Source organism: Bacillus rossius, chromosome 1, assembly GCF_032445375.1.
Source record: "Bacillus rossius redtenbacheri isolate Brsri chromosome 1, Brsri_v3, whole genome shotgun sequence".
In the NCBI taxonomy this organism is placed as follows: Eukaryota; Metazoa; Arthropoda; class Insecta; order Phasmatodea; family Bacillidae; genus Bacillus; species Bacillus rossius.
The window spans coordinates 255,976,774-256,233,536 of NC_086330.1; the positions used below are offsets into that span (position 1 = coordinate 255,976,774).

At 39.9% G+C, this 256,763-nt stretch overlaps 1 protein-coding gene across 4 annotated transcripts; it reads left to right on the forward strand.

Moving 5' to 3' along the window:
* Positions 1-49,085: 49,085 nt before the first annotated feature.
* On the forward strand, positions 49,086-197,743 carry LOC134527493 (uncharacterized). 4 transcript variants are annotated; one of them, XM_063360217.1, is made up of 7 exons: positions 49,086-49,174; positions 86,584-86,711; positions 101,601-101,672; positions 102,738-102,876; positions 167,460-167,575; positions 168,247-168,366; positions 194,833-197,743. In XM_063360217.1, the coding sequence occupies exons 4-7, from the start codon at positions 102,800-102,802 to the stop codon at positions 196,215-196,217; spliced, it is 1,698 nt and encodes a 565-aa protein (XP_063216287.1). In that variant the 5' UTR covers positions 49,086-49,174; positions 86,584-86,711; positions 101,601-101,672; positions 102,738-102,799; the 3' UTR covers positions 196,218-197,743. The 4 variants fall into 4 exon arrangements, with proteins under 4 accessions (XP_063216287.1, XP_063216288.1, XP_063216289.1 ...); XM_063360218.1 differs by having other exon boundaries at positions 49,141-49,538; XM_063360219.1 differs by lacking the exon at positions 49,086-49,174 and adding an exon at positions 49,183-49,556.
* Positions 197,744-256,763: the final 59,020 nt, after the last annotated feature.

Sequence of the window (256,763 nt, forward strand, 5' to 3'; positions counted from 1 at the left end):
CCAGTGTTCATCGATTTATTAGACGTTAACACGTCAAAAAAAAAAACGTCTGAGAGTGACAAACAGTACATTGAGGCTGTTGCATCAATAGCCAGGGTTCTTTCTACCCCAGAAGCCCCTAAACTTGAGAGCAAAACATCCAGCCCAATTGATTCATGTATGATGTATCTTGGAGGTCTTTTGAAATAATTTGTAAGCGAAGAATTAAAGTTGGAAGTGATGAACACACTCGTACAAACAATAATAGCTGCCAAGACAAAAGATTTGCAATAAAGTGCAAAAAATCTGCTTAAGTGATTAGGGCTTGATTTAAATCATTCGTGTAATTTGTTGTAATAAACATAATTTGATGTAGTCATGGTGCATTCATTAAAATAATATGTATATATTGTAGTTATTGGTTTTCTTACTAAAACTTTTGAAAGATTTACAAAATAGCAATACCTGTTTACAAATTAAGAAACAAATTATAAGACTCATTTAGGTACATAAAACAAGTCATGACACAATAAAAATAACATGATTATGCAGGTTTTAGGCAGTAAAATGATGATTTTACCCTTAATCCGCAACACATAACACTTTGAATTCGCATACTCATTTATACAAGAATCCTATAGTTCACTCTGGTCTCAGAAAACTATGCCCCTTATAACTTTGTCGATGTTAGGGCCGTTCCCGTGGTTCGGAGTCACTGCACAGCTACTCCGGCATGGAAGGTTCGTGCCACGTGGCAAGGGAACTAGCCTAACTCGGGTGAAATAAAAGAGTTTATGATGTTAAGTTGTGTTTACTGCACACATCACACACTGCACATGGGCTGTCATGGCCCCCATCTGTGACAGTCCATCAGGGCGAGGCCCGGCTCCACGTACTTTGAGCACGACACAACACTAGCAGTGACCTGACTGGCGGTGACACAACAGTGACGCTACTGACAGTGGTATGAATTACGGTGATGTGAATAGCAGTGACGTGAATGGCGATGACACGAATGACTGTGACGTGACTGCCGTTGCGAACGATGGTGATATGACTGACGTTGGCGTGACTGACAAATACATGAACGACTGTGACGTGACTGACGACACGAATGACGGTGACGTGACCGACGAAGACCCGAATGAAGGGGACGTGACAACGGTGACGCGACTGACAGTGTCTGTTCTGCTCTCACTCACAACTCTGCGACTGCACTCTCTCATCCCACTTAGGCGACTGAAACGACCCACGTCTGCGACGTCTCAGCGGCCTTCCCATTTTCCGCGCGCACATGAATCCCCTCTTTCCCTTCGTGTGCGAATACGTGGAGCCCAAATTGGTCACAGGCGGGAAGACACGACTCAGTCGCCCGGGAAACACATATACAGGTACACAACAACACAAATAGATATTTACACACTTACATAATTACATATACAAAACCCTTATGAAAAGTCACATCACTGTTATGGTGGCGCCTCTGCAGGGCGTACCCCTCTTGACCAAGGCCGTTTGTTACACTTTCGCGCACGGGCGTATTTGGCGCACACGCAAGCCTTGACGTCGACCCAAGTGTCTCCTCGGCTCCGTCAGTCCGTTATGCCTCGTCAACGTCCTCTCTTGCATTACTAGTGCAACCTAAGTGCAGTGCTACGAGCAATGACGCACCCGCGTGCGCCCTGGTACGTCAGCGGAGGTCAGGATGTTGGAAATAGTGTATATAAATGTTGTGTAAATACTCGTCTGTAATATGTAATTATTAATTGATTAATTTTGTTTGCATTTTATTATCTAATTAATTTTTATATTGTGTAATAATTCTTTAATTCATTCGAGTGTTATGTCAGCCACGTATTCGCAGCCTGGTGCACCGCCAGGCGGGCCTCTCCCACGCCAGCCGATTTCCCCTCCCCTCCTCCGTGGCTCGCGGGCCTCGGCTCGCTACCGGGCGGAGGAGGGCAGTGGCGAATCAGACGGGAGAGCGAGTAGACGTGCGCTCCGCTCCGCTCGGGAGACGCGTTTTCTTAGCTCTGAGTTCACAGTCAGTGATAACGTCACGGGATTGCCTCTGCAGCAGAGATGACCTTCATTAGCATTCGTTATACCGCTGGATTTTCTCAGTTTTACGTATCTTTTCGGGACTTCAGCTGCATACGTCATAGGCCGTGTAAGTGCCTCTTCAAACCGCCGAACCCTCTCTGTCAGTACGTGTATTTACTGGACCTTTTCCGCTTATGTGACGGGCCGCGTACGCACAGTGTATCAATACGGAACTTTCGTAACCGGTACGATTAGCTACGGGGTTACCTTCTCTGTCATTTCGGGTTGCTTCTTGAGGACGAGACTTATTTCCGGGAGTCCGGGTCATGGCGGGGAGGACGCTCATTCCGCGACGTGCCGGCCAGGCTGCGGCAGGATTTCTTTACGGATTAAAAAGGGGCTCGTGAAAACGGACATTATCGCATTATACTTGGAACTACCTACCGTTCCTCCTACCTACGTTCCTTCCTTCCGGTCCTGGCCACGTTAGCCTGAACTCACTTCCTCACCGACGAGAGCAACATGGGCAAAACAGGACGTTTCGCAGACAGGAAATTAGGAATCATAGGCCGAAAGACTTCAGCCTGAAGCAGCAATGTGCAATAATGGCATCAACGAGCCGGAGGAGCACTTGGACGACGTCAAATGCCCACCTCCCCGAGGCCATTTTGCCCACTGATGCTATGATCACACGCACTTCACCATTAACACTGTGGCACTCGGGCGTTCATATCGGCGTCCCATGGGTGGAAGTAGGAGTAACCCACTGGGTGGAAACCCATGGCCAATAGTCTAGCAGGTTGGAGGGAGGCCTGCGGTGACGAGTGTAACGGCGGGCTATTTACAGAACCTGGGATTTCGGGGCGGTGTCTGGGTGTAGGGGTGGGTATCTGTCCCCTTCCTTCGCCTTATCAAGGAGTTCAATAATAACTCCTTCCTCGGGGCCACAGGGCCCTTCAGGTGGATAACCTAAGTGGTGGTGAAACCCATCCCTGTTTTACCATTCCACTACTTCCTCAGGGATTACGATTTTAGGGATGGTGTCAATGTTTTGTAACTCAGGATCCTCTAAACCAGGGATTGGGTTAAGGGATGTGTTAATGATGGAGTTGTGGGCATCCTTGGAGTCCAGCCTCTCAGCGAGCTCATCCAGGTGGTCCATGGCGAAACTGTTGGCCTCGTACCCATATGCTTGTTGGGCGGACGTAGCTTCTCGGGAAAATACTGGAGCTTCGGGGTTTCAAGAAACATCGCAACCCGCTGGGTTGGTATTGCCAGTGACCATTTCGTCGCCGAAGTTCGTCTGCACCTGAGGTGAGTCAGATCTCATTCCTTCCCTACTGCAGTGGTTTTTTCCAGGATCGGTGTCTAATGGGCATCGGGTCAGAATTGGCATAACGGCCTCCCCGTGGTGTCTCAGGTTTGTCATTGGGGCTGTCCCGATCTGTAAAACTATCCCCGGCTCCTGCGGTTGATGGCTACTACGGCATTGGGATCGTGGCTAGCCGCAGGGCATCACGGTGTATTTCGGCCATTCGGCCATTCGGCTGCCGCACCAAGTAAGTGATCGTCCCCAAGTGAGCCAACAACTCCCTGGGCTCGGTCCACTTGGGCGCGAGGCCTGCGCAAAACCCACGGTAACTGGCCGACAGATGCTGGAGCCTTTCATGCACAAACTGGCCTGGAATGATCTGCGGGGGTTGATTTAAGGACAGGGGCATTCGATGATCCAGAAACTGGGCCTGATGCCAGCATGCCTCAGCCCGCAGGTCCTCTACCAGGAAAGGTTGTTCTGTGTGAATGACGCCCAGTTCGGCTGGCAATGCCAAGTTGTGACCGTGGAGGAGCTCAGCTGGAGAATATACAGTGACCTCGTTCATATGCCGGTGGAGGCAGTACAAAAGGGTGGGGAGGTGAATGTCTCACTTAGTGTGGTCCTCATCAAGGCGGATACTGAGCTGGGTCTTAATGTCTTGTTGTGGCATTCTGTTGGATTTGATCTGGGATGATAGTTAGGGGTGGTGTGATGATGGACCCCCCACCGCCCACATACCTTCCGCCAGAGGTGACCCGTAAACTGGGCTCCATTATCCGTGAGCAGCACTCGCGAATACCCATACCGTGGGAACACCTCTTGGTCCAGTAGGACGATGATTGTTCCCACCTTGACATTGGCAACAGCAAACGCCTCTGTCCATCGCGTGAACACATCAGTGACCACAATGATGGACCGCTATCCCCGGGAGGTGCGTGGGTAGGAGCCCATGATGACAAGGGCCACCTCGTGGAACGGGTGGTCAGGGAGTCGGGGAACCTGCTGCTCCTTGCCATCAGGTCGGCGTGCCTTACACTGTTGGCAGTATTGTCACTAATGCATGAACCTCTTGACGTCGGCCATGACCTCCGGCCAGTGGAACGTCCTGCGGATTTCTTGCAGGGTCAGTTCAGCCCCAGGGTGCCCCGCCAGCTTATGACTGTGGAAGAACAGTAGGATGGCTAGACGTGCAGCAGGGGGTGCATGAATGCTCCAGCAGCTTCCTCTGCGAGCACCACGGGTCTGAAGCATGCAATCGAGACTACGCTAATGGGGAAGGGCTTAATAGCCACACTCGGCCAGTCGGGCTCGCGTTTGTGGGTCGTCCTGCTGGACATCACGCACGTGAGCCACCAGCTCTGCTATGGTGGCGAATGGGGTGGCCGGCTCGGGTGTGCTAGGCACAGGCAGCATTTACAGTAGGGCATCGTCGGGGGCCGGGACCGAATAGTAAGTAATCGAAACCGGGGGTAGGATGTTGTCCCACCCCTGGTCATCGTACACTATGGTTCTGGGGTCCGGGAGCCAGGAAAGCTCGTCAGCGAGCTCATTTTCCCGCCCAGGAACATGTTCCACCATGAAGTGGAAGCTCTGGAGCAGAAGGACCCACTGGGTAAACTTGGACTTGCCCTCCTGCACGTAATCCAGCCATTTGAGGCACTGGCTGCCAGTGCGGAGAATGAAGGGGCGCCCCTCGATGTGGTGTCAGTATCTTTTTAGTGCACAAACAACAGCAAGTCACTCTTGCTCATTGACATAGTATCGTCTTTCCGCTGGGCCAAACTAGGCACTCGCGTACTCGACGATACGTCTCTGGCCTTGGCCGTCCAGCTGGTACAGCATTGCCCCCATGCCTTCCTGGGTTGCATCGGTCTGCACGAACAGTGGTTCGTCCAGCACCAGCCGCGACAGAGTGTGGCATTTGTGTAGCTGTTGTTTACCTGGCCCAGGGACTGTTCGGCGGCCTGGGTCCACCGGAATTTGTGCTTTGGTGAAAGCAGGTCGGTCATAGGTACGTTTATCGAGGCGAAGTGGGGAACAAATGACCTCAACCAATTCAACAGCCCCATGAGTTTCTGGAGTTTCCTCGGGGCGCACGTCAACCAGTGCCTGGAAAGCTGCTAAAACACTAAGGCCAAATGGTGTGCGTGTTCCTCCCATAAACATGACCAGAAGATCACATTGCCCAGGTAGGCTTGGGCAAACTTGCCGATGTAGCCATCCAGGACACATACCATCATGGTTTGGAAGGTCACAGGAGCATCCATCAGGCCGAATGGCATCGTGCAGAACTGGAAGCGCCTGCTGTCTGGGGCAGTAAAGGCTGTTTTTGGGTGGTCGGCGGGGCATACTGGCACCTGCCAGTACCCCGACTTGAGGTCAAGCTTGGAGAATATGGTGGCATTCCCCAAGCCAGCGAGGGCATCCGTGATGTTGGTTAATGGTGGTGGTGCCAGAATGGTGAGGTGAAGAATTGCTTTGAAATTTACACAAAATCTCAGTGTTCCATCTTTCTTGGTGGCCATTACGATACGACTATTATAAGGTGAATTACTAGGTTCTATGATGCCACTCGCCAGCATCTCCTCGATTTGTGCCTTTATGGCATCCTGTTCACAGGGTCCGAAACCGAACACTTTCTGGAACGGAGGGTTATGGGGCACCTGGCGTATGCAATGCTTTGTAATTGTAGTCCACCGTAACTGGTCTCCCACTGCAAACACTTGCGAATGAGCCCTTATCACTTCGTCGATGTCGACGTGGTGCTCGGCTGGAACTCTACACCTGGTACCGACAGCTGGCACGGGAACGAGCGTCATCAAAACGGGATTCCAACTGGATAACGAATTCTGTCCAAGACATCCAGTATTCGCCTGCCATCGCCCACCGGGCTTGGGCACTGTCCTGGAGCTGTCCACTAACTCTGTCCATGAACTCGTCCTCGGGCACCATGTGTCTTGAGAGTCTGTCCCAGCAGTCAGGTCACTTCTAGTGTCGTGTCGCGCTCAAAGTGTGTGGAGCCGGGCCTCGCCCTGATGGACTGTCACAGATGGGAGCCGTGACAGCCCATGTACAGTGTGTGACGTGTGACGTAAATACAACTTAACGTCATAAACTCTTTTATTTCACCCGAGTTAGGGTAGTTCCCTTGCCACGTGGCACGTACCCTCTCTACCGGAGCAGCTGGGCAGCGACACCGAACCACAGGAACGGCCCTAACGTCGACAGTGGGAAGTTTTAAATTATTTTGTTTATTAAAGTTACTGTTTTTATCTTTTGGGATTCTAAACCATGCATACTAACTGTCATTAGACTTTGTCAAACACCATTTCCACAATGTTTTGAGCATATACAATACAGTGATGTTGAAGTTAAAAACTGACTTTACCTATGTCACAGCAAGCCATCTCCTGACAAGTCCTAACTCTGTGCTTGTAAGTTCAATTCTCTTCATAAGTAGTAGCCTATGTTTTCCTTGCTTCCATAAGCAAGCCTGGTACTTGTATTTCATAGTGACTACTACCGACGTCTTCTCTGTTTTGGCTTAGATGTAATCGACAATACCTAACTCCATGTATGCATTGAATTTATGCCAACAAGAGATGCTACAAAATGTTGCAGATACTGTGTTGTTGACAATGACCTCACAAGCCATAAATGTAACTAGTAAACAGAGATCCAAGAATGTTGTTTCATGAATAGCATCTATGTTAAGCATGAAAATGCCATGGCATGGAGACATATGAGATGGAGAAACCTTACAACACAGTATTAGGGACACATAAATTAATACATAGCTTCATAGGCCTTAAAGTTCAATGGTGACAGAACGAAATCCCTGAAAGCACAAGCGCAATTATTTTGAGGTATCTTCATAATATTTGAGCATGAGCAGAACATGTTGAATGTCTGGTGTACTCTCCAATATTGTGGAATGATATGGGTAACTATGCTTTTAACTGCTTCCATCAATATTTTACAGACATACAATTTAGAATTTATGTCCACACTGCAAGCATTGTCTTCGGACACTAGGTTACGATCATTATTTAATGCAACACCATTTCCCGGGTTATCTTGCTAGGGTCTAAATAGTGCACAATAATTTGCAATGGATGTCCAGGTTTTTGGTACTGATGTGGAAGGGCTATGGTTTATTACTATTTTGTGACTTAGAGTTGATGTATCTCTAATTAAACCTAACATTTGATATTTCCGCTTATTGGGCTGGTGTAAAGATCTTGTGTACGAATGTTCGTAAATATTAGTTACCTGTGGAGGATTATATTGCAGTGAAGGAGGCACTGTTGCGACTTGTACTGTCATTTTACCATTATTGGATATTGAAATGGTATCGAGATAACTTTTGGTACCTAGGAAAATTGTGTCACATGGTTGTTGTGTGATGTTTCTCCTAAAGTTTTAAATGAAGTTATCGAATACTTGCTGTTTGGCAACATGGTATGTAGGGTAACGAATCGCCATAAGGCATTTTCCATAGCTTCACACTGGGCACTTGTTCTGATCTGTTGATATATGAGGATATTTGCAATCAGAATAGCTTAAAAGTGTGCCATGACAGTCTAGGATATTGTGAATTTCTCCACACACAGCACACAGCAGGCACATTGATCGGCAATTATTCTCAAAACGCCCAAAGCGTTGACATTTTTAACAGAGAAGGACTTAACGTACTTTAAGTTTAACAGAGAATAATGAAGTCTGGGTATCACGACTTTATCAGAAATTAGTTAGCTCTTAAAAATGAGACATATAAGTTTTGTGGATACATATTGACATCCTGCCGCCTTCTGCCGCTGATGAGGTTGATGAGTTTTGCCATAAGTTCCAACTAGCAATTAATAGAGCCTGTGTGCTAGTTAGCAGGGATAACATGAACTCTTTCTTATTAATGGTGTGACGTGGCCATGTGGCTGGCACATGGCAGCAAATGACTTATCTTAGATACTCTGGTTGTTGCAGCCACTGGAGATGCTGATTATAAAACTGATGAATTAATTACCGAGTGAAAGATCAAACTCTGGCATGGTTATTTTACTAGCACGACGCCCTCGTGCATGATACTACTGTTAACACAGCTTGTGTTATTATGAAGCTGAGGCTCGATATGACACACTTGGATGGGAGCGTGAATTAACAGGCTTTAACAAAGGGCTGTCTGGCCTTTAGTCTCTGCATAAAGTGCACAAGTGCCTTGGGCCCACTGCCTTGAATTGAATGTGCATTTCCTGATGGCTGTACATGAGGCACTCCAAATACACTGTCACGTCCGCCATTTTTTTGGCCTTGGCCAAAGTGACATCCTCAGCCCCGGGGGCACCACAACTCGCTACCCGGTCTATGGCACAAGGGGAGTGTCACCACCTGCCCACAGATGGCAGAGGGCTGGCAATAGTTATTAAGTGAACTTAAGAACTCACCTATGAACTAGGGCGAAGGTAAATGTCATGTACATTGTGATCGGATTATGATAAATTGTATAGTTAAATGTAATGCTTACACATATGTATATGTAGGATATATGTTAATCTCTGTATGGATAACTATGATGGAAGTGTAGATTTTGTGTATATGTACTTGGGTCAACCAGACCTAGGTGCTCTTCTTCCCCTAGAGAAATCTGGGGAATAAAACCAGGGACAAGAAAAATTGGAATATTATTGCTACTTCCTTCCTGCTCCCCCCACCTTCCCCCACTCCTTCCTCTGGAGCAGCCTTACGGATTATGCTCTAGAATCCCTCGCTGGAGCAGCCCTTGGGATTACTCTCTAGCCTCCCTCTTCCTCTGGAGTGGCCCTCGGGATTACGCTATAGGTCTCCTACCCTCCCTGGGATGGCCCCCGGGATTGCGCTCTAGGCCCCGCCTTTTCCTCTCTATGCCTAGTAAGTATGCAGGGCGCAGACACCTCCGGAAAAGTCAACCTCCATGCCGCGGTCAGCCCACCAACAGGGCTACTTCACCGGTGCCGTCGAACCGAATCTAGTGTACAGCCACGGCCACTCCTATCAATTTTCACCTGTCCCCTATTCCCCGCCGAGTTCACCATTGCCTTCCCGCCTCTTCCCTCAACCGCCCATGCTCCTCTTCCCCATTGAAACCCGCATCAGTATCCTGCTCCCTGTTGAGATTTCTGCCCTTCCCCTGCGCCAGCCACCACCACCACGCCCAGCGGACGACCTGCCTCGAGACCCGAGGCCCCAGCCCATCTCTATTCGGCTGGCTGTCCGACTACAGGCGCTGTTCGGAAGTGACGACTGAGGCCGTCGCACCTCGGGGGTTTTCACCCCCCCCCCCCTCAAGCTCCATCCAGACACTGGCCCATCGCCGGGACATGTCAACACTGTGAAATTACGTACATAACTACCCTACACTTAAAAGGTAGCATTACTCCTTCAAATAGTTTTCCCACAAACTCTAACACTTGGACACACATGCGCATAACAAACGATCACTAGTGTGATAAACACTTGCATATTAACTGTAGCAAGGTAATGCTGGGTTATAACAGATTAAGAAGTCGTGTAGGCGAGGTTAAAAGTGGGCCCCGAAAGTCCTTGAGCCTTAACTAAAATTAATAATACATATTCTGCCTAACTGGTGGCCCTGTGCTGGCAAAGCTCAGAAATTCTGTCAACTAGAGTCCATTATGGTATCGGAGTCACAACCTGCGCCCCGAAAAAAGAAAGCACAAAGCATTACATAGTGCACAAACATGTCCCTAGTGTAGGCACATATTAATAAGTTACGCAACTGATTATGCATGCCAGTCGAAAAGGGCTAACTACAAGGCCGATGAGAAAGGCTTTAGTAAAACATATGATATTGCTGTGATGTGGTTAATGTTGAAAAACGGTTGTTGGACACAGCAGCTCAGACAAAACTAGCAGAGACAAGGGGAGATAACGAACTGTCTGAGACAGAGGAGCCCGCGCACTTCCCAGTCAGGTTCCTGCGAAAAAAAACCATGTGCAAGATGAATAAGTCAAGCCGTGTTTCCAGCCTTTTCGCGCTATTTCAGAGAGTAGTTATTAATTAAGTTAAAATTATTGTAATGAAAACATTGTCCAATAATAACCTACTTTAAATGGTCTTAGAAAAATCATTATGAGGAGTAAAAACACTGCTCGATTGCAGCTCGGGAGACAATATAAATGTCGGGGCAGCTGGTGTTTGTAGCTACGCACTCGCCTGCCATACACTGATCTGGGGTGCATTCTGGTTGCACATGCCAGGGTGAGGTGGCGATGTGCCATAATGGCCTGTGCGGTCGGAGGAACACCGATGGATGTTGTCAATATGCTACTGCACCATCGTTAATCATTAGTTTAGACAATTGTTCGGCTTTAAATATTTCAAAAGGAATTTCTATGCTTTCTTGAATATCTGTCTCTGTAAACTCCAGGGTGATTCCATACACCAAACCTTGTGGTTGAGTCAGGGAAAGAGATATATTGCCTCGGAGGTTATGTGTTTGCAGTATATGTTGCGACTCTAACTTATTCGATGCATATACCCTTTTCATTGTAATTTTAAAAAGATTTAGCCTGCCCAACGAATTATAATATCATCTTACATGTACAATTATCTTGCCATGTGATATGGGGTAAAGATTTCCCATATATTTTTCCATGCTCTCAGCAAGTACCAAACATGGTCCTAGACTAGAATCACTATACATTGAAACTTGAATGTGCAATGTATCACTAGATCTCGAGTTATACTCATGTTCATGTTGAAGAGGTTGTTTCATCAGTTCTTGATGAGATGCTAGTGATTTATTGTGGACAACCCGATCCACTGATGGTAGAATCAAGCAATATGCTGTCCGATATACCTGGGTATCCATGTCTAGTGCCGATATCCCCATTTTTCTGAGGGCACCAGCTTTGAGGTTCTACTTGCCAGCTCCATGGTTTCCCACCGATATATTATATAGTTATCTCGATAAAGTTGCAAAGTAATGAATATAAATACTATTTAACACCTAAGATTACTGTAAGCTTTAGTAGTAAAGCTCATGAATAATAAAAAAGCACCAGATTCGCTATAGCTATTCATACACCATTATGGCCTCGGCCGACATTCAAGGCAGAGAAACAATTTTGATACCAACATGGCGCCTCTCCAAATCAAGCAGTGTCCCACAGGCTTCTTTACGCAAGCCTTGTGGTCTAGGCGACGATTGGTACTACAACCAAACCTAGATGGCACCAATCGTTATTGCCATTTGTTACAGTGTGTATATATTGTATAGTTGATGTATGATGTTAAATGCTTGACAGTGCTATGTGGTTTGAATGGTTCAATAATGACCTTCATTGCTGGTTGCTGGGTGACAGATGATGGCCTATTTTTGTAATGTGTCCCTCTTGTATCAGGAATCATTGTATGGGGGAATTGTATATAATCTTGGTATAAACTTACCTTACCAGAGCTCCCCACCAAGGGTAATGGTTATATAAAACTTGGAAAGCATTACTGAGTGGAATGGTTATTATGCTCTTATCCTTTCTCTATCTCTTTTTTTTTTTCCTCTGTAGCAGCCTTCGGGAGCTCGCTCTAGAGCTCCAGCTGACTTCCCTTCCTCTTCCCCATACCCAGCAAATGAGGCAAGGAGCAGGGAGAGGAACAGCTGTTGGCCTATCGACGAGAAAACTTCTCGGGTCCTGCGGACTCAGTGGCGCCCAGCCCGGTGTACATTTGAGGTGTGTTGTTACAGAAATTTTCGGTATCTGTTCCAACCTGTTACTGATACAGTAATGTACTAGTTACAAGTAGCTGATACTTCTGTATCAGCTAGAGCATTAGCGATTCCAGGAGGCAACAAGGTTTCAGCATTCTCGTTACAGGTTACACATCCTCTGTGCCGTCATCACCAGCGTAAAAAGGTATCGGTGTTCTCTTTCCACCCCTTTCGTAATCTGCAGCCCCCCCTTCTCCTCGTCATACTTCATCCCCCCTTTCTGACGTTAAAGGAGTATTTCTCACTCTCTTCCAACCTCCCCTCCCTGTTCTTACTTCTCTCCAACAGTAAAACAAAAGCTCCGCGTACGCAGACCGCGCGACCGTAAGGAGAATATGATACATTATTTATTAAGCCCGGTAATTCTCTACCTCTGTTACGCTGATGCCCGCCTAATACAGCCAGTATCAATCAGTTCAACATTCACTGCAGTTCGTCCTGGCCGTGTATTACCATGTACATTGTTGCGGGCTGTCATGCTTTGTAGTTAGTATCTTTATAGTGAAATAAGGAATGGATAAGTGCAGGAAAAATACTTAATTTGTGTGGAATTTTTCACGGAAAATAATGAGTTTGCTAAGTGTAATTTGTGTAAACAACAACTGAGTTATAAATTATCATCGACTAATCTAAAGAAACATTTGAAACGTAAACATCCAACTGTACAGTTACCTGATCAGAATCAAGGTAGTTTTAACATCACTATCACTGTTCAGAAGTAGGAGCGATGATCGACACTCGTACAACTACCCACATCTCAAGAGAGTAGTCCTAGAGAAGTTTACTACAGTTGCTACCTCTGTTCCTTGTGAACGATTGTTCTCAAAAACTGGAATTATTGTGTCTGATCGACGTTCCCGAACATCAAGCGAGAAAGTCAAGAAACTTGTTTTTCTAAATGCCAATAAGAAATATTGTAAATAGTGACTGAACTTGACTTATTGTGTCTGACCGATGTTCCCGAACATCAAACATGTAAGTTAAGACAATAATGCAATACTTATTTGTTAATTAGTGACTGAACTTGCAAAGTTTTTGTTTTTTATCGATATTGGCACTGCTATCTGCCTGATGTAACTCAAATGTCTATTGATATAGTATACTCACTAATGTACCTATCTGTTTTTTATTTTTTATTTTTGATAAAATCGTAATCTTTTAATGTACCTATGAAAACACTAGTTACTAATTGTTTTCGAAAAAAGAAAGTCCATATCTTGATTACATCTCTTATTATGGTCAACTGAGAATTTATTTGCATTTTCATAGCTGTTAGGTGCACAAATATAAATATTATATTTTTTATTAATGTACTTTTTAATATTAAAATTTCATTAGTTTTATTATTGAACGAGACGGTGTTTTAGCTTTGCTCCCTAGATCGTAGATCCACATATCTATCACCTAAGGATGATGGATCTAGAACCAGTGTCCTTGGTCTTGTATCGCTATTAGCGTACTAGCTAGAGTCTTCAGTCTTCGCAAGAAGCATGCTCTGCGCACTGAGCTTACTTTGATGTGGGACAATAAACAAAACGACTCGTAACAATTTCGCTCTGCACTTCTCCTTCAACGCCTTCCCCTGCACTTCCTCCCCTTCATTATTTTCCTTCTTTATCCCTCATTCGTCGTACCGCTCCCTCCCCTTTCACAATCTCCGCCCATGTGACCGTCATCTGCGATCGGGTTCTGCGCACATTGGCCGTGGTGTTGCTCCAGGCGAATTATAAACTGATACCAAAGTACTTGATACTTGAATAGTGTACTCGTTTGCAGTACCTGATACAGGCATTGGGATGGCACGGGTGTTTTCACACCCTGGACCTCAAATCTGGATATTGGCAGATACCCATGCATCCCGACTCCAAACATTTAACAGTGTTCACCACACCTACAGGGGAGCAGTATCAGTTCAAGGTAATTTCCTTTGGCCTAAAGAATGCCCCAAGCACGTTCCAACAAATTAGACCCAGGATATGCTGCCCGATCTTATTGGGCGATGCTGTTTCGCATACCTTGATGACATCATCATTTTTTCCAACTCTTGGGAGGAGCACCTCACCCATTTGGCACAAGTACTCGAGCGGTGTCAGCTACACCACCTGACCTGCCACCTAAGCAAGTGCCACTTTGGGAAGAGGCAATTGGAATACCTAGGACTCTTGGTGTCTGCAGAGGGGAATGAGGCCAACCCGGAGAAGATAAAGGCCATTATGGAAGCCGAAGCTCCCAGAACCATATATCAAGTCTGTAAGCTACTGGGCCTCTGAAATTGGGTAAGGGAGTTTGTACCACACTTCTCCAGTATCAGCCAACCCATTACCCACAAACTTAGCCCCTAAGTGCGCTTCCATTGGGGAGCCGATCAGAAGGTTGCCCTAGCCACTCTACGGGAACAATTCGCCAAGATCAAGAATCTCGGCCGACCCGACACAACCCAGCCTTTCACCCTACAAACAGATGCCAGCCAACGAGTACTAGGATCAGTCCTATACCAGGAACCCATGCCCAGGAACCGGGAGGTTATATCCTATGCCAGTGCCAAACTCTCACCCACCGAACAAAAATACCACAGCAATGAGCTGGAATGCTTGGCAATCATGTGGGAGATCAAACGCTTGCGACCCTCACTGGAAGACCAGCATTTCACCTTGCGTACTGACAACAGGGCACTTACCTGGCTTAGCTCCATGAAGGATAGCAAGGCTAAACTCGCCCACTGGGCATTACTGCTACAGGAGTACGACTTCACCATTGAGCATTGCTCTGGAAAGGATAACGAGTTCACAGATGCCTTGTCCTAGGTGCCCACTGGTCCACATCTAGAAGACCATTTCCAAGACTATGAGAGGATGGTCGTAGACACGGACCAACCCCGGTCTCCTGAGACAGAAGAGATGAGCCTACAACAAACCGAAATTCCGGGGGAAACATTCTACCAGGCCATGGCACGGGGCCAACAAACAGACTCAAGGTTTGGCAAGTTAGTAAAATGGCTGCAAGACATCCAGGATACCAGGCTTCCCAGTGGTCCCCTACTGATCAAAAATTTACCCGGACAAACCGCCTACACCCGAGCGGCCTAGTGAGATGGTCAGAAAATGGGAACAATCCGCAGCTACTAGTTCCGCAATCCCTAAGACAACAGGTGTTATAGGAATACCATGATACGGACCTCGCTGGCCACTCAGGCATGGCTGAAACCAGGAGAGCCATACAGAAAGGATATATCAGGGAGGGGCTTAAAAAGGAAGTGGAAGATTATGTTGGACAGTGCCATCTATGCAACACCACCAAAGCCCACCGTCCCACGGGGCCCAACCACCTTCATCCCCGCCGCCCCAAGAAACTATGGGAAACAGTAGCAGCCGACATAATGGTGCCATATCCACAGAGTACTCGAGGGAACCGCTTCCTGTTGGTAGTCACAGACCTGTTCTCCCTATGGATGGAGGTCTTTCCACTAAGGACCTCTAAGGCCCCAAAACTAATTAGAATTCTGAAGAGTGAAGTCTTCTCTCGCTGGGGATACCCCAAAAGGATTATCACAGACAATGGGAAACAATTCACTGGGGAACCATGGAACATGGCCTGTAAGCGATGGCGAGTAAAACAATGGACCACAGCACTCTACCATCCCCAGGGAAACCCCATGGAGCGTCGGAATCAGGAAATCAAGAAAGGACTGCGCCTGTGGCTCAGGGAGAACTGCCATCAATGGGATGCTCACATCCCAGCAATATTATTCTCACTGCGGAGTCGGCACAATGAAGCTATAGGTTGTAGCCCCAGCGAGTTGATAATGGGAAACGACCTCTCCCGGCCTAGTTATTGGGAACTCCCTGCTTGCCAAGCCCAACACATTGAAGTAACCCAAGGGGTAAGCCCTTGCCTCGAAGCCAAAGACAGAGAACAAGCTGCCCTAAACCATCAAAACCAATACCACCAAAGGAGCCAACCTGAACTTCCGGACGAAGTGCAGGAAGCAGCACTCCAAGTAGGGGACCATGCCTACTGGCGAACACACCCCATGTCATCACAAGAGGATAACTTCTGTGCCAGCCTCTCCCCTAAATGGCAGGGACCATACCAAATAGTGGAGAAACACGGGCAGGTATTTTACCTAGCACTAAATCCCCAGAAAACCATCAAAGTTCACCAAAAAAACTACGAAGGGCGTGGCAAGGAGGCTCCACCAATACGCCTAATCCACATCCAGCTAACCAACCAGAACCCCAGCAACTTGAGGCCCAGGCGACAGAACCTCTGGACACTCAGCCCACCGACTGCCCCACTCCGAGTGGACATCCTAGTCTCGACCGGCGACTGCGACCACAAGAACACCTGGTAAACCCGACATGTTACCGACTGACCTAAAGTCCAGTGCAGTGGCCTGTGTAGAGGGGTCAGCCCTGGGACTGAAGCCCAGTGTGCTGAACCCAGGCAAGTGAAACAAAAAATTATATATGCCATTTGCCATTACCCAGTCGTGGCCAAAAAAAAGGGGGGGGGGGGCGAATTATCACATCCACTATTATGGCCTCGGGCAACATTCAAAGCAGAGAAACAATTTTAAAACAACCTAGCACCTCTCCAAATCAAGCAGTGTCCCACAGGCTTCTCTACGAAAGCCTTGTGGTCTAGGCGACGATTGGTACCACAACCAAACCTATATGGCACCAATCGTTATTGCCATTTGTTACAGTGTGTATATATCGTATAGTTGATGTATGATGTTAAATGCTTGACAGTGCTATGTGGTTTGAATGGTTCAATAATGACCTTTATTGCTGGTTGCTGGGTGACAGATGATGGCCTATTTTTGTAATGTGTCCCTCTTGTATCAGGAATCATTGTATGGGGGAATTGTATATAATCTTGGTATAAACTTACCTAACCAGAGCTCCCCACCAAGTGTAATGGCTAAATAAAACTTGGAAAGCAATACTGAGTGGAATGGTTATTGTGCTCTCATCCTTTCTCTGGAGTGGTCTTTGGGAGCTCTCTTTAGAATCCTTCCCCCCCTTCCCCTGGAGTATCCTTCGGGAGCTCTCTTTAGAATCCTTCCCCCCCTTCCCCTGGAGTATCCTTCGGGAGTTCGCTCTAGAATCCTTTCCCACCTCCCTTCCTCTGGAGCGGCCTTCGGGAGCTCGTTTTAGAATCCTTTTTCCCCCCTCTCTTCCTCTGGAGATGCCTTCGGGAGCTCGCTCTAGAATCCTTCCCCCCACCCCCTTTGAATGCTTTCGGGAGCTCGCTCTAGGGCTCCAGCTGACTCCCCTTCCTCGTACTTTATCTGACCCCTCCCCTCATCTTACCAATGCCCAGCAAGAGGGCAGGCAAGAGGCAGGGAGAGGAGCAGCTAATGGCCTATGGACGAGGATACTTCTCGGGTCCTGCGGATTCAGTGGCACCCAGCCCAGTGTACAGCCCCCTACACTCCTTCGACTTCACCCCTGTCCTCTACTCTCCGATCACCTGCCGACTACCGAGCCCCTGTTTCCCCATCCTCCAACCCCCATCAAGTCACCCACCAGCCCCCTCATCCTTACCGACGTCCCACCCTCTCTGACCCGGCGTCCACCTGGGCCAGCCGTCGCTGACGACCGACCTGCGGCCGCAGCCCCTCTCAGGCAGGTGCGCTGCCCGCCTGCAGGAGCTGTTCGGCGACGATGTGTGAGCATTCTACGCCCAGGGGGGTTTCCCTCCCCACCGGAGACTTCCAGCCTTTTCCTCTAGTTAGGAATAAGACAAGATATTCGAACTCTTATAATTTCCTAGCAATTCGTTTCTGTCTGATGACAGGAACTGATCGTAGTTACCAAAATGACGTAACTGTCTTGCCTTAGTAAGTCTACTGTGTGTGTCTGCCATCACCTGTGGTCCTGAGTTCGTGACCTGGGTTGAGCCTAATGTTAACTGGCGAGAATAAATTTAGATTTGGTTCCATAAGGGCACCAGGCTAGCTCTTGGTACTAACTGGTGATTTTGTGGTTCGTCGGCCCTAGCGTGGCCCATTAGTTTCGGTGGCACGCGACAGTGCGTGGTTATGGACTTAGTGATGCTTAGATGTTCGTGACATAGCACACAAAAAACACTAGACGAAGACAAAGCACAGAATAATTAACACTACAAGAAAACCTAAAATTACATATGCCCTTAATAAAAACACGTGTTCGAAGGCTGTGCCATTTAGTTCATCTCACGAATACTAAAGTTTAGTTCACTTTATGTTACTTATCACCACGAGGATGGTGTTTCACAGTACAAGACGGATGTTTGCTCTTAAGCGTGGGTGCAGGCTCTCACGTGTGTAAAGCAGCGTACAGCACCCGTGGAGATAAAAATTAAGATGTAACAAAGTTAGAATAGCATTTACATGTCTCATCCAGAGACGGCTCAGTGAGAGCGACAAGAAAAAATGTCCACTAGCACGGCCTAACTCCCGAGGTCGAGACACACATGTCAACTACAATAAAAACAGGCAAAACATGTTAACGCACATGGTTAACAGTACACTTAAGTGAAAAGGTGAGTTTAGTGAAACTTCACAGAGATTGGGGCCCGCCACAGGGCCGTTGAGAACTGATTAGAAAGAACTTATACTATTGCAGATACTAAAGGTGAGAAACAAAGTGGTGGTGACCTTGTGGTGTGCACGCACCCAGCCTCTGAGCCGTTCAGACATCGACTGGCGCACCTCCGGCAGCTCCGTGCCGACGGAGGCCATGTTTCCTGTGCTTAGTACGTGGAGCGCGGAACAATTCGGGCTGAGTTTTGTAGCATAATCGCATAGTGAATAATCACTGATTTCCTAAGTAGGTACTACTAATGATATGAACTTACAATTTACATTTAATAATTAAAGAAAATGTAATAAAGGTTGGGGCCGATATTAGACAGATTGGTATCCACATGGTATGGTGGACGAACAGATGCACACTCGATAGCTGCACAGGAGGGTTATCTATTTATCGGCCATGGATCTGTTTCACACTGTAGCATCTTCGGCTCTGGACGAGGGCTAGGGATGCGTTCCACCAGTGGGGTCAGGTACAGGTGGAGTGGGGACAAGGTTTTTGTGCCGCAGGAGGTACAGCATTATCATCAGGTTGTCCAGGTTATCTGTTTACTATCATCGTGGGTCCCTCTGTTTGATGTTGGGTTGTCTGTATTTACTTTTCTTGTTGCTACTGTCTCGTTGATGTTAGCCCACTGGGTTCGTCTGGTGTGATCTTGGCTGGTAAACATAGTCGTCTCTTGAGCAATCTCTTGAGTCCATCTTGGCGAAGACTGTTTTGTTTCTCAAGGCAGCGATTTCCATATCCATGTTTCATAGTCCGTGAACAAGATAAACTTCATGAAGTCTCCGTGTTCAAGCAACAGCTTGTTTGAAGTACTTCCGGCGTGGCGAAGCAATTACTTAAGCCAGCCGAAAAGACACGAGCATATACGAACCTTTCCGACTTGACTCGTTCGTTAAATATTCTGCTACTTTTCACACTGAGCACTGAAACCCCAGAATTTAAGGTGTGTTTGTACGTTGGGGTGAGGTAGTTTTTTAATTGTTTTAATACTCTTGAATAACACCTGGAAATACAGGTGTTTTGCAACCACATGCACACCTTCTATTAAGAACTTGCTATACCTTTGTCTTTCCTGTGCAAGTTGAATGTTAAGACATAATGTATCTAACTATTTAATAATATACTATTTCCAAAATAATATGAAAAATAGGTTTAACTGTTTATAAAATAGCTCTGCTACATTTCTACAGTTATTTTCGCTAATACGACATAAGAAAATAACTTAACATATTTTACGATATTATTTATGTTCCTAACCAAAACTAATCAATCATTTTTACTATACTATAGTTTTAATGTAGTTATCCTAACTTAACTAAACATTAACTTGGTATTACCAGTTTTAAAGTATAAATACCTTAAACTAACATCTCTATAACTGTTATTACTGAATAACTATTTTTTTTAATGCAATGAGCCTTTACAAAATGATTAAAAGAACATTAAAGATGATGAAAAACTGAAGAATAAAATTATAATATTTTACTACACAGCAAAATAAATTTTAACATTAAATAAGAAAAAATATGTTTTGAAATCTTAATATATATAAATCTCGTGTCACAATGTTTGTCCTCAATGGACTCCTAAACCACTTAACCGATTTCGATGAAAATTGGCATTTAGGTGTAATATTTTCCAACTTGAGAGATAGGATAGTTTTTATTTCGATTAATGGTCTTAATCTTATAATTTTAGAGTTTTCTAATGTGATGTATGTATGAGTTGGCAGAAAATCACCACGGCAACGGCTGTAGCATTGTTGATGCTTCATTCGTCTCCATGGCAACGACTATTTCATTGTTAGTGTAGTCCTCATCACTCATTAAATACAGACCACCAATTTTTAGATATATACAGGTAAATAACTATACACTGGTAGAACAAAGTCGGTCGGGATTTGAAAGTGATATAAATTATTCAAATTAAGAAGACAATTACTAACTACATCTGATTTCTAAAAAGGTCCCCTTCACCAAGTCAACTGATTTCGATGAAAATGGGCATTTATGTGTAATTTTTTCCAACTTGAGAGATAGGGTAGTTTTTATTTCGATCAATGGTCTTAAAAATTTATAGATGAAAATGGGCATTTATGTGTAATTTTTTCCAACTTGAGAGATAGGGTAGTTTTTATTTCGATCAATGGTCTTAAAAATTTATTATTAATAATAAACTGATCATCAATGTTGATTGGTGTTTAAGCCCGGGAAACAGTGGGCACTTCGTCTCCATGACAACGTTGCGTGCTGGAGAGTCGGGAAACCATCGGTGCTATTCGTTTTTTCTTCGGAACATTACAAAGCATTGTATTAAATTTTTGTCAAAATTAATTAATTTTCATTTTATTTCATTTATTATAACTGTAAATAAGAGATTTGGTCTCATTTCCCCCAACCGTGCGAAGCCGGATCGGGCAGCTAGTTTAAATATAAGTATGAACGTATCTAATAATGTAGGTTACATAGGAAGGAATTTTTAATTTTTTAAAACCCTTTTGTTATTTCAACCTCCAACAGTAACATCAAAAATTGTTCAGACAAATTTTTGTTTTGCAATAGTGTTTGAGTACTTTCGCACTTCTTGGCGGTAATAATTGCATCAAAATTTATCTTTATCAGAAGTTCGAGATAATATTAAAAAGGCTAAAAATAAATAAGAATGGATTTGATAGAGTACAGAGTACAGAAGTTATATTTTTTCATTCCGAACTTTTTTCTTCTATTCCTTGCAGTAATGGGTCGTCTTATCAAAAATTGTTTCAGAAGAAAGTTTTACTTAGTATCCTACCTATTTAATGATATACATAAATTGTAACAGATTTAATAGTGAATGAAATTATGAATGTATTTCTCTTTTAACCCCTGATTTTTCCACCCCTTGCAGTTATAATCGGTCATATAAAAGTAGGTAGGTATATATTGTCACGCGGTAAAATTTTATGTGTAGGGTTTATTGAACTTGGCTTTGCGTACGTAGTGCTTTGTGAGCCCGCGTGAGTTCCTGACACTTGCTTGCGACACTCGGGCATTGACTTTTGTTTTCCTGGCGCGGTTGATTGCTAACGCTCTCTGTTTTTCTGGGACGGTGGCGTGATTCGCCGCCCGAGGGCCTGGGCAGCTACGCGAGCGGTTGCGACATCCTGGCCTGGAATCTCTGGGAGCGTTGGCCGCCCTGGTTAGTTTCGCTGCGTTGCTGTTCTCGCGCAGGCGCGCGCCTGACGCGCTGGTGTTTGTGTCGCAACCTGGTGGAAGAAGTGCGACCGGGGGAGAGGGGATAGCGTTGGTTGGCAGCATGGCGGTTGTGTTGTGAAATCGCGGCCGGGACATTTGCTTTCGCATGGAGTGTTCTCGACGTGATGACGATATGAGGTGAAATTAATAAAGGGGGCCACCCTGGGTGCGCCAGGGTGGTTCTTCTCGGTGAGGTGTTGGAGGTCTGTCGGAACCCCGGCCTGGCGGGTAGCTGTGTGCTGCAGTTCGAAAGTGTTGTAAGTAATGGCGAACTCGTAATTCTCCTTCACCTCTTGTAACATCTGTGGGCGTATTTTCAAATTGTGTTAGGATTACTTAATGTTTTGATTCTTTCCAGGAGTGCAGGCAGTTTGGGGTATCCAGTAATGTAAAATTTCTTTCGTTAATTTTTGCTTAAGGATGGGTCGAGGTGTGTGTTAAGAATAATCATGTTATGTTAAAAAGTAATACTCGTGATAAGAAGAGGATAAATTATTGTTTATTAATTTCAAAGGAGTATTTATTTGTTTATTGTTGACAGAGTAGCTTGACATCATTTAGAATTATTTATTTAATTAATTATTTATTCATGTTTTGGTCATAGTTTAACGGAAATAAACCTGAAAGGATGTGGGATGAATAATACTTTTTTTTTTTCAGCCAACACCTTACACCCCCTGTCCTAAGGAGGTTAGACAATCCCTGTACCAGCTCTCCTGCTACCCCCCCCCCTAATGTTTATTTTGAAATCTTAAGATGTTATTTTATTATTTTTATTTTGAGTGACATCTTGCAGATCTTGATGGAGACCGAGAGCCTCCGCGACAATATTATGAAAATGATTTGGTATTGCTCTAACGAGATATAACATCTTCATACAGATGAGATATGGGGTTTTAAGGGAGTTCGTAAACATGAATCAAATGTGTAATGTTATAAAATTTTAGACATTTATTCTAAAAGTATGTAACCTATAATTAATTTTTGAAATCTTACTTTCTGCACGTAACTTGCAAACTAATAACTATAAGTTGTCTTTTACTAAAAAAAATAGTAGATTTAAGCTTAACGAGATTGAATTTGAAACACCAGTTAGATAACATTAAGAGGATACGAGTGAATTGGGTTTTGCTTTAATATACAGCTAACAGGCGCGAAGTTCAGTTTATTCTTCAATAAAATTAGACATTAATTTCCTAATATAATAGGTTAATTTTTCTTGTACAAGTTACGTGTGATCCTTTTAATTGAATCTTATTAGAAGTAAAACATATGTCACAAAGCTTACCGAATATGAAATTAGCAAACCAATGGACTTAGCTATATATTTTAATAGGTATATTATAACAATTATATAAACAAAAATATTATTAATACAATTTTTCTTAAAGTTATATGTCGTCCCTTCGGCCCTATGTCCCTTGGTCCCCGTCGAAGATTGCCCTGAGAACTCGTTCAGTTGCCCGCGTAGCTCCAGCCGGAGAGTGGTGAGTTCAGGCCTACGTGGCCGGGACCGGAATAAGTGGGACAGGAAAAGATTTCGGTGAAATTGGAGGTACTGGAAAAGACAATAGGAAAAAGTACGTCTTGTCCGTTTCCATGAGCAGGGTTTATAAATGGAAGCCCTATTGCAGCCTGGCCGACCACGTCGCGAGACGGACGTTTCTCCCAAGCCGCGACCCGGACTCCCTAATTACAAAAATGATGAAGACGCGGTCTTGTAGGGCGGCTGCAGGCAGCCCATTTATGTGCTCAGCTAATCGCGAAACTCGACCGTACGAGACGTGTTACTTCCAGCGGAGCGGAGCGACGCAGGTCAGCTCTGCGCGGCAGCTGGGCGGCAGCTGGCGCTCAACTAGTGTGGCTTTTAAAAAACAAACTTTCAAACTGCTTTCAAACTTCAAAATACATCAAAATTAATCACACACGAGTTAGCTCTAAGGCCGACAAGTGGTGTTCTACTTATGTGACTTTTATAATAATTCTGGACTATTCACTAAAGAACACTTGTTATATCTCAAAATTATATTTTATTTTCTTAACTCCGACGTGAAAAGTCTCACGCCAAGGCGGCAGCGTAAGCCGGCATGCCACGAGGTCACGGGAGACACCGCCGCGGAATAGCGACGGTAGAAGATGCCGCGAGATAGCGACGGGATATACGAGGATCGGTTTCGCCGCGACCTGATAACGCCGGCACCGCGAGATATGGCCGGGATTGGTTACACAGCGTCTCACCGGGATCGGTTACAGCTCGGCACCGCAGGAACAGCACGTCGCAACCACGCGGCAGCTGCTCGGCTGACAGTGATGTCACAGACAAAAGCGCACACGCAGTCGTGCACGGATCACCGATCTTCTGCGGGACAGGAGGCGTGCGAGCATGGCACACTGACTCGGGGGTGAGGGGAGGCGGTCTCCCTACCTGCTCGCGCCCTGTCATCGACGTCCTGATCCATCGCTCGGATCAGTCTGCCACGAAAGCGTGACAGGTCACACATCGCTATGGACGGGGATACCCATGGGAGACGTGCTTACGGGCAGTAAAGAACACCGAGGAAACAGGCGCCACAGAGAGTTCCGGAGACAATCGATATCAGGCCGCAAAATCGGAGCCTCAGAAACCAGAAATACGAAGAGGCGAGTGCGGGGCCGCGCAGTGCCGTGGACAGTCCGACGAGTTGGCCAACTGCTACCAATGTGGCACGCTGTGCCACCGAACCTGTACAGTTGCATGGGAATTCCTGGTTTTTCGGGATAGACTCTTTATGTGCCAGGCACACGAAAGCAAAGTGACTACGCCGACACACGCAGCGGTCATGGCCGGCCCAGTTCGCGCATATGCCGGAATCAGACTACCAGATTTCACCGGACAGGACCACGAGGACCCGCGAACTTTCGGCCATACCTGCCACGACCATTTGGCCCGTTATGGCATTCCACTCGACGAGTGGACGGAGCGGGTTAGTGACCAGCTCAGAGGGGTTTCCCGTGACTGGTGGGCCATGGTCGGGGAAGGCGAGATGGTGTGGGACAATTTCATCTCTCAGCTGGAGATCCGATTCAACGATGCGCGGGCACGGGCGCAGTGCCGGCGTTCCCTCTTCTGTACCCCTCAAGGAGACGACTAGGATGTTGAGTCGTTCATATGAGCCAAAGTTCGACTTCATCGCCATCTTGCCTTCGGAGGCTTCCTAAGCGAAGCCCTGGCACTGGTGGTCGAACTGATGAGGCGGGAGTTGCATCCACACCTGAGGGGAGCCACCGGACGTGACCTGGAGGACTTTGTGCAATTAGCCAGGGAAATTGAACGAGATGTGCAGTCGCTACCGCAGGCGCTCCCCACAAGAGCTCGACAACAGGGAGCGGCGCGACTGCAGCATGTAGCACTAGAAGATAGGCTGGCAGTGGTGCCCTATAGAGCACCTTCAACTTCGGATGCTCCACTGGCAGGCGAGTAGCAGGGATGCGTTCCTCCGACACCAACAGCATGTACACCTGAACAGGTGGAACCACAGAACCGGCACGCAGAGGAACAACGAGCACAACCGCCCAGGTGCAGGTATTGCCGGGGAGTGGTACATTACTGGCACAAAGTCTGCCTAACCCGTGCAGCGCTGGGGCAAGATCAGCATCCAGGAGCTTCCCCGGTGGGAAACGCCAACTAGGGAGCAGAATACCCATGGGCTACTGCTCCTGGATCACGGCCTTGTCATCAACAAGGTCCGCCCGCACAGACTCGCTACCAATTCCGTCAATCTGTGGTGCCATGCACCACGCATCGACGCCCTGCTCCGGGTTGTCCACGCACCACGCCGAGGTATCGACGCATTCTGCGACCCCGACACCACCTGCGGGGCACGACCAAGCACCACCGCCACCTGTTAAGTCAAGCAGTGGTGCCACGCACCACGCATCGACACCCCGCTCTGGGTCGTCCACGCACCACGCCGAGGCATCGGCGCACATGGCAACCCCGACACCACCTGCGGGGCACGACCAAGTACCACCGCCACCTGTCACGTCAGAAGGTGGTGCCACGCACCACGCATCGATGCCCCGCTCCGGGTCGTCCACGCACCATGCCTAGGAATCCGCACATACGACGACCCCGGCATCACCGGCAGTGCAGATGACAGCACCAAACCAGCTGGGACGAGCGAGTGACAACACGGGGAGCCTGATACATGTGCCGGTCCTGGTCAACGGACAGCCCATTCACACCTTGGTGGACACTGCGGTGAGCCACTCTTACATCGCTGCACACCTGGTACCTGAGGCTGAGCTGGAGCCGGGGGAGGAGGACATCCTTCTGGCCACTCGTGGGACCAGTGTGCTCACGTCTGGGCCCACCCAGGTAATGATTACAATTAGAGACATGATTAGTCAGACCACCACGCTGGTGCTGTGGGAGTTGAGGGACGATCTCCACCTGGGGCTCCCGTGGCTCGTTCAGGAGGACGCGTCCATTGACGTCAAAGATGGTAAGGTGCATCTGGGATGCGCGAGTCGCAGGATGCTATACAGTATCGGTGGAGACATGCCACTCGTGACCACACCAGCCATCACTGTAGGTGATTTATGCAACTAAGTCCCTGCAGAACACGTGGACAGGTTAAACGAGGTTCTGGCACAACACCCACAGGTGTTCGCGGCTGCGAACATGTTACGCCGGACGACGGTGACACAGCGCACTATTCCCACTCGCCCTCATGAACCCAAATTTGTAAAAAAAAACTTCGGGTTCGGACCCCACAAGCGTGAGGCCATCCAGACCCAAATATCTGAAATGTTGTGTGACGGGGTGATTGATCCGAGCGAGTCGCCCTACAACTGCCTGGTGGTAATGGCGAAAAAAAAGATGGCTCGCTCTGGTTTTGTGTAAACTTCAAACCCATCAACTCCATCACCATCCCTGCACCACCACCTCTCATTAATATCACTGACACTCTGGTGGGGCTAGGGGATGCCCGCATCTTCACATCCCTGGACCTTAAATCGGGTTACTGGCAAGTGCCGGTATGCCGTAAGAACAGACACAAGACCGCATTCACCTCACCTGATAGCCGCAGGTTTCAGTTCTGCGCCATGCCGGTCGGGCTGATGGATGCCCCCACGACCTTCCAGACCATGATGGTCCGCATCCTAGATGGGTTTGTGGGCAAGTTTGTCGCGGCCTATCTGGACGACGTAATCGTCTGGTCGTGGATGTGGGAGGAGCATGCGAAACACCTTGCCATGGTCCTCGAGCGGCTGGCCAGACACTGGCTGACCTGCACGCTCCACAAATGTCACGTCGGTGCGACGGAACTGGAATACCTGGGCCATATTGTGAGCGCGGACGGATGTCGGCCCTTCCCAGCGCAACTTGATTTAATAGAATCCAAAACTGCACCAAAACCCGCAAACAGTTACAACAGCTGATAGGCCTGCTCAATTGGCTAAGGGGCTTCATTCCCCACTTCACCACAGTCACGGCGCCGATGACGGCCCTCCTCTCCACCAAAACCATGTTCAAGTGGACCGATAAGGCCGACCGTGCGCTGGCCGACGTGAAACGCTTGTTCCGAGAGTGCCACATGCTCGCTCGCCTCCGCCCCGAGGACCACGTGTTTTTGCAGACTGACGCCAGTCAGGAGGGGATGGGGGCGGTGTTGTACCGGATGAGTCCAGAAGGGGAACAGTGCGTTGTGGAATATGCGAACGCCAAGTTCAGCCCGGCGGCATGCCGTTATCATGTTAACGAACAAGAGTGCCTTGCAGTCATGAGGGCAGTAGGGTGCTACAGACACCACCTGGAAGGCAGGCCCTTTACCCTCGTAACCGATAGTCAGTGCCTCAAGTGTCTTGACTCGGTACAGGGCTGCAAGTCGAAGTTCACGCGGTGGGCTCTGACACTCCAAAACTTCGACTTCCCCGTCGAGCACGTCCCAGGGCGCGAAAACCAGCTAGCGTACGTACTGTCACGACACCCTGACCCTAACACCAAATACCATGATGAGGGCAGCTGGGAGGAGATGCTACCTCCAGTAGGGCACACTGCTGCAACTCCAGTGACAGACAGACCTGCGCTTTTATACGCCACTCTTCCCAACTCGAGTCCAGACACTTTCCTTCCCGATACTCTCGTGGACCTACATTGTGTTGTGCTGGGAGCGCAACAGGAGGACGAGTTGGTGGGGGAGTGGGTGGCCAGATGCGGGAAGCAGATGCAGCCGTACAACAGGTGTGTCGATGGGGAGCTACAGACACGGGTGCCAGGGGACATGGAGGCCTGGAGGATGTTTGTACCTCCAGCTGTCCTGGGCTTCTACCTCGACCACAACCTGGCCGGCCACCCGGTCGCAGAACAGACCCAAGGGGCGCTGTGTCTGAGGTTCAATTAGCCTGGCGTTGCCCGGGACGTCCACAATTATGTGCGGAAATGCCAGCTGTGTCAGCAGCGCAAGTCGCGGCCAGCCGACAGGGTTGAGCAACAACAGCCACGCAGACAAAGCGAGCCTTTTGACACGTTAGCTCTAGACATCATGGGGCCGTACCCCCGTATCTCCCACGGGAAATGTTTTTGGTCGTAATAACCGACCTTTTTACCCGCTGGGTCAAGGCTTTCCCAGTATCGAACGTCTGGGCAGGCACCATCTTATTCCTACTGGAAAGAGAGGTCTACCCATGGTTCTACTTCCCGAAGATACTGTTGACGGACAATGGATGCCAGTTTACAAGGAGGTGCTGGCATGCTGGATGCCGCCGGTGGGGAATTTCACATCACACCACACCCACATACAATCCCCGGGCGAATCCCACAGAACGGAGGAACCAGGAGATAAAAGTTCAGTTCCGCCTCCATCTCGGGGATGATCATTCGAAGTGGGACATACACCTACACAAACTATTGAACTGTCTGCGCCGACGCACAAATGTAGTCACGGGTCACTCTCCAGCAAACTGCTCCTGGGGCAGAAACTGGCTCTTCCTGGAGAATGTCGGGTAGCCGCGGAGGCTACCGAGGACGTATGGGGAGAGGAGATTGCTGCCATGAGGGGGCAGGCATGCATACAACAAGAGCAATTCCTGGCACAGAAAACACCCCAGTCCACCCGCCCACCCGCACAGTTTGAACCCGGCCAGTGGGTGTATGTGCGGCAGCACCACCTATCTTCCGGGAAACATAATTTCTGCATGGGCTGGCCCCCAAGTGGTCTGAACAATGCCAGATTCTATGGTGAACTGGTCCATCCACTTACACAGTTCGCACTCCCAGCGGATGACTGGCTAAGGTACACCAAGACGACTTATGCCTTGTAGTCACCGACCCGACCCCAGCAGGGGCAGAACCACAGGATGATAGGCCGCCAGATACGACTCAGAGCCCGGATCCGGGCTCGTCCAAACCGGATGCTGCTGACCCGCACGAACAAAACGACGACCACGCCACTGTCACATCACCTACCCTGACTTCAGATACAGTTTTTTTCCATCTCAGAGGCTTACCACGAGTACACAAATGTCATTGACTCCCCGGTCCCCAACAGCATCTCCCCAGTACCCTTCCACCCACAGGAAACTTGAGCTTGTCTATCCCCGACCTATCACCGATTTCTCCGATCAAGAAGGTGGTGCCCATTGTCTGGCAACCGGACGACGGTGATGCAAACAGTGTATCGGACGATGTCGACGAGCCTTGGTAGCCGCTGGACATCAGCTTAAGCGAATCCACATTCACAATGTCCATCGAAGAGCCCATGTCGAATGGGGAGGGGAAGTTAGCGCAGAGGCGGTATCCACAGAGAAGGCGGCGGGTAATGACCCACACATGCTGCTCGCAGTAACAGCTGCAAGCGAACAGTTCGAAAGGCCCTATGGAAGGGCGCACAGATGATAACACTAGGGACAATGGTAGGAGGGGTAGTCAGACAATTCTAAATATCAATCATAGTGACGCCATATTATATAATAACACAATCCCTTCCAGGCGGGTATGGCGCCCCCCGAATCATCTGCAGGACTATGTCACATATATATCATAGTTTCGAGGGAATACGAGCATATAGGAGCCGACCGATGCACACCAGGGAAGGCGACATGATCAGGCAGAACACACACAACCTCCAACTAGAGTATCACACCGCATCCCACAAGTACCAGCACATTTAAGGTACTACTTTCTGGGTAAAATCGCGGCGGCAGAGTCCCAAGGGATGACGGGGCTGCCACCAACTCTGTCAAGGGAGGGCTTGCATCCATTTTTAATTCACTGGTAGGCTCGCGGTTGAGCACAAACTAAACTATACAAAACTCCCTACTTTTGGCCTACAAACAGGGATGGGTCATGCCAGAACCACCATTAATTCAATTGTGAAAACACACTCACTAGGTATGCCCCGCCCAGGGGCCCACCTCATTCTAACTCCCTTAGTGCGACGACCCAGTGCACCACTTCCATGCGTGTGAAGAGTAGTGTTGTTGAGCATAACGGCCTCGTTGGAGGGGGGCATTTGACGCCAACCGCCGGTGCTCCCTCTGGATCGCACAGGACGTTACGTCCAAACAACACTTACTCTTAAGAGCATCGAACACGCCCAAGCGTGATGTCCGCCGAGTGAGTGAAAGTGCGCCGCGACAAACACCAAGTCTACTACAGCGCCCGGCTGGGTGTGGCAATGCACTAATGTATATTTAAATCATTAATTCTTCTTTTTAAAACAAGCATATTAATAACAATTAAAAGATACTGTAATAACATGAAAATTTTGTGCAATTGTTAAACAATCATGTAATGTCAAATATATCATTTAAGTCCAAAACTGGTCGGAGCTGTTTTCCCGCGCTACATGCGTCTTGGTGCGAGATCACGCGGCGCCCTCGCGCGAGTTGCCATCGGGAGCTCACAGGGGTCGGTCGCTCCGCGAACGCAGAGCCTACAGATTTCGCGCCACATCCAGTTCATCGCAATAGTTGTAAGTTTATCAAATATTTTCTATTTAGCTCTGCGCCCGACCCCACTTAGCTGTACGTCATTAGGTGCGGCTCTTCGCATTATTCATTTTAATCCCAACAGGGATATTTCAACATTCTACGTAATTTTTCACATCTTAAGCATGTCGTCGGCTGGTCGACTAGTCCCTGAAATGATACTATTTTGCCGGCTACTCAGGGTTCGGTAGAGGGGGGTTCGGACCGCGTAGCAGAGGGACTTAGTCTCCAGAATTAAAATTAACACAACTCAAATAAAGTTTCCTGGTTCTTTATGCATGGTAAGATGAACACTTTAGATGGGGCTGCCGCGTTTCCGCCTGTGACTATTTCTATAGGGCGATGCCCAGTTCCGCGCACTTATATTGTACTGAAAAATACGGGACGTCCCGCCTGTAACTAGTATTACCCTCGCAGCAAAGACCTGAATCCGCTATGACTCGTGCAATAAGATGACTGTCTGACTGGAAAGCACAATGTCCAGGAGAAAACGTAAAAACATAGTACATGCGATGGTGAATATCCAGTTTACAAAAATACTCAGCGACTCGCAAAACTTCGGAGAAGAACACACATGAGAAAAATGACAAGATGAAAAACGCGACTGAATGACGAAGTGACAAACTCGACTGAAGTACAAGGCGAATGCAAAGACTGAAATCCCTTCTGCTCGGAAAGTCTGGAATTACAGCAAAATACCGCGCCCGTTCCAATCTCACTATCCCGGAGCGACGTCGCAGACACGTCCGCTGTCTCTCGCGTCCAGCTGCCGACTGACTTCCCACTAGCGCGGAGCGGCCTGCTTCCGTGACCGCTGCCTCTCGCATCTGGCTGACGACTGCCCTCATCCCCTGCCTGGCGCACCCGAGCGCCTGCATCTCTCCCCTCTTCGTGAGCCCGCGGAACACGCTCATTGGTCACAGGCAGAAGCCACGGCCTTGGCGCCCGGTGAACAAATAAAAACTTATAATACATAAAACTTCAAATAATAAAATAAACTATTTACAATAAAAGAATGTTAATGAATATTTAAAATAATTAGTCACGCTGTAACACAGCATCCGGTCCTTATGTATTTTACAGTTGATTTCCCTTGGCGCGTGAATCTGTCTCCCCCCTGCCCTAGCCGCATAGCACAATCGGCACACACGCAACACAGGGCAGGAGAAGGCGTTGGCGTGGCATAACGGGCCGTGAGAGCTGGGTCGACACTTGGGTCGACGTCAAATGCCCCCCCTCCCACGAGACCGTTATGCTCGCTAACATCTCTCATTTATTCACGTGCCAGGGAGTAATGCACCTGGCCATTGCACTGGAGCACTAATCTGGTGTGTCCGGCGGCATCGTGGTGTGTGTGTGCACCGCACCTGTTGCCATGGGGGCGGCCGAGGTGGGCGGCGGTGGCAGCTTCGCGGCCCCTTCAGAGGCAGGCAGCGGCGCGCCCACAGCGGCGCACGTGGCGGACGGTTGCGATGCACCACAGGTGGCACACATAGCGGGCTTCTGCTGCGTGCCCACAGCGGCGCGCGCGTGGCGGGCAGCAGCAATGCGCCACAGGTGGCACACCACACATGGCGAGCTTCGGCAGCGTGGCGCCTTCAGCACCAGTGGCGAGGCGTGAGGTTTACATGAGGGAATGCAACAACTCCGTTCACATCAAAACATGGGGGGGGGGGGGGTCCGGGGGCCCTCCCCCAGGAAAATATGGATTTCAAGGTACAAAATGGTGCTATTTAAGTAGTTTTCTTAACTAAACATTGACTATTCCACAGGCAGAAAAATTGGCATTTTTTTAAAATAAATTATTTAAAAAAAATAATGTTTGATTTTCATTATTCTGATAGTAAAATACCTACTCTACATTACTTATATACTAAGTATAAGTGTAGTATCATCGATATCTGGTACATAATATATAAACAGACAACACATGGCAAAGTAAATACTTAAAATAAAGAGAAGAACCTCATACAAATGTACTAGAATAGTAAAAATTAAATCTTGGTATTTTTCGTACCAACACAAAAGAAATTATCTTCATACGTGATCAGAAACTATGTTAACTGGTACGTGTACAAGAAACTGGCACGTCAATCATTCCTGAAACGCCACGATTTTTTTTCTTGCCTAAATTATTCTAAGTGTGTAAGGGGAGGGTCCAGGTTAGGGGAGGACCTAAGTGTGTCTCAGGCCGAAGCCTATACACTCTACCATTCGTGTTTTTAACCTTGCGGGACAAGGGCGTGTGAATCGTGTGCTATTGGGGTTTACTGGCCAGCCATGGCTGCGATTGGCGCCATGACTGACGCCCCATTGGTCGCCTAGCTTAAATGCTAGCTAATGTGACCCAGGTAAAACCTGCATAGACACAGGGAAAACCCTGGGCCAGGTCATGCGGGGATCAATTAACATGCATTAAACAAGCAGGTAACTACTGGACAAGAGGGAAGAAGGGTCCAGGTAAGAAGAGTTGGAGGGGCTGAAAAAACAACCATGCTGGAGTTGGGTGCTTGGTCCTTGCGGCCCGCATTTAAATGTTGGGTACTCCTGGGTTATTATTAACCAGGGGTGCATGCGCCCCCAGGGGCGGGTGACTTCACTCGTCAGCCCAGCCCAGCTGCCCAGGCAGCCACAGTTAAACCAGATGTGGGCAGACAAGCCAGTAAACTGGTTCGAACTGTGGGTGCACGTGGCGAAAGGCAGCCTGACATTGCGCCATCTTCATCTTCCTTTTTCCAGTCAACAGCCAACAACATTTCAAGCCAGGGTAGGGGTAAGTCGTTCAGGCGAATTAAGTATCTGGCGAGTCGGACCCTCTTGTCCTCCAAAATTCCGGGACGGTTGAAGGTCGCGCCGCCCAGGCTACCACTGGCTCCAACAGGGCCCCAACTTAAAGGCGCCGCCATCTCTTCCTTCAGAGATACGATGCTGTTCAGTTCCGTTGCGCGCCTGACTGTTCACAGCTCCGCAATTTCCAGCCCGCAGTTCGTTTACACTTCGTATCTAGGGCACATCGAGCGCCCCTGCAGTGCCTTCGCCGACGGAACTGCTTTCTGCCACGCGCCGAGCTGCATTCAGGCTACCTTTCACCCCGATAGCCGTAATAACGACTCCACAGGCTGGCCATTGGTCCGTGGACTGCTATTGGTTATTCACAGTCACCCCAGCGAGATTGCAACTCTCGAGCTGGGATCCCGTATCCGCCACCCGCGGGACGCGGTCGGTAGCAGTTGGCACTGCTAGGCCGCCTCCCGTACACCCACAAATCCCCCACACACTGCCAGCCAACAGACCGCGAGAGAGATGCGCGCGCCCCGAGAGAAAACAGCCGACTGAAACGCGACCTCGCCACCTGCCCTGCCGAACTGTAGCGGACATAGCCGAAGCAGTCGGCGGAAGAATTCCACCGTCTGCTTCGGCCATGTTCGCTTCAGTTCGGCAAGAAAGCGCTACCTTCGTAGCTTCTACCACGTGTTTTTACAGTCAATCCCCTCCCTGAACATTTGTACCATGCCACCCCCCCTTCCGAAAGGAAACTACTGCGGCAGCCTTCCTGCTGAAAGCGGTCCTACCAGCGCTTCTAAACCTAGTAACGCCTCTAAAACAGCATGTTTTGTGTGTCAACGAGTTCTTTTCTTATAGCGCACAGCGCACAGTACTGGATCCCAAGAAGATAGTGTAAAAAATACATACACCTAACGGCATGAGCCAAAGTAAAATACTATTCTGAATAAAATATTTATTTAAAAAATACAATGTCTGGAACCTGCCTGGGCAAGCACTGCTTGCCTTGCTTGCCCTGACGAGACGCCACTGTTCAGCACCGCATACGGTGGGCGGCAGTGGCGCACCCCCCGTGGTGTGTTGTGTCGTGGCGCCTTCAGCGGCGCGCATGACGTGTGTAGGTGGTGCGCCCACAGCGGCGCGCGCGGCGGCGTCGGGGGCGGCGTGAGGGTAATGGCATGGTGCACAACTGCTTCGGTGGCCGGTTAGCCGGCTGGGAAGCGCTGCGATGTTACCCAGTTGAAACGCAGCACCGCACCGGTAGCGTTCTCAGCAGGCGGTGGCGGCGGCGTCGGCGTCGGTTGCAGCGGCATCGGGAGTATCGTCGTCTTACGCAGTGACATTGTGAGCAATGTGTTGGCTGCACGCACGAAAAAGTGTGCTGTTACGCACATTGTTCCGTTATGCTGTGTCCTGTTACACTCATTGTTCCGTTATGCTGTGTCCCGTTACGCTCATTGTATGCTTGATCCCCGCACCGACAGAAGTGAAAACTCTGAACTTTGTTTATAAATGTGTAATATGAAATAATTTCTACGTCAAATGTACGTAAGATAATGAACCTGATTACTAGTATAATTTCAAGTATTTATTCTTTTATTATTAAAAAAAGGTAGCATCTGTCAGAGAGTGCAGTAATAATAGATTGTGTTACATTTGACTAAAAAATTATGGTGATTCATATAATTGATGATAGATATTTGATTACAGTTTATTTTTATGAAAACTTGTTCATAATTATATTTAAACTTTATAGCTAAACACCAGTTTTTAAAATTATTTACAAGTCATCTACACATTGACGTCGTACCTCCTCTTTATTTAAACAATAACCTGGGTCACAGTCCTGTCCGTGGCGCAACACTTGACGTCGTACCTCCTCTTTATTAAACAAAAACCCGGGTCACAGTCCTGTCCGCGGCGCGACACTCCAGCCATGGCCCTGGTAGTGCCACCACTCGTCACCAGATGGCAGTTGTAAATATAAAGAGACAATGTATTATAGTTATGTTATAGATGTTATTATTGTAAATATTTAGGTAGATTATTAAGTGTATATTGTAAGCATGTTTTGTAGATGTGGAAATAATATTGTAAAATGCAAAAGATCAAAAGAGATAGAAATATATAAAACTTTAACACAAATGGTTCTAGAAGAAACATGTATAAATTGTGCGGGCTAACAATAATACCCCCACTCTGGCTTGAAAGGTCGTTGGCTGTTGTCTGGAAGAAGGAAGATGAAGATGGTGCAATGTCAGGCTGCCTTTCGCTCCGAGAGCCAGTAGTTCGAGCTGGTTTACTAGCTCGTCTGCCCACTTCTGTCTTAACTGTGGCTGCCTGGGCAGCTGTGGCTGGGCTGGCGTGAAGTCACCCGCCCGTGGGGGTACATGCGCCCCTGGCTAATAATAACCCAGGAGCTCCCAACTTTAATGCGGGCCGCAAGGCCCAAGCACCCAACTCCACAAAGGTTGATTTTTCAGCCCCTCCAACTCTTCTAACCTGGACCCTTCTTCCTCTTGTCCAGTAGTTACCTGCTTGCTTAATGCATGTTAATTGATCCCCGCATGAACCGGCCCAGGGTTTTCCCTGTGTCTATGCAGGTTTTACCTGGGTCACACTTAGCTAGCTTTTAAGCTGGGCGACCAATGGGGCGTCAGTCATGGCGCCAATTGCAGCCATGGCTGGCCAATAAACCCCAATAAGCACATGATGCACGCGCCCTTGTCCTGCATGGTTAAAAACCCGCATGGTAGAGTGTATAGGCTTCGGCCTGAGACACACTTAGGTCCTCCCCTAACCTGGACCCTCCCCTACACACTTAAAATTAACTTAGGCTAGGAAAAAAAAATAAAATTGCCCAGACAGCTCTTCTCTCCCAGCCAATCTGGGAGTAGATATACCATTATAAGTTCTCCTCTCTCCCAGCCAATCTGGGAGAATAAATACTGACACAGGCAAAAGTAGTATAATTGGCTTGCCTTCCTCCTTTTTCCCTTCCTCAGCTAGTGACTCTTAGTGATACCGCTGGCTTCCTTCGTTCTCTTTTATTCTACCTCTCTCCCATTCTCCTCAGCTAGCGACTCTTCGTGAGACCACCGGCTTCCTTCTCTCTCTCATTCTACCTCTCTCTACCCACCCATCCGCTAGCGACTCTTCGTGAGACCGCGGGCATCCTTCTCTCCAACTTCCAACCTTTCCGCTAGCGATTCTTCGTGAGACCGTGGGCCCTCTCTTCTACACCCAATCTTCCTGCTAGCTACTCCTTGTCAGCACGTCCTCGGTCAGCTGCACTGGGCCGAACGGTCCACTCCTGATTCAGAGTGTGAGGCTTCTCTAGCCCAAGAGCTGGCGCCGGGCAAACAACACAACTGAACGACCGAGCGACGTCCACCCGTCTCCACATCTTCACCAGAGACGAGGCCGCGACACACTCCAGCCATGGCCCTGGTAGTGCCACCACTCGTCACCAGATGGCAGTTGTAAATATAAAGAGACAATGTATTATAGTTATGTTATATATGTTATTATTGTAAATATTTAGGTAGATTATTAAGTGTACATTGTAAGAATGTTTTGTAGACGTGGAAATAATATTGTAAAATGCAAAAGATCAAAAGAGATAGAAATATGTAAAACTTTAACACAAATGAATCTAGAAAAAACTTGTATAAATTGTGCGGGCTAACAAGCCCAAACAGCTTTTCTCTTTCAGCCAATCTGGGAGAAGATATACCATTATAAGTTCTCCTCTCCCAGCCAATCTGGGAGAATAAATATTGATACAGGAAAAAGTGGTTTTATTGGCTTGCCTTCCTGATTTCCTTTTCTCAGCTAGAAACTCCTAGTGAGACAGCGGGTTTACTTCTCTCTCTCATTCTACCTCTCTCTGCCCACCCATCCACTAGCGACTCTTCGTGAAACCACGGGTAATCCTCTGCTAGCGACACTTCGTGAGACCGCGGGCATCCATCTCGCCAACTTCCATCCTCTCCGCTAGCGACTCTTCGTGAGACAGTGGGCATCCCTCTCTTCTACACCCAATCTTCCTGCTAGCTACTCCTTGTCAGCACGTCCTCGGTCAGCTGCACTGGGCCGAACGGTCCACTCCCGCCTCAGAGTGCGAGGCTGCTCTACCCAAGAGCTGGCGCCGGGCAAACAACACAACAACTGAACGACCGAGCGACGTCCACCCCATCTCCACATCTTCACCAGAGACGAGGCCGCGACAATGTGAACTGTTTCGTCGACTGTTTATAAAATGAAGTGAAAAGTTAATGTGGTTTTCATTGCTTTGACGTCGTCCCAAGTACTCCTCCGGCTCGCTGAGGCCATTATTGCCCGTCGCTGCTTCAGGCTTGCGTGTGCGCCGGCCCCCGTGCGCAAAAGTGTAACAGGTTTTGTTTATGTAATTATGTAAGGGTGTGAATATCTATTTGTCTTGTTGTGTTGATATTGTGTTGAGTTCAAAACGGATAAAATGTGTTTCCCGGGCGACTGAGTCGCGTCTCCCCGCCTGTGACCATGTGGCTCCACGCACTCGCACACGAAGGAAAGAGGGGAGATTCATGTGCACGCGGCAAGGGGGGAGGCCGCTGAGACGTCGCGGAGCGTGGGTCGAGTCAGTCGCCAAGTGGCATGAGAGAGCGCGGACGCGAAAGTCACGTCACCGTCGTTCGCATCGGCAGTTACGTCAGTCTTTCGTGTCATCGTCAATCGCGTCACTGCCAGTCACGTCACCGTCATCCACGCCACTGTCAGTCGCGTCACTGTCGTGTCACCGCCAGTCAGGTCACTGGTAGTGTCGTGTCGCGCTCAAGGTGCGTGGAGCCGGGCCTCGCCCTGATGGACTGTCACAGAGGGGAGCCGTGACAGCCCATGTACAGTGTGTGACGTGGGCATTAAACACACCTTAACGTAGAAAACTCTTTATTCCACCTAAGTTAGGGTAGTTCCCTTGCCACGTGGCACGTACCCTATCTACCGGAGCAGCTGGGCAGCGACTCCGAACCACGGGAACGGCCCTAACGTCGTCAGCTTATTACAACAACAATATCGGCAATAAAGGTTAATTATTCTTGCATTTTAAAAATCTGATTACTAGTATAATTTCAAGTATTTATTCTTTTATTATTAAAAAAACGTAGCATCTGTCAGCAAGTGCAGTAATAATAGGTTGTGTTACAATTGACTAAAAAATTATGGTGATTCATATTGACGACAGTCGTCGTACCCTCCCAGATACAGAGGCCGTACCTGGCCACCGACGCGGGCCTGAGGGGGCCTGTTTCCCCCCCCCCCAGTGAACCCCAGTGTGTGCGATGGCCAGGGACGCACCCGCGTGCGCCCTAGCATGCCAACGAGTGTTTTTTCTATGTGACTTTATCTTTTATTTCAGTGTGTATATATTTGTAAACGATTAAGGGATTTGAATGTGTGTAATTAACTTATTTTATTTATTATTCATTGTGCAAGTTCGCTGTGTAATTAATGTCTCGTGTATGTCTTTGTAAATAATTCAATAACTTTTTCTGAAGCGTTTCGCCGTAGTATGTAATTGCAGCCTGGCGCGCCGCGGGACGGAGCTCTCTCCCACGCCGGCCGATTTTCCCCTCCCTCCCCGCCACCCGCGGGCGCCGGCCCGCGGGCGAGCGGGGAGAGGCAGTCGCGTCCTGGTCTCGAGCGGAGACAGATGTGTTCGTTGCTCCGCGAGCCGCGCACGTTGCGCTCGGGATTGAACGTTCGCTCAGTCCGCAGTCGGTCACGGCAGCTGAGCTGCCACCGCGAATCAGCTTAGCATTGTTAACTTACGAGTCATCGGGAGACGTGTCTAGCGGGCAGTTTCTACAACGCGAACGTGGTGCTACGAGTCTCTGAACTTTTCGCCGTCCACGGAACATTACGTAACGGGCCGCGTATGTACAGCGCTCCGTCTTCGGGCCCTCTCTCACTGGGTCAGCCTAGCATTAATAAACTTTACGATTCGCGCCGAAACGTATTTGAGAACCGCCCCATCATCAGGGAGTCCGTGTCGCCGTGGTAGGGCACTTGTTCCGCGACGGTTCCGCCAGGCTGCGGCAGGACTTTATAAGCGTTAATAAAAGACGGCTCGTGAAATTCGTTAATGCCGTGTTCTGCTTGCGACAACCTACCAACATTCCTCGCAATCACTTCACTCTCCCTCCAGGTCCCGCCTTTCCCGGTCCCGGCCACGTTGGCCTGGACCCACACCTCTCCGACGAGGGCAGTACGGGCATAACAGGACATTTATTTCAACGGGAAAACGGGGACCGGAAGCCGAGGGACGTCATTTGGCGCCCAACTAGTGTGGCCGTAAGCATACGCAAGCGCACGCAAGCGCACGCAAGCGCACGCAAGCGCACGCAAGCGCGCAGGTGCAGGACAGAACGGAAGCAGGTGCGGCTGCGCGGCGTGGGAGCGGCTCGAATTCGAGACGTCGCGCCGGCGCGCCGGCGGGAGATAACGCAGCGCGGGAACGGCGCGAACACGAGACGTTTCGGCGAGAGATAGCGCGTCGTGGGGGACAGAAATACAAGACGGCGGTGCAGCGGTATCCCGGACTGAAGATAACGTGCTGGGGAGGATCGTATTGTATTACTGGGGGGATTGTGTTCACGATCCGCGGATCAGTAGCACAGGAGGACAGGATGGCGTGGAAACAGGCGGGACAAGAAAGATACGATCTAATCAGTTTCGAAATGGACTTGTGTGAGGAGGGAGACTCCGCGAAAATGGACGTAAAAAACGAGGTGTGCGGGTCCGGCGGCGCGGCCGAGGGCGCGAACAGCACGGACAGCACAGTTGAGGACAGTAATCGGGAACAGGGGGACAGGCACGCGGACGCAGATGGGCCGGTAGTGCGGTACGTGAGCGCGCAGTTTGAGTTGCCAGAGTTTGCGGGGAGAGACAACGAGGACCCGCGGGAGTTTTTGCGGGAGTGTGAACACCTCCTAAAACTGTACGAAGTGCGACGGGCGGAGTGGACGCCGCGAGTGGCGGGACAGCTCCGCGGTGAGGCAAGGAACTGGTGGTCAATGGCCGGGAGTTTTGATACCGAGTGGGGACATTTTGTACGCCAAGTCAAAACTAGGTTTGATAACGATCAGGCGCGGGCAATGTGTTTGCGGACATTTTATTGCCGAAACCAGGAGGAGGACGAGAGTGCAGAGCAGTTCATTTACGAGAAGTTACGCATGTTCCGCCGATTGGGGACAAGTGGGGACGTGAGTGCGGCGTTGCCAACCATTGTCGAACAATTGCTGCCAGAGTTTCGCCCCTTCATGAGGACGGCTGCTGGTCGTGACACGGAGGAGTTCGTGGCCCTCGCCCGCGTGATCGAACGTGACATGTCGCAGTGGAGGACGGCACTCAGGGGCGCGAGAGCTCCCCGTGCTCGCTCGGGGCCGCGGGGGGTCACCGTCACAGAGGTCACGGACAGTGACTTGGCCGTTGTGAGCTACGCCGGCGGCGCGGGACCGCGCAGGACAACAGACCGCGGTGGCACCAGGGAACGCCCGGAACCAGCTGCGACAGGAGGTGGACGTCACGAGCGGACAGCTACGAGAGAGAGGGACGAACGTCCGCCGCGATGCCGTTTTTGCCCGGACGCGTACCATTGGCATCGCCTCTGCCCCACCAGAGCCGCGTGGGAGGAGGCGCGCGAAGGCAACACGTCGCAGGCGGGAAACGCAGGACCGGGGGCGGAGGGACAACTGGGTGCCGCTCCCCGGCCCGCCAGCCACCGGCAGTCCCAGTAACTGACAGAACACGTCGACCACCACCGGCGCCTACCGCACTAACGTCCTGTATGCCGCCGGGAAGCAGGGGACAACGGGACTGCTCCTCATCAGCTGTCCCCACGCCGGGGCAACTGCGGGGACAGCTGACTGCCGGCGCCACCACCGCGGCCCTGAGGCCGGGTATACCAGGGCCGGACCAGCCGCCTCGTCGACACGCCGTCGACGGGGTGGACAATCAGAGCATCAGCGCAGGCATCCCGCCGACCATCTCCGGGCAGGGACAGCTGACTGCCGGCGCCACCACCGCGGCCCTGAGGCCGGGTATACCAGGGCCGGACCAGCCGCCTCGTCGACACGCCGTCGACGGGGCGGACAACCAGAGCATCAGCGCAGGCATCCCGCCGGCCATCTCCGTGCAGGGACAGCTGACTGCCGGCGCCACCACCGCGGCCCTGAGGCCGGTTATACCAGGGCCGGACCAGCCGCCTCGTCGACCTGTCGTCGACGAGGTGGACCACCGGAATGTCAACACGTCGGCGCCGGAGCGAGCCGCGGACCTCGCCGCGAGTTCCCCACGCCCGGACGGCCAGGTGGCCGGGGGCGGTGGGGGACAGACGACTGCACAGCTGGGGCAGGTCGGCCCCGAGGAGCCGGAGCTGCTGCGAATTCCTGTCCGCGCTAACGGGCGGGAGATGCTGGCCCTGGTGGACACCGCCGCCAGCCGAACCTACATCGCGGCCCACCTGGTGGGAGCGGAGGCAGTGACACCGCGGAGGGAGCTGGTGCAGCTGGCCACCAGGGATGCCGTCGTTGCAGCAGGGGGCATCACTCAGGTAACAATGAGCATCGTTGGTCACGTTAGCCACGTCGAGGCCTGGGTGGTCCCCGAGCTCCGCGAGGGGCTGATTCTGGGGGTCCCATGGCTGCACGAGGTCGACGCCACCGTGGAAGTACGAGCTGGCCGGATGCACTTCGGCACCCAGGGGCGCTGGACGGTGTACGGCGTGCACCAGGTTCCCCCCAGTCCCCCTCAGTCAGTCATTCGCCTAGAAGACCTTCAGCACGGTGTTCCAGAGGAGTACGTCGATGTCATCAACCATGTCCTCACCTCTCAGGCACAGGTATTTGCGGCCGCGGACCGGCTACGACGGACAAACGTGACTGAGCACCGGATACCGATGGTACCGCACCGCCCTCCCTTTGAGAAGGTATACGGATTTGGCATCCGGGAACGGGAGGCCATACAGACTCAAATTGACGAGATGTTACGTGACGGGGTAGTGGAACCCAGCACCTCCCCGTATAACTCACGGGTGGTGCTGGCCACCAAGAAAGACGGAAGTCTACGCTTTTGCGTAAACTTCAAGGCGATAAACAAACTGACCATTCCCGCCCCGCCCCCGCAGATCAATATCACAGACGCACTGGCAGGACTGGGGGACACCACTATTTTCACGACACTAGACTTAAAATCAGGCTACTGGCAGGTGCCGGTATGTCTGGAGGACCGCACTAAGACGGCATTTACGGCACCAGACGGTCGACGTTACCAGTTCTGCGCCATGCCGTTTGGTCTCATGGACGCCCCTGCCACGTTCCAGGCCCTGATGGTACGTGTTCTGGATGGGTACATTGGTGAGTTCGCCAGTGCCTATCTGGACGACGTTATCATCTGGTCCAGGACGTGGGAGGAACACGCGCACCATCTGGCATTGGTGCTAGAACGTATGGCCAGACACGGACTGACGTGCGCCCCAAAGAAATGCCACATTGGGGCCACGGAAATAGAGTTCCTAGGACACATAGTGACGGCGGAGGGGTGCCGCCCCCGACCTGAGCAGTTGGAGCTAATAGAGGGAAAGGGGGCACCGAAGACCAGGAAGCAGCTCCAGAAGCTGCTGGGGCTGCTCAACTGGCTGCGGTCCTTCGTCCCCGACTTCGCCACGGTGACGGCCCCGATGACGGACCTACTGTCGCCGAAGACTAAGTTCCGGTGGACCCCCGCTGCGGACGAGGCCTTGCGACAGGTGAAGCGCCGGTTCAGGAACTGTCACACGCTCTCACGCCTGGTGCCCAGCCGCCCCATCTTCATCCAGACGGATGCGAGTCAGGAGGGGATGGGGGCGGTGTTGTACCAGATGGATGACCGGGGCGAGAGGCGCATGATCGAGTACGCCAGCGCCAAGTTTGGGCAGGCTGAGCGGAAGTATCACTAGAATGAGCAAGAGTGCCTTGCGGTGGTCTGGGCCCTACAGAGGTACCGTCACCACGTCGAGGGCCGCTCATTCACGCTGAGAACCGACAGCCAATGCCTCCGCTGGTTGGACTCCGCTCAGGGCCGGAAGTCTAAGTTCACTCGGTGGGCCATGCTGATCCAGGAATTCTCGTTCACGGTCGAGCACATTCCTGGACGTGAAAATCAGTTGGCCGACGAGTTGTCCCGGAATCCGGACCCTGAGAATGAGTTCCACGACGACCAGGGCTGGGAGGAAGTGCTCCTCCCTGAGCGTGAGCGCGGGGTAGAGGACTCGGTGCCGCGACCGTGCGCGTTGTACGCGCTGACAAGCCCCACTGCTCCTGCACCCGACGCGCGACCCGAGACTATGACTGACCTGCTGGCGTGGGTCCACGCGGCGCAACTCCGGGACCCCGACACCCGGACCCGACTGACAGAGTGTGGGGAGGGGGTGATACCGGGCTGCCGGAGCCTGAACGGGGTGCTCCAGACCAGGGGGGCTCACAGGTCGAGCGGGTGGTGGACCCACGTGCCGCCCGAGGCCAGGCGCTGGGTCCTGAGCTACCTGCATGACCACCCCCTGGCGGGACACCCGGGCGCGGAGCAGACGCTGCGTGAGGTCAGACGGACGTTCCGCTGGCCTGGCGACGCGGCAGAAGTGAGACGCTACGTGCGGGCCTGCCTGCGTTGCCAGGAGCGGAAGTCCAGGCGACCCGACGGCAAGGAGCAGCAGGTCCCACGACGGCCCCGGAATCCCTTCCACACTGTGGCGGTGGATATTATGGGGCCGTATCCTCGCACGTCCCGTGGTCGGCGATTCATTGTTGTGGTCACGGATGTCTTCACCCGCTGGGCGGAGGCGTTCGCAGTACCAAACGTGAAAGCCGGCACCGTGATTGCCCTGCTCGAGCGCGAGTTCTTCCCGCGATACGGGTACCCCGCGGTCCTGCTGACGGACAACGGGGTGCAGTTCACGGGGAGAAGCTGGCGAGTGTCCTGCGCGGGTTGGGGGTGGAGCATCACACGACGCCCACCTACCATCCGCGCGCGAATCCGACCGAAAGGCGGAATCAGGACATTAAAACTCAGCTGCGCATCCGGTTGGACGAGGACCACACCAAGTGGGACCTGCACCTGCCGACGCTGCTGTTTTGCCTGCGCCGTCGGACGAACGCGGTCACGGGCCATTCCCCCGCTGAACTGGTGCAGGGCCGGAACCTCGCCCTGCCCGGGGAAGCGCGCGCAACCCCCGACTTGCACAACATGACCACGGACGATCTGCGCGAAGACGCCCGACGTCGCCAAGCTGACTACCTGACTAGACGTACGCCGCAGACGCACCAGCCCCCAGCACGACTAGAGCCTGGCCAGCAGGTGTTTGTTAAGTGTCATCACCTGTCGGCTGGCGAGCGGGGCTTTTGCGCCAGTCTGGCTCCTAAGTGGGCGGGGCCACAGGAGATCGTAGACAGACTGGGCACCACCTCGTACCTCGTGCGTCGCGCCGACGGACGGACAACTAAGGTGCACAGGGACGACATTCGACTGATAGGCGACCCGCACGACGAGTACGACCACGACGACAGCGGACCAGTGGACGGTGACGAGGCCGAGGATGACGTCACCGAAGGTGTACTGGCCGACCTCGGCGCCCCTGTGGTGGTACCGCCGGAGCCGGACCTGGGACGTCGACGGGGACACGCCCACCCCAGGTCACTGCGGGGGGTTGGCAGGAACGTTGACAGGGACGACGACACACGGGACGGGACCGATGACAACGTCGCAGTAGGAGTCCTGGTCGACCTCGATGACCCCGTGGTGACGCCACCGGAACCGGATCAGGGACGTCGACGGGGACACGCCTACCCCGGGTCGCGGCGAGTGGCAGGCGAGAACGCTGACGGGGACGGTGACACACGGGACAGGACCGATGACAACGTCGCAGTAGGGGTCCTGGTCGACCTTGGTGACCCCGTGGTGACGCCACCGGAGCCGGATCAGGGACGTCGACGGGGACACGCCCACCCCAGGTCACTGCGGGGGGTGGGCAGGAACGTTGACAGGGACGACGACACACGGGACAGGACCGATGACAACGTCGCAGTAGGAGTCCTGGTCGACCTCGGTGACCCCGTGGTGACGCCACCGGAGCCGGATCTGGGACGTCGACGAGGACACGCCCACCCCAGGTCACTGCGGGGGGTTGGCAGGAACGTTGACAGGGACGACGACACCTGGGGCACGACACATGGACGGGCCCCCACGACGACACCGACTCAGCCTCCTACGGGGGGACAGCAAAAGGGGAACGGTGGTTGGCAACTGGCAAAGGGGGCGGGGAACGGACGCCCGTCAGAAGGGGCGGAAGGGGTCCGCGTGGCGCAAGCATGGCAGAGCTGGAGCGCTTCGTGGACCGGGTGCTCCCGCCTGATGACGTCAGCGCCTACGCCAACGACACTGATGGACCACTCATCGAGGACGTAACACATGACAACACTGCTCAGGGCGACCTGGTCGACCTGAGTGAACCAGTGGTGACGTTGCCGGAGCCTACCCAGAGACGTGGACGGAGGTACGTCCACTCCTGGGAACGGCGGGTGACGGGGACGGACGTGAGCAAGGACGTGACAGACGGGGTAACGGTCCGGCTCCTCAGTGGGGAGGGCGATGTCGACAGGGCCCAGCAGGTGGTCCTGGACTTGCCTTCCGGGGAGCCGAGGATGACCGCTCACGCGGGGAGGGGACCGGCGTTGCGCCGGTCCACGCGTGAGAAGACGGCCCCCCACTACCTCCGGGACTACGAGTGGGGGAGTCAGCGCAAACCCCGAGACGTAAGACAAACGACCGACGGGGGGTTACGCTGCAGCGTGATGCAGCTCCTGCCCCAGTTTGCCCGACCCGGACGGAATGACGTGACGAGCTCCGACGACCAGACAAGTGGCCGGACGCGGACGCGGCTGCCGGTCTAGGTCGGCGTCGGGGGCCAGGACGGCCTCGGGAGAGGGGGGGCATATGACGACAGTCGTCGTACCCTCCCAGATACAGAGGCCGTACCTGGCCACCGACGCGGGCCTGAGGGGGCCTGTTTTCCCCCCCCCCAGTGAACCCCAGTGTGTGCGACGGCCAGGGACGCACCCGCGTGCGCCCTAGCATGCCAACGAGTGTTTTTTCTATGTGACTTTATCTTTTATTTCAGTGTGTATATATTTGTAAACGATTAAGGGATTTGAATGTGTGTAATTAACTTATTTTATTTATTATTCATTGTGCAAGTTCGCTGTGTAATTAATGTCTCGTGTATGTCTTTGTAAATAATTCAATAACTTTTTCTGAAGCGTTTCGCCGTAGTATGTAATTGCAGCCTGGCGCGCCGCGGGACGGAGCTCTCTCCCACGCCGGCCGATTTTCCCCTCCCTCCCCGCCACCCGCGGGCGCCGGCCCGCGGGCGAGCGGGGAGAGGCAGTCGCGTCCTGGTCTCGAGCGGAGACAGATGTGTTCGTTGCTCCGCGAGCCGCGCACGTTGCGCTCGGGATTGAACGTTCGCTCAGTCCGCAGTCGGTCACGGCAGCTGAGCTGCCACCGCGAATCAGCTTAGCATTGTTAACTTACGAGTCATCGGGAGACGTGTCTAGCGGGCAGTTTCTACAACGCGAACGTGGTGCTACGAGTCTCTGAACTTTTCGCCGTCCACGGAACATTACGTAACGGGCCGCGTATGTACAGCGCTCCGTCTTCGGGCCCTCTCTCACTGGGTCAGCCTAGCATTAATAAACTTTACGATTCGCGCCGAAACGTATTTGAGAACCGCCCCATCATCAGGGAGTCCGTGTCGCCGTGGTAGGGCACTTGTTCCGCGACGGTTCCGCCAGGCTGCGGCAGGACTTTATAAGCGTTAATAAAAGACGGCTCGTGAAATTCGTTAATGCCGTGTTCTGCTTGCGACAACCTACCAACATTCCTCGCAATCACTTCACTCTCCCTCCAGGTCCCGCCTTTCCCGGTCCCGGCCACGTTGGCCTGGACCCACACCTCTCCGACGAGGGCAGTACGGGCATAACAGGACATTTATTTCAACGGGAAAACGGGGACCTGAAGCCGAGGGACGTCAATATAATTGATGATAGATATTTGATTACATTTTATTTATATGAAAACTTGCTCATAATTATATTTAAACTTTATAGCTAAACACCAGTTTTTAAAATTAATTACAAGTCATCTACACGTGAACTGTTTCGTCGACTGTTTATAAAGTGAAGTGAAAAATTAATGTGGTTTTCATTGCTTATTACAACAACAATTTCGGCAATAAAGGTTAATTATTCTTGCATTTTAAAAATCTGATTACTAGTATAATTTCAAGTATTTATTCTTTTATTATTAAAATAAAAATGATTTAATTTTATTCATAAAAGTATGCAATAATTTCATCAAGGTTTTGTTATGACATTGTCATGTTAAACTATCGTCCGTAAACCGATTTTACAGACAACCAATTTTTTTAATGGATTCTGGGTGTCACGAATGTAGATTTTATTTTTCTGATGGTGATATGAACTTTATCAACCATCATTAAACTCATCGTCTTTCACATCCATTGCACTCGTTCTGTAATCAGTATGTAAATAAATGGGTCTGTTTAGCACTTGAAAAAGTAACCATTGGTTGCAAACAAACACTAAACTCATTTAAACACATATCAAATTGCTTCAGCACTTCATATATGATTTATATAAGTTTAAAAATACGAGTTTCACGAGAGTCAACCTTTTATACTCTGCGATCTGAACAATCACTTGCTTGAGTCGTGTCTGAAGTGGTCTTGACAAAGACAGTCTTATTCGTGTTCTTAAGCAAGGTATCAGCGACTATGAAACTTGCTTATGGGATGGTGTTCTCAAGCAACGACCATGATACAAGAGAATGCTCTCTCGGAAATAAGAAATATTGGACTATCTTAAGATTGTCTTAAACAAGACTGTCTTGTTTGAGATCGCTTGAGAACATCTCAAGCAACGTCTATAGCAGCCAAATATTTAAATAAGAATGCATATAAGAATTTCTTCACAAAGTAATTGCTCAAGACATAAATATGAATACAACCCATTGTCTTTCTTTTGTCTATACATTTAACATTGGCAGGTTATTGCTTATTTTCTGTGTTTTTGAATTAATTTTGCTTTGTTTATTCTTCAGGTTTTTTTCCTAGTAATAGTGTAAACCAGCATTTGGTATGTCCAAAAGTTTTACCTCCATGGTCTAAAATAATTTGTTAAAATTTTTAAATCAATCTGCTCTTGTAACATTAAAAATATAAAATATTTGTCCTTACAGTCTCTTGGTCTGATCTGTACTTTTGCAACTCCTAGGGAGGGATGACGGGTAAAACCAGAGATTAGAGCTTTCTCTATTTTCTATGTAAAACACCTGTTGGTGTAAAATAATAATAATAAAAAAACTTTTAGGAATCTAATATTGGCGGGAGTGGCTGCAGTTTTGTCAAGGGTGTGTTAGTTTCAGAAATTTCGTGCACTGCTTGTCTGTTGTTTCTTTGCAGTGTTTCTGCTGTCTAATAGAAGTCTTAGTTTTGTGGGTTTGATAAAAATCAAAATAAATTTCCCTATGCTCATTAAAAGCCATGGTACAGATGGTGGTCTCATAACCTTAACTGTATCGTGTTTTGAAAATAATATCGGTTGTGAATTTAAGGTCGAAAAGAACTTAAACAGTAGGACAAAAATAAAGTTTTGTTTGGTGTTGGTTATAATTTCAGCAGTTTTGGGTTATTGTGAACAGAGACTTTTCACTTCAATTAGTTGTGTATGTGTTGTCGTTGGTGGACTTGATATATTATGTATGGTTAAAAGTGGTAAGAATTTACTTTTAAGTAAGTAAACTTATGACGTGGTGTGTATTGCGTGCCTAAGCTGGTTATTATTCTGCAGGTTGTGCTGTATTTTTCTCATTTAGACCAACTTTCGTTTTCTGTGTACTAAAATTAAACACACTTGGCTCATTCATTCATTTGAAGTTACAAATGCAATTGGGCTTTCAACTGGTGCAAGGTGCCCTCACCTTTTCTCACTCTCCCTCCCCTCCTAGTCTTCCCGTTAGGTTACTTGCATCTCCCACTCCCAGCATTTTTCCTCCAGCTCATTGTACTCCGTCCCTGTCCTCACTAGGAAAGCGTGTGCCTCTCTCTCTCTCTCCATTCGCCTTCATTCCCTCCGAAGCTTCCACCAATGATCTCTCCTCCCTCTATACCAACCTCAATGCACCCTAGTTCCTAACTGGCCCCAACCACCCTCTCCCTGTATCATCTTAAACATCCTTACCAATATTTCCACCCTCCTCCTCTGTAATGCTTCCCACCCTAACTCAATCATCTCTGTTGAGTAATTTTATGCCAAATCAGTACAGTTTTAATTTAAATTCAACATGTCTCGCACATATTTCAATGATTTTTTTGTTTATAGTTTACAAGTATTAATTTTTTAAAGCTTTTGTTAAGTGAGTGTTCTTTTTAAATTATTTACAAAATAATCTAAATTTTATATGTTTATGATTGAGAGTAAATATTGTTGTTTGGGAATGTTTGGTGTTAGAAAGCTCAAATTGGTCCCATTTTAAAGCTTTTTTAATGGTCTTTCATATGACATAAAACTCGATAGGAGTTGCATTATTAAAAAATAACAAAAAAATATATAATTGAAAATTCCCAATTTGGTTTACTCTAAATGTGTCAATTAAAAAAATTTAATAAATTCTCAAAAATTGGTTGCACGATTCTTATTTTACATACCTAGGTACTTAAAATAATTTTGGAATCATTATGGGTGTATGAGATATGAGGTATAAATCTGTGTAATGAATTCAGAGCAAGTAATTTAATATCAAAATTTTTTGTTAAATTATTTAATGTTAACCACTCTGAGTCTCTGTTATAACTCACTCTCACTAAAAGACATGACTGGCTGTGGCCATCTTTGTCTTATCCCACAGCATCTGATATTCTCTGGGATTCATCAACATACATCCTGTGCAAGGTTCACCCAGTCACTCCAACAGGCCGAATATACAAATTTCTAACCGATGCACATAAAGCCACTTAAATCTTTCATTAATTAAAAAGGAAGCGAAGACAGAGTTCCAGTGTACTTGTATCATTTATATAAGTGCTTCTGTTTCATTTGGTAAGCAGCTTAATAAATAGTATAAATTAAAGTCCTTATAAATGTCTATCAATATTCATACTTCATAGAGTGGTCAAAAGTAAATAAATGAACCGAAATTGGTACATACCAATAAATATCTGATTTATGCCTCATATCTCGTAAACCCATAATGATCCCAAAATTATTTTTAATAGGTAAAATAAGAATGGGAATAGTTTTAAAATTTTAAAATGGTCACTTTTTGAGGAAACCAAATTTGGAATTTTATATTATGTGTTATGGTATTTTTTAATGAAGTAACCACTATTGAGTTAATGTCATATGAAAACCCATTAAAAAACTTTAAAATGCAACCAATTTGAGATTTTTAAGATCAACCATTCCCAAATGACCAATATTTTTCAAGATAAAAAAATTTGCAAAATTTTGGATGTTTGGTAAATTTGGTAAATTAATTAAAAAATACCACTCACTTCAAAAATCTAAAAAAAAAAAAAAATTGATTTTATATTTACTTCACGCATGTAAACAATAAACGAAAATTCATTAAAAATTTAAGAGGGTAGGTAAGGTAAAATGTGTGTTCTTATTTGATATAGAATCACCCAGTTGGACTATGCATTTCACCCTCTTGTCCTTTCTTCCCCACCTACCCATCACCCACCATGCTGCTCTACGCTGCTCTTTCTCCAGTTCTCTTATCTCAGACTAGGTAGGAGTCCCAGATCACATCTGTATACTCCATCACTGGCTTGACCAATGTGGAGTGTGTCTTCTCCGTTACCCTCTCTGCTCCCTATAGGGTCCTGCCAAGCAACCCCAGTACCCTCACCTTACTCACCAACTGCTGAACCTGTTTGTGTAGCCCAGGTTATGCTGCAGAGTCATTCCCAAGTACTTATACTCGTATGCCTCCTTCATTACCTCTTCCTTCCAGCTTTACACTTTTCTCGTTACCAACCACTTCCTCGAGAATCTTACCACCTTCGTCTTTTCAACATTCTGCAACATTCCGTTCTCTGTCCATCGTTTTAGCCTGATCAGATCCTCCCCCACCACCTCATACACTTCCCAGTCCTCTGCAAACACACTCATTCTGGCCTCCATTCCATCTACTGTATAGTTCATTGTTATCGTGGAAAACGGGGGCCTCAACACACTCCCTTGCGGCACTCCTGGCATTACTTCCCCCTTCATTGCAAGAACTCTGCTAAAACTCAACATGCATGGCCCTGTCTGATTACGAAAAGCACCTGCCCTGGGGTTTTGTTTTCCTTAAGTTTGATTGTCCTATTAAGGGGCATTTTCAAGTCCCACTGGATTATGCAGTACTGGATAGTGGAAAGTGTAATGTAGTCAAAGGAAACTGGGGTGGAAAGCATTAAAAATGAGGAATCATCATAGTGAAAATAATTATTAAAATCACTATAAGATTCAGATGCAGCAATTATAATAATATTACCTCAATATTTTCTCATTTTGATTTGTTAAAGCACACAATTTTTTCTTAACTTCAATGCTAGTCTCAACTGCAAAGTTTTCCATCTTCAATTGTAATTGAAAAATCATTCTGTGACAGTTCATACATTTTTCACAGTTTTGAAATATTTTTGTTTTCTAGGCTAATGAACTTTTCATATTTTCTTACATCATCTAGACAGCACTAAATCTTATTTTCCTGGAAAAAAAATAAACAAACTAAACTTTTTTAACAACAATTTTATATATTATGGTAGGCTAATTCTTTAATAATTGGCTTTTCCATATGTATCAATGTTTGACTGTTAAACTGCTTTTTAAATTTCATATTAGATTCCGAACACAATCAATAGTGAGTAGGGCTTTAAAGTAGAAGGAATTTCTGTTAAAAAAGCATTAAAAATAAAAAAAATATTAGGTAATTGTTTACTTTAAAAAAAAAATAAACAACTGAAAATTGATTTATTCAATTACTTGTTTTATTTCTAATCAATATGTAGAGGGGGATTCCTATATTTTACGAATTTAATAATTAATTAAACTTTTTAACATTCTCCTGTAGTACATTTTTCCTTTACGTCATGGCCCTGCCTACTAACAAATTTCTTGAAATATTGTTAGTAGGAATTTCAAAACTCTGTTTTTGGGGTGGATACAGGATAAACTGCAGTGCTCAGAAAAAAAAAACAGCAAAAGCGTATTCTAGTTTGGTGTTTTTGACCATTATAGATGTTCCTATTCCAAATGGCTGACTGTCTAATCGGTATGATGAGTATTGCGTTACATAAAGTGTCAACCCTCATGAGTTGTCTAACCACTGGATAGAAATGTTTAATAATTCCTGTAGATTGATCATAAGATATAATTCAAAACTCTATAAATCAATAATTTCCTTCTTTTACTTCTATGGGCGCCATTCTGATACAAGCTTTGGAATGATATTGAATTAAAAACTACTGAACAAGAAAATTATATTTCGCTCAATTGCTCCAACATGAACATGTACACTGATGTTAGAACTAATCTCTTCAGTAATGGTTTATAAATAGTCGTCACCTTGAGCTAAATATCAGTACAATATTCCGAAAGCGAATGAATCTGACTTACGGATCAATTATGAACGATTGCGTAACATATATATTTGTCCAATAGACATTGACTATGTACATTCGAAAATATGAAATCAGAAATAATTGATATGGTTTATAAGTGGTTTAGTTATAGTTATCTTTTCTGCTAGTAGTATAAAATTTATTTATTTATTTAATTTTTTTTCTGTGGATTCCATATGGAGTTGAGTGCTCATCGATATATAACAAGTCAATTTGTGGTCTAGTTCTCAACGGGAAAACTTAGTTCACAAAACACAATTTGTTTTGTCACCCATTCCTCACATTGTGATTGAATTAAGTTCATTTTACCATAGTTTTACTTTTGAGGTTCTAGTTATGACATTATTCTTTATCTTTAATTCAAACTCTTCTCCTGTATTTCGTATGTTCTTAAAATTTCAGTAATTGTTTTTAATGGTATTTAGCACAAGTTTGCTTCCAGTCAGTGATTTAGATGGCCAAGGATTAAATATGCTTTAGGTATGATGTTGTTTACATTGTTTCCTTTCACTAGTTTTGAAGTGTTGTCATTGAATAGCACTGTGCTGACTTGTGGGATGTTTTAAGGCAGGTCATTAACATATATTAAGAACAATAGATGACTTAGGTTACTACCTTGATGAACTCTGTGTTTAATAACACTTCAGGCTGATAACACTATTTTGTTATGATTTTATTTTCACTCTTTGTGTGCAGTTGAACTTACGTGAATTTATTAGTTCAAGTGCTTTGCCTCAGATATGGTAATGATTAAGATTTTCAAACAATATTTTGTGATTAACGAGATCAAAGGCTTTAGACCAATCACAAAAAATGGGGTGTGGCTGTGTCATGGACATGGCTGTGTGTTGTACGTGAATACGTGTACGTAACATAATATTTTCTATACAAAATATAAAATACACTATTTTATGTATGTTATCATGTTTGAACACTAAGAATTCATCATCCACTTGCATAATTTCAACCGTCCCAGCTGCACTGGCACCGTTGTTGATCCGCTCGGCCGCATTCATTCTTTTACGTTCCCGGCACTGCTTCACTCGGTCATATGGTGTTTTATTGGTATCATTCGATTGCTTTTCGGAAGCCCTTTCCAACTGTATACGATCTCTGTATTTGGATTTGGCTTTTTGACATGTATAGGCTGACATATATTTTATTATATATTTTTTATTCAAACACCATATATATTTACTGTAACTATTTTACACTTATGTTTTATATATGCAATCAATAGATTTTGACGAGAGCTGACGATTGAAACTCAAACGAACGTCGTATCTTTTCAGAGTCAAAAGTTATACTAAATGGAAATCTCGAAACACAGCAAAATGACCTCAAAATGGCGGCGCTTCCCGCTCCATCGCACCCGATGCGTCACAGTCCTCACTTAACGTAAAAAAAATCCTTTGATCCTTTAGCTATCCAGTGGTATAATTAAATTTTGGATGGAGATGATAGATATGTAGTTGCAACACGAAAACTGTATCCCCGATTTTGTTATCATTAGTTTTTTGAATTACCTCTCACTATGCAATTTTAAAGATGTATTGACGTCAAAAATGCCTAGTGCTACATTAGCTTACCACAGTCCAAAACTTCAAGAACTTTATTATTAAAATTATGTATAGCATTTATTGTTAATTTATGTTTTTGAAAGCCATATTGATCACAGTTCAGAATTTACAATCTCTGAAGAAAAATGATAGTCTATTGTAAAGAATTTTTTGAGAAATTTGGGCCTATAGTTTGCTCCATCTAGTGTATTTCTCATTTTATAGACAGGTAGTATTTTTGCTTTTTCCAAGTAATCTGGTACAATCCTGCCAAAACACTTCATTAATTAAGATTGATAATGGCTTAGCATTTTAATATCTAGGGGTCATTCCATGTCAAATCAAAACACTTTTAATAAAATTTTTACCTCACCATCTCAGATTTTGATGAAATTTTGCACAGATGTTACCTCCATACAGACTAACAAAAGTATAAAATTTTAGAATGATATATCCATCCGTTTTGAAAATATTTCTTTGTAAATTTTCAAAAAAACACTCAAAAAGCATGACAGGCATATTTTAAAATTACCATAACTCTTCTCCAAATTAAGTTAGAAAGGTGAGACAGGTGTCATTTTGCAGCATTTGGTATGGCTTTTCATGTGATATGTAACACAATAATGTCTAGAAAAAAAATAATTTTTAAAATTCAAAACAGATGGATATATCATTCTAAAATTTTATATTTTTGTTAGTCTGTATGGAGGTAACATCTGTGCAAAATGCCATCAAAACCTGATATGGTGAGGTAAAATGGGTGTGTTGATTTGACATGGAATGACCCCTAGCAATTTTTATTATTTTTTTAGATATGCATAGACATCTGACGAATTTGAATTTTTAATTTTTTTTATAACTTTAATTTTTTTCCTTTACTGATGTTGTGTATAAGTAAAAGGATTTATTGTTAGAGGGGAATTTATGGTTCAGATTTTCAATAGCTTTTGTTATTTGACTGTTATTTGTTGCATTTAATACATTAGCAAAATTAGTAAAAAACATATTAAATTCTGAAGCAATCTGATCACTGTCATGAATTACTTTACCATTTAATCCAGATTATTTACTTCTTTTTAGATTTTAATTAACCTACTTAGTTTATAATTGATTATATTTTCCACATGGTTTTCATTTTGTCACTTTGAGTTATCCTGTTTTGTATATGCATCCTCTTAGCCAGTCTTATGACACTCCTACAAATCTGTTTGTAGTTCTTATAATACTGCTGAAATTTGGTGTTCTGACAATGTGTTTTACTTAGGTAGTAAATGTAAATTTTTTAGCTACTTTCTTCATCTAATTATTCCATTGGTTTAGGTTTTTTGTCAGTTGGTTCTAACTTGTCATACTGGAAATGATGCATTAATGATGTTTATCAATTTATTTATCTTGAATTTAAATTTTTGATCAATGGTTGTCAATTCATCAATGTCTAGCCAAGTTTCATTGTTCAAAATATCTAAGAGCATTATTTTTCTATGTTTATTAATGCACTTGTATTTTAAAAATTTAAATATAATATCAGGTAGATGTGCTAGATGCACTGAATCATCTTGAGCCATATATGATATTAGATTTCATAATAAGTTACATTTACTTATAAGGTCTTTCGGGTCAAGGTTGGTTGATATAGTCAATTGCAGAACTGGATTGTTTAGTGACTGATATGTTCATTGATATGTTAAGTAAGTTATAAGAATTTAGAATATTCAATAATTTTCTTTTTGCATTAGGCTCTTTTGAGAAGAAGCCAATGTTTAAGGTCACTACAAATTTTTTTTTTACGTGACAATGTCTAATAAATCTATGAACGAAAAAGTGTCCCACTATGGATGTCCCACTACGGATGTGTCCTGTTTGCTCGTTGTACGCATGCGTGGCATCTCTCTTCATGCGAATTGTACGCATGCGTGGCATATCTCTTCATGCGAATTGTACGCATGCGTGGCATCTCTCTTCCACTCGATTGGAACAACCATCGATTTGACTTTTCAATCATATTTTCGTCGTTTGAATTATTATTATTAGGTATGAAATTTAACGATCGTCCACCGATTTTCAGAACAATCGGTACAGTTATTTAAAAGTAATGTTGAATATTCAAATACGTTTTGAACCAACAATAGTGTTTTACAGTTACACATAATAATTCAAATTACACCAGGGATCTTTTGCACAATGTTTTAAAAAATATTGTAACACATTATAAATAAGTTTGGTGTATTTGGGATGCGTATTTGTTATAAAATCGTGTTATAAAAACGACATAATATTATTCCCCTACCATGAACAAAATTTTTATAAATACATATAACATCTGAAACTACTATTTGTAAGTACTTATGGCTTCGTGGCCTTGCGGTTAACATAGCTAACTTCCAATCCAAGGATTGTCGGTTCGAATCCCGGCAGCTGCAAAAAATTTTTTTTGTACTTGTAAAAATAAATACGGCTCACGCAACATTTCAAAAGTATTAAATATATTTGAATTAATGAATGCAAATCAAAGTAAATTTATTAATTAAATTGTACTTTTTATTTCACTCCTTTGTATCCATACAAAATAGTGATAATTCAATAAAAATGAATTAATTTTATTCATAAAAGTATGCAGAGGTAGATTTTATCATACAAAAAATAGAAAAATTAAAAAAAAAAAATTCTCAAAGAATATAATATTTTTAATGCCTAAATGGTTTGGTTGCAAAAACCTATTACGGCTCAGTCTCAGGCCGAATATGATATTTTCTTTTCTTCTGGATCAGTCATTTCATCAATGTTTTGTTATGACGTCACGTTAAACTATCGTCCGTAAACCGACTTTACAGACAACCAATTTTTTTTCTGGTATTCCTGTATATCATCATAATTCAATGTCTCCATCAGGTGGCTTATACATACATAGTACAATACATCTGGCATATGCAAGTTTGATTTTGATAGCTGAACATTAAATTAATTTTTCCTTACTTAGCAAGACTAGGTCCTTCCTACTCTCTGTTATTTCAAACAAATCTCTATGAATGTAATAACTCCACGAGTGAGTTTATTTCTACTATAATTTGATAACCTAATGTAATTTGGTATATGGTATAATCTATTTCATCGTTATTCAACCAATGTTCAGTAAAGAATATAAGATTTGGAATAGTAGTTTCATATTTTAACAGAGTAGTGTTTACCACACCGTGTTCAATGAGTTTACTTTGCAGTAACTGTATATTCTGGTTTGAGATGATAAGCATAGGGTGGTCATTCCATGCCAGATCATCCAGTCAAGATACACATTGTCCACCCCACCATTTCAGATTTGGATGAAATTTGGTACATATTGTCTTCAGAAAAATATATGAACGTGTATTTTTAATTTTTGGAATATTGGCTCTAGTTGGGAATTTAAAGACTTTCAAAGTTTTCCTCTGTTTAGTGGAATTTTTTTAATCCGCAACAAAAGGCGAGTGACACATCTTGCATCAACTTACATTTGTAATAATAGTTATTAATTTAGAATTGTGAAATTCACCATACTTATAATTTTTTTCTTAGATTTCAAATTACGTAAAATGTAATTAAATGCCCAGAAGTACGTGAAATTTATGTTAGAAGTGGGAAAAATTAATACCAAATTTTTTTCTGTTAATCTTTACTATCTTGGGCTTGGTACCATTAAAAAAAAGAGCACAAAATTTGCTACAAAATGGTGAAGTAAATGGAGATTTACTTTCTCACCGTCACCCCACCTAAAGAAATGTTTTGGTGGATCTAATTTTTGTTAACTGTACATACATACAGTGCATAAGTTAATATAAATAAAATAAAATTACAAAATTACAGTAGTGAAAGTTAGGCCTGCAAGTTGTGCTCATGAAAATTGCATTTTTTTACAATACCAGTGTCACTTGATGTACATACCTGAAGTACGCCTACTTCAAGTTCTTTATCAATGTAAACTATGAAGAAGCCGATTCCATTTTGACCATTTTGATGTAATTTTTCTTTCACCCATGGATGTCAGTTTATAATGCACTCTTCCAACCTGAGTCAAGTTCCGGAACATCAACGGTGCAAAGAATGTTGACTAATGGCACCCAGCACGAATATTTTGGCCATAATTACAATGTTCTGGCCAGTGAGGATGCATAAACTTAATCATTGCTTCTTCATCATCTTTTTTCAAGCACTAACCCAATATAACACTTATCATAAAATGAACACAGATCCAAAATATTTTTAATTTTGAGGCTTTCCAATTTTCAGTCAAAGAGGACTCTAATGTAAAATTCTCATCGGAACTAATTCGTGTAGCTGCTATTATAGTTTCAGATAGTGAGATGAAATAGTGTAAGGACCTTGTTCCAGGCACAGTTGTGAACTCTGAGAAATGCTTGTTAAGCTTTTCTTCCACTGCGTGAGTTATCTTCGTTGATCAGCTGAAACTTAATTTTAGTAAAGTATTCATTGCAAATTGAAACATCAGCTCAGTTGTAAAAATTTTATCTTTATAAGTTCTTTGCAAGTTCACTCTAGATGCTGTTCTTTGAACACATCCTTCAACACCATCACAATCTATTTTACCGTGACTTGTTGCATGAAAGGTCCAAGAAGCTTTTAAATCCAAATCTTCCAAGTGATAGCAGAGGTTGACCAAACTTTTAAAATTCTTGTATTGTGCTGCACTACTGTCTATGATATACTCTATTTGATTAATGTTAAGGAATTCTTCATGAATTAGTAAGCTCAATATTCTTTGAACCCCATGTACAAAGAGAACATCATGGTTTAGGTAATCTGAGATAAAGCACAAAGACATATTACATGTTTCTCTATCCTTTTTAAAGTACAGAATTACTGGATGTAATGTACAAGCATAACACACCCAATGATATGACTGAATTTCATCTTGGATAACAAAAGAATAGTTTTGTGCAAAGTCAATGAAAACTAGTATTTCATTTGGTTGAATGTTTTCTTTCCTCTGTTTCACATAGTTTTGACTGCTGTTAAGAGATGAATGAGTGTGGTATTAAAGCTGCCAGTTTCTTCAAAAGCAGATCAATAAACTCACATAAAAGAAGGATCAACGTTTGTAAATGGCTGCGATCAGTAGTTACCCATTGTGAAAACTGAATTTCATCTTCATCATCAAAGTCAGTAAATATTTTTCTTACGCATTCTTGTACTTTTTCAGAATTTGGAGAGTTAGGACATATTCTTAACATGCAATCACGGTTTTTCCTATCACATACCAGTAAATTTATAAGGTCCTTTAGCTTTCATTTTTCTACATTCATAGCACTTAAAAGAAGGATTGGATTCTGGTTTATTGAGCAAACACAGACCGAATGTGTACCTGGCTGAACAACTGTGACACACCATTTTGGCTGCAGCTCACAGAATTGAGAAAATCCTACTTTATCACGAGGAATTTTATCTCTATATGTTGTGTGTAGTTCGCAGAGTATTAGGTGCTTTTGTTCATAAACTTTTTTTGTGTACACCTACCTTATCTTTGCCACCTGGCATTTGACAGCTGTTTTATCTGCTTGATAAAAACTGGCAAAGGCTAAGGATATGAAGGAATTACTTTTTCTTTCACCAACTGGCATGATTTTCTTGCTATGTACTCAGAAACATAAAATTCTGTTGAAATGTTCTTTCGTGACCAGGAATTAGGTGTAGCTGATATAATGTGACATATCAGTCGCCACCATTATGAAGGAGACTGCAATGTTGACCGAAACGTTGGTGAATTATTTGCCAAGGACACTGCTACAACCCAGAAGCCAAGCTACTTCAGACAATGGCCGTGAAAGCCTGCGAACATTATTTCCCTTATGGATGTTGTATATTTGAATTTTTCTTTCATCTGACTGATTAGAAAATTTCTTGCATTCCTCTTAAGTACTAACTCTTCACGTTAGTCTTCATCAGTACTTCCTTCAGACTGCATTTCATCTTCTGGTAGCTTCAAAACTGTTGCTACTTTTGATTTCACTTTACCTTTGACTACAACTATCTTTCTTTTACCATACACTAATTTTGAATGCTTTGACAGTCCTTTTAGTCGGAAGGGTGATACATCAAGAGTACTCGTGCTTAAATTCAAATCTTCCTTTTCAAATGTTGTAAAGTCACTACTGTCTTCCTTTTTAGTGTAAGCCTGTGAGGGTCTGGGCATTCCTCTTCGTTAGTTAGAATTATACTGTGTATTTTAAAACTTTTGTTCTTGAAATAACTTCATCCTAAAATTGGAACACAGCTTTTGTCCAGGAACTAACAAAACACCAGCTTTCCTTTTTGCATTGTTGAAGAAGATGCACTGTTATGCAAACTGATTGAGTGACCGAACATTAATTTAACCATAACTTTTCTTCAAACATGTTCTTCTCCTTTTCATTTGTATTTTTCATATATAGACCTTCAGTATATTAAAGATGCATTTGCAGCAAGGCTAAATCATTATTTTAAACATTTTTGCGATAAAAATTATACTACATATTCACTTATACATGTACCAAATTATTTTGTAAACTAAAACTAATGTATAATCATCTTAACCACTTCTTTCACAAATAACTTGCTTTTATAAAGAAGGAAGGTTAATATCCACAAATTTTATTTCACAATTTTTAGCAAATTTTGTGCTCTTTCTAGTGGTACCAAGCCTGAGATCGTAAAAATGAAAAGAAAAAAGTTATAATAGGATTACTGAACTAATGTTTACAATTTTTGGTAATTAATTTTTCCCACTTTTAACATAAATTGCACGTATTTCTGGGCATTTAATATTTGAAATTTACATAAAATTATGAATAAGTATGGTGAATTTCACAATTATTTTATTAATAACTATTATTAAAAATGTAAGTTGAGGCAAGACGTGTCACTCGACTTTGGTTGCGGATTAAAAAAATTCCACCAAACAGAGGGAAACTTTGAAGGAGTTTAAAAGTCCAAACTAGAGCCAATATTCTAAAAAATGAAAAAGATAGGTTCTTATGTTTGTCTGAAGATACAAAGTTGTACCAAATTTCTTCCAAATCTGAGATGGAGAACCCCTGGATGATCTGGCATGGAATGCCCCAGGGCTGTTTGATGTATGAAATTTGTCTTGTTTATTGAGAACATTATTTTTAGTTTGTGCACCATATGCATCATGTTTCTTAAATCTTAACTCCCAAGGTTGTACATCAATTCTTATGTTCTTTGGAAATACATCATTACCATTATCAGCATTACAAGTGTTTGTGTTTGAGAGGAGATATTATTCAATAGTTTGCTTGTACAGTAAAGCATAAAATAATAGCCTTGGAGATATAATCTCCACCTGACATTGTTAATAGAGTTATGATTAAAGTGCAATCCATGTGTAGTAAACAATTTCCAGTCACCATTAACAATTTGTAAAACTTGAACATTTCTAAGCATACTACATAATTTGTTGATTCTTTAATTTGTTTCCTTTACAGTTGCATTCACACACGACCAAGTTGGCAGGTCATACCTTAGTGGTATTTCTGTAACAATCATATTTGTTTCCCTAAATGTTTTTAGAGTAAGAATTACCATGCTATCTGACGTTTTATGCTGCATTGTATTATATCTAGTTGTGTGTACACCTATCCCTCACTTAGCACAACTAATTCATTCCAAAAAATGCTTGTGTTATTTAAAATCACGTATTCTGAAGCATTAATTTCCATAAATAGCATGGCTAATTTAATTAATGTGTTCCACAATTGTCTAGGAAAATATACTTTACGTAATATAAATACGTAGAATAACACTCAACGATAAATATGTCACACCATTAATCTTTATATGCCTCCTATCGCACTTTGTATGACAAATACGACAGCGTATAACGAGAGATACGTGGTTATGTACTTTATCGTCAGTCGGCTGGCTGACTTGCCCACCCGGGCGTGACCTCAACTCACATCATGTATCTTTCCTAACAATCCTTTACTGACAGTGAAACCGATATTACTGTCCGGATGATGACATTTTAATTTTTCAAAAATTACAGTGCTTACCGTGTGTTATCGCATTATCTTCACACAATTTATAATAAGATAAAGTTTCTAAACTAGTGGTGTGATTTTTATGCAAAAAAAGAATTGTTAGGTAAAGTTATTCATAAAAACATAACCCATTCATGGAAAGTATGTTTATTTAAAATGTAGAATATAAAAAAGCATGCCAAACAATTTAAATTAATAAGTTAAGCAACAAAAACCTTTCTTTAACTTTAAATAGAAAAACAAAATCTGTGATCCAAATGCGACTCTGAACTAACGCATAACTATCGTTAAAGTACACACCACAAAATAGTGGGGTCTATCAAATGTAGTAAACTCGGCACAAGACAGAGAGCACGAGTTGCATGCAATCGGCGAGATATCAATATCGATATTCGACTATGTGTGCGCGCTCTATATGGAAAGCAACATAACCAAACATGAATGATGCCAACTAGCGCTGACTACCTTTTTATAAACGGTACACTGCGGCGACGCAGACTAACAGATAAAGGTTATAACGTTTAAAAAGTCTTTAAAAGAAAATTTTGCACACAGTTGACTTGCTTTAAACTAAAGTGCGACCAACATGGCCTTCATATCAATCTGTGCACCGTAATACTTCTAGTTTTGTCTCAAATACTTGAACACGATGCATTATGAGTGATCAAGCACGTACATTTACCGGCAGCTGAATGGACAGACGTTGCTTTTGTTTGTGTGAATTCCCTGCCACTGGCGAGACTGAGTTCGTGGCCAGGCGAAAACTGTAGGGCACGGCGGTATACACGCGAACGTAAAAAAATTTGGTCCTTTACACTCCATAGCAGCAATTTAACTTGCCATAGCTGATGTTTGTACAACAGCCAATAGCGTAGTCAGACCTGCGCATGCATCCCTTCCTCCCTTGTATGCCACGGCACATCTGTTGTTTACAGAAGTTGAAACAGACTTCGTGGCATTGTGCTTGGCTTTTTTTTTTGCCTGTGGAGATTTCGCGCTAACTGAAATTTACAGACTTGCTATTCAAGACTGGGGCAGTAAAATTAACATCACGCTAAATGAATCCGTGCAATCTGAAGACGTGCTAAGTGAGGGTTAGGTGTACTTGCTTGTCAACCTCTTCTTTCCTATCTTTCGGGGCATCAAACTTGTTAAATGCAGGAATAGAAAAGTCACAAGGTGAATAGATTTAATGGACTAAACATTTTTGCATCACTTGCATCCTCCATAAGCACCCTGAAGGAAGATTCATCACTACAGTGTCTTCTTGTTTGAGAGACAGATATTTCAATTCAGATTGCAGCACATTTGTGATTTCTCGCAGCAAACTAACCTCTTCCAGAAGTTGATTTACTAGGGCTTCCTGCTTTTTCATAGCACTATCTTCTGATTCAGTAGCACATATGTGTTGCACTCCAGCGATTGTGTTGCAGCCATATAGTTTTCATCTACTTTATGTATTACACATGTGGCACATACCCACTCATTTACTGGAGTATTGCTTTCAGTAATACTCCGATATCACAGATTTTTAGAACGGAAAGAAAAAAAATTATTGGAAAAGGTGGTTTTCGCATACTACACACATCCCTAAATTTACTTCGAAGGGATGGCTTCATAATTCTTTCTAGTTTGGAAAAAATTGAATTTTTATATCTTACATTACAATACCTGTGCTTTTACGCTGCTGTAACCATTCATTATTTACCTGCGATAAATAGTAATATAAGTTTTCCATATACTAGAGATATTCCTGAATCAACCAGCAAGGAAGGTTTCTTAATTGCTACTGGTTTGTGAAAAAATAACTATTTACAGCTTACATTACAATACCTATGTATTCATACAATCTCCAACATTCATTGTTTTTGTTTACAGTGTGGGGTTTTAAACATTTTTTTAGAAAACTTTAGTCAATGTAGGCGTTGTTGTAATGGGGTCTTTCCACACCAAATCAACCAATGGTCTAAACATGTTTTCAGATCTTTATAATTTTTTTTATATGATATACGTAGTTGTTGTGTCCGGCTGCCGTTGAAACTACAGTGTGGTCGCAGCCAGACCATAAGGGGTTCGAACACATAGCAGATGTGTTTCGTTGCCAAGTTTAAGGGATTGGTACCCTAGAAAAGTAACTGCTGTCATCAACCTGAAGACTCATTTATTCTTCAGTTGAATTCACTAACTACATTATGGTTACAGGACATCTGCATGACATGTCTGCCTTCAGTCAGGCCCAGAACCCAAGGGTCCTCCCTAGCCTCGCCCAGTCTCCTCTTGGTGACCATTTGCAAAAAAAAAAAAAATGTTCAGAGGGTCGCCTCCAATCTAGAGGCCGGCGTCTTCTCCAAGCTTACATGGTAGCACACACACAGATTCATCAGTCCATTTGCACAGGGCATCTAACAAGTACACATGTTTATTTAAATGGCTGCTTTTGCGCGGTTCCTTGACATCAGCACGTCATCACACTTTGAGCAAGGTTTGTACAAACATCCTCTGCACATCAGCCCACCGACTGTGTGTGCTTTTCCACATGATTCACTACAAACTATGTTTTATATTTTAAATTTACAAAATTATAATATAATTTATAATAAAACAGATAAAAAAGTGGTTTCCTGTTCCCTAGTACCTGCACTGGGATTCGAGCAGCTATTCTCGGTCATAATATATTATTAACTTAGCAGATAAAAAAATAAGAAGTTTGAAATTCTAATCACCTTCGGTTTTTGAGTTATAAATTTTTGAAAAACAAAAAAACTTCAGTTTGTAGGAACATTTTGAGATATTTAAAAGCTTTTAACTCTTAAGACCGTTTGTCCTAAAAAGCTCAAATTTGTACCATTCTCTTTAGAATGAAAAGAGCTTTAATTTTACATATAACTTGAGTGTATCACACCACTTTATATTTTTTGCAAAGAACTAAAAAAAAGGTTTTTTATAAAAAAAAATCTGAATTTTAAATTTTGATGAAACAAAAAAAAATATATATTTTATACCAAACGTCTTTAGTAAGTTTCATGATGGTATTCCAATAGTAGCTCTCATAGGATATGTGAATGATGGTGATGGTCCTTTTGGGTGAAGAAAGGAAACACAAACTTCTTTTTTTCAACATTACGTTATAAGTCAACATTCACCAACCACCACTCCTTATCGTAAGCGCAAGCGACAAAACACACACTTCCTTCAAATGAAATGTCTTCATCACCAGAGCTGATATGTACCCTATGTGTTTCTGAATCATTAGAAAATGAATAAATTTTGGTTTTTACCTCATTTTGATCTAGAGGGATGAAGGCATGGACTTTCTGTGTCCTAGACACTGACATAGCTTTTTTAAACCATGATTTGAGAATATTTTCTTCATTTATATACTCTTCATTGGTTACATAAAAAACATGTAATTAATGAAAAATTTTTTTTACACCCCACTGAAAAAGCTGAAAAGGTGTTAGAATTTTGTTTTCTAATGGATTTTGGAGGCTGGCTTTGGCAGCAAGCCTTTTTAATGTACCTCCAACTCCATCACAAACTTCCTTCCCATGTGATGTAGCATAAACGTGCCACTCAGCCTCAAGTCCATCAAAGTCCTCTTTGTGATAGCAAAGGCTCAGAAAATTCTTACGTTTTTGTACTGTGCAGCTGAACCATCTTAAAAATAGTACAGCTTTTCCAAATTTGGCAAATATTTTGTCAGAAGTAGGATTAACATTTTCTTGAAAGCATAAACAATGCAATATTGTGTGTTAGGCAGTCTTATATTAATACGAAATTCTGGTGAAATAGCTCTTGTTTTCCTTTTTTTGATTGCTTTCCTTGAAATATATACTGCAAAAAAGGGTGAACAAAAGCCATAGAGTTGTTCCAATGAAACCCATTGTCGGGGTTCGGGTTTCGAGAGGGTCGCTACGGTGTTGATTGGTAATGGACGCCACCACGTGGAAGGGCACGTGGACCCGGCTATCATCCATCTCAGGTTGTGACGTCGCCCGTGTGAGGCAAGACTGGACACTCGGTTAACTCCCGTAGTACACACAGACCTGACCCGCTCTCAGCGTCGGGTACGCTTATGGTATAACACATAATGGTGGGCTCTCCAGGCGTCCCACACGCCTGCTCATGAGGTATAGGTCGCCACGTGGTTGGTGCAAAATAATACAAGGAGACAATAAGAATTAATACGTTTAGTACTGGCACATACTCCCGTACACGGTCTCACGAGGTGCGTCTCCAAGATCCCAGGCACCTAATCGGAACGCAGGGATAAGGCCCACGCACGTGGCCTGCACAAGCTATTACTTAGACGTGAAAAGACTCGTTAAGAGTGGAAAATTGATTATGTTAAACAGTCCCCCGACCGAGACAGGCCCCGGGGATACGTGAAAGAGATTAAGCAGAAAACTGAATTAATAGTCAGTGAACAAAGAGTGAAGTCCCCGGGTGCGGAAGGCAGCGTCTTACCTCGGTCGTTGGCGGCGTGAAACTGACCGAGCGCCGGGCGCCCTCGAAGCAACATTGTGCCTTCCCGCCTTGCCAGTTTACCGTTACGCCTTTCTTATTAAGTGCCTTGTAATCTTATATAAAGAAATACTAAAACACTCCTAAAATTAATACACATTCTCCCACGGCTCTATTACTATTTAACCTAGAGTTATCAATTAATTAAAATATATATACATTTCTACTTCGACAAAACAAAATCCCTCCTGCCCGTCAGTGGTGACACAAATTAATGGGGGGAAAACAAAATGCTATACAATATTATTATTACAAATTTAGGGGGAACGTCGCACTGCCGCTACAGCACCCTCTTGAGGTAGTTCGTGGCGCGCTATTCATACACAAACACATGACTACGTACTTGTGACAGAGCAGATGCCAGTACGAGAAGTGGGACCCTGGGGGGGGGGGGGGGGGGGGGGGCAAGGGGAAAGGTGGCGGAGGCTGACCAGGCTTCTGGGGTAGGCCTGGTTGACGTCACCGTGAAGCTCATCTTGTAGAACAAGCCAATAATTTTCGGCAAAATCCAATGTTACTACAACTTCACTTTCTTCCAACAAAGATTTTTTTCAGAGAAAAACTTTGATTGTTGTTTAGCAACAAATTTATGTTTTTTAAGGTTACTCAATTGACTGCCAAATTCTTGAACAAACTCGTCAAATGGTTTGGTAAATGTTTCGAAATTGCATCAGTCAACAGTAATCCATTGTTTGTAAGTGATGTTGTCAATCATTTCCTCCTCGAAAAACCCAGTTAAAACTTCTTTAAATTCCTCAATATCCGGACAGTAGTCGCATTCATTTAGAAAGCATGCCTGTAATGGTGGATTGCACATAACTTCAGCCATACAGTCCTTGTAACTCGATAGAGAACTTTCATAGCCAGGAAGTGTCAATTTATTTAACCTATCTCCTGAAAACATTCTGGTGTGCAGTGCAAATACAGATAGAGTGCCACTGGCACGAGCAATAATGTAGTTCTAGGGCCTCAGTTCTGCAAACTTTGAAAAGCCAATTTTTAAATAAGGGAATTTTGATTTGAAAATATTGTAAAGTCATGCATATTCCCAATGTTTTGAACATGTATTGGCTTATTTTCAGTGTCCTTACCCATGGAGACATAATTATTTTTTCCAGGCATTTGCCTACTCACTTCGTTGTCATAAAATTCCATTACCAACACACCCGTTTCACTAGGTAAATTTTTTTCCTTTTAACGTGTCGATAGCACTACCTTTTCTTCAACAATTTTTTTTCCTTCTTTTCTTGCCATATAGTTACTAATATAAAATTCACGTTCCATTCTTGCACAAGACCAACTGGTAAAATTGTTAAGAATTAAGTTTTTCATTCTTGTTTGCTGTTGCAAATTTTTTTTTAGCTGAGTAAGAATTTCTGTTTGCGAGTTGTCTGGTGGGTTCTTGTTATCCTCTTATATGTTTTCCCAGCTTGGAAAAAAATTTCATTAAATCTTAATTTAATTTAGTTTTTCTTTGCATTATTCTTATTTGATTTACGTTTTATTTTAACAGGCAATTCTTGTATTGATGTCAATGAGGCATTTAAAAATTTTATAACTGATTCTATATCCATATACTCAGGATCATATTTGCTGCAGCCTGGTTTTGTATTTACATTTTCAGCCAATGGTTCATCATGAATATTTGTATCACTTTCAGAACACTTGAGTATCATTGTATCTTACTTAACTCTAAGCAGCAAGAAGTGTAAATTTTAATTCCATCTTTAGTAATATCATTTAGATTTGTCATCTATGGTGTAACATTCCATATGTTTTTTGTTACCCAATGCCTGTCTTTATTAAAACGATTGCAACAGAATTTACCCCACGGTTTATCCATTTGTATTTTTTGAACTTGCACAGAGCACTTGTTTACTCAGAGACAAGTCACAACACAATGACTGAAGACAAGAGCCCTAGGAAGCTGACTAAGGGTTGCAAGTTGAGACAGGAAAGAAACATGACACTGCTTGAGTAACTCATGTTAGTTCCAGTTGTTATATTTACCAAAACACTATTTAGACATAACTTTTCTTATGTACAATTTTATGGTATAATGGAAAATCAATTATTAAGACAAGTTTAAATAAAAAAGTTACATAAGTTTTTTTATTATGTAACAAGTCATGAATTGGTAGAATTTTCACACACATCAATTTTCATGAACAATCATTTCAATATGCTACTATTGGAATACCATCATGAAACTTATTAAAGAAGTTTGGCATTATATATATATATATATATATTCATCAAAATTTAAAATTCTGATTTTTTTTTATAGAAAATGTTTTTGAGTTCTTTGGAAAAAATATAAAGTGATGTGATACACTCAAATTTATACGTCAAATTAAAGCCCTTGTCATTTTAAACAGAACGGTGCAAATTTGAGCTTTCTAGGACAACCCGTTTGAGTTAGGTACATGCTTTTAAATATTTTAAAACGTTCCTACAAACTATAGTTTTTTTATTTTTCAAATATGTTAAATCAAAACCTAAAGGTCAAAAAAAATTATTTTTTTTGTATTTTTGGTTATGCTGATAAGTAGAAAACAACCAACAAATATGCTACATTTTGAAAAACCACAAGGTTTAAAATAATTATTTTATTGGTTGATTTGATATGGAATGTCCCAATAATAAAATACGTTTAAATAACGACTGTATTGCAAATGTAAGGATTTTTAATGCTTTTATTACATGTTTGTTGTTTTATTAGAATAAGTATATGTAATTGTATTATGAAATGTTTGTTTTGTTACATTGCATTTAAAGTACATGCTATTTTGAGTGACGTAACGAACAAGTCTAATGGGAGCCTAAAATTTGAATTGAATCGTTAACGTTCATTTTTTGTGAGGAATACATGCTGTGCACTGAAGTAGCTTACACATTGAATTTTGCAGTCTTTCCAGGGAATTCTTTTATTACAGCTGTCGTATATTCTGTGTTCGTTATGGCTGGTGTTTCATGTATTCAAGTTTATCCCTGGATCTTGAAGGCTTGAACCTGATGGCATGATCCTGTTGGCTTGATCCTGTGGTACATGATGCTTTTTGTTTTAATTCAGTATGTTTGAAGATCCTGTACATAAAAAAAAATGTCGTATAATGAATTATGATTATAAGTTTAATTAAAAGGAATTTTTTTCAACCTACAGTCATAATTCTTAATTATAGCATTTTTTTTCAAGTGCAGATTTGTGTACTGAATTAAAACCCCAAGTATGATGTACCACAGGATCAAGCCTTCAGAATGCAGGGATGAACTTCAATATATGAAACTGAAGAATTAGCATATTTTTAATTCTCCATAGTTGGCTACCCTTGTGCCAAACAAAGAGATACACGATTGTGAGTAAGCAATGAATTGTGGGGGCAGTGTGAAAGCACAGGTATTGAAATGTAAGATTTAAACTTTTCTTTTTTTTGAGGAACCAGTGGTGCATTTGAATATTGGTAACTGTTTGATTCATTCGTAATCAATTGTCATTATTAAAAACTTTTTTTATACAAGGAAGTATAACTATGTCAAAATTATAGTTTATATAAAATTACAAAAGAGATTTGATACAAATTAATATTGATAATTGTGATTCAGTTCAATGTTTTTCAAGAAAGTTTGTGTGTACGAAATACCAATCTTTAACGGTGTCTACCAACAGTATAACATCAAACTTGACTCAGTTAATGACCTTCTTACTAGTACTTATACACAGCAGTATTAGTTATTTTCAATGTTGTGGCACTGCAGAAGGTTTAATTACACATTGACATTCGTCTCGGAACTTGGGAGTAGGGGATGTCCTTCCTTCCTTCCTTCAGTGGTTGGATTGGATATTGCAGACTACTGCTCCGGAACAGCAGCCATCCTTCCTTCATCGTTGATTCTGGTTCTTGGATCTCTATCGACAGCGTTGGGCTTGGGATCTGACATCATCCTTCCTTCCTTCGTTGAGTGTATGGAATCTTGCAGAATTAGTTGTTCTGGAACTGTCTTCTTGAAATATAGTAAAATACTGGTATAATCGATGTTGTTTCCGTGGATTTAGTATTTGTAGATTTCATAGGAACAATTATAGTTCAACTTTAATGTGGAATATTCACGTGGCAAAAATATATGCTTATAGTATGATTATTATTAAATTTTCAAATTATCTTCTTAATCCTTATTCTCCATCTATTTTCAACATTGATGATCAATTACAATGCTCCTTCCTTATATTTCATAAGATAAGTTAATAAAACTGGATCGCAGAAAATTAACTTCTGTTCTTTAGCTTATCCAGACTAATACTACTTCATTCTAGAATGTTTTTCTTTCTGGTTGATCATAGCGATGAATTCTGTTTTCTTTAGAAAACATATGCTGGACCATCCTACTTGAACTGAATACAGTTTGACAACCAATCACAGTAGCCTTTACAAATCTGTATCAATTCACAAGTTTGAAGCTATACTTCAAGTAATATGTTTTTATAAAAATTTAACATAGTAAATAATTGCAGTCATCTTGAATAAATAATCTGAGCTAGTTAAATTATCATAGAATTAGTTAAATTACTGAAATCATTCATTTGAGTTATTGTCAGTGTGAATCAATGCTTCTCATTGGTAGTTGTAAGTAAATAAACATTTCACAACAAAGATAACATCCTTATGAAAATAGTATGAAACATAGGGAAAAAAATACTTTACTCAGAATGAAATAGTACATTGCCAAAGCAATATTAATAATTTAATTCCAAATATTCTTGTTACTATGAAGATCTATTGTTATCCTTTATACTGTATTTACCCTAAAAACAGCATTTTGAAATTTCTACTCGATTCTGAGAAACTTGCTAGTGGGCAAGGTTATGAAGTCAAGGGGAATTGTAAGGTAAAAGACATTAAAAAGAAAAAAAATTTGATTTGAAAATAGTAGCAATTATCTTTGTGACGTTACTTGATTGATACCTGTGGCTATGTGACAGGTTTCGATTTTAAGGTTCCTGTCATTATTAAGGCAAGCTGTATGTAAGCACAGTAGGGACTCAGCATAGTGGAGCCCGCGTAACTGTACAGGTAAACGTTAAAATTGTTAATTATATGGGAAGTTCTGGAAATATCCCATTGCAACTCCACAAAATGTTAAGAAAATAACAAGGAAATTAAGAAATCTATTTTTGAGTGTGTACTTTTTTTATGATGCCTCTACAGTAAACCATTAAAAAAATATTGATATAAAATCATTAAAAACTTTGAAACAAAGAAATGAAAAAGATTTCAATAATTTTCCATCAATATTTACTGCTTAACTACCTAAACACCACATCTTTCCCTACTTCAAGGCTCTTCATGACTACAGAGTTATCTAGAATCCCACAATTTTTTTGAAATTCATACGTGAGCCATTCCATTCAATTCAGGCAGGAGCGTGTCAGGTAACCATCTCGTATTTGCTTTAAATAATTACAGCAGGTACAACCAGTGGAGACAAGAAGTGTGCTAAAAGGATTTCGCCCCAAAATTTTTTTAAACCCATTGTATAGGCTTTTGAAGTTGGTTCAAATCACAAAAGTTGGGAAAAAGCATGTTTTTCAAATGAATGGCATTTCAAAACTATTTATTATGTATTCCATTGATTTTTTTTATTTTGTAGCTAATATATTGTACTACAGAGTGGTATAGTTCCAATTAGCCCCATGACAATATCTTTAAGGGAGGAAAACTCAAAAATTTGGCAAAATTTTTTAAATTGGTTTGGATTTTCAAAAATTATTTTTACATGGAATAATTAATTTTCTTAAAATGTAATTCTGGCAATATGTAGACCTATTACAGTGGTTTTACAGAAAAAAATTGTTTTTAATTCTATGATGCACAGAATTATTAACATTTAACTTTAAATTTTGCAAAATGGAAAATCACTTAGGTGGTTGCTGACCCATTTTGAAATATTTGAAATTTTGTCGCATAAAAAGTACATATTCCAACAGAGCAAACCTGAAGGTACTGATTTTTATCTGCCACCATTTTGATTTTACAGACCAAAATGGCCGCTGCAGGGGACCAAAATTTACATTTTCAAGCCTATGTTTTGTTTACTATCTTAATATCTATTAAAGATATGAAGTCATGTGCGATGTCATTGCAAAGAGGAGACATAGGGCTATTAATAATGCCACTAAAAATAAACAGTATATTGTTTACATGTCTTCTTTTATAGACATGAAAGTTGACCTTGAGACTGACTTTTTGTTCATTTTCAACTGCTCCTACTTTCTTTCAAAATTCAAAAAACACAATGAAACCTTGAGGCAAGTAAGTCTACATGGAGTACTTGACAATGATATAGTGTTAAAAGAATGTACTCAATCCCCTCTTGGTGAGAAAAGTTCCTAAAGTTTGTGTTTTTGGAAAAAAATCAATTTTTTGGGAAGCTGTAAAAAAAGTGCAAGTGCAAAATTTCTGAAAATTTGGTAAAACATTGCCATGATAACCCTTAAATTGCCAATATCTTTGTGTTTTTTTTAAATTGATTTATTCTCGGTAGCGGACTAAGTAATCTATCTGAATTTTCCCAGATGCTGTAAGGGGAATCCCTGGTAGCTTCAAGGGAATTCCCTGGTGACCACAAGGGGAATCACCTACAGGACTACAAGGGAATTCCCAAACTTTTGCTGTTACAGTTGTGTTATGTGTGTTTTTGGATGATGTTCAGCTAGTGAACTAAATCATGTCTGACTTTCAAAGTACCTACCAAGAGAATTAAATGTGTGGACTACATTAAAAGGCTCAAAAAAAGTATGTACAAAAGTAAATGCGTGATGATGTGTAAGGTGAATGATTTAGCTGATAATATCCAAAGGTTTGTGGATGTATCTATCTCAGTAAATAGAAATTATATTTTGTGTAGTAACTGTGTTACTTTTTATAAAAAGAAATTTCTGGAACTTGCTGAAGAACCTGCAGAAGGTATACCCACATCAAAGAATTTTATCTTGGAGGATCAACTTGTGTTTTAAATAGCAGTTTCATCAAAACATTAGATATAGGAGTATCACCATTGAAATCCCTTAAGAGGTGAAATTGGATGGATAGGAGAGAAGGTTATGAGAGGAAAAAGGAGATAAATTTGGTCAACAAATTAAAAACTGTAGCTGTCAACAAATTACAAGCCATATATCACGTGCATGTTTCAAATGAGTCTGAAGATTAAATGCCTGTGTGTGTCAATTGTAGTCTATGGTTTTCTAATATTGACTCAGCTCTTTGTAGTTGTAACTACAATGGAAAAGTGCAGGTACTAACATTGGTACCACAAACATTTAATAAAACTGAATTGAAGGAAAAATTACCTACAGTGTCGAAGTACCTCATTTATAAATGTCGCATAGTTATAAAAAATAAGGGAATATATGCTCAACCTGACTCCTATAGTGGACATCCTTTACTTACACAGGAACAAGCTCTAGCATTATCTTGAAGATAGTAAAGACTGTTCAAGGGGAAGTCCAAACAAAAATATGTTATTTGTATTAAAGATGGTAATGGTGAGAAAGTAAAAAAGGTTAAAAGATTCATGACAAGGTCAATCAAAGAGGCATACAAAGCATAAAAATGGGTCTTATTAAGTTTTATGCCTTACAGCCATGCTGGGTGCTAATGCAGCCAGAACCGACTGTGTGTTCTTGTATTTACTGCAGTAACTAGCAACTAATCTGTGTAGCTCTTCAAAATATAACAAATAACAAAATTGAGGAAAGAGATCTTCTACTGAAGTATTTGTGTGATGAAACGAGGAATGAAGATTGCTGGCTTGAGGAGTGTGGTGACTGTACTGGCACAGAAACATTAACTGTTGAAAATTTTGACTTGGATGAAGGGGAAGAAGTTACATTTGCGATTTGGGAACATGGTGACCTTATAAAAAAAACTGTATCTGTAAATAATTTTCTGGAACATGTAAGGCATTGGGTTACATTAAGAAAATACAAAGGGAAGGAATAGCTGAAGCATGATGTTCTGTCCAACAAAATAATGCTCTTGTTTTATATTTTGATTTTGCTGAGAACTAGTCGGTTGTATTGCCTGATGAAATCCTAACTTACCATTGACAAACTGATCAGCTTTCACTGTTTACCTGTGTTGCATACTTTGGTGGGGAAATAAAAAGTTTTGTTGTAGTATTTGATGATACAGCTCACGACTCTGCTCACGTTCTCTGTGCTTTAGAGATTATAAAACTGGAAATTTCACCATTTTCCCAGTTAGAACTTTTGAGTTCAATAGTGTACATTACAGATGGGGTGGCTGGACATTTAAAAAATAGGTTTCAACTGTATGAACTATGTAAAAAGCTACAGTGCATGGCAAAAGTGCATGTAATGCAATAGGCGGTTTGTGTAAACACTTAGCAACTAAGTTCAATCTTTGGGCAGTGTGTGTTAATGCCATTAGAGATTCTGCTTAATTTTTTGCTGAAGTAGGTAATCTTGTATTAAAGATAACTCTATTGGCTCTTGAAAGTAAAACAATTCAAATCTATAAGGTCATGTAAGGAAGAACAATGGGCTACTGTAAAACCAGTTGTCGGAATACAATCAAAAAAGTACTGGCTGATAAAAAATGAGACGTACATGAGAAGCACAATTATAGATAAAATTTAAATAGTTGTATAATCTAACAAGATTAAAATACATTATTCAATAAATTATTTCCAAGTAGGCCGGTTCGTTGCTTGTGTTTACGATCAGAATTGGTGGATGGGACAACATTGTGTCTTTTATGCATCCCCATGGTCCAGCTAAAGGGTTTCAGTGGCCACAGGAATCTGGAAAGAAGAAGGATGAATATCTGGTGTTGCTACAAAACATTTTGTTAGTAGTAAGCAATCCTACTCCACTTGGACAATCAGCAAGAATCCACACTTTCAACAAAACTGAGTTGATGAAGATCCAGCGAATCTACTGTCTTTAATTAGCCAATTAATATTTTAGGAAGTTTTTAATATACGTTACATATAGCTGAGGAAGGGTAAGCAGTCTACATTTAATTAATTATATATAGGTATGTTGGTTTGAATTTTACTTTTAACTTTAGGTTTTCATGCGAGTTAAAGTGCAGCTTATGTATTACATGTGTGTGTATATCGGGACGATGGAAAAGTACCATACTGGAAAACTACCATATAATATGGTAGTTTTCCGTTAGGGCACAATTCCGTCTCGCCTCTTTGAAACAGACGGAAAAGTACCATATCGGAAAACTACCATATTTCAAAAGGACGAGGCGGAATTCTGCCATATTTTTTTACACATTCAATGGAATGACTACAACGCATTTGCTCTCAAACTAGTGCGGAGAATAGGCGGGTAGATAGTGCTGTCCACTCCAGCAGTTTCTTAGGTTAACTGAAAAGACACCAGATAGCACTTCTGACGGTGTCTTTCTGCACTTGAAACGCTAAATTAACTCAACAGATTGCGCACGAAAAGAAATAAATGTTTCCAAAAATTATTATTAGTTAGCAGCATAGGTACACAAATTTTTACACGATTTTCTATTTTTTCTGTTTTAAATAAAATATACTAATATTAACTACGGTATAATTTAAACACAAGTGTGCACCATAAACTTGCATCGACTATGATTAAATCTGTTTATTATATTTTTAAATATAAAATAAACTAATACTAACTAAGGTACTATTTATGCAAAAGCCATATTTTTGTAAAATTTGTTTGTTTTAAATCAATTACCTTAAAAATTATTCCTGCGCCCCGAAATAAAAAAACTTTTAATTATCCACCACAATCGAACAAATTATTGTGCACGCATTACAGCTACACCCAGCGATTGCTCTAAGCTGTCTTAGCAAGATTGGAGTTTCCAATGTTTCTTAGCTGGGTCCACATATTTCCTGCATATGCATTAGCAGCAAGTATGTGTCTTAAATTCTTGCAGTTATCGTGTGGAAAAAGCTTGGATTCCAAATATTTTTTAATGTTTTAACTAATCGTAAAATAAACCATAAGAACTACTTAAATACAAGCCATGTTTTACTTTTTATTAAAGAAAATTGCTTCAAATGAAATACCTTTTTAAAATATTATAATGGCCCAAAAAAATACATTTTTGATAACTCTCTGCAATCAGACAATTTATTGGACAAACATTTCAACTACATCCAGCAGTTAGTGTAAGCTTTCTTATCAAAATTCACTTGCCACCTTTTCTATCTATGTCAAAAGATTTTTAGTATATGCATATAGCAACAAGTTTGTGCGTCGAAAACTTGCAGTAGCCCGCGCGTAATTGGCTATGATTTACGTTTTTTTTTTTTTTTTTTAAATTTTTGGCGTTTGTTTTAATGAAAAGTTAAATCAACCAATATTAAATAATGTATTGCTTAAAATATATATATATATATGTTTTAGTGTTACTTTAGGCAATAGGCTTAAAAAAACTAACCTTATAAATACGAGAAATAAAAAAAAATTATTTATAGTTAGAGTGTTAAAATTAATACTAACCGTAGATTAATAATAGATTCTGCATACGAGGTTACAAAAAAAAGTGCTGTACTGAGGATCGGTTTTTTAATTTATGTGGTCACCATAAACTGACAACTTTGCACTAAGTAAAAAAAAATTAAATAAGTTAATTTTCACATTATTATTCATTATACATTTTTATCTCAAGTAGGCATTTATGAAATAAAAACAATTAATATTAATTAGATATGACCCTCTTATAATACAATCGATACATATAAATAATTTACCAAAGGTCTTAAAGAGTTTTATCTTTTGAAACTTGTTGCTGCTAGCATACCTACAAACTTATATAATTTCTTTGTTACTAACTAAATATACTACGTCAGCCAGTAAGCAAGAAGTTTGCAATGGCATGACAAATTTCAGAAATTGACAAGACATCGAGATCAGTTATTGCAGCTTTTAACTTTAATTTTTTAGGATGTTATAATTAATACCTTTTAAAGTATACTGTTAATATTTTATTTACAAAAAAAGCATACAGATAGTCAAATTTTTTTAAGATCACAGATGCTGGATGAGTTGTGGCAAAACTGTGTCATCGAACATAAGCCTGATATCAACACTTATCATATTGGCAGTAGTGGTTTAAAACATAGAATAATATTTATTTCTGAGTATAACTTACATTTTCAAACGGGTCAATTAAAGAAGGTGTTCATTCGTTCAATAATTGTAATAATCGTTTTACTTGCTACAGCCAATGAATTTTTCTGGTTTTTTCTTGCTTTAAATTTCATTTACACTAAGGCCTATAGTTTATCAATTATTTTTTAAGACAAGTGTAAATTATACTTTAAAAAAAGCCAGTGTGAATTGTTATATGGCATTAAATAATGAATTACTATCATGGTTCTAATACTCGAATGATATGGATAAATTATGGCTGTTATCTTATGAAGAAACTATAGAATTAAGCAGCAATCAAATGCTTGTGGTTCGAATTCATATGTTAACTCCAGGTCACAAGCTGAAATAAAATGCAATCCAATATCTTGATCTTAGCCACGTGACCAAAAATCACAATTCGCTGACAACCCACGGTTAAGGAAGCAAAATATCGTACTATTTTAATTATGTTTAAAATGACACGACCAATTGTCATCCTTCAGTGAAGTTTTTTTTTGTTATCAAACTGACGGGCTATCAGGGTTCAGTTTTTTTGGGATGATGTCTGCTGTATTTTTTATATAAAAAAAGTTAGTGTCTCTGTGCTGTCATTGGGTATAGATATTCCAGCATTGTGTTGCAGCCATTTGCTGCGAAAACTACCAGAATATTATTGTTACGTACTTGTGTATTGAAAAACAATTTCCATTAAGAATTAATGTATAAAAAATTCACAGTGTGTCCAACCTATGAACCGTGATTACTAAATATTTCTTAACTTATACTTGCGAATCATTAAGTTTGGAATTTAAGTTTGAATGGTTAAGAAGTTGTGTCTAAGGGTTGATTTAAAAATTAAATACTGTAATGCATTGGTTCAGTGAAAACTTTTCAGAATATTTATTTATGATGTTCTCGAAGTCATTTCTATTTAATGGAGTCATTTCAGGAATAATTGGAAAATCTAAATGACAATGACCAGCCGGGTTTTGAGTCTATGTTCTCTGGACTGCGAGGCCAGTGTCTCACGACTGCACCACCTCGGTACATACAATGTGGGCTTCAAATTTCCTTGTATTGATGTCCCATGCTGCAGGCGTGAGTGTTTGACCCAGCATAACAATACAAATACACAGTTTCAGACTAAAGTACTCCGTACAGACTATCATCACATGTCTTGAACATTATTTTTAATGCGTAATATTAATAATATAACTAGTAGTTGTAAAAAATTACACACCCAACAATTTTAATTCACAATTTTTGTGAATCTTGTGCACTAGTGTGTATAACTATATATTATTTTGTTACATATTTACCATGAGCCTAGCCAGAATTTGTGGAAGAGGGCAGAAGCTAGCCCCCTACCCCTGGAAAATCTTCTACAAAGATAGTGCTTTGGAATACACTTTAGGCTATCTGAAGATCCTTCAAGTGGTGTTAATTGTAAAAATATACAAATTTAGAAAAAATTGTTTGAAACAAACCTGGCAACTCTCTGCTCTTGACACGAACTGTTACAGAAATCATTAATATAAACTGATTCCTCTTTTGAGTAAGCTTCTCTGCATTAATACCTGTACCTTTTTAAAATACGTGTAAACAAAAACAATCCATAAAACAAAACAATCACAAATCAAAAATAAATTATCTGTTGAGAAAATTCAATATTTAATGTGTATTCAAATCCAATGTTATCCTAAAAGTAAAATTTCAAATGACAAACACAAACATTTAAATAACAGAAAAATTATTTGAAGGTGAATTACACTGTATGACTTGAGAAACCTCAGTCTGTTTGTGTCTGATGACGGGAACAATCTCTCTCCCGAAACGCTGCAACTGTTGTCTTTGGAAATCTACTTTGTTCGTCTGTGCTATTTATCGTTGTGGTTTCCAGAATAATGTTTGTTTCATCGCTGGCTTCACCTGTGCATCTTTGTCTTGTGTTGTTTTCCATGTTATATTTTAGTATCATTGTTGTGTTATTTTGTTTGTCATGGTTTTGTCCAATATCAATTTTTTGTCTTCATTTATTGTCATTGTTGTTACTGTCTCATCTTGTTAGCCCCCTGTGTCCGTCTGTGCTGTAATACATTTTTGACCAGATCTTTCCAAGTTATATTCTGCCTTGTCTATGCTTTTAATGTTTAGAATTTGCCTGTTCAAGGGTTGTTTTCTGTGTGTTTTTAGGTTTATCCTTATTTTCTGTTTTTTGGGTTTCTTACGTCACTCAGTATAATCAGAAATAGAGTATGTCCTAAACTACGTCTTAAATTAATCTTCCCTATTGAAAAAAACCATTCAAAAGAGGAAATTTAATGTTATTACTCTGTATTTGAAACAATTTAGTACACAAAATATATATTAAGTGAAGAACAGTTATATATTTTCGTAATATTCCCAAAAGTATAAAAATTTCTATGTAAGGAGTATTTAATTGCATTGCAAGATTACTATCTCAATAATTGTAAAGATTTTACTGACGGAACATTTTGAACATAATAATTTATAGCAACAATAATATGAGAAAAGTGTAAAATAGTGTTGAAGGATATTTTACCTAGTAACTAAACAAACATTACCTTTTAATGAAATGTACAAGACATTAATAAAATGAGAAAAGGAAAAAAATCGTGTTGAAGGATAGTTTACTTAGTAAAACATGTTCTTTACATTCAACTAAACGAACATTACCTTTTAATAAAAATACAATAAGTTAACAGTTAAAATATAATATGGATTTGATACTTTCACACGTAGGAATATAACACAGCAAAATTATTTTAAACAACTTATTACTAGGGATGGGACGAATCCACATTTTGGTCTAATCCGAATCCTTGTTCGAATCCTCAGTGTTTGTCATTGAATCTCGAATCCCAGTCCCACACTAATCTTCACCACATGTTATTAAAAAAAAAACACATTTATTTAAAAAATTACATAGGCATATGTATTAAAAAAAATCACATGTGTATTTATAAAATTATAAAATAAGTGCATAGTGTATACACCTGATATAAAATAGAGACAAATAACCTCAAAAACCACACACGTAAGTTTGCATCTGTCTAATTCTCTGTTAAATTAATCTTTCCTATGTTTTCAATAAAATATATATATACAACAGACACCATTAAAAAAAATTATGTTTTTTTCTGCAATGTTATATTATTGAAGGTTGGAAATGATCTAGTAGTTATGCTAATCGACAAAATGCAGCGTAGTTTATCTTATGTTTGTGCTATTTCCGTTACCTTAATAATATAGTTTAGATGTATAATTTTCAATTACTACCGTATTTACTTGTGTATAGCGCACCCTCGTGTATAGCGCGCACCACAATTTTTGCAACAAATTCCAAAGAAAAAAATTTATAATTATTTTTTTCCATAAATAAATTTTTCTATCAGGTGGTACCTGTTAAGTAATTGCATATGAATCAAATGATTATTTACATTGATGTGCGGTGATGTGTCAGGAAAATACTTAAATTGAATACTCTTCCACCTGAAAGCGAAACTTTTGTGGCATACTGTACCATCTGAAACGACACGAGCAAGCTAAACTCTGTTGTGTAGATGGAAGATAATGAAGCGCTGTATCATCACAATTGGTACGAGGGCGGGAGGGAGGGAGGCAGGCAGGAACAGGACTATGACCATCAAGTAATCTTGACAGTTGACAGGACTAAACACCACCACTCCCGTCACCGTTGCTAAGCTGGCGCAGAGGACTAGATGACTCAGGTAGCCGCTGGGATGAAAAAGGGGCGGGGGACTGGTGACAACATGCACACTCTCTCTCTCTTTCTCACACACACACACACACACACACACAACAAACCAATTTATTAATATACCTACACCATGCAGAGATTGAATGGTTTTTTCCTATTCAACGAACTCGTTTATTCGGCTACTTATGGAAATGTCACGCCAAAGCTATATGTAATTTTGGAAGATTTGCACTTTATTGTAATGAATTTCATAGTTTGCCTAAAAAGGGAGTCATGAATATTTTTGTCCCTTTTACCTTGTTTATTTCACCCTTAGCAGCAAAGTTTGGTTGTATAAAAAATGTTTCTGACAAAAGTGTAAGGTGTTATTTACAAGGTAAACGGACAATTTGAACGGATTTCATGGTCTACATAATAAGTGAGTTATTAGTATTTTTGTCCTTCAACCACTGATGTTTTCAACAACTTTTTAGTTATGGTTGCTCGTATAAATATTATTTCTGAAGAAATTGGAAAATAACAAGATACCACTATAAATATGAACAGATTTGATGTTGTGCTTACTAAGTAAGATTTTTTTTTTATTCACACATATTCCACCCTTTTCAACATTGGTTGTATCAAAAAATCTTGACAGATATAAGTATTTTAAATTTATGTTTATATTAAGACATCCATACTGATAATAGAATGCATATTATACCCTAGTTAATATTGGTATGTTTTATTTAAACCAGAAAAAAAAATTCATGAAAAATCATAGCCAATTCATTGCCGGCATGCATGTTTTTGAGTCTGGTAGCATAATATGTTAGTTTTCCGTTATGGCACAATTCCGCCTGGCCCCATCATTTTTCTTCCCATCATATACGAATACAGTGCAGCTCCCTACCGAATTTTTAGAAAAAGGTTTTCTTCTCGTGCGCGATCTGTTGAGTTTATTTAGCATTGCAAGTGCAGAAAGTCACAGTCAGCAGTGCTGTCTGGTGTCTTTTCAGTTAACCTAAGAAACTGCTGGAGTGGACCGCGCTATCTACCCGCCTATTCTCCGCACTAGTTTGAGAGCAAATGCGTTGTAGTCATTCCATTGAATGTGTAAAAAAATATGGCAGAATTCCGCCTCGTCCTTTTGAAATATGGTAGTTTTCCGATATGGTACTTTTCCGTCTGTTTCAAAGAGGCGAGGCGGAATTGTGCCCTAACGGAAAACTACCATATTATATGGTAGTCTTCCAGTATGTTACTTTTCCGCGTCCCCTGTATATCTATTATATGTACATATTATGTTAACATCGTAATGCATACACAGACTATCCTTTTGTAATTCCCAAGGTTTACTCAATTTACGAATTACATCTCATATTTAGAGGCCAACAAAACATTTGTTAATTGAGCGCACAGACCTTAGAAAATACAGTAAAAATTACATTTTCGAAAAATTCTAGAATTGTTTACAGGCAAAAACACACTATCCAACAAAGTGCATACTATTAACAAATGTTAGGACTACAAACTGACAAATTTTAATATTTTTAAGAAATGGGTATTTTGAGTAATTTTTAATAAAAAATGGCACTTTTGTCAAATTTTGCAAAATTTAAAGTTAATTCTGTCCATCATTGAATTAAAAACAATTTTTTCTGTAAAACTACTGTAACAGGTCTACATATTGCCAGAATTACTTTTTATGAAAATAATTATTCCATGTAAAAATTTTTTTCCAAAATCCAAAAGAAATTAAAGTTTATGGTAAAATTTTTGAGTTTTCCCCCATTATAGATATTGTCATGGGACTCATTGGATCTATACCACTCTGTAGTTCAATATATTAGCTAAAAAAAAAAATCAATGGAATCCGTTAAATAGTTTTGAAATGCCGCTCATTTGAAAATCACGCTCTTTTCCACCTTTTTTTTAATTTCGAACCAACCTCAAAAGGCTATAACATGGGTAAAAAACATGTTTGGGGCTAAATCCTTTTAGCACACTTCTTGTCTCCACTGGTTGTAATCTGCTGTAATTTTTTAAGGAAAATCCGTGATGGTGACCTGAGACATTTTCTTGCTAACTGCTTGAATTGAGGTGGAATGGCTCACCTATTATCTATTTCACCTAGGTGTACACGAACCTAACCTAAGCTATTATACCGTAATTACATGCAAAAATGCATTCAAAACTCACTTTTTAGATACCACCTGGCTTTCACCATTATGGCTGTACCTATTCTTTCACATTTGTCTAAGAAACTAATAAGTTGTGCCAATAATTCAGGGCTTTACCAAAAATATAAAAAAAAAAAAAAACAGAATTTTTTTTTGTAGTTTTTTTCATTTTGTAAAAGGGTAAAGCAATATATTAAGTAGTTTACCAGTAGTTGCCAATTTTAATTATTGGTAAGGTTATGTTAGCTGCGTTTCAAATTCTGTTAAATAGTTTTGACTGTTGGTTAGGTTATGCTAGTTATATTTCAAATAATGTAAAAAAAGTTTTAAAAGTTGATTATGAATTACCTACCTATTTTAAATGTAGCTGGCCTGACCACAAACATTTAATCTTAGACACTTTTTAAGTTAGCTTACCTGACATACCCAAATCATTTGAATGGTAAACTAATATTAGAAAATTATTAAATATACAACAGGGCCCTGTTAAAGTACCCAATATAAACATGTTAGGATTAAAGAATTGTATTTTTTTTTTTCTATTTTTTCTCTATTTTGGAAAAGCCATTTTTATTCATGATTACCATTAATTCGATGATAAATAAACTTAATATGCAAAGTCACAAGTAATATTTTAAAATATTTCCTACCCACTACCTCGGAGAATAATTTGCTACAAATGCAACAGAGGAATGAAATACTAGACCTACTAAGTATGTACTATATTCAATGGAAATATACAACACCAAAAAATAATATGTGCAAAAATTAATACTTTTTAACAAAACCTTTCACTTAATTACAATCATCCAGATATGTAAAAAAAATAATAAAATACTACTATGTTAAATGAATATATAATGCACAACTGCATAGTACACCTCTCTCACAACCATCAAAATATGAAAATAATCATAACATTTCTATGACAATGAAACATTCTTGAGCAATACTATAATATTTCTTCATGTTTTATGCAAATAATACTCTATCCAACTGTATGTATATGTGAATATTGCATAAGGTGAGAGTGAAGTATCATGTGATGGAATACTGCTGCTTGTATACAGGCTTGTGCAGCAGTTCTGGTATATGTTATTATATAAGCCTGGTGGAGGGTATTATCTAAGCCAGTACGGCACCGTCTGTCGTGGCATGAGTGAATCGCAGTGCTTACGAGTGTCGACAACGAGCAGATGAGGGATGAGAGCAGGGCCTTCAAAACTAACTTGTCCAGTCACTGGGCTGGTGGACAGAGGGTAGCCTGCCAGGCGCTGTGATGGGTGGTCACTGCAAGCATGTGAGTGACAAAGGGGCCAGCATCAAGTGCCACAGACTAGTTCAAAGTAGCTACAACTGTAATGTCAATGAAAACCTTGCCCGAGGCCAGTGGCAACGGGATCACTTCGACCAAGTTTGAAGTATCCCAGCCTACAAGTGCCAAACAATTATGACACAACAGGATATCCATAACATTTTGCTATAAAAATAAAGAGAAATTTACAAAATTAATTATCATTCAAAATGATAGATCACATAAATTTACAATTTTCAGTAGTTCATTTAGAACATGGTCAGTAATTATCTTTTACTCTAAAAGAAACTGTACAGGATATATATATATATATATATATATATATATATATATATATATATATATATATATATATATATATATATAATATGCTCGTACATAAGACTTGCACACAGAAGGTATAAATTATTAATTTATTTTGAGTGTGTGGTGGATAGAAAACTTACAGAGACGGGTATTATATGCTGTCCAAAGAATTCCACACACAAATGCACAGTACCAGTTAAATTTGACGTGTGTAGCAGTGTGGTGTGACCCTGCGAGATGCGCGCTCGAGGCTGCCCAGTTGGGAGGGGAGTAGCCGGACTTGACTGTTTTGGATGTGTCGAAGTCAGTGGTAAGCAGTCGAGTGTTGGACGTCCAAGCATGGGCTCCTTCCTTCCAGAGACGGTGTCAGTGGTGGTTCCGCTTGGCATCCAGGTGGTGTGTTCAACTCTTCTGCAGCGCGACACTGCACTCTTCTTCCCCTGGCAGCACATACAGGACATCATCATCAATGAAGTCATCACCTTCGTGAGTAACTACGCAGTTGACGTCTGTTTTCTGTGGCGCTGTTCACAGGTCGTTGCTGGCATATATCTACTGCAGTATAAACATGATTGGTTAGAAATATATTACGTTAGCCTCACGAGTATTGTTTGTAGTAATGTATTCACTCTAGCGCCTAATTCTCGTGAAAAGAATCTGAATTTGCATATACTTATAACAATATTATTATTGGATGTGAATATTTTTTCAGTTTAGCTACTAGTTTTATTACATTGCTTGATTTTTTTTTTGTGAATTGAGATATTTTATTGTTGGAGTGAGTGTACTGCTACAAACCACACTCGTAAGGTCTTAATTTATTATGTAAGGTAATGTATTGGAATCAACATACCTTTAACCACACTTTGAAAGTTATGCAACAAAGCATATTGTCGTGTACTAGACTGCTTGCTAGCAAGCCATCGGTCAGTCCTGCAGGTCAAACTTGGTTCTTTTACTTGCTACCGTCGTAGTGACGACGCCTCTCTGGTTTGGTGGCCGCATTAAAATGTGAGCACAGATTCCATCATCATAACTCTCCCATCACTGATAACGGCATCATACCCATGACTGCTTGGCATTCTATAAGATTGCAGAGGTTGACAGTGAATTTACAAGGACTTTTTTGGCAGTTGGTGTAAGTGCTAGCAATTTAAAGCGAATAGAAAACCACTGAAACTAAAACAAGATTTGTGGACATTCATAAAACTTAGACATGATGTTTCCTTCCTATTATACCTTTTCCATAATTATATTCAGTATTTACATCAATATGCATTATACAGTATACCTATTGTTTTTCCGTGAAATGCAAGTTTTATAGACTACTAGCTGCAGTACCCGGCGTTGCCCGGGCTGAACACAGGGTGAGGGACCTTTTTCGAAATCAGATATGTAGTTAGTAATTGTCTTCTTAATTTAAATGTCAAGTGTGCAAAGTAATTTATATCACTTTCAGATCCCGACAGACGTTGTTCTGCCAGTGTATTTACTCGTATATATCTAAAAATTGGTGGTATGTATGTAATCTAGACTATATAAAGCACTATAGAAAAAATCTGAAATATGAGAGATTACTAATATTGAAAAGATTCCATTATCTAGCTAATACTCGGCATGCATTGCAATGCCTCATTCAGTTTTGTTTTGTAATATGTTTGAAGTAGTTACACATATACAAATCATCTATCCATCTCTCTAAATATGATTTTCCTGTACAAATCATTTCATTATGTTTGTGTAGATGTTAAATCTTGAGTATACTTGTCATATTTTTATAAGTATATACATATATAGGTACTCTCTTCGCTAACTTATTACATAACTCACTCGAATAAATCTTTACTTCAAAGCATAAGACTGTTGTGGCATCTAAATAATGAACTGGTCAGTTACACAATCTTTTCAATATGCGACTACTTTGTTCGCCAGGCTCGTGCAAATAACTATGCATTTTTAATTTAAGATCCGTATTAAGGCTCATCTACAAGAGTCCGTGTCGTTATCCTAATGTGAATTACGCCACATTGTAGCACGGAAAACAGCCCTGTCTGCAATTGTTATGTCTAATGTCCAAATCTGCTTATTTCTTAAGTCGTCACATGAGGACAGTAGATATGGAGTGCCAAAATAAAGGTTTTTTGATTGTTCTTATTTATTGTTTTCATGCATTGTGAGTGAGTACGCAGCTAAGGTTTGAATATTCATTTAACTTGTGAAAGTTGTCGAAGTTCAATAGTATTTATTTATCCTATAAGTCAAAAGTAAAGGCTAACAAATGAATTCTAAGCACACAGAAAAATTGAATTGATGTTTAGGTCCTTGAAAAGCGCCAGTCACAAACGGACAGTACTAATCAATATTTGTCTCGGGCCTTCATAGCTTTCTACCACACAGTTCATTATTTTTATTTACCTCTTTGAAACAGGAACAGTGTTGTTTTTCTATGCTATCAAAGGACACAAATTGGGATAAAAGTTAAATTTAACCAATGTATTTGGACCATCGCCCACACTACCCATGACGTCAAGGGGTCACGTGGGCCAATCAGCAATCAGTGTTCATCTGACATAATTTGGGACATTGTAATTGTAGATGGGCCTTTATGATCATATGTTTACAAGACAAACTGGGATTAGTTATCTTTAAAAACATCGTATTGAAAAGAAAAAAAAGTCAAAATATTTAGAATACACCAATGGTGAGACACTGATATAATAAATATAATCCGCAACCTGATGCGATAACAGGACCAAGCCAGGATTTCATGCATTTAGCCCATGCAGGAAAAGTAAGACCTAAAAATGCACAACTTGTTAAAAATTGTTTACAGCTTTATTTTTGGACTGTGTTAGAATCGACTTTGCTTAATAACATACCGTAGGTTTACCACCGAATACCTCGTGCATTACACAGAAAAAGTAAGTCCTAGATAACAGTATCTTACAGCTTTCCATTTAAATGCTTTTATTAACACAGTTACTACAATAGACTCCAGGTAAAGAAATCCAAAATATTATAGAAACTATTTTGTACAAATCCATGTTGTAACAACCCAGATTACAGCCTTCCCCATGCAATCCAGTATTAATAATTTGTTATAAATTTTTTTGTCATATTTCACGTTAGATGTAAATTTTTTTCCTTTCAGAAGTTATTGTGAACGTAATTAACCGGGTTTATTGTTTTTACTTTTAAAAGGCATAAGTTTATTTTTTCAAGTAATTTTTTTTTGCTGGCTTCTTTGTGTGAGAAGGCATGTTGATGTAATTCTCCTTCGTTATTTCCACAACCGAGGCTTTGTTTCACATGCTAGGCGTGTGAGTCACAGTCACGTGAGTGTGAGTAAGAGACAAAATCGCTCCGTCGTCGGAACTGAAGTAAGCATTTCGTGGAAGTTTTTGTAGCCATGCGCCGTGATTGACTGAGAATTATGTCAGCGAGCCCAGGACACTGCCCGCACAAAGGGAAGGAAGGCTGTAAAGTTAGTCATTGTCCGAGCACCGTGCCGAGCAGGCCGCGGTCGGGTGATGGCTCGTGTTTTATTCCTTTCTGGAGGTACAGTTTAATTTTTTTTGTGTGCTCTGTTGTAAAGAATATAGTGTGATTTTTACATGAATAAAAAAAAACAGGTAATACATTGAACATTGAGTAAGAATTTCTTGACCTGCTACTAACCTGTATGTTCCACTCATCACCTAATTTTGAGATAGCCGGAGGTGGTGAGTGGTAACAATGTTAAAAACATTTCTTATTTTCATTTTCAAAATAAAATATAAGTTGATTTAAGTTATGAAAAAAATGTTTCTCCTCAGTCATGGAAATAAAAAAACAATTTCCTTAAAAACCAAAGAACCAATGTTAAAATAATGGATATATTTTCCTTACTCTTTTAGTTTTAAGAAGGTATGTTTATAAATAGTCTAGTGCAATTAGTTTGATCTGTAGTGGCCCAAGCATTGCCAAGTGCACCATACTGCAGCAGCTCAGACCGCAGCAAGACGGTGCAAAATTTTTTACATGCGACCTTGATAACCAAATATTTAAGAATTTGAGGTTTTATTTGTTTAGGGATCGCTGCTGAAACAAAATAGTTTAACTGATTGAGTACATTGGAATTATATTAAAGTAAGAGAATCCTATTATAATTTCTTTCCTTATACTAAAATTTCCTTTTAATACAGCTAATAAAATTGCTTTTTAAATATTTCTGCTGCAAAATGATTAATTTAAATGGTCCAAAATGATCAATTAGGTTGGAAATAATAAAACATAGCCATTTAATTTAAATAAATTTTCAATTAACAATTAGAATTCACATTCTGAATCTTGTTTTTGTTGTGACTGTTTTTTTCTATATGTAGGCATTAATTTAAACTAGATGTATCCTTTAAAAGTATTGGTACATACATATGTTTACATACCAAAAAGGGTTATTAATTGTTAAGAAAACTCTTTCAGCATTGAATAAACCAAATATTTGGTTTAATCAACTAGGTACTTATTTGACAACTGTTACACAACTAGATAAATAAACATCCTTTATCTTGGTGTGTTTTGGATTAGTAGTCCTCAAGGCTTGGTCTCACTCCTCAAATTAGTTAATTAATTTTCTCTTCATTACTATTTATCATGGGATTTTCAGAAAATTATTTCCTGCATTTGTTGTTGGGTCATAAATTTTCTCACCAATAAACGTTGTTGCATGTAACACAAGTGATCATAATTATGAACGCATGCATAACATTTGTCGCTATTAGATAATATTTAGTAAATATATATTGAGAAACTTTTAGACATAACTTAAAATGCAAGAGAGCTTTTTTGATAAATTTACAGGAAATGCTCTAAAAAAATAATAAGAAAATGAAGTAATCAACATGGCATATGAAACCAAGCCTTGATGCTTATGTTACCTGAGTTTATACTTTATTTATTTTCATAGCTATCGAGAATCAATTTCACTTCTACTGTTGGTCACATCCGGCCTAAAGACTTATAATCAGGCTTACTTGCATAATTAATATTAACTTTGATGTAAAATCTGCATACATTTGTAGCTATCTCGATTTCAAACCTGGACTTGGGTTACTGTATGACACAGAGGACAATATTGTTAACTGATGTATTGCTATTTTATAAAAAATATATATAAAATATACTAACAATATATTTTGAAGTTACTTCTAAGCATGCCATAAAAGTCTATCTGATATGGTAGCAAAAAAAAAATGCATCTATTTATAAAGTGTAATTTAACAGTGTGCTGTGCCCTTGGTGCAAATGAACTGAAATATAAGACATCAATAAGTTAACATGAACAAATATACGAATCTCAATATATGCAATAGCAAATTTTGTGTGATAAACAGTCTTCCTTTGATTTTAAAATTATATTAATTTGTTGAAAAATCTCAGATCTATCAATAAATAATCTGTCATATTATCTGTAGAAACCCTGAAAAACTTATAAGCATTCCATTGTTGGAGCGGTGATCGTATTCTCACCAGGGCATTTTAAAGAGGTAATTACTTACAGCTTTTTTTTTGGTCAGACATTTGCTTGAAATATCTTTTTGCACACGTATATGATCTGTGAACATGGATGTTACAGATGCTCCTGCAAATAATTGTTCTTGTGAACCGCACTTTGTCATGTCATATTTTGGGCATTTCATTACAGAGAACAGTATTGTAAGATCTCATGCGCATAGTCATACTTTAAGTGCCTGAATTTATTATTATCTAAAAAATTTCTTCTGCAATGCTGTAAAAAGCTGACTTAAAACAGCTCTTTCATTGCTTCAGAAACATTGTACATATATATGTGCATACATTGTTTTTGAATTAGCAGAATTAATAATGATGGCAATAATTTTTTTTTTATAAAATAGCAATACATCAGTTAACAATATTGTCCTCTGTGTCATACAGTAACCCAAGTCCAGGTTTGAAATCGAGATAGCTACAAATGTATGCAGATTTTACATCAAAGTTAATATTAATTATGCAAGTAAGCCTGATTATAAGTCTTTAGGCCGGATGTGACCAACAGTAGAAGTGAAATTGATTCTCGATAGCTATGAAAATAAATAAAGTATAAACTCAGGTAACATAAGCATCAAGGCTTGGTTTCATATGCCATGTTGATTACTTCATTTTCTTATTATTTTTTTAGAGCATTTCCTGTAAATTTATCAAAAAAGCTCTCTTGCATTTTAAGTTATGTCTAAAAGTTTCTCAATATATATTTACTAAATATTATCTAATAGCGACAAATGTTATGCATGCGTTCATAATTATGATCACTTGTGTTACATGCAACAACGTTAATTGGTGAGAAAATTTATGACCCAACAACAAATGCAGGAAATAATTTTCTGAAAATCCCATGATAAATAGTAATGAAGAGAAAATTAATTAACTAATTTGAGGAGTGAGACCAAGCCTTGAGGACTACTAATCCAAAACACACCAAGATAAAGGATGTTTATTTATCTAGTTGTGTAACAGTTGTCAAATAAGTACCTAGTTGATTAAACCAAATATTTGGTTTATTCAATGCTGAAAGAGTTTTCTTAACAATTAATAACCCTTTTTGGTATGTAAACATATGTATGTACCAATACTTTTAAAGGATACATCTAGTTTAAATTAATGCCTACATATAGAAAAAAAACAGTCACAACAAAAACAAGATTCAGAATGTGAATTCTAATTGTTAATTAAAAATTTATTTAAATTAAATGGCTATGTTTTATTATTTCCAACCTAATTGATCATTTTGGACCATTTAAATTAATCATTTTGCAGCAGAAATATTTAAAAAGCAATTTTATTAGCTGTATTAAAAGGAAATTTTAGTATAAGGAAAGAAATTATAATAGGATTCTCTTACTTTAATATAATTCCAATGTACTCAATCAGTTAAACTATTTTGTTTCAGCAGCGATCCCTAAACAAATAAAACCTCAAATTCTTAAATATTTGGTTATCAAGGTCGCATGTAAAAAATTTTGCACCGTCTTGCTGCGGTCTGAGCTGCTGCAGTATGGTGCACTTGGCAATGCTTGGGCCGCTACAGATCAAACTAATTGCACTAGACTATTTATAAACATACCTTCTTAAAACTAAAAGAGTAAGGAAAATATATCCATTATTTTAACATTGGTTCTTTGGTTTTTAAGGAAATTGTTTTTTTATTTCCATGACTGAGGAGAAACATTTTTTTCATAACTTAAATCAACTTATATTTTATTTTGAAAATGAAAATAAGAAATGTTTTTAACATTGTTACCACTCACCACCTCCGGCTATCTCAAAATTAGGTGATGAGTGGAACATACAGGTTAGTAGCAGGTCAAGAAATTCTTACTCAATGTTCAATGTATTACCTGTTTTTTTTATTCATGTAAAAATCACACTATATTCTTTACAACAGAGCACACAAAAAAAATTAAACTGTACCTCCAGAAAGGAATAAAACACGAGCCATCATCCGACCGCGGCCTGCTCGGCACGGTGCTCGGACAATGACTAACTTTACAGCCTTCCTTCCCTTTGTGCGGGCAGTGTCCTGGGCTCGCTGACATAATTCTCAGTCAATCACGGCGCATGGCTACAAAAACTTCCACGAAATGCTTACTTCAGTTCCGACGACGGAGCGATTTTGTCTCTTACTCACACTCACGTGACTGTGACTCACACGCCTAGCATGTGAAACAAAGCCTCGGTTGTGGAAATAACGAAGGAGAATTACATCAGCATGCCTTCCCACACAAAGAAGCCAGCAAAAAAAATTACTTGAAAAAATAAACTTATGCCTTTTAAAAGTAAAAACAATAAACCCGGTTAATTACGTTCACAATAACTTCTGAAAGGAAAAAAATTTACATCTAACGTGAAATATGACAAAAAAATTTATAACAAATTATTAATACTGGATTGCATGGGGAAGGCTGTAATCTGGGTTGTTACAACATGGATTTGTACAAAATAGTTTCTATAATATTTTGGATTTCTTTACCTGGAGTCTATTGTAGTAACTGTGTTAATAAAAGCATTTAAATGGAAAGCTGTAAGATACTGTTATCTAGGACTTACTTTTTCTGTGTAATGCACAAGGTATTCGGTGGTAAACTTACGGTATGTTATTAAGCAAAGTTGATTCTAACACAGTCCAAAAATAAAGCTGTAAACAATTTTTAACAAGTTGTGCATTTTTAGGTCTTACTTTTCCTGCATGGGCTAAATGCATGAAATCCTGGCTTGGTCCTGTTATCGCATCAGGTTGCAGACTTTGAGCATTATGTTCATGGGGTGTGGGAGAAGGCTTCTATTTGTGGCTTGCTTCCCTCTGTTTGCTCCCAAGGAAAACTGTGGAGACTGAGAGAGAGTTTTGTAAGACCTTCCAGCTATGCCACTAGATGGTAGGCCTCAGGGCTACTACCTTCGGAACCCCCCCCCCCCCCCCTCCCGGAAGCTGTCTCGTCACTAACTTGTTATATCTGACCCGCTAGCTTATATATGATTTGACTGACTGCACTTATTCTGATGTATGACTATTTTTTACCCTGCACCGATCGCCTTAAACTATCCACATGCCTCGACTTGCACACGTGTTTACTCACGTTAGTTTATTTTGAAGGGAGGTTATGTAATATAAGTTGCATACATTAATTTGTCGATTGCACTGTGCTCACAACTGGTGTTTGCTGAGAGCGAGACGACACAATTTTTGGGTGGCAAACTGTGATTATCATTAGAAGCATTATTGTCTATAATTGTAAAAATACTAGGAAGCATTTTGCACATCAATAGATATTGAGGTATCATTAAACAATTTAAATATGTTGATTGTAAACAATATCCAAATAATAACTGTCACACGTGCATTTAAAATTGATAATGTTGAATGTATCATAAAACAATTCAACTCAATTAATATTTGAAACCTAAATTTAATTTCTGCCAACTAACTTTTTTTTGCTTTATTTTGTGTGAAGAGGGCCAAAAGTCAAAGAATAATGTGAAAATAGCCCCTGCGTTCACTAGCTCAATGAATGGAAACAAAATGCAAAGATGGTTATGACCTGTATGAACCTACATCACTTTGAGAGTTGAGCTACTATTCCATGCAAATGGCAGAATGGCTTTGCATTTTTTTTTTTTTACTTTTAGATGTACGTTTGCTATGTGTAGGATGTGAATCTAGCTTAAACCCTTTACCTGGTGTTGGCAAAAATTTCATGCTTTTCCAGATATCATTCTTGAAACTATCAGAGGGCCAGAGACATATTAAATAATATTAAACAATATTAAACAATATTAAACAATATTAAACAATATTAAACAATATTAAACAATATTAAATATATTACTGCAATTTTTTTAACGTTGTGGTATTCTGTTTAGTAATCAATAATTGTAATATGGAGCATTTCATGAAGAAATGAAAAAATAGTTCTCTTAAAAAGAGTATTAAAATAATTATAACTAAAAATAATTACAAACATATGCAAACAGACAGATTATGCATGACAGTACCTGTACCTGTTAATATTTCTTTGTTGAAAAATCCTTTAGGTGGGCTGCGCGAAACGATGTTGTGAGCCGAATCTGGCCCGTGGGCCGCCATTTGGCTATTACCGCCCTAAACCTATTTTGTGTCTGTTGGTCACACAGTGTGTGAAAAACAAAATATGGGTGAGATTCATGTTGCACTGGAAAAACATTTTTTTTTTCCGGAATGAGAGGGGCAAACAACGTTCACTGCACAAGATCAGAACTGATTGAGACTTCTTCTTTTAGCCCAGGCAAATTAGACATATGCTTCCCGAAAAATCGTCCAAAGCTGAAAAGTGTTTTAATACTTTTTGGGGGTCCCAAATAAGAGTCCTGTGAGTTTACGACGGATTCTGACTTCTGCTTAAGTTTTGGGAGTCAAAAAAACGCGGAATTTTCGCACTTTGTTTAGTTTTTCGCTTATAACTCCTAAACGACGCATCCTACAGAAAATTTTATTTGAAGCTTTTTTAAAAAGCATTACAGTTTGCTTCGGATGGGTTTTTGTTTGTCCAAATCGGCCTAGCCATTTAGCCGCAATCGATTTTCAAAGTTAGGCAATTTTTACCAACTTGGCTAAAAAGTTGATTCTTTGTTTAATTTTTCGTTTACCAATCCTAAACTACGCATCCTGAATTTTTTTTTACTCATAGCTTTGTTTAAGAGCATTAAATTCTACGTCGAATGGTTTTTACTCCGTCAAAATCGGCCTAGCCATTTAGCCGCAATAGATTTTTTAAGTTGGGTCATTTATACCAACTCTCATGTATCATGTAATATTTTTTTCCAATCGTGCAGTTTTCGAAGTGGCGAATGAGCAAAACCGGGTCAGCCACAACTCAAGAAACAAAGCTGACAGACGAAGAGACTGATGCACTATCGTATCTCATAAAGGATTTTACATCAGAAAGATTTGACATTAACAACCCAAATGTTGACAGTCTTATGGAAAAGTTCAAAAGACAGTTGGAAATCTTAGAGGAACGACCGAGCACAGCACAGCTGTGGAAGCAGTATTTCATGATGGTGTCAGTCCTCAAGCAATTTATCGAGACTGAAAGAACTGGGAATTGGATGTTACACCTGCAGAGCGTCAGAAACATGATTCCATATTTCCATGCCAGCGGACACTTCAACTACTCAAAAGCTAGTCAACTCTACCTGCAGGATATGGAGGAGCTCAATAAAAAACTGACCCATGCTGAATATCTACAGTTCGTTGTACAAGGTTACTTCACAATAAGGCGTAGCGAAAAGCATTGGTCCGGAATATGGTCAGATATGACCATCGAGCAAGTGCTCATGAGAGCAATATCTTCTTGTGGAGGGCTATCCCGTGGGCGGGAAATCAGCGATGGGACTCTAGCCCGGTGGATCACTGCATGCCCACTGCAGTGGATGTTTGTCATCAAATTGAGGAGTACTGTGAGGTCTCCTTCTCAACATCCGATCAGCATGTTGACACGACAAACTCCAGAATACGGAGGGACGACAGCGATTTGCAGAAATTCAGCGAATGGTTTCAGTGCCATGACCCATTCCCTAAAATGAGTTCCCTCATGTCCATCAGCACAGGAGTTATAGCAGATTACAGCATCAACTGCCACAAAGCTTTTGAAAAGGGCACAGCCAGTATGAAAACCATTGAAGGGAAAAACTTCAAGAACTTCAACTTAGCAGAAAAAACCTAGTGGTGCCTCTACGAGCCGTGAAGGCTACAGCAAAGATGAACGGAGAATCAGCCCCTATCAGTCCGGACACGATTTTCCGCCGCATTCCATTTCACATGAAATCACAGCTTCAGCTTGAATCGTACTTTGGATTCGAATTGGCCCCGTACCCACTCCCACTGTTTGATGATGACAACATGATGCGGAAGAGTAGAAAATCTGAACTGTACAAGCTGTTCACTCCAATCAAAGTGGATTTCACTGTGAATGCAGACTACGTAGTGGATGGTGGTTTCCTCCTGCATAGAGTTGTGTGGAACAGCGGAGAACAGTTTTCCAATATCATTCACAAGTACGTAAATTACGTGAAATCCAACTACAAGTTTGACAGTATCACTATAGTTTTCGATGGATACCCAGAAGATGTGGCCGAGAAGAGTATAAAGTCTGCTGAAAGAGCGCGAAGAGCCCCTGCTATGTCATCTTCGTCGGTTATATTCCAGGAACATACCAAGGCCACAATGCCGAAAGATCGTTTCTAGTTGAATGATCACAACAAGAAATGTCTCATATCGATGCTGACAAACAAACTGATGGACGAGGGCATTCACGTGAAACAAGCCTTGGAAGATGCAGATTCTCTGATTGTGAGCACAGCAATGGAGAGGTCTATAGAGGGAGACAATGTTTTCATAGTGGGAGAGGACATCAATCTGTTGGTCCTGTTCACTTTTCATGTTGCTGTCTTTGAAGAGCCCATCTCCAACATGTTCCTCATCAAACCCGAGAAGCAGAACCAGGAAACTGTCGTTTACAGGCCGAGCAATTGCCGGCTGCCTGAAAACATGAGGAAGCATGCCCTGTTTCTCCATGCCTTCACGGGGTGCGACATCACATCCTCATTTTTCTGCCAGGGGAAAATAAAATTGATCAAGAAATTCATGGCAGACCAAAACCTCCTTCATCAGGCCTCTATTTTTCTTGACCCGATCGCAACTCCTGATCAAGTTGCAGAGGCAGGCGTTCACTTCATAAAAACCTTGTATACGGGTGGCAGCAGCAAGTCCCTCAATCAAGTGAGGTTTGACCTCTTCCAGAGGTCGCTTTCAAAAAAGAATTTCGACTTGGCGTCCTTGCCTCCTACAGAAGCGGATGCTCGCCAGCACTCCTTCAGAGTTTATTTACAGGTGCAGGTATGGAGGAGTAATGTACTAGATCCAGAGAGATGGGGATGTAAAATAACAACCAATGGGTTAACTCCCATCACAACGACTGATCCACCGGCCCCACAAGAACTTCTCAACTCCATATCGTGCACATGTAACAAAGGGTGCAAAGCAGCTTGCTCCTGTAGAAAGGCAGGGATAAAATGCACCACCATCTGCATAACCTGCAAAGGGCACGCATGCCTCAATTCCATCTCTGAAGACAAGGATGTTATACTGGATGCCACCCAGTGTGACGAGGAGATTGATATCATCGAAAGAGAGCAAGAAATGAATCCTCATTCTCAAGATTCCGAGGATGAGGAGCTAGATGACGTGATCGGCGAAGAGCGGCCGTCTTCTCCTAAACAGCGAAAGAAATCGTCAACATGAGTACCTTATACATCTTTCATATTATGATCTTTCATGTACACAACTAATACATACATATTTCATGTACACAACTAATACCGTTATCGTTTACATGTATACATATTTTGTTACCTTCAATAAAACATTATTCATTATAATGCCTTCTTATATTTTGAAACTACATAACATCATTTTGGAGTGTCCAGGTGCGGATCTGTTGAAGGGGGGGGGGGGGGGGGGGGGGGGGGGCACGAATCCTAGAATTTCTGAAACCCCATAACAATTAATATTTAATATTTTATTAAAAATAAGGATTAGACTGGAAAATCCAAAGGGGGGCCGTGCCCCCCTTCCCTTCACTCTTGGATCCGCCCCTGGATGATTGTCATTGAATAAAATGATTCATATGATCCATTCAAAGGGCATAATCAACTTTTTAGCCAAGTTGGTAAAATATGGCCCAACTTCAGAAATCGATTGCGGCTAAACAGCTAAGCCGATTTTGACAGACTAAAAACCATTTGACGCAGAATTCAATGCTCTTAAAAACATCTATGAGTAAACTTTTTTTCAGGATGCGTCGTTTAGGAGTTGTAAACGAAAAACTAAACAAAGAATCAACTTTTTAGCCAAGTTGGTAAAAATGGTCCAACTTTGAAAATTGATTGCGGCTAAATTACTAGGCCAATTTGGACAAACCAAAAAACATTTGAAGCAGAATTTAATGCTATTTAAAAAAGCTTTAAATAAAATTTTCTGTAGGATGCGTCGTTTAGAAGTTATAAGCGAATAACTAAACAAAGTGCGAAAATTCCGCGGTTTTTTGACTCCCAAAACTTAAGCAGGAATCAGAATCCGTCGCAAACTCACAGGACTCTTATTTGGGACCCCCAAAAGGTATTAAAACACTTTCCAGCTTTGGACGATTTTTCGGGAAGCACTGCCTTTTTTTGGTCTAATTTGCTTGGACTATTTGTGGTTGGTGTGTGGTTGCACTGTTTCTACTGAGTGAAAGGAGTGAGCAGTGAGGCGTTGAATGGTAGCACTTTTTGGATTCTGGAGATTGTGGAGTTGACTGCGAGCTTCTGGTTCGTGGGTTTCGTTGGCGAGAGCTCATGGTCACTGCATGTGACCGAGACGCGTGCTGCCATGTCATCATTCTTCACTTACTAGTCAGATACCTACAACCAATTACATACTTATGTCTAGGCTTCAAACATAAACTAATATTTTCATGCATACATTGCTCCTAATAAAAAAACAAAGTTTGACACTGCAATAATAATCTTAAAACAAAGTTGTATTACAACTACATTTAAAACATACACTGGATAGACATTCAATATTTACTTAATAATTTCAGATATTTTGTTAGTTCAAGTAATATTTGTAGTTACGTGCATTGGCACTGATTTAATACAATTTCTTGGGCATACATCAATACAGTTTAGAATTATTTTTCATGGAAAAAATTCCAGAATGCAAATTAAGAAATAAATGTGAAAACATAAACCCACAGAGAACAAGCCTAAATCGGCTGATGTCAAACAGATAAACCCAATGATGAATCTAAACCGGTATTATGGACAACGCAACAATGACAGCAAAGACGAACACCTTCAAATTTAAATATCATACAGCACAAAAATTCCGTGGAAGGAATTTAGTCATGGAAAAAATAATAACGCAGACAGACACAGTGTACTAATATCGATGAGACATTTTCAACAACAACGGTAAATGCAGGCAGACAACAAAACCTGGATTATGCAGCAAATATACGAACACAACGAAGAAGATAATCAGATACTATGGACAACACAACGACAAAACACACGAACACTGTAGGTTTCCAATAATAAAACAGTTGCGACGTTTCGGGAAATGGCATCTTTTCCCTTCATTATGCACAAACACTGTTTTCCAGTGACCAATATCTGTCTGTGTCTGATGACAGGAACAGATGCCAGTTCCCAAAACGTTACAACTGTTTTATCATAGGAAACCTACTGTGTTCATTGGTATTGTCATTGTGTTGTCTATAGTATCTGATTATCTTCATTGTTGTGTTCATATATTTGCTTGTCTGCCTGCATTTACAGTTTTTTTTGAAATTGTGTCATTGATGTTAGCCCACTGTGTTCGTCTGTGCTGTTGTTATATTTTACAGGACTAAATTCCTTCTATGGAATGTTTTTGCTGTCTGTTATTTAAGTTTTGAAGGTGTTCGTCTGTGCTGTCATCGTTGATTGTCCATAATACCTGTTTAGGTTCATCATTGGGTTTATCTGTTTGACATTAGCTTTGTTAGTCTTATTCTCTGTAGTTTTATGTTTTCACTTTTATTTCTTAATTTGCGTTCTTGAATTTCTTTTGTGACTAACAGCGCAAAACTTCAATGGTGTTATGTCTAAGAAATTGCATTAAATCAAAATTCCCCATTGCATGAATCATTTAAAAACGTAGTTTAGCACTGTTTGCATTCATGTGTGCACTGCAGTTATAGAGGGCATCATGAACACAGGCTGTGTGTGTTTCCTAACAAAGCTTCTTTTCCTTCGCAGCACCAAGTCGTGTACTGCCTGTGTGTGATGGTTCGCGATGACCAGGGGCAGCGACTGGTGCCTCTATTTCAGGTGAGTCTTATTTCAAACCACCATTGAAGCTTAATTTGCAGTTACACTCTCTCAGGTAACAGTGAGGGGCTTGGATTAGGTCTGTGACTTGTACTTTATCGAGTGACTAAACTGGGTTTAGAAATACAGTGAAAGATCTTTGCCTAGAAAGCTTTGAAAAAAAGCTGTTTTTTATTTTTCTTTTTCAAAATTTGCAACAAAAAACGAGCTTATTATATTATGTGCAATCTTTTTTCTTTGAATTAGAATCTTGAAAAAAATTAAAATATAATATATTAAAAATTAACTCATATAAATTCTATTTCTTGAATGCGTTATCTTAGTGCATTTAATTCTTAAGGTGCTGAAAAATTCTGTCAGTTTTAACTTTAGTCATCAAAGGAACACTTCAACACTGGCATCTTTCAGGTTTAGGGGTACATATTTTTGAGAGCTTTTCTATTGCCACTTTCGCCAGTACGAGAGACTTACTCTGCCTCTTGTAAAACAGTAAGTGGCAGATTACGTATAACAAAAAAAATTAGGTTTGGCTGCTACAGAAAAAAAGCCACGCCATCTTCAGAAATCAAATGTATAAAAAGTAAAAGTAGAGAATTCTGCAATAGATAGTGGGCAGTGGTCACCTGGGCATGAAAAAGAAGGGATGGGTAAAACCTTCACTGACAGTCAAAGAAAAAAGAGAAAAGAATTTATATAGATTCTATAAAAAAAAAACTCCATTAACACACACACACTCTCTCTCTCTCCCTCCCTCCCTCCCTCCCTCCCTCCCTCCGTCCCTCCCTCCCTCCCTCCCCCCCCCCCTGCCCCCACACTTCTCCACTCCCCCACGCATTCCAAAGTGTTAGCCTGTTTCATCTGTCACATCCGTGCTATACCCTGTACTGTTGGGAGTGTTGGACTGTTGGTAGTTTTGAACTGTTGGAATGTCAGATTGTTGGACTGTAAGAGTATATTCTAGTGTCTGACTTTTGGTGTGGAATTTGTAATGGTGAAGTGTTTGAGAATCTGGTGGTCACCTACGAGGAAGCGTGGCTTGTAATATGAGTGATGTTTGGTTGGCAGCACACCCGGCCCCGACTGGACTGCCTGGTGCTCATATACCAGCACGTACAGCGCCTCATGACATGAGTGTGCCGCACATCCGGTTGCTGCTTTTCCGGGGCTGCATCATTAAGCTGGTGGTGGAGCTGCCCATGCGCAGGTACAGTGACTACAGCACATAGTGAACACTCCTGTCCATGGGTGTAAGTCCTGGGTGGGGGGAGGGAGCAAGAAGGGCCCTTGCCCTAGTAAAATTGTAACTATGAAACAGGAATGATGAACCTAACTTTACTCCTAAATCCCCCTGGAAATCCTAAATATTTTGTCTCTGCTCGTCTCACCTTTCTTTTTTCAACAAAAGCATCAGCCATGGTAGTCTTTAATCTGAAGTTGTTTGCATCTGAGGAGACATTCTTGAGCTGGCATTGACACACACACACTCATGCACAACCATCACAACCTCCACAACCTCATGCAAGGATCTGCGCAGTGTCTTGTGTAGTCATTATCAACCATGTTCAAGCTGAGTTAATGAGTGCTTTTAGCTGCTGTCAGCATGGTGGTGGGGAGTAGCAGGGAGACCGCTCACTGGATGTCAATCACAGTAAAACTCTGTTAAGACGTTTTTCAAGGGACTGGATGCTAAAAACTTCTTAACAGGGAAAACTTCTTGCAGGGGAAATACATTGGTTAAAATTCAGTCGCTATATAAAAACCAAATTTACTCAAATAACACAATGTATTAACTATAAAATTACACTCACCTATTATCAGCATACTTGGAAAACTATACAATTACATCAATAAACTGAATTATATACACTGATTTAAATGTAATAAGCACAATAAAAAACTTATTAAAACACTAGCGAAAAAATTACTTTTTTGAAAAACATTGTGTCAGCTTTGATTGTTTTAACACAATTTTCGACTGACGCATTACAAAATTGTCAAGTACCCACAAACTCTTGCTCACACTATCAGGAACATTGTGTGTTCCATGCACAAATAACTTCAGTTTGTCCAAGTGGTCAAGCGCTTCAGAGTACGTGAAACCTCGATTCTACGTACACTCACGGTTCTCCAAAATTTTTCCTTACGACCGAGTTGTACGTACGAACCAGCGAGGCCAAATTACGTCCATTTGTGGCTATCACCTCCCCCCCCTCCCCAATTTTCCTGCCACGGGAAATGAATTGCCATTGCCGTGTCCTGCTGCCACGGGAAATGACCTGCCGTGTCTATATATAATGCTGATGTATTTTCAATCTAAATTATATCCTATTCGTGCAGAAACAACACTTGAGCTAATCAAACGTAAAAAAATACTTGACACTGAAGACAGTGTCGTAAGCCCCATTTTTACATTTTTTAATATTTTATATCAATAAAATAATAATTAACACACAATATATTTGCTCAAATAAAAAAATACCGTAGGTACTTTAAGTGTAGATAAGATTAGCTAGTAGGCCTAAAAACATTGTGAAAAACGTAACGTTTATAGTCGGCAATGAACATTTTAAATCGCAAAATATACATATTTTATAACATGAAAAGTTGCTTTTATTTCTAAACATGTAATAATTTAAGCCTAGGCGTGTAAAAGTCCAAGTAATTATAGCAGGAGACAATCTAAAATGCACGAGGGAAAAACGTAAACTCACGAATGTATAAACGTAACGGGAATGGGAATATTACGTGGCTGCTTGTAAGTTCTGATACTGTATTTATGTCACAACTTAGCCGAAATACTGGTACGAGACATAAACTTCACAAGATAAAATGAGCGGAGTCTTGGTAACTGTTTTATACGTATTTTATAATTTCGGAAGTATTGTACAGTTGTCGCATATTTTTTAAACTACCCATTTATTTCTGGGGATCGTAAATAATTAATAAAGAAGGGAATTTTTCGCGGTCGCGAATTCGCGTGAATTCCGAGGCAAAATGCGAATTATAGCTTAGTCACAAAATATAGCAAAACTTGCACATTATTGTTAATAAAAAAGTTTTAAACATAGTGGAACCTCGCTACTACGAGAGCTTACAATGGCGAGAAAAATCCTCGTAACGAGTACTCGTAATAACCGAACATAGAAAATTCAAGTCTAGTTTAAAATCCTGAACCTTACCAAAATGTCTAAAAGTCACTCCATAACTCCAAAACGGTGCACTGTAGTGAAAAAACGCATAGAATAAAAGTTGAAGCAGATTAAATTTTGAATAGAAAAGGCCTGTATTTTTTTTTTGTATCTTCAACGGTTTTTGTTTTAATCGCGAATGAAATGGTCTGACTCCTGACCGAGTTACGCGACGCAAAGTAACCACTGGCACCGTCGCCGCGCCGTGCTAGACGAAGGAAAGGTTTGTGGAGGGGAGGGGAGAGGAGATAAGTGGAGTGGAGAAAGGAAAATGTAGGAGGGAGGGAAGAGGGGAAGGACATCAGCCCTCCTCCCTCCTTATGCTGTTGCCGTTTCTGATGGGAAATATCCGGTGTCGCATGCCGAATATAAGTTATTGTGAGGGGTTTATTAATTAAAGTGAATTCTTTGTGTGGCGCATTTCAACATAGCGGCAGTAAATGAAAAGATTGGAGGGGGAGGGGAAGGGCTTCTTGAAACAGCCGAGCGAGAAAGAGACAGAGAGAAAGGGAGCATATTGTCCGCCACCAGACCCCCTCCCCCTCCCCCTCACCTTTTCATTCTTTCTCGACAGCTGTGAGTCATTGTCCGCCGGAGCCAGCGGCCAGCATAACGGCCCTCTCCCGCTTAGCAGCAGAGAGGGGGTGAAGAAGGAAGTGGAAAAGAGGGGGATGACGCAGACTGGCTTGGCGCGTGAAATTGTAGAGAAGAGGGCAATAGTGACAAAGAGAGAGACGGGTGGTTGGAATGCAAGCAGGAAGACGTCACTGTTGGTAGGCGACTATCTTTCGGGCTGCTCTACTCTAAAAATAGCTTTGCCTCCCTCGTCTTCAACACACTTCACTACCCCCCTCGCAACCCAACCGGGAAGCAAAACGACCTGCGCAGTGCACAAGCCCGAAAGCAGTCACGGTAAAACCTGCCTAGCGCACGTACGTATGTAGATGTAAATAAACAAATTGTCTTGTACTACGGGCAAATATTGGTAATTTGATCATGGTGAATTAAAAACATTCTAAAGGTGATTTTAAGTGAGAGTAGGTACTGAAAATGCCGAACAATAAATTAAGTGCTCGCGACAGGGCATTTCAATATCAGAAAAATGGATTCTATTGCTCAGATAGTCGCACCATAATGTGCAAATTTTGTAAGTGTCAGGTTGCGTGGGAGCGTAAAGATTCTATAGAAAAACACCTAAAATCTGCCAAGCACATCAGTGCAGAAAAAGGTTGCCCTGAATCAAAATTACAGACTTTGATCGCTACATGCTTCAGTAGTGCGGAAAGGAAGAAGAAAACTGCTGAATACCTCGGCAAACAAATGACGGAAACTTTTCTGAAAGCAAATATTCCGCTAAAAAAACTTGAAAATCCGCATCTGAAAGATTTCCTGAACGAGTTTGTTGAAGGTGCTGGTGATATTCCTTGTCTAAGAGTACTAAAAGAAAAGCATCTTCCATCAATGCAGCAAGAGAGAGAGGATGTAGTAAGAGAAAAGGTGAAAGACAAACTTATAGTAATTCTGTGTGATGAAACTACGGACCCAAGAGGAAGCTGTGTATTTGTTGTGCTATTTAAAGTAATTGATAGCAGTGACAAAATTGATACTGTTGTTGGTGATGTTCATACTCTGGAAACAGCCAATGCAAGGAACTGCTCCAGGGCTATTTTGGATTCCCTAAAGAAGTGCAACATTGACTTTGACAACGTGTTAGCACTTGTTTCGGACTCTGCCAGATACATGGCAAAGTGTTTTGACACACTAAAAGACATTATGGCCGACCATGTGCTCATTGTGCAATGCTGGGTTCACAAGCTCAATTAAGTTGTAAATGAGCTTGGAAGAAACCTCCCTGAGCTTCAGAAGGCTCTTGCCAAAGTAAAGTCAGCATTTTTAAACACACGCAAGAGAAAACATTTGTTTAAGAAGTTCCTGGATGAAAAGTTCCCATGTGAGGACATTCCCCTGTTTCCAATGCCAGTGTTGACGAGGTGGTCTTCCTGGTACGACTCCGCCTCCTACCTCGCCGACAATCTTGATGCCATTGTCGAGTTTTTGACCAGTGATGAAATTTCCTGTATCAACAACACTGGAGTAGAGTACTTCACTACGGCATCAAGGGATGAGATGTTAAATGTGTGAAAATCCAGGCAGTTTTTGTTAAAGAAGTGAGTGAGGCTACTGTACACCTTATCAAGAAACTGGAAGGGTCATCATATCCCTGCAGTCACACACTCAGTGGTGAAATCCGCAAAATAGAGCAGGTTTTGCAGCTTGCTACAAGTGGAAACTTTGGGCAGAAAGTAAATGAGCTCTTGATTGCTTGTGAAAAAGCTGTCTTCAAAGGGAAAATCACATCTGCCTTGGTGACAGCAGCATCACATGCATCAACAAAACTCCTGTCATTAAAGGCAGGTGATCCTTCTCAGAAATTTTATCAACATGTTGCTGTATTTGATCCCTCGGAAATTGTGCTCGAAAGCATCTCTCCTGAACTCGGCAAAAAATTGAAAAAGCTCTTTTTGCTCTCCAAGCTCTGTGAAGACATTTTACTTCAAGGGTACAAGGAACTGCAGTTTCTTGTGCAAAAAAAGTTGAGTGAAAACCAAACTGTTGACATTGTTTCACTCCTTATGGCAGTTTCAGTGAACCATCCTGACTTTGCTCGTGCTGCTTTGCAGTCTGTGTGGTTACCATGTGCTAATGTTGACTGTGAAAGGTTTTTTTCTAACTACAACAACATTCTAAGTGATAAGCGTCATCGCCTGAAACAAGAAAATGTTGAAATGTTCACTGCAATTTATTTTGAAAGTTAAACTTCGCTGTTTCCTCAGACATAGACATTATGTTAAAAAGAAAATATTATTCTCCAAGTGTTTCAGTGTATTGCATTGTTTTTACAAGTATTTTCTAAGGGTTGTCTGTGTATTTTTTAACCTTTTTTTTAGTAATTATTAGCAATAAATTAAATGTTACCGTATTTGCTTTGTTTTCATATGTACAGTAGAATCTCAGTACTAAGTACTTACAGGGACCTCCAGTTTTTATACTTAGTACTGAAAGTACTTAGTACTGAAAAATACATACATATAATCACTTCAAATAAAAAATTACAAAATGAATCAAAAATAGCATTATTATAACACACTGCATTAATATTGATGACTTAGTACAGAAAAATACATACATATTATCACTTTTAAAGAAAAAAAACATAATTATAACACATGGCATTAACATTTATGACTAAGTACTGATAAATACATACATATTATCACTTCAAAGAAAAAAAATCATAAAATTAATCAAAAATAGTTATAACAACACATGGCATTAACATTGGCGAATACATTACATCAGTTTCTGCAAAACAAAAGTTCATTTATTTTTTAAAAAATTTTGTTATTTCAGTTTGTTTTTGATTTTTAATGATGCTCTGTTGAACAAAATGTTCTATGTTGTGCAAAGATTTCCTGATCTCTTCTGGGACCTTTTCATGTTTAGAGATAAATTTGTTTAGTTTTTCTACACTCAGAACAGCTTCCGTTGCAGTCACAGGTAGCTCTTCACAGTCAGAATCATCATCTGATTCAGCTTTTGATGACTGTGATTGAATGACTTCACTGATGATATCACTGTCGGTCAACCCTGGTGTTGTTTCTATTTCGTTATCAGCAGAGGCATAGTCTGTGAATGATACAGCATCAAACTGCATGGAGGCTGATACTTCCTGCCATACTTGGGGGTCAATATCATTGGTTTCACATGTTTGTGCTGCAGCTGCAGTCTGGCTTGCATCCTGGTCTGATGATGTTGCAGTGATCTCATCAGCATTACAGTTTACAATGCCAGACTTCCTCCAGCAGTTAGCAATTGTCTCTTTCTGGACATTCCACCAGCCACCGGTGATCATCTCAATAGCCTGACGAACATTGATGTTGGTGGGCAATTTCAATCTCAAATTGATGAGCAGCCTTTCGACCAGGCGTTTTCGAAAATTGACCTTGGCATTTTGAATAATGCCTTGGTCAAGTGGCTGCAACTGAGAAGTGCAGTTTGGAGGCAAAAACATAATTTTGATGTTTTCCAATCTAACATCAACACTGTGTGCTGCGCAGTTGTCAATCAACAAAAGAATTTTTCTTCCTTCTTTTTGCATCTCTTTATCGGTTTTAACCAACCAATTGGAGAAAAGTTCTCTTGTCATCCATGCACGAGTGTTATTTGCATAATCTGCAGGAAGACAAGAAACTCCCTTGAAGCACCTGGGATTCTTGTGTTTGCCAATGATTAGGGGCCGCAGTTTTTTTGTGCCAGTGGCATTGCAACAGAACAAGACAGACAACCTTTCCTTTGCTTTTTTTCCTCCAGTGCACTTCTCACCTTTATACGCCATTGTTCTGTTTGGCAAAAGCTTGTAAAAAAAAGCAGTTTCATCAGCGTTGAAAATATCATCCATTGAGTAAGACTTAAAAATTATTTCCAGCTTTTCTTCCTTCCACTGGTTTGCCGCCTCTGTGTCTGCATCCTTATCCTCCCCACACACAACTTTCCATGATATGCCATGTCGTTCCCGGAAGCGATGCAACCACCCTGAACTGGCTTGGAAGTCCGTTATGTCCATAAGCAAAGCAAATTGCTTTGCTTTTGCTTGTAGCATGGGACCATTTACTGGAACATTTTTTGAACGAGTTTCTTTCAACCATTTGTTCAAAGCTTCTTCTAGACCTTGGTGATCTCCGGAACGAAGCCTTTTGCGGTCACAATCAAACAAAGATTCGTCGTACATTTTTTCAATTTTTGCACGGTCTTTCACAATTGTACTTACAGTCGTCGCCGCAACGCCGTATGACTTCGCAACTTCAACCTGCTTTTTACCTTTATCCAGTTCTTTAAGCATTTCCACTTTTTCTTTAAGCGTGAATTGTTTTCTTTTTCTTTTATTTCCAGATTCACTCATTGTAGCACTAACACGTGGCGTCTAAAAACAGTAACATGAAAATGAATTCCAAACAACACTCAACAGTAATCACGGCACGGATTTAACCATACGTACATTAGCGGGACACTTTCCACTGAATTAAATACACTTTTACCTCGCGCTTTGTGTTTCGATGTATCGAATGCCGATGTGTTGTATACATTACGTGTTGCGTACGTATGTATATTCATCTATGGTACAGGCGCACAAACGTTTGTTTTGATTATTTTTAGAGGTTATATTTTACGGTGCGGTGGTGTAAGTGGTTTCTGTTTATTCTTTCGATCACATTCGCTATTTAGCTCGACGTTTGTTTACTATTTTATGTAAGTTTTGTGGCAGCAGTGCCAAGCTGCCAGTGAAAATTATACGTTATAGTGAACATTAAGATACTTTAAACTGAAACAATTTTGCATTGTAAACATACACTTTTTGGCGGGGATTTGAAAAAAATACGTTAAAGTGAAAAATACGTTAAAGTGAGGTACGTTGTACCGGTATTCCACTGTATTATGGCATTTCCTCAGTTAAAAAACACTTCTCCATTTATTAATTCACAATTGGAAGCATCAGAAGGTTAAAATTGTTTATACATCATGAGAAAACTATTGCGGAATCATTAAAACACTTAATATGAAAACACAGATTTTCCCTTCCTGAAAGTACCGCTTTCTGGGTTTGAAAATACCGTTTTATGCCACTTGAAAGTACCGAAAAATTCCCTTCCCTAATAATTAATTATTGGTATCAAGAAATCAAGATGAACGTAAACTTGAACATGTCACGGCAGCGAGAAAACTGGTGCGTATACCAATAAACTGGCATTAGAACTGGACAAAACTGGTACACGGGAGGTGGAGCTTATATTTTTTTCCGCTAAGCTCGCATCTATTGGCTGGCTGCTGATGGAAGGTCATGAGTCTGGGCGGAGCATAGAGTGAGTTATTTTATTTATTTATTTGTAATTGTAACATGCCAACTAACAGGACAAAGCCTTTAATGGTTGGCACACAATTAGACAAAAATACACTCACAATAATTAACATAAATGAAAAACACAAAACAATACAATATAATACATATAAAAACAAAACACACATAACGCTGACTATAAAACAAAATTAAAAAGTTACAATTTAGACAATACAGAACTAAAACACACATGATCATTAAGAACTAAAGAAAATAATTGAAGTCTTTATCAAATTTATTAAAATTGGTTATTAGCCTAAAGATAAGATCATTATTTCTATTAACTGTACAGTCAAACCTCATTATTACTAGAGTCAAGATTTTGTGGTGTTATTTTAAGACAAATTTTGGTGTAAAGAAATAAAGATTTCGGTGTTATATGGTTTTATTTTTTTGCTCAAAATACCCACTGCAAAATTTTCTTGCTTTTCTGTAGGACATGCAAATTTATTAAAACAAATATTAATAAACACTAAAACCTCATGATCTAATTACAATTAAGTTCATTTGCAAATTCATAGATAATTAAGTTCATTTGCAAATTCATAAATTCAAACTTTTAAATAACTACTAAAAATTTTACGCCTTAATTACAATCACATACACTACAAAAATTACACAATTAAGCACTTCCAAAGTTAATATTAAGACGGTTTTATTGAAATGCTATCATAGTTAAATTTTCTGCATTTTCTGGAGTGAGACGTCTTCTGTCACTAACTACCAGTGAGTACCTGGCAAATGAACGTTTTGCATCAACATTTGATCTTGGGAACCAGATTGCCCTTAAACTGGCTTGAGCAAATTCACTGTAGTCCCCTTTAAGGGAGCAAAGTACCTTTGCAACATCAATTTGGCTTGTTTCTGTCAATGAAAGTTCATCCTCAATTATTTTTTTGAAAGCAACATAGCCATGTATGAATGTATCAATGGGAAGATGGGAAACAGAAGGCAAGTTATGCAGAGACTTCTGTAGGTTTGCATCTTCTATGCTAACCCTACTCACATTTCTTGGGTTGAACCGCAAATTAATGGCATTAAAGACTCTTAGACAAGGATGTCATTTAACAGATGAGTTTTGCCTCAAACGCTTGTGTTTCTCACTCGCGACATGTTTCACAAGCGTATCACGTCTCTCGTAGTCTAGCCTGCAGTTACAGAATTTGCACATTAAAATTTTATCACTGATATAAAATCCTTCACTGGAAAATTCTTTCGATCGGTCACTGGCAGAAACCTAAGTTTTAGGCATTATCAAAAAAAAAATTTAATCACATAGGAAGAATTTAACCTCTCAATACGCAAAAACTTGCCGTGCTGGAAAGATCAAAACAATGGAGAATAGATGCGAACACAAACGCATACCGAATACCAACATATGTACGTGAAAATTAATACCGACATAAACATTTACTATTTATTATTTACAATCGTTACGTTAAGCAGGGTTAATTTTATTTTCGTAGCCTACGTACTTTATTTTAAATAAACAGTAAAAGCAATGCGCTTTAGTGTGTAATATTTTAATGATTTAATCTTAGAAAAACATATTTTGGACGTTTGTTATTTTTGTATTTACAGAACGTGAACGGCGGCCATTGTATCATAGTTATCAACATCTTAAATTATTATGGTACACAAGATTACTGTTTAAAGAAAATATTACGTTAATTCCGAGACTTCATTTTAAAATCTATAATGAATCACCGTCGCATATAATATACAGTACAACCCTGTTATAACATTCTCCAAGGGACCAAATTAAAAAAAAATGTTATAAGCAGGAAATCATAAAATTACATTTTCACTTAGTATAAATTACGCGTGGATTGATTAAATTAAAGAGTATAGGTAAAACAACACAAAGTACAGGAGTAATGCACTAAGTACAGCAATAGAGTGGAAAATTGGTTAATTTTATTTATAGATAATACCTAATAATATGCTAAAGAAAAAAATGTTTTGTACGATACAGTTCAGAGTCGAAACAGAAATATTTAACTCTTTCGTAATCGCAACACACGTTTTGTTGGGGTTCCTGTCCACTTGGTTAATAAACTGAATTTTTTCAGCTACAAAATATGATTTTCGCGTATATTTATCGGCCATCATAGGCGTACAATAACCTGAATAAAATTTCAATACGGCGTATTTTAATTAAATACGACCGTGACTACAATAAGTAAGTGAAAAAAAATTACGGTTAAGGTTAACCACAAACAAAAGCCGTGAATATATCCATAGAACATTTAACCATCTCAAGGTAGAGGTGGGTCGAAAAGTATCAACCTGATACTTTGTCACTGATACGCGCCTGTATCAGGAACGGCAAACGAGTACACTTGAAAAGTATCAGAGACTTTAGTATCAGTTCAGAATTCACCTGGAACAACACCACGGCCAATGAGCGCAGTACCCGATCGCAGATGACGGTCACTTGGGCGGAGCTTGTGAAAGGGGAGGGAGCAGGAACGACGAATAAGGGATAAAGAAGGGAAAGAATGTAGGGGAGGAAGCGCAGGGGAAGGCGTTGAAGCCTTGAAGGAGAGGCGCAAAGCGATATTGTTACAAGCAGGGCTGCCACTCATGGGTTTTTCCACCCAGATCTGGGTTTTTCCAATGGTGTTTGGGTTTCTGGGTTTTTAAATAATGAATTCCAACAATTCTAGGTTTTTTATAATTTTAATTATTTTTATACCTAAAACAATAATAAAGGTAGTAGCTACTGTATCTGTTGCAATATCTGTTTGATAAATACAAACAAGTCTATGTGTTTCACACACAAAAATACATATAAACACAAAACTAGTTTTCAAGAAGCTAAGTCGAATATTAAATTAGAAAGATTCTTCAAAGAGGCTTGCAGAACACAAAACCAATGCAACAATTAACCTTCAAACCAATCTTGTAGAATCAGACTCTGAATAAAGACTAACGTACATGATGCAGTTTTATAAAAACAATTACCGGTTTAAAGAATGCAGTGATGGTGTTTGTTTTGTCATGTATATATTTGTAGGTTTTTTTATGATATGTGCTGGTCCAAGAATTACTTATACAGCCATTTTGCTGCAGTGTAATTTTCTTGTATTGGTTGTATTTAACCGTTTTCAGTCTTGTAAGGTAATTAATTGTTTTATATTAAAACCAGTTATGTTTATATTTTTGAATTAGTACTTTAAACATTTTCAACGATAGCATTTTAGACGCATCTGGGTTTTTTACCCATGTGTCTGAGTTTTTTTGTAGGTTATCTAGGTTTTTCATGAATATCAGAGTGGCAGCCCTGGTTACAAGTCATTTTGTTTATTGTCCTACTTCAAAGTACGCTCAGTGTCCAGAGCGTGCACCGTCTCGTTCAATAATAAAACTAATGAAATTTTAATATTAAAAAGTACATTAATACAAGATATAATATTTATATTTGTGCACCTAACAGCTATGAAAATGCAAATAAATTCTCAGTTGACACTAATAACAGATGTAATCAACATATGGACTTTCTTTTTTCGAAAACAATTAGTAACTAGTGTTTTTATACATTAAAAATTCACGATTTTATCAAAAATAAAAAATAAAAAAAAACAGATAGGTACATTAGTGAGCATACTATATCAATGTTTTTTCAAATGTTTCTTCAGATTAGTCGATGATTTATAACTCAGTTTTTGTTTACACAAATTACAATTAGCAAACTCATTATTTTCCGTGAAAAAATTCCACACAAATGAAGTCTTTTTCGTGCACTTATCCATTCCTTATTTCACTATAAAGATACTAACTATAAAGCATGACAGCCCGCAACATGGTGATACACGGCCAGGACGAACTGCAGTGAATGTTGAACTGATTGATACTGGTTTGATACTGGTTTTATCAGGCGGGCATGAGAGTATCAGAGGTAGAGAATTACCAGACGTGATAAATAATGTATCAGATTCTCCTTCCGGTCGCACGGTCTGCGTACGCGGAGCTTTGTTGCCTCCTGGGACCGTCTGATACAGAAGTATCAGAGACTTGTAACATGGTACAATGCTGTATCAGTATCAGGTTGGAACAGATACCGAAAATTGCTGTAACAACCCACCTCTATCTCAAGGTGTTAAACTTTAAAACAAAAACCAGCACCATAGAGTACAGTAGCACTGTTTCCAACCATGTATCAGTGCACAAAATGTGCATCATAAGTATAACGGAACAAGTCATAGGCTAACGAGCGCGAACAGAACGCCATATTGATAGTGGATCCGGTGCAAGTTGTGGAGTGCGTGTGTATCACGTCTATGGTGAACTACACAAATGTAAACATCTGATGTTTGTATATGCGTGCTGTATTTTCTAGCTATGGTTTCGCTCTAAATTATGACTTTGAAGGAGGGATACTAAAAATTGTGGCCGTTATCAAAGCAAATTTGAACGTTAAAGGCGGGAATGTAGAAATTTTAATATTGTTACAGGCGGGAAATTAAAGCATTGTGATAAATGGAGAAATGACGGGACCATGAAATTGTGGTGTTATAGGCGGGAAAATGTTAAAAACGGGAATGTTATAACCGGGTTGTACTGTATATGGCTGCTAGTTACTGTAAGAAATATTTGATTGTGCTGAAGGTAGTGAATTGTCCTTACAGAATGGAGAAAAAAAAACGTAAATAATCAGGATAGACGAACTTTCGTGACATATCGCGGATTTCGCACAATTTATTTCGTGTTTTCAAGCGGTTTTCGGTGTTATTTCGTTTTATCGCGCATTACCATATAATCGTGGCTCTAATTATTACAAACCTGAAGGGACCATATCACGACAAAAAAAAATTGATTTAACTTTAAATGCCTATATTTACAACCATAAAGAAAATTATATACGTACACTATTGGTAGTATCAGCTGGCTTCACTACATGCATAACAATTTGTAAACATTGAAGAAAACACACACAATGAAACACTTACAGAATAAATTATAATAAAAACTTCAATAAACTTGAAATCGACACATTTTCTATTCAAACATTTGGTTTAAAAAAAGCATCAATTCTGGTTTGCACTATTTTTTTCTTATATGCATTGTTTACCACATTACAAAACTTATCAAAGGCCAGTACTGATCAAGTATTGGTTGAGCAGTCTGTATCCAATCTTTAACTTTGGTTGTATCTACTGATGCCGACTCCCCACACATAGTTTTGCCAACAAGATTGTTGCGATCCTTAAACCATCGTAGCCAACCATTGCTGAACTTGAAGTCTGAAATTTCTAACCTCAATGCTAGGTAGTCTGCCTTCTTTTGAATCATAGGTCCAGAAATAGGCAAGTTTGCTGCACACATTTTTTCAAACCACTGCAACAAGGTAGCTTCCATTTCTTGATGTTTTGGGCCTCGCATTATTTTTCTTGTTGATAATTTGCACGAACTCGCAAAAGCCGATTCATTCTTTTCACGATAGCGCCAAAACTTCTTAGGGTTGTTCTTGATATTATTGTTAGTGGATCTGGTCCAATTTATTTTATCACGCTTGATAAGATATTTGGTTTGTTTTCGAAAGAATGAAAATTTAGTATAATAGTACATATTTTTGTTTCTTCTGTAAAGTTTGTGAAAATGTTTCTTGGATTTTAAAGCTTGAATTAAGTCTTTTGAAAACCAAACAGGGTATTTAGATGGTTTGCTAATGAAAACGGGGATGAATTCATTAATATTGTGACATATACAAGTAGTTAATTGATCAACAAGATAGTTAACATCAGTAGATTCATAGAAATTTGACCAATCATAATTTTTAACAGCATTATAAAGACCTAGATAGTCACCATTTATATAGGACCTAGAGACTCTAGTAGAACTGACCACATAAGAAATGCTGTCAGATATTATTTTTATAATTAAGGCAGGATGATATGGATATTCAGTGACGAGTGCTTCATCCGCATGAGATACTGAACATTGCGAGATGTTTGTAAAACAAAGATCTAAGAGGTTTTTGGATGATAGGATTGTATTTAGGGATGGGGCGACCGAATCCAATATCCGCAGAATCCGCCGAATCCTAGGGATTCGAAGATTCGGCAGGTCTGATATAGGATTCGTCAAAGGATTCGGTTTTTTACTATTTACGGAAAAAAAATACAGTAAAACTCGCTTACGAGGTCCCGCATGGTAGGTTTTTCCGTATAAAGCGTTTAAATTGCCCGAGGTCTCATCATTTACGCCATTAAATGTGTGATATAAAGTCCGTTAAAATTATTTCTGAAACTTCCTGTCTCAAATTGTAATGGCGCATGTAAATATGAAGAAAAGACAAATGAACAACAACATACGAAGAAATAGATGATGTACCATAACTACAGTACAAACCCAATAGATATTTTAAGATAATTACCATAATAAGAACTAAAGATTCTTTGTAGAATACCATAATTACTACAGAAGCATGATAGCTACCATATTTGCACTATAGTTACCGTAACAACCGAGATGTATATTTACCGTGATAGTAATGTATTATTTATTTATGACATATTAAATTAAAGAACATTATGTATTATTTATTTATGACATATTAAATTAAAGAACATTATTGAAAGAAAAAAAAAAAAGGATGTTAAACTTTGATCTGTACGGTTGGCACATTTTGCTAAGAAATAATGCGATGTGAAAGAATGCAGTACTACTACGAAAAGTGAAAATGGTACTCGTGGATTTTTAGGTTATAGCAGTCTCTTTCGTTTTTCAGTAATATCGGCCGAAAATTAACAAGCGTACTGTATCGGAAGTTGGCAGAAATGCCGATTCAACTAAATATTGGCTAAATCGGCTTCTTCAATACAGCTCTACATTTAATGACATGAGTAAACATATTTCAGACTTCAGGATATTGAAAAAGACTTTAATTTCCATGTAGGTTAATGTGTGTATGTTTTTTTTTGCAAGTGTAAATTGAATGAAGTAAAATGCTTTTATTTTTATTACTTTCAATTGATTAAACTTTAATGACCAGTTACATATATTTATGACACTAATTTTGAGGTTAAGTAATTTTACTAAAGCATTCCAGCCAAGCAGGTTGCCAGCGAGAGATGCTTCTCTTCTGCTGGAAACACTATCTCCAATCGTAGAGCTAATTTAACTCCTGAACGTGCAGAACAAATTTTTGTTCTGCATGATAGATTAAAGAACAGAATTTAATACTCTGTGACAATCTCTCTCAAAATTATTGTGCTGAAAAGTGGAAATGTTGAAACAAAGTGAATGTACTTTTCAAACAACATGATTGTTGGTGCTAAGTTTGTTGAAACTCAGTAAGGACTCCAGAAAAATTGACAAGGATGAAATTTTCCCAAAGATATGTTACATTTACACAATCATATACTTGGTTATGTTAGTTGGATGATATTAGTTACTAATGAACCAATGGAAACAGGTAAGATTCAATGGAAAAAATTGTTATTTTTTTCTAGCAGTGCAAAATGTAAACACACACTGTAAATAGTTATCCAAAATTAATAAGCCCACTTCATTTTAATACTTTATTCAAACATTATACTAAGTTTAAGATAAAAATAATTTCCCAAAAGTGTAACTGTACCACAAAAGCTCGAGCTCGGCTCGAAGTAAAATTCTTAGGCTCACAGACCTCTAGCTTATTTATAGAAAAAATCCTAACTGCTAATCTGTACTAAAACTGAAATTTCTCAAGAAAAATTTTTTGTCTTTATATACACTTAGGTTATACCAGAAATGTACCAAACTACATGTGATAAAGTCAAGGGACTTTTACTGCAAGCAGAATACATCTCACTTACATTAGATATGTGGATATCATCTGTTAAAAGATTCGGGTTTGGGTTCGAGATTCGGCAATTCCAGTCGAGGATTTGAGTTAGGATTCGGATTCGAGGAAATCAGGATTCGCCCCATCCCTAATTGTATTATACTCAGATAGACCAAGACTAGATATACAGTTTATAAGATATTGTGCTTTAGTTTTGATGTGAGTGTGCATGATGTTGGTAGTTAGATTATTGGTCCAATCAACACCTGGGACGTTAAAATCACCAAGTAGCACTAACTCATCTTGATAAGCAGCCAGTTTATCTTCTAAAGTCTCAAAATAAGATGAATAAAAATTTGGAGATGTTTGGGGTGGTAAATATATATTGCCAATAATAAAGGATTTATTCTGAGTCATTTTAACTTTTAACCAAACAGATTCAATTCCGGGGTAGTCCAGGTTAAAAATAGGCTGAATAGAAGTGAATTTAAACTTATTGACTGCTATCAAAACACCGCCACCACGATCTTTAGAAGTCAGCAAGGTGTCTCTATCATTTCTGTAGATTGAGTATTGATCTGTGAAGTAGTGGGAATTAATGCTAAGATCGTTGAACCAGGTTTCAGTTAGATAAAATCATAATTAGAGATAATAATGTTTTCATAGAATTCTTTTGATTTAATTCTTAGACCACGGACGTTTTGATAAAAAATTTCCAATTCCTTTGAAATAGGATACACGAAAACAAATTACGGTGCTCCTCCTGGCACCGGAGACAGGTTCGTTGCAGTGACACCAGCTGATAAGGGCTTCATGGGGATGACGGTCTTATCAGTGCTGACGGAATTATTCGAAGTAGAGTCAGTGGTAGCAATGTGTTCCGGGTGGAGTTTACCGTAGAAGGGACTGATTAAGCACCCATTCGGCCAGAATACTATGTTATTTATTCTATTAAAATCTTCTTCAAGTACTACTATGTAAAACGAAGCGTAAGAATCGAATTTGGTTCTAAGTTTAACTACCTTAACATGTGAAAGATTGAGTTCATTAGTTATATAGTCAACTATCTCGTTTGCATGAACAGAAGGATCAAAACGAGTAACAAACAGTGCTTTTGTTCTTCGCGGAACAGGCTGGCGACCATTTTAAGGGTGGGAATATTCCTTATTCCCACCTGCATCAGTGTTTTTTTCTCTCCGGTTCACGCTTAGATTCTGTATTCGCATTCATTTTGGATTTTCATGCATTTTGCACAACGGTGAAGCCGTCAGAGTCAGCATGTTGGTTGGTGTGGTTGTTTTTGGTGACATCACCTTTTTCTCGCTGCGTCGGAAGTAGGTCACTGGACGGACGCCCATTACCCGAGACACTCTGTGCTGCTACACGTTCAGTTTTTTTGTCGCTCGAAGACTTCATTAAAGCCTGACTATAAGATATCTCACTTTTATTTATTACAAACAAAATTTCTTTTATTGAGATGAGTTCATGTTTAATCACAGCCGTTTCAGAGCGGGATTCGATAAGCAGACACTTAAGTTGACCGTTTTCGTTTTGAAGAACATCAACTTTATTGCAAAGCAGTTCAACCTTTTTAATTAAATCATTGAGTTTAAGAGCATCTGGCTTCATTATTTCCAGCTTGGTTATCTCCAACGTGGGTAGTTCCTGAGTTGCACTAGAACTGGACCAGACTTCTTGGTCGGCGATCTAAACATTTCCGTGTTGACGACCTGCACTGACTTTAAAGAGAGAGGTTCATAATGGGGCAAAAAACCCCGGAAATCAGGTTGATCTAAGATGGAAGAATTAATATTTGACACCAACAGACGATGTTAAACCAAAATAGATCAAGATAACTGACAATTAACGAGGAGCGCGCGCGCACACGTCCATCGGCTATGGACTCCCGGCCGCTACTGTGCATGCGCAGCTCAGGAAACAAAGAGAGCAAGCCAGTGGCTACGCCGTGCCGTAACAGCAGCTGACCAAGTACAATGACCTTTCTCCCCATACGGCGCGCTATTGATGGTAAATTTCCATCAATTTGCGGCTTTTTATTTTTTATTTTTTACTGTGACGCAATGTGTATGTAGCTCGTATTTGTTATAAATGCTGCAGGTTGCAACTGTATTTTAATAAACTTTAGTTACGTATTTCTTACACTTTTAATATTATTTTATTTTATTTTTTGCCTCATTTTTCACGGTTTCTGAAAATCTGTACGTACGACCAAGGTGTACGTACTAACGGGGGGCCGTACGAGAGAGGTTTTACTATGTTGGCACAGGAGTCAAATCACTTTCATCGCTGCCATCATAGCTGATCACATCTTCAGCTAAACCCTTATGAGAACTACACGTGGAAAGATCAACGAATAATGGCTGGTGGTAATACTGGTATTGTGGTTTGCTGTATATTAAGCCAGAGTTAAATAGCCCGTCGCCTCCGTCCGTTATCCGTCAGTCCGTCACATTTTCATCCGTCAACACCACAAATCTAGGCAAGCGATTTACGACAAGGCACCTCGTCCGTCCGTCAAAACATTTTTCAATATCAGTGCAGCCAACAAATGTGAACTTTAATGGTCTAATGTCAGAGGAAATGTCCATATAAGCTAAATATTTTTGGTGATCCTGTTCATGTTTGAAAATCGTACAGAAACTCGTGTTCCCGTACATAATGGAACGGCAAATCTTCAGAAAAATTTGAAGTTATTACAATTCAACGAGTTTTTCAAGCCGCATATACTGTATTTACTCGCATTGCCATCGCATATAGGTCGCGCCCATAATTTGAGGTCTTGAATTTGGTATTTAAGATTCCCCCCATATAGGTCACACCGGTAATTCATTACACATATGCATTGCACCACAGTAAAAAAAAATTTAAGAAAAGGGCCGCAAATTGATGGATATTTACCGTCAATAGCGCGCCGTGCGCAGAGATTGTACTCAATCAGCTGTTGTTACGGCACGGCGTAGCCGCCGGCTGGCTCTCTCTGGTCTCTGAGTTGCGCATGCGCAGTATAACTCACTCAACGCTCCGCCCAGACTCGTGACCTTCCATCAGCAGCCAGCCAATAGATGCGAGCTTAGCGGAAAAAAATATAAGCTCCACCTCCCGTGTACCAGTTTTGTCCAGTTCTAATACCAGTTTATTGGTATACGCACCAGTTTTCTCGCTGCCGTGACATGTTCAAGTCTACGTTCATCTTGATGTCTTGATACCAATAATTAATTATTTACGATCCCCAGAAATAAATGGGTAGTTTAAAAAAATGCGTCAACTGTACAATACTTCCGAAATTATAAAATACGTATAAAAAAGTTACCAAGACTCTGCTCATTTTATCTTGTGAAGTTTGTCTCGTACCAGTATTTTGGCTAAGTTGTGACATAAATACAGTATCAGAACATAACAATCAGCCACGTTTATACATTCGTGAGTTTATGTTTGTCCCTCGTGCATTTTAAATTGTCTCCTGCTATAATTACTCGGACTTTTACATGCCTATGATTAAATTTTTACATGTTTAGAAATAAAAGCAACTTTTCATGTTATAAAATATGTATATTTTGCGATTTAAAATGTTCATTGCCAACTATAAACGTTACGTTTTTCACAATGTTTTTAGGCCTACTAGCTAATCTTATCTACTCTTAAGGTACCCACTGTATTTTCTGGTTGTTTATGGTTGTTACGTGACGTAAATAGCGGGAATGATTCGATTTTTGAGACATAATTTGCGTGAAAGTATTGTATTAGACTAAATGGGAACTAAACGGGACCTGAAGAATATAGTGCAAATAATGGGAAAACGTAAATAACGGTAACGTAAATAAGGGGTTTCGCTGTATGTGTACATTGTAAATAAATTTGCCTTTACCTATATAAATTCTTTTTCGAATTTTAAAGCAAAATATTGCAAAAAAAATTCCTCAAAAATTTTTCTTCACATATAGGTCGCACTTAATTTTTTCCCCATCAAATCTGGTAAAATTTCCGCGACCTATATGCGAGTTAATACGGTAATGTTAACCAAACTGTGAACAGTTCAACTAACAAAAACAAACGCCACTGACTTGTATTCTGATAACAATTGAGTGGCGCGACCAACCATAGATATAATTTCATCCGTTCATCCGTCAAAAGTATAAGTTTGCCAAGCTTTTAACGGACGGATGGATTAAAATTTTCAAGCTCTCTTACAGGGTGTCCACAAATGATTGGAGCGATTTCATGAGGTTGCTGTGAGTGCATTTATCAACATATCGGGATGAAACTTGGTAGTCATGTTCACAAACTCAACAAGTTTTATTGGGACTTTACAAGTGTTCAATATGTTGACCCTTTGCGATCCTGCACACATCAACCCTAAAATCAAGCTCTTCCCAAACATTATGAAGCATGTCCGTGTCAATGTGATCAAAAGCATTCCTGATGCGAGCTCTCATGTCCGCTAAATCAACCGGTATAGGAGGCGCAAACATCAGATCATTCACATAGCCCCACACAAAAAAAATCACACAGGGTTAGATCTGGGGAGCGCGGAGGCCATGCAAGGAATTGTTGATCATCAATCCCACCACGGCCTATCCATCTGTTTGGCAATCTATGATTCAGGACTTTTGCGGATATTGCGATGGAAGTGGGGTGGACCTCCATCCAATTGGTAGATAAAGTCGTCACTGTCTGTCTCAAGCTGAGGTATGAGCCACTGTTCTAACATGTCCAGAAAAATGTGTCCTGTTATTGTTTTTTCGCAGAAGAAAAAGGGCCCATAAATCTTCGATCTGGAGATGGCGCAGAAAACGTTGAGTTTTGGGGCGTCCCGAATATGCTCAATGATGGCATGGGGATTCTCTGTTCCCCAGATACGCACATTGTGTCTGTTCACTGTGCCACTAAGGGAAAATGATGCTTCATCACTAAACACAAGTCAATCGCAAAAGTCATCCTGCTCCTTCATCAGTTCTTGCAATCGAGTGCACCACTGAAGCCGGATGGCTTGGTCCGCAGGTTTTAGCGCTTGCAGCAACTGCATGCGGTATGGCGTCTGCTTCAGACGTTTCCTTAGGATCTTCCATACAGTTGATCGTGGAATATCCAATTCTCTGCTAGCTTTCTGTGTAGACTTTTTAGGGCTACGCAGAAAACTAGCCCGCACACGCTCAACTGTTTGATCAGCCACTGGTGGACGACCCGTTGACTTTCCCTTACAAAGACATCCTGTAGCTTTGAAGTGTTTGTACCATTGCCATATGTAATTCGCAGACGGTGGTTCTGCATTGAACTTCGTCCTGAATCGTCGTTGAACTGTTTTGACTGAACTACTTGCATGAAATTCAAGGACGGCGTATGATTTCTGGTCGTTTGCCTCCATCTCTCTAATGCTGTTCAATGTGCCAAGGAAGGCGGGAATCTGCAACAGAGAATAAAACTTGTTGAGTTTCAACATATGACCACCAAGTTTCATCGCGATATGTTGACAAATGCACCCACAGCAACATATCATGAAATCGCTCCAATCATTTGTGGACACCCTGTATTTGCTGCAGGTCACGTGATTGACGGACGGATGACAGACGGACGGAGGTGACTGGCTATTGTAACTCCGTTTTTAGTCACGTGTTCGAAAATGATATGTAGATGGAACAGCAGCTCAGTCAAGCAGATGATTGAACGTAAATTACACTCGTAACAGCGCGCGGCGTGTGGCGCAGGCTTCGACGATTGTGCACGTTTATCATTCGTCACCAGTTACTACTCGAGTGGGGAAATGACGCACAGATAGAACAGCGTGTCTGTAACAGCGAGTGGCGTGTGGCGCAGGTTTTGACGGTCTTCTGCTGTTCAAATTAACTCATAGTTTGTAAATATATACATAAATTTTTTTAATTAACTTAAAAATTGTTCAAATGCTTAAAGTTAATGTTATTATTTTATATTTTTTCTACAAACGAGGCGCATCGGCTGCTATGTGGCCGCCATGTTTATTTTTTATAGTGCTAGGCGGGAAATTAAAAAAAAATATATATAGTGTCTGCTGCTAGTCGGCCGCCATGTTTTATTTTTTATAGTGGTAAGCGGTAAATTTAAACGAGGCGCATCGGCTGCTATGCGGCCGCCATGTTTATTTTTTTTATAGTGTTAGTCGGCAAATTATAACGGCAAGAAATTTAAAAAAGGCCGGCCGCCATGTTTTATTTTTTATAGTGGTAAGCAGTAAATTTAAACGAGGCGCATTGGCTGCTATGCGGCCGCCATGTTTAATTTTTATAGTGCTAAGCGGGAAATTTAAACGAGGCGCATCGGCTGCTATGCGGCCGCCATGTTTATTTTTTTTATAGTGCTAGTCGGCAAATTTAAACGGCGGGAAATTTAAACGAGGCGCATCGGCTGCTAGTCGGCCGCCATGTTTTATTTTTTATAGTGCTAAGCGGGAAATTTAAAAACGGGCCGGCCGCCATGTTTATTTCAACATTGGAAAAAAAAAATAATTTCGACTGCTAGGAAGTAACCAGAACAGCCAACTTTGAAAAAAAAATTTAAATAATATTATATGTATGACAATCGATTGCTGAAAGTCGCCATCTTGTAGTAAAGCATACCAGGCTGCCAATGATTATTTTTTTTAGTGCTAAGCGGGAAATTTAAAAAAATATATAGTGTCGGCTGCTAGTCGGCCGCCATGTTTATTTTTTTATAGTGGTAAGCGGTAAATTATTAGAGGCGCATCGGCTGCTAGTCAGCCGCCATGTTTTATTTTTTATAGTGCTAAGCGGTAAATTTAAACGAGGCGCATCGGCTGCTAGTCGGCCGCCATGTTTTATTTTTTATAGTGCTAAGCGGGAAATTTAAAAACGGGCCGGCCGCCATGTTTATTTCAACATTGGAAAAAATAATAATAATTTTGACTGCTAGGAAGTAACCAGAACAGCCAACTCTGAAAAAAAAATTAAATAATATTATATGTATGACAATTGATTGCTGAAAGTCGCCATCTTGTAGTACAGCATACCAGGCCGCCGTCTTGTAGCATAGCACACCAGGCCGCCATCTTGTAGCACAGCATACCAGGCCGCCATCTTTTTTTCTTCCCCATTTATAGTCATGGTTTTTTCATTTCTCAAGTTTGAATATAAAAAAAGTATTATTTCGTCAGCCACTACTCTATGACTATAGTAGTAGTAGTAGTAGATGCCAAATTTTGAAAACACACACTGAAGTGTAGCCATGTTTTCTTATAGTACTAGACCAGTATAGTCATATTATGCCTAATTTGTTGTGTAGCATGTCTGTCTATAATAATAATAAATAAAAAAAGCTATAGGCATTACTTATGCTTATAGCGTGTTAATAAAAAAAATTATACTTTACGTATTTCAGCAAATTCAAACACCGTGTTTTTTTTGTTTTTTTGTGTTAAAGACATAATGTTCTCTTGTAGTGTGTATTGTGGAAATGAAATATTCAATAGTATTAATTACTTAAAAAAATAATATTAATTATTATATATCACCAATTTTATTTTTAAAAAAAAGTATTCTTATTACGTCACTTGTTATTTAAAAGAAAATGTATTGTGCATTTATAGGCATTATATATATTTTAAAAAAATAAAAATATTTTTCCCAAGGGGTTGGAGCCGCAGACGACGGCGCGTACTCCCTCGCAGTTACCACCTTTTTTCCTTCCTCCCCCATTGTCATTTTTTTAAATAATGACCCAGACACTGGCGCCCGCATTGGGAAGCTGCTCGCAGAGGGGTGGGGGCTGCAGCCGCAGAGAACTGTATACAAATGTAATTTCTTCCAAAGTTAAAATATATATTTCCCCAACACTTAAAAAAAAAAAATATATTACTTCTACCAGGTGTGTTAGTTACCTGTACCTGCCATTTGATTAATACCAGGTAAAAGTAACTTGTAATAATAATATTTTGCCATAGTCTCATTTACGTAATGTTTCTGTTAAAATATAATGTATGTATATATTTTTTTCTCACAGCATTTTTTTTTTACGAGTAGCACATTGCTACAAAATTATATTAAATATTACGTGTATTTTTCCAAACAAAACGAGTTTTAAACTTTAACACCAGTCTACCATGACCGCATAGTTCTTTACACGTATTACCAATTTTCTGCATACTTAGTTACCAGCCACAAGTAACACATAATGGATATTGAAATAATGTAGTCAACACAACGATATTACTTAGTTAAAAGAAAAATTTATTTATTATCCCCTCCCCTACCCCGCTGGGCATCCATAGCCATCAGCTTGGCCACGACTTTGCCGCTAGGCAGAGCCGGCACCTGCTGGTTTGTAGCAGGTAGCCGGACCCCTCTTTTTTCGTCGGCTGTTAGCGGCCGACCCCAGGGACATGTCCCAGAGGGGCCCGCCACCAACAGCAGCGGCGAAGTCTTGGCCGGCGGTGTTGGAGGAGGAGGAGGGGGAGACGACAGCCCTTCCGGCAGGTCTTCTGCGAAGAAGGCCGCCGCAATGTCGGCTGGAATACTGGTCCCCTCCTCCACCTCTTCCTCGAAGAAAGAAGCCGCCAACGCTGATGGGATCCGTTCCATTGTCTGGGGTTGGGGAGATTTGTAGAACGTCACACAAATTTCAGGCATCCTATCAAGAGGAAAATTTATATAAATTTAAAAAAAAAAAGGGAATATTTTATTTTTACATTTAATCAGGATAGTTTGAATATACTTTGAGAGGCAACAAAACAAACTTTTATTTTTTACATTTAATCAGGATAGATTGAATATTCGTGATACTGCAACTTGAAACAAACTAGTATTTTTTACATTTAATCAGAATAGATTGAATATTCGTGACGCTGCAACTTGAAACAAACTAGTATTTTTTACATTTAATCAGGATAGATTGAATATACTTTGAGAGGCAACTTGAAACAAACTTGTATTTTTTTTAAAGTTAAGTCAGGATAGAATGACTAATATGCAAGCTATCATGGTAACAGGGAATATTTTTTTTTCAAACATCTCTACACATTTTCTTTAACATACCGACGGTTTTTCTCTCCACATGCATAATGGAAAGGATCATGGCACGGCGCGGTGGGGGGAGGTGAACACACCCCTCTCTGGATAAGTTTTTTTTTTCTTTTGTGTGTGGGGGGAGGCGGAAGAAGCGCTGTTGTTTGCCTTCACCCCCCCCCCCCCCACACACACACACACACACATATATATATATATATATATATATATATATATATATATATATATATATACATACACACTTGAAGCCCCTCCGAGCAGGGGAGGAGTGGTGAGCGCTGTTGTGTTCCTGCAACCACTGCTCGGAGGTTACATCAGCAGTGTTCGTCTCACTGGTGAACGTAATCAAAGGGGAAAAAAATGGAAATATGTACAATTATTAGGAGGGATCGGGCGAGGCACGAGTTTTAGAAGGACAGAGATCTTTATGCCCTCAAGGTAATGTGCTGACACTGTCTTCAGAAAGCCAACACTTATCGTCTCCTGAAGACAGTGCTACCATGTTCACTTGCTCCGTAAACACGGCGTGGCCTCGCGAACGGAATTGGTATTGACTGCCTAGAATCCGGGAATTTTTAAGCAAGCAATCCAGGTAATGAGGGAACAGAAGTGATCGGATTACGTTGTCCTTAACTCCTTTCGCTTTACGCATACAAGAACCATTCTCCATCTTGTATGCGTAGAGTTTCGGGCGAAGACCCACATATTCCGTAATGATCTTGCCAGCGGCTTCATCTTTCATCACCCCTGTTACACCCTTGTTGACTAAGGGGAAGCGTTGATCATTACCTGGCGCATAATTTGATGTGTCGAAACGTGAAGCTAAGTCAGGTCGAATGGATTCATAAACGTTATCACACTGAACGTGGTAAATCAACGAATCAGTGTCCGAGTACAAGAGATGCAGAGACTGTGGAGGGAATTTTTTTTGCATGTAGTTATAATGAAAGTCGTATAAAATAAATTTTGACAAATCTAAAATGGCGACACCCGTGTACAAAGGTTTATCGAAGGTTATCGAACCTTTCTGCAACTCTATGAGAACTAGATTTTCATCGACGATTTGCCGAGCCTTGAAGGTTATCGAACCTTTCTGCAACTCTATGAGAACTAGATTTTCATCGACGATTTGCCGAGCCTTGAATGTCGGACGACCAATCAGCTCGGCTGCCCCATAAATACTTTCATAACACGAAGCGATGCGAATGTCTCTGTGTTTTCTAGAATCCTCTAAACTTTTACCGTATACTGCATTCGATAGTAACTTAAAAAACGTTTTTTCGAAGGGATTCGCAGCCTGGGCACGACGCTCAGCATTAAAGGTTATGTAATCTTTCATCCAGGCCGCCTGTTCAAACCGCAGCACGCGGTGAACCTGGCCGATGACCGCCCCATACCGAACGTAGTGCCGCAGTGTTTTAGCATGGACAACATAATTATTACGCGGCGCGAGAGTTAACAATAATTTACTCATTCGCTTGTTTGGTGGTACGCCATTCACAGGGGCCAGAGGCAGATCTGATAGGCGGTTGTGACAATCATCGGGAAAGGTCAAATCCACTTCCGCGAAATATGACGTATCGCCATCTATGTCAATGGCGTTGAAATCCCAACTCTCATACTCATCTCTGGGAACCCACTCAAATTTGCCCACAGGAAGTTTATCTAACATTGTGTGAGCATACAAAGCGTTTACATCGAAATAGCAGATGTACGAAGACAGAAGGCTCGGGTCGTGAGTGGACATGTGAACATTATTGGCTTTCGCGTGACGTCGACTTACGTTTGTTATACCTCCACGAACGGCTGACTCTAGGGTAGAGGTATATATCCGGGTCGGTTATCAGCTCAAGACGCGCACCGGTTTTAAATAAAAGTGCATCCCATGCGAGCGAGGGAGTGGTAATGTAATGGGCAGGATCTAATAAATAATAATGTTGTAAGCAAACGAAACGACTCGAATATGTCGGCCAGCAAACAAGTAACCACCTTAAGATAACTAAGTGCGTACTCTTTCAATGTGGCACAATGGAAGACGTCCCAAGCATTTTGAGCGTGAGTATAGTCCAGATCACTCACGTCCGTGCCACTCATTACGTTATGGAACGCTTCCTTAGGGGGTAGCGAGGCAGTCTGCAATTGTTCACTAGATTTAACAAAATCATAGGGAAACACACCTTTACGAGTAGCTAACTGAAACTGTGCGTCATCTGGAAACATTGAACGGTTGACTTTCAATTTATCTGGCGTGAGATTGCCAGCGAGAGTTTCCAGAGATGAATTTAAAAAGTTAAGTGAATCTATGAATCTAAGACGCACTGTGCGCATGCCTCCTTGCGCATTATCTGAAATGGGTATGTATTTTGTAATGCACTTGTAGCTCTCCATTGTAACTCCAAGGACTTTGACACTGCGGGGTTCTCCACAACGAAGGAACCGTCTGGCTGTGCAATCCGCCGCGAAACTAAATGTTGCATTAAAAAGTGGGCATCGTAATTTTGCAAATTATGAAAAACCGCGACGAGTTGATTCTTTTGCAACCTGAAAGCCAGGTTGCATTTGGAATGGGCATAACCACGTATTTCACCAGTCAAATGGCAGTGATCGAGCACCGTCTGCCCAGCCAATACCTTCTGACAGATATGGCAATGTGTTTGACTCGCAAGCCTTGCAGAAACGGCCGGGGTCTGTGTCTTAATAGTAATGATCTTTGAATAAATATCGCAAACCCACTGTGCCATTGAAACTAATTCTGCGATCATTTCAGCAATACTATTATCACCCTCGAATTGCACATACTTGGTCAAAGAGCTATTGTACCCACATACTAACAAAATGCTACATGCATAAGGCACGTGTTCGTTTACCCGCGTAGTGCTAGAAGACTCGTCACCGGGCAAACAGGTGGAGAAAGGCTTCAGGTAACACTCAGTGTCACAGTACGCAATAAAGCCTAGGCGGTCCTGTTTTGCAAAGTTTGTAAATTGCAAATACTTGTTCTCTTCTGTAGGGAAACAGGTCCGCACTGCTTGATGCTGGCTGCAGAGAACATTGTGTGAATTTAATCTGTCTTCGCTTGTAAAATACTGAAGACAGCGCTCGCAAATCCATTTCTTATGTTGCGTCTTGGACAATTGTGAATGCAATCATTTGGACATTGATTTTATGTAAACAAAATGTAGGTGCTCTGTCGCGCCACTCGAACGAATCGCCAATATATTTACATGTCTCTCTCTTTGCTCAGAGGATACGCGAAGAGGCTGGATCGAGGATTCAGATTTGCCACTAAAACATTCGTCAACGATATTCCCCTTAGAATCTACGCAAGCGTAAACATTAATGGAAATATCATTGTTCCTCTCAAATGTTTTAATCTGATGCAGAGTGGAGGGAAACGTCAAGCCATTCGTATTAAAATACACGAGTGGATTTGGATACGAAGTGGCTCGAGTTAGATTGCCTTCCACCGTCGACACACCTGCCATGACGGCATACAGGAAACAGTGCTGCTCGGGACACTCAATGTTAACACAAGCTTTCCTATTGGACAAAAACGCCGGCAATTTCGTGTGCGCTGCGCCAACCGTGAAAACTCTATAGCTTGAAACATGTACATCCATGTTAATCAATCTTTTTAGAGCCCAGCCACTGCCACGCGCACCGAAATCACTAACGTGTTTATTGATTTCCGGAATGAATGTTGAATCGTAGATTTCCCCTACCTCATCAGAGTGCAGTATCGCGGTTGAGTGAGTTGTGAAATGAAAAGTTTCACTCTCGTTTCACTCCGCAGATTCCTTAACAAATGAAGCCGAGAGTGAAACGTAAACTTTAAAGGGGCGAATTAATTTGTTAGTTAAGTCCAGAAAGGGAACCCTACATCTCTGTAGAAACCGGTCCAAGTCCGGATCGACATTTTCAATATCATTTCCAATTCGAAAGTCCACTATCTTGTTAGCAAATGCAGTGTTCAAGGTAACACCCTCCAGGGGAGGCAAGATGTCGGACCCCTGCGCCAACTCCACCCCTGACCCCCGCCCACCATCGCGAGAGTCAGGGATAGAAGGCCCAGCTTCATTAAGACGGAGTCCCTTTGCCTCGGGGGAAGAAGAACGGGAAGACATAGTAAGAGAGAAGAGATAGAAAATAAAGAAAGAGAGAGAGGGAAATTACGTTCAACAGTGAGCACAAAGCTAAAACAAAAAGAAAAGAATAAAATTTAGTAGACGTATTTATGGAGTATGGGTTTGACATAATATTTTTTAAATTAATTTTTTTTTATTCAGAAAACAATGTTAGATTGTACACGAAATCTCCCATCTGTTTGCAAGATATGAAAAAAAAAATTTTTTTTTAGAGAAAATCTCTAGATGGAAATATTTTCTAAAAAAAAAAAAAACATTTCCGTATTAATGAATAGGAAACGATAATCAATTATAGATGGTAAATGCGAAAACAATGTGTGGTAGTAAAAGGTGAAGAAAGTTTAAGTTTAATATTATTTTCATGTTAAATGATAAAAAGAATATTTCCATTCAAAATGATAATAATATCATCCGAACATTACAAACAGCTTAGTAAGATATTATTTTCATGTTAAATGAAAAAAAGAATATTTCCATTCAAAATGATAATAATATCATCCTAACATTACAAACAGCTTAGTAAGATATTATTTTCATGTTAAATGAAAAAAAGAATATTTCCATTCAAAATGATAATAATATCATCCTAACATTACAAACGGCTTAGTAAATACATTTACAGTAAATTGTATCTATCTATCTTACCTTTGCTGGAAAAAACTGGAGGCGCAGCTCTGCTCGTCGAGGTAGCAGCAGTGCGGCAGCAGCAGTGCGGCGACTGATCAGAGACTGTGTTCCCTCACAGTCTGTGCCATTTATATATCAAACGAATCTTTCGAAATGGCTGCCAGCGTATTTTTTAAATTTTTTTTTTTACTCCGGGAGCCCTCACGCCGCAGCGCGTTGCGTCTGGTTATTTTTTTTTTTTACAACTTACCACCCCTCCCTCCAGACGGATCTCACCCCAGTAACACAATGAACAGGCTAGTATTCAAATAATCTAACAAGTAATAACATTTACAGTTTTTATTCAAAAGTCACTCTTCAAACCACTCCTCATACAATAAATAAATTACACACATAAAAAATTATGACTCTTTAATCAGAGTCCAAAATTACATAATTATGTATAAAACATTAGATATTAGACCACACTTATGTGTGTTTTAAATTACAACAAATAATTAAATTAAGAGGTTTTTTTCACAAAAACCACGTATTAAATTAATAAAGCACAAGTCATAAAACTTACAGTTTGTTATACATTTCTATGAGTACAGTACGTAGGGCTATTTTGGCATTGATTAGGTCTCTTTCGTGCTGGTTCTGCTGAACGTTGTGATCACCATCTTGACTGACGGATCCCAGATGGCTGAGGTCTCGGGTTCGAGTCTTGCACGGTGCATATGTTGCGGGCACTCTCCGCTGACATTTCTTGCGCGCTGGTTTCGCAGGCTCGATGATAGCTGATGCACAGTCGGGTGAATGCAGTTCTGGCATTTGCAAGGCGTGATTGTAGACTTCGTCGACACTGCAAGGCAATGGCGTGTCTTTTCGCATGTAATTAACTGCACAATGTCCGTACGAATTGCACTGATTAACTTCCAGGGGTAGATCGTTAGTGTCCGGGTTTATAATCTGAACAGTGTGAAAGTGACCGTCACAACTCTCCACATAGTTCTTCAGGATGCCATTATTCCAGATTGAGTACTCCACCATAGATAAACCACAAGACAGGTTTTCATACTGGTTACCCGGATTAAACGCCACGTTTACTCGACCGAGGCTCACTCCACACTGAGCTGAGAGTCCGTTTGTCTTTTAGCAATTATACGTATGGCTTCCATAAATAAACTTGCAATGTATTCACAGAGGGTGTTACAACACGCTGACTCACAACAGTTCATGGTTTATTTTTTTATTTTTTAGAAAAGTTTACGTTTCGTCGATAGCTTGAATCCGACATATGGCGCAAGAGGTAATGATTTAGACACTGAAAAGTTTGACTCTTTTATTACTTTTGCACGGTAAATAGGACATAGGTGTCCTACACACTGTGTGTTCAGGTCGTCATCGTCTCCCAACAAAACATCGTACGTTTTCTTCCGACAATGATCTGTTCCGGTACAGCGCTCTATGAAAGTTTCATCATTTTTAACTCTAGAGGTCCTGAGTTCATCAACGGTTGTTGGATGTTTAGCCAGCGGATGGCATAAGTGCACGTAACAGTTCTTATCTTCACAGTGAAACGATGTTAACAGTCTCATGGTAGTATATGGGAATGATTTATCCCAACACATGCGATAATGGATAGTATCGCGACACGATTCAAAGTATACAGGCAGACGTTTACAATCCTTCTCAATGTCGTAATATCTAACACGGTATTCGACACAGTGCAGGCTAGAATGCACGTAAAGATATCTAGTTTCTTGACAGTCGTACATTATCTGTGGTAAAGTGTCAGTTAACCTAGGATCCGCTATTCTGTGTTTCTTCGCTTTTTCTCGCCATCGGCGCGAAGCCAAAGAAATAGGAATGTCATAGAAGTTTCGGTCACTTTGATTATCACTAAAACCATCATCTGACAATTGTTCTGGGTTCGTATCTAAATAACGAACATCCTCGAACAGCGGCATGGGAACGTCCAGATGTTCACTGGAAGCTAGTCTTAAGCCTGCGGGATACGGCCCGCGGATGTGTCTAGACTTTTCCCTCTTGGTCTTGATGGGGTCTCGACCCCAGACGGGTGGAAACATGGCGGACGTCACTCACCGGAGCTGTTACTGGCGAAGACGGGCAGCTGGCGGGCGGGTGGCGGTTGGCGGCTGGTGGCTGGCGGCTGGCGGCTGGTGGCTGGCGGCTGGCGGCTGGCGGCTGGCGGCTGGCGGCTGGCGGCTGATGTCTAGCCGCGACGGCGACCGTCGTCCTCCTCCTCCTCCTCGTCGGAGCCGACCGGTGTTGGGATGTCGCAGACGTCCGGGTTGCACGGCACACTCCACGAGTGGTTGCCCCCGTCGAGGAATGTTGAATGTGTGAACGAATCACACGATTCACTCCAGGCAACCACCGTGCCGTTGGGACGATGCAGCTCGAACTCAACAAAACCTTGCTTCTGGCCGGGCCACACCTGCACCACCTCATCTGCGGCCTCGACGAGCAGAGCTTCCGGAGAGCATGGGAGGTGTGTGTCCGGCCGTAGGAGTCTTACGCTGCAGTTTTGCTGAGTGCAAGGCAGCTCTATCACTTCCTCGTCTGCGTTGTCGCGAACCAGGTGTCCCAACGTTGTGCACACGTGCAACCATTGCCGACTGTCCGCCGTCTCGAATATCACCCGACCGCAGCCGAGCGACACATCCCGATACGAAGTTGCCGGATTGAACTGCATTTGGCACGAAAAGTGGCTTGGAGAGTGACTAGGCTCCCCTACGAACGACGCGTTTCATTTATAGCACCGAGGGTGGCAACCCCACCAGGCTCCCCCTCCCTACGAGCGACGCGTTAAATTTATAGCATCGGGGGGGAGCAACCAGGGTCTGGCGTCGCTTGGCAATGCTCCAACGCCCAAGCCCTAAGCAACGCGGCGTTATGTCGTGACTTAACGGGCCGTGCACGGCTATTATCTTGCGTATACATTTTATTCAGTTCTTTCAGTGACGGACATCCAAGCTCGGTCTGAGCATCCTGAATATTAACATGTTTTTTACACAACTTTTCAAGCCACCTTTTTTGCTCTACGCCTGCCACCATTACGGTTCCGCTAATATGTCCTGACAGGATGTTTTGCAACGAAGTATACGGAAACAGACCGTCATCCCAATGGATGCCGTGGAAATGTCTAGTTAACCAAGAATTTGTTCTCTGGTAATTTCTGTGGAGGTATTTCCACGAGTATGGCGGCTGAAATGTTCTCGTAATTATCTCCCCTTCGTCATTAGCCAGGCTTATCTTTTTTAAGACGAAACCGTGCTGAGAATAGCATCCCTGGAGGTTGGCATACAGCATGACGTCCCAGGGAAGACTGCGTTATCACTTACATTACATTAGAATTTTAATAGATTTGTCTCTCGGGTTATACGAAACCAATCAATCGTGCAGAATTAGTGCGAATGCTTGAGTGCTTACGGGAATATTTCTCGTTGTGGTAATTTCTATTCTACAATCCACGACTCCTCCAATCATCTTATCGTTCTGTTTAGGCACATCAAACACAAAGAGAGGAGCCATATCTTTAAATTTCTCCGGGTCGAGAAGTGGTGATGATTGACGACCGTAATATGAGTCTTGAAATTCTGCGTACATGTTATACACCAGCAGATAGCTATCATTAGGAAAATTACTATCCAGGTTTGTGTACAGATAGGATTCCGAATTCAAAAAAACCTTCACATTCTTAATGATAAAACTTTGATTTATCACCGGCGACGTTGTTTTGCCTACCCGTTTGAAATGTGACTATTATATATCTAGGCTTTTCCGTATTAAATGATGTTTTCACGGACCAATGTACCGATTGAGATTGCGGCAGGGCCGGATATGTTTCGAGGCTCCAGGATCGGAAAGCAATGTCTATGTTTTTTTCCTTTTTCAACCATTTTAAGCAAACGAATCCTCTGTGCGGTAGAAACGGTTACATGAGGCATTAGCCAATCGATGCTCGTGAGTGTTAGTTTCACAGGCAACGGTTGCGCTGCCGTGTCTAACACCGCGTTGTTCTGAGAGTTTGAAACCAGTAACACTAATTCTTGTCGAACGTTAACTAAAACGTGTTTATAATCTTCGAAAAGTCCCATGAGATGACTCAAAGGCACGCATATTTCAAAATCGCCGTTTGCATTAATGGTTACACTATATTCTTCAGACAAGCCCCAGCCGGCCATCTTGGAAACGGCTTTTTCACTGGGCGTTAGCGAAAGATAGTTTTTAATCGTAGTGACTAATCCAACGTCGCGACATTCATCTATCTGTAAATTATTTACCTCGTACGCAATTCTGTTAAACATGTGTAAAATTCCATTTCTGACAATTTTTGCGTATGTAGCGGCCTGGCTATCCGGTTTGACGAATTTTCCGCGGATTCTTAACAGGCTTTTGCAAGGCAGACAATAAATATCAGAATTTTGTATTGCGATACGTATCTCGGAATTTAAATCATAAGGACCCGAAATGAATGGCCGGTAGCTATGTATTTCCGTTTTCGTGATATCATTTTCAAATTGAATTGGCTGGTCGACTTGGAGAATGCTGGAATCCATTTTGGAATACTTTGAATCCTAGTTTCTTGAGAAAACGTATATTTTTACGTGTTAACCGCTTGGCGTCTCGCTGACTACTGGGTCTGCCTTCGAAACCGCCGGAGCCTTTATGAATGCCAAAGTAATTCACTCCCATATTTTTTTTAAATGCAGACGTAGCGTTATTTCTTCGCCTCTAAAATCGATGAGCTTCCCGTTTTGGTCGACTATCCTCACAGACAACTCGTGTATTCGTTTAACGATCACCGGAACGTATATGACAGATTTAGGTACTTCAATGACCTTATAACCAGGCGGGACGCTGGGGTAAAACTCGTGTATGCTCAAGTTAGGTTGTCCGTTTAAATAGCTGGAGCCCACAATATTTGTATCTATACGTATGACCGATACAGGGAAAATATTGACCGGTTGTGTTGACTCATGCATTCGACCTGCCACGTAAATTTTAGGTTCAAAACCGAGCATTTTTCCGATTGTATCGCTTCCTGTAAAATGGATATCGTAATTACAATGCATATTACATTGCAATGTATTAGGGTTGCCTCTACAGATCTCCGATCAGGGTGGCCAGCCAACCGGGAAATCGGGAAATACTGGAAATAGCCAGGATTTCTTAAAAAAACCAGGAATACCTGGAATCAACCAGGAATTTTTATTAGAACCGGGAATTTTTTTTATGAAGTAACGATCACAATAACATACGGCTGTTAAATGAGCACGTTCACCACCCGTTGAAGTACGACAGTGTGCTCGTGTGCTATATTTTGTGAAAGTTAATGTTCATATTGCATTTAAAAACTTTTGTAGTACGTAAGAAACCGTTAACAATTCAGACTTCCATACTTATTATGTTTCTGTATTCAAAAGCAACATCATTTTGGCTGAAAATGTTGTTGTAGGATGGTAGTAATTTCTCGCACGGCATGTTGGTAGCACTAGTTTCGTATGTATATTTGTTTTTACTTTGCGCTCATGTTGTTGCGTCACGGTATCACGGATACTTTTCTCGAGTATTTTTAAAAGTTTAGTTGTGCGGGACGTTGTTTTGAATCTTTTAATCTAACATTGTAATTGGCGCAGACTATCAAAATGTCAACGAGTTCGGTCACCACATACAATGACAAATGTACGGAAGAGTTTGAATGGGTGGAGAAAGATCCAAAGTGCGGGACAAACGCTATTTGCAATTTCTGTAATGTTAAAATCTATATCGGTAGCATGGATGGGAAGAACAGCATTAGCCAGCCACGCAAGAGGGGCAAAACACGTGCGTTTGGTGTCAAGTAATTTTTGTGACGTGAGATTATAAATTTTTTGTTGGTGGTAGGTTTTGTTTTAAGCAAGTTCATTGATTTAATTTTTAAGCCTATAGTTAAGTTGTCTATTGTTTAACGGCAATAAAACATCATATTGTGTGTGCTTTGTGTAACAAAAATGCAAATTGTATGCAAATATTGATAAAAACCACCCTTGAAAAAACCTGGAAAAAACCAGGAATTTTATTATCCTAGAAGAGTGGCCACCCTGCCGATGTAACTTTCCAAATTTGAAATTTCATAACTTCCGACGGGAAGAATAATTTGAGACACAGGACCATTGTTTTTCGAAAAACGGAATTTGTTGTTTTTTTCGTCAACGTTCGGAATGGAATGGTATGTTTGAAAGTCGATTAGCCCAATCTGCCACTCTCCATTCGTAAGGTCAAGGTGTGGAAAATATACGGACCGCAATTCCGAATTTTTTCCCGTTAATATAAGTGAAATTGACATTTCAGGTTAGCTTGCACTACAGTATGGATCACCAGGTTACAGGTTTGCTTGCACTACAGTATAGATCACCAGGATAGGTTGCACTCTGGTATAGACTGGACGCGTCAAGGCTGGTGTATCTGTGCTGTTTAAAATTATTTATTTTGCTTCTTATACGCGGACACGAGAAATCTTAAACATAAATGACCGCAATTCCACGATTTGATCGTCTGTTGTCTATCGTAATTGTAATTTAACATTGTGTCTTTCAGATACTTTCTTACTTCCGGAGGCGGTCTGAGGTCGCCATAGCTGTCATAATACAGCGCAGTGCTGCCAGACTTTTTATATGCAACCCAGTGAGTTCCTTTTCCTGTCGATACGTCTAGATTAATTATCCCGCACTCGTACTGTTTCGGTTTTAAAGGTAAGTTATCTCTCATGAAATCGCCTCGGAAATTTTTGATTTTCAACTTGAATACCGCATTTTATAAATCCGTTGTAGTTAGCGGTCTGTGAGGCAAGGCTAAAATCACCCTTTCCTCATTTTTTTTTACTGCTTTCTTAGTCGCTGCGGCGAGAGCGCCCCTTCCCCGCGTGAGGTCGTGTGGCAGGGTTAATAGCGTCCCACCCTTCCCTGCCCCCCCCCCCCCCCCCTTCTGTTTCCGGCGGCGGCGGCTGCGTCCTCCCACGCCTCCTCCAACAGCTTTGAATGGTCGTAAAAAAAGCCCCACACCATTTTTGCTTCGATTTGTTAAGGCCTGAATACGTCTGTGATGTTGTGCATTTTGTTGCAACAATTTTGTCTGATTATTAGCGGTTGTCACGCTCTTTGCGATTCCGGCTGCGCCTCCGATCAAAGAACCGAGCGCTGCCAGAGCTGGAAATAGAAATGGTATAACACCGCCCTTTTTATCACGTTTATTTTTCTTATTTTTTTTCTTTGCGACTTATGCCGGCTCCTAGTTTACGCTTAACACTCATTATTTTACTTACGCTCCAAGCCGCGTCTTTTCACCTAGCTTAGTTTGAGGGTTCTGTGCAATTTGTTTAGCTTTAAGTGTTAAAATACGGTCCGCTTGATGTCTGTTCTCCAAATCGTTACTCTTTGCGTATGAAATATCGTGTTCTTTGCACGCTCTATCTAATTTATTTTTGCCTGGGTCTCCGCGTGCTAAACGTTTTTCAAAATTTGTACCGGGCCCACAGTACTGATAAGTTGGCAAATGTAGCTCGAAAGGTAATTTATTTATGGCAGAGTTAATAAGACCTTTACCCTTCACCCTCCTTCCAGCACGACGCATATCAGCGTAATGACTTTGGGGGGTATAAATAAGACGGTTTTATACTTTTTACGCTTCAGTTGTAACGATGGAAGTAATCCCTCAACATGACAGTCTTCCGATCGAAATTATTCACAATGATTTTATAAGCAAACGAGAACAATGCCACGGACCGCTGTTGCCGAATACCATAAGATGTATAATTGCCGGACCTTCAAACAGCGGGAAAACATGTATTTTACTTTCGCTTATACAACATCCTAACGGAGTGCGTTTCGAGAATATTTATTTGTATAGCAAGAGCATAGAACAACCAAAATATAAACGTTTGGCGCAGGTGTTGTCTCATGTTCAAGGTATTAAATTTTTTCTATTTCGTGAAAATGAAGAGGTAGTGCCGCCAAGCAAAGTGCTACCCAATTCGATTATAATTTTCAATGACATCAGGTGTGAAAAACAGGCAATAGTTCAACAGTATTTTTCCATGGGGCGACATTTCTTGTGCAATTGTTTTTATTTAATTCAAACATATAGCCAAACCCGAAAACAGTAGGTTCGGGATAATGCTAATTTGATAATTTTATTTAAAATGGATCTTCTAAATCTTCAACATGTTTACCACGAGCACGTCACAACCGACATGTCATTCGATAAATTTAAAGATGTTTGTGCTCGCTGTTGGAATAGCAATGATTATAGTTTCCTAGTAATAGGTAAGGATTTTCCTCTACAAAAAGGTCGTTATCGCTGTGGCTTCGATCACTTCATAGTGTTACCTTCGTGAAGAATGAACTTGGGCATCTCCAAATTTGGGAGCGGCGGGAATAAACGTCGGCGACAGTCATGTCTGACTCTTACGGAAGATGGGCATTGTCAGGTTGGCGGGAAACGTTTGTGCGGTGTAGGCGATCCACGTGATGCGGCAGATGCTGCCACAAAGAATTACGTAGATGTAGCTTCCGGTGACACCGCACATGCAATTAGTACGATGGCGAATAATTTAGAAAAAGACTTTGGTCTACTAAAAAACAGTCTCTCATACGCACAGGATCTTAATAACAATTTGCTAACGTATATACATCAGTTTGTTAAGAAGAGTACAGATGTTTTAGATAAAATTCGAGGAAATTTACCCGAGAAGGAAGTTTTACACGAGTAGAAAAATCTGGAATCTGTCAGTAGTGATGAGCTGAAAGTTATTTTTACGGTTGTGAAGGATCTCGTTAGCTCGTCACGTGACTTGCAAAGGGGAATGGGAAGTTACTTGCGTCAGGCAGATAGCGATACGCGCGAGTCATTTGCCAAGATTCTAGAGCTGTTGAAGGCTCTTTCAAGTGGTGGTTGCAATAGGAACTTTAGCGAGCTAAAGAATATTTTTCTGACTAAACACAACGAGGGTTTATGTATACACAAACAACACTTTGAAGCAATCAAAAATGCTTTGGTGTCTACAAACGAAAAACAATCTGATACGACTGCGTACCTAAGGCAGGTTGATGCCACGGATCGTGCGACGTTTACAGAGCTTTTAACACTTGTGGGCGAGCAACCGAAGCTTGTAAGTAAGGAAATAGTGTCCGGTATGGAATTTCAATTTAATACTTTGTTGAGTTCTCTACGCGAAGATAATGCTAAATTTATTAAGGAGTCTCTATCGAGTATTGAGGATAAAGTTGATAGTCTCGTTAGTGGAGCTAATTCATGTTCTCAGTTTCCACATATCGTTAATCAAAGCTTGAATGCAATGAGAAATCGTTTAGACCTATTGTATAACCTTTTGGGAAGGAAGCTAGCGGACAGACCTGAAAACCAGCCGGCACAGTCACCATCTGTATCGCTTCCAGTTTTAAGAGGTCCGTCGCTGAATTTGTCTGGTGTAAGACCATCTTCAACTCCGCTTCCGCGTATTACCGTACCGGTTGAGCTTCCCATTATACCAACTACAGCTACTGCGCTTCAAAGGCATACTTAATGTATAAAAGCCTCTATTTACGCTCACATGAGTCAGTCATGGCTTCAGAAGCAAGAAAGCTCCATCACATCATACAAAACGTTTGTGAAAAATATTTGCTGGCCAAACGTGCGCGCCTGGCGCGGGATGCAGTTAATGAACAGGTATTCAAACCGATCACATCGCGTCTCGAGAGTTCTTCTGCTGCCGCGGATAATTTATCGGCTGAGGTGAAAAAAGAATCCGCTACACCTATCGCTAAACCTGAGATTAAGACTTTCTCTAGCGAAGGTGAAGAAGATGATGATGATTTACCACTGATTGTTCATTCCGGTAAACGCTCGGCTGTGTCACGTGAGCCGTTGGGTGAGGAAGCCCGGTCCTACCTAACCGGATTCAATTCTAAAATAAACGATACGACCTACGGAATTTACAAACGCAAGAATCGCTGGTTCTTGGGAAATACGGAAGTTTTTTTCCTACCTAATAATTTACTTCGCATAGATGATGAACTAATTCAACCTTCGCCGGGATTCTATGAGCTATTGTTTTCGAAAGAACCTAAGATGTATTCAGAAGCTGCATTGCGTCAATACACACGCTTGCTGCGGTCTACTAGCGCGTGTTATAAAAGAAATGATGCGTCATCCAAACGATATAAAAACACCGATCATGAAAAGTTCGGGCTCATTAAGGATCTTTGTCCTGTCATTGCTTCCTATGAAGGCAGTGGTTTATTTGAAAAACTAGATTTAAATCGTCGAAAGGAATATGTTTACTGGAACTCTGTAAATGAATTATGTGATCGGCTTAGATTATTACTTGCATCGCAACAATCCGGGAACACGAGCCATTCAAATGAAGTGTTGGCCATACTAGAACTCATTGAATCAGGCTACATTAAAAAAAATGACTGCCAGACGCGGTATTGCGCTTGAACTTCACAAAAGCGCACGCAAAGTCTTTCCTCGGAGACATGTAATCACTAATGGTCTCGGCGATCTTTTACAGATCGATTTGGTGGAAATGCAACCTTATCACCGTGCGAATAAAGGATTCAGATATATATTGGTTGCAATTGATGTTTACTCCAAGCGGGCTTACGCGGTTCCGGTACTGAAAAAAACTGCGGAGCTTGTGGCTTTAGCTATGAAACGTATTCTAAAGAATTCTGGAGGTTTCACTCACGTGCACTCAGACTGCGGTACCGAATTTTATAACAGAAGATTTCAGACATTGATGAAAGAACACGGAATTAACCATTATTCAACCAACAGCGAGCTGAAGGCCTCAGTAGTTGAACGCTTCATTAGAATTTAAAATCGCTTTTGTTTATGGAAATGAGCGCTCAGGGAAACTATAAATGGCTACCGCTCTTACCAAAAGTTATGGAAATATACAACGGCAGATTTCATAGGACTATCGGTATGAGCCCCAACGAGGTGAAAGATAATTCTCTTCTTAAAACGGTTTACAATGTTGTGAAAAAAATAGATCACAGGCGACTTAAAGCTAGTGTCGGAGATCATGTACGTATCTCAAGAAATAAGGATTTATTTCCAAAAGGTTATTCCGTAAATTGGTCCCACGAGATTTTTAAGGTGATAAAAATACGCAACAGTTACCCTAGAACATACTACTTGTCTGATCTAGATGGAAATGAAATCAAGGGCGGTTTTTACTCTCAAGAAATTCAAGTGATGAAGTATATAGACACTTATTTAATTAATAAAATCCACAAGCTATTTCCTACACGTCTTCTAGTCAGCTGGAAGGGATTCCCAGAATCAGTAAAAACATGGATTTATAGAAGCGATCTGGAGGACTGATGGAGTGAACCGACCTTAACAGACTCTAATCGCAACTGTCTGGAGACCCTTGCAAGGGTTGGGGTGAAGACTCCCCGCACACGTGTCGCGATGGCGCGTTCCCCCTATGCGGGCGGACAACTGGCATGGTTATTATTTAAAAAAAATGACAATGGGGGAGGAAGGAAAAGGGGTGGTAACTGCGAGGGAGTACGCGCCATCGTCGTCTGCGCGGCTCCAACCCCTTGGGAAAAAATATTTTTTATTTTTTTTAAAAAATATATATATAATGCCTATAAATGCACAATACATTTTTTCTTTTAAATGACAAGTGACGTAATAAGATTACTTTTTTTTTAAATAAAATTTGGTGATATGTATTAAAAATAATATTATTTTTTTAAGTAATTAATACTACTGTATATTTCATTTCCACAATACACACTACAAGAGAACATTATGTCTTTAACACATAAAAAAAAAACACGGTGTTTGAATTTGCTGAAATACGTAAAGTATAATTTTTTTTTACTATCACGCTATCAGCATAAGTAATGCCTATAGCTTTTTTTATTTATTATTATAGACAGACATGCTACACACCAAATTAAGCATACTATGACTATACTGGTCTAGTACTATAAGAAAACATGGCTACACTTCAGTGTGTGTTTTCAAAATTTGGCATCTACTACTACTACTACTACTACTACTACTACTACAGTCATAGAGTAGTGGCTGACAAAATAATACTTTTTTTATATTCAAACTTGAGAAATGAAAAACAATGACTATAAATGGGGAAGAAAAAAAAAAGATGGCAGCCTGGTTTGCTGTGCTACAAGATGGCGGCCTTGTGTGCTATGCTACAAGACGGCAGCCTGGTATGCTTTACTACAAGATGGCGACTTTCAGCAATCGATTGTCATACATATAATATTATTTAAATTTTTTTTTCAAAGTTGGCTGTTCTGGTTACTTCCTAGCAGTCGAAATTATTTTTTTTTTCCAATGTTGAAATAAACATGGCGGCCGGCCCGTTTTTAAATTTCCCGCTTAGCACTATAAAAAATAAAACATGGCGGCCGACTAGCAGCCGATGCGCCTCGTTTAAATTTCCCGCCGTTTAAATTTGCCGACTAGCACTATAAAAAAAATAAACATGGCGGCCGCATAGCAGCCGATGCGCCTCGTTTAAATTTCCCGCTTAGCACTATAAAAATTAAACATGGCGGCCGCATAGCAGCCAATGCGCCTCGTTTAAATTTACTGCTTACCACTATAAAAAATAAAACATGGCGGCCGGCCTTTTTTAAATTTCTTGCCGTTATAATTTGCCGACTAACACTATAAAAAAAATAAACATGGCGGCCGCATAGCAGCCGATGCGCCTCGTTTAAATTTACCGCTTACCACTATAAAAAATAAAACATGGCGGCCGACTAGCAGCAGACACTATATATATTTTTTTTTAATTTCCCGCCTAGCACTATAAAAAAAATAACATGGCGGCCGCCCGTTTTTAAATTTCCCGCTTAGCACTATAAAAAATATACCTTCTCTTTAAAAAAAATATTTTATAAGCATATATACAACATCTGAAATTATTTTCTCCATCATGGTCTTGTGGTCCTGTGGTTAGCGTGACGGACTAACGATCCAGAAACGAAGGTTCGAATCCAACCGTTGCCCGCCCTCACATTTTTATACTTGTAAAAATAATTCCGGCGTGCGACACTAGCGCTACCTACCTTCCTCATTTAGAAACATACACACACACCCCTCCACGTGACGTTAACAACCCCCTGCGGTCCCCTCCCCGTGGCTCCCGGCAACGCCCACCCGACCACGTAGTGCCACTCCCACCCGACTACGTGGTGCCAAACCCCCCACGTGCTCAGACAAACACCTGTCCCTTTGTTTATAGTGTAACAGAACCGGCGTGCTCCCCCTACTTTTATAAAATGACTGTAGTCACAGTCAATGGAAATATGTGCGCATCAATTGACTAATTGATCGATTCAAGGCTTCGAATACGAAAAAATGACCCTATGGCCGTTGGCGCAAGCTGTAGGCCACACAGCATACTAAAAAATATAGATATATATTTATATTGTGATCCACTAAAGTAAATGAAAATTTCTTTGAGTAAATACGTTTTTATTTTAAAAAAGCCAGCGGGGGGAAATCGCATGTGGGAAACAAGTCTGCGACAGATAGAGCTAAGGAATTTCCAGGTGTGTTACACAGTGATGGTGGTAAACTTTTTTGCTCCATTTACAATGTGTTATTGGACCATAAACGGCTCTCCACGATTAAGGATCATTTAAACTCTTAAAAACATAACGCCAGGTCGGTGCAACATACCTCACGTTTGGCAAGAACCTCCAAGCAAACAACGATTGGTACTTCCTTCAAAAAAGAATGTTTGTCTGATTAAAGAAAAATTGTGTCCCAAGATCTCGTGAAAGCATGCGTCGGTGCTAACATACCACTGACAAAACTTGACAACAGTGAGTTTGGTTCATTTTTGAACAAGCATGTTGTAAATGGTGGCTCTATTCCAAGTCACTCACAGCTTCGTAAAGCTAAAGAGCACCTTCCTGCTTTGCATGCGGAGCACCAAGGGAAGTTGATATTGGGATTGGAAGGGAAACAAATAGCTGTTGTAACTGACAAAACAACTGATGTTGAAATGCGGTATGTTTTGAACATTATTTTCATACCTTTGAATGTACATGAAGGTAAACTTCAACCATTTCTTGTGGATACAGTCATGTTGGAAAAAAACAATAGTTTAGCTGTGGCTCAAAGCATTATAAAAGCAGTGTCGAATTATAATATTGACTACAATAATGTTTTACGGTTTGTTACTGATAATGCAGCTTATATGCTGAAGGTATATAAAGATACACTGAATGAAGTTTTTCCTCACTGCATCCACATTACTTGTATTGCACACATCCTGTCATTGGTTGGTGATGTTTGGAGAAAGACATTCAAAGATGTTGATGCATTTGTGAGTGCAATGAAAATGTTATTTTGTAACGCACCAGCCAGGAAAGTAAGGTTAATGAACTACCTGAGAGATAGAGGTCTGGAAGTGAAAGCACATGTTATTCCAGTTATTGTCATTTCTGGAGGAAGAACTGCAACATACAAGAGTTCCATCTAATGCTTTGTCACATGTTGTTGATGTTGTGCAAAATGATGTCAACCAGAAGAAACTATCAGCTTGTTTGAAGTTCATTGCTGAAATGTGTCAGAAAATTGTTCAACTTCTGATGAAAGTCAGAGTCCCAAGGCAACAGAAGTGTATGACACCCTAGTAGATTTGAAGGCTTACCTTGAACTTAAGTCGAAAACAGACCACTCCCGTTACTTGAACGAAGTGCCTGCTGAAAGTTCAGTTTCTGTAAAACAGCTATTCAAAATTGTTTTTGTTAGCTCGTTGGAAAAACTGGTAAAATATCAGTCAGCACAGAGTCAACCTGGTTGGAATTTTTTAAAATCTGTGAGAATATTTTCTCCTAATAAAGCTATTCTGCTGTCACACAATTTTAATAATTATGTTAGTGTATTGTCACTTCTAGCATCTTGTGGTGAAGTAGAGTTTGCTACTTACATTGGAATCTTCAAAATCTTGTTTAGATGTAGACCCATTCCAGTTTTGGGACAGCATAAAGGGCAGGTGTCCAGTTCTGGCAGGTATAGCAAGGGCTTATTTATGCATGCCTACCAACAGTGTTGACTGTGAAAGAAGTTTTTCATTTTATAAGGAAATTCTTTCAGACAACAGACGTAGTCTGTTACCAGAAAATTTTAAGATGCTCAACATGTTGCATTTCTATACCAGTCTTTATAAAGAATAGATAGTTCACAAATGCTCAGTTGTTTGAACTTTTGAACACAAAAATATGGTTAATGCTGTATTTCAACATTTGTATAGTGCCTTACATTAGGTAGGAATTTCACATGTATAGAAATAATATAATTCCCTTTAGTTAGACTTCTTTAGGTTGTATATACATGTTTCAAACATAATAAACTATTTTTAATAAATTGCAGAACTTTACATTTCTTATCGCAGAATTTCTTGTTTTCTATCGTAGAATTTGTGTTTCACTATCGCAGAATTTTGGCCTTTGGTGTGCCGAAAACTCCTAACACTAGCCTTTAGCATGGGCTACTCTCTTTTATCGCATAATCGTCTCACCTATATTTTAGGGTGTCAGAATTTGGATAATAAACCTCCCACGTAAATGTTGCATGATGTTTTTGGTCCTGCTATTAGATTCCATGCTCTTTGTGTGGGTATTTTTTCCGTATAAAACAATGTATTTTAAAGTAGAAATCTATTATTTATTCGGACATTACCACTTACTTATTTAATTAACGGAAATACGAAGTTGTCTAATGTGTAAATTTTCTTTTAAAGACGTTTTTACATGTTATAACCTTTATCTGTTTGTTTACATTGCTGTGGTGTACCACTTACAAAAATGTAGCCAGAGCTAGATGACATCTTTCATGTTTGGTTATGTTGCTTCTTGTATAGAGCGTGCACATGTAGTCGAATATCAATATCTCGCGATTGTATGCAACACGCGCTCTCTGTCAAGTGCCAAGTTAACTACATTTGATGGCCCGCACACACTCTTGGTGTGTACTACGATGATAGTTATGCGTTCGTTCAGGCTCGCATTCGGATCACAGATTTTGTTTTTCTATTTAAAGTTGAAGAAAGGTTTTTGTTGAATGACTTATTAATTTAATTTGTTTGGCGTGCTCCGATTATACTTCACTTTTTAAATAAACGTAATTTCTATGAATGGGTTTTGTTTTTATGAATCACTTTTACCTAACAAAAAAACGTTGCACCCCTACTTTTCAAACTTTATTTTAGTATAAAATGTGTGACGATTATGCGATACCTGCCCATAGTTATATGGGTACTAGAGAGAAGCTGTTATGTTATTGAATACAAAGTAACGTTCCTTACTCTAAATGGTCTAATGTAACAACAGTTTTTCTTTATTATTCTAAAGGTTTTTTAAAGGTTACCACGTGTCAGTTCACGTTTGTATTTCGCAGAGATCGTACTGTTCTGTGATATATCACTCTGTTATACAGATAGTTTTATTTTATTGCAGTAAAATATCTGTTAGTAAAAATACTGTTAAGATTTTATGTGGGGAGAACTTGGTTCATAAATGATAGTCCAATTAAGTTTTATTACAGTTTTATTAATAACTATTATTAAATTACTAATAAATAATTGTACTTGGAAAATTCGTATCACCAATCACTTGCACACAAAAATGTTTATTCGCAAGTCACTGAATGTCTGTCAAGTTCCACAGTTCGCACTCCTCACTGGAGCTAGGCTCGACAGTGATTCACCCCTTACCCCGCACCTGTCCGTCCACACACATACAGCTTTGCGCCACTCAGTCGCACTCTCACGGTCCCGTTGCTCCTTGTTGCGCTGCTCTTGAAGGGGTCTCTCACCCTCATCACCGATGTCACACATCCTTTCACTTGCGGAACTCTCCAAACTCTTGGAACTGCCATAGAAGCCAGCATCACTGCTTATATACGCTGGCATCCTTCTCAAATGGACAAGAGCGGCTGTGACGAGTTGCGTCATCCCGAGCCAACCCGATGCCCAAAAAATCGAGAATAGCCCCAAGATACATTCTCCAAGCTTGGTGGCATCCTCTGTAGGCCCGCAGAATCCCCAGGCCGCTAAAAGAGTCAGTGATAATAGTCCGTGGCGGGATAGTGAGCGGGGAGTGGAGGGGAATGGGTAGCAAAACCCTTGTAATCCGGCCGGGCATGCGTGGCATGCGTGACGTCAGCACCCGTGCGGGGTCACTGGCCAGACTCGTTGGAAGGCCTGCTCATGTACCTGGCACGTGGCGTGGCCTTGCTTCCTAGCACGCATGTAACATTGCCCCCTCTTTAAACCTTTTCGCCCTGAACAGGTAACGCATCCCTTCCGGCATATTCCCTCAATCAGTCAAAATGTACCACACTCATCCGTCCCCTCTTTGCTCTCTGGATGCAGTAGACCACATCATTTAGCTGTTCAAGATTTCATACAGGCCTTCCCACGCTGCTTGAAGCATAGGGCACCTTCCCTTTCTTTGTTGCGGGTTGTACAGCCATACCAAATCGCCCTCCTGAAATCCGGCTGAATCAGCCTTCAGGTCGTACCTTGTCTTCATTCGGTTCGTCGCTAATCGAAGAATTTTGCGGCCTTCTTCATGTATAAGTGCCATTCGCTTCTAGAGGATTCACATAATCAATGGTGCTGGTCGGCTCTCTGCGAGGACGACCAAACTTGACAACACAGGGCAGCCTCAACTCCTGTCCAAACACAATACTCGCGGGGGTCTGCCCAGTGGAGTCATGGATGGCAGACCTAAATGTCATCAGGAACAACTGGATGTGTTGATCACAATCCTGTTGATGCTCTGCCACAACCTTAGCAAGATGTTCCTAGAGAGTTCTGTTGAACCTCTCCACCATGCCTTCGGACTGAGAATGTAGGGCTGTTGTCCTGATTTTATTTATTCCCAGCAACCGACACACCTCCTGAAATATTGTCGACTTGAAATTGAGGCCTTGGTCTGAGTGAAGCTCCATTGGTACCCCAAATCTTTAAATGAAGTTGTTGACTAAGGCATCCGCAATGGGAGTGGCGTCTTGGTGTTACACTTCACTCTCTCTTGATGACTTGTGTAATTGGTGGATCTTTTAGTTTCAAAAGGCAAAATAATGATTTAGTCTATATATAAGTACCTCTATGTTTATTTAACTTTTGATTACTTTCACATATAATAATAAACTTGATAAATTGATTGACAAATATATTTAAATTATTAAATTATATTAACATTGATTTAAAATTATATTATCTAAATAATGGGCCTGCCTAATTAGAAAATTACCATTAATCATTGGACATAATTGAAATAGAATCAGAAACTATAAACAGGTTAAATTTTTACAATCCAAGTACACTTAGAGCGATTAAAGTCCGGAAAGAAAAATTTCTGGTGTTCTGATCTTTTCAACGTCATGATTTAATGTTATTCTGAAGATATAAAAAAACTGAAGGACTGGAAGTTTGACGTTCGCTGGCAGAAGTTGAGCTGCTAACGAGGCGTCAGGGTGCCTTATTCATCCTGCTTGCTGGAGGAAGGACTTGAGGATGGTGTTGTTAGGTCCGCATCCGGCCCTTGGACCCTGTCTGTGAACAGGTCCGAATCAAACATGATCAGAATATGATCACAGACAGTTAGCAAAATAGGCAGAAAATGCCTACTAACAAAGATGATTGTGGTCAGGGAATAAGGTTTGTCAAAAACTCACCATACAGGGAGATGGTTTATAGCGTCAGCCAGGGTGCGGAGCTCGCAAACACTCTGTTGTCACGGATGTTTCCATGATTCAAAAGATAGAAAATATTATGAAGTATTATTAACGAAGCATGACTACTTCTACGAGGTACACATACTGACTAATTACTAATTACTAAAGTTGTAGGGATCACCTCCCTTGCCTAGCTGATTACATCTTTAATTTAAACAACGACCGGAGTGAAGTCTTGATGTGCGGCTCGCCGACGATGCGGTGTGGTCAGTCTGCTGTCGCGGCGCGAAGTAAGTTTGGGGCAGCAGCGACTCGTAATTAAAAGTCGAAGTCAATCAAAAGAAAGGGGGGAGGCTTCGGCTTATGGACCGAAAGGTTCCAAAGATTTCCGAGGGAGTGGTCGAGAAATACTAACTTCGATATCTCGAAGTTGGTGGTACTGGCCGATGTCAGGTTGACCTACTTAGGGGTGTCTGAAACAAAGAGAGATTGACTTATACGAGGCAACTGCTAAATCATTTGGCTTATGGAGGTGACTAGTGCAGCACTCTGGTGGCTTGGAAATGAACTACGGGGCACTGTTTGTTGCATGAGGCGCCAGGGGGCAGGCGTTTAGCGGGCGGTCAAACACCCAGGGGAAATAATTCGCAACTGTGCCACTAGAGGGCAGAGGTGATACATTCTGAGACTGGAGTCGTGGCCTCGAGACAGGCTGGGGTTGTTGGCCGGCCCCGTTGAACTGGCCCGTGTTCCCTGGAAGGGCCGTAGGGGGGGGGGGGGGGGGGAGATGGAATATGTACTGCTGCCAGTGGGAAATTCTCTCGGCAGCGGCCGGCAACGTGTATTTAAAATCAATCATCAATTACATATACAGTCAAACCTCTATCTATCGAACTCGCATGTATAGATTGTCCGTGTCTATCGTATACTTTCTACGGTCCCGCCAAAATTGCCATACAACTAAGGTTAAAAAAGTCCGCTTGTACCGATGTTCGAATTATCGTTTTGTCCGCATTGATCGTACACAATATGTGGTCCCGTCACTATAAATTATAATGAATGATCGTTTAACCATAAATATTTTGCAGAAATAACCATTTCTTAAACATAAACCGTCATAAAAACAGTAACGATTGTATAAGTAAAAATCACCTTAAATCTGCAGCCGAGTAATGGAGCACGTAAACATGAAGAAAAGACAAATGAACAACAACTTACGAAGAAATATGGATGATGTACCATAACTACAGTACAAACCCAATTGTTATCTTACGATAATTACCATAAAAAGAACTACAGATTCTTTGTTGATACCATAATACTACAGAAGCACGATAGCTACCACATTTGCACTATAGTTACCGTAACAACCGAGATGTATATTTACCGTGATGGTAATGTACGTATTTATTTAAGACATATGAAAATTAAAGAACATTACTGAAAAAAAAAAGCATGTTAAATTTTTATATGTACGGTTAGCACATGTTGCGCAGAAATAATGCGATCTGAAAGAATGCAGTACTACTACGAAAAGTGAAAAGGGTACTCATGGATTTTTAGGTTATGGCAGTCTCTCACGTTTTTTCAGTAATATCGGCCGAAAATTAACAAGCGTATCAGAAGTAGGCAGAAATGCCGATTCAACTAAATATTGGCAAAATCGGCTTCTTCAGTACACATCTATATTTGATGGCATGAGTAAACATTTCAGACTTCAGAATATTGAAAAAGACTTTAATTTCCATGTAGGTTTATTGTGCGTATGTTTTTTTTTTTTTTGCAAGTGTAAATTGAATTAAGTAAAATGCTTCCATTTTTATTTTTTTTCAAATGATTAAACTTTAATGACAAGTAACTGATATATTTCTGACACTAATTTTGAGGTTGAAATATTTTTTTCAAAATCTAAGAGTGAAGTCCACATCTATTGAATGTCCGCATCTACTGAATTTTTTTGTTGGTCCCCTGAAAAACAATAGATAGAGGTTTGACTGTATTAAACAAATATACTATGGAATTTGCACTTTTAATTGTTCTTTATACACCAGTCACCCATACTTATGTGTCTACGACTCAATTCGCTGCCTATTTTAAAAACCAGTGAAACAATAATGGCATATTTCTGTTCTCATCTCTCTGCTGAGGCACGTTATACAGTTGCACACATAGATGAACTACATCTATGGCACCTTCAACTGTTATGTTTTGATTGAAAAACTTACTTTGTTTACAGATGTGACGAGAATATTAAATATTTTTACGTGATTTCATTTTATAGTTAGAGATAAATATTATTCCACAGTAGTCCAAAAAAATAATTCATATGTGAATTGGACGTGAATTGAGCCATTTCATGCTATAGTTAAGTTGTAGTAAATGACTATTTTCGTAAAGGGTATTGCTATACTGCCGGTACCGGTACCAGCACCGACATTTTACCTGCAGCTCTCGGTGCCGGTTAAAATGCTGAGAACTATAGGAACTGAGAACCGAGAACCGGTACTGACCCATCCTTATTAATTACTAATATTTACATTTCTAATAAATAATTGTATTTAAAAATGTCTAATCACCAATCACTTCCACTTAAATATGTTTATTCGCAAGTCACTCAATGTTTGTCCAGTTTCACAGTTCGCACTCCTCACTGGAGCTAGGCTCGACAATGATTCATTCACCCCTTACCTCGCACCTGTTCACACACACACACACACACACAGCCTCGTACCACTCAGTCGCACTCTCATGATCCCTTCACTCGCGGAACTCTCCCAACTCTCAGAACTGCAGTGGATGCCAGAGTTGCTGCTTATATACCCTGGCGTCCTTCTCAAATGGACGAGAGTGGCTGTAACGAGTCGTGTCATCCCTGGCCGACCCGACATCCGAAACATCGAGAATGGCCCCAAGTCACATTTTCCAAGCTGGACGACATCTTCTGTAGGCCCGCAGAATTCCTAGGCCGCTAAAAGTGACAGTGACAATAGTCCGAGGCGGGACAGTGAGCAGGGAGTGGAGGGGGATGGGTAACAAGACCCTTGTAATCAGGCGGTGCACGTGTGGCATGCATGACATAGGTCGTAACAATACTGTGCATATGTTGGCTGACTGTTTGTAAACTATGAAGAGCTTATTTATGCCTATGAAGTATGTGAAGAAATTTTTTTTAGTAAGGGGAAGCTTTTATCTCATCTGACGAGTATGAGCCTGAAGAAAAAAAAAACGAAGTAGGCTAGAACATTTTCCTTTTGATTATAAAATCAAAGTTGTTAACGTCGTTAAAAAACATTGCAATAAAATGGATTAAGTGGACTTAAAAAAAGTTCTTATTCTAATGCGAAGAGAACAAAAAAAATGTTCAAAAAGCTGTTTATTTTATCATTTTCGATAAAATTGTATTAAAATACAATCAATAGTTCACCATCAATTGTCATTGCCAATTTTTGATAAAATGATTTGATAAAATGATTAGATATGCATGGTATGCTGCTAAACTTACTGAAGACAGAGAAATATTCATTAATGTGAATGAGGTTTGTTTTCCAACTGATCTTCTGAAAGAACATTGGCCTTGTAATTGTTTGTTGTTTATTTGTTGTGCTATATGCCAAAACATTAATTGTTTCCAGTGTTTCTATTATAATTATAATTCAGGTTTTTGTATGTAATAAAAAATATATGTATAATTAAACAATAAAACAATGTAAACTGATTACTTCCTACAGTGGCGAGGCGTGAGGTTTACATGAGGGGAAGCAATAACTCCGTTCACACCAAAACATGATGAGGTTGGGGGGGGGGGGTCTGGGGGCCCTCCGCCGGGAAAATATGGATTTCAAGGTACAAAATGGTGCTATTTAAGTAGTTTTCTTAACTGAACATTGACTATTCCACAGGTAGAAAAATTGACATTTTTTTTAAATACATTATTTTTGAAAAATAATGATTGACTTACATTATTCTGATAGTAAAATACCTACTCTACATTACTTATATACTAAGTGGGAGTGGAGTATCATCGTACGCCCACAAATCCCCCACGCACTGCCAGCCAACAGCCCGCGGGAGAGATGCGTGCGCCCCAAGAGACGACCGCCGACTGAAACGCGACATCGCCACCTGCCCTGCCGAACTGTGGCGGACATAGCCGAAGCAGTCGGCGGAAAAATTCCACAGTCTGCTTCGGCCATGTTCGCTCCAGTTCGGCAAGAAAGCGTTACCTTCGTAGCTTCTACCGCGTATTTTTCCAGCCAATCCCCTCCCTGAACCTTTGTACCATGCCACCCCCCCTCCCGAAAGGAAACTACTGCGGCAGCCTTCCTGCTGAAAGCGGTCCTGCCAGCGCTTCTAAACCTAGCAACGCTTCTAAAACAGCATGTTTTTGTGTCAACGAGTTCTTTTTTTATAGCGCACAGCGCACAGTATTGGGTCCCAAGAAGATAGTGTAAAAAATACATACACCTAACTGCACGAGCCAAAGTAAAATACTATTCTGAATAAAATATTTATTTAAAAAATACAATGTCTGGAAACTGCCTGGGCAAGCACTGCTTGCCTTGCTTGCCCTGACGAGACGCCACTGCGTTAATAACCATTGGTAAATATTATTAACATACTTATTATAAATAAAATGGCATGTAATATGTATTAAACATGTTACATTTGTTTTCTTAATTAAAGTATTTTTGTATTATAATTTTAATATTTATATATTAATTAGGGATGGGGCGAATCCTGATTTCCTCGAATCCGAATCCTAACTCAAATCCTTGACTGGAATTGACGAATATCGAACCCAAACCCGAATCTTTTAACAGATGATGTCCACATATCTAATGTAAGTGAGAGGATTCTGCTTGCACTAAAAGTCCCTTGACTTTCTCACATGTAGTTTGGTACATTTCTGGTATAAGTGTATTTGCCAGAAATTTTCTCGAAACCATTGAATAACGAGGTTCCAGAAATGCAAAAAGCATTCTGAAGCCTTTGTTTTCTACAACAGACATTGGCTGATTGTCTACCCATATCATATCTGCATTAAGCTTACCTGTGTGTTTTTCTTTGCTATCTTTGCTTGAAAACTTACATTTTTTTGTCATGAATTGTGCTAGTGTGGGCTGTATGAGTGATGGTTCATTGTTTTGAGGTTCAGATAAGATTCTACTAGGCCCTGCAATTTCTCCTGAACCGAAAGATTCACTATTCTCCCGTTTATCAACAGCAATTTGGGCCGAGTGGAGTTTTAAGATGTTTACGTAACGCACTTGTACATGACTTTCCGCAGGATATTTTTGCACCACAAAACAGACATGCAGCTTTGGTGGTGTCGGATTTGTCCAAAACAAAATGTTCCCATACGTCCGACATCTCTGATTGTGATTTACGTCACGTAAATGACTTTAAATCACCATTCACAACGAAATAAATCACCATTCACAACAAAAGATAAACCACATGTTACAAGAAAATATTCAGTTCGGTAGAGAAACTCGCACAGATAAAATCAATACTGATAACAAATTAATAAACAAACGGGACGAGACGTCATTGTTCCGTGCCCAGTGTCGCCAATACTTTGTGTGTGAATTGCGTGTTGTGAATATTGTTTTGTTTGAACTTTGTTTCTGTTGAAAACTTTTACATTTGTTTGTAAACTATTTTATTCATTTATATTCTTGATTAAAACATTACAAAAACAAATTCTCATGCTTAAAGAAAACGGAGAAGTGTTTAATGAGTTTGAAGATAATGCAGCTGACGATGCGCCGCGGTCGTAAGTGGAAGTTTGGTGCTTGATTAGGTTACGGTGCAAACGGTAAAAATCAATAACACTTTTGCATCACTGCTTGTATTTTGAAAAGTGGCAGATTTATTTATATAAATTCTTAAACTGTTGTATGTAGGCAAAACATAATATCAACACAGCTTAGGCTGGGTACATTCTTCTTTATAACATCTGATGCCTTCCTAGCCTAAAATATGTTGTGCTTTTACTTTTTCTTGTGTATATAAAGACAAAAAATTTTTCTTGAGAAATTGCAGTTTTAGTACAGATTAGCGGTTAGGATTTTTTCTATAAATAACTAGAGGTCTGCGAGCCTAAGAATTTTACTTCGAGCCGAGCTCGAGCGAGCCTACTTGAAAGTTTTCGAGCATTTATGGTACAGTTGCCCTTTTTGGAAGTTATTTTTATCTTAAACTTTGTATAATGTTTGAATAAAGTATTAAAATGAAGTGGGCTTATTAATTTTGGGTAACTATTTACAGTGTGTGTTTACATTTTGCACTGCTAGAAAAAAAAAATTTTTCCATTGAATCTTACCTGTTTCCATGGGTTATTAGTAACTGATATCATCCAACTAACATAACCACAGTTTACAAGTATATGTTTGTGTAAATGTAACATTATCTTTGGAATAATTTCATCCTTGTCAATTTTTCTGGAGTCCTTATTGAGCTTCAACTAACTTAGCACCAAAAATCGCAAAAATCACCAAAAAGTACATTCACATTGTTTCATCATTTCCACTTTTCAGCACAATAATTCTGAGACAGATTGTCATAAAGTATTAAATTCTGTTCTTTAATCTATCATGCAGAAAAATAATTTGTTCTGCATGTTCAGGAGTTTAATTAGCTCTACAATTGGAGATAGTATTTCCAGCAGAAGAGAAGCGTCTCTCGCTGGCAATCTGCGTGGCTGAAATGCTTTAGTAAAATTGCTTAACCTCAAAATTAGTGTCATAAATATCTAACTGGTCATTAAAGTTTAATCAAGTGAAAGTACTAAAAATAAAAGCATTTTACTTAATTCAATTTACACTTGCAAAAAAAAACATACACACAATAAACCTACATGGAAATTAAAGTCTTTTTCAATATACTGAAGTCTGAAATATGTTTACTTATGGTCATCAAATGTAGAGCTGTACTGAAGAAACCGATTTTGCCAATATTTAGTTGAATCGGCATTTCTGCCGACTTCCGATACGCTTGTTAATTTTCAGCCGATATTACTGATAAACGAAAAAGACTGCCATAACCTAAAAATCCACGAGTACCATTTTCACTTTCGTAGTAGTACTGCATTCTTTCAGATCACATTATTTCTTAGCAACATGTGCCAACCGTACATATCAAAATTTAACATCCTTTTTTTTTCTCAATAATGTTCTTTAATTTAATATGTCATAAATAAATAATACATTACCATCACGGTAAATACACATCTCGGTTGTTACGGTAGCTATAGTGCAAATGTGGTAGCTATCATGCTTCTGTAGTAATTATGGTATCAACAAAGAATCTTTAGTTCTTTTTATGGTAATTATCAAAATAACTATTGGGTTTGTACTGTAGTTATGGTACATCATCCATATTTATTCGTAAGTTGTTCTTCATTTGTCTTTTCTTCATATTTACGTGTGCCATTACTATTTGAGACAGGAACTTTCAGAAAAAATTTTAACGGGGCTTTATATCACACATTTAATGCTGTAAATGATGAGACCCCGGTCAATTTAAACGCTTTATACAGAAAAACCTACCATGCGGGACCTCGTAAGCGAGTTTTACTGTATTTTTTTTCCGTAAATAGTAAAACACCGAATCCTTTGACGAATCCTAAATCAGACCTGCCGAAGCTTCGAATCCCTAGGATTCGGCGGATATTGGTGTTCGGTCGCCCCATCCCTAATATTAATAAATTGTATTTTAAAATAGTTAACACAAGAAACTTTAACATAAAATAAACAGAAAAAGTGATGGTGACAAAGATTTGAACCCTGAATGACTTGGTGATATCCAAGAAGGCTACTGACTAAGCTTCTCAGCGGCTGCCGACGAAGTGATACTTAACTAATACATAAGCTGAGCTCAAATGTTTGAAGGCTTTATTCTCAAAATTGGCTGTACATTGTGCTTTCATGTTTTGAGGGTTGAACACCCTATATACCAAGTCTCGTCCCGAAGTGTATTTCCCAGGTCGTGCCCTTCTCTTGTTAAAAATAAAAATGGGAACAGCATATCAGAACTAAAGAAAAATTTATACTGCTTGCAACAAATGGCTGGACAAAACTGAGCGGATCAAGAAACCTGCTGCAGCTGAAAGTATTTATGTTAAATTAAGTGAGCTGCATTTTTACACATTGTGTTAACATGTATAAGCCATCTGTTGTAAATTTAACACTTCCAATAAAAGTATTTAACATAAAAAAACCTTTACATTACTGATTGGCTAACTATACAGAACTATTGGAAATGCTGCACTGCTCACATTTCCAAGAATGAAAGTTCTGAACAAATTATTAATTTGACAGTGACAGTGTAAAAAAGTCATAGCGATACGAGACAAACTCTTTTAGCAAAGTCTGTCTTAAAATAATCACATATTTAAACATTTGAAATCAATAATACTAGGGACGTTAAAACATTTGAAATTATCAATTTTTGTATAAATATTACATACCTTGAATTAACATATAAAAATTTAAATGCCAGTGTGTGTCTGAGCCGAATTATTAAGAAAAACAGAATTTCAAACTGTATTTGATCACTTTAGCATTGACTGACTGCCTATATACCATATTTACCTGAAAATTATGTGACTCTGAATATAATGTGATCCCACACTTTTTGATTATGAGTTTATGAAAAAAGACTTTATGAATTGGAAATCTCAATTCATGAACAAATCACTTAAAAATTAATTAAATTATAAACTTTATTCCATATTTATTCTGGATACTTTCTGGCACCATTTTAGCCTGTAGAGTGGTTTACATGGTCTGTTTTAAAACACACTCTAGTTCAAAAGCAGCTGTTCAGAAAACTAAGAATGTGGTGATAAATGGTGGATGTCTGGGAGGGTGAAGGAGGAAGGGAAGGGATATCTTCCCCAGTAGCCACAGTGAAGAGAAGTGGAAAGAACACATTTACAAACTCCATTTACACCCTCTCCTTCTTCCTGAATCTCTCATCTGTTACACCTGTGCATAGGTTCAGAAAGCCTCGGACTAAAGTGGCTTAAGTGATGCAGTTCACAAGTAGAGTATGTAGGTTTTCAAGTAAGTCTAGGATAATGAGGTGGTAATTAACAGCAGTCTAAGGTGGCATAAGTATCACATTTAAGAGGCATAGCCTGTAGTCAACTTAGCTGTTCCAAATAGCAAGATACAAGTTTGCAGTTAGTTGCCACAGTTTTGGTTAAAAGCATAGCATATATTCAGGTAAGTATGGTAGATGAACAGTTTAAATAAAATACCTCAATGTATATCTTTTTCCTACACAAGTCACCCAACGAATGAATTTGAGAGTAGCTGTGGGTGCAGAAAAAGAAGGAAAATGTAAGAAAATATAAGATTTGCTTAACCTGCAGTTCTCACCTTCTCTGCTGGTATCCGCGTAATCTCCTTACTTAGAACTCTTTTACCAAGAAACTGCAAAATATTGAAACCAAAAGTTCTTTCCTCACTTGAAACTCCTACCATCTATGGTTTTTATATTTCTAGTGGCAGTGATGATGATGATGATGATGATGATGATGATGATGATGATGATGATGATGATGATGATGATGATGATGATGATGATGATGATGATGATTAGGATAAGATTATTTGAAGACCAAGTATATGTAATGATTGCAAATGTAGGTCTTTGTTTTTAACATAGTTTAAAAGTTTTTTTTTTTTAACTAAACAGTGTTATACTTATATTTTAACTTATGTATTATTCCTTAGATCTACACATTATAATAATTAAATAATAAATTTATATGTGCTGAATTCTGATTGTGTTTTGTATTTGTTCATGGTAAAAGTTATAATAAATTAAAATATCCGAAGACAGAGGTTTTGTCCAAGAAAATCGGTCATTTGTCCCACTGTGTGCCAGTGCGACATTAACTCCTCACCCAGTGGACTACCCACATCCCTTGTAGCAGGTGAAAGTGAAATGGTCTGACCACCCTACAACACCAACACACAAGTGGGACTTAACCCATGAAAGGAAAAGCTCAACAACTCACAAGTGGGGCTTACATTTGACGTCGACCGGGGCTGCACCCTCCTTAAGCCCGATGTGCCTCACGTCTCGCCCGGCCCCTCTCCTCCCACGATCTCCCTGTTTAAAACCGTCCTCCAACAAGTGTGTGTGCGCATGCGTGCATGTTTGTCTGTCCTGCAAGAGTCTGTGCCACGCACTCCTAAAATAATACTTTAATTAAAATAGTTTTTAATTTCATATTTTATTCCCTGAGTGTTTTGTTTTCTTTCAGCTTAAGTAAGGATTAAGCAGCTCAATGCGCAAACACTTTCAGAACGCATCCAGACGCGTGTAGTTAATGTTTTGAACTTAATAATTGCCAATACAAGTAAATGTTATTATTCTGTAATAAGTAATTGTAATTTATTATTCAGTGCTCGAGCGGTTATGTTGTGTTATCTGTTTCATCACGTTAATATGAACGGACTAACTGTAATTAATCTGCTTCATGCTGCCATGACACCTAGATGATCGCAAGTCTATCTCGATCACCTCCCGCGTGTGGGGACACCTAGAAACAACTCTGGTTTCTTCTCGTGAGTTAAGAAGCATGTCCGCCGCTGAGAGAAGGCGGTTAGGCCAGATTTGAGTAGTTAGGGGGTTGCGAGCCTTGTCGCACTTGGGCTACGTCACGGCTCTGACAGGTGATAGCCGGGTCCACGTGCCCTTAAACCACGTGGTGGCACCCATATTTAGTTGATGCTCACACACTGTGCGACTCTTTCAACCCCAGTGCGATAGCACATTCATGATAATTAATGATTGTATCACATCACTTTGGGAAAAAAGAGTTTACAGACCAGCTACTCTTCTTATTACTAGAGACCTGAAAAATTCATGATCGCGATAATCTTAAAGAATAATATATTTTATGGTGCTTTGAAGATTAAACACGATTTTACAAATTTTTTACATCTTTTACACAAATACCATACACAATTAGGCTCTCATTTTAGGAATGTTGTGTTTTCAAGACTTTTTTGACAAAAGTATATAGAAAATGGTACATCGTAGGGAATAGTGCACAGAATGAAACTTGATGCAAATTAAATTTTTGAGAAAAAAAAGCTCTGGAATCTCCAACCATTTTAAATTGTACTTCATCCACTGTAACCTGAAGCCCTTCCGACACTTTAAATAACATGTTGTCTGCTATGGGAAGTGTTCTCTCTGTCTCTAAACTGCGTTACTGATGTCACTTTGACTGCCTCCTGGGACTCTATTCTTGACGCTGTCAGAATAATTCAGCTAGCAGAATGATGGAAATGAGCACTCAGGAGGGTTCATTTCATCCACCATATTAGTAACTACTTCAGATCTGACACGTCTAAATGGACGACTTGGTCTGGGCTGCTTCCTTTATGTTAGTGTGGTAGGCTTCATTCCTTTGTAGTCTATAAAATGTGAGAGGGGTTGAAGTAATTAAATAAATCAGCATTGTATTGATCAAAACAATGTTACTCTCAATTGCCAGAGAGGTGCACTCTCTCATTGGATGTTGGGTAAAAGGGAAAATAATATCCAACAATTGTTTGTTTAGAATGTCCCCTATCTGTCAAATTTTGAGGAGGTGCCTCAAAAATAGCCTTTTGACAGGATGGTCAATTTTTTCTATAAAACTGGTAATTATGTTCCTGGACTGCTGTTGTGGGGTGGTGAGTCTGAGGGTGGCTGAACTCAGGTTTGGTGGTTGTGATGAATGGGGGTGGGTCTTTGAAGAGGGGACAGCAGGGGTGGAGGGTGATAGTTTGTTGAAGCGCTGAGCTGTGGAAGCTGTAGTTGAGGCAGGAAGAAGTGTGGTAGACTAAACACTGGTAGTACATTAAGTAAAAAGTATTAACAAACTATGTTGGAAAACAAGTAAACAATTGGCAATTTTGTAACACTGAAATTAAGTACAAAAATTGGTTGTCTGTAAAGTCGGTTTACGGACGATAATTTAACGTGACGTCATAACAAAACATTGATGAAATGATTGATCCAGAAGAAATGGAAATATCATATTCGGCCTGAGACTGAGCCGTAATAGGTTTTAGCAACATAACCATTTAGGCATTAAAAATATTATATTCTTTGAGGAAGAATTTTTTGTTTAATTTTTCTATCTTTTGTATGATAAAATCTACCTCTGCATACTTTTATGAATAAAATTGAATCATTTTTATTGAATTATCACTATTTTGTTTGGATACAAAGAAGGAGTGAAATGAAATGTACAATTTAATTAATAAATTTACTTTTATTTGCATTCATTAATTCAAATATATTTATTACTTTTGAAATGTTGTGTGTGCCGTATTTATTTTTACAAGTACAAAAAAAATTTTTGCAGCTGCTGGGATTCGAACCGACAACCTTTAGTTTGGAAGTTAGCGATGCTAACCGCAAGGCCACGAGGCCATATTTGAAAAGTAATAGTTTCAGATGTTATATACATATTTATAACAATTTTGTTCATGGTAGGGGAATAATATTATTTCGTCTTTATAACACGATTTTATAACAAATACGCATCCCAAATACACCAAACTTATTTATAATGTGTTACAATATTTTTTAAAACATTGTGCAAAAGATCCCGGGTGTAATTTGAATTATTATGTGTAACTGTAAAACAACATAGTTGGTTCAAAACGTATTTGAATATTCAACATTACTTTTAAATAACCGTACCGATTGTTCTGAAAATCGGTGGACGGTCGTTAAATTACATACCTAATATTAATAATTCAAACGACGAAAATATTATTGAAAAGTCAAATCGGTAGTTGTTCCAATCGAGTGGAAGAGAGATGCCACGCATGCGTACAATGAGCAAACAGGACACATCCGTAGTGGGACATCCGTAGTGGGACATTTTTCGCGCGTGCAGCCGGCGTTCATTAATTTATTAGACGTCACGTCAAAAATGTTCATAGCCCTCATTATTGGTGTTTCTTAACTATTATTTCCCCTCATATAAAAGCTAGAGGAAGAATTGACTGTTCTTATCTTATGATATGAAATATACATTCGTGGTGACTTCGCTCTCTGCCAGCTTTGGAGGGACGGAGAACATCACAAAATAGAGAATCTGCCGCAAAATGCACCCAACTAAGCAAGGGCCTGGGAAGCACCGGCCAACCGGGGTTCATGTCAAGTGGCCAAATCTAGATGTAGGCCCTATCCAAAGGGATGGCCCGTGGGTGAAGTTGAACCCACATGACGAAAAAAGAAATGCATGTGTAGTGAGACAAAAAAAAATGTCTCAAACAAAGTAAGGTAGAACTTTAAATGGCCGCAAAGAACCTTCCAGGTTGGCCAAGCAATGCAACCCAGAAAAATAACCAGATACTTTAAAACTTACTGTTGTAGGGAGTTACTTAGAGATTGTTTTTAAGTTACGTCTTTTAACCAAAATGAGTTATTTGGTAAAGTTTTGATTTTAAAAATTAAAGCATTTTCAAACTTCCTTTGTTTATTACTTTCTAAAAAAAAAAAACACAACTTGAACTTACACACTACCAACCACTGTTCAGTCCTCTGATCAAAGTTCGTTAATTGGAAAAGTTTTTATACTGATTGGATTACTTTATGATGAATAGAAAAAAACTTTATGATACAACCAACACAGTTCCAGTTGGACTTCACAGCTTCCTGATGCTTGATATTAAAAAAATAAGTCCCTGGGTTAAGTTCACTTAACCAGGTACGTCCTCTCGCGAAAAGTTTTTCCATGTGGGTAACGATGGTCACCCTGAGCCGATGCCAATGTCTGTAATCAAATTTCTTAAAAGTCCAAAATTAATAAAATAAAAAAAGTTAACGTTTTGGCCTGGCTCCGAGCATCAGGCGTGAAGTTAGCTATTTGTAAATTTACTTTATTTTTTCTGGCAAGCTGCCAACGATGCGGCTGCACGTAGTGACAATCGAACGACAACTGATATGCACCATGCAGTTACCTTCCTTTACAAAGCTAGAAACAAAGAGATGAAACCCCGTGGGCTAACTGACCAATCACAGCACAGTATTCAGTACCTGAATATATAGGAAAAAATACTGTAAAAATGTTTTTTTCTAAAAGTCTGGGAAGACACATCACACCATCTTAACGCTCGCTCTGATTGGCTGGCGAGACAGTGCTCAGCGAAAGTTCTATTCTATTGCTGGGCAGTCATGCACCCACGTGCTGGGTTGTCCCAACAACGCACTAACTTGAGGCGTGAAAAATTACTTGCTGGTAAGAGTGTCGCGCCTGTCTTCCTTTCGTTTGAAACCTTCTAGAATTTTCTAGAATGTTACAGTCTTACTACCCAGAATATGCTTTAAAATTTGACAAAATGTAATTAATACACATTTATAATTTTAACTGATTAAGTAAATTACAATGAAACAAATAATAATAAAGCACGCTACATTCAGCTTTATATAGAACCTAACCCAACTCAAAAATAATATTAAACCACAAACAAAATAATTATGAAACATTCAGAAAACATCAATATAAAACATTCTTAGTCAAAATGTTATTGGTAGTAGGGGGCAGTAATTCTGTGATGTTACAAAGAAAAGATATCTCTTTTACCAATTGCGGTGGGCAGCAATGAATTTAAACCATAACTTGAGTGTTAAAAAAAATCAACACCACCATAGACAGACTAACACAACTATAACTACTAAATCACTACATCTTGGAGAAAGAAGCGCAAAAGAGGATGGCACCCCTTTCGATGTGACTACATGCGGTAATCAAAAGTTTGGTGGCGGAAAAATAGACACCAGAGCGAGCCGATGAGGTCTGCCCGAGAAGAGACAGCCCAGAGGGGAAGCTGCCACGCCTAGTTAAACCAGCTTAGAGGTCTCGGTAAAAAGAAAAGGGGTGGTGCTTTACTGAAAGTGACTGAGGCCAAGAAAGAAGCACTCGCTGGTGATACACACCGGAACTAGAAACCTCAAACATAGTGTTGTCGGAAGAAGCTGGTAGGTAGCCTAAAGGCTTGAAAAGGGAGTCTGAGGTGGCGGTGCCGGGTGGGAAAAACCAAAACAACCCGGAGGGCCTTAGGTTAGTTCCTAAGGTTGCCCACAGATTGTGCATGAGAGCTCTGCAGAGGTTTAGATCTTCACCAGGATAGGGGGAAGAGGGGCAGGTATGCTCTAGGAGCTTGCCTAAAGGCATGGGCGAGAGAAGGAGAGAGGTGGGATTTACTGAGCCCCGCATGAGGTTCTTAGAAATTAAATGAAAAGGGGGGGGGGGGGTTGTGCTAAAATGCAGGCGTTGTTTGAATCTGACTGCACTCAGCAGGCCGAACCGTGCTGTATCGTCCTGTGCATGCTCGTAACTTGTTAGCATGAGACGTTAACGTGACAATATGTGAGCAGCGGTGATACGCAATCGCTGCCACGTTACGATAGCTTAGGCACCTGAGGCAAAACGTGCTTGCAAGCTGTAGCTGCACAGAAGCATAGCTGCACATACATGACCACAGAGGCGGGATAGAGGAGAGCCTTCGCTAGCCCAGCATGGGAAAGATATGCCAATAGCTGCCTGCTGACTGTCAGCGGTAGGGAAGTCAACTTTCAGGCTTGAGACCTAGTGTAGAATCAGAAGAAACAGTCATGAGAGGTAATAAAATGTCCATCCCCAAAAAAAATGAATGTAGCTTCAAATTACCAAATTCTCCTATATTGACTCATTAAGAAAATTAAAACTTGTGACTTAAAATCTAAATAAGTGGCACAGGTTCGCTACACTTTGCATCCAGGGCACAATTGAGATCCCTTGTGGGGCCTTTGCCGACGAAACTGCATCCTAATCCGTGCTGATCTTCATCCAGGCTGCCTTTCACTGCAGATTGCCAAAGTAACGACCCCACTGAGCCGCCAGTGGTTCACGATCTGCTATTGTTTATTCTCAGTCACCAAAGCTATGTCGCTAATCTCGCTGGGATCCCGTATCTTCCACCCTTGGGACGTGGATGATAGCAGATGGCGCTGCTAAGTCACCCTCGGTTAGCTCACACAGCACCCATGCGCTTTAATTATGTTGCCACATTTGTCACTTACTTATTAATACATTAAGTATTTGGTTATTGTAGAAGCTCTAAGTCCTATGTGTTTTTCAAGAAGTACTTATGTTAGTAAATTAAAATTAAGACATCCATTTTCTTCCTAAAGCAGTACTTAAGAATTGGCAAGCAGGTGGTTTATTCTTGCATGTTGGTAATGGTAAACTGTGCTTGCTCTTGTCTTGTTTATTGTATTTTTTTATCAGCAGTAGTCATAGCTTGTGTGTAAATGACATTTACAGGTGTGGCCTGAGTAAAGAAGTCTTACTTCGTGAGATTGATAAAGTGGTGAAGATATTTGTTGGCTCGTCACTTCGCGTGTCAACCGTGTGCACATGTCTTGTGACTGTAGACATTTGTATCCTTTGCCACTAATGCTCGCTGTCTGCATGCAGCCTGTGTCTGTAGTTTTGGCCAGCTCACGTGTGGTGCTCGTAGCAAGTAGCAACTGTGTGGCAACAATCTTATGTTTCATTGCATTTCATACTTCACATTTCATCATTTCGTAATGATTAAGCACAAACAAGATGGCATAGTTGTAGTTAGTAAGCCTGTTTTCTGCAAAACCATCTTTTTCAAGTATTTTTATATATTTTGAATTTGAATTTTTTTAAAAAAATGTGCACCCCTATTGAATTTTTAATCACTTTTTATCTGCCAGCTTTGAAAATTTTGTGTCGCGTTGTAGGAGCATTCAAAACCTTAGAGACTTGCAAGAATAGACTATTATTTATTGGTATTGTTAAAATTTTAAAGTAAATGCTGGTTTTTCTGTTGTAATTGCTTTTAAACCAATGTTTACCTGGTTCATTATCAAGTCGAAACACTCAGCAAGTTGTCGATATTTTAAACTGTGTCATGAAATCATTACTTACTATTTTATAAGAGGGAACCTCATAGTAAGTTCTGTACATTTACTACTGTACCACGTAATCAGATGACTAATGCCGCAGCAGTGATTGATTGTACTTGGTAAAATGTCTGTAGCATTGTCTAAAGACAGAGGGATTACTTCCTGAACCTGAGCAGATAGCCGTCAGTGGGAGAGACACAGGAAGATTGTGGACTTGTGCAAATTTAGGAACGCATCCAAGTACAAAACTCACAACCAAGAGTTTGTGTTAACTGTCTATGTTTGGCCACATCGAGGTGGGTTTTGTGCTTGTGACACCTCTGGTACTTCTCTGCCACGTTCGGCTGGAGTTGATAATGTTTGTATTCACTCTTCACTCTTAGTAACAAACTGCTCTCAGAGTGGTTTTCATTATGAACAAATCCACCGCACATAGGACGATATTGCCTATGTGTTTCCTTACTACATATATTCACAAAGAACTTCATATTGGCCTAAGTTATTAGGTAGCTTCCAGGGCTAACTACTGTTTTTACAGCACACGAGACTATTTTCTTGGGATGTCAGGAAGCCATGGCAGCATTCCGAGAAACTCGCATACTGAAACACTTGTAAATAAATAATGAAGCTCTGCAACAGCTGCATTTGTATATAAACATTTAAAATACACTAATATTATTACTGTGCATTTCCCTTAGAATACATCAAACTGTACTTCCTTATGTTAACAAACAAATAATTTGTCTTTAATTACTAAGGATAGATAACACACTTGGCAGTCAAGGTGAAGTTACTTAAGCGATAGAACTTAAAGTCAAGGTATTTTATTTGGAATAGGGTCGAGCCTTGGTTGGTCCTTTTTTTTTTTCCCCAGAAGGCCTGCCATTATTTTTATAAAGTTAAAAGCATTTTTATTTAACCTTACCTGTGTAGAAATGTAAAAGAAAAATAAAACTAAGGCTACTAGGTTTTGATTTGAGTTTGTGTACTTGTTCAGTGCTCAGTATTTTTAAAATATAATTTTGATTACTTATTTTAAATTATAAATATTGAAATCAAATTGATACAAGTTCTTGGAAAATATTGCAAAATATTATTTTAAATTCCTTTTTAAGGCTAATGCAAGTAGCTTATTTTAGTATATGAAATATAGGTATAAGAAAGGTTATAATATCTAAAATAATACATATGGTGTACCGAATTTTCATCTACCTCCTAAAGCTTTCCGGTGGTATAAATTATGATAACACTACGCACTTCGCTATCATGTCATCAAAAATATACTTATCACTTAAACTAAAAAATTGTCTATTCATGATTTGTTATAAGTTTTTTGTTAAAATAAACATGCAAATTGGTTAATATGAGTTAAAAATACAATCATCATTAATATAGTTTGTTCTCAGTAACCTATCATGCATTCTGCCATTCTGCCAAGCCATGGGCACTGCAAGCACTTCTTTTTTTGGATGGTGGTGTGGGTTGGAAAGAGGGGGAGTTATTAATTAGTTTTTCTCAATCTTTCAAGCCTAAAACCATCTTTTAGACAATTTTATCTCAGTATAGTATACGTAGGTAGGAGTTACTACTGATTCAGCTAAAAATGAAAAGAAAAAGAGAAGAAAAAAGGTTTAACGTCATTGTCGTTCTGTCCAGTATTGTAGATTATGACCCACAATAATTTACTGTGAACAAAGAAACAAATTTAGTTAAAGCCTTAAGCAACAAAAATAGATTGTAATGTAAAATCATCAATAAAAATAATAGCAAGAATTCTAAATTTAGAAATGTGCATTTTTTATTTTTATTTATTTATTTTATTTATTTAAAATTGTGACATGTCTACCAACAGCTAAGGCCATAGTGGTAGACACCATACATATATACAAAGAGGTTACAAAGACACATGGACAAACATAATACAAACTGGACAACAAAAAAAAAATGGGAAACACATAATACAAAAAAAATATATATATAATACAAATATCACGGAAACTAAAATACAATGAAGTCAAAAAATATAATAAAATATTAGAAGTTAGATAAGATGTTCTTAAGGCAAATTTTTTTGTTGGTTTGATCAAAATGATTAACAAGTTTGTTGTAATTAGAAATCAATCTATATAGCAAATCATTCCTTTTATTGAAAGTACATAAAAAAGGTGGTTTGCGACAATTAAAGGAAGAAATTTTAATACCGGTTGATTCTAGGACATAAGGACAATTAAGGTAATTATAATAACAATTATGAATAAATAGAGCATCAAGAACATTTCTTCTATCCTTAAGTGATCCTAGAAGACTATTTAAGTTGATTGAACTATTGGTTTTTTGTATTATATAGTGGCCGAGTTTCATTTGAATTTTGTCCAATTTCCCAATGTCAGTTAAATTTAAATTATTCCAAATAATAGAGCCATATTCATTTTTAGATCTGATTAAAGACATGAATAAGGATAATATTGAATCAATATTAGTAGAATGAAAGGTGATGTACTTGATGAGACCAAGAATTCTATTAGAGTGACAAATAAGTGAATCAGTATGTAAATGAAAGAATAATTTAGAATCCAAAAGTACGCCAAGATCTTTAACATGTTTAGTTTTTAGTATGGGAGAATTGTCAAGGTTGTACCTATAACAGATAGGATAGTATTTTCTAGTAAATGATATAATGGTAGTTTTATCTTTATTAAGCTGTACCAAATTTGTGTTGCACCATTTTGCCACTGCAGAGATGTCGGATTGAAGAAGATAGCAATCATGATACGAAGATATTTTGCGATAGATCTTTAAATCATCAGCGAATAGAGTCCCAGTAGAGTAATTAAGTTGATGAATGATGTCATTAATGAAAATATTAAATAATAGGGGAGAAAGAGAACCACCTTGAGGAACACCAGAAGGTGCAGTATATAGAGTTGATTTTATATTCTTTATTGCAACAAAGAAATTTCTGTTTGTTAAATAGCTAGTTAGCCAATTTATATATTTGTCACTTAGTCCAAAAGAAGAGCATTTAGAAAGAAGAATTTGATGATTTACAGTATCAAAAGCTTTGGCCAAGTCAAAGTAGCAAGCATCAACTTAACCACGAGTGATAACTTCAGAGTAAATTGGATTTAAGAACGACACTAAATTCGTTGTGGTGGTTTTTCCAATTCTAAAACCATGTTGAGCCTCAGTGAAACAAGTTTTTAGATTAAAATTAAGATGTTTACATATAATTTTATCGAAAATTTTAGCAAACCCATTCAATAGTGAGATTGGTCTATAGTTAGAAACATCAAGCTTGTTACCCTTCTTATGGATAGGAATAACCTTGGCAGTTTTCCATTTAGTGGGTGGGATAAATACCACTAGAGATACTAATATTAAAAATATGTTGAAGAATAGGTGCAAGAATAAATGCACAACCTTTAATTATAAAATTGGGAATATCGTCAGGACCAGTTGAGAGAGAGGACTTTAAGGATTTTATACTCCAAAGAACAAGACTTTCAGAAATGAGTAACATGGGTATGAAGTGGTTATTTGAGGAGAAGGTAGATGAATAATTAATTTTGGTAGGAGTTAAATAGACACTAGCAAAATAGTCTGCAAAGCTGTTGGCCATCAGCGAAGAATCATTAGTTACAGAGTCATTAATTTTAAGTGATAATTGTTGATCATAGCCTTTCCTCATAATCCTAACATAATTCCAGAATTTTTTTGGGTTATGTTTAATTTTATTATTTATATTTTCTAACCAATATTTTTTGTCTCTAATTAACAGTTTTTTTACCTCTTTCCTAAAATGTGCAAACATTGAATAGTAATGAGGGTTTAAATTTCTTTTATATAATTTATGATAATGTTTTTTTAATTTTAATAATTTTATGAGTTGTTTAGAATACCAAAAAGGAAACCTGGATTTACAATTTGCAGAAGTCGGAATATACGTATTTATGAGTTCATGCATAATGGATGTTAAGTGATCCACCATAGTATTTACGTCATAAGTATTATTATAGATAACAGACTAATCATGATTTTTCAATGCCGTGATTAGACCAAGATAATCACCCTTTTTATAATTTAAAAACAAAGCAGAATCACTTTGAACATTAGATACTATTTCCAATTTGAAGTTTACAGAAAGTGCTGGATGATAAACATCTTCTTTAACAAGATAATCAAGAGCGTTATTTATAGTACATAGATCTAAGTTAGTGAAACAAAGATCCAGTAGACGAGTAGGAGGTTGAGTATAGTTAAACTGATTCAAACCCAAAGTGGTTACAAAACTGATTAACGCAAATGCTTTAGATTTTATAGAATTTTGAGTAATATTTGAAGTGTGAAAGTGAGACCAATCAACTCCAGGTACATTAAAATCTCCTAAGAGTAAAATGTCATCTTGGAAATTTTTAAATTTTTCCTCCAGATGTGTAAAATAAAGAGCATAAGTTTCTGGAGTAATTTGAGGTGGTAAATAAATATTACCAAGTGTTAAATATTTTTTACGATTGGTTCTAATTTTAATCCAAATGGCTTCTATTCCCAAATGGTCGTATTCATGAGTAATAAATACATTTTTGAATTTATTTTTATTTACTGCAATTAAAACACCGCCTCCTCTATTCATTAGTGTTAAAGAAGGGTCTCTATCGGTTCTAAATACGTGATAAGAATCATTAAAATAGTGCGAGTTTATAGACGTTGACGTAAACCAGGTTTCGGTGTGGCAAATGATATCATAGTTTGTATGTAAAATATTATTTGAAAATTCAATTGCTTTAGTCCTGAGTCCTCTCACATTTTGGTAGAAGATTACCCACTCTTTGGGAGAAAAAGCCACAAATAAAGATTTATGGAGCTCCTCCGGGCTCCTGGGAAGGATTAGACGCAGATAAGTTCAACTCAGACATAAGTGTAGGCGTCGAAGCAGACGCTGACGCAGATGTAATCTCAGGATTGACGTTGGCCCGTCCAGAAGCAGACGTAGATCCATTATTAGTGATTTGTTCAGGATGCAGTTTCCCGTAAAAAGGACTGATCAGGCATCCACTGGGCCAGAAAACAATGTTATTTATTCTCACAAAGTCTTCTTCAAGCACAGAGATATGAAATGATGAGTAAGTGTTAAATTTGGTACGCAGTTTAACGACTTTAACGTGAGAGAGATTCAGTTCATTAGTAATATACTCTACTATCTCATGTTCCTGAACAGAAGGGTCAAATCGTGTCACAAATAATGCTTTTGTTTTCCTTGGAACCAATTTGCTAACTGTCTTTAGAGTAGGGATATTTCTGATGCCTACTTGCATGGGCGGTTTTTTGCGATCATGATCACGTTTTTCTTCTGAATTCACAATGTTCTTGGCTTTCCGTCCGTATTGCACCGTAGTGAAACCATCTTCACTGGGCTGTTGGTTAATGATATTATTACTGCTCTTGGCGAAGCGCTTTTCATGCTGATTCGTATGTGGGTCACGGGACGGAATACCGTTACCCGAGACACCAGCTGTTGCGACACTAGCTGTTGCGACACTTTCACTTTCCGTGTTCTTGTTGTTTGAGGACTTAAGCAAAGCTTGACTATACGATTTCACCTTGTCCAAGCACGGTAATAAACTTTTAATATGAAGTAGTTCCTGTTTGATTTCCGCCGTTTCATTACGCGAATCAATTATGTATACAAATACTACGTAGTTCTTGAAAGACTCTTTCTAAAAGTATTTTACAACTTTCTATGAATGTATTCTCAGATTTTGCAGTGTGAGATGCTTTTTTCACTCATTAGCACTCATTTTATTCATCACAATGGTTCACACACAACAACATGTTGCTGCTTTTGTTTTACACCTAGAGTGGCTTAATTTATTTTTTTATAATACGTTATTCCTGAGACTTTTTTCTACTAAAATAAATTTCCGTTCCAATAATAATAATAATTTAAACTTTCTGGTAAAAGCCCCTGAAAATGAATAACTTAGTGTGTACTTTTGCAAAACATTGTGTGTCATTCATTGCTTTGCTTTCTTTTGGTAATAACAAGGCCACTTGTGGTGAAGTTTTGCTCATAAAACAAATGAATAAAGATATACTTTAATATTTTGGCAGTAAAATTTCTTATTACGTTACAAGAAACCATTAACACGGTCTTCATACTTGTCGTATTCTAAAGTTAGGAGCCTTTATTTATGCTTTTGCTTAGCCACAAATGAATATTTTTTGCACATATTTAATTTAATAGATGTCAAAATAGTGAAATAAATTCATATCTCATTGAAGAATATCTTTAACTTTTCTTTAAAAAGCTATTGAAAACAAACTGCAATTATGTAGATCCCGTCTGAGTGTAGCTGTTTAACTTAAAACACAATTCCATTCTATAGCTTGTTAGATACATAGTATTAGTTGCTTTCAGTGTTGTACAGCCGGCCAGAGCTCGGCAGTGACAGTGTGTAGATAAAAACACATCTGCTTAAGACTCCTCCATTACTAATAGTGAATTTATTCCCTGACCTTGCCTCTTCATTATGTGCCTAAAGGTTTCACATGGCCTTGTATTTAATATTGACATGTGTCATAATTTGGTCTACACATTTTATTCATTAAATGTTTATGATAGATAAAATATGTTTTCTGGGTTAATTATTTGGTGGTGGGGAGGAGGACGAAATAAAACCACTGATTATGGTGGAGGTCGCATTCCATTACACCTCCCCTCTCCACTCTCATTGAAGTTGTGGCATCCTGTGCCAAACTTCCGAAAATGAAGTTATTTGATTTATACATAGTAAAATCACAAGACATTTCATCTCTGTACAATAAACAGTTTTCTTACCTTAAGAATGATAACCCACTCCTTTAATAATCAACAGAAAGAACTTTTGAACTTTTGAAATAGCCATAATTTATTATTTTTGTTATATATTACCTTTAAACTTGAAAGTGAACCAATATTCAATTTAACAAGTATCTAAGAATAATCATATCAAATACTTAGCCACAAATATTTGCAACAGCAGTACAACGCTGCAATATTGTCCCACAAAAACTGAAGATAGCTGATTGAGGAACGACTAGCAAAATGGACAAGAAAAATGTATTATCATTTTTTTTCTTGTGTTTTCTTGTTAATTTCTTTCTTTGTCCACTTCCTTAAGAAAAATGATTTTTTTGCAGCATATTATATAAATTTATGTTATTTAGGAGTTTGATACATCTTTAATATGAATAAAACAGATTAAAGATAAACTTTTTTTATTTCATAAACCATTTTCTATAACAATTCACTGCAGATTTTGTGTTAGTCATGCTCAAAATTATGTGTGATGTGTCTAAGAATAGTGAAAAATCTAAAACCATAAACTAACTAGCCTGTTTCTGTTCCAATCTTTTTTATAATGAATTTCTCAATCACAAATATAAATTGTCTGTCCCTTCATTTTTGTTTAGACATTTTATTGTAACAATCTATTTAGCTTATCTTGCTAAATATAACGTATTGTGTATTTCTTTTTAAACTTGTATTAACCTTTTTCAAGATGAGCAAGACTGTTTAGCGATTGAAAAAGATAGCAAAACATAAATTTAAAAAAACTAAAATTTTAAACCTTTTTTAAAAAACTAAAATTTTTAACCTTTTATTAAACAAACTAAAATTTTAAACCTTTTTTAAAAAAACTAAAATTTTAAACCTTTTTTAAAAAACTAAAATTTTAAAATATATTTATAGGCTGCAACATTACCCCAAATTTTCTTCTAATAGCCAAAATAAACACTGAATCATTCATGTAAGTTTTCATAATTATTTTACATAATCATGTTTCATATATTATGCATAGGCATTTAAGGTATTTTGTTCATGCTAAAAAAATCTTAATATTATAAGAATTTATTTTGGTTAGATTTTACATAAAGTTGAATGTAATTTTTTTTATAATTTTTTTTCCTCTTTTTGTGTGGTCAGTAAAATTAACATGTATATTGATTATTTATTTATTTATTTTTTCATTTTCAAAGCATCTTCTGGTTTACTACGCTGTATAATTTAAGAAGCATAAAGAAAGAAAGACAGGGGTACGACACTCTGGCATCAATAAGTTCATTTTCCTGTCTCCAGTTAGTGCGTTGTTGGGAAAACCGGTTACATAGGCGCATTACTACGCAGCACTGGACCAGAAGGTTTGCTGGGCTGTATTCTCGTCATCCAATCAGAAGAGGCTATGGGGTGATATGACGTTCCAGACTTTTGGAGAACAATTTGAGCACATATTTTTCCCTATATGGTTATGTGTTTTGTGATTGTGGTCGGTTGGCCCTTGGGGCTGTTTTCCCTTTGTTTCCAAATTTGTATGGGAAGGCGGCTGCATCATCCAGCCAGTGTTGCTTGATCATCGTACCAGCAAGCCGCATCGTCGGCAGCTCAAAATGATACAATGAAGTTAATCAGGAGGCGGATAATTTCACGTTGTGGTCAGGGCCAAGCCACATTTTTGCCACTTACTTGAACTTTTTGAAAAGATAACCACAGACGTTGGCACAGGCCCGTGGTGACGGTGATTGACATCAAGACCAAATCGGTTCTGCATAATTTAGGTTCTTCTGTTAAAAATTTAACTGAAGGATGTAATTTAAGTTGTTTTTTTTTTGTGTTCGCGCGATTGTGCAAAGTATCGAAGGATTGTGGAATTGTTAAAGAAACCAACTATGAAGGCTGAATTATTGTTTGTGACTTCAAGTGCTCGCTTGTTCACACGTTTCACTGGCATGTTTCAGAAAGATGAGCGTATGATTAATGTTATGTTTGACGAACTTAATACCTTGGTAAAAACAGTAATTGGGAAAGTTTGTAAACCTGACTCCATCAAAGAACTTGGGGTGTGTGAGGCTCTGCTAAAACCAGAAAATCTTCTTGGTGCAAGTCAAGTTCAGGTCAATGATGATGTTTTATCTGAAGTGAATCAGGTAAAATATGATTGTTTTACCTATTTAATTATTACTTTGTTACAAGTATTATAGATGTAAAATTGGAGGACGAGGATTTCTCCACCAAGTTGATATTCAGCGATGAAGCAACTTTTCACTTATTTGGGAAGGTGAATCGTCATAATGTGCGTGTCTGGGGCAGTGAAAATCCACATGCAGTCATGACAGTTGAAAGAGATTCGCGAAAGGTGAATGTTTTATGTGCAGTGTTACAAACAAAGGTGTATGGGCCATTTGTCTTCACTGAGCGAACTGTGACCGGTACATTTTACCTAGATATGTTGCAGTTGTGGTTGTTCCCGCAACTCAGTGCTGACTTAAGGGACTTGGTTTTCCAACAAGACGGGGCACCCCCTCATTGGTACATCCCAGTTCGTGACTACTCAAACGATGAACTTCCGCATCGCTGGATTGGGCGTATGTGTGAGGATGACCAAGCTTTGTTCCCCTGGCCTCCCAGATCTCCAGATTTAACGCCCTGCGACTTTTTCCTGTGGGGATACGTTAAAAGACATTGTCTACGTACCCCAACTTCTGCAATCCTTAGTCGAGCTCAAAGAACGCATCAGTGCTGCAGTGCAGACCATTGACAGGACTATGCTACAAAATGTATGGAATGAGCTCGAGTATTGTCTGGATGTGTGTCGTGTAACCAAAGGGGCACATATCGAACATTTGTAGGGGTGTAAAAACTTGGTGAGTTTGTGTTTCTTTTCATATAGCTTCCATGTGTGTACATGTCCTACTTTTGAAAATATAGCCTTTTCAAAACGAATGAATCATTTATGCTAAGCCTGTATATAATTTTGTTTCTATATGTAGGCCTACCTCTACTAAGTATCCATTTAGTATGAAAAGGTTTAAATGCACTGGATCATTTTTAAATAAAAGGTAAGCTAATATATATTTTCAATTATTAATGGCACTGCTGTATAATCTTGTGTTTTAAGGACTCTCGCTTGGATTTTTTTTGGAAGGACTTAAATTAATAACTGTACATAATATGTGCGTTTTTTTTAAAGCATTAGCTTATTGTTTTAGTGATTATATATTTTCTTAAAGGTATGTAGTCTATAATATTATTGTATAATATTTCTGTAGTCACTTTTTGGTCACTTTTTTTGCTTTGGAGTCACTTTAAAGTCACTTTAACATGCAGGAATGTCACTATATTCACTATTTTAATGACACTGAAGTGCTTTGAGGCATGTATATGTGGGAGGGAGACTGTTTTTAGTGGGGCAACCTTAGATTTGGCAAGTAACAGATGGTGGAAACTGTTGCAAAACCCATGCAATTGTATGGTTGAATGGAAATGGAGATTAATGATGCAGCAAGGAATAAGCAGTTTATCTCTGATTGCCTCCCATTTGGAGACTATCTCAGCTGGGGCTGTGACATCCCATTCAACAACTGATAACCAGAGACATTACATAAGATTTTTAGCCATAAGCATCAGAAGTGACAACCAATCCAATGGGTCAAAGATCTAAGTTACGTCGGACAAATGTCCACACTTCATGAGCATTGGAGATGGAAGTTGAAAGTCGTAGGAGGTAGTGTCCTGACTGGGATTCCAGTGCAGACTCAACACTTCACACAAGGGCTTTCATCAAATGAATACTGGTTAATGAATGCTGTATAACTTCTGAGGGTAGGTTAATGAGATGTCAGACCGATTGCTGGAGAATGTTCGCAGTGTAAAGCCCCACGCATAAGTAGCAATTGCAGGTCATGCCTGAATTCACTAGGAGATTGTAGATAGTTGGTTCCTGTACCCACATCATCTACATACGTGTACTTTACTAATACCTGTGAAGCAATAGGAAATTCCTCCTCCTATTCTTCGGCTAGCTGAAGCAAAGTCCGCAATGTGAGATGGAGGTATGAAAAAACACCACAAGTTACGGTATTCAGATGATACTCTTGCACTGGTTGGCCTTCACTCTTCCTTCATAGAAAACTACGCTGATAATCTCTTTGATCATGGTTAATAAAAATCTTATGGTAAATCTGTTTGATGCATCATGACGATGCAGTTGATTTAAAAGGCAACATAAGAATTAACGAAACTCGGCTCACATTCTAGTAATGCCCTCTTTATGCTAGAGAGGCACAGCAAACCCACTACCACACTGCTGGGAGTATGGCAGACCTTAAAAAAAACCCATAAAGGAATATGCCCGAAACACTCCAAAAAATTCCCTGACTATTGCAGTCAGTGAGTCTGCGGTTAACATCTTAAACAACTGTGAAACAAAGTTATAGGAATTGATAAGGTACCAACTAGCAGAGTACTATTTTCAAAAACAATAACTCTGTTAATAAATATTTTTTAACTGTCCTTTATCACACTTCAAAAGTAGTTGTAGTATGTAAAATCATAAGTAGCCTAATACAACCTTGTTTATACAGCTTGGCCACTAGTAAATAGGCTAAGCATCACCTGCAAAAGATTGAAGCCCTTTTTATGAAAACACTATAACCAGCCAAAAATCTATACATGTTTATACATGAGTAAATACAACCAAAAATAAATCTTCGGGCTTTAAAAGTTTTTGATTTATGCTTTTACAAAAAAATAGTTAAAGCCCAAATATGGCTTGCAAAAAAACTTATACAAAATTTCCAGTATAAAATGTCAGAGAGTCCACACTAATATTCTGGGGCATGCTGTTTTGTTTATTTACACAGTCTGTATCTTAGTCCTAAATCAGGTAGTTTATGAGGCGATTCGGATGACTCTACCTCATGACAACATAGACCCCCAGAGTTGAGGCACGCAACCACGAAGCCCCTCTTTGACTGCATACTCCACACGCAGCCACACCAGCTTACGCCTTGCTTACATTGGCCTAACATTTCGGTACAATAACCTCAGATGAGATTACCTCGCTGGTAGAGTGATTCTTACACAATTTATAGCATCCGCCATAAACACCAACATAAAAGATGACGGACTCTTAAAGTCCCTAGTTTCCTTCGGGTTGAGTTGACCCCAAACTTATATGCAATTAATTGCCTCAAAAATTCTTTTAAAACTGTATTTACCCCAGCAGTGGCTTGACAGGTACACCTCCACGATAGGTGAAGCTTAAACACAACTAAATACTTGTCACAGAAATCAACTTAAGAAACTGATTGCGCAAACAGTTCTCCAACGCTCGTGCCAATGTAACTAATTCTCTTTTCCCACACGTCACTTACTGACGTGGGATGACCTTGGAATGTAAACTATTTGACGGTCCCTTGGTATGAAAAATAATCTAATAAAGGTGCGAATGCGTGCTGAGTTTATATAAGCATATATAATACAGATGTTGCAAGACTGGTTACAAAACCTAACTTACTAATAAGTGAATCTGAGTCATTTTAATGACCATGATTTTCCACTAAATTATAAAAAAAAAATTTGTATACAGTGTACTATATATTTTGCTGGTCTCTTATCTTGGTTTTCATATGAGATTATACTAATTAATTATTATCATTATCATGAGGGTGAATAAAATAGAAAGGGCCCTTTGTACATAATGTTCTTATTATAATAACATAGATTTACCAATTATCATTTTAAAACTGTTAATAAGTCCCAAAGTTTTCAATGCTTTTTTTAATAAAATTAAATAAATAAAAGTGGTTGCTTCTCTTAAAACATTGGACCTCAGCAGAAGTGCAGGAAATAGCATATTGAGGAGGCATCCTTAGGACTGAAGCGAATTTGCAGGAAACCCTCAAAAGAAGGAAACCGGTGAAGGCATTGGTTAACATAAAATAAGCAGTAGAAACTTGAAACTTGAAGGAGTAGAAACATAGAAATGTTGAACCCACTGCACAGCAAATAATGCAGCGAATTAACATAAAATAAAATGAACACAAACAGCCACAAGGTTAAAGTTAAAGTTAAAAGAAAAAAAGAGGGGTAGAAGTTAAGAAACATAGGTGGAACTTACCAAAAGTGGGTAGAGGATGCATGTCGTCACGACATGCCGACGAGATGTCGCACAGGAGCAGCCATGGTCCGGGGTGTAGCACAACACAAGTAAAATAATAAACGATACTAGCAACTAAACTACATGTTGAAAGAGAAGAATAATTTGGGAACCATCCCATATAGTTTAGCGACTACATGCCATATTTAAAACCAGCACTAACGCACGTGAAGAAAAACTCAGACGAACATGGATGTTATGTCTGTTCACGGCGGAGGTGCGCAAGAGTCTCTCTGGTGTTGCAGCGAGAGCCGAGGGACGCGGTAAACCTCGTGTGTCAGTGTGCAGGGAGTCGAAAGTAGTGCGAGAGGTCGAGGCAGATAAAACATCGGAGTATTCGGACCAGAGTGGAGAGAAATCAAACTTCACAAGAAGTAGTTTGCGGAAGGATAAAAGTGTGCAAGCCAGGATCCTGCCGAGTTGCGATAAGGATTTAGGATCAGAGCACGGGGAAAGATTTTTGCATGAGCGAAGCACCGTGATGGAAGAAAGGCGGGGAGAGGATGTTAGAGTGGCGTGATATGCTTTTGCACGGGATACAGGAAATGCTGTAAACAGCACTTTAAAAAATAATAATAATAGTAATAATAAACCAGACTGCCGCTTGGCGACGGGATGCTGAAAATGCAGAGCCGAAAGGCTTGAGAAAACTATATTATAAATATCTTTAAATAAAAATTAACTGTCATAAATTACTTAAAAGTGGCACAACTAGCAGCACTGGAGGAGCCAACAGTTTATTATATCTAAACATGCAAAGGTCTCGTCTACTATTTTCCATTACGAAGAAAAAATAGTTGTGGACAGCATCAAAAACTATGAAGTTTTATGTGCCTCTATCCACACACGCAAGATAAATTCAAACAATCTCACCAAGAAGTCTGGTCATTGCAGGGCAAGGTGCGGGCTGCCTCAGGTCTCCATATAGCCGTCCAGTTTCGGGTCGATCATCCGTTGCCGCCTAGCAGGTTGGCACGCACGCGCCATGAATGTTTCGCTCTGCGCCGAGCACTCCATTTGACTTCTAGCCCTGCATGAGGCGGTTTTTTGAAGAGTGTAGCTGCCATAGATACTCCACTTCTGTACTTAAATTTTTGCAAAATTTTAGCCACTAATCCAGCTCTTTAATAATAAAATAAAACTAAAAGTGCAGTAATTAATTAAATGGACAGTAGAGATCCAAAAATAATGTGAATAGAACAACAGAACATCTTATAAATAATTATCTGGATTAAAACAAAAATGATGTGCAGATTTACGTCGTGGAGTAGAGAATTTGGCATCTGGAAGTTCTTCTAATTTCCAGAGTAGTTTCAACACAGCACTCAAAACTTCACTGGAAGCGTTGGACCTTGCAAAGAAAGTGAGACATCCACAGCTGGGGATGCTTTCAATGCATGAACCTTACCCATTAGGATCCATTTAAATACTGATCCAGAGCAACTGGTTTACCAGGTAAACCTTCAAGTTTCCTCCTGTCAAAAAGTATGGGAATAACTCTGCACCCACAAACATATCAACACATCCTGGAGTTATATAGTTGGGATCTGTCATCTTCAAATGTGCAAGATGCTCCCAAGTATTTGGATGCAAGGGTGTTGAGAGGATCAGTGGTATAATCAACATGTCAGTCGAAATGTGAGGCCCATTTTGTTCACAGGGTTTCATAACACACCAAGGGTCATGCTAAATGGCACCTGAGAAATACACTGGAGAGAGTGTGTTGTCTTTCAGTCCTAGGTGTGATGGGGCCTTCTCAGAAATGAAGTTGGCTAGGCTGCCTGAGTCAAGCAAAACCCTTTTTTGTTGAAAGGCACCCAATGTATCAGTGGATCTGATATAACCATAGTTGCATGTGAATTTTCAGGCTTTGGGCTGCTTTGGTCATCTCTGGTGAAATGTAGCAATGTGTGGATACGAGAGAAACAATGCTGACATGATCTGGAACTCCTACAATTGTTCAAGTGGTGCGAGGGCTGTAGATAATTTATACAAAGATAGTGTTCTTTGACTGACATAAATATATCCCTAGGATTCTTGTCAACAAACACACTGCACTGGTAGACAGAGTGGGTGCCCTTGCACACAAAATATGAAGAAGGGATGACAAAGTAGGTATTCAGTATGTTACGCCAAGTGTCTTGAGTCTTCCTCTTTATGCTGACCTTGGATTGATTTGACTTGTACTGAGACTGTCCTGACTCATCTTCATTGCCTTTTCAGAGGTATCCACCAACACGTTTCTCCAAGATATGCGAGAGAAGATCCCTCTCTATACTGGCAACTGGGAGCCTTCAGCACTGCCATATTTTCATTCTTTGTTGAGATTAGGCAACACGTGGATGTTATGAAATTCACAATAGCTACAGGAACCTACAGTAGTGCATCATGTGCTGGGACATTGTGAGGTGCTTTTTGTCAATCCGCTCTACGAAGAAAGACCACGCAACCTCAAAATTTTTGTCAGATTGTACCAATGTTAGTGGCTTGCCCTCCAAGGCTTACTTAAAGTAGATGAACTGTTCAACATTTAACAGTTCGTGGTTCGTTCACCACTAATGTTTAAAATAAGTTATTGAAACTTACCCACTCTATTCACTTTACTGCAGAAGTTTTTCTGTCAGCTGTGCTACTCTAAAAGATGATGAGGACACTTTAGTGATCTGACCTGCCATTTCGGAATAATATTTGCCATTGAATTCATTTAATCTTTCTGTATTGGTTAAACTCCTCGTTGTTTGTACACAACATTTCTTATTCTAGGTGATCTTTCTCAAAACCTGCACTCTAATTAAGTGGATCACAAGTTCAATTAAATAACCTGCTCTGTGAACAATTAGTGTCAGCCTTCTTAGCAATAACCATTGTGCGCTGTAATCGTTTCTCTGTGCGCTCTAGCCGCTCAGCTAGCACTTATACTTATCCATCATGATATCGGTAGGTCAACAGATGTCATTGTCAACAAACATTTGAAGCACAGTGGCACACCAGTGCATCAATTATTGACTTCTTCCAACACTCAATACAATATATTGATTCCAACCATGTATCATACTAACCTGTTATTCATGATGTCATGACGACTGTGATATTTAGTAATCACTTAAAACAGAAAAATATATACTTTCCTTATGACTGCACATTATTTTTAAAATGAGTTTGACCTGTATCTCTCATCACACATTACTACTCATAATAACCACATAAACCTGCAACAGTTTACCTTGAGACATGTCAAACAAATGACGGTAATGCTTTCAACACGCATGACACAAACCAACACGAGTGTTACTGATTTATCTGGCTTGGAGAACCAAATGTCTGGGCTCAGTTTGCTTAAAGTGGACTGTAACGTAAACAAATTCGCAGAAGAAGTCAGCACAAGACAAACCTACAATGGATGTGCCATGTTCTCAACTAGTTTCTCCAGGCACCAACAGTGCAATTTAGTCTTTAGAGTAGGACATTCAGATACCACACTTGGCCCATACAGTAGTACTTGAGAAAATTTTCTGCATGATAAATTAAAAATATTTATAACTGGACCTATAAATACATAAAATTTTATCCTTTTTAAACAATTTTCCTGTTAATAAGTCTAAATTTCTAAGCACCTTGAGAAACTTCTTAACAGGGATTTTTTTTTGTATGTAATGAATAAGAGGTACAAACTAGAACATATTGTTCCATCAGGCAATTCCTTTATTCATCCCCATCACTCCTTACAAGATAGCCCTACTAGATCAGTCCGCTGTTGTTTCAATCCTGCCAACCCTTACAGAAAATCTCTTTCTTTAAAATTACAAGCTGTTACTACTTAACAACCAGTTAGGTAATCTATAATAACTAGATTAAAAAAAAAAACACTAACAAACATAGTCTTTCACCCAACAGGTTTATGTGTAGCTCTCTATTGCATACCAGTATTTGTATGTTTGCTGACCGATCTCTCTGTCTCTGTAAAACCCTTGAAACCTTGTCTTGAGGTCTCACTTTCGATGTCACTCACATTGCATTCCTCCGCTCTTTGCTGAGGCGTATCATTTCCAACATTCTCCAGCACATCCCCTCCATGTGGCTCTGACAATTCAGCTTCTTTAGGAGCAGGACTTTGTTTTTTACTGATACCATCTGCCCTCCCATGACCTACAAACCTAGGATTCACTTTATTATATGATGCAGGAATGAGGAACCATCTGTTTCTCCTGTAATTACCTTGTTGAGTGATGACAATATATGAAAGAGGCTGCGGTCCAATTTGCTCTACCTGTCCATAAGTCCTCAAATCTGTAACCCAAACTGTATCACCTCTGTTTAAGTCTTGTCAATTGTGGGCCTTGTGCTTGCAAATTTTCTCGCTTTACACCTTGGTGATGTTCCTGATGTTGTACAAGTTGTGACGGCACTGCATGTGCCAGTTTAGTTGGGAGAATAGGTAGTGTGGAACGTAATGTACATAAGCAGTTCGGCTGGACTGAACCCATTTTTTAATTGTGTGCTGAGATAGGCCAAAAGGGGTTCAAAATTATATTTATTCTTTTTGAGTAAATGTTTTTCTATTTTAACTGCAACCTCCATACACCCGTTCAACTGAGGATAGTGAAAATTATAGTCTGTGGCGAATGCTCCAAAATCTCTAGACAATGCCTGGGAACAACTGTCAGCACGCAATACCTCAGGTATTCCAAAACGAGCAAACATTTCCTTTAACTTACTTATCACTATAGTGTCAGTCATGCGATTCACGGAAATGATCCCATAATATCTGGAATAGTAATCCATGACTATTAGGTACCAATCCTTGTACTTAAAGAAATCTAAGGCTATAACCTGCCAGGGCCGAGTGGGTCTTTCTGTTTGCAATAGCGGTTGCCTAGAATCCTTCCTTTCCTGAACGCATTCTGGACAGTTACGATTTAGATTTTCTAACTGAGAAGACAACCCCAACCACCAAACTTGACATTTTTAGCATGATCCCTGCATTTCACTATACCAAAGTGACCCGTATGGATAAACTGCAAGGTCTGTAACTGAATAGGGCCTGGAATTATTAGCCTTTTTCCTTTGAGAAGGAAGGAGTTATCATAAATTTATTTCATGTCTGTACTGATAATAGGGTAAGACATATTCTGGAGTCTCGTCCCTAGGTGGCTAGCCCACTAAGCTGTATTCCTGTAACTTTTGGCAGACTAGATTCTTTGCTTGCTTTTGCATGATGGTTGAAATAAACTTATCAGTTACTGGGTATTTTGAAAAAACTTGATTCACATAAGCCTTTACTTCTTGCTCGAGCTCTAGACCTTCCCTATTGGCATCCTGAAGAGGGCTCTGTGATAAACAATCTGCTACGTGTAACTGTTTCTTCGGAGCATACTGTACAGTGTAGGAGTACCTCATCAGCCTTATGCAAAACCTTTGCAAGCAGGGTGTCAGGTCATCCAAGGATTTAGTTTGCAGAATTTGAATAAGGGGCTTATGGTCAGTTTTAATTATCACATGCAATCCTAAAAAGTACTGTTTAAACTTCTCTGCACCCCAGGTGAGAGCTAAAGCTTCTTTTTCAATTTGAGAGTATTTTTTTTCTGTGTCTCAGAGTGTGCGAGAAGCATAACCAACTATGTCCTTTCATCCATCCTTCTCTTGCATCAGGCATCCCCCTAAACCCACTGAACTAGCATCTGCACTGAAAATGATTTGGTGGCCTGCATCAAAAAAAAAACTAATGTGGGTGCTTGACACAGAAGTTGTTTTATTTGCACAAATGCTTCTTGTTGGGATGGCCCTCTAACAAAAGAACTTTTTTTCATTTATGAGTGAATATAATGGTTCTAATAATGTTGATTTTTCTGGAAAAAATTTTGAGGAGAAATTTACTAATCCCAAGAATCTTTGAACTTCCTGCTTGGTGGAAGGTTCTGGTAAGTTTTGGATAGCATGAACTCTTTCCAGATCAACTGAAACACCCTCAGAGTTTAAGACATGGCCCAAGTAGCTTGAAGAATGCCGGGTTCGATTCCAAAGACGGACAGTAACCCACAACCTCCAAGGGGTGCTCAGCGTAATTAACGAAGTCCTGTGCTTTAACAGGAAACAGAAGCAGGGAGGGTGTTCACCTGACTATGACTCACGCTTAACCATGTTACATAAAAAATAATTACTAACACTTGAGTCAAAATCATAATCAATCGTAGGTATTTTTTTTAAACTGAATTCTAGGAAAATACATAATATACAAAAATAAAAAAAATTAATAATACTTATATGTGTCTCAGGTACAAGGGTGTGTCAAACACACACAGCTTTCAGACTGAACAATCTCAAATGATTAAATACTTCATAGATCAAACCTATATATTGTTAACATTAAAGTCTTACGTTAGTATGAGTAAATACACACGCGAAGGCGGATGGCCGTTTAAGCTCTAATTATTTCCGTGACGGAAGACGAGTATTGGAAACATTATATAATCAAATGGTGTCCAGACCTGTAAGTCTTAGTGAATCTTTCTATCAGAGAAACGTGTGCCATATGCATTTCCTACACAAATCATGCACTCGTAAAAGTAATCATGCACTTGCAAAAGGGATGCCCTCTAACAACAATGCAATTGATTACAATTTATGCGTAACAAAAATATCGCCTGCCAGGGCAGGCAAGGCAAATACAAATACTGGTCAACAGCAAGTTTATACAAAAATATAGCAACAAAAAATTTAACGCAGCCAAGAGCAAACTAACCCAGATACACATTGAGCGTGACGATTAAACAAAAAGAAACAATCAGAACAAAACATTGAAATTTACATTTTTGTAAGAAGATTCTTTAAATAATAACTGATCACCGCAAACACTAGAAACCGTGAAATCTCACGACTCAAAATGGTTTGAAAGGGCCAAAATGAAAGCATTTAACAACAATACCAAAAGAAGCTAAAAAAAAATGACGGCTGGCCAGCAACAATAATTTAAAAAAAAATTATGATAAATAAACACGTACCATGTTCCGTTGTAAGTTCACGTTGTACATTTACAATTACGTACTATAATAAGGTGAAATTACATGATCCGCTACATTCGTTCTAGCAACTGATTCTAAAAAATTGATATCAAGAAGAGGCTCAGATGAGCTTGACAAGGGCCTATATGCATTCAGTAGTTGAGGGGGCAAAGAGGGGTGGAAACCTCACTACGGAAAACCACATGACCAGCAGAAAAACCTGCAAGAGGGGGGAGGAGAGGGTGGAGGGGATGGCGCTTGCTTGCAAACAAGGAAGGGTGAAACGTCCATTTCAAGCTGACAGAAGTAACCCCAAAAACACTTATCTGTATTAATTGAAATGCTGGTAGATTCTAACCTCTGCAGAAATACTCGGAAAATCCTATCATGTTCCTCAATAGACAGTACAAATATTAAGATGTCATCAATGTGAAATGTGCTACCTGGAATGTCCTCCAAAATCGAGCAATTTTGCTACAAAAATATTCTGGAGCACGTGACCAGTGGCGTAGCGTGGGTGGGGCGGAGGGGGCGGCCCGCCCCGGGCGGCAGCCCGCGGGGGCGGGTCGCCGGTGAAGCTGGTTGAGATCTGATCTATGATTCATTCATTACATGTGTCAGACACACTATAATGTTCCATTTTTATCTAAAATTTTGCGCACCAACTATTTTTTAATATTTATTTAAAAGAAAAACTGCGAAATCACTGACAGAGAGAGCTCTTTATAATGTTTGTTTGTTTACATACGAACGGCAACATCGCATCACGCCGCGCCGCCCGGCGCGCGCGAGCCGAGTTGAGCGGCACTCCTTATTACGTTCATTACTCATACAAAATCTTTTGTTTCACGCGTCGGCCCGTGTCGATGCCTCTCTTTCGCTCTCATTGAATTTAGTACTACGCATTGTACTGTAAAGTTTGACCCTAACCCAGGGCAAACCAAACAACTTCCGCAAACCGGGACACAGTAAAACTCCTATATTGCCCCGTACCGCGAGCGCAGGTAAACCCAAAAAAATATTAAAACCCAAACTAATAGCAGGCTTAAAAAATACTAATAAGGTTGCGAACAGTGAGAGGAGGCAGCAAGTTAAAAAGACGCAAAATTTATATGACAACATTTAATAAATATATATATATATATATATCATAAAATCGTTTCATCACAAATAGGCGCATCCATCATAAAATACATGCCCTATTACTACTTATAAAAAAATAGCTATATAATAATACTAAAAAAATACTTTAACAATTCCCCCAAAAAATTATAATTTGATCATATACTTCGGAGCTCCGAAAATTAAATATAATTACCAAAAAGGCATTAAAAATATATAAGAACATATTAATACAAATACAAATACAAATATAGATACGCACCGGGCGTATCACCGCTGTAAATACCAATTAACATAGGCGAAATCTAGCAAAAAATTGACACACCTTAACATGCAAATAAATATACCAAAAAATTAGTTAATTACAAATTATGGGTTTACAAGCCCTTCTCAGTTAAGTCATTTTCTAACGGTCGACGCCTTTTTTCTTCTAGGTCTGGCAGGGATTGGGTGAAACACGCTGAACGTAAAATCCCAGTTTCAGTTTTATTAGTCCGTTAATTTAAATCCCAAAAATCCACAAATTATAGTTTCGCACCAGGGGTCAAAGGGGCAATCCTTGTATTGTTTTTCTTGCAAGCTGTTTGGCGATTCCGGCTCTAAATTCACATCTGATGAAGGATTCAACAAATGGTGGAAGCTAAATACAAGAATAGGAGACCATGAAAATAGCCTGGGCCATGAACAGAGCTTCTTGAAATGGAAGGAGTTGGAAGTTCGCCTGAACTGTACAGCAACCATCGATCAGAAACAACAAGAAGTTTTCGAAAGTGAGGAGAAGAAGTGGAGGGATGTACTGTACAGGTTGCTGAATATTATCCAGTTCTTAGCCAAACAGAATCTGGCCTTCAGAGGACATCGAGAAGACATTCGAGGAGATGATAGTGGCAATCGCGGGAACTTTCTGGAGTTAGTGCACCTCCTAGCTAAATACGACCCTCTTCTAATGGAACACCTGACAAAGATAAAGCTGGGAGCAAGAGTCTCAGTTTCGTATCTATCTCCAGAAACCCAGAATGAATTTATAAACTTACTGGGACAGCAAGTTCGATCCACCATCATCCGTCGTATTCAAGAAGCTAAATATTATTGCGTAATCTTCGACAGTACACCAGACATCTCCCACAATGACCAAATGAGCCAAGTTCTGCGATACGTACATATCGAAGGAGAAAAAGTCGCCGTGGTAGAATCTTTCATTGACTTCTTCGAACCAAAAGGAAAAAAATGCAGAAGATCTCAGCAACGATATAATCGCGAAGATAACATCAGACGGACTGGACATTCAGAATCTGAGAGGACAGTCTTATGACAATGCTGCCACAATGTCAGGGATCCACAATGGAGTTCAAGCCCGGATTAAAGCACTGAATCCGAAAGCTATATTCGTTGCATGCACAAACCACTCACTAAACTTGGCTGGGCTACACGCTGCTTCTGAATCAGTGGATTCCGTGACGTTTTTTGGAACTCTGGAGAAGCTGTTTGCCTTTTTTTCCGCATCAACTGTTCGATGGAACGCTTTGGATGCCGTCACAGGTCAAGCAGTAAAAAGAGTCACTGAAACGCGCTGGAGAGCTAGACATGTAGCTGTCAAGATGCTTAAAAATAAGTTTGAGGTAGTTCTTGAGGTACTAGAACAATTAACAGATTCATCTCAAACTTCCGAAACAAGATCGGGAGCCAGTCTTCTCCTGACAGCCATGCAGTCATTTAACTTCCTAACTTTTCTTGGCTTTTGGGCTGCAGTGCTACCTGAAGTAGATGACGCACAGATTTACCTGCAGCAACGAGGACTAAGTGTGGATAAGTGTGCTCAGAAACTCTGCGCTTTGAAAACCCTCTTAGTGGAAAGTAGAGACCGTTTCGTGCAAGAAGCAATTGACTTTGCTAAGACTCTCTGCGAAAAACTCGGAATCGAACTCAAAACGAGAAGAATTCGCAGGAAAAAACGCATGCATGGCGATGAATCTTCTGAAGATGCAGCTTTGTCTCACGAACAGGAAATCCGTCGAGAGATTATCGCATCATTCGACAAGATCATTCAAGAAATAACGACTCTATTCCAGCAAATTCAAGAAATATCGGACAAGTTCGGATTTTTGATGCCAGCGAAACTTTTGGACAGCAAGTTCGGGGATCTTTCCCATGTATTAGAAGACATCGACAAGGACGAGTTTCAGATGGAGCGGAAGCGTCTTCAGCAGTTTGTTGTTGTTGCCTGTTCTGAATCAGAGGAAGATATAAGTGGTAAAGGACCACTGGAGCTCCTCCAGTTCATTCAAAAACTGAATCTCGGAATTTCGGTTCCAAATATAGTCATCTTGATTCGTATATATTTGACTTTGGCGATTAGTGTTGCAAGTTGTGAAAGAAGTTTATCGAAGTTGAAACTAATAAAAAATTACCTCAGATCTACTATGAGCTCCGCTAGACTATCAAACTTGGCTATATTGTCAATTGAACAAGAATTGGCTGTTAATATTGATTTTGACAAAGTTATTTTTGACTTCGCTGCTCATAAGGCCCGTAGAATCCGCTTGTAAAACCACTCATCCTATTTTAACTTCAATATAAGGTACCTCATTGCATGTGAAATTTAATTTTAACTAAGCACCTATAGAATGGGGGCGGCAAAATAGGTCTCCCGCCCCAGGCGCCGAGATGGCACGCTACGCCACTGCACGTGACACACCAAAAGGTAGATGCTTAAAAAAAAAATCTTCCAAAGGGAGTTATAAAGGTGGTTAGCAACTGACTGTTTATCCAACTTGATTTGATACTAGCCTGATTTTGCATCAATCTTTGAGAAATATTTAGCATCTTAAAACTGGGCTAGTGTTTCTTCCACACTACTGATTGGGAAATAAGGTCTGTGTACACACCTATTTAGTTTTGTGTAGTCCCTGCATATACGTACAGCATTTCCTTTGGGCACTACTATGATAGGTTCTGCTATAGACTCAATAATGTCTAGTTGCTCTAAACGTTTCAACTCTGTTTTAAGCTTATCACGAAAAGGTATGGGTACAGCTCGAGGTACAGACTGAACATATGGACAAGCGTTGTCATTCAGATGAATACTTATTTCCCCAGGGATTTGCCTCAAGCTTCTGAAATGTCCTGGAAATTTTTTTTTACGTCAACACAAGTGTCAGATTGCAAGGAGGTTGTGTGTACATTTCCCTTTCCCTGAAATGCCAATGTTTCCTCCTTAAAGGTTATTATTTCAAGCCCCACCAAACCTACCTAATATAGGTGTCTGGAGATAAGATATTACATAAACTTTATCCTTGTAACATTCAGATTTGTGTTTAAATAGTAACCAAAGAAACCCTGACACTTTTAAACAGAGACCATCAGGTCCTCGAATTTTATCCCTGCAGGAGATAATAAAGTCTTTGTTGAACTAGGCACCATACTTGAATGTATACAAATAACGTAGTCACTTGTATCCACAAGAAACTGGAAAACATTTTCAAATTTAATCACTTCCACGTCAACTGTCCAAGGACATGACCTGCACGGACCTGAATTGACAGACTGTAAGTAGAGATTTAAACTTCCGAGAAAATCCCCCTGATCTTCATCATTATGTTCTAGCTTACCTTGCATCTCATCAACATTGTTAACTGTAAACGGTTTAGATGCCCTACAGACAACTGCCCAGTGGCATTGTTTAGAACACACAAAACACTTGACACTTCTGGCTGGACAGCAGCCTTTGGTCATGCTGTCCCCACCCACAGAATGCACACTGCTGCCCTGCACTCAGTGGGACTCTCCTGAAAGGTAAGGAGTCCTCCTCCTCTGATGAGCCGCCATAGGTTCTGATGCCGCTTCTTGCTGGTCTTCTCCGTACCACGTTCACATCAATGCCCGCGGAGCTTATCTGTTGCAGGACTTGGGACTGGTGCGACTGCATCTCTGCCTGTTTCGCCGCCAGTACCGCTTCTTTCATAAATAAGGTCTTCTGCAGCTGAAGTTGCTCACGTCTTTCTATCTTTCATACCAACTACGAGGCAATCTGATGAGTTCATGTTTCAGATCATCGTAGGCACAACTGTCTGATAAAGTATGCAGTGCAGTAAGAACTCATCTACTGGTTAGGTTACCCCTTGCACCCTTGAATTAAACTTAAACCTCTCGAATATCATGTTTCTACGTGGATTAAAGTGAGTGTCACAATCTAAAATTGCCTCGTCATAGATGTATGGTCCAGGAACAAAGTGAGACCACAATTATTTAGCTTGTTCTCCAAGAAGATACAGAATTATGCCTATATTCTCACTGCCTGTAACTGATTATAACATTTATGAGTGCCCTGTCTGTGAAAGATAAAAGATTTGTGTTGGGTAGAATAAATGGCCTTGCACCAGAAATTGTCTTGACAAATCATTTACAACTGGAACCTTGTGCATGCTCTTGCGGGGAACCCATATATTGTTAGGAATGGGGAAAACGGGTTTATAAGGATAGCCTAATTAATTTTGTAATTTTTTTGCTACTAATATATACATTACTATATTACCACACTTAATGTGTTTTCACAAATCACTAAGTATCTGTCAAATCTACATTTCACACTCCTCACTGGAGCTAGGCTCAACAATGGTTCATCCCTTACCTCCCACTTGTCCACACATACAGTCCCATTGCTCTGCATCTACGCTTGTCTTTTGGAACTTGCGCCGAGGCCGGCATCACCGCTTTTATACCCGTTGGCCGTATTTCTGGAACTTACTGGAGTGGTTGTGATGTGTCGTGTCATCCCGGGCCGACCCAACGTACGAAGCATCCATAACATCGGCGAGTTATTTACGCCACTTCACACGATGGTCTCAGTAAACCTGTGTAATTCCGAGGCCACTGAGGGATAGATAACAGCGCTGAGGAAGGAGGGCGCGGGGGCAGGGGGTGGCCAGGCTGGGCCGCTCTAATCACCGAAGGTATGCGTGCGTAATGTCAGTGGCTGTGTGGGCCCGCCACCAGGCCGTCCGGGTACCTAGCCTCTCACATTCATAACAATATTAATATCCCTAGAAGAGACTTGATTGCGTCACCTGTGCCTCTCACGCCACCCATGCCTCGGCTTTATTCCTCGCGACTTGGCAGTGTCTCCTGCAAATCTGCTACCTTGTGGCAAGATGGCCATTTAGACCCCGACTAGTGTCTCAACCCTCTCATCTTCCCTTCCCGAGGAGGGAATCTCCATAGCATCGGGTAAGGCAACATGTCTCACTTGATTCGTTTCCATCTCCTAACAATGGCATTTTGGACCTCTTAACATCACTGTTTGCAGACATAATAAGGTGCTCTAATATCACAATACAATAATAATTGTATTATTGTGAACAATCATTTTTACCTGAAAATAATACAACACTAATGCACAGCTCACGCATTCATGATATATGAGACAGTTGGCACATTCAGTGCCTGCTATCTTTCGATGACTGTGACACAAGGAATATCGCAGGCACTTCTACCCTTTAGTACTGTGTAGGCCTTGTAGGTCTAAACACATATAGCCTTATTCTGTTCATAACTTTATTTTGTCAAAAATTGCATTTATATCCTTTTTTACTCCTGGTCAGCAATTACTCTCAAAAGCATACGTGGTTGACACGTGCTTCAAACCGATTTACAACATGTTCCTCTGTTACAGGGCTCGGTGTGAATGCTGACAGCAGCACAGGAGTCGGCTCCCTACCTCAGAACTACAGCAGTAAAACAATCATGTCCAGTTGTTTTTCCAAGTTCCGGTCCTATTTGGGACCATACAGTATACACAGGATAAATAATGGCGGCACAAAAGCAAAAGTCCTTGGGGAGATAAGAGCGGAGCAGGAAGCAGAGTGGCCTGATTGGTTCACTGTGGAAGCCAGTGAAGATGATTCCATTGAGCGCATCATCACAGACGCGAACATTGTGCAAGTGGCCTCGCGACACAGATGTAACTCTGCTGTGTTGTCGCACCGGGACTCTGTGGACTTTTCATTGGAGCCAGCACTGGACGTGTTGTCGGAGTGCCAAGGCATTATGGAAGGGCTGGTGGCAGAGGTGGAGCGGCGGTGCACATTGTTGCCAGACTACCACCAGGTCCTGCAGGAGGAGGATCAGTGGTGCACATTGTCACGAGACTGCCACCGGGTCTTGCAGGATGTGGATCAGCAATGCACATTGTCGCCAGACTGCTACCGGGTTCTGCAGGATGTGGATCAGCAGTGCACATTGTCGCCAGACTGCCACCGGGTTCTGCAGGATGTGGAACAGCGGTGCACAGTGTTGCCATACTGCCACCGGGTTCTGCAGGATGTGGAGCAGCGGTGCACAGTGTTGCCAGACTGCCACCAAGTCCTGCAGGAGGTGCAAGAGCAGCAGTGCACAGTATTGCCAGACTGCCACCAGGTCGTGCAAGAGCAACGGTGCACAGTGTTGCCAGACTGCCACCAGGTCCTGCTGGACATGGTGGACCGCGTGTGTGTCGGGGCAGAGCTGCCCGTATGCAGCCTCTTCCAAGGTATAAGTCATGTCAGGTTCGTGGACACAACAGCTGGCCGCCCCCCGAGCTTTTATGCCAGCCTGTGGCAGGGGCTGTGCACCGGTACGTGGCCACGCAACAAAGTGGCGGTGTTGCTGCCAGCCCGTGCCCTGGCCTCAGCCCCGGCCCCGGCCCCGGCCCCGGCCCCGGCTCCTGCTCCCAAGAGCAGACGGGTCCTTGCATGCAAACCCCCGAGGAAGGAGGCCCTGCTAGCCATACCGGCCGTGCCAAGAGTTCCACGTCAGGGTAGCAGGAGGGGCGCCCCCACGCGTGAGAGACGCACGTATAAGAAGTCATACTACACGTACCAGTACTTGTATGAAGACATGGAGGTGCTAGGTGACTCCTCCGTGTGGAACACGCGACCACCCCGCACCAACAGACGGACACGCTTCACCAACCCCACGGTGGACATCAAGAAGCTTACCTTCCAGCTCAAGCACCCACCATGCGTGGTCCTGGAGACACTCTCTCCGGCTGTGCTGCAGAGCAGGTCTATGCACGGCTAGTAGTCGTGTGCTCTTCTGTGAAATTGTACATGTTGGATCATGGTCAGTCTCGCAGCGTTGTATGTTACCTGTCAGATTAACTCTATATTCATCACAGCGTTTAAGCATCGTATCTCCTTTGCAGTTTTGGTGCAAACATGTTAGATGCTGATCACTGGCATTCACTCCTAATGATGATTGTTAACGATGTACTGTCACAAGGGGACTGCTTGAACAATTATGTCATCAGCTTGGAACTATTATGTTGTAATGAGGTCTTTCTTTGTTATCTGTATGGTGTTCTACACTGAGATACCTTTTGTGGAGGTTGAACACCATTTTTCTATGAGCTTGTAGTCTCGTCACCATCAAGGTCATTACGGACGATAAATACACTATGCAGAACAGAAATGTTGGGGAAGGAATCAGCCAGGGTCTTAAGTAATAAACCATCTCAGCGAGTGATTTTGTGAAAGCAAGGAAAACCATAATCAGGTTGACCAGACCATGATTCAAAGCTTGGTCCTTTGGAGGGAGAGTCCAGTGTCTTACCACTGTGTCACCTTGCTTCTAGTGGTGAGCCATTGGGAACTTGAGGTTACTGATAGTTGATTTATTAATATATATCAGTTTTGTTAATATGTTCCATGTTTTTATAGATGATTTTGATTGTCACAGACATTAGTAGGAAACTCATTTCAGGCATTCAGTCAAACTAGGGCTGGAAAAATTGGCATGAATTTGTTCCAAAATTAGCATATCTATTATTGTGAAATTAGCATTTTTAATGCAACTTATTTGTAACTTAATATTTACATTCTAAATGTTTGTAAACTAAATATTCAAATATACAAATACCCACAAATAACCCTCTCTCAGTTTTGTAGGAAAAAAATATATTTTTTATTTCCTTTCAAGATCAAAACTCAAAAATAATATTGAATGCTTGTTTTAATTTTTAAAATTGATATTGCAATATACTAGCAAACATTAAGTTGTAGATTTAATTCATAGAATAATACAAAAACAACTGAATTAATTGGGTGTTGTTCATGTTTTAAAGTTATTTTGTATACATGTAACTTGGCTGCGTCACAGAGCCATGGCAATATCATGAAACATTCAGGTCATGAATACTAGTTTAAAGAACAATTACCAGGAAATTACCATATGGTTCAAGTGTAACTTTTGGGGGAATGCCAAGTACCCGTAGCACTGCTGTGGTCACGGCTATAGACTGCTTCACACTACTGCCAAAGCAAAATGCAAAATAGGGCAGCCTGTTTTGTTTTTATCTTATTAGCCAACCATACACCTTTTGTCTATGAGATAAGAAAATCTGTGGCAAAGATGGTAGATGTGTTGTGTTTGTGTATTAACTGAAGTGCAAATAAGTTTTAAGTGACAGACATATTAGTGAAAGTCTACAAGACTGGGTTATTTCTTTCTAAGTGTGAAGAGATAATTTATTATTGTACAACAATTTTGAAAACTGTCGAAAAATATGTAGCAGCTATGTGGAATTTTATAAAGGATATGTTTACAAATGAATAGCATTTATGTTGTAAATTCCCAAATAATAGCATAGAAAGTGTAAATTAGCAACAACAAAAAATAGCATCTACAAAAAGATGCTAATTTTTCCGGCTTCTAGTCATACATACTTAGCTGTTATATTAAGGTCATTCTAAGTCAAGAGGTAATTAGTTGTATGAAGTGGTGGCACTGTTTTGTTTTATATATATATTTTTACTTGAGTATACATTTTTTTTTATAAAATCTGCTAAGTTGAAAACTTTTACAAAGTGGCCAGTCAATTTGTTGGTTTTATCTCATTTTATAAGTGACCAGGGGAAATACACTGTGCAGGGGAGGGCACTTTAAGAACAGGGAAGGGATAGACATAAAAAAAAAGTTATTTTTAAGAATCTTCTTTATTTATTTTAATTATAAATTATTTATAATCAGACTATTCATTTCTTAGCAGTCTTTGTGTATAAAATAAATGTATCTTAAATGCTAGGTACAAAACATGAAAAGGTTCTTACTTTTCTTGTCCATCAAAACCAAATATATATATAACTTTACTATCAATAGGCAATAATTAAATAAAAAGAAACAAGAACTAAAAATTCTCTTTTGTTTCACAGTATTAAACATTGCTTGTACTTAAACTATAAAAACATTTTAAATTTTAAAGGTAACTAAAAAAAAAAAAACCTAATTTTTTCTAAAACCCGCATTCAAAGACATCAACAGATTCACTAAAAGCATAAAAAATACGCTGCCCTCTCATTTTTAAGTTAGGGGCAGGTATTTCTTTTATAACCTGATCCCAGGTGATAAAAGAAATATCGTCATCATTAATTCTGAAGTTTTTTCCAGTTTTATCACAGATTTTACAAAATACAACTTGAACGTCATCATTTTCTTCAACACCTGTACACATTGCAACATAACGATAGTCTATTTTTCTATCTTGAAGTTTAACCAGCCCAAAGTCCCCATTGTAGAATGATTTTTTTCCAGATGTTGAGGGCTTTGAATCATCTTTATGCAATCTGGTTTTAATGCTTGTGGTAGGTACAGAAAGCTGTAGTGTTTCTTTAGGCTTCTTTGTGCATTCTTGACTTACAAATTTGATTAGTGGTTCATCTTCTGAATCACCAGCTCCGTATATATCATCAACATGTAGACGAGATTTAGGATGTGTTTGTGGATAATCCAAAGTACACAATTGAAAATGACAACATAACTCAAGTCACAGAAGCAGCTTTTGAATATCAGGCAATTGGGTACGAATACACAACCGGTAACTTGGTGAACCTTTAGTGTGCCTGAAAAAATCTTTATACCTTCAGTAGATCCCAATTTTGCTGCTTTTTCCGATATGTCTGCATCATATACGGTGAAAATAATATTCGGGCAGGTTTTCTCAAAGGCTTTGGCCAAGTCATCTATTGATGAAATATCGGTGCCACTCGCAACTAGTCGATCTGCAGTTCTCTTGCAAGTTGCACCCACTCCATCGGGAGCTCCCTTACCATGGCTTGCTTCATGAAAATTCCATGTTAAATTTTGAAGGTTAGGGTAGAAATCTCCCAGCATTGTTGCCAAAACCTTGAACATCATTTTATTACGATATTGGGTGACCGGCGCATCGCTCAAGAAATGTAAATTCGTAACAGTAGCCGGCAAACGGTCAAGTATGGGCTGTAAATGGGCCCAATTTGCAGGAGTGAGTGCGATAAATTTTGTGACAAAGTGCAGTAACATTCGCTTTTAAGCTCTTTATCGACATCTTTAGTGTAGACTACAACAGTGTGCATACTTATTTGCTGTCTCAATCCTCCGAAATGGAATGGTTGTACCTTTTTCAGCGTATTTTGTTAGATAATTTTCACTGAAATCTACATGTATAATTGCTTCCGACTCAGTAAGGGACTCTTTTTTTTCATTTTTATAGCTTGATATTGGTGCACCATGTTTAATTCGTGATTCAAAATCTTTTCCATCTTTGATTCCATATCCAAAATAAAATCCCTTGGTTGAATCTGTAGTGTGCTTTCTTTAAGCATTTCGTTACAGTCCGTAGTTTTTTAGTTTTTAAATCGACAATATCTTGGCGTACACTTTGCCACTTGCTGTAAAATAGTGGAATAGAGTTATTGAATTCCTTGTAATGGAGACCTTTGTTTAAACACGTCTTGCACTCGCGTGATAAACATTTTTCGTTGAATCTATTGCAGCAAACTTGATTTAGAAGGTCCATATAATTCGAGAAAGATATTATCTTAGCGTTGTTATATTGCTGTGTGTAAGACACATTCAAGTGTTACGACTGTCACAGCGTGGTTGGACGACCAAAAATGGTCGGAGGTTGCAGAACATTGGGTAAGATATTTTTATATGTGTCTTTTCCACAAAATGTTTGTGCAAGTTGATTTAACCCTTCCACTCTAAAAAAAAATTTATTGGGTAAAAAAAATATTGGCTATGAAATTTTTTTTTAAAATGACTTCTTTAGGCCTACCCTAGAAATAGTTTCATAAAAACGAATATTTAATATTTTTATACAATTTGATTACGTCCATTGTAGTGGACATATAGAGTCAAGCGTGACAATTAAGAGTGAAATTATTTTTAATGCTGCAAGTAAAAAAATTACAATAAAATCAGTAAAAATACGCCAAATATGTTACAGACAGAAAATTCAAGTCATATATTAGCATAAACACTGTTTAAGACATTTATAAGAGATATTGATCCTCAAATTGAGGAAATTACATATTCATAATAATTCCAATTACAAAAGGTTTTTATGCTTCAGACAGTGAACGCTGACATGAAACATGTCCCGTCTTTTACAGAGCATACAACACTGTACACTTATTACAATTACATTTCTTACCCTTGTAATGTATAAAAATAAAGATAATTGTACAACAAAATTTTTGTTCAGTCATGATATACACGATCCATGGAAAACGTCTGTGGAAATTTCTTCAAACACATATTTGGCGCAAATAAATTTACACTTATCACAATAAACCCTTTAGCCAAAGAATAATGGTCGGTAGCAGATGATATGCACACTAAATTTATCTTTCAAGAAAATTACATTCTGATTTGAAGATTTTTTTCTGTAAATTTGAACAGTCTAGTTTCAATGAAAATCACGAAACACAAATGAACTTTACATTTATCACAATAAACATGTGTTTTTCCAAGGCATTTCTTTTCTTTACAACATGTTGCTTCTTTGGCATCATCATACTCTGGCATATGATCTGTCAAATCTTTTTGAACTTCTTCCAGTGGTCGCTTTTCAAGAGATTTGCGCTTTACTGTTGGACTATCACTTTGCCTCGGGCGCCCTCGCTTTTTTGCAGAACCTGAAGTAGGTCTGTACATTTTCACCAGTGACTCGCCTAACCTCAACTTGAAATGTAAAAGATCAAGTAATTTCTTGTCATTTATGTGTTTGTTGTCCTGCTTGTACTCGAGCCATGAATTCACGATAGCTATGTCTATTGCATGGAAGAACATACGTAGGGTCCACTTTCTACTATTCAAGTAAATTCTGTAGAGTGAAACTAACACATCGTTTTTGTCAACCCCACCCATGCTTTCATTGTACATTTTGACAACTTGTGGACGTTTCACATTTACATAAGATTTTTTAGTTTTGTCCCATCTCTTGACTTCATCACATTCACCAGTGCCGATGAAGTTGGATGCCAAGTGTACACTGCGGTTATCAGTCCACTTCACGAGAACTACTTCTCCATCTCGACTCACAAGCTCTTCACAAAATCCACGCCCTTTCTTGGCTGACTCTTTGTCACTCAAAAATTGAGGCTTACCAAACCTAGCGACACAAACAGTTCCAGCAATGTGTAACTTCTGCTGCCTGAGTTGGTCATTTTAGTTGTAGGTAAGAAAATAGTTAACACAGAAGAGAATGTGATGCTCTTTTGTCAGGGTGTGTTGACAAGTGTATCACTATTGCTGCACAAAAACCAAATGTTTTCAGCACATTTCGGTCGATTTCAGTGCTACTGCCCTGATAAAGAAGAAAATCATAACATAAGCCACTTTTCCCACAAAGAACAAAGTTTTTTGTCCCCCAAGGATTTGGCTTTCCTCGCATGAACTGTTTTGTCTGGAGTGTTCCTCGAAATGGAATCATTTGCTCATCTACACAAACATTTTGTTCCACATCCAACTCTAGGCAACGACGACGTACTGCATCATAAATCGGCCTGACTTTATAGAATTTGTCAGTATTGTCGTTGGATCGTTCCAAATTGTTTACAATGTGAATATGTGAATGTAGTTTGCAAAACCGATCTATTGTCATAGTATCTGGAAAAAATTTTACTTGTAGTGATTTTTCCCAGTACATGCTTATCCTGGGATACTTCAGACAACTCATGACTGCGTGCAACCCTATAAAAGCTTGTATCTCCAAGTCATTTGTTGGAATAAAAGAATTCCCTTGTTGGAGAGCATAGATGTTGGTCATGGATGAAATAGTCGAAATGTCTTTATCTGAAATGTATCTACTAAAGTACTGAACAGGGGTCAATTATGATATTCCACTATCACACACCTCGGAATCATTCCACTCAATACTTGGTGGGTCGAAAGGTCTTCGCCTCCACCCTATATACTTTGTTTGGTAAGTTGTTTGTAAACTATGGGTACAGAAATTTCATTTGAGGAAGAAGTTACTGGCTCGCCTTCAATAAAGTTTGAAGGAGATGGAGAATCTCTGTGAGGAATATCTTCTTCAAGAGTGTTGTACGCATTTCGAATTACTTCTTGCAACTCAATATTGTCAGAGAAACTTTCTTCCTCTTCATCAGCACCTGAGAAATATATAACAAATCTGGTCTATTCTGATTCTCGTTTATGCCAGGTATTTTTTTCGTAATAAATTTTATTTTACATTCTCAGAATAATTTTCCAAAATCCTACATTGTTTTGAGAAAAAGAGCACATATAGGATCCAGAATTACTCTTCGTCTGTGTGATCACCGTCATCAATTTCGGACAGTTCTCCGTTCTCCAATAAATCGAAAATGCGTGCCACGTCTTTAGGATCCGACAGATTGAAACGTTCTGAAAAACAAGTAAACATAAAGTAAACTCTTCAAAATGTAGTAAAACGAATTATTCCTGTTTCGAAAATGAAATTTATACGAGAATTAATTTTGTAGACAGGTATAATTATTAATTATACATTATTCATACATATATTTAAAGTTTTATAATATTTATTTGCATGTATATTTGAATAAATTTCCATTCCAGTGGACACAAGTCTTTAATAGGCACGAAGGCAATTTGCAACTCTTCAAGTGATTTGTCCATTCTAATGGACAAACAATTTGAAGTCGTATTATGATAAAACCTTTAGATTAACAGTGGTATACATATTTTTACAACTTCATTCTATCTTAGCAATGCAATCACAAATGATAAAACACTTAAAACCACTTAAAAATAATATTAAAAATGTAAAGACAAAATGATGTTACCTTGTCTATTGCGCGCCATGACGACATGCTAGAGATAGAGTGGCCAGGCAGTTCCAACCTTCGTCATAAGATAGCACCACACGTCAGGCAGCGCTCTGGGATGAATAAGGGTGCGTTCCAATACTTGTGTGGAGCATAATGCCGCCTAGTTTCAAATAAAACCTCGTTTAAAGTTTGTGTCCATTACAGTGGACACCTTGGGCCTATTTCACAAAGCTACAAGTCTACAAGTTACAGGCAAATTTACTTGTAACTAGTAAGAAACAAAATATTTTGGTTTCACAAACCTAGATGTCTTGTCTTGTAGCTACAAGTAAATTCCTACAAGTTACAAGTGAGATTTTGAATAGTTACAAGCATTTTCATTTCACAAACATACCTACTTGTAACAAACACTTGTAATATTTGAAATTGTTGTGACTAGTAACTAAAGATGGGTAGAAGTTATTACAAGTAGGGTTAAGTAAAGTACATATGTGAAGTATTTGTTGTATATTCATTATTTTCTAAACTTTAAAATGTTTAGTAGTGACTTGGAAGAAGATGTCCAAGCAAACAATGAAATAAGATTAATGCGACGGGGAAGAATATTTAAAGACAGAGTGAATATGCACTTTGGGACTGAGTTAGAATTTAATGAGCGTTTTCGTATGTCTTCTGAAAAACTGGAAAATTAAAATTTACTTACAGACATTGGACATATTTTAACATCAGAAACTAATAGAAGTGCTGCATTAACTGCTAAAAGTAAATTGTGTGTTGCCCTTCACTGGTTTGGAACTGGATGCCAGTATCATGCAATAGTGGACATGCATGGGGTGTCGAAGGCAACTGTTTTCCGCTGCATAAAGGAGGTCATGGAAGCAGTGAACATGGTTAAGTTTCCTGTAATTGTGGACTGGCCACAAGACATGAACCGTGTTGTTACAGAGTTTCACGAAATAGCTGGAATGCCTAATGTATGTGGTGTTGTTGATGGAACTCTAGTTAAAATTGATGCGCCCCATCAACATGAAGAGCAGTTTGCCGACAGACATGGAAACCATTCAATAAATTGTATGGTTGTGTGTGGTCCTGATTTACTGTTTTATTATGCTTCAGCGAACTGGCCAGGCAGTACACATGACGCACGTGTGCTACGAAATAGTAATCTATATGCTCGCATGGAGGCAGGCGGGCATCGTTTTGTCACCTCAGTAATACTCGCTTATTCCGCATACCCTGTGAAAAATTGGTTAATTCCTCCAGCAAGAAATAATATTGAGGAAGAAGCTGTCCGTCGTTTCAACAGAGCACATAAACAAACACGGAGAGTAATCGAAAATGCTATTGGAATCTTGAAAGAGAAATATTTTGCATTAATCACCTTTGGGTGTATCCTGTCTATGCCGGATGTATTGTGACTTATTGTGTCACTTTGTGCAACATGTGTAGATCGCCAGATGACATACTCCATGTTAACAATATAGGCCTGTTTGAAGTTGATGACGGAGATATTTTTGAGCAAGATGATGGCGATGGAGTCGGACATCGTATGCAACAGCTTATTAACCATTTCCGTTAACAACTGTTGGTTACATGAAAATCAATTTCGAGGATAAATATTTTCTGTGGATTCCAGTTGTACAAAGAAATTTAATACAGTATGTTTCACTTGCTGTGATTTAATTACAACAAACAGGTTCAACAGGTAATACAAGATATATAAATGGAAAACTAATATTTATGTGATTACTGTGTGTTTAATGTTCAGTCGGATTTATAGCATCATCTTCTAAGCATACACTGTGACCATCGATTGTTATCACTTCATATTGGGACTGTGTGGAAGGTAATTCTGCAGTGAACTCGGACCTGGGCAGTTGAAGTGCTTGTTCAAGGTGGAGACTTTCCAGTCTCAGTTTGTAGTTTATCAGTTTTAAATGCTCCACTTGAAGTGCTAGCTTCTCGTCGAGAAGTCATTTTCGAGAACATGCCGCTTGCTCGTCAACACTCCGTTTTCTCTTCTTACCTTAAAAAAAAGTTTTTTTTTGTATGTTAGTTTGTGTACTACATGTATATAACCGCAGCAATATACTCAGTAAATTATGTTTTATATGTAAGTTTAGTAATGTAACTATGAAAATAAACATTGGAACTACTGACGGCTTAAATATTTTCTTACCCAGGCCATTTCGTTCTACTTGTGACTCTAGCAACATGTTTGTTGATTCTCCAATTGGCTCTTCGTTAATTAGAACTGGAGCACTTGCAGTGTCACAAGACCATGTTTCTGCAACTCCCAGGCTCGTTATTGATGGAGAATCCTTACCAATAATATCTAATATTATATGGTCTAATTCTGTGAATTTTGATGTTTTTCCGCCACTTGAACCGGTTTTTTTGCCATTGTCAACTTTTGCCTGTAATAAATAGTCTTTTGTCAGTGGTCACGTTACAGTTATTATATCTTTCACACAACTACAACAAACTGCTATTAAAAAAGTTGCATTTTAATTTAAAATGTATTCATACCATAAATAGCCTTTTTTTCTCAGTACTTACCATTGTAGACTTCTTCAAATTCGGCCAGAATGTGTCTCTCAAATAGGTAATGTCTTTTTCTCTCGGTATAAGGCCAAGTGCCAAAGCTACTTCACGTATTTCTTCCCATTTTCTAAGCTTATCGTTTTTTGTTAGCTTGTCCGAAAATGCCCCAAAGAGAATATGTTTCTCTTCTTTGATTTCGTTCGGTGATGGCATTTTGTTTACTTGTAATTCCAACCGGCTGACTTGTAGCCAAGTATACTATTACTTACAAGTGTTTCAAAACTATATGTGAGACATAAATTACAAGTACTTGTAAATACTGGCGCTGTATGTGAAACTTAATTTATAAGTACTAGTACATACCAGTACTTGTAGACTTGTAGCTTTGTGAAATAGGCCCCAGGAGTGAAAGGGTTAAGTATCTAGCATAACTCGCTTTTGCTTACGCTCGCCCTTTTTCGTTATAAAGTCTTTTTCCTGCACAAAGTCTACTGCTTGAATCATCTTCCATAAGTTTGACTATGCTCGTTTTCAAATTCTCACAGTTTTTTCTTGAGCTGCGATTTATATCTATAAGTCTTAATTTCTTTACTTATTTTACTCAAAGGTTTGATTTTCATTTCTTTTGATAAAACATTGTATTTTTTTACTATTTTCCCGCTTAACACTCTTTTCAAGACTTTTTTCTTGGTCAGTGGTGAGATTTGAAAAATTTTCATTAAGTTTTTGAGCAATAACTTAACTGAAAAGCAATTTCTTCTTTATAGTTTCTTTGTTGCCTGCACTTACTGTTCTTACAAGTGAATTTACCTTAGTGTTGGGTGAGCTAATTGGTGGTTTTTGATCCTTTGTATTTGATTTGTGTAGCATTGGATTGCAGACCTAAGTTGAGCTATTTCGGCCGCTTGTTTCTTATCATCAGGTTTCTTGCTTTTCTTACTTGAGTTGACTTTTGCTGTGCTGCCTGCGCTCGCCTGTTTATATTTTGAGGCGGCAGTGGGCCTTCATTATCCGAACATGTTGGTGTTACAGAAGCATTACTTATATCTTGGAGTGCTAAACGACGTCTATGAATTTTTGCTTTTTCTCTCCATACTTTTCTAGCCTTCAGCTTCTCGCTGGGTGTCATTTGCTTCACTGTCTTAATAGTTCCTTTGTCTTTCTTCTTTTCATATTTTTCCCTTTCCTTAACTCTTTGTGGGCGTACGTATCCGGGTCATTTTTAATTCTTTGGTATTGTAATCATTCTGCTATTCTTTTTTTTTAAGCTGATCTTCACGCGTAATTTTCTTTCAAGATGCCATTTTTATGTACAAGTATATGTACATGTATATTGTAAAACTCGGTTAGACATAACACCAAGTAAAGGTTCAGAGAAAACTGTAGAAGTATTAATGAAAACACTTATAAATGTATCTCCCCTGACGTATTTCCCCTGGCTCTTTTGATGGCAGGGGAGATACTTAATGATTTCGATAGAAATCTAAAATAGCTTTAAAAGCGTTTCTCGTACGCAATTCACAAACAAACATAACAATGTAAGCACTATTCATAGTGAATATTTAAGTATATATTAGTATTTTAACAAATAATTGCAAAATAAAACTTGCCAGAGGAAAGACTGCATTCACTCAACACTTCCGCACTCAGTGAGTGGCGTGACTGAAATGGCCGACAATATGGCTGCGCAGTTGGCTTATGCGCCGCTTGCTGCTAACTTCACGTAACACACTATGTATTCAAGGTCACAACTTCCACAGACTAGCAAAGCAAAACCGATTTTTAAACGAAAACAAAAAGCCAGGGGATGAAACACGAAACACGGACAAATTTCCGCGTTAATATTTTTTATGAAAAATTGGAATATAAGCAAGTTTACTTGTAAGATATTGTTTCTAAGTTGTCTTTTTTTTATTAAATTAACGATGTTAAAGTAATTATTGAATTTTGATATATTCATAATTACTGATTTACAAATAAAGTCGTTTGGGGGACAGACCAGGGGAGAGACATTTTTCTTATATTAGAGCTTATTGTGACTAAATTACGTACATTTCTGTAATAAATTTAAGTGACCACATAGAAAACATTTTTTTTGAGTGATAAATAGGTTAATTATAAAGTTAATATAAAAAAAATTGTGTCCTTGCTGTCAAAAGTACCTATTAACTTAGAATGACCCATTAAGAAAACCTTTTTTATATTGAATTTTTTAGCTATAGTATGTATATTCTATCTAATCTGAACACTTAAAAAATAATACTAGTGCTGAGTCTTTTCAGATTCTGGAATCAGCCAATTTCATCAGTTTTAATTTAATACAGTTTCTTGCATGAATCATTTAAAGAACATACCAATTTTAATGTTACCAATGAATTTAGAATCCACTGCTTTTAGAGTTCAAGCTAGTCTATTCTTTCTCTTATGGCAAAACCTTGAGATTGGGAGTACTCTGTTATTTTAACAGGGCCATAAACGTCAGCTTGTCAATATCTTCAAAGAAAATTCTAGACCGATTTATCAAGTATTTTTTTATTGATAGTGTTTTTAATTAATGAGATTTGTACATATCAACTAGAGAATTGGCATTTTAATATCAATTAATCTTCTTATTGGACTAATTTAATATGAGTTTTGTTTAATTGAATACAGCTTTTTCTTCAACAAAACAGGTGTTATGGTTAAGTAATGAGGGATTTGTTTGGTTTATCAAAGTTTTAATCAATTAGTCAAGGTTTTAATCAATCTGTAAGTAATCTATCAAAATAACTAATTTGATTAGTACATGTTTTATACATTAAGATTGCCCTGAAATGTATTAATTATTGTGTTTTATTTAACTCAATTACAGCAAATCCTCTTATTTTCAAATTATTTATCAGTGTGTTTTCATACTTTAGAGAAAATTTTGTAGTTACAAGTGTAATTAAAGCAACATTCTTTTTACTATAATTAATTGTCAGCATACCAAAATTGCATTATATAAATACAAGTTAACTTTGTTACTTAACTAAACAAAATTAGCAAAGTTCAATGTATTTTTTAATGATTTGCATATTATATATAATATGTAAATCATTATATATGTGTGTGTGTATGTGTATATATATGTGTGTGTGTGTGTGTATATATATATATATATATATATATATATATACACACACACACACACACACAATGTTTCTACAGAAACAGCATAGTCAAGCACAAGTTGTTTTACTTTAGGGCTCATGGGTACCTAACTGAAAAGATGCTGCCCTGTATTTATAATATGTCTGTACTAAAATTAATGAATATAATTTTTGGTAATCATATTTGTAAAATAACAAACAGGTTTTAGTATCAAAGTGTTTTGAGTCAGAAGGAGTTTGACAGGAATTATCTTCAGGAGTTTGGAATTGAATATAATTGGATTTTAAATCAAAGTATTATGAATTTACAATTTGAATATTTTTGGATCCAACTTAACACTATTTAAAATACTGTGTTTCTTTCAGTTAATGAAACACTATACAATGTTATGTTAATAATTCTTGTTTATGGATCAAAAAATTGAGAATAAAGTTGTCAATTTCAGATTTTTTATTATTTTTTAATTCGTTAATTTTATTTTTTCATTATTTTATTACAATTTTTACATATTGATTAGAGAGTTGGCATATAAATATTATTACGATTTAATAAACTGTTGTGTGGGAAAACTACCGGGTTCGTAAATGGAGAGCCCAATTAGAGATTTTACTACACAGTTTTATTGATTGCCACTATTTACTTCACTAACAAATGATATTCTACAAATGCCTAAAAATCAATTACACCTAAAGAAATGTCTATTCCCCAGTCACTCAGTTTTTACGCACCCCACACCTCGCTGGGCTGCACCTCTGGCGCAACTCTCGCCGCATCACTCCTCGTGGACCTCCGTCACCGCACTCCGCCGCCGCCGTCGCACTACCCTTTGCCGAGGAACCACTCGACGCTTCGCTCGGAACTTCGCTCAGGACTCTCGCTGCACACGCGGCACTCTCGCGCAGACTCTCTCGCCCCAAAACTCTGCCGCGCCCGCGACACTATCGCCCGGAAACTCTGCCACTGGAAAACTCTCGACTCAACCGCTCACTCTCTTTACTGACTACCGACTCCCCTCTCAGGCCGGCGTCCTGGGCTTATATATCACAGGCGCCACTTCTAGAATTCACGAGCGCGGCTGGGGCCAGTTACGTCATTCCGCGCTGGCCCGATGGAAGAATTCTCTCAAAACATGCGTCAGCGGCTTGCCTAACGACGCAGCTGTCAGGTGTCATTTTAATGGCGCCGCGCGGTGAGCAGAGGGAAGGAGGGGGGAGAAAGCGGCGAACCTTGAAATCTACATATGCACGCGGCACGTCTCACGTTGCGACGGCCACGTGATGTCAGCCAGCTGTGCACCTGCGCGCTGCGACCCTCACGTTTCGTAACAATATCAATTAATCTTAGAATTGGACCAATTTAATATGAGTTTCGTTTAGTTGAATACAGCTTTTTTTTTTTTTTTTTTTTTTTTAAAAAAAGGGTATTTTGGTTAAGAAATGAGAGATTTGTTTGGTTTATGAAAGTTTTAATCAATTAATACGATTTTTTTTATCTAAGTAAGCCATCAAAAAAGCTATTTTGATTAATGCAAGTTTTTTTATATTTTAAGATTGTCCTGAAATGTATTAATTATTGTGTTTTATTTAAATCAGTTACTGTCTCCCGTAGAATACAAGTAAAGTCTTTATGGTCCTGTGTCTGTCATAGCTTATTGCTGCGTAAGAAACACTGCACTGATGTCCTTCGTCTTACCCCTCTTCATCTTTTATGACTCTTTCCTCTCCTTTCCCCTCACTTTAGCACTATTTAACAAAAATACAGGATACGCTACATTGAAGTATAATGTTGTGCACTTCCAAAGAGGTTGTAGAAAGATAATTTAGAGTGTTTGGATTAGCTGGAATAAGCTATAAGTGTTTATATTGTTAACCTTGAAGTGTCGTGAGGCAGGAGATCGCCTCAGTCAACCTCACTTTCAGCGCCGATACAGTACACAATAAAATTAAGGGGGCTCTTATGATAGAGCCATACAGAGAGAATCTGGCTAATAATTAGTGTTACAACAATGACTGTAATAGACAGAAAGAATATCAAAACAAATTTTTTTTATTAATAAACTATTCAAACAAATAATTATATAAAGTGTATAATAAGTTTATAGGAAGCAACAAGGCGCTCGCAAATTCGACAAATAATTACAAATTAATTAAGCATGATAATTTACAATCATCAATAGTAAATACGTTTTTAAACTAGCACAAATAAAGGCAGTAGAGACAGTCAACTAGAATCAAAGAAAACATGGCCAAAGTGCCTTATCAACCAATGCAGATAATACAAACGTTACATTAAAAATACATTAAAAACAATTTTAAAATGTGCCTTTAAAAAAAAACTTACGTGCTGCCAGTCCGGGGCGTGGTGGTACGTCAATAAAAGAATTGTATGGCTATACCCCACTATGATGTCGCCCACACACTGTCATAAAAGCGCATGACCAATCAAACTATTTAGAGACACGGAAATCAGTCTAACCTCACCAAAGCTAAGGCGACTCATAGCTGTAATGTAATAGACAAATCTTAAAAAGTGGCTACTAACCGACACAGTTACGTATTAAACTGTACTTGGCCACAACAAGCACTTCAATCAAACATGATAAAACGTATGACACCGACGAAAACTAGACAAGATCATATTCACCCACGGTCCTCGACGCACCACCACACGGCTGATGACCCCGGACAAAACAGGCCAGCTGAGGGCTCGACCAAGGCTTATATCTAACACACCAAACAGGGGGCGCCACCAGCGTGAGCATAAGCTTGAAGAGTGGAGGGGGCGCCTACATCACAAAACGTCAGAAGGGAAAGAGGGGAGGAAGGGGTAGGGGAGGTAGAAGTGAAGGAACGGCAATGGGAGAAGTAGGCGCCTACTTCAAATTTCCGCCCCCTTGCGAAGCCATGTGCCAGGGATGCCAGAAGAGAAGAAAATCGTAGCAAAGAAAGCAGATGGTGTCGTCTAGACGCCAGTGGACCACTGGGCCGCAACACCAGCCGATGATGAAGCGCGAAGATCCGAACTGACTGACGTCCCAGACTCAGCCGGCACCATCCGCAGTGCTCCAGAGGTGACGACTCAAGTATTGAGCTGATGAAGTGAGTCCATGGGCAACTAAAAACGCCCATCCCCTACACTGACCACCACCTGGTGGAACGAAGAGGCGCAGGCATCCCAGTTCATGGGTCAAGTCCAAGGCTGAACAACCAAGACCACACCAGTGCCGGGCGCGACGATCCACGAAGTGCCACGCTCCCAGAGGCACCTCAAATGGATGCCTTCATGGTGCCCAGCAGGCACACTCCGTCGAAGGGAGCCACAGCGGTGATGAAGATCGGAAGGCAGTCTCAGTTCACGGCAGCTGCACAAACTCACACGAAAAAAAAAACACATGCGTCTCTACCACGAAGAGGGCCCATCTTGGGGGAGACAGCAGGTAACGAAGATGAAGCAGAAGAAAGTGGGACATCGGTTCAGTCCACACACACGAGTGACGGCGGATCACTCCCAGCAGGGCATGCAAATGGGGAGGTGCAGCAATAGCGGCAGCGCGGGGACGTCTCCCCTAGGAGCTGACAGCCGTGCGATGATGGTAACGAGGAAGGAAAAAAAAAAGAAAAGGCACCCCTCTGTACACAACACATACAAAAAAAAAACACAGCGCACTGGCGCACCAGGCACATACAAACACTCACCTAATTATATCCAGTGCACTGGAATTAAAAAACAACAACCATAGAAAACACTCAAAACAAAAGGCGATATAAAAAAGACTGCTAAAATGACCAAAGGGAATTCTAACCTAACAGTGAAAAGAGGACAGCAGGCCTGCTGAAATAGTGTTTAGGTTAAAACATCAATAAGTGCATTAAGGCACAAATGCCTTGATTTGACTAACATGACACTTTCGAAAACGAGATTTCTTCTTACAATCTTGAATAATAACAGTATTCTTAGCTAGAAAATGTGTAATAACAAAAGTTCCTTCATAAGTAGGAACCATCTTCACATTGATCTGAGCGGCTAAGGAAGGCAACACATATGAACGAGCCAGCACGAGATCCCCTACGTGAAAACCATGGGGCTGCCTGCATAGGCGTGCGCAGGACTTCAGTATTGGTGGTGCCAGATTACACAACAGCCCTGTCATTCACGGACCCCGAGCCTAAAGCGGGGGGTCCGGGGGAGGATCCCCGGAAAAATTTGGATTTGAAAGCGCAAAATGGTGCTATTTAAGGTGTTTCCGAACAAAAACATTAAATACACAGATGTAAAAATTTTAACAATTTTTATGACAAATTATGGATTTGAACGTTATAATCACCAGGAAAACTACTAAACTATTTACAGTTTTAAGCTTTGTTGAGCCATAAAGTAAATTGCACAAATTGTTTGCACGGAATTCATGCTGGTGGCTTTGAAAAGCCGTACTTATATGTTTTCTGAAGACGCCAAATAAATGCTAGAAAAAACATTATCAAATGTTAAGTTTTAAAATCAACAAATGAAGGGAGTTTTTGTAACATACCTACCTAAAATATGTAAAATATTAAAATAATAAAAATACACAAATAAGAGTGGGCAAAAATTTTAGCTTTTGGAATACAACAAAAATGTTTTGTCGGCGACTGCATATGTCATCGAGTAAGCCTATCTTTTTAACTAACTAAACTCTCTCTCTTTTTTTTTAAATAAACCCCGGGCGGACAGCGGCTATTATCTATTATTCCGTGCGCCTGCCGAGTGGAGTGAACAGTGGACACCGAGCGCGCATTCTATGTAATTCGAGGAGAACTATGAGAAGTATTTACATTTCAGAAGTTTCGTAGCCGCAGCCCGCGTGTACAACACAAGTAATTGCATCTGGCTTGTTTCCGTGTGTATAGTTGGTTAGATTGATAATTGATATACTGATAGTGTTATGAGCACATATCTGTAACTCAACACGATTGGAAAACATTTTTTTTGGAAATAATACGGTTTTTTTAAGTATGTATTATTTGTGCTTGTAAAAAACAAATAACTTTAACCCTAATGGTGGTGCCAAGGCACCTGTGGCACCTACCGTGCGCACGCCTATGGCTGCCTGGTTTTGTTATACTGTGTTTCAACCACGTTGCGTGCTGTCTGCAGATTAAAAGAAACTTCATCAAGGACTTTATCAAACTCGGCCTCAGTTAAGTTAGAATTTAGGGACGGCAGACCCCAGAGATTAAGGAGCGGATGAGTGAGCTCGCGGCCCAAAAAAGGGATGGAAAGAGGCAACCCGGAAGCGGAAATGCACGGCCGAATTAAGACCCATGCAGTGCTTGGCTCCCAAAACTGACTCCCATGGGTATCCTGTTAAACTGATAATGGCCGAAATGTGTGGAAAAGGCAGTATACTTGCAACAACTCGGATCCAATAAGCACAGATGAAAACTATGATTCAGATCAATAACCGAAAATACGCTCGCCTTCCCTAGATGCTGTAGAGCACTCTCTACAGTGGGCAATGGAAAAACATCATTGATGACTTAAGAATTCAAGGGTTTGAAATTATGTACCAAACAGTATTCAGCACCGTCCTTCTTAGGCACTAAGAAGGTAGGAGTACTAAAGTCCGACGTAGAAGGTGTAATAACATCGGCGGCCAAATATTTCTGAATAACTTCCTTCATTCTCTGAAGCTTCGGGGGCGATACTTTCATATACCTTGAACGAACTGGAACATCGTCCTTAAGATTAAAACAGTATGGCAGTATATTACACTTGCCAATCTTACACATAATCACGTCAGGAAATTCCCTAACCAGATCTGCTATCACCATATCCGGCTGATGCGCCGCCAACTCTTCACAGGACATAATAGACACACTCAACTCGTGCTGCAAATCAATCTTAACAGAAGAATCAAACCCGAATGACAACCGATGTTTATACAAATCTAACACGCATCGCGTTTTGCTAAGAAAATCCAAACCCAGGACGTAATTGGAAGCCAGGCCCCCGACGACTACAATCTTCCAACTCCAGGAAAACCTGTGAATCTTAAAATGTAATAACACAGATTTATTGGCATGCACAATGTCACCATTGGCCATTGAGGACGAAACGTTTCAAATGTTTATATTGACTGAGCAAACTATACAAGCATTGCTCACTAATACAAGAACACATCGCTCCAGTGTCAATAAGAGCAGGGTAAAAACTACCCAAAATATTCAAGGGCAGAAAATTCAACAAGGCAGGAGGAAAGGATTTACAAAACAAGCTGCTACTACGACCTTTCTTGCACATGCCGGTTTCAGTTTTCCGGACACTGAGCCCGATAATGGCCTGTCTGTCTGCAACGAAAACACCGCCATTCAATGGCATTAACACGCGGACTAGAGCACTCAACAGTGACATGCCCAAACATACTGCAATTGGCGCAACGCCCCCTGCCACGAGTGTTAATGACAGGTGAGGCAGACGCGCTATTCACTGTCAAGGTCGGATCAGCTGGCAATGCGTTCGTGTGACTCGCCACAGCAGTGACATCATCGATTGGAGCCGTGCGGGTCTCATGGTCAAGTACCCGAAGCTGCTGGCCAGAAGCCTGATTCATATAGGCACGCACTGCACCAGGCGCGGATTACGCAGACAGGCGGAATGGCTATCTCCCTCAAAAACCCGGGCATGCCTCAAACCACTCGAAGAACTACACTGCGGGGTTGATTGATGTGACACACCCTTGACAGGAGCCCGCAACTCATTGACTGGCGCGAAAGAGCAGAAAGCCGCAATCATGTCAGGCGCCCAGGAATCATTAACAATAGTGACTGGACATGACTCACGGACAGCCTAAGTTTCACCCCCATAGATCGACATGCACGAACAGTTCCGAAGTACGTCGCTCGATCGGGTAACTTCGGTAGTAGAAAAGCGCGGGCTATAGCTACAGCTTTTGAACGTGAACAATGATATCGTTTCTTGATCTAGCAAGAGATAAATTGCAAAATTGTACCAAAAGTGATAAAGATAACACTATTCCGGGATATGTAGACAGTGAAATTGGTTATAACAATTTCTTTGATGCCTTAAAAAGTGCAGGTTACTCGTTCTCAGTCAGAAGTAGTGCAGCACAGGAGCAATTCAAAATATTAGATTCAATTTTCTGTAGAAGACGAAGCAAGCAACATTAAAATGTTTATCTTGCTTGCTTCAAATCCTCAACCCTTATATCTGTCAATGAAGGAAATTAATTTAGCTTTCAGCTTGGTGACCTCTAGATCATTACAAAAAAATGAAGGGCTATAAAATGCTAATGATATGACAGAATGGGTGGGTGAAGTAACGTAAGAACTCTGAGAAAACCAACTAACCACTGCAATGTTTGCTATGTTCCCCACTATCAAAAGATCCATTAATGACCCTGCTGAGAATCAAACCCAGAGCACTTAAACACAGAGACCTAATGTTTGCCTCTAATGACCACATTTATAAGACCACAAACCTAATGCTTATTACCTTTTCCCCCATTAATTTAATTACCTTACCTTTACAGATCGTGAGCAGCAGGTAATGACCAGTGTACTGAATGAAGTCTTTGAGATTAAGGGCTTCTTATGTGTAGGAATGTTTGCAATTTTTGAAACAGCCCTTTTCGGAATTTTATTATTCTACTACTGTTAAAAGTCTCTTCTCTACAAATTTGCTTTGTTCTCTGTCACTAATTATTATTAATGTAGGGCATCCTCCATCCATTGCATACCTTTAGTGAACATAATAACATATTATATTTTTATTCTCCTCGCTGCTTCTGTATGTTCAACTACAGCTGATTCAGTTGTGTCTTTATATTTTTAATTATTTATTTGTTTATTAATTTCCATTGTTTTCCATGGCAAACAATACAAAACTTCAATGCCGTTAATCCGAAAATTGGAAGTAAATCATATTTTGAAGGTTTGCTATCTAACAAATCATTAGGTATTTAAAAATTTATTGTAATTTTTAAATTCAAGAAAAGTTTTCTGATGTATGTTCTGAGAAAAGAAACATTTATGGAAGCTTACTGTAACACCAAAAATGAAGTATGATGTTACTGATATCATTTGTGTTTGATATAATTAATTATTAGTGTTAAAAGTGCATTTGCAGTGCTAATTTCTGATCCCGTTCACATACAGGCATAAGTGTGATAACTAAAATGAAGTATGACGATTTAAGAGTTACATGTTATGTTTAATCTCTTTCCCTAACTGTTTGATGAATATTTTAAGTGCAAATGTGCAGTTTGTAGTTCTTATGTTAGATCTAATTCATATTATACAGGCTAACGTGCATTGTTTTATGAAGAATAGTGTTGTAACAAACTGTCAGATTAAATTGTTTTGTTCCAAAATAGAGCAATGCTCTTTGGAACATTGCAGAAAATAAAATTTTAAGAATTACAAAGTCTAGCACAAATATTAATGTAAATCAGCTCCAAGACTTAAGTTGTAAATGTGAAATTAGGCCTATGTGATTACAATCTTATGGCATTAAAGGTCTAGTAAGCCTACCTACATTTGTATTTTAAATAATCCAAGTTCATAAACATTTAAAGAAATTGCTGCAAATATTTCAGTTCAATGAACTGATTCAAATAAAAAATTATAGGTTGAAAGATAATCTAGTAATGAAGCCAATAGTATTATTAATTAAAATCTTGTCTGTAATCTCAGAAGTCAGAGAAGTTGAACCTTCATGCAAAACCCAGAGCTGGTAGGCAATAATTTTTTTTAATTTATTAATCATTTTCGGATTTTTTTTTTTATCAAAGATTGATTAATTTACATTGATTGATACCAAAAATATATAAGAACTTCAGAATACAGATTTTCCTTCATATTGAAATATTGTTATTTAAAAAAAAAATATTTTCTTTTATTGATAATACACTTATTGGAATTGGCTCTAGAATATAATAGTGAATACATAATCTGTACTTGTCTATGATTTGTTTGTTTTTTATGTAAGTGTATATAGTAGTGTTTTTTTTTTAATGGTTGTTGGCTAGTGTTATGTATGTATGTGCACTATATGCAAATGGTAGTTCTGATAGTATATGTTCATAATAACTAATATACTGATATCAGACTAGCTCAAAATTGGTCTGTATTGTACATATATAAATACTTTATAAGATATGTATTGAAATATTATTTGAGTTAAGGAAAATTGTTACTGTAGAGTGTAGATGTTTGATTGATTATTGGAAAAAAAATTCCTTCTGACAACCATTAATAATTTTTACTGCTTTTTATTAATCTTCATAAAAATTCACAAGTCACCATGGTTACCATCTTCCAGCCACAAAACAAATATTATCAGTGATTTTAAAATACATCAATAAATATTATCAGTGATTTTAAAATACATCAAATAAACTCTCTCGCTGCATTCACGAAATCATTGCTTATTTACATTGGCCAGCCAAAGAGTAGATAAAAAAAAGCTGTTCTCCACAAGCCTGAAACAAAAAAGAAATCAAAGTTAAATGATTTATATTGTACTAAAGAGAAATGAAACTGATAAATAAATGTATCAAAGAAAAAAGTTATGCATACCAGAATGATAAATTAATTTCAAAACCATTTTAGTTAGAAATTTGATACATTAAATATTTTGGTAAATTCTCATTTATTACTACAATTAACATTTTTCTTTGTCCTTTCAAATAGATATTTTTTCCAAATACTTTTTGACAAAAACTCATTTATGTGAAAAAAAATTATATGAAAAACATAATTCTATTGCTCTTGTGCCCATTATTGCAGAAAAACTAGGTATTTAACAATCCAAGTAACTACACAATTTTAGAAGTTTGTTTCTCAGGGCCTCAAGTGATGTAATTGCTTGTTATTAGCTTAAGCAAATCTAGGCTTTGACTCAAGCAAAATGTTTACAAGTTGAATTAATTTAACGTAATGCATGTCACATAAGCAGTTAATTTTTTTTTTTTTTTTTAAGTATCTAACCAAAGTCTTCGGGGAGAGTATTAGTAGGTAGGTTACCAAAATTTGTAAGATTCTATATATATCCTATATGTTCATATTTTAGTCGTATCAACAAAATGCCTACACAAGAATAGATGTCAGCATGTTATTTTGCAGCAGTTGATGGCATTACTTCATAGTACAGTTGTGAAATCACTACAAAATGTGTCGGATGTATATTGCAATGATTTACAATTATTATCGGTAATCGCATTAACTGCAGAGTTCAGAGGGTGTTAGAAAATTAAAATATACCACACATTGTTCTTTTTTTGTTTCTAATAATATTAGTTTATATTCCTACAAAGATGGATTCAGAAATTTCCTAGAGTAACAACTTTTCCACACAAACCAAATTTGATAAATAGTAATTCTTAGTACTATGTACTTCGCCAAATAAATTATTTTTAAAGTCTAGGTAAACTTACCTAAAGAATAATTGCTTACACCATTTTACAGTAGTTATGAAGAAGTTACCTTTCCCTAACCATTTTCATGATTTAACAGCACTTATGTAACTAACCTAACCAAGCATTGCAACTGTGAACTACAGTATAACCCTGTAATTGTTTTCAAGTGAGCATGCGGAAAAAAACATAAGCAATCGATGGAAATTTAGCCATTCCAGTGTTTTAACGTTTTACCAATGGATTCATTAAGAAAATATAATGTTAAAAACCATTGATCAGTACCCTTGATGCTTGAATTTGCTTAACCAATCCATCAATAATTATACAACTTCGTTGTGCATCAATAAAGTAAATCAATCATCAATACAGTAAACGTCTTCGATTATACTGCGCTAATTCCCAAATATATTTTTAAAAAATTGAAATAAATTGTTTAACAGTAGTTTAATGTTAAAGTAGGTAAGTATAAACAATACAAAATTTGTAAAATCATGTGAATGGTTGGTTAGCTAAATTTAAAAAAAGTAATTTTCTTTTGTTGCTGCTTATCCATAAATTAAATTATAAAATTTTGAAAATACCGTTTCAGACACTAAAAACCTTCCTCTATTAAAACTGTAAACAGCTTTTCTTAATTCCTACTGGTTTTCAAGAAATCACATTTTGCAGGTCACGCTAGATAGCTTATGCAGTGAAGCAGCTGTTACCATTTTCCCCTCTAATTGCATAGCAGATCCTGTGGTTTTCCATATATATAAGAATGTATATATTTTTATTTGAATATTATAACTGTTGTGATTAGAAGTTGGCAGACATGAAGGCGAGCAGTATTCATGTAATGGCGGACCTTTCATAGATCATAACTGAAACGTGTTATTATGTCTTGTAAGCAATAGTGAATAATAAAGAAATAAAACATGGCGCAGTCGGTAGGATCACCTACAGGTGTTCAAAATATCTACCTAGCCAGCGGTGGGCCATGTGGCGCTAGTGGAACAAACTAGTTTGAACAGTCTCTGTGTGCGTGTGTGTCGGGCAGGTTAGACAATGGAGTCGTTCAAACCGCCACCGTGTCTAGCTCTCGATGGCAATTTGTGCGAAAATTATCGCAAGTTCAGGCAGAGTTTTGACATTTTCATGCTGGCGACAGGCTATGAATCGAAGTCGTCGGCAGTCAAGGTTGCCATGTGGCTCAATATAATCGGAGACGAAGCTGTGGAACTATACAACACGTTTGACCTCTCGGACGAAGACAAGACGGATTTTACAAAGGTAACAGCAACGTTTGAGGCCTACTGTAACCCGAAAAAGAACATCGTCGTGGAACGCTTTAAGTTCAACTGTCGTTCGCAAGAAGAGGGTGAGTTGTTTGACTCATTTTTGAGGGATCTAAAGAAACTTGTGAAAAGCTGTGACTTCAAAGATCAGGCAGATAGTGTGGTTAGGGATCGCATAGTGCTTGGAATTCGAAATAAAGGCCTACAAGAAAGATTGTTAAGAGAGCCTGATCTTAGCCTAGGCAAGGCAGTTGAACAATGCCGAGTGGCAGAATTAGGCAAACAGCGTGCAGGTGTTGTACAGAGCAAGGTGGTTACTCCAGTGCAACACCATGTCGAAACAATGAAGGAGGAGTCCCAGAGTGAACAGGGGGTCGATGCAGTTTGGAGGACATCAAAACAACAGAGACAACCTCAGCTACAGCAGGCGGTCAAAGGAGGCTTTCGGTGTCGACGGTGTAGAAGAGAGCACAAGAAAAATGAGTGCCCAGCATTTGGAAAAGAGTGCTACAAGTGTAAAAAATTCAATCACTTTGCAGTTGCATGTACTAGTCAGGTGCAAGAGGTTAGGGTAACTGAGTCGACATGTGGGCCATTGGACTTCTTTGTAAGTACGCTGCATGTTGTAGGATCAGGCGAATGCCGTGCTATCATAGAGAGTGTCAAACAGTATCGTAAGGAGTGGGTCCAGGATGTGAGTGTGCGAGACCAGTGTGTACAATTTAAGTTGGACACGGGGTCGGAAGTAAATATACTGTCACAGTCTCTCGTAAAGCAGGTTGACGGTACAACTGAGCTAAAGCAACCTAACGTAACCCTGGAAGGATTCGGTGGTCACAAAATAAAGCCAGTGGGGGTGGTTTCATTTCTTTGTTGCACACGTGGACAGAGGAAACACAGTGCGCGAGTGTTGTTGGAATTTGTTGTGGTCAAGGACAATGATTGCAGGATGCCAATCCTGGGACTCCCAGGGTGCGTCCTGTTGGGACTCGTCTCTCGCAGTGTGGTTCACAGTGTGAGCAGTAAGCCAGCTGGTATCGCATCGGGTATCTCATACGCCGAGTTTACAACAGAGTTCGCGTGTCTGTTCGAAGGAACAGGGTGCATGCCTAACAAGTGCAGCTTGACATTGGACAAGTCAATACAGCCAGTCGCGAAACCCCCTAAAAGAGTGCCTCTGGCACTTCGAGACAGGCTGAAGCAGAAGTTGGAGGTCCTGGTAAACGTAGGGATCATTGCAAAGGTCGATCAGCCTTCTGGGTGGGTCAGTCAATTAACGATCGTGGAGAAGACAGATAAGTCACTTCGGCTGTGTTTGGACCCAGTGGAGTTAAACACAGCAATCAGAAGGGAATATCATATGATACCAACGCTGGAAGAATTAAGTTGTCAACTTAGCAATAAGGCAGTCTTCACGGTGTTGGATCTGAAAGACGGGTTCTATCAAATTGAGCTAGATGAACAGTCAAGTCGTTACTGCACGTTTAGCACGCCATTTGGGTGCTACAGGTTTAGAAGACTCCCATTTGGTTTATCCAGTGCACCAGAAATATTTCAACGTGTGAATGTGGAGAACTTTGGTCACATTCCAGGGGTAATAGTATATTTTGATGATTTGTTGATTGCAGCAGCTGACGAGCAGGAACATGACAAGATATTATTGCAGGTAGCACAGAGAGCTAAGGACCTTAATGTAAAATTCAACAAAGCCAAGATTCAGTTCAAACAACCTGAAGTGAAGTATTTTGGACATGTCTTTTCCAAGAACGGTATGCAACCAGATCCAGAACAGGTGCAGGCAGTGCTCGCGCTACAGGCACCCACCAACAAGGTAGAACTTCAACGCGTACTGGGTTTCATAAGCTATCTACGAAAATTTTTGCCTAGCCTAGCCACCATCATTGCACCCCTGCATGAATTACTGAAAACTAGTGTTGAGTGGCAATGGCTGCCGGTACACGACGAAGCATGGAGGCACGTCAAAGAGTTGGTCAGGACGACTCCTGTGTTAGGTCTGTTCGACACCAACAAGCCGTTGTCGATGCAGTGTGATGCGTCCAAGGATGGCCTGGGGTGTTGTTTGATGTGCGGGGATCAACCCATCGCCTATGCGTCTCGGAGTTTGTCTCCAGCAGAGAAAAACTACGCACAGGTAGAGAAGGAAATGCTAAGTATAGTGTTTGCGGCACGAAAATTTCATCAATTCATATATGGGAGTAACGTCACTGTGTACACAGATCACAAACCTCTTGTGCCCATATTTAAGAAAAATGTGGGAGAGGTCTACTCAGTACGACTGCAACGTATGAAACTTAAGTTGCTGCGTTACACACTGTCAGTGGAGTACATTCCGGGCAAACTGATGCATGTAGCGGATCTGTTGTCACGGTCTTATATACGAGAGTGTGACGATGGAGAGGCTGAGCTGACCAACGAGATGGTTCACACCGTCGGTGTGTGTGACAGTGTTCAGATGTCAGAAGAGCGAAAGGCTGAGTTCAGACAGGCAACGTCAGGTGATGAAGTACTAAGTGAGGTGATGCAATACTGTCAAACAGAGTGGCCAGAACATAAAAATCGAGTCAGTCAACAGGCACAAGCATATTTTGTTCAGAGACATAACTTGCATGCCGACAACGGTCTCCTATTTCTAAATGACCGTGTAGTGGTACCAGGAACGCTGCGTCCGCAAATGCTACTCCGTCTGCATGAAGGACACCTAGGAATCGAGAGAGCCAAAGCTCGTGCCAGACAGCTGTTGTACTGGCCGAACATGTCAGTGGACATCGAAGCAACGGTTAATAGGTGTTTTGTGTGTCAGAAATTCAGAAACAGGAACACAGCAGAGCCACTAATTAGTCATGAGGTACCAACGCTACCGTTTGAAAAAGTTGGTGTTGATTTGTGTGACTTTGGAGGGAAGAGTTACTTGGTCTTGGTGGACTACTTTTCCAAGTGGATGGAAGTGGTACTAGTTGAAAACAAACAAGTTGGGGGTGTAACGACAGCACTGTTGACCGTGTTTGCAACACACGGTGTCCCTAAAGTGATCGTGTCTGACAACATGCCGTTTAATTCATACAAGTACAAGCAATTTGCAGCATGTTGGGATTTTGAAGTTGTGACAACAAGCCCAGGTTACCCGAGGTCTAATGGGCAAGCAGAGCGGGCGGTGCAAGTTGCAAAGAACATGCTCAGAAGATGCCTGGATCTGAAAACTGACTTGTCAATCATGCTACTTGAGTATAGAAATACTCCCCTGTCGGGAGTGGGAGTGTCACCAGCACAGCTACTCATGAGCCGGTGTGTGCGGACCAAGTTGCCAGTCAGCAAGAAACTGTTAAAACCTCAAGTACACACCAAAGTAACTCAGGCGTTACAAGACAGGCAAGATAAAAGCAAGCAGTGGCACGATAAAAGGGCGAAAATGAAAAGAGGGTTCAACCAGCAGGACCGAGTGTTGCTGTATAGAGACAGACAATGGGAACCTGCAAAAGTAGTGCGAGAAGCGGGGACACCAAGATCGTATGTGGTCAGGGATCAAGAGGGTCGGCAGATCAGAAGAAACTCTGTACATCTGAGACCGTCGGCTTTGCCAGTGGAGAAGCATGGTAGACGGTCCAGCCTAGACTTCAACTTCAGAGGGTTTACACCAGAAGAAGTAGCAAGGGGCCAGGGAGAAGACCAGTCGACCGGAGGACAAGGAAAAGTCAGCCAGCAGGGAGATGCTGCTGTGGAGCCGTCGAGCGGAGGAAAAGAAAACGTCAGCCAGCAGGGAGAGGCTGCTGTGAGTGAGCGTGAGAACAAGGGTACAGTTGTGGGGTGTCCGGTGCGCACAAAGAGTGGTCGGGAAATCAGATTGCCCGCAAGATTGAGAGACTAGTTTGTCAAACGTTGTGACAGTGCATTATTCGTTAGGGGATGGTGTTGTGATTAGAAGTTGGCAGACATGAAGGCGAGCAGTATTCATGTAATGGCGGACCTTTCATAGATCATAACTGAAACGTGTTATTATGTCTTGTAAGCAATAGTGAATAATAAAGAAATAAAACAATAACCTAATGAAACGTAAATAATAGTTTTAAAAAAAGTTACGAGTCTCTAATGTGTATCCAAACCAAAACGCCAACCCTTGACAGGGATTTTTTATAGCAGTATGGAGGCGCAAAGCGCAGATTAGTTACCTGCAATAGCACGTAACCTGACGTATAAAAGGAATCATTTGTTACAAAATGAAAATTTATTTTATATGTCAGGTTGTGTGTTGTCTCACGTAAAAAATCAGAATTTTGCACCTATAAACTGCTGAAAAATATCGCTCTCAAGGACTGATGCTTTGGGTTTGGAATGCACAATAAGGAGTTACATAACTTTTTAATGTGTTAATTTACGTTACTGCATTGCAATATCCAAATAAAAAATAGACAATTTGTGTATGAAAAACAACAAGATCTGCAACTCAATTAAAGAACAACATGGTGACAGGCTCTTTACTGCACAGGTAATGTAATGTAACCTATAAACAGTGATTTCTCAAAAACCAGTCTGAATTTAGAAAAAACTTTTTTCAGAGTAAATACAGGTACATATTTAAAGTTAAAAAAAAAAAGTGTCCAAAGTTTATTTTGCATACAAAAAGCAGCAACGTGAGATAATAACCTAAAAAATCACTGTAAAATGTATATTGGTTGGTTAGATTAGGTTAGTAACATCCAACCGTTCAATTGATTTTACAGAATTTTTAATTGGTGGTATCCCAAGCTAACCAAATGTAAATTCCACTGTACTTAGAATCACTGTACGTATAATGTTACTAACCTAACAAATTTCACTGTATTTTTAATCCAGCTAACCCAAGGGCAGTATCTCAATATTACAGATTTGGGTAAATATGTATTGTACGGATTAGCGCCAAAAAAAATCGTACAAATATGAAATAACTTTCATTATATGCTATCTTACGTCCTCTTTTCAGAACCGCCTGCGGAGATAAAAAATTCCAAATACTTTTGGAGATATGGCCGTTCTTATTTTGCTATACCAGACGTGTGTAATAATTTGACCGTCGCCATTTTATATTTTGCCGTGTGCGCGTGAATGTCTAAATAACAGAAATTTTCCATTAGGTAAGGTTAGTTACATTATAAATACTTCAAAATAAATGGAAATTAAAAATAATATCAATTTATTTTACATGTTGTATAGTTTTAAGTATTTATAATGTAACTGACCTGACCTAACAAAATGGGACAAAGGTAGATTAGGTCAGGTCAGCTACATTATAAATACTTTGAAACTGAACGGACATTAAAAATAATAAAATTAATTTTATTGGTTGTTTAGTTTTAAAGTATTTATAATGTAGCTGACCTGACCTAACAAACCGGGACAAAGGATGAACAGAATAAACTCACGTAAGTTTCTTTTTAGATGATGTATTCGTTCGCGTGAGAGTCCTAAGATCCACATAAAGTTCTGCCATTCCCGATTACACCCGAATATTCACCTTCGGCCAACCACGGGATTTATTTATTTTTGCGCAGGAAAAATGAATTGAAATATTAAAAGTGGTCGGATAGTTTAGCTACATTAAAACACTTTAAAACCCTTTGGATGGTTAGTTAGGTTAGTATAGCTACATTAAAATAAACAGAGAAATAAATATTAATAAATAAACCCGAGGTTGGCCGAAGGTGAATTGTTCGGGTGTAATCGGGAATGGCAGAACTTTATGTGCATCTTAGGTTTCTCCGTTCGGGAACATCGCAAAAAAAAAAATCATACTTGTAAACAAGCAACCGTTATCGCCGCATGAGTGCACAGGATGAAAATTAAAAAATTCGATATCTCCAAAAGTATTTGGAATTTCTTATCTCAGCCGGGTTTAATGAAAAGAGGAAGTTTAAGAGCACAGAATAAAGGTATTTTCGGATTTTTAAAAATTTTTTTTTAAAAAATCGCCAAAAAATGAAGATTAAAAAATTCGATATCTCCTAAAGTAATTGGAATTTTTTATCTCCGCAGGCGGTTCTGAAAAGAGGACGTAAGATAGCATATAATGAAAGTTATTTCATATTTGTACGATTTTTTTTGGCGCTAATCCGTACAATACATATTTACCCAGATTTGTAATAAATAATCCTAACCTATCCACATGTTAAACATGATAAACTACTTGCAGTATCAAACAACCCTCATAGAGAATAATAATTTTAAACATGTCAGGAAGTAAAAAACACTTTAGGAATTTATAATTTTTCCTGCAATACGTACCCCAAATTATATTAAGTGCACTCACCTCAATCTAATTCAGCTCTGGTAACAATTATTTTAAAATATTTTTACTTAAATGCGGTTAACTGCTACACACCACCGGAAAACATTTCTTATGATTTTATACGTTGTGCGCTCATGAACATAAGATGAAATCTCCACTCGCTACCTAAAATTTAAAAAGATAAGCCTATAGTGTACAAAAATTTATATAAGAAATGATTACTTGCCAAGAATAACACAAGCAATGTTAACTTGTAAACGGACAAAACTAATCTCCTAACAAATAGTGATGGGTCGTTCGTTAACGATTCGTTCAAAAAGAACGAATCTTTGAGAGAACGAAATCTTGCGATTCGTTCGCGATGTAAAGAACCGGCTCTTTGAGAGCCGGTACCTTGAAAGATTCGGTAGAACGAAAATGCGGAGAGAACGAGAGAACCAACCGGCTCTTTGAGAGCCGGTACCTTGAAAGATTCGGAAGAACGAAAACGGGGAGAGAACGAGAGAACCGGCCACGCGCCCGGTCTGATTCGTTCGTGAAATGATTCATGACGTCAGGAGTCTGAAGAATTAGTAATCACAGCGTGAGCATGTTCATAAGAGCAAACGATAACTGATCAAATAAAATAGGGTAACATGAAAAGTATCTATACCTGAAAATGTCAACTGTTAAGTAGTGGTTTAAAATTGCGTTTTCACATTCACATACACAAATTTGGGGGGAAAAAAAACATGAATTAAAAATAACAGGGAAAGTAACTACAAATGTTCACACTTACCATTTAGGTGTTAATTAATGTACCTACTTCATTTTTCTCTCTTCATACTGAATCGCAGTAGTAGTATTCAATTTTTGTCTTTTTTTCTCTAAATGTGTTGGTCTACATGTAAACACTTTACTCTCTCTAGAGTGTAAATAGCCTGTATATTAATATTTGTAACTTAAAAAGTAATACAATATAAATAATCTTGTTTCATATACGCAACTGTGATTCACTGGCTACGAAAAGCAATGTTCAAGTACTAGCTATAATAGTGCGATTACAAATTAAAGTTAAGAAAGATCACTTTCGTACCTAACATTCTTAGATTTAATGCTCCCGTATTATATAGAATCACTGCATGAAGCATTTGCAGCGATCAACAGTCAATAATTTTATAACAGTCAGTATACAACTAGACGTTTGAAATTTCATTTACCCATGCAGAGTAGATAAAGATAACCACCCACGCGATCCAGCCTCCTCTCGTTATCGGGTCACGCGATAACGAGGGGAGGCTGGAAGCAAACACGTAGCCAATACTCTAAAGAATGAACGAGTTACGACACCTGATAAAAGAGCCAGATCCTATTCACAGAAAAGAACGAAATGACCGAGATGAACGAATCTTTCACGGAACTGATCCGAAAGTACCGGTTCGGTCAAAAGAACCGTTCTGCCCATCACTACTAACAAATCAAACAGAAATAGTTCAATAACTTACCTGAAATTCTCATAATTAGTAACAAGGAAATATTTGTGTACATGTGTTTTACTCTTAAAAAAATATAAAATAACATTAGTCAACAATTTTTTGATCAATATTGCAATGTTTGTTTTGAACGTACAGATTAAAAAAAAAAACCGAACATGTCGATCTATGGGGCTGAAACTTAGGCTGTCCATGACTCACTTATGCCATTCCGCACCGAAGATGACACAACATTACAAAATTTACCACCCTGCGAGGACATATGAAACTCCGCGCGGTATTTATTTGCCGCAGCAATGCAACCTTCAATCTCATTCCCCCATTCAATTTATATACCAACCAGTAGTTTATAGTAATTGATAATTTTATTTAATTTCAAAATTTGTATATATTTATTTGTGAAGTATTGCCACAAATTGTGTTTTGGGGAACTTTCTTCTTTTTCTTTCATTATACTTGATAGTAAATTTTAACAACGATATATTTGGATTTTAAATACTTATTTGCCTACTTCCTCTATTCTTGCTTTTGAATTACAAGGTCGATGGAGGGTTTTTATTAGGAATGGGGAATTCGAACAGTGAGCAAAAAAGGGAATGATAAGCGGCAGACTTGACTGAGATTTTGAGATATACGACTGTAAAATTTATATAAAACTTATTGTTTATCGCTGCCAATATTCATAAAGAACTACATAATCGTCTTCAAAGATAGTCAACAGCTACATAGTCGTCATCGAAGATAGTCAAGAACTACATAGTCGTACACCCAATCGCTGTCCACATCGGAACCTGTTAAACACCAAGCCGTATACACTGAGGGCCGCTGTTCCTGTGGAGCCATAATCGTGAAGAACGAGAACTAGGACATCACTACATCAATACGAATGTAGTCGCTGAGATGCGCAGTTCACGGCATAGTTGAAATACCCTATCTTAAGGTTGTATTGTCCTTAACTTGCGGCATATTCTGAGGTAACTATGAACTACGAGGACTTGTTACTTACATCTTTCCAACTCCACAAGTTTCTAATTAGTAGCAGTACATAACCCGATAGCAGTTTATCAATATTATTTCTGATTCACCTACTTACACCCATATAACCTGAGGTACTAATTGAAGAGTCCCGATTGAGCTAAAATAAGTTAAATCTTTGTTAATTTGAATATAACAAGATTTGTAATATCAAGTTCCAAGATATTATTACAATATAAATATTAAATTTTTATTTGAAGAGGTGTCCTATTACACAGGTTGTGCAATATTAATCTTTTAAACCATTCTACTGAATATAGTTATTCGTGTAAAAATTCAGATTATAATGTGAAAACAATTTCATTTTCATTAATACAACTAGTAATATTACAACAGAGAATCGTTTGTGTTATTCTTTGAATTGGAATAAAAATTAAGATTAATGATAAAGTATAATTTTTGTGTGTTAATAACACAGTGGATAACCTTAATGTAAAGTGTTACTGATTGTTATTGATTCACCACCATTAATTATAAACATATACTGAGAGATCATTATGTTCTTTAGAGTTTCTCAAATTTGGTAGTAACCAAATTACTATCTTTGTTGGTCTGCCAATAACTGGGCTAGGTGGTCACGAAGATATTTGTCTACCCAACGTGGGGCCGAACATATCCGACTACTTAACATAGGTCTGAATAAATCACACTACACAAAGTGGAGTCGAGGAATTACTGTTTAACAACCTACAATCAGAGTCAGACAAAATAACCATGTCAGAAAACGACGAGACTGCTACCTACTTCCTAAGACAGTAAATCAATGGAGGGGAAGGTGGGGAACAGAACTCTGAAACTGCTAGCACAGCTGGTCCGCAGGAGGAAACCGCAGCAGTTAATATTCAGGTTAGTAGCGACATACAAACCGAACGTTCTATTTCCATAGAGAATAGGAATACTGCTAACGCCACATATAACACAGAGTATTCTGATAATAACACACTTCTAAGTCATGGTTTGGAACAAATGTTACAACGAATGTTCCGAGACCAAAGCAAACAACTTTATCGCAAAACCGAACAGCTTGCACGTGAAAACAGGGAACAACTATCACGCGAAAACACATGTGAAAACCAAGGTTAGTAGAGAGAGGTTGTCTCGATCCCATAAGAACAATGTAGACAGCCCGACACTCCGCTCTGACGTCATCTGCAGCCCCGGCGTTCCCAGCCGTAATACTGCACCCGCTGACTGACGGCTTTCTCTTATCAGCTCGGCTCGTTTCACATGTCTGATACACAATACTTATAGTATTTCATTTATGCTTTGTAGATTACTGTTAATTATAATCGTTTTGATCTGCTTTTCAAATGACAACATGTGACTGAAAACAAGGATGAATTATTATTTCAACATATTTTTTCAGTGACAGTAAAAATTTTCAAAATATCAATGATGTATCCATGAATTTTTAAAAATTAATATAAGTAACATGTAACTAGTAAACAAAATGGTTTATTTGTATTTATTTCTCAGTAACATTATAATATTTAAAATAATTGCATATCAATTTATTAGTGTTTAATAAAAGTAGCCATAGCTCATTAAAACGTTTTGGGAATGTTTGCAATATAAATAAACTGATTTAAAAATAAATTTCTAACATGAATACAGCAGTTTTTCGTGTAATCGTTTCATCCTCTTTTGCATCATACTCGAGCGTTTTCTTCACTTTTATTTCTTCAAAGAACAACAATGCGTTCGAAGTCTAGCAACGAAGAACGTGCTACATTCAAAAATTCGAACATGTTTACTAGGATACCTTTTCTCGTGTCAAATGAAGATGCCCATCGTTGATAAGTTGAAAGTCTAGGCAATGGGAAGTTAAGTTTCTGTTTTAAAAATAAATAACATCGCTTACTGAAATAACGCAAAGTGAAAGCGAGATATTTTTCCTCATTGGTCCAGTTTACTCTTTTTTTCAACGAAAGTAATAAGTTAATTTGATTTTTTGAAGAAAAAAAAACACTTGAAAGAATATTCCGCATGCGGAACTCTAACGAAGAACGGTTTTTTGTTTGTTTTTAAGATTTACGTTTTCTTTTTTGAGTTTTTTCATGACTTCCAAATTGAAAACTGACTTTCTTTCGGCAAGAAACAAATTTTCTTTAATAATTTGGAATTCCTTCCAAAGCATTTCAACCGAGTCATTGTTAGAACAAGACTTTGAATGCTTTAACTGACTACAAGAACATGTTTCTTCCTCACATTTTCATTTGAATCTACGATTAATTTACATAACATTTTTTTTTTTGTTTTCCCTGCATTTAACTCGGTCTTCTCGGCGCACACGACTTTCCAATGTTTCTACAGGTGGTGTAATTCGAAGTTTTAATGAAGGTACAGCATTTGGTTTAAGACTTCTTTTAGCGTATGTATTTAACATCTCAGCTTTCAAGTCGCGCTTGTAATCATCATCTGTAAAGTGCTCTGAACATATGTAAGTTGTTTTTGGATTCCACTCACCATCACGTCAGCATTTCTGAACCCACACTTTCAACAGATGATCATCACGTGGGAATCGATGATATTTTATATGATTTGTTTGAGGTAAAGATTTTGTTTTTACCAAACTATTTGTACACACAGCCACTGTACACCGCGTACCTGGCATTGTAATGTTTAAATACAACTTTTTAACAGCGTTTAGCCTACCAAAACAAATTCACTTTAAATTCGTGTTCTTAACATTTTGCCTGCTAGTTATAATTAACGAAGCACCTATGCACTTATGTTATAAGCAACACTAACATTTTATAACACACGCACTCTCAATTAATCTCCTCACAACAATATCTCTCCCTGCATTACGCTGTAGTTTGACTCGTTATTACGAGCAGATGTGCTTGTAAACTAAGTAACTGATAGGAGCGGACGGGCTGGCAAGCCGAGCCGGGGCTGCAAGTGACGCGATGCGCAGAACGATGCGCAAGCGATCGAGGCAACCTCTCTCTATTAACCTTGTGTGAAAACAGGGAACACGCTGAACAGTTAGCAGAAAGATTATCAGAATGTATTGATCAGGTAAACTACAGGCTTACAGATGTAATACATCAGTTCAATACTTAGATGCATGAAACAGACACAGAAATACGAAATGTCAGTGAATTGGTTAGAGTAAAATTCAAGAGTGTAGATGAACAAATAGCAGATATTCAACAAAAACTTGCAGTTACTTAAACTAGTTGTCATGATGTTGCTAAGAACACTACACAAGAAACAATCACACAACATACAAGAGAGATTGAAACGAGAATCATGAAAATGGCTACTGAATCACACCTACACAAAGTAATTACGTCTGACGAATTTAGTACGGTGAACCAGAAAATAGACGGTTTAGAAAATCGAGTACATAATATTACGACACAAACAACAAATGTACCCATTACTAACTCTAATACATCGATTCGGGTAGAGTCGTGTATTAATAACACAACAATCCCAATACAGACGGAGAATTCGAGCAACGATGCACGATGTAGAACACTATATACTACAGAGGGACAACAGATTATTATAATTGATTCTACTACAGCATTAAATCATCCTGCACGACACTGGGCTGAGGAAAAACCTGTATTCGCAGCCAAGATAAGTGAAAATCCACGAAAGTTCTTAAAATCATTCGAAGAGTATGTTTCGCGATTCAATTTAACTGATAGCGAAAATTTGAAATGTGTGAGCAGTAGTTATAAAGCACCGCATACTATTGGTGTGAGATGCATCAACACACCATCAATTCATACGAACAGTTTAAACAACTATTCTTGCAGCAGTAATGGAATTCTAAAATTCAGGGAAATTTGTGTGCCACACTGCATGGAGAGAAATGTGACCCTAGAAAAAATAGATCACTGGAGTCACATTTGAGTGAAATGTTTGAACGATCTAGATATTTAGATGTCGAAATGTGTGACAGTGAATTTATTGCTATGATACTTGGGCAATTACCGTTGCGATACCAATTGAATATGTCAGGATATAACTTTGAAAATATCTCTGATTTCCATGAGCAACTAATCACATATGATCGATTGGCTCGGCGAAGTAGATTTAATACGAATGTTCGTGAGGACCAGGATAGGTCAAACAACCCTAAGACTACACCATTATACCAGCCGTGGAATCAACATAAAAATGGCAATAACCACGAAATTCACACACGGAATACACCCCGTGTCAATGATTTTATATGGCGAGGTAATAAAACAAAGAAGTACAAAAATCACTGGTACGATAATAACAACCGAAATTCACAACAAAGAGAATGGCATTCAAATTACTTAGAAGGAGGAAATGCAGGTTATTCATGGAAACATCGTAACACTGATAACAGATGCTGTGACGAACATAAGAGTAATCAATTCATGCGGTCGAGAAATCATGATGAATATTACCAACACTACCCATAAGCGGAATCGCAGCAGAACGAAAATATTTCGTCACCACACAGGGAAATTCAGCAATCATTTGCAAACGAAAAACCATCACAAAGATTCTATGAGGTGTGAAATGAAAATCGATAGCCAAAACATTCTGACAACAGTTCAGATATGAATGCAATTCATATATATCAATGTAGGCAAGTACCTAAAGTTAATACTCAAGTGTATACATCTGGGGGTAACATTATACCAATAACATGTACCAGCGCAGGTGATAAATAAATATTAACAGCGCCGCAATCCACTACATATTTTCCACGACGAGAACCGATTTCTGCTAACACATATTACTAAAATTCTCGGGCAACAGCATTATCACCCAGGAATAATACTCAACGTGGGCTACACCTTGAAGATGTAGTACGCACGAATATGTTAAACTAGCTGAGATCGGTAGTGACAGTCCCTGCTTACTGTAACGCCACTCGTGCCTCAAAATAGAATTATTTTGTTTTAATAAAAAGTCCTTGGAAACTGCTGGGCAAAATACAAAGAAAATTAAAGTTAGTTACCAGAGGGGGCACGAGGTGGTGCACAAGACAAAATTTACACTCCCTGCACACTAGTAACTTGGGGAGTTCGTGGCTCGATAAAATGAAAAAGGTATTTGATAAATAAATACACTACATCGGTAGCTTGGTCTATAGGTTTTCCTGGTTTATTATTAAGAGATTTTGTTTTCGCATTATTTCAACATGACAATAAAGATCTTAGTAAGTAACAAATTTAAGGGGGCGCCCCGGAATTATTTAAAACAATACATATTACACCTTAACAAATAAATGATTACATAAACAAAAATTTTAAAAATTGCACCAAATTTGATTCTCCCAACGATTACATATACATGAGTTTCCTTGACTTTACATGTCCCTGAAGATTACTTTCTTAAAGCCCTGCTCGCTGGTATCTTGTTAGTGAATTTAGTTGATTCGATTCAAGTGGAATATATATATATAGCTTATATCACCCGGGTCTTCCCAGGGTGACGTTGGACCGAGAGGAAAACTCTTCTAAAGGGGGAAATCAGCAGCAGGTCCCGAAGATCATGCGGGGAGCAATTTCTCTCCCCGGAAACTTTGACCCTGTCTGAAACACACGTCAAATTCAAAACGAATTAGACCTGCGTCCAGACAGTCATACACAGTTGGCGCGAAAGGCCAACACTGGGAATTTGGGGGGGGGGGGGGGGAAAAAGGATTACTCACCAAACAGGGTGTGAAATCAGGGCTCGCGAGGTGTCTCGCGCCGACATCAGCATGGTGAGTACCGAGAATTCGCGGATGACACGGAAGAAACCAAAATTTTTAGGAAGGTAAAAAAATATTAAAATTTAACTAAACATGACTTCTAAATACTACATCTCACTGGCTACTGTACCACTGGGATCACATCCCTAAAGCAAGCTGACTACATTCTTGTGCGCACGAATTCGCCGTTGCCGCGAAAAGCCTCTTAGCACAGAGGACGCCGAGAAGACGTGGTCAGTAGCCGAGGTCGGATAACTATGTGCCGCGATGGCGGTCAAAGCTTCTAATTAAATCGGGCGCTCAGCCCTAAGGGAAAAAGGGGGGGGCAGGTTCGGCTCAGGGCCGAAAACATGCGGAGGTGCCCGAGGCGGGCGTGACAACAACACGACATGCGCGCTCTCTACCGGTGGCAACAGGAAGCTACAAAGAATCGACTTCTACAGGCCGCGAGAAGGAAGCATAGGGCTTAAAGGCGCTGCGGCGCTGCTCTCTAGCGGCGTAAAGGGGAACTAACTGAGGCGGTGAGCTGACTTGCCACCAGGTGTCATGAAGGTGAGCTCTAAACGCTGGCGACCAGGCCCGCGGTTACTTTTTCCTCCGCTAGATGTCGGGGACATCTCTGTCGGACCAGGGAGAAGGTCCTTTAATTAGGCCATCATCCCGTCAGGTCACTGCTCCTAGCTTGATTTCTCAGAACTAAAGTGGGGCGGAGAGAGAGGAAGGGGGGGGGACAGGAAATGCCACTAGCTTGAGAACGTCGGTCCACTGAAGACTGCTTCGTGACGAGACTTGCTATTCTCAACAGCCCTCTAAGAAGAAGCAGCTCGGAGGCCAGAAGCTGCTCTATGCGATTTTGGTCATGCAGGGAATTAAAATTACAAACTCGGGACGTGACTGCAGGCGAGGGAAATTTCAACCGGGCTGACCGTGTCCACATTAGACAGCAAAATATCAGATTGGCCCCCTGGGAAGGGGCTTCGGTCCACTGGCACAAAGTTTAAATACGTGGCGTACACCGGCCTAACAAAAAGTAAATCACCCCCATTAACAACTAGATAAATTAAAAAAATAAGAAATCCCAAAAAATTTTAAAATTATAGAAAAATTAAAAAAGGTGACGAAATGCCTAATTTCCGGGACATTACCGATCACTAGTAATGAAAAAGGGGCGAACATAAATTCCACACTGAAACATGTTGATGCCGTCCCCACTGCCTGTCTTAAAATTACTATATTTAAATTATGTGAACAAGGCTTTTGACTCGAGGGTGGGGTTCTTCGCCTCGTGGCTGCAGGCAGGGACGTGTCTACCAAGGACACAACCGGGTGGTTTAGGCCACCCAGGACGCTGTAATTATTAAAAAACACACGTAAACATAACTGGTTTTATTGCTACATCACACGATACTGTACTTCACCTGGTACAGTACATCTTCACGTAACTGGCAGCATCACCGTCTACCTTCTCATCTCCGCACACATGGCCCTCGATTGGCGGTACTGATTCACGTCTAGTGGAATTCCTGAGGACTACCCCACCGAGGGTCGCGGGCTAACCTGAGATTAATAGTGGTGACGATGAAGGCACGTGGCGAATTTAGCTGTTAAGGAGAGTGGTAGTCCGGACGGTGAGATATTAGGATAGCTTACTAGTCACTTAATAAATGGCTTAGACAAAACACTGAAATTATACACTACGCCAGGTTGATGGCGGAAACTAATACTAACATCGAGGGTTCGTCCTCGTGGTGGCGTGGGGCCACGTTAAGCTGGGTGCGGACGCGGTGATACCTGACGTGGAACTCACTCGCGGCAGTGGCACGTCCCAGGGACTGATGCGTTAGAGAGTCAATGTTCGCTTTAGGCACAATGCCGCCCCGCGTGGGCAATGTTCAATTCTCCTGTCGGAGTTATTAAGGCGTGAAGTGCTGGCGCCTCGGCAGGCTGCCCAAAACAATAGAAATACATATTACACTAAACGACTCTTGGGCGAGTCACACACATTTAGTAAAAAACCGTACGACACATCATACGGTCGATTTAGGTTTGGCGGTGGAGCGGAAGAACATGGATTTGTAAATATTACCTATTGAAGCTACATGCTGGTTTTGGCGCGAGAGGTGAGGGCTCCACGTGCTCGGAATTGCCGGCCCTGATGAGTGCTGGAAGGCTACTGACGATTCTCCCTGGCAACCCGGCCAGGGAGGGGAAGAAATTCCGTGGGAAGCTACGGAGTGCGGAAGATGTTGACGGCCAGTTTTGTGATATCAAAACATTTACATTAACATTAAATAATTATTTAAGACTATTCAATACATAAAAGGTTTTAGTTACTTGTTTTAATTATAAATGCATGTGCACTATATCTCAGTTGCGCATTGCCACACCCGGCCGGGCGCTTTGCATAACACAGCCGGCCGTGACTAGCGTCACGCCGTTCGATGCACTGCACTTCCTAAGCTGCTCGGCATGCGTGAGTGTGTCCGTTATACATGCTCTAATTCAGGTGTTGAGGACACATAACGGCCTGTGCTCTCAGAGGGAGCACCGACGGCGGTGTCAAAGTGTATAACATACAAATATCAGACAATGAACGCGAATTTTTGACCGAAGTTAAAGAGACAATTAATGAAAGCCAAGAAGCATATTGTCCCGAGTTTCATTTACGCATATGCGGAATACTAACACATTTATTATTAGATAGCAGGGCGGAGATTAGCTGTATCAGCGAGAACCTATACAACGACTTGCTGCAGTCCGGATATAAGTTACCTATGATGCCTGTACCGATGGTAAAAATACTTGGAGCTATGTCACTATTGAGTTCAGTCGGAAACAAACAAGTATTAATAACTATTGACGGCCTCGGAAAAACTAAATATGCACATGTACTGACGTCCCTCGGCCTGAGGTCCCTAAGTCCCTGCTGCGAATTGTCCTGAGACTCGCCCTGATTTGCCCGCGTAGCTCCAGTTGGAGAGAGGGTGGAGTTCAGGCCAACGTGGCCGGGACCGTGGAACATGGTACCAGGAGGGAAATTTACGTAGGTAGAAGGAAACGTAGATGGTAGCAAGGTGTTGCTGTCCGTTTTCACGAGCTCCTTTATTCCGTTAAAAGCCCTGTCGCAGCCTGGCCGGTACGTTGCAGGACGAGTGTTCTCCCTCGCTGCGACCCGGACTCCCGGAAATACACTCTTGATAACCAAACGCGACTCGATGTGACTGCGAAGGCAGTCCCGTGACGAAACGTACTGGTTACGAAAGTTCAAATGTGCAAAGTAGTGCACATGCGGCCTGATACGTCTGCGGAGATATTTCTGTGACGGAACATACTGGCTAAAAAAGTTCAGCAGTGCGAAGTATTTCTGACACGGCTCGACACAACTGCGGAGGCAGCCGTAACGAATTCTACTGATAGCGAACAACGATGCCGTGCTACACGCGTCTCGAGCGGAGCGGAGCGAGCGCATGTCTGCTCGGCTCCGAGTCTTGCTAGCCACTACCTCCTCTTCCCGTCCGCGCGCCGGAGCTCGCGGGCCGCGGAGGAGGGGAAGGGGAAATAGGCCGGCGTGGGAGAGACTCGACTCGCGGTAGGCCAGGTTGCGGTTTACATTACTAAGCATAGCACTCGAAAGAAATAACATAATTATTTAAGAAATGACACTACAAGTAATTGAACGGTAAATAACAAAATGTAAACATAAATTAATTAATTAGTTAAGAATTAAATGTCAAGTTAAGTATTTGTACAATCTTAGATACAATTTAGGACTTGAGAGTTCTGTTAAGTTACAAATTATATACAATGGGGATGCTCGTGATTAATTAAAATGTGCATGACACTACAATTCCCAGGTAAAAAGTATAAATATTTACAAACACATTAATGTCTACGGACGTGATAGGGCGCACGCGGGTGCGTCCCTGATCGTAAACACTTCACTGACGGTGCACTAGGGGAACATACCTCCCTTAGGCCCACGTCGGTGGACAGGTATGGTCTCTACATCTAGGAGGGCACGACGACTGTCGTCAGTACTTGTAGTTAAAGGACTTTCAAAACCTGTTATACTAGGAACAGAGTTTCTCACTAGGTACTTATAGCATAATTTTAGACTATGGAGGTTGGCTAGTCACGGCCAACGATAGTATTACACCTAATACCGCTGTGAAATGGCAAATATCAGACAATTTATTAATTTGCTACAACAGAGCTTGCAAAAGAGTCATGTTTTTAGTTTTTCAAGTCAAGATTCGCTGATTGAAACTGTTGAAGATCTTGAGTCTACTGTTACAGTAATTAATACTATTTAAGACAAACAATGACATGAATTGCTTCAATTATTTATGAATCATCGAGTAGTATTTTCCGACAAACCAGGTCGTAACACTCTATATGAAGCTAAAATTATTATTACACCTGGCGAGCCGTTTCATAGAAAGTCATACCCTATTCCAGCCAAGTAATTAGCTGAAGCGGAAGAATACTTGAAATTAATGTTGGAGTGGCACGTAGTTAAACGAGAGTCGAGTCCTTATGCTAATCCAATGGTGTGTCAGAAAAAAACGGTAGTGTACGTTTGTGTCTGGATGCACATGAAATAAATAAAATTACTGCTAGAGATTGTGAAAGCCCTAGAAATACTAGTGACATTCTAAGGTTATACCAAAGTATTTAAGTATTTAACTACCATGGACTTATCAGATGGATATTGGTAGTTACCTTTAAGAAAAGATTCACAACAGTATACAGCATTTTTATTTAATAACCAGCAATATGTTTTCCAGATGATGCCTTTTGGACTTTGCAACGCAGGCGCTGAATTTACGCGCTGCCTAGATGCAACATTAGGACCCGATTATAGCCATTTTGTTCGAGCATATGTTGAGGACATCCTTGTTATGTCCAACACATTTGAGGAATATATACGACATCTAGACTTAGTTATTTCAAAATTAGGCCTAGCAGGAATGACAGTGAAACTGAAGAAGTCAAAGTTTTGTAGAGATGAACTACCATTTCTAGGCCACATTCTTACCCCGTCAGGCATAAGAACAGCTCCAGACAAGTTGAATGCTATAACCCTTTTTCCTACTCCACGAAATGTTAAACAACTTCGATCTTTTCTGGGAGTAATTGGGTTCTACAGAAATTATTCTGATCAGAGAGCTCGCATGGCATTACCCTTATTCCAGTTACTAAAAAAAGGAAAATTTTGGTACTGGTCAGAAATTGAACAAAGAGCATTTGAAGCATTGAAATCAATATTTTTAGAGGAACACATGATACATCATCCAGTGCAAGGACGAACATTTATGTTGTACACTGACGCATCGGTTTACGCATTAGGCGTCAAGTTAGCGCAATGTGATTACAGAGGTACCGAGAAAACAGTAGCCATGGCCAGCAGAACAATGAATGCCGTGGAAATAAACTACACCGTTACTGAAAAAGAGGCTTTATAGTCCAGGCAAAATAGCATTTAACCTAGAACTAATTGTAATAGAATTTCTGTCAACGGGTTCTCACTGAAAAATACTTTATAAAAACGATGGAGAAGAGTCTACCACTCTACGGGCGCGCAATAATCCAATATGGCCGCCGTTACAATATCGCTGTCATCTGTAATACACTCGTTGACAGTTTTGCTTCTACACAATTAGTTATTTTTTATATCCCAATGTAAGTTATATTTAATCTTTCCTAAATTGAATTACCTTTCCAACGCCATATAAAACTTCACTATATGATGATTCAGTTCCAATCTGTACACAAATACATTTGAAAGTTTTTAAAAAAATGCTCTCTTTAGCACTGTTTTCACTTTCAATGCCAGTATTATTATTGCTGAGAGAAGTTGCATTTGTTAAAAGTAATTTTGTTATTTAATATCGTTGATTTTAAATAACAAAACCAATTTAATGCTAAATTTCAAAGTATAAAACAATTTTTATTTATAGTTAAATATTACCCATCGGTCCTTCGTCATTGTGTATCTTAATTTTTTTATGTTTGCAGGAAGAATAACTGACTGACTTACTTCAAACTGTTTTTATATTGTGAATTTGGCTCTTTTGGTTTACTATGTGCACTAATTAGTGATTCATACGTGTGTTTCAGGGATTATGAAGAGTTTCTGATTGGCTGAATTGAGTTGGATGAAGTCAAATGCTTTATTTGTGACACAGTTATTCATGAATGTGACGATGTCTCTACACCGACAAAAAAAAAATTTGATTGGAGTGCAAAGAACATGTAAAGAATGTAAAATATCAGAATTTCAAGTCAGTGTCGGGCAGCGTGTGCATAAGAAATGTAGGGCAAGATTTTTGAACCTGAAATCGTCATTCCATAAAACTGACTTACCATGTGGTGATAGTCGAGTATTGAGATCGTCTGAGTCACCGTTTGAATATAGGAAGGACTGTTTTTTCTGTGGTGTTGAAATTACTCCGTACTATAGACAGAGAAAAGTAGATGCCTGTTATCAAGTCTGCACAGCAAACCTTCAGTCATCAATTTTATCCAAATGCGATGAGCGGGATGATGAATGGGCAGAAAGGGTAAAACGACGCATTATGGGTATTTCTGATCTGCATGCTGTAGATGCATGTTACCACAAACAGTGCATGGTAAACTTCCGGAATGGCAAAGAAACTCCTAGCGAATTCAGTAGCATAACACCTGGCACATCAGGTCGCCCAGAGGACAAAGTACGCCAGGCTGCATTTCTGCACGTGGCAAAATACATCGAAGAGAATGATGAAGAACAAACAACTATAGTTGACCTAGTTAATAAAATGAGGGAATATATGCCACAAGACAGCGGTTGTGAACCTTACAGCGCTAAGTTCATGAAGAAAAAGATAACATTATATTTTGCAGAAGCCGTTATCGTTGGTACAATAGGTGGCACAGCTGACGTTGTAACATTCAAAACTACAGCTGCTAGCATATTGAAAGATTATCACAGTAATAGTTATGAAAATGTTGACGAAGACAAGAGAAGTCTTATTTTAGCAGCTGCTCAAATAATACGTAATGAAATCAAGGATGTTACAATTGAACCAGATATGTACACTACTATTGAAGATATAGGTAATGTAGAGAGAAATGTGAACTACCTACCAGAAAGTTTGAAACTTCGAATGACTTCCCTTGTCACTGGGAAAAATAATGAGAGAAAAGTGGCAGCAATAGGGCAGGCAACTATGCAAGCTGTGTGACCTCGGGTCTTGGTGGCACCACTGCAGTTAGGACTAGGAGTCCAATTGCACAATAACACAAATTCCCGTTTTCTTGTTGATTCAGCGAATCATATGGGATTCTCTTGTTATTATCCAGAAGTACAACGTTTTCAATGTTCAGCCGCTGCATCAACCGGTACTAGCATACCAGAATATTTCCCTGGAAGGTTTGTGCAGTATGTAGCTGATAACATAGACCACAATATCAACACCATTTATGGTCATGGAACATTTCACGGCATGGGTATAATTGCCACAGTCACCCCTGCAGTAAATACAGATAGTGTCATAATAAAAAAGAAAGTCTCATTTGAAGAACTAAAGGAACTTGGAAAAATCCCCCTGAAAGTGCACCCTTCACAAGCTATTGGGTTGCGGCTCCTGAAATATTCGTCCATCAAAGAAATCCAATATAATGACCCCTGTGCCAGCCTGGATATCTTATGGAATATTTCGCATCTTCTGAGGCCATCAGTTCCCGGCTGGCAAGGCTTGTGTCAACAAATTTACAAAGGGTAGCACTCTGGAATCGCTACTGTACTCTTCCTTCCAATGATCAATATGGATCCCACAAACTAAACATGCATTTTATTAACCTTTTTTTTGTTACTGATCATGCAAAGAGGTACAGCCACACACCAGTACTTACATTCGACCAGCCCCTTTTTTCAAAAGCACTTGGAATGATTGCCAATGAACCAGCAAACAGTCCTCTTAAGGAAATTGTGCTTAGACTTGGAGGCTTGCACACCATCGTGAGCTTTCTAGATTGCATTGGCTTCCTTATGACTGGAAGTGGACTGCATGGTATTCTATAAATAATATATGCAGGGAATGCTGTAAAACACATGCTTTCAGGTAAAGCTAATGCAAGAGCGATTCGTGGTCATCTAATTCTCTATTTTGCACTCAGCACAATTCTAGCATAAGATGCACTATGTGCAGGAGAAGAGGCTGATAGTTATGATCTAACAGCAGCTAGTTATTTGTTAGATAAACTGTTGAATGGAGAAACAACTCTGGACGGGCTTCCTTCTGCTGTCATGAAGCCAATTGTTTCCAAGCTGGTGAGTTCAAAAAAATCCTACATTCGTATAGAACTCCATGCTTATGGTTACAGTACATGCACATGGTTTACATCTTGAGAAACTTCATTAAGGCCGAACTAATTGGAAACTGGCAGCTTCATCTCGTATGTGTGAAAGATATGCTCCCATTTTTTGCTGCCAGTGGTCATAATCTGTATGTCTCATCAGCGTGCTTGTACCTCCAAGTGATGACAGAACTTGAAAGTACAGCTCCTGAAATATACAGCGCATTCAGCAATGGATTACATGTGGTTAGAAGAAGTGACAGATATTGGGGATGCCTGTCAACAGATCTTATTATAGAGCAGGTTCTAATGAATAACATCAAAGGACCTGGTGGTCTGACACGTGGCCGTGGCATGACTGAAAATCAGCAGCTTCTGTGGACCATGTCAAATCCTTTATGTGCTCAAATGAATAACAGGATGCAAGAATTTTCTGGAGTGAATCACATAGGAAGTTAGCAACATATTACCATGACAACTTCAAGAATTACAAGGGATAATGCAGATACAAACAAAGTTTTAGAATTTACGGAGCAACTAAATATTTTCCAAATAGACAACAGTCTTCGAAGTGTAGTTAGTGGTGTTACACATGGAAACGAAATTAATCCTGACATAGCTGAAGAAATTGGGCAAAATATCCTGGATGAAATGACTGATAAAATGGTTACTGCATTTACATTCAAAAGAAGCAAACAAGTGAAACCCATGAAAACTGTTCATGTTGTTCAAGGAAAAAATAACACATTTGTTATGGAACCAGAACTATTGTTTCCGCGCCTGTTGCTTTGTGCTCAGACAAATGCTCTCAACCTTCATAAACTGTTCTCATATGAACTGTGCACATATCCAGCTTCATTGTTTGATAAACAAGGACTAATGAGAGAATCAAGTAAGTCTCAGTTGACTTCATACATTCGTATCTAGAAGCTTGTGTCTGAAAGTCAAGGTAAAGTGTGTCAAAAGTATTTAAATACTAATATCGTGAATAGACCTTGGAATAAAGTGTAAACAAATTCAACTGTACGGTTTATATTTGTGTGTAATGTTTGTGACGACGGTGACAATACACTTTGACATGCACAAAATCGCACTTTATATAAATAATCTTAACTTAAAATAATTTATTTTAAACTACAGATGGAATTTGTTATTACTCTCAACTTCAAAGCATCTAACAATTCTTTCACTTGTGTGAATTATCTTTACAATCAAATGTTAATTATTTGGATGTTATTTATTTTAACTAACTTCAGTCCGGTAGAGCTTGGACTACTGGGTACGTAACTTGCAGTACCAGTCAACCAAAATAGCAATACGTTATTCCAATATCAAATTCCATCTATACTCGTTAATACTATCTAGATCGGGCTCGCGATTCCGGAATTTGATTTGTAAATCTAAAGACGAACAAGTTATTCGGTTTCCTTTACAAAGAATATTCAATATATTATAACAGATTCTAGTTCTGCGAAAAATGTTCGTCTTGTTTAAATTGTAATTCGTTAGGGTACTTCTATATTCAGCGAGTCTTCGGGTGATGGGGTAAGGGACCAAACCTTGCTGCAGGATAGCCACGAGACGTGTAGGTTCTCGGAAACTCCTTGGTTCGACTCATTCAGGTTTGCGATGTTGGTGTTGCTCCTCCGTCTAGCGTGCGGCAGGAATACGCGCTGTCACGACTCCATCCTTCAGACTATGGGCTGCGACTGGGCTGGACCGCGCGACAGTCATCCTTCCCGGGCTCGAACTGCGACTTTTCAATCTTCGACAGGATTCTTCTTTCTTCGGAATTGTAAACGGCATTTAATCTTCGTAGTTTCAAAGCAAATTAAAGTCATTTGACGATCTCTTGAACATGGATATTTGTCGACTTCTCTTCTTAAGTAATTATTTAAAATCTTGATGTCTGAGTCTTATCTTCGCCGATTAAAATTATTATTTTCTTCAAAATCTCAGTTAATATTGGCATTAATAACAATTTTCAATCTTCTATAAATATTCAATTATAAATCAATGTCAAAATCGTTGCGTTCTAGCTGTTGTCTTAATCAAGTCTCAATTCGTTATAAAAGAATATTTTCCCCGTATCTAGTAAACGATTTTCTTTAGTTTGTTGTTAAAACAAAAACTAGTAAAATTACTAACCATTACTGACGTGTTCATCTTTAAATTAATAGTGGTTTCAAAAAATACTGCTATGCTAGCCTTGACAATATTTTAAAATAAAAATTAACATAGAGTAATACATAGACAAAACGATAACCAAAGAAATTTACAGTCTGAATTAATCATAGAGTACAAATATCAACATACGGAATAAAATGTAATTAAACAAAATAAATATTAAAGGAAATTAAATATTTACTTTCTATAAAGTGTAAATATTGCCTTTATAGAATCGCCCCTTTCAGAAATGTTCATAACGGCATTTATTCGTAACGACATGATCACATTTCTCACAACTTTACTTGAAGTGTCCTTTCACTTTCGGCTATCAAATGTTCGATACTATCGAAACCTTATCACCAATTAGTTCGTTCATGTACACACAATAAACAATAATCTGAACATAACAAATGATAAATTTATACGTTAATATTTACAACAAAAATATAATTATCAACAAAGAGTGTATTGTAAACGTCTGTGATGTATTAACATATTTACAGGAATTTACGGTACAACAGGTGTGTAATATTCCCTGAGCTGTGTGATATTGTAGCAACCTATGACTTGATTAGTAACTCTATCCGAGATTTCATAACAATTGTTTCTAATTATTTTCGTGACAATATAAGGTCCTTCGAAAAGTAGAAATAATTTCTTTGTGACAAATCTCCAAAACTGACTACTAGGGTTTGTTCTTTCGAGAACGAGATCTACACATTTAAAATTCATGTTTCTCGAGGTTTTCTGTTGATTCTTACGAATCCTGGCCGCCGATGTTAGTTTGGCTTTGACCATTTCTTCCGTCTCCTTTCTTATTTCATCTAATTCTATCTGCTCTTCGTTGGAAATTTCTCTATTCAACTTAGGTAATATGAATTCGGGAATGATTATTGATTTGTTTCCAGTCAGAGTTTCAAATGGAGTAATCGTAGTTGAACTATGCACAGTATGATTAAGGACACATTCAATGAATGGTAACTTATTTCTCCAACTCTGCTGGGCATCATGACAAAATGTACGTAACATATTGCCTAAAGTTCGCACATGTCTTTCTACTGGGTTACTTTGCGGATGCCGGATTGAAGACATGGTTGGGGTAATATTCAACCCTCTTAATACTTCCTGCCATATTCGGCTGACAAACTGGGTAGCATGGTCCGATATAATGGTTTCGATATGCCCTATTTCTGCTTCGAGCAGTTTAACTTTATTGTAAACTATGTTACTTGTAGCATTGACGATAGGGTAAAGTTTGGTAAATTTTGAAAATATATCTAACATTACAAAAATGAATTTAACTCCAGCTGTGGATCTGGGTAGTGGTCCCAACACATCCACAGATACCAGTTGTAAGGGCTTGTCTGGAATTATGCGTTGTGTTTCGCCAATTAAGTTTTTATGCAAATGTTTGGCCTTTTGGCACAGATCACAGGAGTGGGTAATTGCAGCTATCCTTTTAGCTAAATTGGGACAATAAATCTGCCTGCTTAATGCCGCCAGTAGTTTCTTTGATCCAATGTGTGCGCAGTTTGAGTGAATTTCCCAAATCATAGTATTTATTACTGCGTCTGGTATCACGGGTTTCCAAATACTTTCAAACTTTGAATTTGATCCGTTTTGGTAAAACAACGTTACATCACTAGATAAACAATATTTCCTGTGTATTTGGTGTGTATCTTCTAGACATCTTAATTTTTCCGTTATCTTTCGACAAAAGTTATCTTCACTTTGTAATACTGGCAAATCTCTAAAAATGTTTTTGATAATCACATTCTCTTTAATCTGTTGTGCCATCATATTCGCCACTAAAAATTCTTTAGGATTACTTTTTGCGGAGAATTCGTTAGATAATCCTTTAGGTATTCTACTCAGGAAATCCGCCACAACGTTTTCCTTGCCTTTAATATGACAGATTTCTATATCATACTCCTTCATAAGTAAACACCATCGAGTTAGCCTGCTTCCGAATATTTTGCCAGTTTTTAAACACATTAATGCCTGATGGTCCGTTAGTAGTTTAATGTGCTCTCCTAATAGTAGATCTCGAAATTTCTGTAATGACCAGATGATTGCCAATGTTTCTCTTTCCGTGACAGTATAGTTTCTTTCTGCCGTATTCAGGGTTCTGCTTGCCATTGCAACCGTTCGTTCTATACCTTCGTTATCAACCTGAGATAATTTAGAACCTAATGCATACGCAGAAGCATCCGTATTTAATAAATATTCTAGACCTAACATAGGGTGGTGTATAACCTGCTCCTTCATAAATATTCGCTTCAGATTCTCGAAAGCTTCCTCCTCTTCATCACCCCATTTCCATATTTTATTTTTCTTTTGCAAATCAAATAGAGGTACTGCTATCTTGGCTACCTGGTCACTATAGTTACGATAAAAACTGATGACCCCGAGAAAAGTTCTCAATTGCTTCACATTCTTTGGCGATGGAAATTTGGTAATATTCTGTAATTTATCAGGAGCCGTCTTGATACCAGTGGGAGACAGTATGTGTCCTAGAAAAGGGACTTCTTGCCTGCAGAATAAAGATTTCTTCAATTTTACCGTCATGCCGGCATCACGCAACTTGGTTAACACTATACTGATATGTTCGACGTGCTCTTCGAAAGTAGACGATGTAATTAATATGTCATCGACATACGCTCTGGCAAAGTCTTTACATTCCGGTCCTAAAGTTTTGTCCAAACATTTGGTAAACTCGGCCACCGCATTACATAAACCGAAAGGCATGACCTTGAAAATGTATTGATGGTTATTGAAAAGGAATGATGTATATTTCTGCGAATCCTCTCTCAACGGAATTTGCCAGTATCCAGCCGACAGATCTAAGGTGGTAAGAAATTTCACTCCGTGGTATAAACGCAAGATATCGTCGGTCGACCGTGGACTCTCCCTATCTCGAACGGTGATCTTGTTAATCTCTCTCGCGTCCAGGCACAAACGTACCGACCCATATTTTTTTCTAACACATAGAATTGCGTTGTTATATGGACTAGGCGCTCTCTTTATCACATTCCAGTCTAGCATAAGTTTAAAATATTCTTGTGCTTCGTTTAAATATCGGGCCGGTATTGGATACGTTTTTTTATGAAAAGGTTTGCCTCGTTTTACATCTATGCTAGCTCGATATATTTTATTTAAGCCTGGCTTATCGGAAAAAAAATGTCTCTATAAGTGTTCAACACTCCGAAAAGGGATTCTTTATCATGTTCGTTAATTATCGTGATTCCTTTAACGGCATCATTCAAATCCTCTTCTGTAGCATTTAAATTATCCAGATTACTTGTGCATATAAATGCATACGGGTCTTCCCTACGAATAAGTGCTACGCATTTGTCTGTAATTTGCCAATTTTCAGTAGTCGTTGGTTTTTCTATTTCATCCATGGCCGTAACCATCCACCCGCTGAAATCCAGTATTATTTTAATTGTGGTAAGGAAATCTACTCCTAAAATAATAGGTTTGGCTAACCCTTTGACAATTAATACAGGTACATGTTTTTTTATTTCCCAATCCTTCTATCTCTAATAAGGTCTGTTTGTTTATAATGGGACTAGCCCTAGAAGTTACTCCTAAAATTTTTAAACTGGGTACAGGCATTAGTGGTAATTTGACTCCAGTAGATTCTATCATATTGACGCAATCTTCACTGATACACGATATTTCCGCGCCACTGTCTAATAATATGAGAGTTTTAACTCCATTCACTGAAAGTGTGATTTCCGGACATAAAGCTGCTTTGCAATGTTCGGTGCTTTCACTTGGTTCGCTAAGCAAAAACTCTCTTTAATTTTCTTTGAATAATATGGTATTAATTCTCTTCGTAGTTATACTCATAGCATAAATATTAGACGTAGTGTTAGCCCCTTTAGTAGTATACAATAGGGGCTCCTGGGACAGGATTCAGGATGTGGAGCCGGAGCCGGTCCTCATCTCTGATTCTGACGCCACGGCGGCCATCTTGGATGAGCGTAATGGGACACAGCGTAACGGGACACCGCGTAACGGGACAAGTAGATCACGGTGGCCATCTTGGATCCGCCATTTTGGATGACGTCATTGTGTTTTCTCGAACTTTCCGGCGTTGTGTTTTCCGCCATATTGGATGATGACGTCACCGTTGCAATTTCCGTTACGGTCGCCATCTTTAACTTTTTTATTTATTATCCGATTTTAATGGAAACATTTTTAAAATTTATAAAAAAATTCAATTAATAAATTTTTAATTAAGAATTTTTAAAAAAATCTACTTTTATGACACGAAATTCGGAGTCCTCGGTTCGAACCCAATGAGTGCAAAAAAAAAATAAAAATGGCGACCGAACCTTCCCTCACAGTGGATGCAGGCAGACTGACCCCCACCACTTATGTCAAAGTATATATATCGTCACCTTGTATGACGTCATGTCCGCCATCTTGTCTTCGTTTGCAGGAAGCCATAATTTTGTTATCGTCAGCTAGAGTGCACTGACATCATGTTAGTTTAATTCTTACCTGCTAGAGTGAAGTAATCATTTATTATTACTGTGACACCTGCCATCTTGAAATGTGGGCGCCATCTTGAAAATCCGTAATTATTATGCTAGAAATTCGGGAAAAATTTCGAAATTCATTAAATAAATTGCCAATAAATATTCGGATTGATTCGATCGATTCCCGTCCTTGGTTCGATCCATGGATGATGCAAAACATTTAATTTAATGTAAAAAATAATAATTTCAATAAACCATGTTCAACATTCGTAAAGAGACTTTAAATCATCTACTACCATCATCCTATCAGACATAAAAACCACCATATTGAAAATGGTGTATTTATTGACCTAGAAATTCGGGAAAAATCTCAAAAAATCATTCAAATAAATAACTCGTTAATTTACTAATTGATTCAATCGATTCCTGGCCGATAAAAACAACTTTAATTTTAAAAAAATACCACAAAAGCGACAGGTTTGAGAAAATTAAAACACAGCAAGTTCTTTTAAAAAAATATTATTACATAAATTCGACACTACTATAAGTACAAAAAAATACACAGACAAATGACTAAAGTCTTGCGGATTTCTCGATTTCTGCATCTGCAACCCACGAATTAAAGCAAGGTGGAAAGCCCCACCACTTGACGTAGGACTGTCCTTTTCTTCGTTTTATAATCTTCTCCGCCAAGTATGTATCGGGATATAACGTAGGCTGAATCTCTTCGGCATAGAAGCCACCATGGATAGGTTTGTGGTCCAAATCTTCGAGGTAGTAGGTCCTAGGCTCTGATTCACGTACATGTGTCACACAGAAAAGTTCAGGACTCCAGTTCGCAGTGAATTCTTTCTCGAAGACACCTTTCTGCTTGGAGATTCGCACAATGTCACCGACGTTAGCCTTACGCTTTCGTGGATCTTTCTTCTTCGTGTTGGAAAACACTGTTTGAAGTAGGCGATTGTCCTTTACGTTCTTTGGCTTCATTTTCGTTGTAGAATGCACCGTGGAATTATACTCGATTATTAGTTTCGGCAAGATGTCAAGCCACTTGTAATTTCCGTTAGCCGTGAACTGTCGCCACATCTTGGAATGCAAAGTTCTGTTAAACCTTTCGACAACGGAGGCTTTGACGTTACTAAATGTAGAGTAGTGTTTGATGCCATACTTCTTCATCAAAGCCTTGAAGGTTGCATTGTAGAATTCTTTCCCGACGTCCGTTTGCAGGTGTGATGGTACACGTCCATCCCGCAAAATATTGTTCATGGCCTTGGCTACTTTAGTTGCAGTCTTTGATTTGACAGGTCTAGCCCAAGCGAACTTGCTATAAACATCGATGACTGTCAACATGTACTTGAAACCTTTATTTAATCGGGAATACGGTATCATCTCAACAAGGTCCGCCTGGAATAAATCATCAATTCCGCGAACTATGACTTTGCGACGAAGGTATTTCCGTCTAGTAGGAGCATGAAGTTCGCGAGCGATTCCGGTTCGACTCATTGTATGTAGCCGGCTTCCCTCAGTTCTTCAAGTATGGAGACTATTTCGTTGATGTGCGAATAGTTTCCTACACTAAGCGAAGCATGTAGAATTCTAAGACGATCAACTAATTCATTGGGGTCGTCCCAATATACATAGTCAAATATCTGACCACTTTTTAGCTTTTTTAAACCTTCTCCATGTATTGTTAGTTCACTGAAGAGATTAGCGAGAATGTCAATTTTTTCATGATCTTCGTCTTTATATACACCACTCTCTGGATCGTTATCGCGAAAATGTGCATTTGTTAGCTCTAGCAGTTTTTTGTACTCTTGTAAGTCTTTGTGAGAATATCCTTTAGGTTCCCTGCGAAACAGCAATTCGTACAGACCCGGAGTCCCGCGCGTTTTGAACTTATTATGTTTTCTGTACACTCCGTAGGTCGTGTCATTATTCCGACTCGTAAACAATATAAGGTATGGTCGAACCATTGCATTAACTTGGTGTCCCTTTTTAGGTATTTTTCTCTTGTGCATGGACTCGGTACTCGTTAAGTCCTCTTCTTCTCGATCTGGTTCATACTTTCTCTTCTTTACAGTTGGCATTTCATCTTCAACTTCTGTCTTCACAATGTTGGCTGGTTCTTCCTTATTTTTAAGTTCGTCGCGCCGACTTGTGATTGGTTTAAATATCTCCTCATTTTCCATCTCACGTGCAAGTCTGGTTCGTCTAGCAAGTAGATATTTTTCCTGAACAGACTGTATAGCTCGATGAAGGTCACTGGCCAGGTCCGACATTGTACTGGCTGAAAATATATTGCAAGACCTCCTTTTATACTTTTTTATTCGTTCACAGAAACTTCTTTCTTGTGTATGACCAAATCTGAATTTGTTGCCAAGTGAGTTAGCGATGCTTCCAGACTACTTTGAAAAGTCCTCAAATCGTCACGTCTTTGTGCATTCGATACTTCGATCATGTCGCGAATGCGAGAATCCGAGGCTTCCACGCGCTGGTCGATGGCAACGAGATACTCTAGTAATTCGTTTTTCACACTGTCTACTTTTTGAGCCAGTAGCGAAATGTATTTGCGGATAACGTTGTCATGAGACTTGAGAGCAGTACGTAAGTCGTGAGTGCTCCGACCGAATTTCGAAATGATATGACTCATGTTTGACGATAAACTGATCAAAACCTCGTCTGTACCTGCCTTTATATAGAGGCCAGTCTTTGATAATAACTAGGAATCTGTGTTCGTCTTTCCAACACAAGGAGCACATGTCTTTGAATTCCTGGATTGTCATGTCGGTGTTTACGTGATCGTCATAAGCATGACTTAAATTAAGTTCGTCCATGCGAAAAAGCACTATGACATTCGCGTTGTCTCGTAGGAGATGTTTTGAAATTCTACTGTACGTCTGACACAGGTAAACGCAGTCCACCTTGGCGTGTCTGCCCATGGAAAAGTACTCTTGTATTATGCCTTGCTTCTCGCACATTAATCGTCGAAAATAAACATGGAATTAGCTTTTGTTTCGCTAGGAGGTACCACATCCACATTATCGCTAAATGGAAAATACTCCAGACCATCCACCGAGCGTAGAACCATAGCTAGGCGCTGGTACTTTGGCTGTTGCAACGATTTGGAATAGAGGTACACGTTTTCGAACCTAAGTCCGTTTGGCTCCTCCAGTAAACTCAGCAGAACGCACGTCTTGCCACAGTTAGACGGACCAGCCATTATGCATCGTACGGCAAAAGGCAACAGTAATCCATGTCGTGATTCACGTGCACTAGTTTCATCGTCCTGCGTAATGTGCACGAGCAAACACACTTCTTGCTTGACGACTTGCATTGTACTGACAAAAAATTGTATAAAAGAAGCGTACTTATACTTTCTGGTCAGTTGCGCGCAATGACTCGAAGAGGTAAGAACAAAAAACACATCGGTGCAGGAATCGTGAACTCGCTGATAAACAATCTACCTTTCGAGCCACACTTTTCCGGCTACAGATTCTGTGGCCCCGGCACGACACTAACGAAACGGTTAGCTCGTGGTGACGTGGGCATTAATTCTCTAGATGAAAAGTGCAAACAGCACGATATCGCCTACTCGCTCAGCAAGCACCTGGAATCCAGGCACCGGGCCGACGAGATATTGGCACAGGAAGCCGAAGATATAAGTAAATCGTCGAACGCGGGACTAGGAGAGAAAATCAAACGTGGAGCGTATCTAAAATCATGAAGGCAAAGACCAAATTAGGACTGGGTGCTCGTCGAGCCAGCTCCATCAAGTCAAAGCCTAACTTACACAAGACCAAACGCAAGACTGGTGCAGGCGTGCAAAAAGCCAAGCAAAAATTACAGACTCTCGACAAGAAGATTATAGGAGGATTTCTTCCTTTGCTTTTGCCTGCATTGGGTGCTCTCGGCGGTCTCATCGGTGCAACTAGCAGTATAGTGCGGGCAGTCAACACTTCGAAGAATGAACGCAAGCAGTTAAAAGAAGCACAGCGACACAATGCCAGCATGGAAGCCATTGCCATCGGTAAAAAAAATGGTGCAGGACTGTACTTGCAACCTCACAAATCAGGTCGAGGCATGAGAAAGAAACGAATGAAAAAATCCTAAGTTCGCTGCCGAAATGCCCGCTCACCAATATAGATTTGATCAAGTACGCACGCAAACTGAAAATACCAAATTTCCGCGGCGTGTTTATGCGAGACACTTTGCTCAGCAAGCCAAACACACATGAGTGCGCCATAATTAATTTAGACACGTCGGCAGGTCGCGGCACGCACTGGGTGGCGTACATAAAGTCTGAAAAAATTGCCAAGTACTACGATAGTTTTGGAAATTTACGGCCTCCGCCAGAACTGCGACAGTACCTGGGCCGGTCCACTACGTTGTTTTACAATTACGAAACGGAACAGAGGCCTAATCAAACAAACTGCGGACACTTGTGTCTTCGCTTTTTAACAAACAAAAATTAGCTGACAAATAAAAATTGCTACTTAAAGGTTGTGCAGTGATGATAATTTATTAGTCATGTCGATAACACTTACATTGACCACAGGTCACGCATCTGAGCTGTGGGCGGTTCATTTCCCGTCTCTGGATTTAGACGGAGAATGGTGTATCGGACTCGTAGATTTTCAAACGTATAATGCCATACCTAATATCGACGAAGAAAATTGCAAGATCTGCTTCCTGAAAAGCGATGGGACCGCTCATGAAATACAGTTACCTGTTGGCTCTTACGAAATTGACGACATTGCAAATTACATCAGGGATATGTTACCACAGGATGTAGACTTTCAACTGCATGGAAATCCAAACACTCAAAAAAGCATTCTAACATGCAGTGAAAATGTCGACTTTATGAAACATGGGACCATAGGTACGATGCTCGGATTCGAATCAAAGGTGTATGAAACAGGAAGAACGTACGAATCTACGCGCGCAGTAAACATTTTGCCTGTGAATGTAATACGCATAAACTGTAATTTGGCAAGTGGAACGTACCTTAACGGAAGACTAAGCAACATGCTGCACGAGTTTTCGCCGATGGTCCCGCCAGGATATAAACTGGTCGAAGTACCACAAAGTATCATTTACATTCCAGTCGTCGTGAAGTGCGCACACGAAGTCGTCGTCAGAATCGTTGACCAGCGAGGATGATTGGTGAATTTTCAAGACGAAGAAATTACATTACGTCTGCACTTGAAGCGATGGGCATAAAGTTCGTAACACCGAACAGTTATAAAAGAAATCGTATTGCCGTGAATAAGAACAGTTCTCTACCAGACATCGGTGCGTTAACACCTGACAACATAAAGTATCTTGTTAGTATTGGACAAGTGCCGAATAAATATGGAAGACGAAATCCTCAACGTGGAAGATCCGGTCATATTTGATGACAGCATTACGAAAATGGAATTGCACGAGTACCAGCCTTTCCTGCTCGGACCGTACGCACTACCATCGGAAGTACGCATTGCTGTACAGCACCAAGATATTTGTACTTTACCTTCGCAGTCATTTCTCCGTATAAGAGGTATACTGACAAAAGCGGATGGTACGCACCCGACAACAACGTCAATATCCTGTAATGGTATTCTTCACCTAATCGAGCGCCATTACATATGTACTCAATGGCGTCGAGGTAGACCAGAAGAGAGATGTAGGCATAACGTCTGCTATGAAAAATTACCTTTCGCTCACGCAAAATGAACTGTCTGCTGCAAAGATGGCCTGTTGGGCTCTTAAGGATGAATATAAGCTTCCGGTTTATGCCGAAGGGAAGTTCGGAGTTTGTGTTCCTCTGTCCATGCTTCTTGGATTCGCTGAGGACTACAAGAGCTCGTACTGCTTCTAGCCAACACGCACATTAATGCAATTGTCGCCGCTGCAGAAAACCCTCAAGATGTCTCGCTAACACTGCAGTCTATCTAGTGGATGCTGCCCCACATCCAAGTGAGCACCGTTGAACGAGTCAAGATGTTGAAGAACATAGAAAATGGCAAGACCTTCGATGTGCCATTCCGATCCTGGAGCCTGGAAACTTATCCTGGCTTGCCTCATAGTCAGCGTATCAATTGGATAGTAAAGTCCAGCTTTGCTACGGAAAAACCAAGATACATCATCGTCGGTCTTCAGACCGGAAGACAGCTCAATGCAGGAGTGAGTCGCTCCGTATTCGATAACTGCCAAATACGTAATGTAAAAATATTTATAAACAGCGAAAGTTATCCGTACGTTGACATGAACATGGACTTTGAAAGTGGAAGATTTCTTCTCGCATATCAAATGTATGCCAAGTTTCAGCAAGCTTACTATGGGCGGAGACAGTCACCGATACTGAGTCCCGACAGTTTCAAGAACAAGGCTCCGTTAATGGTGTTTGACGTTTCCAAACAGGATGTTCGAATAAATTCAAACATCATTGACTGCAGGATCGAGATAACGACTAGCGGAAATATTCCGCCAAACACCTATGCTTTTGTCTGATACTTCACGATCGGCTTGCATCGTACAATTGCCGAGACAAACTGGTGAAAATTCTGTCATAAATACCGTTTCGTTTGCGATATTAATTTAGTTAAGACCGAGCATTGCTAGCGACAAGATGTACTGCAACATGCAAGGTTTCCAGAGCCAACATGGATTCGTGCTCAAGGAAATTAGCATAACCTCCGGAGACAAGACT

Bases quoted from the DNA above. Each gene is read 5' to 3' on its own strand.
- LOC134527493 (XM_063360217.1), top strand. From the start codon at position 102,800: ATGAGTGTGCCGCACATCCGGTTGCTGCTTTTCCGGGGCTGCATCATT. The intron at 102,877-167,459 runs GTACAGTGACTA...TGACATTTACAG, and splicing joins GTGGAGCTGCCCATGCGCAG to GTGTGGCCTGAGTAAAGAAG. The intron at 167,576-168,246 runs GTATCCTTTGCC...GAACCTGAGCAG, and splicing joins TCTTGTGACTGTAGACATTT to ATAGCCGTCAGTGGGAGAGA.